The following is a 288,358-nucleotide window of genomic DNA, read 5'->3' as shown; positions in this document are numbered from 1 at the left end:
GCATCCAGCTAAGGGACGGTTAGCAATGGGAACATCAAAATTTTGCAATGCTGAAAAATGTAGCTATGAATGAGAAAAAAAAAATTATTCCTAATGCTACTACAATTGTTTTGTAAATAGCAAGGACTTTCTGGGTACGCCTCTCCTATCAGACTATTTAAAAATTGTAGATTATGTGGCTATATTCTTTATAACATAGTCTTATATGTTGGAAAATCTTCAATAGAGACACAATCGACAAGATTGTATCTAGAATAAATTGTGTATGTTTTGTAATTAATATTTCATATCATTTTCAAGAATTTATTATTGGATTTTCTTCCCACACCTTAAAAATTGAAAGAAATGGTTTGCGCTTTTTATAAATAGGTTTAAGTCACCAAGGATGTTCTTCCCACAGAAAGAGCCATTTCCAAGAACCACAATAGGAAAAGTGAAGAGAGATGCACAGAACAGAGAAATTATTTTGAGACTTCAACCCTGTTTAGAATTGACAACAGCTAGAAGCAGCTTGTGGAATACAATATTGCTCTTAATTTCTGCCAAACTCTCTTCTATTCATTTTCATGTGTTATGAATAAAATAGAAGACAAAATTCCCAAATAAATTAGACTATCAACTTTGCTAATTGAACAGCTAAATCTGAGATGATTTTGAGCCCACGTGGATTTGAACAAAGGAAACTTTTATAATATATGTTTTTAGAAAAGCGTCCTAATTGGAGTGTTTCAAGTTGGATATAATTGATTTGACTAACTACCGAGAATAGGGGCTAGTAGGTCAAAAAAATTTGGGTTAAAATCTTAGTAGGGTTGAGCAAGAGAATAATATGATATAGGCTACAAAAGCACAGAATAAGTAATATCATTTTTTGTAGAAGCCAGTCATAGGATTGCTGGAACAAAGCATATATTCATCATGAAAATCATGGCATGGGTTACATCTCCCTGAAGCTTTCCCACATTGTCCAACGATTGTAGACATTATTATCTTGTTTCACTCAACCACAAAATTGAAGCCGACTACCATGCCACATAGCATAAATCTATCTTTGGGATCAAGACATAAGAGATGTAACTGCCACATACCCAACTCTTGTAAAGAATAACACATATAAGTTTGAAAAACTCCACTTACTCAGGGACCAGTATTAGCATCTTGGAAAACTTGTCCCTCAAGCTTATTATCAATATCAGGTTCACCGAAGGCACCAAAACCACACCCGAATTCGAACTAGGGACCACCTATTTATAGCATTAAAGAGTCACAGTGAGTAAGAAAAACAAGATTAAACAACATTATCTTGGGTGAAAGAGACCCTTCTACATCTTCGACCCAGTGTTGAAGCATGAAAGGCTCCAATATCTGATGCAACCTATGTATTATAATAACCTTTTTCTTAGTTTTAAGCCAATCATCTTCAGAAGACTGAGATGGCGCATCCTTTAGAAAGGGTTTAGAAAACCAGTCATGAAAAGCTTTTAGATTATCAAACACTTTAGGTAGAAGCAAATTCAAAAGGGAATAAAGTTCTTGCAAACCACCTGATCTGCAATCAAATGCTCTATGTTGATGAGAACCTAGATGCCCTCTGCATCCCATGCACGCTCTGTGTTTTGATCATTCACCGATTCTTGTGCTTGTGCAGCTCTTGCGCATGCTCTGTGTTAAAAATAACAATGAAATAGGCCAAAACCCTTTTTCATTAACATGTTAAGCTCATGTTGGTCAAAATTTTTACCAACACGAGCATGGATTTAACAAAAAAGATTTTCTTTCTTGCATGTTCCGACCAATTTGACCCCATTTTAGTAGATGGTCAAAAAATTTGGTCTAAAAATGGGGTCAAATGTACTAGTGTTATGTGCCCCCTCTTTATGGACATTCAAGGAGGAATGTTATTGTTAATAACAAAAATAGGGCACACTAAGTAAATAGATCTCATATCTCCATATGGATTGACACCGTCTGCTGCCAATGAAAGCTTCAAATTATGAGGTTCTTCTTTAAAGTGTGACCATGTTTCTTCTATCTCTTTAAATGCATAACCATCAGCAGGCATTCACATAATGTCATCTTGACTTCTATTGTGTGCATGGTAATCCATAAATTGTGTCAAGCTAGTGCACCTAAATAATCGTTGAAGACATGGAATAATGGGAATGTATCGAAGAACCTTGTGAGGCACCTTTTTTGTTATTTGATCTAACATATATCTACTAATATGACAATCAGGGCATTCTATTGCAAATTCATGTTGTTTATGATATAGAATGCGATCATTGACATACGCATGTATTGTCTAATACTTCATTCCAATATGATTCATAATGGTAGATAATTCTCAGTAAGAATGAAACAAAATGTTTGATGGTGGTAAAAAAAACTCACCTATCAACCTACAACAACAAATATGCATTATTAATATAATGAATAGTAATTGTATGCTAACATTGAAGATGACAAAAATGGCATACCTTAGCATATGTCACATTGCTACATTGGATATACCATTCATAACCTTTAAGTTCACCAACAACACTATAGCCAAGAGTAGAGTTGTTTGGGAGCCTTCATATAAGGGCTCATGTGCCTTCTCAAGTAAAGGTATATCAAGACCATCTTCATCATCATTATCAAATTTTCTGGTACCATCATTGTGAGCCTCTTCGTCACCTGCCCCAATACCATCTTCTTCAATCATGTCCTCTAGCACATTATCATCTTCTTCCATGGGAGTGTTATTCTCAGCTTGGATATTCACACCTCCATGTTCCTCCAATAGGAAATCCACATTCAGCAATGGACAAAAATCATGGCCCGCTTCAACGTGACCATGTTTCCTATAATGACTACGGGCTGTTGTGATTAGAATTCTTCAATTCTTTAAGCCCTTACACTTCTTGCAAGGAAAATAGCATTAATTAAGTTTTTCTCAAAATTGAGACCACAATGCAACCATTGTCTCATTATTTTGTTCTGGGTTCATATTTTTAGGTGTGGTCTTTCTTCATAGGAAAATATATCTACAAATAAATTGGACATGTTGTAGTTAATGCTTATATCCACACATACGAAAATTTTTGATTAATGTTTTCAAATGTAACTAAAATGATCCTATAATTTCTAGAAGGCCTAGATATTTGCAAAATGTGGAGTTATAGACAAAGTATCTTATTTATTTGCAAAATGCCTCAAAGAGATGTCACAAGGTGAAAGTTACTTAGGTGTTATCAGCAACATGCCTTGACTAATCTTGAGAGCAATGACTAATGTGATTAATGCATCAACTAATGAAGATTACTAAAAGATTGAAACATATTAATGTATAGCAACGTTTTTCTTTAGGAAATATATGCTCTTCAATAAGATATAAAAGGAAATATGAATTAGACATGATCTATGTGTGCTCTAGGCAGATGGACATTACCTTTTGAAAAAATTTCAACAAGGGCATCTATTTTCATCAATTTATTAAGAGGTTTGTATAGTTTGAGGCTAGACTAAGAGACGGTTATCATTGTTGCTAAAGATTATTATCCTAAGGACTACAGACTAAGTGTAATTAGACATTTCATTATCTATGGTTTAACCAATCCTTGAGAGGCTAGCTAGGAATAGGAACTGCTCTAGGAACATTTTGTGGACAAGCTTTTGGAACAAGACGATTCAATATGCTTGGCATTTACATACAACAATCTATTGTGATATAGTGTCATATTTTGGATCATATAGTGTCATCTAAAACATTACCATTGTACAATCAAACCTAGAAAAAATAGTTCATTGATATGAATTATGGAAATTTGATATCACTAATTAGAAATCTATCTAAAAATAGAATGTCAATGTGAAATAAATCCCAAAGAATATATATTTGTCAATGCTAACAATCAGTTGTAAGCATGAGGTTTCCAATTGAAACTAAACTATAAGCACGTTACTCCAAACAAAATGTGTGATTGTGTGATGAAACAATATGTACAATCATAACTGAAGTTTCATCTAGTGGTTCTATCTTGAAATTGTAAACATGATTTGCCAAAAAAATTTGGGTGTGAGAGCCTCAAACATAAATTCTATCATGGAAATGGTTCTATCTTGCAACCATAAACATAAGAAGAGTGTCACCTAATAGCTCTATCTCACAACCAGACACATGATACTCCAAAATCTTTTGGGAGTTCAAATGCATAGATTCTATCTTATGGAAATCTTAGCTGGTATGAGAAGGGCCATGATCTAACTAATACAAGTGAGCCCTTTAGTAGTTTCCTTTTGAAATAACCATGAGCTTCAATGGCATGCATCTTCATAGCACATGGATCCTATAGTTAGCTAATAGTTAGAACATTTATTTTATTGGTTTTCATCAAGTAATTTGGTTGCAAAGAAGGTGTACAATCTTGCAATTCATATAATCAAGAATGGCCATGGCGTGCATTAACTCTTACTATACGTATTGTAATACTTGATTTAAGGCCCTTTAGCTTAGGAACCACACTTCTCTTTGATGGATTTGCTAAGCAAGATGAAAAAAACTTACACACGATTTGTTGAAGAAATGTACCATCAAATAGAAAGACACATGAACTTTAAGAAACAAAAATTTGTATCAAATAGCTGGCAGAAATCTAAAATTTGTATCAATACCATACTATTTTGAGAAACAAAGGTAGAAGATGCTATGTATATGCAATTTTCTACCATAGTAAATTTAGAGAGGAGGTGACAAAGGAATTTCCAAACCTAGAATTTTTGATCCTTGATATTGTTGCAGTAAACATTCTCACATTTCCATAATTCCAAAACTGATAGGAAAATGTCAAAATCTACTCTGATGTCCTTATTCTCAATGGCCATGCTGCAAAAGCTCTAAAATATTGCTTTGCATACAGAGTAAAAGATAAGTTCTTCTAGACCACAAATGTTGGTTTCATATATGATTTGAACAAAGATTATATAAGAAATGTGTGAAGAAAGAGACTACAAAACTAAACAAGCAGAAGCCAATGCGTAAATACAAGTTTGGCAAATAGCAAACATTGAACTTATGATTGGATCAACATGACTATGTACACAAGTCCAAACCCTCACCTATCCTACAGTTTAACAAATCTCCAAAAAATGAAGAGACAAGTAAATTGATTCACAAAGCTAACACATAGGATATTTTTATTGGAAAAGTTGTTCACAATCTAGAAAATCATATCCAAATATTAATTGTGGATAGAAAGGACTATTTTCAATCAGTTGCCTATTCTAATCCCTAGATTCTTGGCTCAAAACACATAATGATAGACATGTGGAACATGGACAGGAAAAAATAATATAGGTCACAAGAAGAAAAGAGTTTAGAGATGGTAAAGTTGATACTAAAGTCAACCAAACAAAAAATAATGTGAAATCATAATGGAAGAGTGAATAATGGATAATGCATGGTATTCAAAAAGGGAGATTGGAAAACTTGGAAGACAATGACTAGAAAGGAAATTCAAACTTAGTGAAAAGCAAAATCAAATTTCTTATAATAGTCATGAGTGTTCAGCCATAACTAAATGAGTGTTCACAGCCTATTCCTAAAATACATGTAACCTCATAAAATTCCATACAACTGAGTAACATCATAAAATTCCACATAGCTCAGTAACATCATAAATCTTACGAGGCCTGATGATAGAATGTGAGCTTCCTTCTCAAAGTTATTGTAATGAGATTAAACAATATTTACACTCATAAACTTATAAATTTAGAAACTGATATTTCAAATGTAATATAATTACGTTGTGGGATGTGTGTGCACCTATGCAATAATTTGATACTATTGACAATCAAGAAAATGAGAACAAACAAAATCAGCATAAAAATAACTCTCCTACTACTCGCACCTTTTTATTGGCTTCCTCCTAGCATCCTTGTTTTCTATCTTGGTAGTTCCTTGGCTTCCCCCTTGCAATCACCATATAAACATGTTGAAATCATTTAGATGAATATTAAAAAGAGTAGAAATTATTTAAATTTCAAATTTTACAAGGATACTCACATTTATTATAATTTTCTAGTTAATATGAGCCAAAATGAGAAAGCACACTTTCAGAGGTAATAATGATGAATTCAATCTAAAATATAGACGAAAAAAATTTTTAGACTTTGCAATAAAAGAATTTATTTATTTTCAAAAAACTACATGCATATAGATTATATCATTGCAAAATGATGTAGAGTCGATAGGTAAACATCATAAATGAAAAAATTCCAAGCCTAGGAGAGAAAGGTTGTGTCAAATTCTTCTCATGACTAAATGAGGAAAGGTATAGTTCAATGTGACATTGACATAGGATCGTCAATCCATTAGAAATTCCTTAGGCACTTTGAAGAAAAAAACCAACTTAATGACCTACTAATATGCAAGCTTTGTGAAGAGCTGACTTGATATGGTTCCCAATGAGAGGTGCATAGGTTGTGGTTAGGCATTATACTAGTTTTTAAATGTGGAGATCCAAAAATGGAAAAGACAAGAGGGAAGCCTCTTAAGTCCTTGGTTTCTCCCAAACTCACTATTAGTGACAGTTCTCTGAAGCTCACATATGTTCTTTATAATCTTTCTCGTCCAGATGCAATGCCATTTATTTGTATTAATTGTTTATTTATGTATGAACATGGATTGAATATATTGACCAATATTTTTTGTAGGATTTGTGTTGTTTGAATAGAGCTTTATGAGTAGGCTATAAAGCATGAGAAAGGATCCTTCATCACTCGTACTAGTGCTCTAGCTACCATGTTTGGTCCAAAAATAGGCAAATCACCAAAAGATAAAAGGGTTGTGAGGGAAGAGACATCTGAGTAAGATCTATGGTGGGGAAGGTATAAACATGAAATGATGTTTTTTTAATGTTTGAGTAGAAATATTTTACAGAAAAAGTGCATGCTTTGATGTATAATAATTGAAAGAAAAAAATTAATAGATTTTTTTTCACAAATGCAATCACTATTGTTATCCTATGATAACTGTCATTCCAAAAGTTGATATGAAGTTTATTACAGTTTTCACAAATATGAATTTTTTTGAAAACAATTACCTTATGAAGGATCAAAAGTGTAATTCGAATGCTACATAAAAGGTTTTGTAAAAACTAATAGGTTTTTTTTTATCAATATTTTAGATTACATTCCATTGTAAATTATTATCACAAATTTTTCATCAATATTTTGATGATTTCGATATGTAATTCAATTATACTTCTATTTTATGATCTATCAATCTCATCATTCTTAATTTTGATGGCCAACCAATGTATACAATGCAAAATATTGTGATATTTATTTGATGATAAAGAAAATAAAGATTTCCTTAATACACAGTTTTTTGAATCAAGCTTTTCTATTAGTTCATATGACCGAATCTCATATTTTGCTTTAAAAAAATCCTTTATTTTTTTCCATCAGTCTATTCAATTATCTATTTAGCAATTATAGGGAATATATTTCATTTTACAACATGGGGTGTACTATTAATAATTTTCCTATTGCAAGTCTAGCATCTAAACTATTATGTTCTGTTGCAGTGAATCTCCAAACATTGAGATGGATGAACAAACATTTTTGGTTAATAGTGAGAGAGCTATTGATTATCTAAATTCATTAGACAAGGTTGGGTTTGTTCACTAATTAATTAGTTAAGTTCAATCTTGGAATCTGATTCCTTGTAGAAGGCTTCCCAAGCACTGATAATTGTGATCATTTTCTCTTTGAATCGGGTGTTTGTGAATGATCAATTCCTCAACTGGGATCCAGAGCATAGGTTAAAAGTGAGGATTATCTCTACAAGAGCCTATCATTCTCTCTTCATGCATAACATGTAAGAATCCATACAACAACTTAATTTTAGAATTGCACAACTCCTTTCAAACATTCATTTTAAAACTATTTAGACTCTACCCCATAAATTTGTTAATATGGAAAAATATTCTTTTCTTTCATGGGATTCATGTTACAATAATCAAAACTTTACCATCACAATCATAAACATATAAAACCTCTACATGACCATCTTCATTGCGGTTCATATATAAACCTTTTAGAATTGAACTATCTTGGAACTTTTTCTCTAATATTTTCATACATTTAGATGTTGATCTTAATGGAATGCATACATCTAGGTCAGTTGACTACAAGTTGGCATTTGGTTTGCATTGTCTAAAAACTATTTTGATATTGTATTTGTTCTGAGATGATGTACTTAGGTGTATCCAATTGAAGCTAGAAGAGCTGGAGAACTTTGGTGTGCCAGATTTTACGATATACAATACAGGGAAATTCCCATGCAATCGTTACACACTACATGACCTCATCCACAAGTATAGATCTTAACTTAAAACAAAGAGAAATGGTGATCCTTGGCACTCAATATGTCAGGGAGCTGAAAAAGGGCCTATTCTCAATCATGCACTACCTCATGCCAAAGAGATGGATACTCTCTTTGCACTGTAGATGTAATATGGGAAAGGAAGGAGATGTTACACTTTTCTTTGGATTGCTAGGTATGCAAACATATTGTTTTAAAACCACATTCACTATGAACAAAAAGATGGAGGAGCAAAAAATGGCAGAAAAATGTGATAAGTACCTTGATTCCTTGCCTCTTCCTTGATTCCCACCTCTTCTTCTAAATTGCTTGTGCAACTCCTGCGCATGCTTCATGTTAAACAAAATAATGAAATAGGCTGAAACCCTTTTCAATTTTAACATGTTCAGCTTGTGCTGGTCAAAATTTGGACCAACACTTAGTGTTGGTCAAAATTTTGACCAACATAGGCATGGATTTTTTTTTAAAGATATTTTTCCTTCCATATACTAACCAATCTAAAACATTTTAATATATGATCAAAATTTTTGGTCTAAAAATGGAGTCAAATGTACTAGTGTCATCATATCTACTACTACCAAAGAAATCTCCATATGTGCTTGCACTCTTTGTCAGGTTAGGTTGAATGTTCGAGGCACTGAAAGTTATTTTGACTCTAGCTAGATCTCCAAACTATCTCAGATCTAATTTTGTAGATTCTAATTTTCCAATAAATATTCCCTTAGTGAAATCCTTAATGCAAGGCATCAATAGCTTAATCATTTGAGCTACTAGCTTGAATGGTGGCATCAAAATTTCAAGATCTTCATACTACCTCATCTTCTTCCTTGGTTCCTCCAAGAGACTAAATTCCCACAATAATTTTTGATATTCTACCAATATATCTTCTTACAAATTCATCTTCCATCCTCTTAGTATCTATAAATAGACATATCCAATTCTGCAATCTCATTTTTTTTGAATGTGTGTCACCTTAAAAAAGTAGATTCTAATGCTTTCCAAATTTCATGAGATGTTTTAAGTGACTTTACCTAACTGTATTCATTCTTTAGAAGATTTGATAGTAGAGCTTCTCTAGCTCTCATGTTACACATGAACAGTTCTATCTCTGCTTCAGTGCAATGTTAAAGTTGTTCTTCTTTCACAATCTTCTTCCCATTCTTTGTCAAGATCTAATAACTCAAACCCATGCACAATAGATGAGCATTCATCTTCTCCTTCCAACTATCATAGTTGGCTCCATCAAGTCTAGGACTATCCTTTCTGAAAAGATTCACCATCGATATCTAAAAGCTGTTAAGCTTATCCTTCACAGAACTGATGCTCTGATACCAATTGTTAGAATATAAAATCCACCAACATAACTAAGAGGGGGGGTGAATCAGTTATCCAACTAATATCATAATTATCAACCTTATTAAACTTTAACCATATGAGCAATATAATTATAAACCACAACAAGATACTCATACACAATAACACTAGATATGTTAACTAGGGAAACCCTTGATCAGAGGGAAAACCCTGGTGGGGATGGTACCCACAATATGATGTACTAATATAGATATTTCTTATTAGATGATGGACCCTATTAGGAGTCTATGAATTCATTTAGTACATATGATTCCCTCTTAGGAGACTTTGAATCCCTCTTAGGAGATTCTAGCCCTATTAGGAGTTATGTCAACCCTGTTAGGGATTGTGGAAGATAGTTGGACCCACTACCCAAACAGCTTCAAGAGAAAGACCAATGAACCCACTATCCAAATGATCTATGTATTATTCCTTGTAGAATAACATAAATGAAATGTACTTCCTCTTCTTATGTCCTATCAACCAGACCTATGTTCCTTCTAATCTTGTAACCAGATCACAAAACTCGCATCCAGTAATCTCTTAGATCGCTTATTGGCATTTACCAAACACTTTGCTCCTTATTCCACTTTACACAACAATGGAGACTCCCATAAATCACACTCTTTAAAAATAAGGAAAAAATATTTCCTTTATACCATATCTTCAAAATAATTCCTTAAGTTAGCTTTGAGGCCTTCCCAATTTATTATAATAAGATAATTAATTACAATTACAATAGCATTGTCAATTCACAGTTTATACAAAACTTCACATGTGCAATACTAGGGCTTGCACACTCATTGACATCACCAAAAGACTGTCCTCTATCACTTCCTAACTGCACATCTTCTTACTGCATCTCAGATGTAATATAGAAAAAAAATCAAGAACTGCTTTCCCAATACTTTGTCTCTAAACCACTCTCTATAAATCAGCTACAACTTCTATACATATTTGACTTAGAATCTGTGCACTTGACCATGTCATCAGGACATAGTGTAGAACATGTCCAAGATTACACATCACCAAACAATCAAAACATTGTTTGTACTATTAAGATCTATGTCTTCTACTTAGCCAATCTTTATAGAAACCATGTTATGTTGACATCAATTATGAACGTAGTCATGAATGCAACATGTCAATACTCTTAAATTCTTAGGATACTCCCCCAAAGTAGTATATGTTGGTCTAATTTTTGCAAGATATCTTTCCCCATTTATAAAAAAAAATTCAGAATTGAATTTGTCAAGTGGAGACTAGGGTTTTTGTTTTAATCCTGCAAAATCTTGGTAGCATTTGAATTTTCTTGTCAAAGCCCTAGGTCTCATTTCCTTTTAAATTTTTTGGGCATGAATTTTTTTTTTAAATATGTGAATATTCTCCATCCTTTTCAAACTTTTCGCACCTCAAGTCTCCCCATTTATTTTTTGTTTCTCACCGCCTGATCCCTAAAAGATCTACAGTGATCGCTATCTCACTATGAAAAGATGCAAGTGTTTTACCCTTAGTGACATAGCGATTGCTGCTAAGTTGAAAAGTGGTGCTGACAAATGGAGGTACGGTGATCGAAGATTGTATTGCTTTAGAAATATTTGATCATGTTTTTATGACAAACCTGTCAGAACCTGAACAAGGGTTAGAACATTGAAGTACAAAAGGCGTCAATAGAAATCTCAACTTTTTTGATTAGTCGCTTTGTTGCTATAGAAAAAATTGAGCACTTTGTTGTTAGCGACATGGTGCCTTCACCAATAGTAATGGTCGACACTCACTTTTAAGTTTTCTGGTGACCATAAGTTTTCTAAGTTGCGTGATGGACATGCAGTTTTATCATTATGTCAGAAGCATTAATGAGGGTGGTTATGACTTCACTTTCCTTTATCTTTCCAGCCCCGAATTTTGATAAGTCCTCAGAAGTCACTATGTCACTATTGAAAAATTTGTGTTTCTTGCCATTAGCTACATAGCGCCTAGATAGAAAGTAATATTGCAGCAACATTTTTGAGAAAGTGGGTCCCAAAAAATGCCCCATCAGATATCAGTTATAAAGTTTTGGCACACGATGGCATCTAGTGGGATACACAATACACCAAGAAAAGTGACGGCACTGGAGGTTGCTATATCACTATTGGAAAATTTGTGTTTCTCGCCATTAACGACATAGCACCCAGCCAGGAAATAAACACATGGTGGGACCCAACCAGCATCATAATATGCCCAAGTTTTTAAAATATGAATTTATATGCTAGTGGTGCAGGTTTCTCTCACATCATCAACAACTAGACCCATGCCCTAATTCATGAAACATATGAAAGATTCTGATCGTCAGATCGATCTCAAATCTATGATCATTGCTATCTCACTACGGTGAGTTGCACAAAGGTTACGAACAGTGACATAGCGACAAGGGGCACACCATATTTCTCTTAAGTAATGCATCAAATGTCTCGCACATAATCAATGTAGAATCAATGATGGTCGCTATCTTACTATGGCAAGGTGCTCACTTTTTATGTATAGCGAGATAGCGATTCAGCGACATGTGTCCTCAAAATTCTGTGGGTCTAGTTCAAAAGTGCCAACAATGAAAGAAAGGTACACATGGAAAATTTTCATTGGGTTGTTTGCCAACTTTTCAAGAGGAACATGAGTCATCTTTGCTTGCATCCCTGCATCGTAGGATTTTTCAAAAATCTACGGTGTAAATTTGAATGTAGAAGGTGATGCCACCCTGTGCATTTATGAGAAATGAAAACTTCACATGTGAGAAAAAATAGAGTATAACATAGAAGATTTTCTTAATTCTACCTTACGCAAACAAAGATTCCAAGCATTTCTAAGCAGAAGCAGTTATTGAGAAGACCGTGCTGAATTTTGTAAGACTGTAAAGTAGTTTGTTCATAGAAAGATTGCAGAAATACTGAGAAGAACTAGAGAAAAATTCAAAGTAAGTATTTGCACTATAATCCTTGCACTATTTCAGTTTCTTCAAGAGTTAATCAAATATGGCTTCAAAGCAAAAGGTGTTTTCTAGTTAAGAGAACTATTTGGATAGGAATGTCCATGATGATTTGCTTGAACTGCTCCCTCATTCCACCATTGAAATTGTAGAAGTTAAAAAGCTAACTTTATTAAACCCTAGGTTGAGAATAGCAGATGGGTTGTATGAAAAGGGAAACTGGGTAAGGGATGCAACAACTTCACAGACTGATCTTGTTTTGTTCAAAAAATGGTTTTCAGAGTGGAACCTTTTTGCCCCACATGCCAATATCTGCAATTTTGATCTAGGGAAACTGGTGGTTCCTAGTGTTTTCATGGACTATGATCTTTTGAAAGTTGTAGCTAAGAACTACGACCAAGCCCTTAGAGTAGTGAGGAGAGTTGATGGTGAAATCTCTATTACAATTAGCCCAGAGGAAATTAGGGAGGTTTTCAGTTTAGGGCATGTTACTAATTATCATGTGCCCATTGATTTGAAAGGATTAGAGAATGAATATATGTATAAGAAAGATGCAATTAGGCAAGGCACACTGAGGACACACATAGGTAAAATTGGAACCCTGCCAGCAATAACAGCATCCTCTAGGGAACCTTTCAAAAGGGCATATTTCAATTCCAGGGCTATAGAAAAATATAGATCCCTGTGCAAAGTTTTTGGGAGAGATGAAGAGGAGTTTATGCCTGTGGATTTTATGTATATGATTACTCATATTTCCTCTTTTGGTGTGGATATAATTTTTGATTTTGCTTCCTACTTAGCTGAGGAGATTCACATTGGACAGATTAGAATTGCTAAGGGAAAGGTGGAACAAACTTTTGGCCTTTATTCTTTGTTGATGCACATGTTCTTGTTCAAAGGAGTTACATATTTTGGTAAAGAAATGGAATTAAATAGAGAAGAGAATGGGGAAGCACTACTAGTTCAATTATAGAGTGCAGATATGACTTGGGATGCAGAGAATGCCAATTTTGTCAAGTCTAATAGGTATTTCACTTCAAAGCTGAGATGCCTCTTATTAAGAGATAATCCCAGAATCCCAAAGCACTAATGGATCACATTAGGCCTATGGACAATCCAAGTGGTTTGAAAGTTTCACATAATTGGGGAGATATTATTCCATACTCTGTTTCTACTATATTTAAAGAGTATATGGTTTTAAAGGAAGCCCTCACATACTACCTTACCAAGTACCTTTGAAGGTAGGAGTAGCTGAAATATTGTGGCAGCTAGGAGGAGTGGAGGAAACCCTTCTATTCAAGAGACAAATAGGGTCATTTTTTCCTACTTACATAGTGGCTCATCAATTTGTAATCACAAAAGGGGGTTGGCTTTCTCTACACAAGATTTTGGATCCTTATAAGATGGCTACTTCTCACCCTCAATTTTGTGATTCTAAAGGTTTTTATCATTTGGCTCTGAGGCATAGAATTAAGCTTGGTAAAATCGAACATGAATTTTATTTTCCTGAAGACTTAATAAGGAATGAGTACTCGTTGCAAGAGCAATAGACTAGAAAAGAAAAGTGGAGAGTCTTTTCTAAAATTTTGAATTTCATTTGTTGTTTTGATCTAGATTATAGTCCTTTGGATGATGCAATTACAAATGTAGATAAGATGAGAAAAATTATGAATACTTTTCCTAAAATAATAGAGGCAATGAATGAGAAGAAGAAATTCTTTATTAGGTTTTACCTAGATAAGGCCAAGGAAGTAATGGGAAGATTGGGTTTTACTCCCAATATAGGGGTAGGTCAATTAACTGTCTAGAAAAGGCCAGGGTATACTATTATTCAAAATAAAAGGAATACTGTGGACAAAGGCAAACAAATAATTGAGTCCACTAGTAATGTTTTGGAAGAGAGCCCTTCTAAGCCCTCCCCTAAGAGGAGAAAAATAATAAGGGAAGATGATCCTCATGTTGAGGAGTATTCACCTTCATAGACCCCTTTGAGAATTGAGGAGGAGCGGCTCACTAATGAGAAAATTGAACAAATTGGGTCACAAGGGGGAGTTTTTGTTACCCAAGTAGAAATTTATGAAGGGAATCCCCAGGAGCCTCCTATGCCAAGCTTTGAGCTGACTGTAGTAGATTTTAGGGGAAGGGAATTGGATCCTATTTTGGAACAAGTCAGTCAGCAATTTTTGTTAGATGATAGTTTTGTAAAGTCTAGGGCTTTCCATCAATTTGCTTGGAGGGCAAACATGCACATTTTTGAGGAAAGATGTAAGAATATGAAAATAGAGCATCCAGAAATGGATGAAGCCTTCATCCAAAACCAAATAAAAGAACAAATGATACAAGAGTTTTAGAACATTACCCCTGAAGAGGGAAGGCAAATGGGAAAGACTTCTAACATATTATTGTTGCCTAAATGGGATATTGCAGATGCATTGATTTTCAATTCTGTTTCTAATAAATTAGAGTTACAAGACCCAAATAAAAAGGAGTTTGCAGGGATTGCTTGTAGTAATAACCAAGTTGCTCTTGTCATGTGGTCACTAAGAAGAGGATCCAAGATTGTATCAACACAACCTGATGATTTAGGATTGATAGGGAATATCATTGTGAGGAGAGTTGCTGATACCTCACATGTACAGGCAGCCCACATAAATGTAGATTATTCTCAATTTGCCTTGGCTACTACAGAAAGGGATTAAAAGGAAATGATTGAATGACAGAGAAAATATGAGGTAGTTGTGGATGCCTACAATAAAGAAGTGAAAAAGAGAATTGAGCTTGAGAACAAGCTATTGGGAAAATCCACTAGGCCTAGAATAACATACCCTCGTCCCCTAGTTGAACCCTTCAAATCCACCCCCTCATAGAAATACCAGATACACCCCATAAGCCACAATACTACACTGCTAAGGATTTTGAAGAAGAAAAGGGTAAACTGTGGGCCCTACATGTAGAATTGGAGGCAAAATATGAAGATAAATTAAGAAAAGCTCTCACATATTTGGGGGACAAAGTTGAATGGCCACTAATTCATGATCGGTTGGCCAGGGTGATCAGTATCTAGGAGGAGTTGAAAGCTAATGATGAGTAAAGAATTTTTATGATCAAATTGAAAAACCTATGATATTATTTCTGATCTTGTTGATTTTGACAACAAAAGGATTCATTTACAGAGAATAATAGTAGGCTACTTGAACAAGTACAAGAGCCAAAAATTCAATTTTTTTCCTCGTGCACTAGATAAAAGAAATAATTTGAAAAACAAAGATGAATGGGTGAAGGAACTTGATGATATTTTTTGTTTAAGGATGAATAAAATTATAAATGAAATAGGGCATGCGTGGTGGGCCAAAAAAATTGAAGAAATGGTGAAGGCCCAAATATTCTTTGATTCTTTAAAATAGGAATTTGTTGCTATTGATAATGAGGCTGAGTATGTGTTAAAAAGATAGAAGAATATTTTGCAATTCAATTGGCCAGATGATACATTGTTTGACAAGTGGATGGCAGGAAATAGCTCCTGGTGAATAGTTTGATGAAGATAAAACTAAGAGTGATGAGGTGAAGGGTGAGGAGATCCAAATTATTTACACAATCACTAAACAAGGCCAATGGGAAGAAGAAGACAAGAATAATCAGTCACTTTTAGTTGCAGGCCTAAGCCCACAAGATGCTGATACAACCGAAGAAGAGAAAAAAGTAGAAGTTACTCCCACCATACAAGATAAAGACGATGAAAACCTGCAGGTGAAGATTAATGTGCAATCATCAGAACAAACTTCATTATTGGCTAGCTTGGCAGTTGCATACAAAGAGAGATCAGAATAGCAACCAAATCAACAACAATAGGGGATGTGATAGAAGCAGACCCACCAAAAGGAATGTTTGATCTAGACATCTTCTGTTACCCACATTTTTGTCATTGTATAATAGGTGTATGTAATTATATCTTATATAGGACACCTATCATTTTCTCTTAGCCTATAGCTTGTTGCATCTCACACTATATAAGTGAGATTCTAGGGCTAGAGAATGGTTTGATTTTATAATGCTTAAGTGATATACTTAGTTTGTTTTTTTGGTCCAATGTTTGAAGCAAGTTTTAAGATGTATCTTCTCTATTAGTTCTGGAGAATACATGAATATAGAATGATCTCTGTGTTTCTTCCTAAAGTCATTATGAGTTTACTGCAAATGTATATAATTTTCAAAGAAAATGAATACAAATTATGAACTGTCCCCATATCAGTTCTTTTTGAATTTTGTCTCCTTTTAGTTACTTGGTCATCTTGATATTGTATAAGTAAAGGCTTGTGCAATTGAATGCAATCCAGTTAACTTGTATATCTGTTCACCACTGCTATTAATTCAATGAATTAAGTAGAAGCTTTGATGAATTTGATAAGGTTTCTATAGTAGAAGGAAGGATATTTTGAATAATAAATTCTGATAAGAATTGCTGATAATATTTTTTGTAAGGAAAAAAATTAGATCTATGGATTTGTAGTAGACTCTGAACCCCAATGGATTAGGCACTGGTCAAAATTGATTCAGTTAACAGAGAAGTATGTCATGAATGGGTTTCAAATACAAAATTATAATCAATTTCACTTTTATTTCTTGAAGATCTTCAAAGTTGGCCTGTACTTGTTTGTATGGAATGTTTTAGCTTCAGTTAGCCACTATTGCTGAGAACACATGCAGATCTATAGAAGAATTTTGGCTAGATCTATTATATGGGATGTGTTTATCAAATTGTCAAGAATTAAGCATGTATTTGAGGATTTGAGATGAGAATCAGAATGAAACTAAAATAATTCTCATACAGTGTTTCCCAGTCTTGAATCATCCCTGGGTATACCCACCCTGGTTTTATAGAGCCTAAAGAGTCGAAAACCATCCTTGGTTTTATTGAAGTTGGGTCTAAATGGTTTGCACATATAATTGTTAACAGGAATTGGCTAATCCTTAGATTGTGTGAGTAATATCATTTTGCTATTGAGCATTTTGTTGCTTAGTAGTTTTAAAACACTAACAATATCATCAACATTCATGCTAACAACCATCTCTTGATTCAATCACCATTTCCACATAATGTACCAAAGAGACTAGAATCCCCTTACGTAGTACCTCTTGGATCTAGGATACAAATTACTTAAATTCCATGGAATAATTCACATCTATTTTTGTGAGAAGGATTCCCACTGTGGATGTTGACATATTAGAGAAGGTCTTTCAAGAAGTGGTTACCTTTACAAAAAAGCTAATCCTAATGGTGGGGGAAGCATGGTGATCCCTGCCAATGCAACCACAATGATCCCACCTTACCCTATGGGGGCACAAGTAATGTCAAACCAATTTCCCCTACTGAATGATGTACTAGTAAAAAAGGTGATTGTTGTCTCTACCCCTACCATAACATATCTAGAATATGAGCATCCCAAAGCAACATCTTTTGAGCAAAAAGTTATAGCACCCATTGAAACAAAGAAATAAATGATGACTAAATTTGAATAGATGTAGAAGATTATGTCTCAAATAAAAAATGAGCTCACTTGTCTTTGGTTGTCACAGGGACATAAAAATAATTTTCAACGATCCATTGTAGCCCTAGATAACAACAATTATGGAAAAAATCACACAAAGGACTTCAACTCCTATAGGAGTAATACTATAGGAAATAATTTCAGACATCAAATCACAGCAAAGGACCTCCCTAGCAAAACTGATAGTGGAATACTCACCCCAACAATGGGAGCATTCCTACTAATAGTAACAAATATGTTTAGTTTTATGAAATTAATCATATAGACATAAACTAGAATGTCCCCAAAGAAAATAACTACATGTTCTTCGGGGGAAATCAAGACCTAAGCCAAAATTCTCAAGATGTTAATGATATTGTTAGAAATAGATAATACTGAGAGGGGAGGGTGAGTCAATATTCTACAAACTTTTTCCCATAACTAAATATTGCTAATTACTTTATAGCTTGCATATGAAAGTAAACCAACAATGTTGAACAATAAATATAACCATGCACATAGATAACTCATAACGCCATTATTTGTTAACTAGAGAAACCCTAGCCAAGGGAAAACCCCCAGTGGGGATGATACCCACTAGATGATTCACTAAACAATAGGATCTTGTTAAGGATATTGACCCTGTTAGGAGTCTATGGAGTACATATAGTGACTTGAGTCCTTGTTAGGAGACTAGGCCTTGTTAGAAGCCTCAACCCTATTAGGAGTTGCTTCAACCCTGTCAGGAGTTGGTAGAACAAATTCAATGTTGCAAGAAGAGCCCACTACCCTAACATGCAATAATACAATTCAATTCTTCATAAGAATAGATATACATACAATACTTTTTGTTTGTTGTACTTCACACTTGTTTTGATCATACATCAAAATTCACATTACATAAGGTTTGCATATCTTTCAAATCATTCACACAATAGTTCACATATCCCTTAACACTTGTTTGTCTATCATAGATAGCACACTTATTCACAAGATCATGTCTTTACTTATACCTTGCATATTGCAAAACTATGCTTAGTTGACCTTCATGTGTTCACACGCTTGACATAATAATGTCCACATAGTTGACTCATTATAACTTAGTAATTATTTCATAACCAAAATAATTCCTAAGCTCATACAATCCAATTCATTGCTATGTTATGTTCTATATTGCTAAATACCCACACTAGTATTTAAATAATAACTCACACCATACTATCCATACATATCTATGCACTAGAATATGTCATCATGATACTAGAAGTTTTCCTTAATTATGCAAGAGGTAACTCTCAACAAGTCATATGTACACTTGACATATCTACATTGTGCTACTACAAACTGTCTAGTACTTAGGCAATTTTTTGGCTCTAAATACATAAATGAAATATTGAATGTATGTTGCCATAAATGACAACCATCAAGACATCTATCTAGCCATATTGCCAACAATGCCTCCCCTAAAATTCCACACAATGTTATTAGAATCTTATGAAACTCCACTAGGCGTAGAGGGAGAGGAATCAGTAAATGAAGAGTTTGTATTCTCATTCAACCAAGAAATGGTACCTAAGCCAACCAAAATGTTTTCCTTCCACAACAATAATTGAAAAACTTAGAATTTGTGCAGTCAGAGAGAGCCTTTGATAGACAAAATTCCTCTAGGATGACAACCTACTCCTCTTGATCCATGAGCTAGTAACAATCTTACACCATTGTGTGCACCCATCTAAAACACAACACTCTCAAGTGCTCAACAATACTCCTATTGTGATAAAGAATCCAACATCCTCAACCAAGAAGTATAGTACAATAGAATACTTGAAAATAACAAAGGAAAATATATTGATGTATGACATGTTATAGAGTTTCCCTGGCCAAAAGGAAACCTTGTTGAAAACATTGGATCACACTAAGGCAACCATTGATACAAGTTCCTTGAAGGTGTCAACACCTCAAACTACCATCATTGAAGCTATGCCCACCATGTTCAAAGATAAGGTGGAAGTGTCACCCTTCCTATTAAGCATCAAGGCCTTTGGAAAAAAACCTTTTTAATTTCTTATTCTAGCGCTTCATGTAATTTCATGCTACTTTTGATAGCCTAAATACTAGAAGCCACTCCACAACCTACCAATTGAGTGGTAATACAACTTGATAAAATTGTTACTAAAATTTTGCACATGTGTAAAATTTTAAGCATACATGCAATAAAAGTACATAAGTGCTTTTTATTTCATTCAAATAATAGCAATGTCCTTGTATTTATTTATTTTCAAATGTACATTGACGTTTTCAAAAAATGAAATGAGGTCATATGCTGAACAAAAAAGATCTCACACAAGCCGTGAGTATAGCTAGCCAATCTTCTTTCATAAAGAAATACATAAATAGAGAAATACATATACATGAAAGAAATAGGAATAGAAATAACTAGTCATTGCCTGTTGCTTTGACTAGTTATGAACTCTTTCCCTGGCATGCTCGTCCAACTCCAAGCTCCACATTCTTTAGTAGCTGCAAGAAAAATGAAGGAAGATGATGTTAGATCCTGAAGGATCTAAGCAATGACTGCATAGCTCTATTCCTACAAATACTTTATCTATCGATGCATTTCATTATAAAAGAAAATAAGCAGTGATATTGTCATCTAGTGCTGAAAGAAATGAAATCATTTGTGAGTGTCATGAGCCCGTGCTCGAACCTCATAAATATACAACCAAATAGAAAAGATTGCAGCAAAGAAATAATGATCAATATCATGACATAATACTACAAACTCTAAAACAGCAAATAAGTATTGTGTAAGAGAATGAATGATCAAATAGAGTTACCATTTGCAACCGAGGATTCCTATTCAATAATTGTGTTACTTAAATGATGGAATTTAAATAAAATGATTCTTAATCATGTTAGTAAAGAAGGGTGTTTCATATATACATTTCAAGAAGTCATGATGCTGAAATCTAAAGAAAGAATGTAGTTATGGCTATAGATGGAGGCATTCTCAAATTGAGCTCAAGGATTCAAAAATGACAAAAACATATAACATTTGAGATTTTCTTTAGGAAGTAAGAGAAAGACTTAAATTTTACTGAGAAAAGAAAAATGGTATCAAATTTGTAATGGAAGCCAAGAAAAATAATGAATCAATGGAAGACTATTCCAACAAGGTGCCAGAGCATATTGTAAATGCCTTTTCATGCCATGAGATATAACCTCCACTGACACTCGAATAGATCAAGGGTCAAGTCAAACAATTCGAAGCAATAGATACTATTACTAGAGTTGTTGATCCAAAATACTATGGTGACAGCTATAAAAGAGTTTTGGAAGCATTGTTGGGTGTCAAACAATTTGGCTGCATTTTCCTTGTCAGTAGGCTGGAATCAGCTTTATCTATTTTGTTGGCTTTAGGGTTTTATTTATGTTCCTTAAGATATATTGGAACTCGCGGGTTGAAATTGAAAAACCCTTATCAAACTGAAACATAAATATTTTGGTATGAAAGAAATACAAACAACAAAATGCAATGACATAGATTTCAATACAACTACTATGAATTTACAAAAGATAACTACTATATTTCTTGGCAATCTTGGCAATTTATTGATGCTCTTAATAGTCCAACTGCTAAACAATCAAAGAGCTACAGTAAAGTGCGGGCTTGTCAATAATTATTATAGCTGATATCATCTTTCAAATATCAATTAAAATTCTAAGCAATGAATCTTTAGATGCAACTTTTGACCTTGCAAGTGGTCCTATGAATCAAGAGTGTGGTGTGAAGTTTGGAGAAATATTAATGCAACTTTCTCAAGCATGGGAGAAAGCAGATACTCAGGGTGCAGCTGAAATTGCAAGTCTTCTTCCCTCTTTGCAAGGCTCTTTAACAGCAAATGTAGAGTTATTGGAAAATGTTTAATATGTGTTGGAAGACATTTTATGGTCAAGGAGAGCTATAGAAGGTCACATCTATTTCATTCAGCTATATAGCCAAATCAATGATTGCAGCTGGGGAGGCCTTAGATAGAAACTCTTCAAGAGCAGAATAACAGTAGCCCAAAGAATATACTTGAAGACTCATTGCAGTATACAAATAACAATGCTCTACTACTGGTAGAGCTCTTGAGGGGTGCTCTATTGGCTATGTGTTACTCAAGTACAATTTTATCTGGTGTCACCATGATAGCTCTAATTCTCCTTGGCATACAATTGAGCTTTGAGGGACAAGTTCATCATAGAATAGAACAAAGCAATCCAGATGTTATGGCAGCTGAAAGAAATACCATAACCTCGGCAAAATCAAATGAGCAAATAAAATTTACTCATATGAAACCCCATCTAGGTATATATATTTGCAAAAATAACAACTTCATCATTATCATGGTAGATTCAACATGGTGGCTTCAACAACAACAACAAATGATAGTGGTTTGAAGGTCTTTCGACAAAGCAAATAAACCCTACTCGAGTTTTGGAATAAGTATATATTTGCACATAGAAAATCCATGTATTTCATGGTGGCCAGTGAAGTTATCATGGCGGCCAGCGAATCTACAGCATGAAGTGATAAATAAAACCTGTATGCAACAATGGAAAATGCAAACAATGTAACTGAAATTCAAATATATTGCAACATATAAATTTTTCGTGATTTGGGTTAGTGGGATACTCATTTTTGGAATAACAAGACTGAAATTTAAAAGTGATCCCACTGCTGGTGGAAAGAGCGGAAAGACACTTAGCCATTAAAAGAGATAAAACTTTTTCAAGCACAAAATGACAAATATGATCAAATACCTTCCAGTAAGCTCACACACACAGGAAACCAAATGGGTTTATCACATAAGGTTGACACTGAAAGAAGAAATAAACTAGCAAGTCTCCTTCACAATGGCTGTAAAAAATAAAAAATAACCAAACAAACCCTAGCTGCAGGTGATCTTCGAGCCCTTCAAAAGTTGCAACGAAAAATGAATGACATTTAGGGATTTCAAACCATATATTTGCTGCCCTAAATTCGTTTCAATGCTTTTTGAAGTCCGCAGGCTCATAAATGGAGTTTTATTTTTATTTTTATTTTTCAAGCTTGTATTTTTTTTAAGTGAAGGGAGGGGTTTTTGTGACTGTTTAATTTTTTTTGTGTTCTTCTCTTTTTGCATATATGTATCATTGTAAAGAAAATATATTTAAATGACAATTTTATAAGTCATTAAATATGTTTTTTCTATTTTTCAATGCAAAAAATAGAGGAATTAAATTCATTTCATATCATGATCTTTATGAGAAAGAGTCAGTTGTAAACATCAAGAGTCTTTATAGGACCGGTGGGTCGGATTTCACTTTGCCAAATCAATTTGTGAGTATTTATAACTTGTTAGAGCATTTTTGGGGTAGTTTTGATGAGTCATGGGGGCAGTTATTAGTTAGTGGAGTCAAATTAGTTAAGGGACTTCATTTTTGGAAGTTTCTAGGCCCTGATTTTGTGGCTTTTATTTTGCATTTGACCCAGGGGTTGATTTTTGTACTTAATGAGTTTTTTAACTCATTTTGGAGGAGTTTTGATTATGCAGAGAAGTGGATGCGACTTCTGGTTTGAGTCCTTGTTCTTTTTTGTAAAATTTGTAATTCATCTTGGGAAATTCAATACAAGTGACAAAATTGTGATAATGTTATTTGGTGTCAAATTTAAGCCTTCTTTCTTCCTGCAGTTCTGTGTGTTTACCAAAATGATTTGATGAAGTAATTTGTGAGCTATTATTGTTCCTACTTAGTTTGTCTCATTTCAGCATCTGGTTGTAGGAAAGTAAGTTTATTTGCACGTTGTAATATGTGTTTTAAAGGTGAAATTAGTAAATGAGAGGCACCTATCTTCCTCCTTTTGTTAATTTATCCTTCAAACCTTATTACAAATCACTTATGCAAATCTTTACAGAAAGATGTGTTTTGTTGTACGTCAAGTAGTTGTATACTCCTTCTCTGTTAAGTGTGTTTGAGTTTTCCATATCATTTTGGTGTATCACCATCTCCTAGTTTAGGTTGTAGGTTTAGGTTTGTTTTAAGCAATTTCTTCCCTTTTCCTTGAAGTTTAAGTTAGGATCTTAAAAATATCATTGAATATCCAATAGGGGCTAGCCTAGAATCCAAAGGTCTCATTTCATTTGCATGTCCCACGAAGTGAAGTGATTCCCATGTTAAGTAAGGATTACTGAATTCTTTTAGTTCAATACTAGGTGCAAATCCTGAAACTTAACAAAAACAAAGGTGAAGGTCATCAATGTGTTGAAATATGCATGCATCTAGTTAACTATAGATTCAAGAATCTAGGATGCAATTGATATTCATGTGGTAGACATCCCATTAACATATTGTATGCTTTTAAGTATAGAATTGACCAGATGCTTAAGAAGATGGCTCTCCATGGACTTAACTCAATTATGGTTTCCATGGAAAGTACTCACAACCATTTAATCAAGATTAATATTGAGCCTAAGCTAAAGAAAATGATTATAGATTGCAATGCTCCTAACGAAGTATTATTTCTTCAACCTAACTTGGGATCCTATTAAGTTATGGCACTTGATATACTTTAGTTAGAAACATCTGATGGTAGCCCCACCACATGATTGTGGGAATTCTCCTTACAAGATGAACTATTCACTCAATTTGTGGGCAACATGGTCACTAACTTGCAGTATCTATGGGATGGCATAGACCAAAATATCCTACTACTCTCTAGATTTTTCCAAGTACATTGTGCTATCCATTCAAAGTTCAAATGTTTGAACTACCAAGATGGTGTCACTAAAGTATTTATTCAATTGTCTCAATCCACATACACAAAATTTGACAACCTCATGGTGGCAAAAAATGAAATGATAAACAACACTCCTAAGGATACGACAAGGGACTAGGATAATAATTTTTATTTTCTAGGAAGAGTCCAACATATTGAATAACACCTTTATAGAAGAAGTTGAAGAGTATCCTAATGCATCATATAGTGATACATCTTTAGATGGTGGGGCTTTATCCTCTCCCCCTAAGGGATTAATCAATGTTCAAAGGAGGTGATGCTTTGTGAAGGGACAAGGTTGGGTCTATGTGGTATTGCATCCTCAACCCTGGACTTCCAAGATCATTGAGTTGATCCAAGAAAGATAGGATAAATAACATGAACAAGCTATGCTTGCATCTTGGGCCACAACAAGTAGCACACCTAGGCTAGCTCAAGGAATTTTGGAATGCATCCTTAAGAAAAGGTCTTTCAAAGATCAAGTAAAAGAGAATGTTAGGATGAATAAACACAAGCCCAAAACACCCAAAGAAGATGGGAACTAGACTCTAAAATTTGATGACTCACAATGCAAACAAGGAGTTGGGGCCAGAATAGAGTTGATTAGCTCTAGAGGTAAATACTTCTATGTCACCTACCATTTGTAATTTATATGTACTAACAATATGGCCAAATATGAGGCCCTCATGCAAGGAATTCTTTTCATGTTTAAAAAGAATGTCAAACTACTTGTGGTGGAAGGAGATTCACAACTGGTATTTCAACAAGTTAAAGCAATTTACTCTTGCAACAAAAAAAACTTCATGGCTTAGAGATTTTGGGATTTGATGGATGAATTTGAGGTACTAAACATCAAATATATTCCCAGAAGAAGAAATGTGGTTGCAAATGCACTCATTGTCTCTACTAGCACATTGCAACTAGTTGAGAAGATAATGCTCGAAAGGTTTTCCATTGAACTAGTGGCCACCTTGTCAATCCTAGATAATGTTACTACTTTTCAAGTCTTCCAAGACAACCAACATATCCTATAATTCATCATGTGTAATGATTGTTTTGAAGGGAAGATAATTGACAATAAGCCTGAAGAAGACAAAGAGGATGAGGATGAAGACTAGGACAACATTATAAACCTGAAAATGAACACTATCCCCAAGGGGATGGTATAATTAGAATGCATTTTTTATAAAGATGATTAGTGCACCATAAGAGGACTCTCAGAAAGGAAGGGTGTGATGAATATGATTCTTACAACTTGGGCACTGAAGATGAACTTTAAATGGTCAACATTAGGAAAGCATACAATGGCCAAGAAAGGGATGAATGTTACACCTACTCACAAGGTACATGGATGTTATTGCATGGATTTATGAATAACTCAAAACATATGATCCCAACATCATTACACACAATATTCCTTTGAATTTTGATTCAAAATCTTTTTGTCAAAGGATAAAAATTGTGATTTGATCATTGAACCATTAATAATCAAATAATTTTAGAAATTATTGGATGCCAAGATCATTTTTCCTATTCAACACTCTACTTTGATCACTATTTTTTTTTTGGTAAGGAAGAAGAATGTGGATATTTGACTTTGTGTAGACTTTAGGAACCTAAACCAAGCATTATAAAAGGACAACTACCCAACATCCTCACTCAATGAAGTAGTACAAATTCTAAAAGGGTCCAAGATGCTATCAAATCTAGATGGATACTCTAAATATAATCAAGTAATGGTGGATGAAGGGGATAGATTAAAAATAGAATTCACCACAAAGTGGGGAACATTTGTGTATAGGTAAATGAAATTCATGTTAATCAACGTCAAAGCCACATTTCAATGAGCAATGGATGAAGTTTTCAAAGGATTGGTAAAAAAGTGTATTGTGATCTACATGCATGACCTTAAAGTCTTCTCAAAAAATAGGAGCATACATATAGCAGATTCGAAACAAGTGCTTAATCAATGTAGGAAGTTTAGCATATCCCTCAATCCCAATAAGTGTTCATTTGGGGTCACAAAAGGGAAGCTTCTAGGACATGTCATTTTTGAAGATGGTATTTCAATCAACCTAGAGTAAGTGGAAGCAATGCTGAAATTATTACCACCCAATAGTCATTAGTATTTAAAGTACTTATTCATGAAGATTAACTTTGTGAGGAAATTCATCAATGGCTTTGCTAAGATAGTGTACCCTCTTAATAATATGCTAAAAAAGGGAGTAAATATTGAATGGACTCTCGAGGTCAAGAGAATTTTTTGAAGACATCAAGGTGGCCATCTCCATTGCTCATTTACTTGTAAGCCTAGATTATCAGTTACCATTCAAGGTCTACTCTTTTGCATCAAAACATTCATGTGTATGTATTCTCACATAGAAGAAGGATGTTGAAGATGAGACATCAATTGCTTTCATGAGATGTCCTCTAAAGAATGTCGAATCAAATTACCTCAATCTGGATAAGTGATCATTTTCTCTTATGAAAGCAATAAATAATTATTTCCACTATATACTATGAAGTAAGGTGTACACCATCATGCCTGGTCCTATAGTTAAATCATTATTAATGCATAATGAACTCAATGAAAGAAGAGGGAAATGGATGGTTGTCTTGCAAGAATCTAACTTGGAAATTCAACCCATGAAGCTCGTAAGAGGACAAGGCTTAACCAAGATGATGCCCAATGATGAAGAACAAGGCATAGTGTCCTATGTATACACAAGTGAGGAAATCCCATTAGATATCTAGTAACAAGACACTATGTATTACCTCTTGCAAAACCAATGCCCTCAAGGGATGAACAATTCACAATGTAGAGCTTTAAAAATAAAATGTGATTCTTGTGTGCTCAAAGATCAAAATCTCTACGAGAAAAATTATGAATTAATAGATCGAAAGTGCTTAAATCATGAGGAAGCCAAGGAGGTTTTGGAGAAAGATCATGATAAATACAACACCAGATATGGGTTGGGAAAATTTACAACTCATAAGATTTAGAGACCAGTCTACTATTTATCCTACCCTTCTTAAGGATACCCACAAACTTGTCTATTCCTATCATGTTTCTCAAACCAATGCCAATAGAGAGAGAAACCTATATCTACCTTTGTAACTAGTATTCGAGGTATGCCCTTTTTCTGAGGGCTAGATTTTATCAGGACTTGAACCTGCCATCTTCTATAAGTCATACATTCATATTGATAGCCATTGGTTATTAAACGAGGTGGATATAAGCAAAAACCTTTTGGAGTTGTACTACTCATCTGGTTACTGACTTTCTTAAAGAACACATCACCACAAAGTTTGGGATGCTCATTTTTTTGGTATGTGATAACATATCTTCCTTTGCATCAATTTTCCTCACCCAATGGGCACTATATAATTAGGTAATAATAAAATTCTCATATAATTACTATCTGCAAGGTAATGGAGTTGTTTAGTGAACAAACAAAAACTTGATAATTGTCATAAAATGCCTACTCTTAGATAATGCAAGGGATTTGCACACACAATTTTTATATGCCCTATGGACTGACATAGTTAGAGTCAATAATACTTTAGGCAGATCACCTAATTTTTTGGTATGGTCAACAAGTCATTTTTCTCTTGAATCTCAAAACTCATGTGCTAAGGTTCTTGAGAGGGTATGTTAAAAATGACAATAGTGTAAGGATTTGCCTAAGCGCAAAATTCACCCAGGAACTAAGAACTCAAACACAAGCACACAATAGACCAAAGTAGACAGAATATGATCAGAATGACAATGTATTCAATAATTGGTTCATTATAGTACACTAGGAGTGCCTGAATTAATGACATACGACTCTGATACCGCTGACAAAGGGCCACACTACCCTTACCAACTCACGACAAAGAATGCAACAAGATCTCTCAAGATCCAATCCAAACCCAAGCTAGCCCAGATCCACACTCTGGTAGAAACCTCTAAGATCTCAACTTGTGCTCAAAAGCCACCAAGCAGCCTCCTTGTTTCTAAACCGCAGTCACTAGCTCTTCTCCAACCTTATCCAAGATCCAAGTGTAAACTGCCTCACATTCGACGCTCTATCTACACACTCACAAGTCCATCACAATCTTGCTGTAAACTGCCTCACATTCGGCGCTCTGTCTACAGACTCAGGAAAACTCACTCTTCACTTCCTCCTTCTCTTTCACACCTTCTAACTTTCACCTTCTAGCTTTCACCTTGAAGCTTTCACCTTCCAAAGCTTTCCAAGCTTCACCTTCCACAACTTCTACTTCTCAAGCTTCTCCTTCTCAAGCTACTCCTTGAGCTTCTACTTCTCAAGCTTCCACTTCTCGAGCTTCTCCTTCTCGAGCTTCTCCTCCTCGAGCTTCTACTTCCCAAGCTACTCCTTGAGCTTGTTTAGAAATGCTCATATGCCTTGCTTAAATAGGTACTTACCACCCAATGCATGACTTATCCACAAGCTTCTAGAATTCCTCCACAACCTTCTACAACTTCCACAACCTTCTACATTATCCACAACTTTCTACAATATTCATAACTTTCTAGAATTCTACCCACACACCTCGATAAATGGAATGACAACCATTTATTTTTTTATTTTGTTTTATTATGCTACCTATGCACCTCAAAAATAGAAATACTCTTTTCCTTTCTTTTCTCCTTTCCCCCCCTTTTTAATTTTTTTATTATTTCTCCTCTAATTTTTGTCACTTTCTCTCTCCTCCACAATTTTTCTTTTTTCAATTTTTTCAATTCTTTTTTTCAACATTTTTTTTTTTTTCTAATTTTCCCATGCAAGATGCTCCTGCATCATGAATATAAAGTCCTCTGAGATGCATCTAGCATGCCTCATAACCAACACCATGATGTTTCATACAACCAAGCACATGTCCATCAGATATGGGTTATCCTCCATTAACCACGAAAGTAAGTACGGTGATGAGAGGATAAGCCTACAAGGGTGGGACACGGAAAACAGTGTTGTAGACACCATGTGCTTAAATAGAGTTGCATACTCTTTTGTTGTCTACATGACAACTCATAAAGGTGCACAAACTCCTAAGTGTCTCACAAATAAAAATAATATAATAATGCAAAATAATAAACTAATGCATTAACCTAAGTAAACTTAAGTAAGTGTAAATAGTAAAGTACATATTTACACCAACACCCCCCCTTAAGTGCAACTTAGGGGAATGCCCTTAAGCTTACAAACTAGGATGAAGATGCATAATGGGTCCCAGCTAGTAGGCCATGTTAGGTACCCATGTACATAATGAAAATGCAATCTCCCATAAAGCGGGGAAAGAGGGAAAACCTCATGGGAAAAACCCTCCCCCAAAAAGAGAGATAAATAAGGATGCATCGATGGATGGAGTAATCAAGACCTCCCATTACGACATACATCTAGTATATACATAAGAGAATGAAAGAAGGAAGAGAGACAGAATAGGCTCCCCCCCCCAAAATAAGAATGCCAACAAGTGAAAGTTGCTCTGATGAAGAAGTTGGTCCATGAATGCAGAATGGTGTTCCTCCCCTTAGGAAGAAACAATGCCAAAGGTACACTCCTGAAGATGTATGTTGGCCCTGAAACTTGCTCAAGTATCCCTATACTGATGTTGAAGTTCACCCCTTCCAACTGTGCTAAAAAGAATGAATGCAGATCTGGCAAGGATGTCTGTTGAACCTATTCCACTGAACAATCTGTCTCCTCAATTGATAAAGAGACCTCCACTAATTTTTGTTCATAAGGATCCATAATCATGCCAACCTGTGAAGATTGATCATGTAGAGAATGGACATGAGGGTCAGAGTGAGCCCTCACAACAATTGTAGATGAATCATCATCATCAATGAGAAGATGTAAGTCCTCAAGTCTGTCTCCCAAGTCAATTGAAGTTGGAGCTGGAAGACGAGATGTACCATGTTGTGTTGGACCTTTCATTCTGGAAATGTAAGCACATGGACTAGACTGATGTGACCTCTCACTGCAACTGTCGATAGAACCCCACATGTCTAAACCTGTTGAAGCACTATCGCTGGTGTCACTATCAGTTTCCACTGTATAGGATATGCGGAGAGGAGTAGAGGACAAGCTCAGGGAACTTTCCTCAAAATGAACATCCTCTCCACACAAATCTCGTGTTTCTTTGGATCCATCAGTCTATAAGCGTTCACATTGTCTTCATAACCAATGAAAGTAGAAGGCCTAGGTGACGGCGCCTTGCAACTCCTGAAAGAAAGGTTTGCCCATGCTGGACAACCGAAGACTCTAAGGTGACTCACAACTGATTTTCTGCCACACCATGCCTCAAAAGGAGTCTTTCCATCTAAGGTTGGATGAGGAGATCTGTTAAGTATGTGAGTAGCACTACTAATGGCTTCAACTTCAAGTGTAGGATCAAGAGACTTGGCCTTTATCATGCAACTTGCCATGGTCTTAAGAGTCCTAATCCTCATAGCTGCAACATCTATCTTGTGCGGATTGAATGCTGGTGAGTTCTGAAGATCAATCCCCTCAATTCTGTAAAAGTTCTTAAGTCTTCTGCCAATATATCTATTCTCATTGGCCACCCTTAGTACTTTGATGACTTTCCTTGACTTGTGTTCAACATGAGTCTTGAAGTCTTGAAGCTTATGAACCACTTCATTCTAATGATGAAGGAAGAAGACCCAAGTGAATCTCGAAAAGTCATCAACAAATGTGAGTATGTAGCGGCCTTGGTTGACTGAAGTCAATGTAAAGGGTCCTGCTAATACCATGTGAACTAGCTGAAGAAAAATTGGAGTTCAAGAAGACTTCCCTTTATCATATTTCTCCTTGAGATTCATATCCAATAAACAAGATGAATATTCTCCCCTAGAAAATTTGATATTAGGTAGACCTTTGACCATGTGTCTTGAGCAAAGTTGTTGAAGAGAGCGAAAGTCAAGGTGACCAAACCGCTCATGCCATAAGTTAATGTTTGAAGTAGAGTGAGTTAACAAGGCTTGGGAAGGACTCTTAGGCACAAAGTGGGAGAAGGAGTAAAGCCTCTTGTCATCATTGACTTTCCCCATTGCTACCAATGAATCATCTTTGAGACTTTGCACCATCACTGAATCAGGAAGGAACTCAACCTTATGACCATCTCCAAGGTGAGTGATTTGGTAAACTGATAGGAGATTGGAGCTTAGATTTGGAAAATAGAGAACATCTTTTAATTCCCCATCTTCCATTTCAACATGTCCTTTCCCTTCAACTTCCATCTTAGTATCATCTCCCACAAAGATGTGTGGTACCTTTGACTGCTTCAATGAAGAAAAGTCTTCCCTTGAAGAACCCATGTGGTAAGAGGCACCTGACTCAAGTATCCATTCCGAAGAAGAATTTGTGTTTGCCATAAGTGCTTGACCTTTACCCTTTGAAGAGGTAGGAGTTGAATCCTTGGAAGTACCTGGCACTTGAATCTTGTTCTTCTTGAGTAGATTTTCTAACTCACCGATTCTTTTTGTCTTGCAATGATGCTCATCATGATTTGGCTTTTTGTAGTATGCACAAAAGAGTTTTTCCTTCTTTTCATTACTTCCCTTCTTATTTGAAGAAGAACTGCCTTGTTGAGAGGAGTCATGTTGTGTCTCAAATTGTGTTTTCTACTTCCACTGCTTCTTCTTGTTCTTTCTTTTTCCCCCTTGACTTGATTTGGAATCATCACTAGCCACTAAGGCTTTGGTCTTAGATGACTTGAGAAGGCAAAAATCCACCGAGTGAAATTGTTTAATAATCAACATCTCTGCAAATCCATCAAAGGAAGGCTTCTGGTAAGTAGATCCCATGGTCAACTTGTGAGTATTAAAATATGAAACAAAGTTGGCATACTCAAAAGGTAGCTTCTTTAGGATGTGATGAATCAACCTATCATCCTTCATGGGATTTCCACAATCTTTTAGAAGTGCCCTATACTCATTGACTTTGATGATGTAATCTTGAATTGTGTCATAGTTCTTAGGATCCAAGAGAAGTAGATCATCCTCAATCTGAAATCCCTTTTCTTCATCCACTTTACCATACAACTATTCAATTTTATCCCAAGCTTCTTTAGATTCTGAACAATTTTTAATGTGAAAGAGAAGATCCCCATGTACACAACTCCTAATTACAACTAAATCTTGTTGGTCTTTTCTTTTCCATTCAATGAGTTCTTTAGCATCAGTAGGTTTGGTAATTGTACCATCAACATAAAGACTATATCCTTTTTTCATTAATCTACTCCATGTAGTATCTTTCCATGTAGAATAGTTGCATGAAGCTAGAGGAGGACATTTAAAAACCATGATGAAGAAATGAAAAGAGCACAATAGAGACACAAGAAACACAGTACACCCCCCCCCCTTTTTCACTCAATTAAAAGACCACCCCAAAAGAGATGTTGTTGGCACTTTATAAGTAGTGCATTTACAATGAGCCACTTGTCAAAATGAACAAAGTGGACTTTTTGATTTTGCTTTTACAATTGCCTTATGAGTCTAAAATCTGTCACTTAAGCACTGTAGCTTAGTTTTACAACGTTTTTGAAAAGAATGAAAGCTTTACAATGCCAAAGAAGGCCTAATTTTGAAAGTGAGAAATTGATCCACACAACCCTAGAATTTGACTTTAAATCTGGAAAGTAGACAAAAAATACACACTTTCAAAAAAATAAAACCTGAAAAAGTGACCAGATGTGCCCGTATGGAGCTTCTGAAGTTGCAAAACGCAGGATTATGCAGGTATAGTCACCAAAAAATGCAATTTTTGCAAAATCTATGAACCAAAACCAGAAAAAAACACCACTACTAGAAAATTCAAGAAATTCTACCTGATTTCAAAAAAAAATTGCACCTAAATCGGAACTCGGATGTCAGAGATATGAGCTCGCAAATTCAGGCTTCCAAACTGAAAAGCAATCTGGAGAGGGGTCTAGAAGAAAAACTATGATGCTAAATTTGAGGATCAAACGACCATCAAAGTAGTTGGAAAATGCCTAGGAATGATGATCAAATGACCATCAAATTTAACCTAGCATTCTGTTGATGTCAGTAATGAATCAGTGCCCTGGGGTGACGTGGTAGCTAACTTGTTGTCCATAATGTACGGATGACACGTGTCATATGAATCTATGCACGTGGATGCTAGCATGGCAAAGAGAAACTAGATTCCACGAGATTATGTGGCAGTTTCGAGTTGGTTTGACTTGGCTCCACTTGGCAATATGTACAGTATTGAAGACTAATGAAAAAATTTGTGTGGCTTATCACTGGGTGGGAGTTCAAATTAGAGGCCAAAAACTCGAGCAACGATTACCAGAGATGTCGTCGAAGGTTTGGCAATGAAGATTTCATTGCTAGAAGATCTGCGAATGCTGGAAAACTTCTTTGGGCACGGGTAGTGATACAGTGTCGAAATCTACAGAGACGGGCGTTGGAGGAAGCAGATCACACTGAATTTCTTAAAAACCTTGCCGCCATTCAAATCTATGCCACTAGAAAATGGGAAGTCATGTGCGAAAAATGGAGCTCGTTGGGTTTTAAAACCATGATCACTTGAAACCTGCGAAAGTCTACCAAACCCGTGCCAAAAAAACCAAAATGAGTGTTGGTGCTCAGATGTGCTACCGAGATTGGGTTTCGAACTGTCGAGGGTTGGAATTTGTGGGCGGGTCGTCGGTGAAATGTTGCGGGCCGAAATCCCTTCATAGTGTGGGTGGGAGTTTTAAGGGTGCTGAAAACCACAGTAATAGTCCCACATTGACAGTGGGGGCACTTCAAGCACTTTTTAAAAGGAGAAGCCCGTAGAACACAAACGAAAGTGGTGTCGCCAGTTGATTTAGGCCGCTGGCCGGTGGGGCTAGTTCTCGAATTTTTGAGCCAAAAAAAGGAAAAGTGCCCGCTGCGCTGTGCAGTACAGTCGAGGTTTTAAACTGAATATACCCTGCGACTTAAATAAATAATCCACCACTAAAAATGGATAATTTGAGGTGTCATTGCCTGGGTCTGCTAAAAAAAATTTCTTTGTTGGTGCCCGAGAGGGCAAAATATTTTTGAAAATGATGACGAAAAAAATAGAGAAATAAGACAGATCTGAAAAATGAATTAAATTATAGATCTGTGAAAAATGATCATACCCATACTGCAAATCGGGCCTTTGGGTTCCGATTTGCAAAAAAAAATTGCCTCACGGTCAACTAGGGGCCAAGGTAGCTAAGTTTATAGTCAATTTTCACCGATTCAGTGTTTCAGAGGTAATGGCGAGGTCAGATCTAGCTCTAGACGCTTCCAATTTTTGCAACACTCCAGATTCAAGCTGAGGTGATGAAGCAAGCAAGAGGTCTTGAATGGCTTGTGATGAGAAAATCTCCAAGTTGCTCTGATACCATGTAAGAATTTTCCTAAGGAAAAAATTCACCCAGGAACTAAGAACTCAAACACAAGCACACAATAGATCAAAGTAGACAGAGTATGATCAGAAGGACAATGTATTCAATAACTGGTTCATTATAGTACACTAGGAGTGCCTGAATATAAAGGCCTCTGAGATGCATCTAGAATGCCTCATAATCAGCACCATGATGTGTCATACAACCAAGCACATGTCCACCAGATATGGGTTATCCTCCATTAAGCACGAAAGTAAGTGCGGTGATGAGAGGATAAGCCTAAAGGGTGGGACACAAAATAGTGTTGTAGACACCATGTGCTTAAATAGAGTTGTGTACTCCGATGTTGTCTACATGACAACTCATAAAGGTGCGCAAACTCCTAAGTGTCTCACAAACAAAAATAATATAATAATGCAAAATAATAAACTAATGCATTAACCTAAGTAAACTTAAGTAAGTGTAAATAGTAAAGTACATATGTACACCAACAAATAGGGTCCAAGTCATATTTATGAGCCTTTTGGAATTGGATGAGAAAATAGCAACATTGGAGCATATGTCAAAACACCAAGCCATTGTCAAATGTTGGTTCGACAAAAGAACCACACTAGAGGCCTTCAAGATCTCTAACCTCATCTACATGTGTGATAAGGCCAAAGAAAAACTAGGTAGTCATACCAACTTCTAATGCCTATGGGTTGGCCCCTACCAGATCACTAAAATTATAGGGGATAATACTTTTAGGTTTTGTATACATTAAGGGAAATGGATTCCTTTTCTAGTCAAAGGCCAAATTTTCAAACATTGTTTTGAAGCCTAAGTTGTCAAAAAAATAATTCTTAAGTTGTGTGTTGTGTTTTATTTGTTTTTTGTTTGAGCCAAGGAATCAGTGTGTAATCAAAATTTCTCCTGGTAAGTGAACCATCCTAACTAACGCCAACTTCTAGAAGATGTATTTCTTCATGAAAGTAATTAAATAACTCAATTTCTTCTGAAAACTAAATATCGATGTCATGTCCAGGATATAGGAGATTTTCATCGCCTAACTCAGGCTATAGATTTTCAACTCGGGTGGGTAGTAGCTAAGGGAAATTCAAAACTCTCTAGTTTGAAGAAAGGATTTTCCCATGGGCTTTCCAAGATTACTTGTTAGTGTGTGAGCTTCCCAAATGTTCACTAAAAGGAGGAACATGAGAGGCATCAAACTAGTAAAAGTCCAAAAGAAAGAAAGAGCACCACACCTTGACTACACTGTCTAATCAATGTCAAGGGAAAATAAAAGGAAAAGGAAAATGATGAATGGTTTCAAAGAAAAAAACTTCAATACTAGATATAAAAGGAAATAAGATGATCAATTGAGGCTAGCATAATATAACAGCTAGCTCCCTAAACAAAATAATCATTAAGGTAGAATCACTTGGAAACATGTGAGCTCTTGAAGTTGACTAATAGATTTCCAAAATGCAATAAGATAAGTAATTGATGTCTCATTAATATCCTTTTGAGCAAATTCTCAATTTTGGTCATACGGTAATTGGAAGTGGATTCATGGGGGTTTTCCAAATCCCTAACAGTTAGCGACATATTACTTTTGAGTTGTTGTAAACTCATGGTGGTTGGTGCCTAAGGTCATAATGGAATTAAAACATTGAGCACACACTAAGTGTGAGAGTTAAAAGTCTATGTTTTAGGCTGAGGTCTTTGAATAACCTCCTGTGACATCAAGAATCAAGTCTTAGCTCGACATAGTTTGAAGATTGCTTGCTAATAAATAAATGCCTTTATCATTTCTTCCTTTTTTTTGAGCTATTTGTTGTGGCTTTACAATACATGCCCTATTTTCTACTTTGAAAATAGGGACCCATTTTTTTAGTCTAGGAAGTCCACTCTTCAAAATAGGGTATCTTTCGAGGCACCTTGGGGGGTGGGACTACAATGGCCTAGGTTTAGGAGTGGGTAAAATAAGTATCATTTGAAATATGGCAAGTAAAATAGAAAATTTGATTCATTTAGGGAAAAGTGCACACCTTGTACACTTGTGCACATGTGCAAGGAATACAACTATACAAGGAGTGTAACTCCATCGTGTCCTCTTTTTACCAAGTGTCAAGGTGCGCACCTACACACCTTGGTAAGGTGTGTACTCCTCCAACATGTGCAACTTGGGGCCTATAAATATGGGCAAACCCCCTTGGCTTTGCCCATTGTTCTCCGTTAGCCTCCAGATTGCATAACTTTGCACCCACCAAGGTCCACAATTTTCGAGCCCCTAAAACATAGCACCAAGGTAAATTCCCAAGTGTGCATGTCTCTACCCTACGCACCTTCCCCAAACTGCAAGTCATACCTCACCCAATGCTTTATTGCACTAAATTTTTAGCCTTAGTCACTCAATGCACATTATGCACCCTGCATAGGTGCACAAGATGCACAAATGCACACCTTGTAGGTCTTTTTACCCAATCAATCTAGTAAGTCAATTTTTTGCCAATTTGTAGTTAAGCATCTTTTGGGCTTCCAAATAATAGATATAGTGATTTTTATCCTTTTGTATAGATTATCATGGTTTTGTCATCTTTTGTAGTGTCAAAAATCACACCAAAACTTATGACCTTCAAATTCCAAGGTGTACCTAAGAAGTAATGCTTTATTGAATTAAACTTAGAGATCAAAGATAGAAAGCTTAGACACATTGATTAGAATGAGTTCCTTGTACTATGCAACAAGCTCCATGAGAGATCTAAGATGATCTATATACTTATTCAGAGTGGCATGGTGAATGTCGCATCACATCTAGTACTAATACAATCATTGGAATCGATCGTGACCTTGGCCAAACACTATATATCAAATGAGAAGGTGGTGAAGAGCATGACAGGATAAATTATCTTGGATGTCTAACCAGACAATATAGAGAAGTTGTTCCACCTCCCTCAAGATGATGAATACCAAGAGATGACTTATGATAGTGCAGACTCCTGGTACAAAGAAAACTACCAAGCGATGAAGGACATCATATATGACAAGTATGTGATCTCTAGGGCCTTGCATAATAAGAGGCTGGGAAAAGTGGCTATGACACAAGGGTACATGATTGTCAATATTGGCTATTGCATTGTCCTCCTAATTAGCATGATGGGACTTCCTAGTATGAGCCATCTAGAGACATGGATGGTGCATTTTAAAGAAATAATTAGAACTAGAAATTGTAAGATTGACTACGGGAACCATCATAAATAGCTCAGTGGATGAGAAATTTACTTCGGTTCAGAATGACCCACTATTTTTTATGACTTCATAAATAGTCTACCTATGAGTATCCAAAGCAGAAAAATATCTATGTCTAGTGGGGAGAGGAAACATACAAGATCCCAATGTGTGGCCACACATTGTATACCTGCAGTCGGTAGTAAAGAAGCTCCTAGATGAGATCCCAAAGTATAGAATAGCCTATGATGCCTTTATCTTTGTAATAATCTAGTTCATACAAGGGTCTTACATGAAAATTATATTAGTTGAGGTAGTAGCTAGAGTAACATAGGTGGGAGGATACTTCATCTAATATAATACATTTACCTACATCTAAGTTGTTGAGAATCACCTTCACCCAAATAAGTTACCATGTTATCCATTTGATAGACTTGTGCTCTTTAAGATTTCTAGGTAGCTGACCTCGGCATATGACAGAGTTTGAAAGAAGCATAGGAAGGCATGGGTATGACCAATTGCCATTGGACCTTATAAGGTGAAGTAGAAGCAAGACATCTGCACCTATGAGGTAGAATGGGAGAAGTATCCTTTGGAGGATTACTTTGTGGTCCACCCATATTTTGATAGCATAAGCATGTAATAGACAAATAGTTCATTCTAGATGTCTCTATAGAAGAAATTTGTAGATGACTATGAAGTTTGGATAAGGGACAATTTTAGGATGAGTCTAGCACTAGAAAAAAAGGTCCTAAACATGTGCATACCTCTAAAGGTGTGGAATAAGGATAGCTCTAATATTGTATATCCCATCTACAATGAAGACAAGATCATTGAGCATCTTATCATGAATGTAGAGGTTTATAGAGAGGAGAATGGAAATATTCAACACTGGGCTAGAAATGTTATTGATTTGACAAGGGAATAGGTATGAAAGGTCTTCAAATTAGCTAATGTGCCCAATATTCAAACTCTGGAGGCTCCAACAAGACTAGAGAAGGTAAAAGGGACCAAAGTCGCCATCCCCACTTACAAGGAGAAGTCCTCGTTTAGATCAAAGATGGTGCACAACCATGAAACAAATGTAGTATACATCTGCAAGGAATAAAAGTAAAGATAAACAAGAAGTGGAAGGCTAGAGAGGTAGAAGAAACATAGCTCGAAGAACCTCCCATTCAAATAGAAGCTTCCCCATTAGTCCCTAAATGGAGAAGCATATAGATGGTAAAATTCAAGGTAAAGAGAAGGATATTGAAGAAGATGAAGACCACTTCTTCACCTCATATTCTTGACACTATCCTAGAGGTTGAAGAAGAGGGGGAACAAGAGGATGAAATTGAATATCTTCCTTTGAATAAGAGGATCCATTCAACTAGGGTTGTTGAAGAAGAAAGAAGGAGAAGTTCAACACAAATGTCCATAGTAACCCAAGAATAGTTGATCTAGATTGAAGATTCTACAAATTAGGAACAAAATGGATGGACAAAGTCTACACTAGGGCAGGGGTCATATCAATTTGATCTTTTTGACTTTTACTTCATACCCATGGGAACCCATTTGGAGGAAGGAGAAAGAAGGGATATGTCACATAAAGAGCCATTGGGCAATGATTGGAGCACACTACCTCCACTCCCACATGGTTAAGTAGAGATAGCCCCTCCACCTTGGAGAAAGATAGAGACACCATGTCTGTCGCAACTAGAATAATATGCCATCCTACTACCTCCTTTGATTATAGAGAAGTAGAGCCATAATATAGAAGAGGAAGTATATGTGGTACACAATACAAAGGGAGTTTCTAAAGGATGATAGGTTGTTGAATTAGAATAGCAAGCTCTACTTTGTTAGAATGTATAGTCAATTGATATAACTAAAGGTGGGGGGTGAATTAGTTATCCAAATATTATCGCAATTATCAACCTTAAATAAACTTAACCATATGAGTAATATAAACTAAAACCACAATAAGATACTCATACATAATAACATCGCATATGTTAACTAGGGAAACCCTTAATCAAAGGGAAAACCCTGGTGGGGATGGTACCCACAAGATGATGTACTAATATAAATGTTCCTTATTAGGGGATGGAACCTATTAGGAGTCTATAAATACATTCAATATATATGAGTCCCTGTTAAGAGACTTTGAATCCCTATTGGGAGATTCCAACCCTGTTAGGAGTTGTGGAAGATAGCTGGACCCATTGCCCAAACAACTTTAAGGGCAAGATTAATGAACCTACTATCCAAATGATCTCTATATTATTCCTTGCAAAATAATAGAATTGTACTATATTTTTCCTTCCACTTTACCTATCCTATCAATCAGACTTTTGCTCCTAATCTTGTAACCAAATCACAATTCTTGCATCTGGTAATCCCTTGGATCGCTTACATGCATTTCATAAGGTCTCTTCTTCTTTTCACATTTTGCACTTCTTGGAATGATGGACACTCCCATCAATGATTACAAACAAGGAAAACATCTTTCCTTTATATCATATCTTCATAATTATTCCTTGAGTCAGCTTGACGATTTCCCAATTAATTATAATAAGATAATTAATTAATTACAATTACAATAGCACTGTCGAATCACAGTCTATACAAAACTTCACAGGTGTGATACTAGGGCTTGTGCACTTGCTGACATCATCAATGGATTGTCCTCTATCATTGCATGACTGTACATCTCCTCATTACATCTTAGATGTAAGATAGCTAACAAACATCAGGAACTACTTTCCCAATACTCTATCTCTAAACTACTCTCTATAAATCAAGTACAACTTTTGTATGTCTTTGACTCAGACTCTATACACTTAACCACATCATTAGGACACTAGGTAAAACATGTCCATGATTTCACATCACCGGAGAATCAAACCATTGTCCATACCATCAAGATCTTTGTCTATTATTCAACTAGTCTTTACAGAAACAATTCTATGTTGAAATCAATGACAAAAACAATGATGAATGCAACATATCAATAGTCTCCAATGCTTAGGATACTCTCCCAATGTAGTATCATCAACATCCATGCTAACAATCTCCCCCTTTGGAATTGATGGCAACATAGATGAAAAACATCTAAGTTCCAACAATACTAAACAATATTTTTCTATTGATGCTGACCAACACCAATTGTCTACATGCTAAAAGAATCTTAAGAAAATAGGTGCACAACAGTTATATATTCATTTTTCTTAGACATCAATTGTTTACTTCACACTAAACAATTCAGAATACATCAGATGCATATTCCTGCTTCCTTTCATGAATCTTTCTAAATCTCTCTAAAGAGATATTTCTCCCCCATTGCCTTGGGAGTTCTTTTCATGCATACTCTCTCCCATGCCTTAGGAGATGTTTTTCATGCATACTCTCCCCCATTTACATCAATGTCAAAGATCTCAATCTCAATGTTACATACCAATTGTTAAATACCAATTGCTAATATGTTGCACCAAGTCATCAACCAACTTGAGTGTCCAAAGACATTGTTCAATACCAAATACCAAGAGTCCTTAATGACTCAGATCAGCATAGATACTCCCCCATAGGGGAAGCACAAGCATTTAGTCCAAGATAAAAATAGTGCTCTATACCGCTAGACAGATGCATTCTTTGCATCATCTACTCAGAAGTAGGTAGGGGCATAACCCCAAGCATACCTCTCAAGTACTCAAATGTATTTTTAGGCAAAGGCTTCGTAAATATATTTGCAATCTGATCTTTAGTACTCACATACTCCAATTTGATCTCCTTTTATGTTGCTTTCTCTCTCAGCACATGATGCTTAATAGATATATGCTTAGTCTTACAATGCAATACAAAATTCTTAGACATACTTATTGTATTTGCATTATCACAGTAAATGATAGTAGGTTCTTCAAACTCAATTCCATATCCTTCAACATTTACTTCATCCACATAACTTGATTACAGTTATTTGTTGTTGCAACATACTCTACCTCAATAGTACTCTACAAATAAAAATCTTTCTTCTTGATTAACCAAGCAACCAATATTCCTCCAATAAAGAATGCTCTACCACTGGTGCTCTTTCTGTCATCCATATTGCTTCCCAATCTACATCAGTACATGCACATAGAGTGAAATCACTCAATCTGTCATACCAAATTCCATAGTCTGATACCCCTTTCAAATTTTTGAATATTCTCTTTAATGCTACAAAATGATACTCCTTAGGATCAACTTTAAATCTTGCTACAATCCCAACTACATTTTCTATATCTAGTCTAGTGTGAATCAGATACTGCAAACCTCCAATCATGGATCTATACTTCTTCTACTCTTTTGCAAGTGTCTCATCTTTTTTGGATAACTTGTGAGCAATTATCATAGGTGTACCAACAACTTTAAAACTTTCCAAACCAAACATTTTCAACAAATCATTCAAGTACTTAGCTTGTGAAATGAAAATACTATCACTGTCCTGTACTATTTGCAATCCTAGGAAAAAAATTATATTCTCCGATCATGCTCATTTCAAACTCATTCTTCATCTCTTCAGTAAACTTATCACTTGCTTCATTATTACCTCCAAAATTGATGTCATCAACAAATATTACAATAATGAACAAAGCATTTTCAACTTCTTTCAAATACAAGTTATAGTTTGTCATACCTTTAGCAAATCCAAGCTTTGCCAAATAACTATCCAACCGTGCATAGCAGGTTCAAGATGCTTGCTTCAAACCATATAAAGCTTTATTTAGTCTGCATACCATGTCTTTGGTTTTTGATAAAGGAAAACCTTCAAGCTACTCAATAAATACCTCTTTTTCAAGTTCTCCATTTAGGAAGGTTGATTTAACATCAATATGATAAACCTTGAACTTCTTATTTGCTGCATAAGCCAAGAACATCCTTACTACTTCCATTTTGGCTAAAAGTGCATATCTCTCCTCATAGTCTATGCCTTCTTGTTATGAATATCCCTTGCATACAAGTCTAGCTTTGTCCCTCACCACTTCACCTTGCTCATTCATCTTATTTCTGAATACACATTTGGTTCCTAGCACATTCTTGTCTTTAGGTCTAGGAACGAACTCCCATGTATCATTCTTCACAATCTGATCCAATTCTTTCTTTATTGCTTGAATCCAAATATCATCTTTACATGCTTCAACTGCGCTCTTATGTTCAACTTGAGATATCAAACATATCTCCTCATTTACTCTATTCCTTGTCATCACACATTTGTCTTTGCTTCCAATCATCTACTTAGGAGGGTGATTCTCTGTCAGCTTCCTACTAGAGGTAGGATTTGACATCTCAACTCTTATCTCTCTCTAGGTTAATATCTTTGCTCTCCTCTTTGCTCAACAATTAGCACATCATTTTGCAAATAATTGTTAGTCTCAAAGAAAACTTTAGCATTCTATGCAATAATTCCAAAATTATCTTCTTCTTCATCTGACTTATAATCTACCATATTTTCCTTAGTTCCAAACTTTTCATCAATCCTTACATTTGCACATTCAACTATTTTCTTAGTTCTATAGTTAAAACATATGTATACCTTGGTTTTCAATGAATAACAAAGAAACATACCTTCATCACTTCCTGGATCAAACTTACCAATGTAATCATCTCTCTTAATGTAACATTTGCTCCCAAATATTTTGAAATACTTAATTGATGGTGAATGACCAAACCATAGTTCATAAGGTTTCTTGTTCATACCTTTTCTAATTTGTACTCTATTCAGAGTGTATATTGATGTATTAATTGTTTCTCTCCAAAATGTCTTAGAGACATCATTCTCAAACAACATCTCTCTTCCTGCTTTTTGCTACTGACTTATTCCTTCTTTTAGCAATCCCATTTTTTTAGGTGTTCTAGGTGAAGATAGTTGTCTTTTAATTCCATTCTCTTCACAAAACATGTTAAACTCTCTAGAGGTGAATTATTCTCCTCTATCAGATCTTAAACACTTTATCTTAAAATCAGATTTATTCTCAACTCTATTCTTAAATATCTTAAACTTCTCAAAAGCTTCATATTTCTCTCTAAGAAATGCTACCCACATCATTCTAGTGAAATCATCAACAAAAATCATAAAATACCTTCCACCATAGAATCCTCTTGTTCTAGAGGGACCACTTAGATCTGTGTGAATGATCTCTAGCTTCTTTGTAGTAGTGAACTTCTTGCTAGGAAATGATACTTTCTTCTGCTTAGCAAAAATACATTCCTTAAACACAACATTAGTAGGCTTTGTAATCTTAAGCAAGTCTCTGACTACAAAAGTGTTACTAACCTTCACAATATTATCAAAGTTTATGTGACATAATCTTTTATGCCACAACCAACTATTATCCACTTGTAATGGGCACCCCTGGATGTCCCAAAAACTAAACCAAATTGCTGAAAGGAATTATGTCAAATAGTTTGCATTCAACTTCTTATTTTTCCGTTTAATGTTTTAAACCCCTTATAACTCCAGAAATCAAACGTTTATTTGTTTGTTGTGTTTCATGCATGGAATTGGTATCATACAACATAAGCAAGAAAGAAACTACAATGATATGCAAAGTGGAAATGAACTACTGCTAATAAAATGTTATTTTCAGAATTCATAAAACCAAATACATGGCAGATTTATCAACTCACTAATTACTTCAGCAGTATTGACATAATACTCCAGCCCATGCTTTCGAACTTGCTGCTACAATACTTTGTCCTTCAATCAGTCCACTATCTTCATAATACCATTCCCTCAAAGTGGCATAAGCGTCAGACAAGTAGTGAAGAAGATATGAGCGAAATACCATATCTGCCTGTAGCCGAAAATGCAACTAAACTGCTTGATAATGAAGCCAATAACAAAGAATTCCAAAGGCCAAACTCCAAGGGAATGACGTCTAGAATGTTACAAGAGAGGATAGACGTCCTTAAATGCCAAGAACGGAGCTGCAACTCACACACCAATTTCTTCTCATATTCAACCTGCCTAATGAAGCCACAAATGCTTCCTTTTATTCTATTTCCAAGGGTCTGCTCAACTCATATGGGCAATGTGGGATAAAAGATGTGTAATATATAAAACATATATTAAAATACCCCTTATTTCTCCCTTGGGTACACATCACCATAAAATAAATATTAAAGTAACACTTTAATATTTTACAATTAAATTAGATGTTACTTTAATAAAACTTCAGGCATTAAAATGTATTAGCAATCGAACTTCGAATAATGCGACTGATAGCTCATCGAAAAGCTCTCACCGAGGAGTATCGAATCCAATCATCAAAATTGACCTACAATGTGTCCTGCTGACTTACTAAAAATAGTAAGTATGCCTGAAACTGAGTAAATCAACTTCGTTTTGGCCCAAACTGGAAATGACTAGGCCAAAAACACTCCAGGATCCCATTAAACCCTTCATTAGCCCTCGGGACCATGTAGAACAAGGATAATGCACACACACTTGGTCAAATGCTAAAATGGGGACATTACAGTTCGCCCCCCTTGAAATTGCTTGTCCTCAAGCAATCTTAGTCTAGCCTACTGAATAACCTGTTCACTCTCCCATGTAGAATCTTCCTTCGGCAGGTCTTTCCATCTGACCAAATACTCTTTCACTATCCTGTTTCTAAGCTTCCTCTCTCTGGTGTCTAGAATAGCCTCGGGTACTAACACAAGCTTCCCCTCCTCATCCAAAGGGGGTAAATCTGCAGAAGGCACTACACTCTGACCAATGGCTTTCTTAAGCCTAGACACATGAAACACATTGTGCACTCGATTTCCCTTTGGAAGCTCAAGCTCATAGGCAACTTTGCCCACTTTGCGAATCACCCTATAGGGACCATAAAATCTAGGTTTCAACTTTTCAGCTCCGCTCTTCTTGAGCGATGACTGTCTATATGGTTGTAGCCTCAAGTAAACCATATCCCGTACCTCGAAGCTACGCTCTATTCGGTGCTGATCAGCATACAATTTCTGTTGATTTTGGGCCTATTGTATATTCTCTTTGAGCACTTTCAGGATGTCCTGACTATCCTGCAATAAGTTTTTGGCTTTGGGCACTCTACTATCCCCCAAAACTAAATCCATGAAGCTAGGTGCTTCATAACCATAGAGTGCCATGAAAGGAGTCATCTTGATGGACATATGATAAGTGGTGTTATAACAATACTCTCCCATATACAACCATCTGATCCAAGCCTTTTGTTGTGTAGTTACATAGTTCCTCAAATATCCTTCCGCCCATTTATTCACAATCTCTATTTGCCCATCCGTTTGTGGATGATAACTAGTGCTAGGTGTAAGATCTGTACCACACAACCTAAACAAATCTTGCCAAAAAACAATCATAAACTTACTATCCCGGTCACTGACAATGAATCTGGGCAGCCCATGTAACCTGAATATCTCTCTAAAGAAAAGATCTGCCACCTGTGCTGCTGTGTAAGAGGACTAAATAGCAAAGAAGTGAGCAAACTTTGTCAAGCGGTCCACCACCACATAGATGCAATCCCTTCCCTACACTCGTGGTAAACCAGTGATGAAGTCCATCGAAATACTTTCCCATTTCCTATCAGGAATGGGCAAGGGCTGTAATAAACCTGCAGGAAATGTGTGCTCTCCCTTATTCCGTTGACAAACCACACACTCCCTGACATACCTTTGAACATCATCCTTGAGCCCTTTCCATGAAAATCGCTCTCGAATCTGCTTGTAGATCTTGAAGACCCTCGGATGTCCAGCTGTGGGTGCATCATGAAATGCCTTCGGTATCGCCTCTCTCAAATGTGATGACGGAATCAAATAAACCCTGTCCTGAACTCTGATCAATCCATCTATCACCTCATAGCGATCATCCTGTATGGTACCTGAAATCAATCCAGAAGCCCAAGCATCTCTGACATACTCTACTATAATCCGATCTCTCCAATCTCCTGAAATCTCTGCCAGAGTGCATAAGTGAGGTCTCCGAGATAAGGCATCAACCACCACATTTTTCTTACCTTTGACAAACTCTATGTCAAAGTCATAAGCCTACAATTTAGTCACCCATTTTTGTTGTCGGTCATTAAGATCACGCTGGCTCATGAAGTATTTAATACTCTTGTGATCAGTCTTGATCACAAAACATCCACCTACCAAATATGATCAAAATTTGGCCAATGCATGCATTATGGCCAACATCTCCCAGTCATAGATAGAATAACTTTTCTCAACTACTTGGAGCTTCCTACTCTCGAATGCAATGGGATGCTTCTCCTGCATCAATACTGCTCCAATCCCATCACCTGATGCATCACAATGAAGCTCAAAAGGCTTCATGAAATCCAGTAGAGCTAGAACTGGACATGAAGACATTACCTGCTTGAAATGCTCAAAACACCTCTGTGCTGCCCCTGTCCACACGAAGGCTCCTTTCCTGGTAAGATCTGTCAAGGGTGTAGCAATTTGTGAGAATCCCTTAACAAACCTCCTATAAAAACCACATAAACCAAAGAATCCCTTAAGCTGTGTAAGGTTTGTGGGAGTAGGCCACTCTACAATAGCTCTAATCTTTTCGAGATCAACCCGAACGCCATCTGTACTAATGATATGCCCAAGGTAAAGGAGCTCAATCATGCCAAACTCACATTTAGATTCCTTGGCATACAATGACTCTCTCTCCAGAATAGATAACACTTCCTCCAGATGATGTAAGTGCTCCTCCCAGGTCTTACTGAAGACCAAGATGTCATCAAAGAAGATCAAGACAAATCTCCTCAGCTGCTTCCTGAATACCCGGTTCATGAAACTTTGAAATGTAGCAGGTGCATTGGTTAGACCAAATGGCATAACCATGAACTCAAAGTGGCCATAGTGACATCGGAAGGCTGTTTTCTCAATGTCCTTTTCTCTCATCCTGATATGATGGTATCCAGATCACAAATCAATTTTGGTGAAGAAGCATGCCCCATACAACTCATCAATAAGCTCATCAATCCTAGGAATGGGATACCTGTTTTTAATTGTTTTCTTATTCAGTGCCCTGTAATCGATGCACATGCACATCATCCCATCCTTCTTCTTTACCAATACTACTGCTGAAGCAAAGGGGCTCTTACTCGGCCTGATATGCCCCATCTCCAACAAATCCTTAATCGCCTTCTCTATCTCATCCTTGTGTTTCTTAGGATGAAGATAGGGAGTAATCATAACTAGTTTGGCTCCCTCCTCGAGCTCAATAACATGTTCCATCCCTCTATTAGGAGGAACCCCATGAGGAATATCGCTAAATACTTTAGCGTGTCTATCAAGTATCTTCTGGATATTTGGTGGATGACTCTTTTCTTGTGGCTCTGGTGAAGTTGGCATAATGTAGCACTCTGCCGCCCACTCTATGTCATCATGACGAAAAAGTCTTTGCATTCTCCTCAAGCACACTACTCTGAAACCTCCATCTGAAAGTCCTCTAAGTACCACAGTTCTGCCCTCATGCTGGAATCTCATCTCCAATTTTGCTAGATTGAGTGTGAACTCAACTAGTGAAGCCATCCATGTCATGCCGAGGATGACATCATAATCTCCCATGTCCACACCATAGAACTCATCCTCCAACTTGTAGCCATCTCCAAACCTGATGCGAAGATTAGATATCTTCCGAGTGCATAATAACTTATCACCGTTAGCCACCATGACTCTAAACCCATCATGCTCCTTTGTCTGTAACCCTCTCCTGGCTACCAACTGTGCATCTATGAAGTTACGTGTAGCCCCAACGTCAATAAGAGATATCACTTTTTGCCCCTGGATAGTACCCCTGACCTTAAATGTGATTGCCTTTTGGGCCCCTGTCAAGCGTGCCAATGATCTATCATCCTTAGGAATGTTGCTCTCCTCTATAGTGTTAGCCTTATCTGAATCGGAGTGTTGACCCTCCCCCTCTGACTCTGACTCTTCTGTTGAAAAATACTCCATTTGATTTGCCTTAGCCTTGAGAGAACATTTATGAGATAAGTCCCAAGGCTCTCTACAATGGAAGCACAACTTCGTCTTTCGAAGTTCATTCAAGGTTTCATTGTCTAGTCCTTTTGATCCTTCTTTGGGTTTGCTATACTCTTTCTGAAATGGTTTTTTGTCTTGGTCCTTACGGTAGGAAGAATCTGTTGGATGGTTTTTTCCTTTGTATACCGAAAGGGGCTAAATCTCGTGCCTTTTTAGTTGCTTCAACTAAGGTGAGTGGATCATGTCCCTTCACCCAACCTCGTAATGGATCAGCAAGACCATCACAAAATAACACCACCAATCTCCTAGGAGAGATATCAGTAACAAGTACAGACAAGCGCTGAAACTCGGCAATGTAAGCATCCACAGAACCTGACTATTTTAACTGTGCTAGCCCCTTGAAATGTAACTCGGGATCCCTAGTGTCAAATCTCTCAATCGATGTTTTGGTGAATTCCTCATAGGATGTAATCTGATTATGCCCCAAAGTCACCATGCCATGATGCCACCATTCATGTGCAACGCCATCCAAGTGTATAGCCGCATACTTGATAGCCTCCTCCTCAGGCATAGGATTTAGCTGCAAGTATGTATCTACCTTCTGCACCCAAGCTCGTGCAGTCATCTTCCCTGAAGCATCATAATAAGGTAAAGAAAGTTTTCCAACTTTCTTCCTCAGCTCAAAGTTTTGATTCCTCCCTCCTGCTCTAGGCATGTGTCTCATCCTCAAGTCCATATAATCTTTGAGGGAAATATCCACTTGAAACTTCGGTCCACTAGCCTCCCAGTCCCTCCTAAACTGATCCTGTAACTCGGTAATCTACAGTTCCTTTACTGATTGAATCGAATCTCTGGGTGGGAAAGTGGGTAGAAGAGGTCTCGAGCTCGCAGTCCATGCTGGGCGTGCAACGTGTCTAAATTTATCAGCCTCATTCCCATTGTTTCCATGTCCATTATTACCATTAATTTTATTCTCAGGACCATTGTTGTTGCCTTGGCCTCCATGGTTATTGTTTCCCCCATTGTTATTATTTCCCTCGTTATTGTTTCTGTTGTTGGCATCACCTGGATTAATATTGACACCCATCTGTCTAGCCATGAGCTGCAACATCATGTCCATTCGCCTATTTTGCTCCTGCTGCATACGCTGCCAAGCTCTAATGTATCCAGTAACTGTCTGAACAGTACCCCCCCTGATTTGGACCAACATTTTCACCTCCACCTAATCCTATATTCCTATCATCTCGATCACCCATATTATTGTCCTAATCAAAGAATATCTTCTCTGTGTCTGTATGGTTGGATTCAATGTCCACCTGCACGGACATACTAGACTGTTTGCTTTGCAAGTCTGAAATCCTATTTTGTCTTGCTCTGGTATCGTGGAAATTATAAGACCCCTGTCGCATGCTCAAACATAAATGCTTAGCCTATGTTTTTTACCTATTTTTGATTTTAGTGTTTTGACATTTCATCAAACACTTTTTCCCTCTATCCGGCTGTTCCAGATTTCCTATAAGACCTCCACAGGATGGCAGGACTTATAGCTCTGATACCACTGTAATGGGCACCCCTGGATGTCCCAAAAACTAAACCAAATTGTTGAAAGGAATTATGTCAAACAGTTTGCATTCAACTTCTTATTTCTTCGTTTAATGTTTTAAACCCCTTATAACTTCGAAAATCAAACGTTTATTTGTTTGTTGTGTTTCATGCATGTAATTGGTATCATACAACATAAGCAAGAAAGAAACTACAATGATATGCAAAGTGGAAATGAACTACTGCTAATAAAATGTTATTTTCAGAATTCATAAAACCAAATACATGGCAGATTTATCAACTCACTAATTACTTCAGCAGTATTGACATAATACTCCAGCCTATGCTTTCGAACTTGCTACTACAGTACTTTGTCCTTCAATCAATCCATTACCTTTGTAATATCATTCTCTCAAAGTGGCATAAGCGTCAGACAAGTAGTGAAGAAGATATGAGCAAAATACCAAATCTGCCTGTAGCCGAAAATGCAACTAAACTGCCTGATAATGAAGCCGATAACAAAGAATTCCAAAGGCCAAACCCCAAGGGAATGACGTCTAGAATGTTACAAGAGAGGATAAACGTCCTCAAATGCCAAGAATGGAGCTGCAACTCACACACCAATTTCTTCTCATATTCAACCTTCCTGATGAAGCCACAAATGCTTCCTTTTATTCTATTTCCAAGGGTCCGCTCAACTCATATGGGCAATGTGGGATAAAAGATGTGTAATATATAAAACATATATTAAAATACCCCTTATGTCTCCCTTGGGTACACATCACCATAAAATAAATATTGAAGTAACACTTTAATATTTTACAATTAAATTAGACGTTACTTTAATAAAACTTCAGGCATTAAAATGTATTAGCAATCAGACTCCGAATAATGCGACTGATAGCTCATCGGAAAGCTCTCACCGAGGAGTATCGAATCCAATCACCAAAATTGACCTGCACTGTGTCCTACCGACTTACTAAAAATAGTAAATATGCTTGAAACTGAGTAAATCAACTTTGTTTTGGCCCAAACTGGAAATGACTAGGCCAAAACACTCCAAGATCCCATTAAACCCTTCGTTAGCCCTCGGGACCATGTAGAACAAGGCTAACGCACACACACTTGGTCAACTGCTAAAATGGGGACATTACACCACTTTAGCTACCAAACATGTCATTGCAATAGGATTCAACTGAAATACATTACCTTTGCATCTACTGCTAGTTTTAATTAGCTTACCATATCCATCTTTGATAATGTAGGTCTTCTCAATGAACTACAACTGATAACCCTTGTCCACCAATTGTCAAACACTGAACAAGTTATGCTTTAATCAATCAACAAAATAAACATCATTAATGTTAGGTTTTCCATCAAGAGTAATGAATCCAATTCTTGTTATATAATAGGCTACATTGTTACCAACTCTAACAATACCTCCATCATGATTCTTGAACTTCACAAACTTATTCATATCACTAGTCATCTGATGTACACAACCACTGTCAATTATCCAATCAGATTTCTTTTCCACTTGGAAAATTAGAGCTCTTTCTTCTCTAATCTCTCTATCAAGATCATCTTCCTTGATAGCCACATATCCTAATTCATCATCATTTTCACTTTGATCTTTTTCACCAAATTCTTCATCTTCATTTGCATACAAATAACTTCTATCTCTATCTCTTCTAGGCTTAAACTTTCCCAAAAACTTTTGCTCTCTTTTAGGATATTTAAATGCATAATGACCAAATACATCACAAGTCCAACATTTAAAGATTTTCTTACCATCATTTTCTCTGCTCACAAGAATGGCTATTCCTTCCTCAATCTTCTTGTCTTCATTAGATCTGCTACTACCAGCAAAATCTTCTCGTGTACTTGCACTCCTTGTCAAATTAGGTCAAATGTTCATAACACTAAAAGATGTTTCAACTCTTGCTACATCTCTAGACTATCTCAGATCCACTTCTTTTAATTACAATCTTCCAACATTTCCTTTGTGAAATCCTTAGTATAAGGCATTACTAGTTGAATCATCTAAGCTACTTGCTTGAATGGTGGTGTCAAACTTTTCAAGATCTTCCATATAACTTTATCTTCTTCCTTGGTTTGACCATGACACTGAATTCCTGCAACAATTTTTGATATTATGTTAATATAATTTCTTACAAATTCATCTTCCATCATTCTAGCATCTTGAAATGCACATATCCAATTCTATAATCTCATTCTCTTTGCATCATCACCACCTTCAAAAGTAGATTCTAATACTTCCCAAATTTCATAATATCTTTCAAGTGACTTTACCTGACTGTATTCATTCTCTAGAAGAGTTATTAGTAGAGCTTCTCTAGCTCTCATGTTACACATGATTAAATATCTCTCATCTTCACTGCAACCTTCTAGCTTTACTTCTTCAACAATTGTCTTCTTACACTTTGTCAAGATCCAATATCTTGGACCCATGCACAATAGATGAGTCTTCATCTTCTCCTTCCAACTGTCAAAGTTGGCCCCATCAAATCAAGGGCTATCCTTTCTAAAAATATTTTCCATCAATCTCCCAAAGTTGTTAAGCTTATCCTTCAAGGATTTGATGCTTTGATACCAATTGTTAGAATGTATAGTCCATTGATATAACTGGGGGGGGGGGGGGGGGGGGGGGTGATTCGGTTATCCAATTATTATCAAAATTATCAACCTTAAAAAAACTTAACCATATGAGTAATATAAACTAAAACCACAACAAGATAATCATATGAAATAACACTAGATATGTTAACTAGGTAAAACCTTGATTAGAGGGAAAACCCCAATGGAGATGGTACCCACAAGATGATGTACTAATATAAATGTTCCTTGTTAGAGGATGGACCTTGTTAGGAGTCTATGAATAAATTCAATACATATGAGTCCTTGTTAGGAGACTTTGAATCCTTGTTAGGAGATTCCAACCCTATTAGGAGTTCTGCCATTCTTGTTAGGAGTTGTGGAAGACAATTGGACCCACTTCCCAAATAGCTTCAAGAACAAGACCAATGAATCCACTGTTTGAATGATCTCTATATTATTCCTTGTAGAATAATAGAATTGTATTGTATTGTTCCTTCCGCTTTCTTTTTCCTATCAACTAGACTTCTTCTCCTTCTAATCTTGTAACCAGATAACAAATCTTGCAACCAATAATCCCTTGGATCACTTATACGCATTTAGTAAGCACTCTGCTTCTTTTCTCACTTCACACTTCTTGCAACAATGGATACTCCCATCAATAATTACAACATATCTTCATAATTATTCCTTGAGTCAGCCTTGAGGCTTTTCCAATTAATTATAATAAGATAATTAATTAATTACAATTACAATAGCATTGTCGACTTGTAGTCTATACAAAACTTCACACATGCGATAGTAGGGCTTGTGTTGGGTGATGCGACGCGCTCCCCTACCCACTACCCACAGGTGGTTAATTATGTGGTGTTCCATGTTCACTAATAGTCATGGCTTTTGGTGCAACGGTAAATGGGCCCAACAATTGGTATCAGAGCCTGGTTTTGGCCTGGTCATGGGTTCAAATCTCCCCGGTGCCTTCCCGACCCGCGTAAGCACCTGGTATGCGCATCAAGGGGGAGATTGTTGGGTGATGCGACGCACTCCCCTACCCACAGGTAGTTAATTATGTGGTGTTCCACGTTCACTAATAGTCATGGCTTTTGGTGCAACGGTAAATGGGCCCAACAGCTTGTGCACTTACTAATGTCATCAGCAGAGTGTCCTCTATCACCACCTGACTACACATCTCTTTATTACACCTTAGATGTAGGAGAGCTAACAAACATCAAGAGCCACTTCCCTAATACTCTATCTCTAAACAACTCTCTGTAAATTAGGTACAACTTCTCTACATCTTCAAATCAGACTCTACGCAATTAACTACGCCATTAGGTACTATATAGAACATGTCCATGATTAAGCATCACAAGAAAATCAAACCATTATCTATACCATCAAGGTCTTTGTCTTCTACTCATCTAGTCTTTATAGAAACAATGCTATGTTGACATCAATGGAAAAAAAAAATCATTAATGCAATATATTAATACTCTCCAATGCTTAGGATACTCCCCCAATGTAGTATCACTAGCATCCATGCTAACATACCTATGGTACTATAGTTTTCCTCCCATCCTAGTATCATAAGGGCCACCCCAGTGGTGGAACAACCACGAATAGAGAAGAAACTAAAGAGGGCAAATAAAGGAAAAGGACCAACATCTATGATGACTTCATCATCTAGTTAATACATGTCTTTGATGGACACTACTCTATCTTGGCTGGAATGGGAGGTATAGACCTGACATAGGAGGTATTTGAAGACCCCTAAGAAAGGAATGACAATTTTAATAGAGGTAGTGAAGTCAACAATGCCTATTGAAGAGGACCCAAAACGGATGGCCTTCATCATGAAGAATACGTAACATGATTTGGTGGTGCGCATATCCATTCTCCTCTTCATGCAGATATGGAAACCATCACCACTCAGGGCTACTAAATGCAAGAGGGTATTTTGGGGAAGGCCACTAAGGATACAACCAAAGTTTTGACAATTATAGGTCTTAAACAAGGGGTTTCACCATTTAGACCAAGGCGAAGAGTAACTCTAAGTTTTGAGGAAGCAAAATGACATCTTGTAGGAGTTCTTGAAAGAGGCAGTAGGTCCCATTGATCTAGACCACCCTGAGATTTCTTTATTAGTTACCCTTGAGAAATGAGCTCCAGTCCCAAAACCAAGTAATTCATTTTTGGACCCTTGTAAAAGATGGCATCTTAGTTTTGAGGAGAAATGGGTAAAGATAATAGAAGCCAATATGCATTTACTACATAGCATATACAAGAATATAGAGTTCAGATGGAAACAATAATAAACCAAGATTTTGGGTTAATGGATGAGGTGTATGTTTGGACTAGTGACCTTGAAGTGCTTATAATGATAAAAGGGTAGAGATACATAATGATACTACGTGTTTATACCAGAGAAGAACTAGACAAGATCGATGATTGGATTGAGAAGATTCAGGCTAGGAATAAGGTTATGTTATCTCTATATAAAGATATCAAGGAGATGCAAGGTAGAACTTAGGCTCAATCTTTAGAAGTGGATTAATATTACAGTGCAACTAGCTTTGAGACTTATGATGTCAACTCTAGAACATGATTATGGTTGATAGAAACAATTATAAATCAATTCTGAGCATATTTTGAAGTGGTGTTCTTTGAGGGAAACATAAGATGAATATTTAAAATTGAGGAGACACTAAAGGAGTTGGATTCCAAATTGGATGATTTTGTAGAAGTGTGATAGAAGGTTCATGATTTTCAAGGGGAAGTGTGGGCTAACTATTAAGCCTTAGATTTTCAAAATCCCCAAGAGATCACTTTTTCCATTGAGAAATTCAAATCAACTCGTCTAGAAATTATTTTGGTAAAAAACTAATAGAATCTAGATGCTGGAAATTAAGATTTTGGACTTAGAAAATCCTGCTAGTTTTGACCTAGAGACCTGAAGGTGCACAGGTGCGCAAGTCCAGATTTTGAATTTTTGGTGGAGTAATTTTTGTCTCCAAAGGTGCACAACTTCCCAAGGCATGTGTGTGTGTGACAATTTTTGAACACTTTTAGTTGCGTCGACAATTAACTGCCAGTTCCAATTTTGAGGCATATTCATGCACTGAAAATATGTTTTTGCACTTTTGACAATAGTTGAACTGGTTGAAATACATAAAGAAGACTAAGTTCTCATTTTTAGAAGCTCTAGAAGCTTGAGTTCCATCTAGAGTCTTCTTTCTTCTTATCTCCTTTATCTTTATTAGTTTAAGTCATTAAAAGGTGCATTCGCCATGTAATGAATAGAATAAAAAGTGTAGGCCTACTTAGCACCTTGTTAGTAGTCTATTTGTACATATTTTTCATAAAATTAGTGTGTTTAGCATGATTTTTGTAAGGAAAAAACCCTAGATCCAAAAATTGCATGAAGGATGAGGTTTCTTATAAATACATAAATGTAATATGTATTCAAGGCTGATATTTTGATGCAATAAAGCTACGCTATTGGTGTTCTCATTCTATGTGTAGTATTTCTTGTTGGAACGTGTGGTTCCTTTATGAATTTTGTTTTCATGAATATCGATGGAGCTAGTTGTCTTATTGTGTTTTAATGGTCATCTGATCATTTGGTTTCTAGTGTTTTTTGTATTTAGTAGCTTAATTCCTCTATTGTGACAAATTGGAGAAAAGATCATCGTCGAGTTTTTTGCATAACTATTTGTCTCATGTGTATGCACTTTCTATGGTTGCATGATCTAATGAAACATCAGATCATGCAACCTTCACCTTATTGTCATTGGTGCATTATACAAGTGGTCCAACCCTAAACCCTTCTAGTTGATATAGATAACTTATGAGGTTGATGAAGAGGCAACAAGAAAATATAGTTAGTGACTATTGGCAATTCTCATTGACCCAAAAGGGTAAAGGTTCATAATGGCAGAGGAGAAAATGAAAGTTTTGTGGGAGCTATAGGAGACAATTGCAAAGAAGAAGAAGAAGAAGAAGAAGAAATGCTATACAATAAAACAAAATGAGTCACACAATAAAGCATACACCAATGAAACATGTATTTATATGTGGAAACTTGATGTAGGAGCATCCTAGGTGTAAGAGCAATCTTGCATCAACCAAAAATATTTCATTTCAGTTGTTTGAATAAGGGTTGTCTTAATGCATAGTTGTTGTCTATGGAGGCTTGCTACTTAGTGAGTTAATCATACAAGCTTGGAATGTCCTAATTATAGAGCTAGATTCTCATCTTTGATATTGTCATGCCCCAAAAATTTACAAGGCAAAACATAACTAATAATTTTTAATTTTATTTTGAAAGGAAAATTGAAGGGAAATATTTATATAGGCCTATACTTCATTATGAATACCTTATCAAGCAATGAGGTGTCTAGAATATAACAACTTATGTTACTCGAGAATCTTAGAATGTTGCTTATTTGATCAATGGGTTGGAGATAATAAATTTTAGTTGATGTGGAAGAATTGTCTCCATTCAAAATTCTATGTTCCAAGCTTCCATGGGAAGCCAAATTGTTTTCTAATGTTCATTGGGATTCTAGGTTGCAACATAACATAGATGATATAATTTCATTATGAATCCACATCCAAACTAGGAAGTAAGACTATACATATATGGATGTTGAGTACCCATTGCATATCAATGTAGTTACAATAATTTTGTCATTTGTGAATGTGACTGTGTCTACAAAAGTCCTGGATGTTTCGACTCTGAGTCGTATGACCTTACTTGTTACGTCCTTTGTACAATACTTTTATGGTATGGTTATTACTATTTTATCCTTTATTAGTTCCAACTAAATTGATGTTTTCTGCCTAGATATTTTAAATCACTTCTTGATTATTTATTCATCAAATTTCTCTAATGTGTTACCTTCTAAAAACTATCATTACTCAAATTATATATACCTTTATATACATCCTCAAAATGGGGTACATAGTAATTAATATTTTTACATATCTTAACTAACATATTAATTTTTAATGTCATATTTTAATTTTACACATAATTTGATAACACGTTACTTATAGTATGCTACATTCATTGGTTGTAGCTTGTGGGAAAGATTAAGTATATTACATTATTTAATATATAGATATATAAAAACTCTTTTTTTTTAAAAGAGGGGTAAACACTTTGACCTGGAGCTATGAACCAATGAGGCCACAAATAGGGCACCTCATCCCCATTAGATTTAAACCTTGATGTCAAGGATAACAACTCAACAACTTAACCATCACAACGTGCCACTATTGGCATATATAAAAGCTCTTATTGATTCTTAAAACTAAGTATTTGATTTATATAAAAGAAAATAATTATAATAATTATAAAATAAGGATGAAGTGTATCGCATTCCCTAAACCTAAAATTTATTTGTATTCCTACTAACTAATACTTCCATGACCTCAATCTTAACCCAAGCTCTAAGGTGTTTTCAAAACAACCTACCTAAATCAACATAAACGATCATCCTACTACTAATTCCATTTAATTACATTACTATTTGAATAACAACCTTATTAACAATGTATGAAGTACCTTTGATGTGAGTACATATAACATGTCATGTCGTATTCCATACTAGTAAAAAAAATCACATATACCATCTAACTACATCTTTGTTTCCATCTACCCACCACTATATATCCTTATTAAAAAATTTATTTCATTTCATCTCTATGCTTAGAACTCCCTTTCAATATCCTAATTGCTAACACCTAATACAATCTTATTCATCCTCAATGAATATAATCAACTAATTGTTTAATAAATCTATCCCAAAACAAAACATATGCCATACCTACAACCTACCACTAACCATCCCCAAAATATTGCCCCCATCCTCAAACACGCTAACAATTACTATTATATCTACCTTTACTTTTTATTTATTTAGTATTTTAATAGTAATCTATAGCACAAAATACTAACATGGCTTATTTTATACTATGCCTAAATACTAACCTAGAATGTGTTCACCCCACTTTCCACTCCAAGGCATGGTTTTCTAGCTCATGTGTGGCCTGTGAGGTGGGGGTGGATGCCTCCTTCTTAGTGGTTCCTTTTTGGGCACCAAACTCCATGCAAATAGGGGAAGGCTTTACAAGGTCTGACAAGGTAAGACTTTTCTTGCTTTTTATTAAATTTAGTCTTTCCTACCATGTTTCTTCTACAAGCCTATATGCATAGGTGGGAAAGGAATCATGTTTCAAGGTAAGGAAGGTCTTATCATGTGTATGGTGAGCATACCAACATTTGAGGTGGGGCTAGTCAGCCTGAGGCATAACCCATTTTTTTTGGTTGATAAATTTATTTATTTTTCTTGTTAAATGTGTTGCAGGGCAAGGTGTTTTCAAGTACACATACACTTAGCTTCCCCCTTTGTTTTAGTGGTATAATGGTGCCAATTTGACTATATAATAATACAAACAAAATAATGTTTTCTTTTATCTACATAGGTTTGCACCTATGATAAGGACATTTACTTTATGGAAACTCTATAGGGGAGGTTGTAAGGAATTACTTTAGGATTAAAATATTGGTCTAAATTGGAAGTAGATTTTATTGCCTCTCCCATACAAAATCTAGAGAGATGAGAGTGCACCTACATCATGTAATTTATTAAGGGAATTTTCTCTATGTTGTTTATTTGATTTCTTATTTTTATTTTTGGTCTAACTAGAATTGTCTTCACATATCATTGTAGCAATCTAACTTAGTGTAGTATATGAATCATTTATAGGGAAATTCTCAACTCAAAAATAACATTCAAAACTAAAGAAAATGAATTAATGGATTCCTTCATCTTGTTATTTAGATGATGATTTTGATTGAATGGATGCAGTGTGTAGTTTCATTGCAAAAATCAATCTTTTGAAAACCATTCCCTTACATTTATTCAATGATCCACCTATACATCTCTTAAGTGCTAATATCTATGTCTATTAAAGGAACCTCTCTTATTTTCTATTATAACAACTATGATAACAAAAGAATAATTATTTTTCTTCATTACACCTACAATCATATTATCATATCTTACATTACAATATCACATGTACTTATGTTCCCATCTTATTTATTTTTATACATGAATCCATTTTCCTCACCGTAATGTTCACAATGGAGATCTTCCTTTCTACAATATAATACTTCAAGCAACAATGGGAATTGGGCTTTACCACAAAACATTGGAGATATTATCTTATAAATACATTGCTCCAAGACATGAAGGAAGTTTCCTTCCACATTTCATAAAGGTACATCCATTTTGCTACACAAGACAAGGGATCAACCCTAGTTTCTCCTTGGATCCAAGAACACAAAACTTGCACAATATTTCAAAAAAGAACCATGGAGGCTCACCTCCCATCCTAGGCTTCTATGAAGCCACCCACCAAGCAGGGGAAACAAGTCGAAATGGGAAACACACATACAACATTTGATTATACATAACAATATAGAGCACAACACATAACAATCCCTTCCAAAGTTTGCACATTAATTCACCATTGGAATCAATAGCACATCGGGTGAAGGTGGACTCTTCAAGGAGAAGAATGCCATATCCATAACACAAAATCAATTGCAATTGCATACTTACCTCTCAAGGCTATCATAAAACTTCTCTTTTTTTCACACACTTATACCTCCAAAACAACAAAAGGGCATATGGCTTCAATGGAGCCCATACTCCATGAATGAAAGAACAACTCCTTATCATGAGGTAGATCTTATCAACTACAATGTTGAGCCCAACTAACCCCTTCACCCAAGACTTCTCTTCCCTCCCAAGGGTGAGTGAAGCCTTCACACCCATGAACACACTCAACATTTAAACAAAACAAAGATATCAAGGAACAAAACCAAGAAATTGCATGAAACTCATGGCACAATCACAACACAACACAAAGATTATAATAAAAATCTAGGACTCCATACCAACATTCCATACTTGCAAATTCATTATGCACTCCTAAAATAAAATGGTCATGAGAGAGAGCACCAACCTTTGTCCAAGCTATGGTAATGATATTTGTTTTAGTGCTCCCTTAGTCTTCCTCCAAAACCCTAACTATCTCTAAACTTAGAGAGTGGGTGAACAACCCACTAGTTTGTCCAAGACTCTCTAATAGGGCTTTCCCACTAACTATTTTAGCAAAAACACCAAGCCACTTCCTCTTAAAAACTTGTCTCCCCCTAAGTTTGCTACATTTGACCTAGTTGTAACATGGAAGAGAACACATGTGACAACTCCATTTTCGAATTGGTGAAAGAAGGCATTGGTAAAGGCCCCCCCCTAGGCTATCTAGTCACTATCATTGTCAAAATTAAGTCCCTAACATGCTATCCTATCATATGGGTAGCTCATTTTTACATAAAAGATACTTTGGGACCACCTAATGACCCCTCAAAACCCTAGTCAAGTCTAAATTCGAATTTCCTTTTATTGTGACCCATACTATCCCTTGTCAAGTGGGTTTACTTAGTCCTTAACAAGATAATTAGTTCTAGGGTAAAATGCTACCATGACCAAAACCCTAGGTGACACGTCACTAGCACACAAAAGTCCACAAGTGTCAAGTGACACATAAAAGCACATTCCACATCATCATGACATGTCCCTATTGCATCTTTGAGTTTAACTATTCCACACACAAGCAAGCTTACATTTATTAAATTAAATACATCACAACAAGGCTTTTGAATCTTCCCAAGATTTGCCTTGGTTATACTATATTCACATAAGTTTGGAACTTGTTTCCCCCAGAGATTTCCATGGTTCCACTTCCTGCACACTAAACTCGAGCATTAGTAGTCCAAGAAGCTCATATAAAATGCACATCATAAATGCATATGAGTTTAAATGTTACATAATACATATTAACATAATTCAATGGAATTTATTTACTTAATCATTTCAAATAAGACATTCAAAATGTTAAAATATCAAAGTCTACACGTCATGTATAATTATAAATCATATAATCAGTTTTACCATACTCAATTGTCATAATCAACTTTTATTTCTCAATAATTTTCACATAGAGTTTTTGAAATGTTAAAACATCAGAATCTGCATAGCAAAATTTATTTTCTAATCAATGATCCATCTAACATGTTGAACCACATCCTAATCCATTTCCTATCAAAATGACAAAGTGTTGGATCTATATTGCTAAATCAACCAATTACGAAAATTAGTTCTGATTACATACCTTAGGTCAAAACCACAAAAATGTAATCAACACAACTAGTATTCTTTGATTCAATTACATATAGTTTTATTACTAACACTATCTTGTTATCATTATGAGATGTTACATTATAAGGCACATGTCTCTAAAATCACTAATGTCAGGAAATTAAGATGTTTTCATAATCATATTTGCATAGGTTTAAAATTAGTCATTAGGTAAACCCATTATATTTGTTAGTCAATATATTATATCTTCATCTTGATCATCATTCATTGTAGCTTATCCACCTAATACTACTTGTACGACAATTGACTTATTATATTTACGTCATGTCAAGCTCTATTGAGTAGGCCTTTATCTAAATTGATAACAATTTTTGTCTATAATCATTATTCATACTCATAAGGGTGGGTGTTCATCTTTTCACAATGACCACCTAAAACAACTACCCTAATAGATCATAACATACTATGAAACTATCGGTATACTTTCTAAGCTATAATATCTCGAGTCTTTATCCATAGGATCTTAGCTTACCAACCTAATAAGATTTGAATACGATACTTAGGACAATAATGACTACCATGTATATCAGCCTCAATTAAGAACATAGGTCCAATATCAATAAGAAGGATGCCAATCATGACATCCTAAATCTCGTAACCTACTAATCATCAGTCTATCCTAAGATGTGTGGTAATAGTCTATAACTCACATACCATGCATGCGAGACAAAGACATGACATCTCACCACCTCATGCTCGTTAGTTTTGACCATGTTCATCTTATTTAGGATTTATAATATGATACTGGGGGAAGGGGTCTTACATATATATCAGCCTACCAGTTGAGGCTCAGTGCTATATCATGCATATTCATGGATTTATTATAGATTTTTGGTGTGCAATTTTGGTATAAAAAGTCCAGGCTCACCATTGAAGGCCTAAATGTGCCTAGATGAGACTCGAAAACTCGACGGATGGGCACTTGAGCAAATTTGAGTTTGTAGATTAGAAGTTGAGGATTTTGAAAAGTGGTTATAATAGCCAATCGAAGCAATGGTTCAAGAGTTATGGTGTTCTAAAGTTGGGCCAACCAAAAACTTCCAAAATAAATGTCAAATATATATTTGGCCGACTGTGTATGTATTGTTAGGGTTTGTTGGCCCTAGGTATTAAGTTTGAGTGTCTAGAACATTCTTGGGCAACATAAAATTGCCTATTTAAGAAATGCCTAAACAATGTCTAGGACAACTCTGGGTGATAGTTCGTAGCTTTGTCTTGCAAATTACTATAATGAAGATGCCCATTTGGATTAACATATTGTAATTCTAAATTCTATAATTCCACAATTGAGGTGATATTAAGAAGCTCATATTTTGTTCTCACAAATTGTTGTTACTTCTTTGTTTTTGGTTATGCGTTTAAGGTATTAAGGGAAGCAACCTTCTTCAAAACCCCCAGTGTGAGGGTGAAAACCATTGTGGGAGTATATACCTAGTAGCCTTTCCTTACAAGTAAAAGGGTGTCCTATTAAAGGCTTACATCTATTACTTCTAAGAATTCATCCTATTAGGAATGAATATAATCTATTAGGATTATAAAAGCTTGCTAAGGCTACCTTGTGAAAGGATTTATATCCCTTTTTGAGGGATACCTTATTAGAGGATTTCAAAGACTTAATACAAGTTCGACATGTTAAAGGTTTGCAATAGTTGTAATGGTTAGAAAGAAAACCAAAGTTTTAGATTTAAGAATTTGGCAAACCTTGCCTTGTAGATCATCTGTAATTACCTTCAACAATTTTGTGATCTCCTTCATCTATTTTAGATTAGTTATATGAATGCTATTTGTTCACTTTTCTCTTTTTGTGCTTGTGTATTGGTATGTTGTTCTGCTCTTTGGTTTTCCTTCCTTAATTCTCCTACTCACTCACATATCTTTAAGCGACAATCTCTTCAGCAACAACAACTCTACAATAACAAATTTCAAGTGTCCTTGAATACACTCATTCTATCTAGGCATTGAAACCTTAAATTTATCATGCTCAAAAGCATGTATTAAAAATTTGAAATCCAAAATTGAGCTAATTACAAAATAACTATGACTACCTATACATAGGTGCCTATTTACATAGGCCTACCCGTCCTTTTGTAAGTCTACATTTAGACTTGTGTCTTTGCTTTCTTTTACCACTTCAACCACTTCTCATTGTGTGCATGTCACATCCTTATTAGGTTACCCTATAGTCCTATCACATTATTGGTGAATCACCTTAGAAGATCCATAATCAACTAGCCTCTACACTTGTCTACTAGTTGTAACCTTCTCTATACCATACCTCTTGTCATGACCAGTATGCTAGTCTACTAGTGGTTGCACTATCTTGCACTACTTCTTACTCTAGTTAACCGGTTGCCAATCAATGACAACACTCTGGATAATTACACAATGTTGAAGTCTTTGTGATGCTACAACTCAGTCATCACCATTTTGCTAGTCCAACATGCCATTGTTATTACTCAAGTCCAACAAGAAATTGTTCCACTACTTTTGGAATTTTTGCCACTTGTTAGTTATCTAATATTTTAGATTTTACAACAATAAAATAAAAATAATATTTTTAATTACAACATATTTTGTGAGACCACCAACATCCTTAAATTTTAGAGCTCTAACTTTTAAACTAAACTAATAAATTCGCGAGACTGCTAGCTTCAGATAAGAATGAAGAAATACAAAAGTCTGTGAAGTATCATATGGTCAAAGCAAAATGAAATTCAAAAAACTTACTATATCAAAGAATTTAGCCCCATATGAGATCATGAAGAGAAAACAAATATATGAACATATATTAAATGGAGAGCAAAACAACTTATAACATAAATTAGGACTTGCTCCTAACATTTGATATGTTAGATAAGTATATGGGTGATATCAAAGGAAGAACATGAAGAGAGACCATGCCTATTTTGCAGCATGAGAGAGGTAGAGCCAAAGAGACACGTTATCATGGAGTGCCCAAGATACAATGACATCCACTCTTAACTATATGAATATTTTAGAATCAAACAATTTAAGTACATTATTTGGAGAAACACAATAAGACAAGACAACAAACCTTGTGATCAAAATTCACTTTCGAAAGAATACATCTATAGAAAATGTTACAAATTATTTAAGGTTCTCCCACCCCATTTTGAAGTGTGCTATTTTAGAAAGTCTCCTATGCCATTCCGACCACCAAATACTAACAAAATCTTTCATTCATTTATTCAAATTCATGAACACATCAACTTTTAAAATGTTACAATTTTTTTTTTCAAAACAATCACTAAATTTTCTAAAAAGCTCCTACATAATACCTTACCATTATTTTCCATAAGATGTTACCCTTATTAGTTCCTGCAAAAGGCATGATATTATTGCTTTCATTCAATTCAATTGACCAATCAACGCATAGGATTTAAAAGATTAAAAGAAACTTCAAATGTTTATATCTTTTTCTAATTTTTTATTATTTTATAAATCACATTTTTCATTCACTCTATTGGACCATTCTATTTTTGGTAGGGAGAAAATTCAATTTTCTCCAACAAAAATACAAATATTTTCTAACAACTGTATGATGTATTAATTAATTCATTAATTACAACTTTATCTTTTCCACATTTGTGATAAGTTCATTAGATTTTCAAAAAAGATATATTTTTATCTTCTGCCTCACACCACTTTGAATAAAAATGAATGTCTAATCAATATTAATTATCACAATTTATTTTTCTTACCAAGTTCAAATATAGAGTTAAATGTTTTATATTTTTTATTTTAAATATATTTATTAATTTTACATTGATGTTTATTTTTGCTAATTATGAAATATTATTTTTTACACTATGTTTTCCTTAGTATTTTATAATCTTGCTCTAATTTTTTAATACAATTTTACAAATTGTCAAACTAAAACTACCCCTCAAACTTGCTAGATATTTTGGTAGTTTGAATTAAGTAATCAACAATTTATTTTTAAAAATTAAATATTTCAACTTATAATTGAATTGGTAGAAATAAGTAGTTCATTCATATAATATAATTTCTATTGTTATTTTATATATTTCTTAAAATAATATAATTATTAATATTTTTTAATTTTCACCTTTATTTCTAAAAATAAAAAATAAAAATTCTACCTTTTCTTACCCTTATAATAACATATCATTCTCTCTTTTAACTCTCTCTTTCTATCCTTCCTTTCTTTCTATAAATCTCTATTTTCGTTCTTTTCCAATTATTGGAAGGAACTACATTGCCTCTAAAGTGGAACACAAAAACAAATTACTCTTTCACATTTATATCCGTTGAACTGCTTCGTACCAACAAAAAAAACAAAAAAGAAATGAATAAATATTTCTGACGTCATTAAAATCCTTCGTTTTGGATTTCGAAACAGAACGTCCAAAGGCCGAAGAAATAGGTAATAGATTTCGTCTACTCCCAAAACCCTTGGAATATTTGAAAACGAGCAGACTTCTTACCGTTTTCAAAACCCGTGAAATCTTTAAACACTAATATTGTTAAAAGCTTTAAAAAAAATATAAAAAAAAAACTTAAAACTCTTTGAACGTGTAAATTCGATGCTCGCAAATCCGTCATAGTTTTCTGGTATCTATAAAATCAAATCCTTCCCATTTTTTCCCACTGTACCGACAAAGCATTCTGCACTTGCAAGGCTTATTTTGGAAGGCGTTGCTGGGTAAAAGGCTTAACGTATAAAACGAAATGAGAGCTGCTCGTTTTGCTTCATGTATTTCTCCATTGAAAAATCGGTGGGTCTATGCAAATTTTTTTGCAGGCGTATCAACTAGAGTAGAATACAAGAAACTAACTACCAAAGGACAGCCTGGAGTGCACAAAGGTATCACATGCTTTTCATATATTGACTTGTTCATCCGTATTTTTCAGCTCGCAAGGACACAGTTGAAGATGTTTTCAAATTTATTTTTTCTCCTGAACAGTTGAACCCAAGTCACATGTATATGCTACTTCTGATTTCCATGATCATCGTGCGATGCAACTGGTGTTCCTTGGCACCTCATCCTCTGTTCCCACATTCGATCGAAACAATTCATGTATAGCTCTCAGATTAGGTATTTTACATTTTAAGGTTTCTTGAATTTTTTAAAATGCCTTGAATGCTTTTCTAAAGGCTTTGTAAATTTTTTTCATTCCGACTCGCTGAAATGTATATTTGAATTTTATCTGTAAGATCATTTGTTGTCAAAATTTATTGGCAGTGATCGTTTGAATCCTAATGTTGAGAAGGGCAATATAGGTGATTTTATATCCTTCCAGAACACGAAGCTCCGAGTCGTCTAGCTCACTATATCACCTTTGAATAACTAACACGCATATTCACTGGGAAACTTGTGCTCAGTTGATAGTTAACACAGCTGAACCGAAACGTGATACAGGTCTTCCCTTGTTCTGTTCTCCTTTGCCATATTTTTTAAATTCATGCCTCTGCCCCTGCCTCTCTGCCCATAGCCACATTTTCAGCTCACCATGATAACTAGGAGAACCAAACAAAATAATTTGAGTTCACTCACAAAGATTATGAATAGTTGACTAGTACTCGACTCCAATTCTTTACTAGTGCACAAACCCATTTTTTACCGAGGAATCTTCGACAGTGATGAATCTAAACTTGCAGAAGGTTTTACTTCATCTAAGTCGTCTTTTCGAGACTTTTTTTTCAGGAAAACATTTTTTTTGAACTCTATAAACTGATATCTATTAAACTGAATTTTTAATTTCTACAAATGGAAAAGGGGAATAAGGGTTGCAGGGTGTCAGGGGTATGGATTTTCTTAAAAAGAGTTACATTCATCCGTGTTTCTCTATTTAGAGCTTTTGTGAGTCGATATAATTTGTCCTACATTCTTTCAACGCAAGGGCTGATAGATGATAATCTTTGTTGTCATTCATAGGAGAATCAAGATTCTTTGCGACTGTGGGTTTAAGTATCTTGTAATATTAACAGTGATCATCGTTTTACTGAGACCTGCCATCTTACATACATACACAAACTTAATAGTCTTTTTTCCTTGAATTTTAGAACTTGAACTATTTGATCTCTCCTCTTGGCAGGCGTGTTGGTGAAACGACCCCAAATTTATGGGGGTTTATTCTCTGCCTGGAGCTTTTTGGTATATATCCATGATATTCTAGTATTTTTATTTTCCATCAAAATCATGGAAGAGAATTACAGATAATGAAAGTGTGTGTTTAACCGTAGCACATGACGTTGGGGTTTTAGGGGAGTGGAGAATTTATTGAAGAACGACGATGTTTTCTGTTATTTGCCTTCTAGTAAAGTTGGAAAACTTGGAGCTCGGATTGGACATTAAAATTTTTTACTTGGACTTGGGACTTCGACAAAATCTCAGAAAACACTTGGCAAAACAAAGAAGAGAAAAAAACTCTTCTATTAACCAGTTTGTCATAATTCAAAGATTAGATATGTTTTATGAGTCTCAAACCAATAAATTAGACCTTCAACTTAGGATGTGAAGAGTTTTTTACAGTTCTAGGCTTTTTACAGGACTTGAGGGAGTTTCTGCGAATAATTGGTAGAGACTTAGTGCAGTTGTTTTGGACTTGTCTGGGGAATTCCATGCAAGTTTTCTAGAAGAACTTACTAGAATAAAATTATTGTCCCTTTAAGTTGCTGAACTATGATTTTGGAGACAATTGGTAAACCATATTATAAAGGGAGATTGGCTTGAATTTGTTCAGTATTTAGAGATTCGAGAACTCTCCAGTTATGCTAAACTTATCAGTTCCAACCTTGGAGAAATAAGTTGAAGTGTGTTGAAAGGAGTCTGAAGAGGATTTTGGACTTAAAATTTGTTCAAACTTGGTTTATTGTGATTTCAGATCTGGTTGGAATATTGGACCCTATTTCTGCTCGGTTATTCTCTGAAGTGGATACAGACTGGAAAATTTTGTCGTGCTGGTTAAACCAAGTTCACATTTGAAGTTTTGGTCAAACTTGAAAAGTCTTCTAAGGTATGAAGAAACTTGGATACGATATGAGATTCTTTGAAGTGGCACATCTCATCCCTTCCATTAATGGGGGGGAAGCACTTTTTGTAATAAAGCTGTCGCAATAGGCACTCTGTGTAAACACATTTTGTAGCCAACAAGTCACTGGCAATATTTTAAACCTCCTGTGAAGATGTATGTGCTGTCAGTTCTCAAGTACAGCTTCATTGCAGTTACACATGCAGCAAAGGGCAGGTGGCAGCAATTATTTCACGAAGAATATACTGCATATTCATAGTGTTGCTATACTTAGTTGTGACACAAATATTTGAGAATTTAATCAAATTCGCTGTATTATACAGATTGTGGAACTCAACCAATGCCAAGGATTATATTTAACTTTTCTTGTAGCTGTCTTATGAATCACTTTGTTTATCACATCTAATATTAATTGGCTAAATATTTGTAGTAAAAGTGAAAGATGAGTAAAATAGACATTGAGATTAATGTCTTGGACCAAGATACAGCATATATTTCCAGAAATAAGGTTATTGTTTAGTGTTGCAGTTTTAGTAATGATTTTTCTTTGAAGTGGTGAAAGATTAAGAAATAATCTTGAAAAGACTTTGTCTGTTGAAGATTGTTGGTTCAAATCCTACATTGTTTTTTATTTCATCACTTTCAGATTGTGCTCTATGACCTAGAGATATATGGATCTTAATTTTGTAAGGGTGCATTATTTGTTGAAGGTGATACCTGATTTCTTGCCTTTCAGTATGACTATTTGTGTTCTTTGTGCATTCACATACATTTCAGTATTTGGGTTATTAGAGATTGCAATGGTACATTAAGTGGATAAAGTGTAATGGAGCTAAAGATGAGGATGAAGGACAAGTGATTTAGATTTATGGTGATCACAACAGTGAGAACTTTTGGTGGCCAAGATAGTGAGATGTTGTCCAAAGTTTTGGCAACCAATGCAATGAGAAGTTCTGTCGGTCAAGCCAATAAGGTTATTTGGTAAGCAAAAAATAAAGTTTTGGTAGCCATGCTAGGGGATGGGGGAATAGTCGTTGTAATCAAGTTTTGATTTCCATGATAGGTGGAGCAGGAGCAATTGTGGCAACCAATATAGTGAAGTTAAGATATCCATGATATATGAAGATGACATACTTTTGGTGACCAATGTTGTGATGTTTTGGTAGCCAAGGGAGTGAAGGAAGATTGATATTTGTAACTAGGACAATCATGTCTTGGTGGTCATGACAGTGAATTTGTGGTTGTTTGCACTAACCTGATCGTTCCAAGTCCAATTTCTGCTATCTCTGGCTCAGCAAAAATATGATGTAATAAAAGGTGGATGTTAAAACTATTACATCATATAATTATCTAGTCAATAAATAAATAGTATTAAGTTAGAATAAGAATTTAGTTGTAGGATTTGAAAAAAAAGTATTCGGTTTATATATCTTCATCAGTGCAATTTGTGTTGCCCATATTTGATTTGTAATTATGTGCTTGTAATGGATATATATCACTTAGTCAATAGCTCAGATGAGTGTCTCCAAAAACCTTATTGAGTGATTGTGAGTGTTCTCTTATATCATACAATCGTGATGAAAAGTCATATTAATCTTAGCTTAGATGAGTGTCTCCAAAAACCTTATTGAGTGATTGTGAGTGTTCTCTTATATCATACAATCGTGATGAAAAGTCATATTAATCTTTGCACCTTTAATCCAGTTCTTATGATAATCGTAACGCTTCACATCCACTACTAATCATACAGCTTTATTGTCTTATAGTCATCGATTAGGCTTGTCGTCTAATCACATCATATGATTAAGTAAACTACTTGCCTTCCGTCTACTGTCTTTAATTGACTAATTCTATTAGTTATGATATGTCAATGTCCTTAACCTCGCTCATTGGGGTCAAAGCTGATCATTGCTGAGCCATCATCAAAGTGATCTTAATCGGTGCTTGTTTAAAACTTTGTAATATGTATTTATAGTAGTTAATCTTGGCCATCACATAATCCCCTCTATCACCTGGTCTTGATGTTGTTTGATGCTCAATTTGGTCATCCTTGTTCAAGATGTCTATCCCACCATATCATCAATTTAATAATCTTTCTAACTTGGTCTGCATGTTTTTTATCCCTCATCTTTGGTGTAATTTCTGTTGTGTAGTTTGCCGGCCAGATTGGGAGATTTTCGTCTCCTTTCCTTGATGACTGTATGTATGCAGATTACTATCCATTGTGGCCTGTCCACCATGGCTCTTCTATCCTCTATGTCTCCCTCTAGTCCCCATATCTACATAAGATGCCATGGCTATGTATTGTATCTGTTGAGTTTTGTGTGGCAACTTCATGTGCTATTGTTGACTAATTACTTAGTCTTCTTGTCTATGTGTAACTGACTGTATTTGATGTTCATGCCGACTATAATATAAAAAGTGTTGGATGGATAGTAACTGTCGATTCTCTATTATGATTCTCCTGTAATATTGCTTGGAATAACTTTAGTGTCATCGGAGTTGTATCATTCACAACTCAATAACTAATATCTGTAAAATATATATCTTATTCTTTTTGGTAGCTATATCTTATATATATGTTTCATCTCATTTTTCCGTTCCTAAATTCGCGACCTTTGGTTGCTAGTTTAGATTTCTTAGGTCAGTAACATATTTCTTCCTCTCACTCTTGATGGAGAGAGTGCTCTTTTTCCAATTGTGGTCAGCCTTATCTGTGATAAGCCAACCCTTCCCAAGAAAAGCTTCATAACCTTTCTTCTCCAATGAGATGATCACAAAGTTGAGGACAAGTTGTTGAGTTCCAATAATTACCTTTTGTGCCATGAGCGTTCCAATTTGTTTTGAACTGTTGGTCCGCTCCTACCAAGTGGAAGGTTGGTTCTCACAATGTGGGTTTGTTGAGGGCTTTCCATCTTTCTTCTAGAAGTACATTTTCTCCAGAATCTCCATCCACAATGGTGTTGGTGAGGGTACAACCCATGATTTCCATCTCCACCACTATTGAGGTCCATCTAACACCCTCTGTCAACAACATAGGGTGTGAGATATCATTGGCGAAGGTGGTCTTTTTTGACTCTCTGACACCCTCATCCTCTATGTACATCTCTACTATTAATGTTTGCCTTCTTTAATTGTGGTAATGTCTCTAATAAGTCTGCTATTTGTGCTGGAATTGTTGTTTGTAACATTCGTTGTATGATGTTTGCCTTAGATATTGTTCACACAAGTATAGGTATATTGGTTGTGCCATGCCTCCGTTTTTTCCTCCATTGCACACTCTCTCTCTATCCTGGCTTCTGTCAATCTCTCCTTCTCCATGTGTGGATTAGTATATATGGCTTTCTTGGCCCGAAGTTGTGTGATTGCAAGGACTTCCTCCTCAGGATGTGTTACCTTTATCATGTTTACCACCTTCCCTTTGGGCAATGAACATCGTCATGGTTTCTCAGACCACACCATTTGCATAGCAAACTTCCACCACCTTGCTCACTCTGGCAGTCCCATGCGAAGTGACCCCATTCACTACACCTCTGACATTGTATCATGGATCGTTCTTTTGCATTGTATTGGATGCAACAACTAGTTGTATTGTTGCTCCCTTGTCAGATGTTGCACTAACCACCTGACAAAACATTGGACTTTATGGGTTGTGGCGATGTGGGTTGGTAGAGTAACCTATTCCTTTGTGAAAAGTGCTTTAGTGTTCCCCACCTTGAGATTGTATGGGCACTCCTTGATGGAGTGTCCCAACACTTTGCAGATGTCACAAATGGATTTCCTAGAACGGTTGACCATTGTGTCCTTCACTCTTGCACTTTGTACACCACAATTCTTTGCCTTCCTTACTTTTCTTTTCTGTCCTTATTTCTTTCATCATTCTTATCATGCCCTTTTGGAGGGCTTGTATTGTCTTGGACTCTTCGTTGTTATCATCATCAGTGCTGTCGTCATCACTTGCCTTATTCCCTTTCGACATTTTATTTTCACCTTTGATGCCCATTGCTCTACTGTAGGCCTCCTTATAGAATGGTGGAGGTACTACCTTCATTTTCTTTCGGATACAGGAGTTGTTGGGTGGATATTTTGCAACCGATAGTTTTGGGTAAAAATCCAATCGCAAAATAGGATGACCAGCCACAACATGTGAGACAAAGTCTCTCCTACCTTAAAGGGAAGGCTCCCCCTTTTCACCATTCTTTGGATCAACTCAAGGTAAGCAAGAAGTTGAGAGATTTTATAAATGGGTGTTACCAATATCCTTTCTTCTTATTTTTCAACAAAGAATCCACTTACTCGTGGAGCGAGTAATGGGTAGGGTGAATCTCTTAACTACACTTCTATCAAGAGCTGGAAACAGTGATACCGATAAACCTTCACTAACTCAAAGGCTAGCTAAAAATGTATCGGTTTGGCTCTAAGTCCGCTCGTACTTCCATATGGAAAAGCTTTACAACTAAGGCACAAAGACTCCTAAAAGTAAAAATAATTTAACTATTTTGTAAATTAAGAGAGAAGTATAAGCTACAGACAAAGCTTCTAGCTATATATTTTCACAATTGCTCCTAGTCAAAGCTCTGGCTCCAATTGCTTCTTAACTATTTTTATATTCAATTCACAAGATACAATTACCAAGAACACAAGATAACATGAATCAAAGGCAACTTAGATGAATTATAGACAAAGCTTATAACTCATACAAGTAACAATCTCACTTGATCAAAGTTAAGTCTCAAATGCTCCTTTGTATTCACTTTCTCTCAAAATAGTGCTTACACAAACAAAGTTCTGTTGGCACAATTTCTCCAGAGCTCTCTTGCATAAAGATAAAGATGATTTTTACAATGAGGGGGCACTCCTTTATATAAGCATAGGAGTTGAGAAAAAGGTGGAGGAAAAAGTGGGAGCAACTCAACCAACTTTGACCTAGTCTGACTAAAAGAGAAAATATAGGGTTACATGCAACTGTACATGCAACTCACATTACATGTAATACATCTTTTTATGTAATGCATTCTCTTAGACCTATAGATAGAAATGAAAATAAAAACAACAATCTTAAAGATTGTTTCTCAGTATTTTGAACTTGACGATGATATCACGCACAGAGGGAAGATCATAAATTTCCACGGTCTTTGATATGGCTTCAATTCTCACTAGATTTGCAGACATTGATTGTACAACTTTGGAATTTGTTGCCAGAGAATCTAACAAGTGTTTTGTCGAGGACTTACACTAGACAAACTTGTTCATTGTGTGCGAACCAAAATCTTCAAAATCTACATCAGCATTGATCCTGATTGTATATTTCGAGCTTACCCTTTCAATTGCAATGAGATTATCAGATTCATCAATAACTTAGCATCCCATTTGTTCCAAATCACAAGTAACACCTGTTTCAACTGCTTGACAATCTCCAAGGGCTGTCTACAACTTTGTAATCAACTTCCTCAATGTTTCTTCTTTGTAACCAATAAGTCCTTGGAATCTGAAGAACATTTCACATGATGGAAGAATGTCACATGAGACCAAGGCACCTAGATCAAATCTTGCCATCTCATCCCATCATTGAGGATTTCCTTCAAATTATTTGCTTCTTGAGTCAAAGAAGAAATCAAGTTCCGCTCCATTTCATTCTGCAGACATAACAACAACATTTTGAGAAGATTGTTGCCAAATGATCTTGTTTAGGCAAGAAACCTCCTATTTCAGTGATTTTTCTTCTCCTATAGCTCATGATTACTCTTTGATACATTAGCTAATGCATCTTGAGCATCTTGTAAACAACTTAGATATGATTGCTTCCCGATTTCTACCTTAGTAAACTTGTAATCAGAACGAGCAAGGTCTTTAATAGGTTTGTCCACCAAGGGCTCAAAAACTTCAACAAATTTAGTTTTATCTAAATCAACCAAAATCCTTGAAACAATCTTATTTTTCAAAGATTTGGATTTGGTTTTCTTGACAGGGAGATTATCTGGTGGTACAACCACTTTTCTTCCTTTTGTTGTTATTCTGCTCAACTATGCAGGCAAGTTGAAACTTTCATCCATGGAAGCAGGTACAGTGGAGACCATTGGCATTGATCCAGATTGTATTTCAGTCGTGATTGAGCAAGATTCAGTTTGCACAGCTGAAGGCATAGGAACATGTTGAGAGGACTTTGTCCTGAAGAGCTCAAAAGCCGTCAAAGATGTATCAAGTTGGGAAACTTGACCACTTGTAAGAGTTGGAAAATCCTCAAACACATTTGCCAATTGCTCATATTGTTCATTTGGGGATGAGAGGAGTGGTAGAAGAAATAGGAAGAGCCATTGTATTGACTTCCGATACTAGAATACAAGGAGTGAAAACAATGGAGAATGAATCCACATCGTCATGTACTTGTTAGTGAACAAATTGTCTTTTTGCAACTAAATCAATAATCCAATCTATGCCTAAGGCTAGAAAATTCAATATAGTTCATAACAATTGGGTAGATGCTGTGTTAATCATTTCCCTTTGAATTTTTACAGGTACAACTCCCTTTACAAATGATTTATCAATAAATCTAAAAGATCAAAACTAACTAATGCACACTTCTTCCAGAAAGTGCTTAAGGGACGCTTATGTACTCTTGGGTACTGAGGTAATAGATTGCAAATTTAGAAAATCGATCAATGAAAAGCTCACATTCCTTCCACAAGTAAGCAAGATTTAACTATGAACTTAAATTTTATAACAACTCAAACCAATTTTGGGAAATAAGAAATAAAAGTGAATAGCAAGAGAAATACTAGTAGATGTCAGACAAAATTAACTATCACAACCCACAAAGTAACCATAACTGATTCTACTCAAATGCTAAGATTTAAAGCACAACAAAATATGATAGATATATATTCAAAAAGACTTCCCAAGCACAAAGTCATTGAGAGAGAAATTTCATATATATTAGTATCTGTCTATTACTATTTCCACACCACCGACTTAAAATAGTACTAACTTTAACAAAGTATTTTTAGGCTACCAAAATCTAACCTTGTTCTAGCCAAATGCTCTAGCATTTATAGTTTTTTACAAACTCGAAAAGGCCTCCATCAAAACCTAGCCTTTCGGTTGAAAATAGTTAGAAGAAAGAAACAATTTTAAAACAGTTTGAAAAATCAAATGCAGAAAGTAACTGTTTGCAACTAAACATCCTCGCTGGCTTTTTCTCCATCCACCATGGTCTGCTTGACTAGTTTCCAGCTCCTGAAGGCTCTTGCAAATTCTTGCATCGCGTGAGAGTGAGGATTTTTTAGGCTGAGCAATTTTGATCTGCAGGTATCTTTCTGCCACTTAAGTTCCCTAATCTTGCGGCTTTGTCTCGGCATAAGGTTCTTGTTCAAATACATCATTGACTCAATATTGGCTAGGGTGGTGAAGTCTCCAAAAGTAGGTGTATCGTTGTCCTTGATTCCCGACATGGCATCGTTCAAGCTCTTCATTAAAACCTCAGAGTTCATGTTGCCGTCCTCAAACTGTAGAATACTTGTAGGGTTGACAATCTGCATATCCTTCAAGAGCTCTTTATGCATCCCAGCGATTTCAATTTCCACTAATTGCATTTCTTCAATGGTCCCTTTGTAAATTGAATCCTTCAAACCCATATTACTTTTATGTTTATCTTTGATATTTGGCACTGATCAATGATCAAGTAACATATATTCATACTGTAAAATTACTTAGTTTTGTATGATGTCCCCTTAAAACTAACTTGAGAAATAGGGACAATTGCCTTGAAATTCTTTCTTCTCACTAAAAATTCAGTATTTGATACTACTTGCAGTCTTATGTAATTAGCAATAATGAGATAATTATAATCTTTCACTAATAATTTGTATGATATCGACTTATAGAAGGGTTGTTCTTATCAATAACACTGCTTTCTCAAATGTTGAACTGGTTATGTGATAAGTGAATTGATATTATATATATTTTTGCACTATGTGCAATTTATGGGAATCTTAGCAATGCAATTGATCTTATATCCAATAATAATCACTATTCTAATCACAAACCATACGTTGTAATTCCGACTGATAATAGCGATTAAATTTTTCTGTCTGATGTGAGCCTTACTTATGTGTAATGATGAACTAATAAAAATACTTATAGTCATATGATTGCTTTTTCTGTTTGGAACCCGAATCTTGCAATAATCGTGCCTTCTCTAATTTAATTGCTTGCAATCAGTTATATTCCCAATAGGCAGGTGCTCGAAAGAGAAGATCCAAGATGGATGAGTAAGAAATGAGTTCTTGATATCTTATTATTTATCTATCTTGACAGAAACTGTGGATGTTCCTTTAATGCTTACGTTGGATGATACATATACTTCTGATTTATGATCCTTAGATTATATGTCATTGATTTCAGTTAGAGGTGAGTCAATTAATCTGATCTAATAACAAGAGGTAATGTATTCCTTTCCCAGTTTGTTTTCCTTTGCCACAATGGTAAGGTATCTTATTTTTTTCTTGGACTGCATATGCTTCACCGTGTACACTATTTGGCCGACTTGGATACATGTCGAATTATACTACTGTCGCTGCGTATTATTTCTGCCAGAATTTACTCCAAATTATCTTATGATTACTACTTGTATATCCCTATTCACTGCTGGCTTCCCCCTTTTATATGCCATAAGGAAATGATCATACCTCTTTGCTATTACTACAGCTTTGAACTGTCACATCCACTCCTTTGTAAGGATAATTGCATATTTTAATTATGTCGATACTAATGTTAATACTGGTGCATATACCAATTAGTTTCTATCCAACATATAATATCAAAATTGCTGTGTACAATTAATCGCTCTCTCTCTCTCTTTGATAGAGTCACTATCCACATTTATTAATTACCGTGGAGTAATACTCTGAACTCTTATTATGTCTGCAGAAATCTGTATAGGTTTGAGTGGCGTCAATTCTTATGCTTACAATGGCCCCATTTCTAGTGTTTGTGGATTTTAAAAATTCACTTTATTTGTTATTAGAGACTGATGAATTATTTTGCAATTATAGTATTAGATTCTTTATTATTGTTGTTTATAATGAAATGATAATAAATATTATATCTTTTATTTAATAGTTTTATAGCTATTTTTAAAATATTAATATTAATTTAGATTTATGAATAGATAAGTTTAAATCTTATATAATTATTTTTATCTCATATTTAATGGCTTAATATTATGAAATATTTATTATATTCTCTTGGGAGAGGGGACATTACATTATGCAATTATGCACGCTTCTCTTACTTTTTTTTGTATATATATATATATATATATATATATAAAATATTTGACATTGATCAATGATCAAGCAACATATATTCATACTATGAAATGACTTAGTTTTGCAATTATGCATGTTTCTCTTAATTTTTTTTGCATATATATATATATATATATATACACATACATACATATATATGTACGTATATACATACATACATATATATATCTCTCTCTATATATGTATGTATACACACACACACACACACATATATATCTATATATATACTCACGAACCCAAATGAGAATTTTTTTCTGCCCAAACCCATGAACTGGAACGCGAACCCAAATCCATCCCCAACCCTGCATCGACAACTTAGGATTTAAAACATCATATATCCAGTGGTAGCTAAGTTGCTTGCCAAGTGTCTGGCAAAATTACAAACCTTTGAATTGTGGAAGAAGTTGATGTCTTATTAAGCTATAACCAAGATAGGGTTATTACATCTTTATATAGCTGTTGATCCAACTATCTGCTCTGTAAACTAATAATTATTCAACAATTTATTCATAAAATGCTGTTTCGAGTTTTATTGGCTATACCTTTTCAAATTGAATATTGTAGTAGATCTAATTGTGGCTGTTCTTTGCAATGATTTTTCTCATATATTGTAGACCAATTCATATTATGAGCTTTTGTCTGTTTGCAGTTGGGACAGTCTACCTTTTTGACTGTGGTGAAGGTGCCCAAAAGCAAATCATGAAAATTCCTTTTCGACAGCGTGGGGTTGACAAGATATTTATTACTCATATGCATGGTGACCATGTATCCTTTTGTTTCCATTTCTTGTATATGATTTTTTCTGTTGGAATGGTGACCTAAAATTTGTATATGTAAATAATTACTGCAATGCAAATGCCTCAGACATACCATACCAGACTTTTCTTTTTAAAATACTGCTTTCCTTGATTGAGGATTACCGTGAAATATCAGATATATGGGCTGCCAGGTATCGTAATTGGAAGCCATTGAGATGGACTAAAAAATATTATGTTAGCTTGCTTAATCATATATAGTGAAAATACATGATAGGCTCTAAATTTGCCTTTCATATTTTTGCATTAATTAGTCTTTCAGATGCTTGTTAAAAATATAGGCATAGATGTTTTTTGATGTTCATTGTGAACAGGTATTTTAGCTGGATTAACAATATACCCATCAAGGGGGAAGGATCCCATTGAAATTTATGGTCCACAAGGCCTGCGTAATTGGCTTCGGGTCACTCTAAATGTATCGCATGTGAGGGTGCCCACTAAATATGTAGTCCATGAGCTAATCTTAAAAAAGGTAAAATCATTGTATTTTGATTCTTGTTCTCAGAAGTATCTCTTTAAAGTTTAAACAAAATTGCCAAATTAGTTTAGTTAGATGGTATGTTAACGAGAAAGCAATGTTTAATTTAAGTATATAGATTATATCCTTTTGAAAGCTAATAGTGAACACAGTGGCAATCTTCTTTACATCTTGTGCTGCTGTTGATGTATGCCTCTAGATATGCAATCTAATTACCAGGCAAGTTGGTATGTAGCTTAGTATTGTAAGCATGTATAAAATTAGAAAGCCACGTAGGAGCATGAAATTCCTTTCTATGGAGTATGTATCTGCAAAACCCCAATTCTGCTAAGTCTTCATCAATATTATGAGATAGAACTGCCTAAGAAGGGGGCCATGACCAAATAATGAAATAGAACATCTTGCAAAGTGTAATGTCCCTGCTCAAATCTGATCTCAAAGTGCTGATAAGGAACTCAAGGAATATTGTCAAACAATTCACTTGCAACCTTCCGGCTTGCTGGTTTATGTGATCAGACTGATATAAATGCTTGTAGAAGAAACCAAAGTACTGCAAACGCTTAGAAATCAAACTACAATGCATAAACTCTAACCTAGAAGCATCAATGACTCAATTTCATCTTTAACAATGCTCATATATGACTTCTAAATGCAAAACATGCACCTACAACCAACTGGTAATTTTAGCAAATAGTTGGTATGCAACCTATATGTTCATAAGAACATCTACAGCCATTGACATTTTGTCAAATAGTTGGCATACATCTTCATATCACATTCAAATGAACATTACAACCATGTGAGACTTCCCAAAGATGATGTCTTATTGAAATGCAACTGCCTACACAAGTTTTCATGGAAATGCCAAGACTCTTGGCTTACAACATGACCCAAATGTAAATGCCAAAGTTTGATTGCAACGTCTACCTACAGCAGTAGCTAGTATTTGTGATTTACAATGCAACTCGAAAGATTAAAAGATGTTGTTTATCACAGGTTGAATAAAAATGATGAACAAATACAATGACAATATTGAATTTAAAATCAAGTCTGATACCAAAATAAACATCTACAGCAGCTCTATAAAATGCATCTAAATTACATGTAGATAGCATGAAATCTTCAAGGAACCTGTAGCTTGAAGTTGACTCGAGCCTTCAATGGTGAAGTAAGCATTATCCCAGAAGATGAAGACCTCATGAACCCAAAGCGAGCCACCTATGCTGCCGCCCCTGTTTCTGAAGCAATGGCAGATATACAATAATATGCAGCCTCTTGGTTGCCAACAAAGTCTCCAACAAGATCGCCTAGACCTCTAATATGAAGCGCCTGCACTCCTAGATGAAATTGTCCCAAGATGAAGTGTCTATGAACAAAATCGGACCTCTCACACAAGCTGATATGAAGACAGAAATTCTTGAAATGACTGATATAAAATCAGAGCATGCAATCGAACTCCTTCATGACAAACTTGTGGAAGACTTAACAACAAAATGTCTCCACAAAGCCCTAAATCGAATCATGCGAAAACTTGGCCAAAGGCCACTAAGTTTTAACAATGGAGCTCAAATAGAAAGTCTGAAGTAACTTTCTCCCAGCTGCAATAATTCAAGTGATATTTCGCACCCTCAAAATTGCGCACCTATTGAGAGTTTTCGTTCTCAATGGCCAAAGACAACTGCAGAAACCCTAGGCTCCACAACCATCAAACATCAACATCAACAACAACAAATATGGATAATGAGCCCTCGATGCCTATTTATTCTTTTTCTTCAATAGGTCGGCCTCCTTCTAGAACATTATTTAATTTAATTTATTAAGTGACTTTATAAAATATTTTATAATTCATGTCACTTTATTAAATTAATTGAATATAGAGTTACCTTTTAACATTTATTTATTTGATAACTTTATAAATAATTAACTTAATACCACTTATTTATTTAATTAAAATAATTAATTAGTCATCCTCATAAAATATTCATTATTTTGGACAACTTAATTAATTAAATTAATTAAATCAAATTACCTCCAAAATGGGGACACTACAGTCCGCCCCTCCTGAAATTGCTTGTCCTTAAGTAATTCACCACCTGGATCCCACAAGAAGAACTGCATAATGTCCTTGTCATCACCAAACAACTCTTGCAACATTTGCTCAAACCATCTATCGTTCTATCGTACCAACTCAATACCATCACCAAGTGCTGCAGAAGTATAGGCCTCAAGTGGAGGCAAGCCAAGAGACTGATCATCCTTGCCTCCAAACTTCACACAAGATAAACTATCATCCCAACTATTCAGCACATGCACTCTTGAATTGTGCATCATGAATAGGTCATGTACATGAGAATAAAAAATGAAGTTGTAAGCATTCCTCACCATGTACACCTCTGAAATCTCCTTTGTGAGCTCCGTTTGCAATCCTGACACATTGGTAGGATCACAAATACTATCAACAATGCTCATCTCAAGATTGGGATCAAGAGAGCTATCATCATCCAAGCCATAGAGTGGATTGTCATATGACCAAGCGACTTCCACTTCGAACAATGGATTGAGAATCATCTCATGTTTCTCCTGAATCACCTTTTTTTTTTCTCTTACTGTCTAGCCCTCTGATAGAATGCAAGCCTCCATCCGTAATACCCCTCAATACATGCCTCCTACCATCAACCTCAAAAGACATTTCCATCTTAGGTACATTGAGGGTAAATATTCCCAAGTCTTGGAGCCACTTCATTCCCAAAACTATGTCTATCTCTCCCATGTTGACCACATAAAAATCTGAATGTAACTCATAGCTATTCAATTTCAAAGTGAGATTAGCAACCTTTCTGGTGCATGCGAGAGTATATCCATTTGCTACTTGAACTCTGAATCCATCAAAATCCTCAACCTGAAGTTTGCACCGAGCTACAAGATCTCCATTAATAAAGTTATGTGTCGCACTAGTATCAAGCATAGCGATGCAACGCTGTCCATTAACTGTCCCTCAGAACATCCTGAACATTGGCAATATATGCCATGGGAGCAGAAGTATCCTGATCAAGCTCTGAAGCAATGTGCTGATCCACATCATCAGAATCAGAGTCCTCACAGTATGCCCATATGAAACAGTTTGCCTTGCCCTTAGGCCTCAAAGGGCAATCGTGATCCTTGTTGTAAGGCTTCTTGTACCAATAGCATAATTTCTTCTTCCTCAACTCTTCTCGTGTCTCCTCGTCCATCATAGGTGTTGATTTCTTTTTCTTGTTTGATTGTTGGGGACTTTCATTGCTTGTTGTAAGGGATTTCCTTATGCAAGCTCTTGCTCTTTGGTGCTGCAAACTCCATGCTCCTAGCCTTCTTCATTGCCTCTCAAAGAGTAGGAGGATCAAAGGCTTTTATCCATCCTCTCATAGGCTCCAATAAGCTCTCCATGAATAACACCAGCAGTCGTCTCTCTGAGATATTGGGAACCATTACTGACAATCTCTGAAAGTCCTCAATGTAGTTCTCCAAACTCCCAACTTGCTTGAGTTGAGCCAAGTCTCTGAAGTATGATTTTGGATCTTTCTTGTCAAAGCGTTCCACCAATCTATCCACAAACTCCTGATAAGATGTAATCTGATTATGCTACAATGTAACTAACTCATGATACCACCATTCGTGCGCTGCACCCTCCAAATGCAAAGTAGCATACTTGATGGCTTCATCTTCTATCATTGGTCGAAGAGCCAAGAAAGTATCCAACTTATGAATCCATGACTGTGCAGTAGATTTGCCACTTCCATCAAACATAGGTAATGTGAGCTTATTAGTAGCTTGCTTGAGATCCTTATTCTGATTCTGAGGTCTCCTTTCCTCTCGGGACCTGTAGTAGTCCATCCTGGTTTGTACAAAACGACCAAAATGCATGAGCTCTCGAGCTCCTGGTGTCAATCGTTGCCATTCATCATGAGTAGCCATATATACATCAGCAAAGGTAGGCTCCTCAACATCTTCAACATTCTCTTCTACTGCACATTCTTCTCCCAAGAAGGTGAGTCGTGTAGGTCTATCTGCTATTCTGGAAAGAGTTCTATGAACTCTAGGTGATCCCACTGCACTCTTGTTATCCCCTTGCTCCTGATTCAGTTTGTCTTGTGTGTTCATGCGCTCAGCCATGTGGTGAGTGCTTGCAAAGCCTCAACCATCCGCTCTTGTCTTGTAACCATTGCTCTGAAGAATTCCCTTGTTTCTTGATCCTCATTCCTGTTGTCTCTTGGTGGGGTATGCTCTTGCTTGTCACCCATGGTGTCTGACTGCTTGTCAAAATCTTGTTCCCTGTCAAACCCAGCTCGCCTGCGAGTGTAAAATCTGTGAGAGTCAACCCTAGGTGGCTGCATGTGATTGCTAAACCCTCAGGGTGGCAAGAATTTAGCTCTGATACCACTGTAATATTCCTGCTCAAATCTGATCTCAAAGTGCTGATAAGGAACTCAAGGAATATCGTCAAACAATTCACTTGTAACTTCCTAGCTTGCTGGTTTATGTGATCAGACTGATATAAATGCTCATAGAAGAAACCAAAGTACTCCAAACGCTTAGAAATGAAACTACAATTCATAAACTCTAACCTAGAAGCATCATTGACTCAATTTCATTTTTAACAATGCTCATATATGACTTCTAAATGCAAAACATGCACCTACAACCAACTGGTAATTTTAGCAAATAGTTGGTATGCAACCTATATGTTCATAAGAACATCTACAGCCACTGACATTTTGTCAAATAGTTGGCATACATCTTCATATCACATTCAAATGAACATTACAACCATGTGAGACTTTCCAAAGATGATGTCTTATTGAAATGCAACTGCCTACACAAGTTTTCATGGAAATTCCAAGACTCTTGGCTTACAACATGACCCAACTGTAAATGCCAAAGTCTGATTACAACGTCTACCTATAGTAGTAGCTAGTATTTGTGATTTACAATGCAACTCGAAAGATTAAAAGATGTTGATTATCGCAGCTTGAATAAAAATGATGAACAAATACAATGACAATATTGAATTTAACACCAAGTCTGATACCAAAATAAACATCTACAACAGCTCTATAAAATGCATCTAAATGAGACGTAGATAGCATGAAATCTTCAAGGAACTTGTAGCTTGAAGTTGACTCGAGCCTTCAATGGTGAAGTAAGCACTATCCCAGAAGATATTCTGAAGCAATGGCAGATATAAAATAATATGCAGCCTCTTGGTTGCCAACAAAGCCTCCAACAAGATCGCCTAGACCTCTAATATGAAGCGCCTCCACTCCTAGATGAAATTGTCCCAAGATGAAGTGTCTATGAACAAAATCGGACCTCTCACACAAGCTGATATGAAGACAGAAATTGTGGAAATGACTAATATAAAAATCTGAGCATGCAATTGAACTCCTTCATGCCAAACTTGTGGAAGACTTAACACCAAAATGTCTCCACAAAGCCCTAAATCGAATCATGCAAAAACTTGGGCAAAGGCCACTAAGTTTTAACAATGGAGTTCAAATAGAAAGTCTGAAGTAACTTTCTCCCAGCTGCAATAATTCAAGTAATATTTCACACCTTCAAAATTGTGCACCAATTGAGAGTTTTCGTTCTCAATGGCCAAAGACAACTGCAGAAACCCTAGGCTCCACAACCATCAAGCATCAACATCAACAACAACAAATCTGGATGATAGACAATGAGCCCTTGATGCCTATTTATTCTTTTTCCTCAATAGGTCGGCCTCCTTCTAGAACATTATTTTATTTTATTTATCAAGTGACTTTATAAAATATTTTATAATTCATGTGACTTTATTAAATTAATTAAATATAAAGTTACTTTTTAATATTTATTTATTTGATGACTTTATAAATAATTAACTTAATACCACTTAATTATTTAATTAAAATAATTAATTAGTCATCCTCATAAAATATTTATTATTTTGGACAACTTAATTAATTAAATTAATTAAATCAAATTACCTCCAAAATGGGGACATTACATAAAGGGCTTCCAACTCTCTCATGTTTGGGAAAATTAATATTATTGCTCGAAGAGAAAGAAGAAGTTATGAAGGCTTTAGTTTGCAATCTTTTACCACTTCATTGATATAACCTGTTTTGACAGTTCAAATAGATTTAATGCTTATTTCATAGGGAAGATGACAAATGGATTTATTTTGGAAAGGTTCCTATGAACTTGATATCTTGGGAAGGAAGATGGGAACTTGAATTTGATAAACTTTCATATATTTTTAATGGACTAGGATCAGATGCCTATTCGCTTTGTAACATTAATATCTTTTGACATCTTTTCTCCTCGATGCTTGTTATATATGTTATACTGAAGGTCTCATAAGTATCCTTTATAACTCCATTTATTTAAATTTTCATTGCTTCCTTTGGTGGCGAGATCTCAAGATAAATAGCTGACATTTTAAATAGCATCTTTGTTTATGACAATGCAAGACTTCTGTTGAATCTAATAGGTTGAATCTGGCAGCTGTTACATATTTATCTACCTTTGCTACTATGCTACTGTGCATGGCCTTTTGTTTCGAAACATAAAATGATTTATCAACTCACAATCATGATATATCTCATCTTTGGCTACCAGACCTGTGGCTGTTCCATCTCCGCTTCTTTTAACCCAACATCAGTGAGAGTGCTTCTCACATCCATTTAATGCACTTCACAACTGAACTGAGTATGTTCGAACAGCAGCCCAATGTTGACAATTCTTGCTGCTGAATCAAATGAAAATGAATACTCTATACTTTTCCTTTGGGGAAGGAATTTTGTCAACCAACTCTTGGATTGATCAGTTAGGCTGTCTGCTTTGAGCTTGGTTGTACAAAATGAATTTACATATTTCTTGAGACTATTCAAATAGCATCAAAGAGCTATCATTCATTAGCATCACATTCATATTTTGTGTAGCTTTACCACAGTTTGTGCATCTCAAGAGAATCTAGTTTGGGAGTTTTGAAGAGAAGTCATTTAAGCAACGTTTGCCTGTTGTGTTGGACTTGGAATGCACTCCGGTTTTAAAAAAACATAGAACTGTCCCTGAACTAGTAGGACATTTTGGCATCTTATTTCAGGACCAGCTCTTTGTTTTACATGCAGTATCTTAGGTAACATTATGACATTAGCATCACATTCGTATTTTGTGTAGCTTTACCACAGTTTGTGCATCTCAAGAGAATCTAGTTTGGGAGTTTTGAAGAGAAGTCATTTAAGCAACGTTTGCCTGTTGTGTTGGACTTGGAATGCACTCCGGTTTTAAAAAAACATAGAACTGTCCCTGAACTAGTAGGACATTTTGGCATCTTATTTCAGGACCAGCTCTTTGTTTTACATGCAGTATCTTAGGTAACATTATGACACTTATCATGAGAGCTCTAATACCACTATAAAGAATCATTATAGCAATGCTGAAGATTGTGTTGTTTTTACTTTGCGAGTTTTATATTTTTTGTGTTGTGAGATACATGATTTTTGCAATCTCCAGAATATATAAATGCTCATAAAAATAACACAATTTGAAACTACAAACAACGTCGGGATAAATTTATTTATTTGCACTTGCAAATTATTACAAACAATTCACATGAAAGAACAATTTAAAAAAGGAACCTGAATATCTGTTGGCATCCAATATATATTGCATCTACGTTCCAGAAAACTCCATGCCAAACTTATTTACAACAGCCCTGTGCAAAATGCTGCATAGCAGGGGCGAATCACAGCTTTGTATGTGTAGACACAACTCCTAGAAACCCACACTATCTTCACTAAATCTGGCCACCCAAGATAGATAAATAATTGCAGACCATAAATGCCCATTTGCAGTTACCGATCGCCCTCATAGCAACAGTATGTAGCAGGATTTGAAGGCTGCATGTGTGGTGTTCGAATCAATAAAACTTCTGCTAAAAATTGCAGCAATTAAACATAAAAATCGGTATACTTCAGCACCAATTTACCAAACCAGAATTGAGAGATGATCTTCAGAATTTCAAACACAATTCACCATGTATTTCAGTGGCTCAAAGTGTAACAACAGATGGAGGAATCAGTCCTCACAAAAATCCAATGTAGAAACCCTCAACAGTTAACAAAATGAGATAAAATCAAATGGGAGAGGAATGATCGATCTTCATAAGGAAGTCCTTTTTATAACATTAAATGAAGTGTGGCTTCATACACACACCAAGCTCCCAAGAGTGTCATGAATATACTTTTCACTTAAATCCCCTTTGCTTCATACTTAGGCACATATTTGAATAATATAATTTATTAACTCCCATTGGCTCCGAAAATGACCTTTTCATCAACATCATGATATTTTGACACACAAGGTTATTGGTTTCCTATGCCAAAGATTTAAAACTTTCCAACCTAGTTCCAACAAACTATGACACTAAGGCTGTAAATATACAATACCAACAAAAATGGCAACCTTAGTGTATTTAATTAAATAATAGTTATAATTCACCCATCTTGTGAAAATGACTAAAGAAGCATCTAAGTCAAAATCTGACAATACATGAGTGATTCCAATGAAGAAAGATGATGAATGCATTTGACGGGGTGACTTACTAAAAATAGATGCTCCCTCCAAGATTCTTTGAGCCCAAACCATAAGCCATAAATAAAAAGTGAGAGCATCTGAGCTCATTAGAACCAACTGTTGACTTACTATAAATTGTAAGTCCGTCAAAATGGAGCCAAAACTCGCCATTGGCCACTGGAGAGCCTAATAACACCACAAAAAGGTACTCTAAACACCAGTATCAGTCTACAAAAAACCAATGATAGTCTGAATCCATCAACTCTGTCGCAACTCAAAATTGGGGACATTACATTAAAATGGCACAGGCCATGAAGTTTTGTGTGGTTTCAAAGGCTTCGCCCTGCTAGGAGGGCTCTGACCGTTTATTCTGCTGAGTATTGCATTTGGGAACATAGTGCTGCCACTTGATCCCATTAGTGGTGTTGCCAACACATCCCCATTAGTGGGGTTACCTCTCAACCCTAACAAGGACAGTGACCCTAAACCCACGATGATGAATGTTGCTTCCCAACCTCATTGGGGTCTTCACTCTAGGCCTCTACTAGTTCTTGTCACATAAGAAACTTGATTGCAATGATGGGGTCTAGGAATGGAGACTAAAGCTGACAACTTAAACAAATATCTTAATGAGTATTGTAATATCATTGACTAATGTGAAGTATCATACTATCAAAGATCAAATATTGTTAATATAATAATAATCTTATTATATGATATATCACATATGCTTGAATTTTGAATATTTTAAATGTTAATTTTATTGCACATATATATGTATGTATGTATATTATGGCTGTGTGAGTGTATATATACAGCTGTAGTATGTGTGTTTGTGTGGATACACACATATACATAAGCCATAATGCATGTAAATATACATATTTAAATACAACCATATGTAAAAATAAATATATGTAGCATAATTTGTTTGGGGAATAAATTGGCAAATCAGACGAGTAGGATATTTTGGAAAAAAAAGGTAATAAATTGGCTGAAAAATAGGGAAAAATCAGATTTACAAAAAAAAATGAAAAATTGAAGAAAAATAGTGAAAGATGCCAACTAGAATTTCTTGTAGAAATACTGAGTATTGTTTGAGAAATTGTCTTTGACCAGCATAAGGAAAATGTTTGTAGTTTTTTCTTTTTCTATTTTTTTTGTTGGTTTTCTAATTTTTTGGTTTTTCTATAATTTGGAAATTGCAACAGCAAACTGAACTAAAAACTTTGTCTAGGAACTAATTTGGAAACAAATACAAATTTCTTAAATTGACTCAAGAGAGCAATATGAAGCTATACCAAGCAATTGAGCACAAATTAATTAATTTGAAAATGCTGGAAACTTAACAGTTTCTGATTTGCAGTTAAATTACACTTCTAGGGATGATGTCAGCTTCACAGAATGAGGTATGGTCAGCTGGGAGCATTTAGAAGACTGCAATCACTACAAAGGTACCTGATCTGCAATTCTGACAAACAATTTTGCCCCTTTTTACAGCCCAATCTGAAATACTGTTGATTTCCAATAAGAAGCTGAAACAATGCTATCCTGGAGATGTACAGCCAGCTAGGGTAATAAGGAAATTGCCAAAATATTGTGCTTGCTGTGTCCTATCGATTCTGAATAAAATTTCTGCTATTTCTCTGACCAATATGAATAATCTTGAATAAATTCAAACACCAAATTCTCCAATAGGCTGATAAATCAATGTAACTCTTCCATAGGAAGGATGGGAGATCGTCCAACCTGTAATTCTTTAAGAGTTTTCCTTCTTGGAGAGAAATACTGCTGCAAACCTCAATCAGAACTCTGCCTCAGATATTTAAATGAGGAAAAGTAAACAAGAATCTGTAAAATGACCTCCAAATGCCATTTTAAAAAACTCCGAAACCCCAGGGCATCACTTTTAGGGTTCACATGATTTTTGCTTATAATTTTTAATAAAATATAAGCCTTTACTTAAAAATTGATCCCTTTGGCATTATATTTTATCATTATAGTGTTTTACCTTTTTTACTTAAATATTTTATACCTCAAACGCCTAGGAGAAGGGGTAGTGCAATTACTACCGGAGGTTTGTAAACGGTTTCTCTCAGCTTTGTGCACTGTTAACAAATGTAACTAAGAAAGACTCCTTAAAATGGAATGAAAGAGCACAACACTTTTGATAAGTTAAAAGAAGCCATGAGCACTTGTCAGATTCTCGCCATACCTGGTTTTACACAACCATTCATTCTAGAGTGTGATATATCTGGAGATGGAATCAACGCAGTATTTATGCAAGATAGACACCCTATAGCCTATGAGAGTTGAAAGCTTGCAAAAGTGGAGCGTCTATATTTCATTTATGACAAAGAGATGTTGGCCATTGTGCATGCACTAACCAAATTCTGGCAATATTTGGTAGGCACTAAGTTCATCGTTCATACCGATCATAATAGTTTGAGATATTTTCTGGAGCAACGGGATTTAAATGAAAGGCAACAAAAATGGCTAAGTCAGATTTAGGCTTTTGATTTCGACATTGAATATGTGAAAGGGAAGAATAGTGTGGTTGTAGATGCCTTGTCAAGAAAACCTGCCATCTGTTTACTATCTTAGATCTTAGCTGACTGGAAAGCACACTTATTGGTGGAATATTCCAAAAACACATTTGCATGTAAGCTAATGGACGATGACACTCAGGATGACCGATACAAGGTGGTGGATGACATCATTTATTATAAGGATTGGATATACTCAGTGCTTGAATTCAAATTGAAGCAGAAAATCCCAAAGGAAATACATGACTCACCCTTGGCCGGGCACCCAAGGTTCCTCAAAACCTGTAGATAGCTTAGGGAGAGGTTTTCATGGAAGGGATTTAAAGGAGATGTATTGCAGTATGTACGGGAATTTGCAGTCTGCCAACAAGACAAATCCGAACACACTTTTCCTGCCAGGTTACTTCAGCCCTTGCCTATACCAAAACAGAAGTAGGAAAACATCTCTATGGACTTCATCACCGGACTTCCTAAGGTAAACAAGAAGGATTGTATCTTTGTGGTGGTGGACAGGTTGATGAAGTATGCACATTTTCAAGGATTCAATAATTTAATTGCTGCCATATATTGAACGGGGTTTGATGTTATTCTTTATGCTGTATGATTGCTGCAAACCTTAAACGTCACTTTGGCAACCATGTATGGCAGAGAGTTTCAAGACATATCTTACCTATATATTCATAAATTGTGACTCTTAGATTTTATGGGTAATATTGAATTAGATGGAAGGGTGTATTTTCTGAACTAAGTTGTCAATATTTTGTGAAAATGCCTTAGTATCTAAGCTGATATAATAATTTGGATTTTTTGCCTATATATGTCTTATGTCATTGGTAGATTTTGAGCATAGTTACACTGGCTTGGGGGTCACGGGGACAAGTCTCCGGGATGGGGGGAAAGAAGGGCCTCAATTTGGGGACGATGGGGGATAGGAGGGGGGTATAAAGAATATACTATACATATGATACTTAAAATGCTAATTATGAAAAGATTTATAACAATATAAGACATAAATATGAAGTATAAGCTCATCAAATCCACTATTGCTAGTTTAGTTTTACATTGCATTGAACATTGAACAATGAACTATGAAAGAGATCTAAGTTCTAAGTTCTAAGTTCTATCAAATAACTTAAATAATCAAAGATTGAGGATTCAAATTCAGAACTTAAAAGTCATAAATATCTATTATGATTTATCATATTATCAATTTAGCAAAAGTATGAGTATCATTATCTCATCAATCATTCAATGATATCATACACTTAATTACATCAAATAGTAGCAACCATGATATGATCACAATGTTCAATGTTCAATGTTTCAAACTTCAAATATCCAAGTCTCAAATACAAGCTACAAACTTTGAAAACTATGAAAAGTCTTCTTCTTGCTGCTGCTGCAAAAATTAGAAAACTATTAAAAGAATAGAAATGACAAAACATAGAGATTTAATGGCATTTCAACCTCTAAATGGGCCCCACATACCCTAGGGTTAGCAAACAATAAAAAACAACAAAACAAAACCTTTCTAATTTTTATTTTTTTTGCATTTTTTTATGTCCCTGGTCGTCCCCAGCTGGTTTGGGTTTGAGGGACACGTCCATGTCCCCAAGTTCCCATATGGGGACACTAGGACGGCTCCCTCTGGGCGGTGAGTTGGTGGTGCCATTGGGGACTCGAGAACGCTGTCCCCCATCCTGGGTGTGTCCCTGTCTTGTGTGTGGCAACCAAAAACAGCAAGGACATGTCCCAGTTAGAATTGTTATTGAAATATTTTCTATTTTTCTGTATTATATTGTTAAATCAAACATTGCAAATATATCAAAAAACATAAACCCCAAAACAAAATAAGTGTTAAAATATCAATTAGATTTATTAATTTAATTGTCTTTATGAATGTCTTAGGACTTCAAATATACCTCTATATCAACTTAGAGATATCATACATATCTTCTTATAAACTAGACCCTTTAAATAGTCCCTTACATATATAATCATTATAATTTCATTTATGGTATGTTCCTTAGATATACTTCCTCTCTCTTAATAGCGTCGTCGTAATGTGCTTGAGTTATTATTCTATGAGTATCGGTGTCCGATCCTTATATATAAACAATGCAAGATATATCTTCGGTGTGCATATATATATTTTTAAAAATCTATCAAGCTGTTATGGTGCCCGATATATTTATACCCACTCTATATCTTCGGCAATGAAGATAACCCTAACATGTAAAATGACACACCTATCGGCATAGAAGGATAGGACAAAAACGTGCTGCTAGGAACTCGATGATCCATTAACAAGGAGCTTAATATACATAAAACACCGAAACCAATTTCTAAGGGAGACAAAAGAATATGCTCAACGATACCCAAAGACATAGAAGGATATAAAGTATGCTTATAATGTATATATATATATATATATATATATATATATATATATATATATATATATATATATATATATATAAAATGAGCATAGCTTCAATTATATATATATATTAATATATGAGTATATGAATAATTTATCTGAACGAAGCTATAAACATTAACACTCCCTCTTAGCTAGGGAAGATAAATGATATTTATACATAATATAGAACAAGATTGTCAACTCATTCGGTATTCATAGTGCTTAAATGTTCATTTGGTTTAGATACTACATATGATATCAAGAGTATTGGTCTACTGGAATATCGGTCTGAGATATTCACCAATTATTCAAACTAGGGTATGATATCACATTTGATATCAAGAGTCTTGATCTCCCAGAATATAGGTATCCGATATTCATCAAGTACTCAAAACAAGGTTTAGATATCGCATTTGATATCAAGAGTCTTGATCTCCCACATTCGATATTCATCAAGTACTCAAAACAAGGTTTAGATATCACATTTGATATCAAGAGTATTGGCCTCCCAGAATATAAATGATATTCACCACTTACTCAAAACGTCTAGATATCCCATTTGATATCAAGAGTATTGGCCTCCCAGAATATCAATGATATTCATTAAGTACTCTGAGAGTAATGGTCTCCCAGAATGTTGAGATACAAGACATTCACCATTTACTCAATTTATTAGATCTCATAATACAAGTTGATTGTAAGATCATCACCTTACAACGACTTCTCCCAAATACAAGTGATGATCATTTGGAAGTCGTCACTTCCTCATGATGTACACAGGGGATAGGCCCATATAAAAGTCACATGGTCATAGTCCTCATGACTGTGATAACTTATTGATCATAAGAGAGACCGTCTCAGCATGGTATACTCCCTCTTAATCAATAAGATCGGGTTCACTGAGGTTAACCAAATAGCATCCTTAGTCTTCTCCCTTTGAATGATAAACAAGACTCCTCATTTAATTCCCTCTTCCTGTAATACATTTTAAAACATAAAGGTCAGAGCACATAGCTTATATGAGAAGCACACATTGCATATAAAAGTATAGTAATTTATTTCATATTCTAAGACTCCATCTTAGAATTATAACAAACTAAATTTTCTTTTGAGAAGTATTTATCATTTATTTACATTACATGAATATAATAAAGAACTCCTTAATCCATTATTTCACTCATGTTAAGGATACTTTGAAGTTCCTTTTAGAAAGGATGTTTCTTTGACTCTGTGTCATTATCACAGACTTTGGCGAAGACTGCTGAATGTTTCAATCTATCAAGACATTTGAAAGCAGTGTGACCATAGTTGTCACATCTAAAACACTACATCTTAGAGTAATCTACATGCCTTCTTTTCCTTATAAAATTTGGTTTCTTCTTTTTATCAACATGAGTTGAAAGAGCATGAAGATCACTTCCAGTTGAAGTATCATCTAGTGATATTACCATACCTTCCCCCTGAATACAAGCGTCTTTTAGTCGACCAAATTTGGGAAGTTTGGATCGAGCACATACTCCTTGTTGGAAGGTTGTCCATGACGGTGGCAATCCTCTTAGAGCTATCATGGTTAATTGTTTTTCATCATAAATGTCACCAATTTTAGAGAGCTGGTTCCTTAGTTCAGTTATCCTTATGAAATAGGAGGCAATAGTTTCTCCTTTGTTCATTTTAGTGTGGGAGAGACTGTCTTTCAAATTTAGAATTCTTGTTGTGTTGTTTATCTCAAACATTTCTTCAAGTGTTTTAAGCATTTCATGTGCTGTGTCGAGTTCTGAGGTAATAGGGAGTAGATGATCCTTAACACCATCTACAATTAACTTCATCATTTCCTTTAGGAGGTATGTCAGATTTTTCCATGAATTTAGAGAGATCATTATCCTTTAAGGTTACCTTCATTCATATTTTCTAGGCTGTATAATTTGTCTCGCCTTCAAGTCTATCTTCAACCTTGATACCGTTAACCATTTTATCGGTAAGAAATTTTTACAATAGTCAAGTGCAATAAATAAGTCTAATCGAGATCAACTCTTAAACTTGGCTCTGATACCATGTTAAAATATCGATTAGATTTTTAATTTAATTGTCTTTATGAATGTCTTAGGACTTCAAATGTACCTCTATATCAACTTAGAGATATCATACATATCTTCTTATAAACTAGACCCTTTAAATAGTCCCTTACATATATATCATTATAATTTCATTTATGGTATGTTCCTTAGATATACTTCCTCTCTCTTAATAGCGCCTTCGTAATGTGCTTGAGTTATTATTCTATGAGTATCGGTGTCTGATCCTTATATATAAACAATGTAGGATATATCTTCGGTGTGTGTGTGTGTGTGTATATATATATATATATATATTTTAATCTATCAAGCTGTTATGGTGCCCAATATATTTATACCCACTCTATATCTTCGGCAATGAAGATAACCCTAACATGTAAAATGACATACCTATCAGCATAGAAGGACAGGACAAAATGTGCTGCTAGGAACTCGACCATCCATTAACAAGGAGCTTAATATACATAAAACACCGAAACCAATATCTAAGGGAGACAAAAGAATATGCTCAACGATACCCAAAGACAGAGAAGGATGTAAAATATGCTTTTAATAAATAATATATTAAATGAGCATAACTTTAATTATATATATTAATATATGAGTATATGAATAATTTATTTGAATGAAGCTAGAAACATTAACAATAAGAAAAAATTAGAAAAGGAAATATCCTATCAAGGGTGGTCTATGTAGAATTCCAATTTTCTCTAATGACAGATTACAGGCTTCTATAATAATTTCTCAGTTGGAAACTTAATTTAATGCAACATAATGGACAATTTAGATTTAGATTGAATATGTCGCACCGGTTTATTAGTTTCAATTGATAATCTAAGATGTAACTTCTGTACAAAATATAATAACTAAATGTTCCAATATATATTAATGTCACTGTTCACGCACAACACAACTAAACATTAAACAGTCTCAAGGAAAATATGCACTTGTAATAGTTGATGTGGACATGTTATCCTTAGGCTATATCAAAAGATCCATGATAATAGATGTTCAACAAATCCATTAGTGCCGACACCATATCCATCCACGTTGTTCCACTTTGTTCCTCCTTGTTTGAAATATGTGGTTGTTAGACTTTTGTTCGCCAAATGTATAATCTTCTTTGCCTTTTACTAAGAAGATTATCGCCGAATACAACCAAATTCAATCTGTCCCTTTCCACAGTTGTGCTGGATGAACATAGAAGGTTATCATAAATTTCCAAAGTAGTCAATTTGCGTCAATATCCTTTCCAAACTTGCTGTCAACTATTCTGGAATTGAAATAGATGTCCCGTTTGTTGAAACCAAAACAATATTGAAGTAACTCCTACGTTACACAGATGTAATATTCAGAAATGCCCACTTGTTTCGAATATATATTTCAATCCACTAGGTCAGATTGTACTCCGACGAAAGGAATGATTCTACAAATATATTCACTTCTTTAATTCAGACGATTTCCTCAAATCATCAAAAGTTAATAATTTTCCAATCTTCGATGCCGTTAGATATCCACTAGCCATCTTTTTAAACACAGAATTCCCATGAATTGTCTCATTCCCGCAAACTGTCCACGATTACTTAAGCATTATTAGAATGAGTAAACTTTATTAATAATTTTATATTAGTTTTTATTTTGTGAACTAATATAAAATAATTAATATATTATATATTTATTAATTATCTTTATAAAGACAATCTGGAGGGATATTACAGTCTAGGCAACAATTATGCCATGCGTAGTTAAATACAACTCTTGTTGGTTAATAAAACATTGTTTCGAAGGGTGTTAATTGTGTTGTCCATTGGTGACAGTTGAAGACTCAACCATGTTGAGTCTATTTGTATGGAATCTAGAACTAGTGAGCATGTGGAAAATATTGGAACTATTAGCCTATGAAATATCTATCATTTTGTCATTTATGGTGTAATTTGATTCTAAGTTACTTATGTTATTGTTATATTTCATTTCTCTGGTATTTTTCAAATTTGTTGAATTTGTATAGATTGTGCAATCTCTCTCAACTTAGACATCCAATATTTTGGTGTTGTTGACTAAAGTTCGAACCTGTAGGTTAGAGCGGTTACAGATGGAAGGATAGTGGCATAATGGGTCGTACTTTCAACTAGTAAGTATTAATAACTAATAATGACGTTGAGTGAGTTACCTTAGAAGATTAGTTGACATAGGACCTCATTTAGGTGTGGTGTGTAGCAGTAGGCAAGTGCGTACAATGAGAGGTGGTAGAGTAGAGGGCTCTTCCCACCAGTACAATACATACTGAACTCACATGAATGAGGTAGTTTATGGCCTTTTGGGAACCTTCTAAGGTTACTTATACGTACACTGGTAGAATTCAAAAGACAAGGAGCAATGGAAAGGGAAGAATGTAGACAACGAATACTAAAACGGTATGAGGAAAGGAATCAGAAGGAGGAAGAACCGTGATACACAAGTAAGGGTTACACACCCTATAACTCCAAGAATTAATGCAACTCTATTTGAATAAAGATAGAGGGTGTACGAGGGAAGAAACGTGAACTGAGAAGGAAGTAGAAACTGCTCTAAGAAGATCTCTTTGGATTGAAGAACAAACACAAAGACGCAAACGGTTACAACATTTGGGAGAAAGATCTCTCAACCCATTCGTATGCATCAACACTTGTAATGACATTCAAATGTCAGCCATGCAACATTAGTGTGAGGAGTTTGCATGCAAACTACTACTTACGGTCATCTCGTGGGCATAGGAGCAAGACAGAAAGGAGAGCAAGTCTCAACCATTAGAAGCTTCAGAACATTTATAGGATAGTAAAGAAGAAAAAGTACTTGAAGGGGACGTGGAGGACCTCTTTAAGAGAAAGAGGTATAGGGAAGCCTTGCTTATGCAGAGGGTTTGAGGTTTAACCAAACTAAAGACTAAACTTGTTGTCAAGGTCTTAATGAGCCTCGAATTGTCTACTCACAAGTGACCTTCCCAAGACTTCACTTAGGATCTATCCTCTATCTTCCCAAGGTTCTTGACATGACAATCCAACAGTTCTTGATGGATTTACAAACTCATAATTCTAATTGACCTTGGATCCTAATCTGTCCCAAGGATTACCTTACCACAACTCCTCTACCAACTCGGACCTAATCAAAATCCAATTTCCCATTGAGGATGAACAAGATTATAGGAATGAGGAAACCCTCAATTCAATTTGATGCAATAAGGCCTAAAAGTGACATTTCTATTTGCCCTCATAATCAAGTATTTTGACCACCTTTCTTTTTGATTCTAAACAACCCCCATATTAAGTTGCAGATTTGTGTTGGAAATGATAGGTGCGGTCAAATAATAATGAATGGTAATTATCAATATAATGACATAATTATATGCATGTATATATATCAATATACATTGTGTATATTGAGATATATATATATATACACACACACACATACATATTTAAATGTTGAAACTAATATCATTATATTGATCTTATTTGTGAAACTAATTATCATCCATAAATAGATTGAATTATCATTTTTTTTGTTCCAAGTTTAATCTGAATTTTTCAGTTTGCATCATGAATGATTTTGATTAAACATTATGATTGCAATATACAAGTATCGATTTCAAATCAATAGAGATAAATATAGTATTGACCAATAATTAGATATGAATCTGATAATGCCGATAACTATCAGACTTAATAGAAATGATTATCTGTTTTGAAATGGTGCATAGTTACCACTGATAATGGAAGTGTAATGTCCCCACTGTTAGGGATAGATTGGGACACTAATACTTGCAAAATAAATGTTAGAATTAAATACTAATAAAGTAGAAATATATTATTTTCTCCTTTATCCTAGTCATTATCTCTTTCTCATCTAGCCATTTATATAGGGCTACTCATCTCCCGCACTGGCATGATAACCATTTATATGAGGATCTCACTTCTTGCACTAGCACTATAAGATTTCATCAATCCCATCTTAGCCATTTATATAAAGATGACTCTTGATTCTATACTGGCACGAAGCCATTTATATAGGCGAGCAATGTCCTTACACTGGCACCATGGGTTCTTAATCATTTTATAAAAAATCTATATACCAAATAATTGATTAACTTATATTCATAGATTTCACCTCTTAAATAAATACCATGTCACTATTTCCATGGTTAATAGATTAATATAGTTACATATTCATTATGTATTAAATACATCTAATATTATTTATAGAAGATTAGATATTTATATATCCTCAAATGTTGGAAAACCCTTAAATACGAAATTAGTATCTCAAATTACCTTTTATGCCTTGTGGGACCCGATGTGTCCTTGGTTTAGAGATTCCCTTGCATTAATTTGGTCGATGCCTTATGTATTAAGGAATATTCATACATTATCAGTATCCTTGAATGCTTCCCTACGTAGAGGCTTCGTGGATCCTTGGTGAATGTGCGAGTTCCCTCTTAATTTCCTCTTCTTTATTTTATGCACTTTGTACTATATGTTTAACGAGAACTTTTCCCTCCTTCATAGGTGATATGTATAATGCTCCGACGACTGTTATCCCATGTGACCTGCTTCGTACCGCTCCACGTCCTCGCTTCAGATGCCGTGTAGTCCTCTTCCCTCCTTGTTACTGCCTCTGCATGTGGGTTTAACGATGATGTGATTGACTATCCTCGGTTTGGTTATATGTCCACCCGGGTCTGTAATCTGTGTGCCTCTATTCTCCTCCACGTCACCCTGATGATATAAATTGATAGCTCTGAGGTTCGTCCTGTGTAGTGGTTGTGATGCTGTCCTTCCTTTTCTTTCTAGTTTTTTTTCCTCTTTGTAGCTCCCTTGATGCCTATTAATATGTTGTGGTGCCACCTCGCGACCCCTTATCTAAGGGTCGCAAGTATATATTGTGTATTCATGTAAACCTACATTTATTTTATAATAATTTCTTTATTTGATATTTTAATGACTAATATCATTCTCTATTAATTCATCAATGTATTAGGATTGCTTATGTTTCCCTTATAATACATATTATTTGAATAGTATAAATACATCTAATATTGTTATTAGTTTCTATAGGAAATCAAAATAATGTTTAGTATATATATTTGTTTACATTTAAAGTAATGGGTGTTTTATATGTTTATAGATGTTGCATGCCAATAGGGGGTTATTATAGGAAGAGTATGTTAATTAGTGGAGAGACATGTCTCTCCACATGGATAGTCATGTCTATCCACCAATACATCTCTTCATTCATTTATATATAATCCAGTGCAGATCGAATGTAGACAAGTACTGAAATCCATTGGTGCAAGTCATAAGCATTCGATTTGTATATTCAGAAAGTTGTTCCTCAATCTAAAAAAACTAAAGCATTATCAAGTCAAGAATATTTATATTGTGAAAAATATTATTGCTTTCCCATTCTGATTCTAATCTACAATAGATCTAATTAATGTCAACATGGCATCATAGCCACTCGGTCTTAGGGATCTTTCAAAAGATCGAAATTGAATGCCTTGCCGATAAAATTGAAGTTATGACATTTGCAACATGGGTGATAGTTGAAGAACGGAAAAGAAAAAGTCTAGCCATCAATCACTTAGCTTGATAGGTAGGAGCTTTGTGAATGAGAGGAGGTTGGTTTGTAGAGATGGAATCTTAGTCAAATGAACTGCTGCCTCCCCCTATGAATGATGTTGCTCAACAGTTGAGGCTCTCTTCAATGTGAATCCAGATTGCAGCCACTTGGCTTTGCACATTGATCAAATCAATGTTTGTGCAGATTTCAAATAATGTCGTAGAATAGAGGAAAGAGATGACAGTCTTCCCATTATAAGTTACTCAAGACATACCGCTTGAAGTCTAATGAGGGCTCAAATCTGTGCGCTATTATCATGCTCGATGGACAAATTCGTTAGGTCAAGAAATTCTCAGTGTTGAGCTAGATGCTACTGTTGAGATGGGATGATACTTTTAATGCTGCTAAATGCTCATCTTTCTAGCTATTGTTAATGTCAAATCATTCTTGGTTGTACGATTTGTCACAGTGATTTGGTTGAAGAAAATGCCAACAAGGAGCTCGGGAAACTATTTATACAATTTCCTCTTGTATTTAGATTGCATGCTTGCTTTAGTTGCATAGAGGACAATTGAGTTTGAAAAGTCAGTATCGGTGAGTGGATTGATTGGTGATTGATGATTGACAGTGTTTCTGGGGCTCATGTGGAGCACAATAACCACAATCATATCATTCAATATTTTTGGCTACAATCAATTTTTGGTAGACAGTGTGGCTTCATAAAACTCTTTAAAGGCCCATGTATCTAGGGTGGATTTATTTTCTTGGAGGGATGATGGCTCTATATTTCTTCATGAATTAACGATGTCATGTTATGTGTCCTTGAACCATACAAAGGGAACTTTACCTACTAAAGGAACAAGGATGCAACAACCCTCATGATATTCACAATATGAGATAAGATATGTAGTATGTTGTGAGTGTTGAGGTGATGGTATCAATTATCTATAGCTCTTGTTAAGGTATCGAGCAATGTTATGTCACAAATTTATCGGTCTTGAAGTTTCAAACCCATAAAGTGGCTTTTCTTAATACATATTCAGTGTAACCCAGAGACTCGCACCCCCCTCCAAACCTTGAAGTACTTGTCCTCGAGATGTCCCCGCATCGGGTACTTGAGTACCCAAGCACCCCCACCTACGCCATTCCGCAACCGTGCCGCCGTTGGGATGTGTACTTGGATTTCTATTTGAATTTTGATTTTTGAATGTTACTATTGGGTATGTAATATGTTGCTATGTTGAATGTTAATCGTTCTAATTCATGTTGCAATTTTGCTATGTTCAAGTATTTTAATTTGGTATGTTCTAGTGAACTACAGAAACATCATTTCATAACTAGCATTTCAAGTTTTATATGTATACTATACAACACCCCTTGCTGGCCCATCCTCCCCTTGCAGCCATCCCCTGGCCGTGCCCCCGCCATCCTAAAAATGAGGCCCATTTTTCCCGCGTCCTAGAAACTTGCCCCGCTGTCCTGCCATCCCAAAGTACCCTCGTACTGGCGTGCCACTATACATATTGTAATTGACATTTGCCAACGTGTTGAAGTTTCAATAGCTGGGCCTAATAATGTTCTTTCTCAGCATGAATTCTAATTTTGAGAACTTTTGGTTATATTGGCAACAAAGTGCATATCAGTATGGCTCATTGATCAAACTACTGATATTGATTGCTTTCTGGAGTTCGATTCATAACTGCTTCAATGAGAGGTTGGGCTGAATCTACATTGGGCATTATGATTCATGACCAACATTGCAACTCCAAGCTCTATCTTGGCCTTCTTTGATCTTCTTGTTGGTGGATGTGATTTTTTGGACTGTAGCTGCTCTGTAAGTTCGTAGTGCTGTTTTGATAGAGATGAGAGACACCATTTAGAGGGAGTTTGGTACATCTGTCATAGGTAAACTTGGAGTCAAGAGGTTGATACATGTACTTCAAGAAGAGTCACATTAGCATGAATGTTTGGTAGAGCCAAACCTTGGGATAAATCCATAGTTTATTACATTTACCCATGTTACTATGGAATCAGACAAGTACATTTGTTTATGAGAAGTTGCTCTTATGAACAATGTTGTGATAATTAAACTAATAAATCATGTGCCTGAGGTTGAGTCTCTTGGAAGAAGATATTTTCCATGATTGGAGTATATAAACAGGGCATACCTCTGTGGCAGAGGGAGCAGCTTAAGGATTTGCATCGATTGACATCTGACAATATTGATTGAGAGGGAGTAGACCATGTCAAGATGTTTTCTCAAACATTCAATTGAGGTACATATTATCATTGAAAAACATACAAACGACTTTCTCACCAAGCCTCATGCTAGAGAGAAGTTTTGTGCACTTTTTGGATAAGATTGATACATTGGAGAATGAGGCCTTAGCTGAAAGAATTTTAGCATCAGTGATGTATTATTTGTATCCTTACATATTCTTCCCTTTGAGAAAGAAGCTTGAGGTGAAAGCCAATGCTTTCACCCTCTGGGATGAGAAATGGTGGATCTAGTCTATGATATGCTTCATGGTGGCTGTCATGAGTAATAAGTATGATTCCATGATTTCATTGGTTCAATGATTAATAGTCCTTTGTGCATATCATTGAGAGGATGATCTTTCAATGATGTACACTTGTTATTATGGATACTATTGTAAGGTGATGACTTTACAATAATTTAACCTTACTATCACGATGGATATCATGTGACTTGATATCCATGGACATGTCATGATAGTTCATCTGTTAAGTAATATTAACTAAGTGGTGAGTAACCATACTGAGTTATATTACTAAGATATTTCATGATGGATATTACGTGACGTAATATCCTTGGATGTGTCATGAGGATATTTTTTTTGGTAGGCATCATGTGATATGATGCTAGTGTAAAATACTGGAAATGATATTGTGAGTATGGGGAATATCATTTGACTTGATATTTGTGGACATGCCATTATTCCTGATGTCATCACGAGGTGACATCATTCGTGATGGATATCATGTGACCGGATATCCGTGGACATGTCATGATAATTATATCTATTGGACATTTTGATATTATCACGAGACTTGATAGCACTTGAAGATCATTATGATCTTTACTAGATAATCACGGTGGATATTGTATCCATGGATGTGCCATGATTTATTATGGTAGAAATCATGAGCCTTATGTCAGTGCACATACCATAATATGGATATTTGTGATTTGGAAAATGTCATATGACTTGATATTTTTAAACATATCATATCTTCTGATATCATGTGTAAGGTGATGTTGTTGTGATCTATACTTAGTTAGATTTTTATCTTCCCAAGGAAAGAGCGAGTGTTGAAAATGATATCTTCGGTTAGATAATTATGAATGATAATTATCAATATGACGATATAATTATATGCATGTATATATATCAATGTACATTGTGTATATTGATATATATACATACATATTTAAATGTGGAAATTAATATCATTTTATTGATCCTATTTGTAAAACTAATCATCATCCATAAATAGATTGAATTATTGTTTATTTTATTCCAATTATAATGTGGATGTTTTGCTCTACATCATGATCGATTTTGATTAAACATTATCACTGCAATATATAAGCATCAATGTCAAATCGAGAGAGATAAATATAGCATTGACCATTAATAAGATTTGAATTTGATAATACTGATAAACTAACAGATTTAACATAAATGATTATCCTGTTTTGAAACGATGGATATTTACCACCCATAATGGAAAAGTATGTTTATTAGTGGAGAGACATGTCTATCCACCAATACATCTCTTCATTCATTGATATATAATCTGGTGCAAATCAAATGTAGACAAGTACCTAAATCCATTAGTGCAAGTCATATGCATTTGATTTATATTTTCAGAAAGTTGTTCCTCAGTTTGAAAAATTGAAGCATTATCAGATCAAGAGTATTTATATTGTGAAAAATATTATTGCATTTCCATTCTGATTCTATTCCGCAATAGATCTAATCAACATCAACAATTTGGATACCCTTTTCAGGTTACTGAACAATGTCAAAGATTTGGAACTTGGTTTGGCTCCTAACCCAACTAACCCAAATTGAACATGATTAGGCCTATTTGGCTAATTAGGACCAAACTTGCGAGATTTTGCTAAAAGCCTTCAGCAATCAACATACCTCTGGTTTTGGGCATTCTCATGGGGTTTGCACCTTCACGAGGAATCATAATCCACAATTAGGTTCCAACATTTTATCTTCCTTGCAATATCACTAGTGTTTTTTCTTAGCTTCTTGGCTCACCACTAATTAGTGATCAACATAGGGCATCACTTTAAAATTAGCAAATCGATCTTGGCGACTCCAAAATTGAAATGGAACAATAGTAACATCCTATCCTAGTATTCGAAGAAAGATTTTAGGATTCCAACTGTGGAACGTTAGGATATAGCCATTTTTGCTCCAAACCCCAGGTTCTTGAGGGTTTAAGATCAAACTGACTTCAAAACCACGACTCTCTTTATTGGTGCAACTTTACAACCTCAAACCAAGTGCCTTGTGTAGCTAATTCACCTAGCTAGATGGGCCAATCGATTGCATGGTTATGCCAATCTGTACAAGGCTGTACACAACAAGTTTGTATACAAAACAATGGAAAAAAGAGCAAAACTACAATGAGAACTGGCACAAAAGTTTTTATATTGCCAATCGTGCTCAGTGAACTTCAAAATTCGTTTCCAAGGTGTTTTATGTGGCTCTTGGAGTAGTTACACCCTATCCCAACTAATTTTTGGGCTTGTTTGTGCATTCTTGCAACATTTTTAAGCAACTTTGCATATTTGCATCATTTGTGCTCATATTCACCCTAGGTGGTTCAATATGTCATGAAACTTCTACAAATTCCTAATTAACCATTAAACACTTGTGACTAAACGTTATTTACAAAGTTGACACCCTTGGTAGCTCTGAGTCCAAAACTGACAAAGGCCATCATTAAGGGTTCTTAACCAAAATGGGTCTTAATTAGGCTCAATCCAACATGGTTCATTGCCTCTAGACTTTATTACAACATCTTTAACACAAAGCACATTAAAATTGTGGGTGCTCCTGCACTACTTGCTATATTAGAGTCTAGGATAGCGGGAACACAACCAGAGACTCCAAGTAGGGGTGAGTATCGACAGTATCAACATGAGGACAATGATGGTGGAAGGGAAGGAGACTTGCACGAGCCTGAGAGTGCAACAACGACATGAGTGCATGGAAAACAAACTGACCCACCAAAATCTACCAGTGCTCAGGGTGTTGTATGGAAGTAAACGATGAACATTTTGGACAAACAAAAAATCCCTAGATTCAACGGTGATAGATCAGAGGTTCCCACTTGTCACTTCAAAACATGTGTAACCACATGGGAAGCCAACAAACAAAATGACGAAGACTACTGGCTCAAGACGTTCCCTACCACTCTTAGAGGTATATTGATTGATTGGTATATAGACCTTGAGGTGGCAGACAGGTTGATAGATTAAAGGAAGACTTTGAAAAGGAATTTGGGCTACTTTGTGATGATGATTAGGTGGTGGCAGAGCGAGACAGGTCGAGCCTATGATCGTAGGGTGAAGGAACTAATTGGTAAATTGGAAAATAAGTTGCATATGGGTTGAAGAAAAGATGGTTTATAGAAGGATTAACGCCCTACACTAAAAAAAAATGTAGGCAGTATCCCCCATCAATAGAGCCCTCGACATTGAAAGCGAGAATGAGACATCCAGTGGGAAGAAGAAGATGAGTGATGATGACGATAGTGAGGGAGAGTCCAAGATAATACAAGCCTTTTGAAAGAACATGATGAGAAAAATGAAAAATATTAGTGTAGACAAAGAGACTAACAAAGGCTAGGAATTATGGTGTATGGAGTGAAATAACGAAAGACACACGAGGGCCAATTGTATCAAGAAATCCTTTTGTGACATCTGCCAAGTGTTGGGATGCTCCATTGAGGAGTGCTCATACAAAATGAAAGTGAGGAGTGCTCAAGTACTCTTCACATAAGGGGAAAATGCAACCCCACCGACGACACTGCCAAGACCCATAAATTCTAATGCCTCATTGGGTGGTTACAACAACAATTGAAGGGGCAACAACAATAATAGTAAAAACAATACACCAAGGAGTTGCATTCAATACGATGCCAAGGGAGGACCCATGATACAATGTCGTAGGAGTAGTGAATGAGATCACTTTGCACGGTACTGCCAGAGTGGGCAAGGTGGTGCAAGTCTGCTATAAAATGGTGCGGACCTAGCAACCATGAGGATGTTGATTGCTCGAAGGGGAAGGCAATGAACATGATAGAGGTAATATACCTCGAACAGGAAGTCCTAACAATTACATGACTTTAGGCCAAGAAAGTGATATATCCTAATTCTTGTACAGTGAAGGAAAAATTGACTGAAGCCAATGTGGAGATGAATTGACAATGGAGGAACGAAGGTAGGCACATGACACGACCAATACACTTGTACGATCAACATTCAAAGCAAACATCATGCAAAAGAGGTTACAAGCAACGGTCCTAGTACGAGTGATATGCCTCCTGGAGACACTAGTACAATTGAAGGTGGTGACAATCACCAACGCACATGGCAGCTAGGAGAGAGGAAAAGAAGACAACTAAAAAGCCACTTCTTCCAGTGGTACTATAGATGCTATGTTGTTGTCAGTGTGTGTTGGATGGTGGAAATGAAAATCATGGGCCATACCCTCACTAACACCATTATGGATGGATGGTCTAGAGAGAGGAGACATGGAAGACCCTCGATGATCGACACGCTGGCCACTAACCTTCCACTTGGTAGCTGCTAACCAACATTGTATAAAATCGATTAGGATGCTCATGGCCCAATAAATAATTATTAGGACAACGACTTTTCCTTGACTTTGTGGTCTTCTCCCTAGAGAAGAAAGGATGTGTTACCCTTCTTGGAAGAGGGTGGCTCACCAGAACAAAGGCCAACCAGAATTGGTAGAGGGCACCATCTACATCAAGAGCGAAGGGAAGAAATATGCCATCGACCTCTGAAGCCAAACAATGAGCAAGAAATTGGCATTGAACTCCGAATCTGATGAAGGGAGTACACTGAGGAAGGAGGGATGGAACCTGATGTGAAGGAGTATTAAGGCTAGGGAATTGCTTAAAAGATTCAAAACCAGTTCACACAACAGACTATTTCACTGACAAATGGAGGACTATGAGATATTTTCACCAACTTGTACTCTTTTCGAAGCTATAGCCCTTGGGGAAGAGAAACCGATGGAAGCGGATTAGGTTATGACGGATGCTTCTGACAATACAAAGATGAAAAATGAAAAGGAAATAAAACACACAGAAGTACAAATTACTCAAGTAGAAATAATAGAGAGGGGGTGTAACAAGAAGCCAAGGACACTAACCAAAGAAAAAGAAAGGGAAGGCAAGAATGAAGTACATTAGTATCTTTGTGGATCAAGGAGATATACTGAGGTACTCCAAGCTCATGTCATATACCTGTGAGTACCCATATGGGACAAGTCATTTAAATAGCAAGAAGAGGGACATAAAGATATTTGTACGAGGCCAGAAGAGGTCGTACAGTGGAAACAAGTGAAGTAGAATACCGTACAATGGAAATGTAGGAGAAGTGCAAATTCACAAATTTCAGAGAAAACCATGCAGAGTCTGTACAAGCACACAAGCCTCACAAAAATCGAATGCCATAGGGTGGGAAAGAAGAGCACAAGTCAAATGACTTATGATAAGAATGGACATATGTCGTACAAGAAGAGAAACATCTAGGATGGTTGTATATTGTACAAATGAGGGAGTGGGTGGAGGAATAATCACCATACGGTTGCTAGAGGTGGAAGAGATGAGCTGTACTAATGAGACAAGTTAGGGTTGTATGGAGGAGACAAGGGTGGGCCGTACAAAGGAGGAAGAGAAGTGTCATACATGAGAGACAATGTCGAATTGCATGGAGGAGCCATGATAGGACTGCACAAGGGAAGAGAAGAGTTGTATAGAGGACATAAAATGGAACCATACGACAAGACCAAACCATATGGATAAAGAAATTAGCTATACTATATTGTGTAGAGAAAAGTTACATGCCATACACAAACTCCCTACTTTTTGTCTCCTTCAACATATGTTGGCATCGAAAAAAATCAAGAAAATGGTACGCGCCATGGAGTTGTTTGTGGTTTTGAAGATGCTAATTTGGTCTTGGCGAGGCCCCATGGACCCCACTTTCCATTTATTTTTGAAACTTCATTACAATATTGAGTTTGTGCAGTAAAGCCATTATCTACACTCTTGTCATTGGTCTTCCTAGATATTAGTTGATGTATACTTGTTGTTTGGAAGATGACATATTCTTTTTAGGGGTTATAATATAGGCAGCAATTATGCCATAAATAGTTAAATAAGACTTTTATTAGTTAATAAAACATTGTTTTGAAGAGGTATCATATTGTTGTTAGTTGGGGACTTAACCAACCATGTCGAGTCTTTTTGTATGGAATCTAGAACAATTGACAGTGTCAAAAATGTGGGAAGTATTATGCTATGATACATACATATATATATATATATTATGTCATTTATGGTGTAATGTGATTCTATGTTACTCATTTTATTGTTGTATTTCTTTTATATGGTACACAATTCTATTGAATTTGTATATATTTTGTAATCTCTTGTATCAAACAGTGGGATATTACACAACATTTGACTCTTAACCTCTAGTTCTTATACCTAGCCATTTTTGCCATTTTTCCACATTTTTAACACTTTTATTTTCAAGAGACGTGCGAATTGTTGCCAACCTACTCTACCACCAAAACCTAGCAATGAGAAGCAAAAAGAGGGGGGTCCCATTTGCAATGGGGTAATAACCTCTACACACATATGCACACACACACACATATTGATATATGTGTACATAGATGTTTATAATATATATGCACATATGTATATGTATATGTATATGTATACATATGTATGTATATATGTACATATATATTACCATTGTACCAAAACCATGTTCCTGTAGCCAAATCCTTACCAAAATTGACAACTTAGTCTTTAAGAATACATATCTAGTATATCACATTATGAATTAAAGATCAAAAAATAAGTACATAAATCCAAGATAAATAAAGCTATTTTGTAAACTTGTATAGATAAAAAAAAATGACATGCAATATTAGTTTATATGTTTTTAAAGGTCTTCTTACATGAATAATGACAGATGTGGGTTGCTTGTGTTTACCATGGCTTGAAACCGACTTGATATAAATCACTGTGTATAATTACCATTTGTACTAGGGTCAATCAATGATTCTTTCTAGACCCCTTAAGAAGTGTTTCACATGTTTCACATTGTTAAGGTAAGAAATATGTTAGCAACTTTTTCCAAACATATTTTAAATAAGGAGCATTAATAATTGTACATATGTAAGTGTGTAGTTGGACTTTCTAAAGGTTTCTTTTGTAAAATTATATATATTTGCTCAAATTGAAGCATACTTGTAAATTATTGCTTTATGTATTAATATGCCTATCTTTTACCTGCGTCTAAAATTGAGTATTAATCGATTTCTTTCAGAACAAGAGTACCAAGTCCTCTCTAGAAAGCCACAAGAAAGAGGTCCTGCACGAAGATGAACTTCAAGGAAGGGATATCTATCAGTCTAAAGATGGTTTATGGGATCTGTAAGTTTCTGTTCTAGCATTATAGGTCACTCATTTACTAAAAATAAGTTATTTTATGGATGAGGAGGGTTTTTTTTACATTTTACTAAGGTAATTTTATCAGAATACTTTCTGAAATGTAAATTTTTTCAAAGAATCTCATCCAAGTAAAAGAGAAAACTTCTCTTCTAACTTTTTTATGCCATGGTTTTGCCACTTTTTTTGTGCTAGACAACAACCTTTATCATTGCTGAATGATATCTGTATGTAGGTATTTTTATGGAAATATTTGAGGTTGGTGAGGAATTTTTTTTTGATAGCTTTATTGATGAAACATTTTAATCATATCTATAGTACAGCTTGAATGAAATTTTAGAGGCATGTAGGAAATGCAGAAAAAATAAAAATAGTTAAACAAAAATCTATTCAACAAAGAACTATCTATGATAATATATGCCATTGTGATCATTCGATCATAAGAAAACATCATAAAACATAAACAATATATTTGTAATAATTGATCTGAACATGATGTACTTTGTTTCCATGTGTGAAAGGAGGTCACCATGGGGCATATATATATATAGTTTGCAAACTCTTTGAGTACTCACTGAGTTGCCGAGTACTCTATTATGTTTGCTGGGCAAGTACTTATACAAGTTTAACCATCGCATTGTAATAGACATAAAAAATCATGGGTGAAAATGTTGATGCAGGTAAAACATTTGGTAAACTATGTTGTTCATGTGCTATTGTTGCTATAAAACCATGCATTTTCTCTTTCAAGATGTCAATTTTTAATTTAATACATTTTGTAATTGAATTTTGCAAAAAATAAGTTTGTTTAAGAGATTTTTTTTTTTTTTTTTTAGTTCTTTATAAGTTGCTGAGTTGAAAATTTCAGGCTCAGTGAGTATTCTTGGAGTCCGAGTCTGCAATCTATCTATCTATCTATCGGCTTGATTTATTAGACATTTTACTTTCTAAGGTTTGTGATGAATGATAATGTGATGTTCCCATTTAAACCCATAAAGCAGACATTTCTGATCGTGGTGACCTCTTTGCTCTGATACTTATTTTAACAGCTAAAGCATTACACCTTCATCTCAGCATTGAGTGTGACACAGATATTGTCTCAAGAAACCTTGTTCTCCTAGGTATTGTCCTGCACCGATATCAAAGATTAGCTCAAGAGTAGTTTGCGAGCTTAATTTTCCAAGATAGTATAGGCTAATCTAAACATCTTGATTTACAAACTTAGCCTTTAAATTCTAAGATATTAAAAAATACTGTAAGACACTGATATCACTAACAATTTCTAATCTATGAGCGAGTTTGTTAGTTTGCAACTGTCATACAAACTCAGAAAAACGGACTAAGCTATGAACAACCATCTTCTTGATACTTGTCTCACCAAGTAACAAATTACTATGGTGTAAGAAGCCTTATTTCTTATGAAAAACATAAGCCCTTTGAAAGATCTTTTCTTTGTGCAAATTACTCTTTTGTGCACTCAATATGTTAACACTGGTTAATGCTTACAAGGTACGAGTTTTTAAGTGGCTATCAAGGGTGGAGAGAAGAAGTAAACATTTTGGGTGGAATTATTATCAAGTGTTTTTATCATTTCTTGAACATTTCTTTGAAATAACATGAACACTTGTCTTTTTTCTTTCCTTTGAAATTTAAGTTTTCGACTTTAGTGCTGCTTTAATTAACCTAAACAAATCTTTCCTTTTCTGAATGTGAATTTTCCAATAGATCTATATTCTATGCACATTGTGACCTAATTGTGAGTCATTGTTAGGGCTAAAGTGCTTCCAGTGAACACATAAAGGGCTATGATAAATAAAAGTTGGTCAGGGTTGTGTTAGATTGATTGCTGTAAGTTTGAATGGAGCAAAATAACCTATCAAATAATTTGTTAGTCAGGCCTGGATGCTAGAATGTGGTCAATGTTCAAATGTTGTCTAAGAGGCTGGAAGACATGCAGAAAGTCCACGCAATTGGAAACTTCCTGTATAGTTCCAGTTAGATGACTCATCATCAACAATATGTTTTCAGTGAATTTTAGTTAGATAACATACAAAGGATCTTTGTGAGAATCCCAACATAAAAAAAATCAGTTTACTTTTTAATCGCAGTGCCATCTTATAAAAGAGTGATTGCTTGCCGGTTTATTCATGATGTTTAGGTTTTCAGATGGCAACTATAGAGTGCAAGCAGGTCCAGTGAAACACAGTATACCATGCTGGGGCTTTGTTTTGGAAGAGTATACACGTATTGGAAGGTTTTTGCTATTGTTTAATCTTTCAAGCAGGATGCGATTTGTTATCCGTGTAGGAAGTTGTTGAAAAGTGCATTTTGATAGTTAAAAATCGTGTGTTCAGCTGAACAGATTCATGGTGGAACATGCTGAGCGATTGGGTGTAGAACCAGGTGAAAAGCGTGCTTTACTCCAACAAGGTCAATCTGTTTTTGTGGATGGGAAAGAGGTTGGTGGTGTATTCTTTCAAAATCTTTCTTAAAGAATATGTTCCTATTTCAAGAATTAAGCTTTCAATTTCAATTTGGTTATTGAAATATAGGAAAATGAAATTACAGAATATCTACACATTTTTAAATTTTATTTAAAAACTAAGTTGCTGAATTGAGAATGGGAATAGGTACGGGATATGGCTGTGTACAAAATGCCGGTATGTCAGAATTTGTTTTCGGGGGTTGGGTACATTTTTAATACGTTCATACATACATAACATACAAAAATGTATGCATATATATATATGTGTGTGTGTATGTATATATGTAATACATATATGTATAGTTCTGCAGCTAAAAAATAGAATTGAGTTTAGAATATCATATACCAATACATATGCTAAACAAAACCATTATAAATTTCAAGTTTTGAAACAGTATTTTAAACTCGGGTTCGAGTTTAAAAAAGATCAGGCCAGCATGTCATGTGGAAATTCAGAGTTCGCTATTTAGTAGTGTAGGTCTTAAAAATATCTAAAAGGTCAAACTAGGATCAATACGCATTTCAGATTTAAAAGCACTAATCCCAGATTTGTATCCACAGGAGATTCGTTTCAGAATCATGTTCCATTACATTTTCTACCTGGAATCGCCCAATAAGTCGCACGATTCAGAAAATAAGTTTAAATATATTTAAACTCTATTTTGTTAAGAAAAATGAAGGATATGTTGTGGATTTAGCCACTGCAAATTCTAAATAATATCCAGGCATTGCTGATTACAAAGATTTTTGTGAAAAATTACATTCCATGGTGCAGAGGTCTGTAGTTTGAGGAATGACTGTTTACAGGAGCATTGAAATTGCCATTCTTTACACTAATCTTAAGATGGATGTATATACACCCTGTACTTGCTAAGTGTAATGTTTTGGGATTGAGAACATGATAAGATAAGATAAGATAAGATAATAATATTAATGTCCAACAAAAGACCACCAAAAGGTTTATGAGACTGGAGGATTACAACAAGAGAGCTGACAAAGAACAAGAGCACCAAATGGTGTCCGAAACAAGCGAACAACAAAAATAAGAAGAAGAAAAGAAACAAAAATAGAGAGAGGTGAAGACAAGGACTAGGCTTCCTTTCTAGGCAAAAAGAAATCAGTCACAGAAGGAAACGACTGTGGATGGATAGAAGCTCTGACTAGTCTCTATGATCTCGTAGAAGAATGTCACTGGTGCAAGAAGCTGGTCTAGGGTTTGACAAACTTGGAATGATCAAAAGAACTGGTAGAGCTAGATTACCTTTTCACACCACGTAAAGGGGATAAGGGTGTGAAAAAGGCAGTAATGAGTTGAGTAGATGAACGCCGGTGAGGAAGTAGAACTGTAAAGTATTGTCTCGGAGCAGGGTGGCTTCCTGAAGATAGAGTGCAAGATACCGCTGGTCATAGTAACTGAAGAAGTCTGAAAGAGAAAAATAGTCTCGGAACAGACAGTAAACTCTCCCTCTAATCTCATAATAAATAGGGCAACATAAAATAAAGTGTCTCAGTCTCGACCTCATCTAAAGTACACAGCTTACAAATCCGCTTGCCACTATCAATATGATGGTCGGTTTGAGCCCGAAGACGGTGAGAACCAACTCTAAAGGACCTAGGGAGATACATAGGGCATGAGACCATCGCCGAGAAAGGTAACTAGGAGGAACAATAATCACATCACAGATCTCCAAAAAGTGCTCCGCATAGAAGGTCATCCTCGGACGTAAGCCACCAGATAGATTAGTCCATGGAGTGATAATGTATTGTCTTTAAATATCTAGTTTGGCATGTTCATTCAACTCCTTCCGCGAGGGGAGGAGATGAGCAGGGACATTCAGCCAGAACTTGTAAGGAGGGAGGTGGTCAATATCAATCCCAATCGGTCTCAGCAGAGAAGAAGCTTGTGCATACCAGCAACGAGCTCAAGAACACGTATCGGAGCTCGCAATACGCCAAGTAGGAGTATCTATCACACTCACCAATCAAGTCCACAAAACCACGCAGACAATGAAGTAACCAAACCAGGTCAAAAATGGCTGCAAGATTGAAGGGATGACCACTGAACTCAACAAGAATGATGCTATGAGGAGTAAACTTGTGACATTTGATGATGCGCTGTAAGAGAAAAGTTTGAACCCTTTCTATCGAGGCCCAATCAAAACCAAGGAGAGACGGGCCCCAAACCACAAAGCCATAAAGAACCATATGCCGGACAAGGGAGTCCAAGAGAGATAACTTGGATGAGGTATTCTGAAATTGGTGTCTAAAACACTGTATCTCAAGCATAGCAAGAGAACCCATACCCTTATTAACTTTGGATTGAATCGGTAGTCTCATACTAAACCGAGGTCTAGTAAACTTCACCCCCAGATACATGTAAGAGGAAGTAATCTTAATCTCCTGTCCTTGAAAAAATAAGTGAAGATGGGAAGTCTTTAAACAATTAAAGATCATTACCCGAGTCTTACTCAAGTTAACCACAAGCTGTCGCTGATCACAAAAGGAAGCCAAACTATCAACTAGCCTCTGTAAACTCTCTGGAGAAGAAGCAAGAAGAACTACATCATTCGCAAAAAGAAGAATGGAGATCAAAACCTGGTGTAAGTAACAACCTTCAATTGGGAGTGATGACTTCAAAAGGAAGTCCTCAAGCTCATCAATATACAAACCAAACAAGGTAGGGGAGAGAGAGCAACCTTGCTTGATCCCAATGGTGCTATGAATCAGATCTGAGAAACCCTCAGGGGTCCTAAATCTACCCACAAGAGTCTCATATAATCTCATAATAGAAGTAAGTAGCATCTCAGAAATCCCAATTTCCTGAAGCCTCCCAAAAAGAGCCATCCTAGGAACAGAATCAAAAGCCTTGCGAAAATTCACAAAGCAGTAGTAAACCTTCGTCGATCTGTGTCTAGCCTCCTCAATAATAGCCCGTAAAGTGAAAATATGGTCTATGGTTTGATAGTCGGCCCGAAAACCAACCTGCCCGTTAGCTCTACAACCTTTCCTGTCTAGCTCGCTAGATAACATAGAATTAAGAGCTGTCGCACAAAGTTTGGCAAACGTGTGCCCAATCATAATGGTTTTGTAATTCCTAGGATCAGAGACAAGACCGGTCTTGTGAATAGGGTAAATCAGATGCCTGGACCAAGAAGTCGGGAACCCAGTGCAAATCTCTCTATTGAAGAGTATAGATAGATAGGGGCCTAAAACCGAGGCATCAAACTTGAAAAGTTCAGCCTGGAACCCTTCATCCATAGCTCTGCTACATCTCATAGATCTGATGGCCTCATAAATGTAAGAGGGGGTGAACAAGTGGCAGAAAGGAGACGGAATGGGGTGAATAGAAGGCTGCCCAAGAATGTCATAAAGAGCCATGGTGTGAGAGGTAAGGGAGCGAAAGTCTAGGGTGGAGGATGGAGGGGAACAAGGAAAAAGGGAGCAGAAAAAAAGCAGGGGGTTGCGGATCAATGTGGAGCAAAGGGATTTGCACTGGGAAGCAGTAAAGGATCGTTTTTAACAACAAAGAAAATGAAGTTAAGATAAGTGAAGGTGAGCAAAGTCGAGGGAGTGGGCCTCAAAAGCAGAATGCATTGAGTGATGAAAAGCTTTGTAGTAAACATCAAACCATTGGTTCATAGGACAAGTATTATTGTTTTTTTTGTAGAGGGGAAGTGAAGGACGGTGAGTTATGGAAAGGATGGAGGAGTCCCAAATGGCTATTGCAAGCAAGTCAAACATGGAGGAGGTCTCACAAGAATCAGTAAAATGTGCAAGATTGAGGAGTCTCGAAAGATGAGAGGAAAAGAGCTCATTGTCACTGTTAAGGAAGCGAAAACAAGTAGGGGAATGAGTAGTGGCAGGAGAGAGATGAGGTGAGTGAAGGGGAGTCGAAGCAAGAGGAGAGATGCGAGTGCGAATACTAAGGAGAGCATAGTCCGCAAGAGGAAGGCATAGGATGGTGAAGCTGTGGATAAAGGGGATGAAGGAGGGAGAGGTGAGGGCATAATCAACAATGCTAGCACCCCCACAATGAGGCCAACAGGTGAAGAGCTCAGATCCAGGAAAGAAGGAAAGACCGTTTAAGATCGCAAGTCTAGAGAACTCACAAAGTTTTAGAAGATGGCGACCATAACAGGAAACCGGTCCAAGAACATCATCAGAAATACGCTGAAGCCCCAAAGTAGCCAGATCAACCTCAGTAGAGTAGATGGAATCAGAGCTACGGTCATAAAGTGGAGTCTGGAGTTGCCTGGTCCTCACATTGAAATCACCGAGAATAATGATGTCTCCTAAAGCAACAAACTGAGAAACACTCTCACTAAGATCAACAAAAGGGTCACCATCCTCCTTACCATGTATAGCATAATGGGAGGAGGCTGGTGGGAAATAACAAACATTAATCAAGAAATTCGTCTGACGGTGACTCTTACGATCAATGCAAACCCACAAAAATCTGGCAAATGTATCATAGTGGACAATAGAAGTACGACTGAAAATATCATCTCTAATCAAGCAAGCCACACCACCAAATCCATCGACCCCACCAGAAGCACGCACTGCTCTGCAAACAAATAACCACTGATAACCTGTAAACCCTAGAAGAGGACGTACTGGACTCTCGCGAGTCTCGGTAATGACAAGTATATCTGCGGACCCCACAACAGTACGCAAAAGATCCGGTAATGACAATAAAGAGCCATTACCATTCCAATAGTTAACAAGAAGGGAGCAAGTGGGGGTCTCCCTCTTGTCCAACTGCTGGCAGGACCGTCATTTGGTCTTGGGGACTTGTCTTGCTTCCCATCCACTTGGGGGGGAGTCCCGGATAACTGCTTTGAGATTTCTAATAACTATCCATTTACCTGCTCGTCTAGCATCTGCCACAACACCACGAGCTTGTTTTAGCTCTGCAACCTGAGCCTTCGTGAGATCTTCATCTAGGAAAATCTTAGAAGGGAGAGAGAACAACTTCCTTTTACGACCAACCCAACACTTATCCAATGTGATGTCGAAGAGACCAAGCTGATCACAAAGCAAAGAGTGTCTAGCTGAGAGAGGATCAGAGGTATGAGGGAGTCTATGAACTCGTAGATTGAGCTCACGAACCCGCCTCACCTGCTCATCTTCAATCTTCCCTTGAACCATCTTGTCAAAAGTAGCTAGAGGCGTAGTAGCTATGTTTTTGCAAAGGGAGGCCCATGAATTAACTTTCTGTTTGGTTTTAGAGATAACATATTGTTCCTCTTCGATAGTATCAAGTCCCTCAAGTTGCACGATAATGGAATGGGTATTGGTTTGTAGATTTGCAGTCTCGGAGGTGAAAGTATCAGAAAAACTTTGGATCAAAGACGAGTTGGAGCTTGTGTTAGTCTTGAGATCTGAGATAGTATCAGTCAAAGAGATGATTTGGTCTTTTAACTGTAGGTTATCCATCTCCAGCTTGGAAATCCTATCACAAAACCGCTGATAGGTTAGAGTTTTCTGGCCTTGTGATGAGCAAGAGTCCCCAATGTTGTACATAGTCGAAACCCAATAGATAACACTAACAAACAGTAGCCAAAATGGTGCGAAGCATGCATGCCAAACACAAAGAGAACACCAACACCAAAAACCTGCAAACAGCCTGCTGTAAGAAGAAATAATCATGACAGGAGTGGTTCATAGGAATTGCCAGTAATTATTAGTATCGCAGTTGGAAGGAGTAGACATAATTTGTCACAAACATAGTAGCAAAACCCTCGACTAGTAGTAAAACACACATCGTCATAGTAAGAAGAAGCAAAAACAGCAATTTGAAACGAGGAGCAATCACCAATAGTTGCAACGACAAGAACAAGGTAACCCTAGGTCGTCACATCCAATCTCGAACATGAACAATTCGTCACCGGTAGCAACTACTGCAGTGAAAGTTGCGGGAATGAGAGACAGAACGCGGGCACGAGAGACCGAAGCAAGAAGCCCTCGGAACTGGAATGAGGAAAGGAAAGGAAAGACAAGGAAAAACACAGTGAAAAGCACTGTGAAGGTAACATGCAACTCGTAACCAGTGGCAAGCAAACAAACGAACGAAGGTAGCCAACACAAAGACGCTCGAATCACAGTGCTTGAGAGCCATGGAAGGTCACAGGAAAGGTTGTGGATAGGTGTTGAGGAAAAGAGGTCGCGGCAGGAGAAATCGCGGCGGGAGAGGTCATCGTAGGAAAAAAATTGTTCGATATGAATAAGAAAATTTACCTAAGTGTTACCATTTGAAATAGGGAGCAATGATATTACTTCCTTGCTTGACTAGTTGTGCATTGTCAATAACTTCGTCTTTGTTTAAATGTGTGGGTTACTAGTAATTCCTCACTTCATAATTAATTCTGAAGAGAACATTATGGATTGAATGCCATTGTTTGCATCATGGATCTCCTCTTATAGACTTTGGGCTGCTTGGTTCACTTGAGGCTATGTTATCTGTGGATTCGCTAGTAGCCAAATAGGGACATCCCCAACAAGGGATGTTTCAAGGATAGGTTGGAAATCTCCCCACGCTATCCCCATTAAAATTTTTTTTTGGAAAGATCCCAGGTATATTTGTGAAATTCTCAGAAATGGCAAGGGGCATCTTGTCCTCTCCTATGGCCTAGCTTGTTTTCATTTCACTTTTTTTCAACACAAATAATTTCCTTTTTTTACCATTTATCATTTTTCTAGAGAATGTAGTCATCAACTCTAGAGAGAACAATCATGAATTAAATGCCAATATTTGCATCATGCATCCTCCTCTTCACAATGTTCCCTCCTTAGGCAGTTCAGTCTTTAGTAGGGGTTGGCCTAAAATTAGGGTTTTTGTAGGTAGGTAGAGTAGGCAGGGAACTGAACTGAGGCAAGTGAAGCCTTGCAACAAGAATCATGAAAGCTTTCCACATATGTAGATGTATAGTCCTATTCTTTTGGAGGATCCTTATTCTTTTGAAGAAGACTAGGAGATGGTTTGAGAAGTCATTCTGAGCCATATTGAATGGGTTGGGACAGTTTCCTAAAATTTTGGAGGGTTTCTATTTTTTAGGATGGGATAGGTAATGACCCTACTATAGTTAGACATTTTTGTCGGGTAATTATGAATGATTAGTAATTAGTTAGTTGAAGGGGTGGGTAGTTTGAATGGTCGCGACGCTTAGCATTGCAACCCTTTGACCTTTTATATATGTTATGTAATTACATTAGTGGGACATCATGATGATATAGAAGTGGCTATTGGCATTGTCGTAATTGTTTTAGACATTATAGCATTTGATGAATCAATAAAGAAGCTTGTGAGTTCTCAGAAGCATTTATATTCTTTGTTCTCCTGTTAGATTTCTAGTTATTCTCGTATGCATTAACTGAGACCCAATGGGCCAAGGATCTGGGAGTGACAAAGAAAAATTCATGGCAGAGGAAGAACAATGGGCCAACCAATAAGCGAAGGTAGTACAAGTGAAGAAGACATGTTTCAAGAGTTATTCGAAGGGGATAGGGCATTGCTATTATACTTCATATCTATATTGGAATGTTAATCAAGACACACATGTGGAGGGAAGTGGCACAAGAAGAAGTTCCTACGAGCATGGTGTGGAATTCCCTCGGATTGAGCCCCACGGTTGACTGGTTGATGAGTTGTCTCCCACGTCTCTTGGCACAAATGTTCTTGGCCCTACAAAACTCACGGGAACATTTTAACAGGGAGAACAAATGCCAACAAATCCTTTAGAGGTTCGATGAAAACAAACAAATACGGGCAAAGGAGTGTGATGAGAATATGCCGCAACACACTCCATATCCTTTGGAGAAAAATAATTAATGCCAAATCTTCTATACTTGACAAAAATCGTAAGGACAAATATACGACTTTGAGGTCATCTAGAGGGCCTTGAGATTAGAACAAGCTAAGCGTAGGCGAAGGTTAAGAAGAGTTGTTGAGGGTTAACTAGAAGGAGGGTTACCCGAGAAGAATCAAGGGAGGGGTGCCACGGTAAGTGAACCTGCTAAAGTTTAAGGGTACGTGAAGAAGAAGGATACTATACAAAAATGAACGAGGACAAATTAAGAAGAAACTAGAAATTGGTTAAGGAACCTGAACCTTGCACCAAGTGTAACCAAGAGTGTTGGAGGGACATAGGGGCGCGGTGGTCAAATATAACCCGTATGGTTCTAATACATCAAGTTTGGGAACTCAAACACTACGACCTACGAACAAAATTGTAGTAATGTTGCAAAAGAAAAAGTTTCCTAAACTCACAAAAGCACAAGGAGGATCCTGTATGACACTGTCAAACATGTGAAACAATTTGGTTGGTTAATGGGGTGGTTGCCATGATGAATGGATTCGATAGATTCTAGCAACTTTGTTTGAAGTAGCCATAGACTGGTACTCCAAAATTGATAAAACCGAAGTAAGTACATGGCATGACTTAAAGAAAGTAGTTCAACACGAAATTTGTTTGGATGGTAATGAAATTTTGATGCAAATGTTGTAGATGGAAGTGCTAGTAAATATCAAAGACCTCCTTAAGACCATGCCACAGTTAAGAACAACATGGTTGAGCATCGTACCCATACCAACCCGTACTATACAACGCATGGTTCGTGGTCGTCAACCCGCGTTTGTAGAGACAAACATCCTTAGGACCATCCTCATAGATACCATTGTTGACGGAGGGGCTGGGGTGAATTTACTACAGAAGAAATGGATTTTTTTTGGGAAGCTGACTCTGTGGCAACCAAATTTTAACTTGGTGGATGCCGATCAACATGACGTCAAGCCGATTAGAACATTGATGGTGTAATGGGGGACAATTCGTACCCAACTCTTCATCCTGAACATTGTTGCAACTCCCCTAAAGAAAAAAAGGATATGATGCCATCTTGGGGAGAAGGTGGCTTGTCACAACATGGGTGAACCATAATTAGAAGAACAACACTTTGTTGATGGAGAGCAAAGGAAAGGAAATATGTTACTAATCTCATTACGCAAAAGGTAAGTGAAGAATTGGCACCCTCCTCAAAGTTTGAGTCTGATGCAGAGGTAGATAGAATAGATGAGGGAAAGCCATGAATGGAACCCAATGAGGAAGGCACTCTGGAACTTGAGGGATGCTCTGAGGATGATTTGGATTGAATGAATGGACTCTTCCATTGGTGAATAGAAGACTATGAGCTATTCCGATGTAATATGTTTCAGGTTGATGAAGAATTAGAGGAATTGTTTCTGCGGGAGTTTGGGGAATATAAGGAGAAAGAAACTCGAGTCAATGAGACTTTGACGCATAATTTTGACAAGGACAAACCAATACACTACAAAGAGCCCTCATTGCAGATTAAAAACCTCAAGGATGAGGTAAACCCTAGAATTATATTGGTAGGGGATGATTGGAATCCAATGCTTAAGACGAAAAAATTTAAAATATTTATAGAGTACAAGAATGTATTTGCATGTACGTTCAAGGACCTAAAAGGAGTACTTCTAGTGTTGTGTGGACATCGATTCCATTAGTGCCTAGAGTTGTGCCGATGTGAAAGTGGCTGTATCGGATGAACAATAATTATGTTGTGAAGCTAGATGAAGAGATAGAAGAAATGCTAGAGGCAAACATCATCTTCAGTGTCCAAGTGGGCGAATGGGTATTACCATCAAATCTGCATTTGTGTGGACTTCAAGTGCTTTAATGTTGTCACCATTTAACACCCCTTCTTTGTACCATTTTCAGACATCCTGGAGAAGGTTTTTAGATATCAAATGTTCATTTATGTATGAATTTTCGGGCTACAATCGAATTTTATCATGGATGAGGATAATCTAAGGACAACTTTCATGGTAGAGGACGATGTGTATGCGTACAATTGAATGCCTTTTGGTCTTTGTAATACACCAATGACCTTTCAAAGGATAATCTTGCAATTTTTGATAAGATGTCGGTGCTAAACTTCAAGTGAATTTTGGATTATTAGTCCATGTACAATGGACAAGAAACACACTTTGTAGACCTTCAAGAGTGCATGGAGAGGTGTTAAACAGCAAGGTTGACACTAAATTTGAAGAAGTGCAGATTCATGGTGCCGTAGGAAAAGTTGTTGGGACACATCGTTTGTAAGATTGGATTGAAAAATTGACCTTGACAAGGTAAGGATAATCTTTGAGATGGAACCCCTCACAAATGTCACTAGGGTAAAGTCATTCCTTGGCCAAATTAGGTACTAGAGAAGGTTTATCAAAAGCTTCGCTCAAGTCTCGTACCCAATGGACAAACTAACACATAAGGGTGAGCAATACACCTGGGGGACGACATAAGGAGAATCCTTCAAAGAGTTCAAGACAAGTTTGGTGGGTGTGCTGATCCTCCCATGTCTGAAATGGGATAAGGAATTCTATTTATACGTGGATGCGTGAAATTTTTCTATGGGTGCTACACTAGCTAAAGTGGATGACCATGGGTTGGACCATCCCATCTACATTATTAATAGATTTCTGTCAAGGCAGAAAGGAACTAGAACACGAGGGAGGACGCCCACGGGATGGTATATGTTGTACAGAAGTTCAAGTACTAGTTGTTGGCAGCCTCATTCACATTCTACGAGGACCACCAGGCTCTAATGTACCTAGTAGATAAACCCATCATCTAAGGAAGGCTCAATAAGTATTTACTTTTGTTGCAAGAATTTACTTTCATAATCATCATACAACCAGGGAAGAGATTTGTGATTGAAAACTAGTTGTAACGATAAGGTCCAGAGAATCGTCAAAAGGGGTCACTGATGACTTTCCCGATGCCCATTTGTTTTACATTGTAGTACTACCCTCATGGTATACAAGCATCAGAGAGCATCTCTCAACATCGTAGTTCCCAAGGGACATGTCACTAGGAGAAAGAAAGAAGCTTGCCTTCAAGAGCATAATATTTCGGTTGATTAACAAAGTACTATACAAAATTGGACCTGTCCAGGTTCTAGGAAGATGTTTAATGGAGGAAGAAATACCTAGTGTTTTGAGAGCATACGAGGGTCCATCTAGTAGACACATGGACCAGACACAACACGAAAGGTGTTTCTTGCAGGCTTGTGGTGGTTCATGTTGTACGACGACACAAGGGAATAGGTCGTAGGTTGTGATACATGCCAGAGGGCCAACAAAACACTGAAGAGTGACTTCATGCCTTTGAACACCTCCAATGCCAAGGAATTGTTTTGAATGGTGGGGATTGTGATGGAATTTCATGGCATGCAATGCTAATTGGTGCATTGTTTATGTTATTATATATTTGGCCGACTTTCTTGAGTGTTCACATGACATGATTTATCTATTTGTGGGTATTCTTATCGATTTAGGTTCTGACCTATATGTTGTAACATGTTTCCTTTATCTTGGATATTGTTTGTTGGATAATCCAACTTGTGGTGGGCGATATTGTATACTAGTAGGGTAGTAGTCCTTGATTTGGGGGAGGCTTGTAGATGGAAGATAGCTGGTAGACTAGCATTTGATTTTGTAAATACTCAAGCCTGTATGCCTGGAAGGTAAGAAGGCTTATGTCCTAAATCTGTAATCTGCATTTGGAGACCAACTTGGTGATGATTGAATTTCCCTTTCCTTATTGGCTGGTATCGTTTTTTCTTTGTTTTGTCATTTTTGCTGTGGTGTTTCTGGCTGCAAGAGTGGACATCCCTTTTGGGCCTTTTTCAGTCCTGATAACTTCATATCTTGCATCTCATTATGCTTCATCAACCTCATGAAATTTAGAGCGCTTTTAGAACCAATTTAAGTAGATTATAATATTACGTAGATAGAGTTGGTTGGTATTGGTTTGGAGGATTTTGACCTAAAGGAGTTTGGCAGTTTGAGTGATGGGTTTTAGTCTATACTTTGGGAATGATGGGAGGCATTGGGCCGTGACCCAATGTATTTTAATTTAGAATGTAAGTACTCTTTTGAATATAAAATAAATTAATGAATATTGAGGATTTCATTTTTGACTGCAATCTGTTTAGTATTCTAAAGATTCATCTGTTGTTCCTAATATATGTTTTTAATAACTGATTCTCCATGTACGATATTACTATTGTAATCCGCTTGCCATCCTCATTACATCTCGAAGTGCCCTTGGTCCTCTCCATTTCTAGTACCAACTCTCCAATCCCCTTGCTCGAAGTTATGGAACTGTGGATTACACCTACATTTCATTTCATCATCTATATATTATCCACCACTTGAACTTACAATTTATTTATGGTTGGATTTGCAAATGTATGCTAGGAATTGTTTATTGCTGCCTAGGTTCTCTTTGCCTTCTGTGTGAAAACTTCCTCATGTTTTTTGAATGTTTTTATTAATAATCTTGTTTTCCCACTTGTGCATTCCTGTAATAACCCGGTCTAGTCTCCAACTGTAATGCTGATGGAATTCAAATAATTGTTTTTGCAATTTTAATGTTTTTCCCTTTCTATGTGTATTTATAAACATATATATGACTCTCAAAATTTGAACACATAATATGCAACACTGGAAATAAATAGAACATAGATTGAAAGCAGCTTCAGATGGAGCAGTTCCAATTATTTAAATATCTATTTGAGAAAGTACACTAATAACATTCAAATCTTTATATAAATTTGAACCTGTATGGAGGAGCAGATTTATTAACCCCGATGGCCAGATTCCAGCCAATAGTGTGAACAGCTATCCTCAATGAGCAAATTGCAGCCTGTAGAATGTTATATATTGCAGATATGCTAAAACTGTGGCCCTAGAACTGGTCTACACACCTTTTCTTTTCAACCATAGGTTCAAATGAATGCCTGACAGCCCAAGTATGCAACACTAGGTGTTGCTGGGCAATGACAATCCAAAATCATGCAACATGGATCACCGATCGAACCCCTAGAACAAAAACTCAGCCTCCTGGATAAATCGCAGGTTAGAGAAAATGCACGTGGTGCTTCAGATTTTCCTTGTGGTGCTTGGAGATGACCTCTGCAATGCTTAAAAATACCAAACGCTGCAATAGGAAGAAATGGCTGCTTCATAATAGCTCACGTGGATCTTCTGATGTAAACCACAGATGTTAAAGAATCTCCCAAACCCTTCACAAATTCAGTCAATACATATTTCTTCCTAGCCACAAGAAGCAATAGAGAAGAAAGCAATTGTATACCTCAGCACAATTGCAAATGCAATCCTCAGAATGAAAATTCAGAATTGAATCTACAATACTTCAACTGTAGATCCCAAACCCTTATACTTCAGCAAGGGCACAAAATTTCAGAACTTCAAAAGTCTCATAAAGACAACAAAAGAAAAATAATATTCAATCGGATGCTTTACTCATCAAAGTGTCACAAAGACAACAATTGAAGAAGCATCAAAATTGAAATCTTACAAAACCTAAGTGATCTTGATGACGAAAGATGATGAATGAACTTGATGGGTTGACTTACTATAAATAGATGCTCCCTCCAAGATTCTTGGAGCCCAAACCAGAAACCCTAAATAAAAAATGAGATCATTACTCAACTCCTCTAACTCAACTGAGCTCATCGGAACCAACAATTGGACTTACAAGTTATAGTAAGTCTATCCAACGGAGCCAAACTACACCACAGTCTAACGGAGACCCTCAAATCCCACTATTAGCTCACGAGGGTCGCGATGGCAAATTGGCCAAGCCAACTGTAGGAACCTACTAAATATGGGGGCATTATAGTCCTTCCTCTCTAAGACTACTTTACCCAGGGCAATCCTGAAGCAAATTGAACATCACAGTCCACTTGAATCCCAAGGGTAGAATTGCATACTATCCTTGCAGTGTACAAGAAACCCCTGTAGCATCATCAACCAAATAATTGATATCAATGACAGAATCATCTGAACCTGACTGTAGGCGTTGATCGTGATAACAACTCATAGGAACTCAATCCAACTGAAATGAGTCGCTATCAAACTAACACTCACACCCAACTGCACTATGGAGATGATAACGAACATAAGTACCTAAATCACTATCACCAACTCCAACCTCTCATAAATTGTCCTGGGTGCATGGATGTTGCAAGTGGTCTAACTTGTTGCAATTGATCCCATCTACAAAAGATGGTGCTAACTCATCCCATAATGGATGGTATGAAATTGGAGCAAACCCATATTGATGTGAAACCAAATTTCTCTACCCATGGGTCAAAAGAGAAGTGATGAGCACTCTAGATAGTGTAATGTCGATAAAAACCCCCATTGTCTGTCAAGGGCTCATCAAACAGGGAATCACGAGATGACTCCAATCTCTAACCCCGAACTACTGGCTGGACAAGATTCTTGGAAACTCTCTCAGCAAACCCAGCCTCAAAATCCCCATTGCAAAGCATTGTAGCCAAAGTCTCTACAATCTTCCCCACTAATCGTCGTATAGCACGAGATCCCCAAATGAGAGTAACCTAAGATACTATGTATGAATCCTCCTGCAACTCCGAACTCTCAAGTAAATACTCTATGAATGACTCAGTACAATATAAATTATCTCTGGAAGCATCAACCTGCTCCCCTGCAATTTACAATTGATCGTTTTGAAAATGTGATAGAGCAAGAATCACACTGCAGTTCTTAATTGATGCTCTCACCTCTTTTGTACCTATTGCACCCATATCCTGGGCAGATGTAAGTGACACATCATCATGCCCCTCATCCCTAATCGTGGAAGCAAACTCACAACCAACCTCAATATGCAATTGAACAGGGTCTGGTGCTGGTGTTGACTGTACACGCTCTAACTCTACAGTAATCTCATCCAATCGTGATTGTGACTTTTGAAGAGCCAACCGAATACATTGAAAAGAGTCCATGATCACCTAAAGCACTTGCGTGAGCTTAGTCACCTCCTCCTCTTTCCCTAGCAATGCCTAATAACATGTGCTACCCCACTCCATAAGGTAGTCCCTACTAGCAACTAACTATTAGTAATAATGCTTCAAAATCTTGACAAACTCTCGAAGCGCATGAATCTTTGATAGGGAAAGTCTACTATCACCGTGCTCATCTAACATAGGAGCACCCCCACCATATGCACCTAACATCTATGAATCGCATCATGATGCTCAAAAGCTGTGGAGATGTCACCATTGCTCACCTTCAACTGACTAGCTACATGATGCCTCTGTAACCCTTGACTCCAATGTAAGATATTTGTCTGGCTAAATTTACCGTGATACAAAACTGAATCAAAGTTGCTCACCACATGATTGCTAACTGCATGTGTGCTACCATCCTCGCACACATCTGCAACCAAGATACAACTGCTAGGTACCTCAACCGACACATCCTATGAAGAAGCGAAAGCCCACGCAGTATCGAATTCCTCAAATGACTCTACTTCCTCATCAATAGAAAGTCCCTGTAAATCCTGATCGTGGGACCCATCCAAAATCTCCTTGGAGTCATCACCTAATATCTGGCAAGGGATATCACAACTCATAGCATCATCTAACAAATCATCAAAGGTGTCCATACTCTCTATATCCACTTCTCCTAATAGAGGTTCAATTGCCATCCCCTGACTTTGCACACATGACTCAACGCCAGGCTGTGAATCAATAATGCTAGATCATGATCCAACACCCACTAAATCTACTGTAATACCTAGATCACCAACATCACAGCTGGGTGACTCCATACATGCATCGGTCCCACTTGAGGAAGTAGTTGCTTCATGCACTAGAGCAACATTATGACAACTGACATATAAATCTCCAATAACAATCTCCTTCTCGAGAGAGCCTGGCGAATTAATGGTAACAATTCCATTAACTGTCTCTGCACTAACTGCAGCAACAACTCTAGGAGCCTCAACCTACTGGAGCTCAATGAAATGGTCCACCAAAGGCACTGACACATCCACATGTCTCTGTGTGGAGCGTTCGTCATCAAGACTGCACATAGGACTACATGCGTCATACTAAATATAGGTACATCTGCATCATGGACACCTGTCCGAGAAAACTCAAGCTTCTTTCTGTGCAACCTCGACATGGACCTTCTAAAGGAAGAATCCATATACCTCGCTGCCCTGTCAACCGCCTCAGGATCTCACGGTCTTGCCACCAACCTCTATTGGTGAACATTAAGTCTCTCCAATACTATTCCTCAAAGCATTTATTTTCTCATTGTTTTCCACACTGCTCCGTCGGCTCCTAGAACTACTAGGCCTTCTGTATCTGTCCATATCTAGTATGTGCAAGAGTGCTGCTCACTTTGAATACAACAATAAATCTGAATTAATAAATATATTCATACACCACAGGATGGTAGGAAACCGCTTTGATACCACTGTAGTAACCCGGTCTAGTCTCTACCTATAATGCTGATGGAATTCAAATAATTGTTTTTGCAATTTTAATGGTTTTCTCTTTTTTGTGTTTTCATGAACATATATATGACTGAGAATTTGAACACAAATAATATGCAACGCTGGATGAAAGCAGCTTCAGATGGAGTATTTACAATTATTTAAATATCTAGTTGACAAAGTACAATAATAAGATACAAATCTTAATGTAAGTTTGAATCTGTATGGAGGAGCAGATTTATTAACTCCAATGGCAAGATTCCAGCCAATAGTGTGAACAGCTATCCTCAAAGACCAAATTGCAGCCTGTAGAATGTTATATATTTGCAGATATGCAAAAAATGTGGCCCTAGAACTGGTTTGCACTCCTTTCCTTTTTAACCCCAGGCGTAAATAAATGCCTGTCAGCCCAAGTATGCAACGCTAGGTGTTGCTGGGCAATGACAATCCAAAATCATGCAACGTGGATCATTGATCCAACCCCCAGATCAAACACGCGGCCTCTTAGATAAATCACAGGTTAGAGAAAATGCATGCGGTGCTTCAGATTTCCCACGTGGTTCTTGGAGATTACCTCAGCAATGCTTAAAAATACCAAACGCTGCAATAGGAAGAAATGGCTGCCTCTAAATAGCTCACGTGGATCTTCTGATGTAAATAGCAGATGTTAAAGAATGTCCCAAACCTTCACAAATTCAGTCAATACAGATTTCTGCCTAGCTACAACAAGCAACGATAGGAGAAGAAAGCAATTGTTTACCTCAGCACAATTTCAATTGCAATTCTCAAAATGAAAACTCAGAATTGAATCTACAATACTCAACTGTAGATTCCAAGCCCTTATACTTTTGCAAGGGCACAAAATTTTAGAAGTGCAGAAGTGTCACAAAGACAACAAGAGAAAAATAATATTCATTCAGATGCTTTACTCATCAAATGGGCTCATATTTATAATCTCCGAATGGTACAACTTTCCCAAATGAACTCCACTTAAGAAGCAATTGCAACATAATTAGATGAATTATAACAATAATTCACCCATCTTGCGAAAATTACTGAAGACGCATCAGAATCAAAATCTGGCAACACCAGAGTGATCTTGATGATGAAAGACGATGAATGAACCTGATGGGGTGACTTATGATAAATAGATGCTCCCTTCAAGATTCTTGGAGCCCAAATCAAAAGCCCAAAATAAAAACTAAGAGCATCACTCAAGTCCTCTAACTCAACCGAGCTCATCGAAATAGATAGTTTGACTTACTATAAATAGTAATTTATAGTAAGTCCCTCCAACAGAGCCAAAGCACACCTTAGGCTACTGAAAAGGCTATAACCCCACGAAGGAGACCCTTAAATTCCACTGTCAACTCACGAGGGTCTTGATGGTGAACTCACCAAGCCAACTGTAGGAACCTGCTAAAAATGGGGACGTTATAGTTCCCGCTTCTTGCTTGGTTACCACTTCGATTTAACCATGCACTATAACTTCTCGATTACCAATTTTTCAAGCTTTCTTTGGTGACAACAACTATAACTGCACTTTACCGCTCAAAAAAGATTAAAAACTTTAACTCTTTAGGTGCTTAGGAAAAGGTCTTTGCATCTTGATTTGTTTGCGGGTTTAAACCTGTAGCCAAATTTAGTTCAATCCTAGAGAGAATATGCCAAGGAAGAGCTGTTTGAATGGAACAAGACGCGAATAATTTCTTGAGAAACCAAAATTTAGAACTATTCTATAAAACATGCAACAATGTGCCTGCTTTCATGCTCTTTCACTCATCAGTTTGAGGTGGCATTGCAGCAGAGGGATTTAAGTAACCCGGTCAAGAGAAAAATTGAAAGCCATATTACTTTATTCAGGATTTATAAATATATCAGTGAGCAGTTTCTTGAGGACTGAATTAGATTCTTGGTTAAATATGGATTAACCATTGAAGATAAGAGTATTAAACTGCAACTAACAAAATATATTTGATTTATGCTAGTTTCCATTTTAAACACAAACCATTTGAGCATGAGAAAGTAAAAGCTAGAAAAATAAGTCATTAAACATTTATCTAATGGGTTGGGCTGATTGTCAAATTTATCCAATAATTCGATTATTGCTTGGGCACATTATGTGTGAATTAAAATTTGACTGTAATTTCTTTTAAATATGTCTATACATTGACCTGTTTTGGACATAATTGCTCACCTTGAGATACAGGTACTACAGCTGCCTAGCAGTGCATTCATTCATAATCTCTCTCTATGGAGAAATTGATGGCATAAAATTGGGCAAAGCACTCAAGGTCTCAGTGACGCTCTCGTCTGCATCTTACCTTAGCTGTGCACAATATTATCATTGAAGATTCTGTTCACATTTCTCTCTGTCCAAAAACCCTCTAGAATAGTATAGGAACTATATCATATTAAGTTGTGTAGAATAAAATATTATAGTATGTTACAGAGACAGGATAGAAGAGTGTTGTGATTTTGATCATTAGCTGTGTTATTCTTTAAACAGCCAATTAGTTGGATTGCTACTATTAAACATTTATCTTTGTTCTTTGGACAATCTTAAAAGTAATTTGGTTGAAACATATCTGGTTTTTACATGCTTAAAACACGAAGTAATCTTATGATCATTGAAGCATTTTTCTATATTTTGCAGATAAAACCGTCTGATGTTCTTGGTCCTCCTCGTAGGGGTCGCAAAGTTGGTAAGTTATCTGCATAGCATTACACTTCTGCTTGTTGTGAAAGCTACACTTGTTGACAAACAATTGATATATATTTGTTGAACTTCTGATACATTTTTAATAAATCACTTAGCCCAATTAAAAATTTATTCCCGTGTTACTACTGATAATGATATTGAAATATGTCTGTTATTTAAGATAAGTATATTGACTACTGATAATGATATTGAAATAATTCTGTCATATAAGATAAGTATATTGACACTGCTCATCATTTTGCAATGAAGATAGGTATGGTATACCTTTGATTCAAATTGGATTGTTTTGTAATGTAATTCACTTTACATGCTATAGCCCTATTATAAATGCTGAGAACATTGATATCACAGATGTGTATAATTATGGGAAGATCATTTTTGCATAGAATTTGTCTCTCAAATCTAGTCAAATTAAGTTTTTTAAATTCTTAGAACAGTGTATAATTGGATAAAAAGTTTTAGGAATGTGTAATGATACTTTAGAGGTTGTTGCTATGCTATGGTAAGTCTTAGAGACAAGTTAAGCAGGATAAATTCTGCCCCCTCGAATTCACAATAGGCTTGCCCACATCCAAAAACTGTGCTGAGAACAAATATAAACAGAAAGGATTATGGGTATGGGAGAAGTCATTACATATGGGTCTGCTCATGATTGTAACCTTTCTTGCAAAAACGAGCTGAAACTAATGTCCCGATGCAGACTGAAGTTTGGTTGTGATTCTATTGAGTTTTTTTCAAGCTTTTAGCATGCCTGGATTAATAAAGAGCCCTCAAAAAATGGTGAACAATTAATCTAGACTGAAGAGTTTAATATTTTCTTATAGAATATTGAGGCATAGTTTGAAAACTCGGACTTGGATTTGACTCAGCAACCAAAATTTTTTACTTGGATTCGGCACTCATCACAGGGTCAGGAAAAAAATTTGTATAAACCCAGCCAAAAAACATTTGTCCTAATTACACACAAAAAAAGAACCAATGTTTTTAGTGAAAATAAAACTCTAATTTGACTATCAATTTGTCATAATTCAAAAACAACACGTCATATGATACTTGAACTCTGTAAATTTAAAAAACTTGTCGCTATGTCTAGTATGTTCATGTGCCAAAGAGTGCTGAAAATATGCACAGAGGAAGGAGAATACATCAAAGGAGATATCTTGAAGATGCAAAAAACAAAAAACAAAGACAGGTTTCTGGTTGTATGCCATAGCCTTATGACTTTCAACCCATGTTTCTCATTCATAGCATATTGGAGGGGCATGGATGCAGCTTTCCCACAGTAAATATTGTTGCTATATTTGTTAAAGTTCACATAGTTTGTTAGTATTTTGTGGATTATTATAATATATTAATTGTTCATATATGTGTGTGTTGAGTTGCCATAAACAACTCATATATTTGGAGGTTATTTTTCCTCTAAAATATTGTAATTTCTCCATTGATGTGAGTTTTTTTCCACTACATACAAATTCAAATTCCTATATTCTCAGATGAAATACCAAATCTTAAAACTCTCTCTTGAATAAGGATGTTCGTATGCGAAATAATGTATATGTATATGAATTGTGTGATCGAATGAGACAATCTCAAGCTTCCTTCTTATTGTGGACTTCCACTCAGTTTTATGATGTGATTTATTGGTTATTAGAAGGGGACTTGTGTTGTTCATCTAAGTTGCCGGTACGGTATAGGTACGAGAACGTTGGTACGATATGCTGGTACAAATTTTTTTGGAGGGCAGTTTGGGTACATTTGGGTATGCCCATAAAGAAAAACATTAAAAATTATAACTATATAAATATTTGCAGGCTTAAAATTAAAAAGAAGATTAAAATTCAGAATACCATTGATCATACATGGTAAACAAACTTAGAGCTGCCTTTAATATTAAAAATCTAAAATATATGAAAACATGAAATTTATGACAGTATTTGTTTACCATACAAGGTAAATAGATATTTATTGTATTCAAAGACCCAAATATGACATAGAACAAGATAGTACTTTATTCATACAAGAAGAGTATACAATCACGAGTACAACTATATTGATGGATCCACAGTTTAATAGGATGATATTCATATATATCCCGAAGGGGCAACTCAACCATCGCACAACCTTTCGGGTACTAACTAATCCTGTCGACTTTGTTATACTTTTGCCGATAACATCACCCCCCCCAAAAAAAGAGTCATCTCCAAACGACAAAATGGAGACCACTAAGTACCTCAAAACATGACTAGGTAGGAGGGTGCAACTATGCTTGTAACTTGTGCACCTGTTGAGTCCTTGTCCTCAGATTTGCCACCTCCTGCATCTGAATCTCTAAAGCTTTCTTCATCATCTCTTCTCTATTCCCAAGCTCCAACTCTTTTTCTTCTGTAGTCGACTGTTTGCTTGCTTTGCTTCTCCAAGCTGAGATAAGAATGTTGCCTTCTCTGATTGCTTTTCTTGTTTAACTGCCTCCAACTGGGCAATGAGTGCTGCCCGTTCTGACTCCCAAGCTGATTGCTGTGTAGCCAACCTTCCTTCTACTACCTCTAATCGGGTAACTGTCTCTTCCCAAGCCCTCTTTGCTTGGAATGTGCACACCTAAAGTGGCCAAATGAGATGTCGCAGAGAGGGCAGGCCGTGGAAATAGTAGTAGTGTTGCGGTGATAACTCAGACCTCATCATTTTCCATCTGTGTGCTATCCTCATCCTCCTCATCCGTCTCACTATTATCATCATCGGATGATGTCTCCTGCTTGCCGTTATTTGTGTTCCTGTGCTTTGAGCCTACGTCTAACTCCTGCCTAAGTTGCTTCTGCCTGACCGTGGTCTTCTACCCACTTGGTGTGTTTAAATGCTTCCATTGCATAATGGGGGGCTCACCTGGAGCGAGTTGGCTAGGCTTGACCTCCAGCTTGTCAATGAAAATCATTCATGTCATAGTATCAAGGAACAATCCAATGGTGTAATGGGCATATAAAACGTCTTGTGCTGCAAGGTCATGCATTCAAATATGCATTCCGCAGGTACTGCTGCCCAATCATACACCTTCCCATTCATAATTTTGTTCATCATCGCTACCTGCTAAATAGAAATATCTGAAGCGCAACTTGATCCCGTTAGCCTGCTTTTAACCAAGTCCATCAGGCAGTGCCACTCTCCCTCCTGAATGTTGGATTTTTTCAACCCTTTGCCTTTAGAAGTTTCTACCAACGCTTCTTTTTCTGTTTGAGATAGTTTGCCGCAGACCAACTCTATCAGTGTAATGTCCCCGTTTTTGGTAGGTATACATAGTTGATGGAGTTAGCTCATTATAGTGACCCTTGTGAGCTGATAGGGTGTTTTGGGGGTCGTAGCTGTAGATTTACAATTTTTAGTAAGTCTATTTTTGGCAGTGCAGTGGGTGGCTTCGACAGTTGGTCATCACCTGCAGTAAATAAAGTTAATAATTGTTTGAGCTCTTATTTATTCATTAATTATTAAGTTGCATTATTATAATAATGACATTAAGTGATATTTCTAAAAAGTGTGTTGTAAAGTTTCTAGTGTTGTGTTCTTTTGGGAAATTTTCACAATTTTTGAAGTGGTGTTTTTTAGGAAACTTTGGCCAACGAAGGATTATAAATGAAAGCTCATTTCATTGGGAAAAACATGCCTGAAATTATATTTGCTTTTGTTGCCTTTGTGGCTTTTTCCTGAGTTTTGTATTGTGAGCCCTTGCTGAAATATAAGGGTCTCTGAGTGCTGATGTTTGAAGCCACTGCTGATGTATAGTGGTTTCACTGGTCAAATCTCCTATCTGCCATTGTCTGTGTTTGGGAGATTGGCGTTATAGTTCTGGGATCCATCTTTGAGTATTGTGGAAAATTGTTGCTGCTGTATAGCAATTTGCTTGGTCTCCTACTATATTTCTGTGACTAAGGAGAGTCAGATTATGAGCATTTGATATTGTGGTAATCTGAATTTTCTAGTAACCTGTGGAATTCTGAAAGTGGGGGACGTTATTAATTTTTTGAGGTTTGCGTTTTGACTGGCAGCATTTTGAGCTTGGGCATTGTGCTATATTAAGGCTAGTGTTTCATCCTTGGACTACAGGTGATTGTCACTGTGTTTTGCGTTTATTCTTCTACATCTTGGAAGGTGAATTGACACGTGTGGCAGCATATTCAAAGAGCCACGTGTTAGTAGTGAGAACCCTCACTTGTGGCCGGCCTATTTTTTTTCCAAACTTCAGGCTTCTAATTGATGACTAGGAGCATGATTTCATATTGGAGAGCAACCAATATCAGTGGCTGTAGGTTGGCAAAGAAGAGCTAATGTTGATTGATACAAGGGACAGGAGTGTGGGACAACTAGTCAAATTTGATCACAATCCAAGTGCTAATTATTAGTATGTAAATCTGGTTAATTTTTAAAGCAAATAAAGAGCAATGTGGTTATAGTTTGATTTCTATATATCAACATTTTAAATTTCTTGAAGTTTCTGAAATGAATTAAAATCGTGAGTGGTGCAACTTCTGATATGGTGACTAAGATTTATAACATTATTAATAGTGTTAACAATTATCTACCAATTGTTTGACAAAATGGTAGAACTTTTGATTAGTTAAGGCAATTGATGTGTCATGGTTTAATTGTTGAACTATAACTGGCTAGGGCTTTTTACAATTAGGCATGCCTTTGCCTCCCAACTCAATTTCTTAGGTTTTCCATCAATCTTCTTGCCTCCTTGTGCATGTCCTGGTATGCCAAATACCTTTGTAAAGTTTGCTGCCCTCAAAGAAATTACCAGGTCTTGCTCTAGGTAGGAAAATGAGCTTGTTCTAGAAAACTTGACATAAATGTCTATCATCGTTCGTAGGAAGCCCTCATACTCTTGTATGCAAAAGACTGGCATTTAGATTGCCTATTCTACCTGTGCCTTCCTTATTTTGGTTTTTAGCAGGTGATCATCCGGGGTATCTTGCCACCGTTTCCTGCACTCCAAACCATTCAAACCTTCAATGGATATGTTCCGAGGTGTGAGATGCATTGTTGCAGCTGTTTGTGCTTGGTATTTGCCTTTCTTTTTACTCGAGCTCGTGCCTACTGCAATGCGGACTCCTGATGGTAGTGTCTGCACATTCGTATTCATTCTCTTACTGGTAGCAGAATCTTCTTCTAATTTCTTTTTCCAGGCTCTCTTCCTAGTTGACTGCATGACTATCTTCTCATTTGTCTTTTTGTGTGCACAAAGTGGTTAGGGTGTTTTGCTTCTCCTCTGGAATGGCTCTACACAACTCCTTCATAAAACTCCTTTGGAAGAGTTCATTACGGCTAAGACGGTACAAAAATTATGTTTTGGAAGAGTTTACATTACCGTCCGTTTGGTGCAATTCAGTAGTGGGCAATGCCCATACGGTGTCTCTATAGCTCCTTATAAATACCATTGGCATTGTTCTCCCGTCCTTTGTCTGCCTAAAATGTTCTATGATGTTATGGTGTTGTCTTTCTAAGAGTTCTACGATGTACGATGTTGTCTTTGCCCAGAGTTGTACAGTGTTGTTTTTATGTGTCGACCCTTTGCATTGCTGCCATACGGTCCTTTAATTGCTCCTGCTATGCAATGTTTTCTTTAGATGTACAGTGTCTTCTTATTGTGCAGGGTGTCGTATGGCCACATGGTGTCTTGTTATGTGCAGGCCACATGGTGTAGTGTCTCTTTACTATACTGTATCTCTCGCTTCTCCTCCTTGCCTTTGTCATACAATAAATTGTGGTTGTACGTTTGTGCATTGGTTGTTGTACAATGTCCTTTCTTGGACCGTATGGCTTGCTATAACTCCTTATCTTTTTTACTCTTGTTGGACTTTTTCCATACAATGTTTTTAAATTGAAGGCCGAGTATCTCAAATATTTGCTTTTCTAACAATACACAAGAGGTATATGACTTCAAGTTATAAAATATTAGGCAAGTTCATTAAATAATCTCGCATAGTTGGTTCTAATGTGAAGACGCAATAATTCTTCTTAAAACTGGAAATTACATCCCTCAATTAATTGTCTCATCTCCCCCACATTTATATATTGTTTGCCGACTAATATCAAAATTGTAGAGCTTGTGAACTAATTAATTCCCACGGCGCTATAGTCTTGTGAATTATTAATATATATTTATATTGTTATTATTATATATATTTTTACATTCTACCTGAATCGTTCGTTTGGGTGTCGTTATCTCTTCGTGCTTCATTCCTCTGGTGGTAAATTTTTAACTTTGAACTATTTACTGGGTCGATCACTTCCCATCCAACGTCCATAGCTTGATCGCTCCATTATCACCAACTTCACGATCTTATATGGCTAGACCCACTTCACCTTGAATTTGTCGGGTTTGATCTCATTATGTGAGACCTCTCCCTAAGACTCTCCATGTTTCCCAACTTGTTGTCAATTGCTATTCGTAAGCTTGGTGCCATGAACTCCGCTGGTACCATAGCCTCCTGACCATACATTAACTGGAAGGGGGTGTATCCAGTGGTGACCTTGTAGGAGGTACGGTATGCCCATAATGTCGATGGCAACTTCTCTTCCCAATCTTTGCTTTCAATTCCGCAAGATTTATATATTACTGAAACCAAGATTTTGTTTGTTGATTCTGTCTGCCTATTCTCTCTCGGGTAGTATGGGCTCAAAAGGGGATGGTAAATTTTAAATTTTGTCATAAGTAGTCTGATGACAAAATGCTCTCCGCGGTCGCTTGTCAGCTGAATTTGTATTCCGTACTTTGTAATGATTTGTTCATATATGTTATCGGCAAAAGTATAACATTATTCAATTCGTTGTTCATTGGTTCAACATTAAAATAACACACTTAGTAATGACTAATTACGTATCAATGATATAGGCATCATATAAGATCGTCAACGCCAACATCAACATCAGAATACCATAGATCATACATGCTGAACAAACTCAGAATCGCCATTAATATAAAAAATTAAAAATATGTCAAAACATGAATTTTATGATAGTATTCAATTCATTTTTCATTGGTTCAACATTAAAAGAACACACTTAGTAATTACTATATGCATCAATGATATAGGCATCACATAAGATCATCAACATTATGATGTATGTAGCACTACAAGTTATTAGGCAAAGTGGATGATAACACATTCGATGTCCAACAATGAGGCTTCCCCCACATTTATTCTTTTCCTCCAAGAGGTTGGCCTCCTTCTAGAAGAAATAAAAATAATATTTAATTTCACTTTCTAGAAGATTCACCCTTTCTTACAATAATAATTACTTGCACTTTAAAGTAATATTAAAAATATAATTAATACTAAAAAGACTTCTTCTTTTGCTTCTTGTTGAAAAGAGGTAAGATATTTGTCAATTGAGTAGGGCTATGTTGTGTATATGTTTATTCTTTTGTTCTTGCGAATCATTTCATTTCTATTTTCAGATTTGCATAATGTATATGATGTGCTCCTATCTTTCGTCTTATTTCTCCAAGTTGCATATTTAAGTACTTCGCTTTACTTTTATATGTAGTCGAGATTAAAAACCCCATTATTCAAAGAAACTATCAAAGAAAGAGAGCTAGACCCCACTTCCACGCTTAAACGCATTCCATCCACACTTTTCATGCCATTGCCGCATGACTTAAACTCATGATAGTGGTTGCTTACACATACAGTTATAATGAAAACACTAACATTTCATTATAAGAAGATGTTATACCATCCATTTCCATGTATTTCCCATGCAACACCCTTGCTGTCCGCATATGCAATCACACTCCAAAAAGTCATTTTTGCGGTTTTCCCACCATAATTCAGTATAAGGAGATGTTATGCCATCCATTTTTATGCATTTTGCTTGCAACACCCTTGCTGTCCGCATTTGCAATCACACTCCAAAAAGTTGTTTTTGGGTTTTTTTTCTACCATAAAAACATATATTTTTGACCCCAAACGTATGCATTCAGTCTTTGATCTTGGAATTTCCACCCTTACCTCGTATGCAAAATGTTCCAAACACACTCGTCCACTCGAAATGTGCAGTGGATCCTCTTCTTGTGTTGTAGAATTTTCATGTCACAGTTGCTTGCGCTCACAAACTTGACGTGACAGAGGAGATTGTACTAGGTAAAAGAAAGGTAAAGCAAAAAGTTAAGTATCATAACTCCATACCTCTTTCACAAGTCACTTCGTATTGTGAAGATATCATACTAATATCTCACACTTCGATAGTGAAGACTTTTTGAAGAGTAAACATTGCTGATACATGTTTACCGCATGGGTTAATTAATAATTGCACACAGATAAAGAATACGAACACGAACAACAAAACTCTCATTATTATTCGCATATGCCAAGATATTACATTAGGTTCTGATATCTTGATTACAATGCTTCCGAAGGGGTTATAAATACTTTTCGAGGAACCTTCTCGAAGGTATCCGTCGGCCAGATACATTATGTCTGCTACATAACAATTTCCTTCCCGAAGGGATCCGTCGGCTGATACACAATTTCTACCGACGACATCATCCCCCCCAAAAGAAAAGTCGTCTCCTGACGACTATTACAAAATCTCTGAGACAAATCAACAACCAAAATACATTGACTGACTAACTAGTCTTCAACACTGTCACCTTAGCCAATCTGACATCTGACCCTGATAGCCACCTGTGCCGCTTTCTGCCTTCCAATTCCGAGTACATTGAACCAAGTGTCGCTGCACTGCCTCCAACTGGATGATTAGCTCCTCTCGAGCTCTCTACGCATCCACCAAGACAGCCTCACAGCCAACACCTACTCTCAGTGCCTCTGGTACACAGACACTCCATGCCTGCAGCAGCTCTAAGTCTTCTCAATTGGTCAGACTCCCACGATTGATATCCGTAACGACTGGGGGTCCAAGGGGCAACGCCCCCTGCGGGATCGAGGGGCAATGCCCTCGCGGGGTCCTGGGGCATACAAAATTGCACGGAACACACCATTTCTGTCATTTTCTGGCGATTCTACATTCTTTGTGGCAATCGTTGGTTCTTCCTCTACCCTGTGGCATCATTTGATACTCATTCTGAGCATTCTTGATTTGTTGACGTTTTTTTTATTTTTAAAATTTTTTTTAAGAAAACCTCCTGTCACCCTTCTGTGCTACCAAATAGCAAGTAGAAGCCATAGGCAAAAATCCCACTCTTCAGAATTTGTAATCTTGCAATCCAAATCTGTACACATGATATGCTTGAAAAATTCGTAGAATTACCTTGCATTCCAAATTGTAATTTCCGTACGCTATCTTTACTTCCAAATTCCGTATGCTAACCTTCGCTATTAAAATCCGTACGGTGGTCCCAATGTTACAATATGTAGCTCTTTAAAAAACGTCCTACACTAAAACCGTACACCAGCCTTCAGTTAAAAATTGTATTAAAAACCGTACTACAACAAAATTGTACACCAACCTTCAAGTATGAAAACCGTACATTGTCTTAAAAACCGTACACCAACTTTCAAATATGGAAACCGTACGGTACTTATTCCCTTCAAATATGAAATCTGTACGATATTCTTCCCTTCAACTATGAAATCCGTACGGTACAGTTTTCTTCAAATATGGAAACTGTACGATATTCTTCCCTTCAACTATGAAATCCGTACGGTACCGTTTTATTTAAATATTGAAACCCGTACACCAAAAGAAAACCGTACGCTTGCTGGAAATCCGTACAGTAGAAAGCCGTACATCTCATACTTTATAATATGCAAAAGCCGTACTTCCTCCAAAACCGTAGGGTGAACAGTTAAGAATCCGTACGGTGCTTTGTTTCCAAAATTTGTACGGTAACTCCCAACTTAAAAATCGTACAACTCAAAAACCAAGTGAAAACCGTATGGTGAGCAGACAAAATCCGTACGGTACTTTTTTTTCATTCATTCATTTTTTTTTTCTTTTTTTTCTTTTTTTCTTTTTTCATTTTTTTTTTCCATTTTTTTTCAATAGCAAAGTCAGTTTTCCCTCTGACCGTCGGCATCGTCGGTCTACAATGACGAAGGGGTCGCCCGAAGGCCATTCTCTGACGCAGAAGTCTTCCGGCCGTGGTATACCTTCAGCTTCGAGCCATTCACCGCCTGAGGCACTTCCTGTCCATCCAAAGTCCATAATTTTATTGCTCCATTGTCCCCTACTTCCCAGATTTGATACGGCCCGACCCACTTAACTTTGAACTTGCCTGGTTTGATCTCATTCCGGTCATCGTACTTCAACACCCACTGTCCGAGTTGAAACCTGCTACGCCTGTTTTGTGTCATCTCCATATTGCCCAGTTTGTTTCCGAAGCTCGCTAACATGGACTCCATTAGCTGCCCCTTTTGTCCGTCAATAACACATTCACTCTGTACTGCTACAACTTTTATTGAACCCTTCCTCTTTGTTGCTTGTGCAGACCGTATCGTGTGTCTTCCTTGCTGCTGGTACCTTTCTACTATTTCTGTGGTTTGACGTAATACTTTCTTCCTACGCAGTCGTAAAGTAGAATCTTTCCTTCTTTTGGGTTCGTAGTGTATGTTCTGTCCTTCAGCTTCAGTCATATCCGCGTTTCCTTCTTCGGCTTTCTGTGTTGCTTCGAACATTCATTTCCTCCTTCGGCTTCTCCATGTTCCTTCAGACATTCATTTCCTCTGTCGGCTTCTCTGTGTTCCTTCGGACATTCATTTCCTCCTTCGGCTTCTCTGTGTTCCTTCGGATATTCATTTCCTTCTTCTTTCTTACCTTCGTCGATCCTTAGCATATTAAAACTTGAGAAGAGCTCGTAATCCTCTATCTGCCAGTGGTAAAGACCATTTACTGAATCCAGATCGTCATCTCCTTCCAATCGTAGGACTCCCTCCTGATCTGGTTCCATATTCTGCCTCCTTTCATCCTCTTCTTCGGAATCTGACGATAGAGCTTCTTCTCCAACCGTCTGAGTGTGTAGATCGATGACATACCTCAGCCCTTTGCTTTCAAGTGATAAAGTATTTTTCTTCCAATCGTGCTTCGCCTTTGCTTGTATCAACCACCCCCGACCCAGAATAGCATCGTACCCTTTCCGCCTGAGAGGAATCACAACGAAGTCCAACAGGAATGGTTGTGTTCCAATTGTAACTGGTTGCGCTGTGAGTATTCCTAATGGCTTGATTCCATGTTGATCGGCTGTTAACAACTGGAAGGTAGGTGGCCACAACGTTGGCTGTCCCAACTTTTTCCAGGTGTCTTCAGGCAACACATTGACACCGGACCCTCCGTCCACAATCGTTTCCGTCAATAGTCCCGAGAATTCCCATTTTGACAACTGCCAGATGGCCTCCGGATGAGAGGGCTAACAACATCGGATCTTCTGCACTTGCGCCACTTTCCTTCTCCTTTTTGTCCGCTGTACTTGCTCCACTTTCCTGCTCCCTTCCATGTTCTCCTAGGAGTTTAGCAGCGGGGACGATGTTTGTGAGTGCCGATCGCAGCTGAGGCATAGTGAGCAACGGATCATTTATCCTGATGGGTATCTCGGCTTGCAATATTTGCTGTACAATGTTTTGTTCTGCACAGTTCCGGACTGAGGTACTCGGCGTGTCCTTCAGGTGTGCCGTTTTTGCCTGTGTTGTTTTCTGGATCTCTACCTGTGCTTCCTCCAGTCTCTTCTTTTCTTCCGCCGGGTCAGGGTACACTATCGCTTGCTTCCGTGTGATGGCCAAAACCTCTTCTTCGTCCGTCTCGACGGGGATCAAGTTTACTCCCGACTTCGGACACCTAGCATCTTCATGATCACCAGGTCCACACCATCTGCATAACAACTTCGGTGTGTTCGCTGTTGTACACTCTCGGGCGAAGTGACCCCACAGATTGCATGCGCGGCATTGAACAATCGGTCTACCATTCGCATCATACTGAATTCGACTCCTTCCGCCTGTATTGTTGTTGTTGCTATTGTTGTTATTTTGATTGTGCCGATTGTTTCTGTATCCACCTGATGTGGTACCTTCCGTATTGGAGTTCCCGTTCCCTCCTGACCGGGATGCCTTCTGCGTGAGGAACACTTGCTGCGGTGTTCTTGTTTTCAAATTGAAAGGGCATTCCTTTACCGAGTGTCCCAGAATCTGGCAAATCTCACAAAATTGATCTTTCAGGCAGGATCCCTTCGTATGGCCTTCTTTCTTGCACTCTGTGCACCATAGGTCGTTGCCCTTAGTCTCCTTGTTCATGTTTTTGAATTCCTTCATCATCCGAATCATGTCCTTTTGGAGAGCACGGACCTTCTTGTTGCTTCCCTCGTCATCGTCGCTGCTATCTTCTCCTAAAGGGTCATTGTCCTCTGAATCCAATGAGCTGGTCTTCTTCTTCTTCTTTGTCTTCTGGTCACTTTCAAGGTTCCTTGCCCGATTGTACGCTTCAATGTATGTGGATGGTGGCACGATCTTCATCTTTTTCCGCAGCTTTGGGTGAAGCCCTTCAATGAACCATATTTTCTGGAGCCCATCTGCCAGTTTATTCTCCATTTTATTGATTAAGTCCTTCAACCTCCTGGCGAAGACCCGTACTGTTTCATTCTTCTTTTGTTTGGTATTGAATATCTCCGCTACAATTTCATTATCGTCGCGCAGGAGTTGAAATTCTGCGATGAACTCCTTCTTAATGTTATCCCAACTGTTTAACTTTTGTGGATCAGTATCAGTAAACCAATCAATCGCAACACCCCGTAGGGTAGCGGGAAATTGTCAGATCCAGTCGTTTGTATCTGTTATGCCATTTGCTCTCCAAATTGTTTCACATGTTTTACAATGTCGAATGGGATCAGCTGCTTCATCACCATCAAATTTAGGCAATTTTTCCTTCGGACCTGCCATTATCACTATATGTTGGGGATTTTGTTGTGTACCTGCGCTGTTTTGCACTCCCGCACTGTTTTGAACACCCGTGCTGTTCTAAGCTCCCGCGCTGTTTTGAACACCCGCGCTGTTTTCTGCTTTTGCACTGTTTTCAATACTCGTGCTGTTTTCTGCTTTCGCGCTGTTTTCGACACCCGCGCTGTTTTCTACTTCCACGCTATTTGGTGAAGAAGAGCGTTTGTCAACCGAAGCTGTTCGTTTCGGAAGTATATCTCGGACGAAGAGGTCACTCCACGCTCATGCTCCCTCGGCACTCCGAGCCGTGCGAGTCAATCTCCTTCCGTCAAGATTCTCTTCCCGTGGTGTATGCAGATTCAGAAACTCCTCCCTCGCTTCTTCCACCAACTCAAGCCATTGTCGAGTCTCCTTCAAGAATCCTTCCGCACTCTTTGTTTCCGTCGGCAATCTTTTGAAATCTCCTTCGGTGTTTTGTCTGCTGAGCCAGAATTAAATTTTTTTGCGCAATGCGTATGTCATCTTTTTCCTTCAACTTATTCTTATCTTTGTTCAACTGATTCGACATTTAATTCATATCCGCTTGCTTGCATACTAGGTCCATCGAGCAACGACGCCAAATGTTTACCGCATAGGTTAATTAATAATTGCACACAGATAAAGAATACAAACATGAACAACAGAGCTCTCATTATTATTATTCGCATATGCCAAGATATTACATTAGGTTCTGATATCCTGATTACAATGCTTCCGAAGGAGTTATAAATACTTTCCGAGGAACTTTCCCGAAGGTATCCGTCGGCCAGATACATTATGTCTGCTACATAACAAAAACCTTTCCGAAGGGACCCATCGGCTGATACACAATTTCCTTCCCGAAGAGGCCCGTCAGCTGATACACAATTTCCTTCCCGAAGGGACCCGTCGGCTGATACACAATTTCTACTGACGACAATACAAGTGAGATGTCTCACATAAAACAAAGTAGGATTCACCTTGTTTCTACTCTCCCTTTAGCTAACTATGAACCTGAGTTTGTGTGCTTGTATAAAGAACTTTGATATCCCGTCAAAGACTATTAGAGACCAAGATGGGAAGACCATTATCAGTCTGGATCTAGAGAGCCTTGAGAGAATCTTTTGGGTTCCACCTGCTCCATTGGTAACCAATATCTCAAAACAAAAAGCCTTGGAGAGATGGAATAGTGACACTGCAAACTCCATTAAGTACGTGAATGCTAACTGGTTGGTCAACAAGTGGCCTAATCTTGTTTGATGATGAAAGGGAGTGTGTTATCCTGATTCCTGGGAAGGTATCAATGATCTCATCAAACTATTTAGTTGCATTGGAGGACTCAAAGGATCCAATCCCTTTGAGCTATGGATGTATAAGTGCATTTCTCTTTTGTTTTCAGCTCCAAACAAAACAAGATCTTTTAAGGAAAAATGATCAGTGATATGTTATTGGAGTAGTTATCCCAAGTCACTTCAACCGAACCTTCTACATGAACTCATACGTGGTATACATTGCTGTTGCCCTAGGTTCATTTTTGGGCCTATCCACAAAGGCAGATTGAATGTCAGTTCCGGTTTGGGAGTATTATGATCAACTTACCTTGAGGTCGAACCGAATGCACTACAGGAGGGTGCATGTAATATCCTTGTAATTCTGAATTTAATTTTCTGGTTTCTTGACCTGAAAATTTCATTCAACACTTTGTATGCAAGGAATATATTGCTGATTGAAATTATGATTCTTTCTAAATGGTAAACTTTAATCAATAGGCTTGCGAAAACTCCAAAATATCTAGCAATGAAGATGCAAATGTTTTTGTATTTTTTTCTTCAAGTATAAGCATTGTTTACAGATGAGAAAATATGCATTTACAACAATATGACATTAGGACCAGCACTTGCCATGCAAACTGCCATGATATTCTAATCCCTTCAAAATGAAAATTGACTGATATAAATCAGATTACAATACTTCCAACTCAATACTAAATCCCTATAAATGTCCTAAAAAGATTCAGACCTAGCCTCAAAACAATGCAAAATATAAATGGACGGGAACTTGGAAATCGTCCAAAATATCTAGATGTTACGCTAGTGGCGGTACTATAGCAGCAACAGTTTAGCGGCGACATTGTCGCGATGACACCATAGCAACAACATTGTAGTGATGACATTGTTCACCTGAAGCTATAGGAAAGTCTTCCAAACTCTTCCAGAATCATTATCCAAATATCCCAACCCAACAATAATATAGTTGAAATAACTATCAGTCTTATTTCTTCAATCTTACTTTGCAAATCTGGTCCTCAGCCACAAACTTGGCACAATGAAAAGACTGATTTGTCTTCTCTAATAGTTCCAACCCTTCATAGGATCATTCATCACCTCATTTATGTGAATAAATGAGAGTGTTTGTTCCCAATGACCACTGTAGAAAACTACATAAACCCTTAGCTGCACAAGTTACCGGCAAAGTAAATTACAACTCATTTGATAGCCAACAATGAGGCTTTCCTACCCTATTTATTCTTTTCCTCCAAGAGGTTGGCCTCCATCTAGAAAAAATAAAATTAATATTTAATTGCACTTTCTAGAAGATTCACCCTTTTCCATAATAATATTTAATTGCATTTTAAGGTAATATTAAAATATAATTAATATAAAGTTCAAATAGTGTCATAGGTTGTAGGAAGTCTGTGGTTGCAGGAAACCTTTAGCTGCAAGAAGTCTATGGATGCACGAAGAGTGTGGCAGCAGTAAGCGACTGCCCACATGACCCTCTCATTAACACCTTGGCTTATGAGGGTCTGATTGTTGGCCAAACTCCATTAAATCTGAGTACTAGTGAGAAGGGGACATTACAGTACACCATCCCCGAAATTGCTTGTCCTCAAGCAATCTCAACTCTGGATACTGCAATATCTCCTCACCTTTCCAAGTAGCATCCTGATCTGGCAAGTCCTTCCATTTGATCAAATATTCCCTGATAACTCGTCTCCTCAACTATTTCTTTTGGACATCCAATATAGGCTCGAGTACCACGACCAAATGACCCTCATCATCTATTGGTAGTAGAGATGTCGAAGGAACCACACGATGTTCCAATGCCTTCTTGAGGCATGGCACATAAATAACATTACAACATTCAACTCTTTCTTGATCTTCACACTGCTTCTGTTGGTTCTTCTAAATATTCTCCCTCAAAACCTTCATGATATCTTGATTTTCCAACAACATAGTTCTAGCACTAGGCACTCTCCTATCCCTCATCAATAGATCAAGAAAGCTAGGTGCCTCATAACCATACAAGTCAATAAATGGTGTCATTTGAATAGAAAGATGGTAGGTGGTATTGTCGCAGTACTCACAAATATTTATTCTAGACTCTAACTTCTTGCTGGTCCTTTTGAGTTTTACATGACGTGTTTGATTTGAATAGAGAATGGTGGGAACAGAATGCTTACTTTCATTTTCATTGAGGGTATTGATCCGTTCAACAATTTATATGATCTCCTCGGTTTTAGAATTAAGTCCATCTTCCTTGTGAGTGCCTACCTTAGGAACCTGATTTTCAGCACCGTATAATGAGTAATATGTCATGCTTAGTTGAAGACAATTCATCTACCTCCTCTTTATCATTTGGAAACTTGATTGCAATATCCCTATTCTTGGGAGATTTCGAATAATCTGATTTCATCTTTTCCAATGCCCTTCTAATTGTCTAAAGGTATGTGCTATGGATTCCAATCGCTATTTTCTTATCCTTTTCCTCAATTTGAAGTTCCCAAATTGTTTCTTCAATGTTTTTGTGGGTATCATCAAAATGCACTTAGGTTGCAACCATATCCTTTGCAACTTTAAGCTTATCTCTCAAATTACATGCTCCAAATTCCTCATCTACAAATAAAACTTCTGACTGGTCCTTCAAATCAGCCACTTTAATGTCATTCACTTGATCTAGCTCATGTATGCAAAAATGGACAGCCCTTTGGTTGAAAGAAACCTTGTTATCTGCTGCACTATTTTTAATTTGTTAAATGAATGTTTTTTCATCTCTAAATGCATGTCGACATGTGGAATTATATCGTCATTTTTCAAATGATTCATCATCATGAGAAAATTCATTTACTTCCTTGCGAACATCTTGAAAATAAACATCCTCATCAAAATGCTTCTCAATAACAACTTTCAAGTCAGAAAACAAGAAGCTGGTATATCCCTTACCGTTAACTACATCTGATTCAATCTCCTTGCAAGCCTTGGTATCATTATGTTGGAGCCAAACTGCTGAATTCTTATCTTCAAGAATGGTCCGAACTTTGTTGGCTGACTCTACTTCCTTATTGTTCTTCAAGAATAAACCTATATATATATATATATATATATAAGTGTATATGAGATAAGATAATATATATGTGTGTGTATTTATGCATTTATTATATTTGAGATATAAGTTTAATATTATAAGAGTGAAATATATATATATATATATATATATATATATATATATATATATATATATATATATATATATATATATATATATATATATATATATATATATATATATATATATATAAGTATAATTAAATTTGTTATGATATTAATTATCTAATTAACGAATAGACATGTCCCATGAAGGGACATGTCTCTTCGTGCCTTATGCTCATTATTAAATACAAGAGATTGCTGCATTCGGAAAACACATACCAAATAGTCAGTGCTTAGTACATTTGCATCGATCCCAGAAAATCAACATGGTATCATAGCCAACCTGCAAATGTAATTTGAATATTGATTAATGTGAATGCACAAAAGTAAGAGAAAGGCCCAAACCATTAACTGACCACATAGCAGAGACCCCGGATAATGCACGCTACCCCTCGAACTGTTTAAACATCGACTTAATCTTGTGATTAAATTTTCTTGGGAAGCATATACTGGGCATCACATTTGGTGATATCGATCTACAAACCCACTGAGAATTTCAAGGAAAGGAGTCATTATATCGAGCTTGCCCAAACACATTGTAATTATATTATAATCGTAATAACAAAGGCCACAAGGACCGCATAGTAAGGAATGTACTTGTGAGAGAAAATTGTCACGTGGACATTGATTATGAATGCATGAGGGATATTAGAACATTGATTGAACAAGTCAGCATCCAATCGCCTTATGTGGCGACCTGTGTGGAGAAGACGATACAAGTAAGAATGACAATTATATTTTGCATGGAGGGGAGACCCACGGTTTGGGAGTCAAATCACTTGAAACAAAGGAGATGTCACATGTATTAGAGGCAAGCATCTTACATGGCATCCACGTAGAATGTTAAAATGAAAATGTCAAAGGAGGTTATGGCAAAGAGAATGTGTTTTCAGCATAAGTCAAAGAGAGCACTTGAAATATAAGGTAGAATTGAAACTGATCATCAAGTCGGATATGTGGCATTCAGACGTCCAATCACCACATGTATAGAATACAATAAAGAGAGACTGTCAGGTTAGGTGGCGAGGAAGGAGACTTTGGGGCCCATTTATGTAATATCCCCCTCTTGTAAGAAACCAAGGTAAAATAATTATTTAAATTTTATGGTTATCTGATATATATATATATATATATATATATATATATATATATACGGATTGAGAATTAAAATGTGAGTCATGATAATAATAACGAGAAATATATTTATGTTGATGTTAGTAATATGCATGATTTAAATTACTAACATCCTAACTAATGTTAATATTCTTATTTGTATTATAAGAGCTATTTGCCTTGATCTTTTTTGAGGATTTTCTTGCAGAAAATTGAAAATTGATATCAGATTTAGAGGGAATTTGACATGTCATTAGGGGCAACATTGGATAAGGAGCTTCAAAGATTTATGTCTAGAGGGAGTCTGACACATTCGTCTGAAGGAACGGATAGAGGATATATTTCAATTTATTTTTGAAGATCTTGATCATATAAGAATTGAAGGGAGTTGTGACTTAATGTAAACTTTTGGTATCATGAGTGTGACTGCATGGTTTAACAGATCTACCCCCTATGTACATCATGAGGAAGTGTCAACTTCCAAATGATCATCACTTGTATTTAAACAAGTAATTGGAAGGAGACGATCTGACAATAACTTAAGTCATGATTCACATTTTATGTAAATGTTGAAATAGATTATGATGGATTATATCATGTAAATCAACAACTAACTGTTAGATGCCATTCACTTGATGGTCTATGAGTTGTTTGTATAGATATATAAAAGCTATTTGGTGAATATCATGTCTTGATATTTTGAAGGCTTAGTTGCCGGATTCGTCCTAGACAGGCCAGATCCGGATTCGTGCAGGATCCTTGTTTCTGCCTGTGGACCCGTCAGGATCCGCAGTGATGATCTTACAATAACTTAAGTCATGATTTACATTTTATGTAAATGTTGAAATAGATTATGATGGATTATATCATGTAAATCAACAACTAAGTGTTAGATGTCATTCACTTGACGGTCTATGCATTGTTTGTATAGATATATAAAAGCTATTTGGTGAATATCATGTCTTGATATTTTGAAGGCTTAGTTGCCAGATTTGTCCTAGACAGGTTGGATCTGGATTCGTGCTTGGATTCTTGAGGATTTGGGTAGGATCCTTGTTTCTGCTTTTGGATCCTAACTGATCCACAGGTAGAAACAAGGATCCTACTCGGATCCTCAAGGATCCAAGCCACAGCCTGAGGATCCACAGGCAGAATCAAGGATCCTGTCTAGATCCTCAAGGATCCAAGCCACAACCCGAGGATCCTTAAGGATCATAATTTCATTTTGTAATTCAGTAATTCAATGTGAATGTGTTGATTTTCTTGATAATCGTGAAAATAAATCAATTGTCAAGTATACTAGATTCATAGATCCATACTAGAATCATAGATTCATATAATGGAATGATTTTGTTTTAGAATTATGTATGTTTCTCTCACTTTTAGTATATATATATATATATACACACGAACCCTCCACAAATCATAATTGGGAAAAAAAATCCCAAATCAACGGATCCATTCACGAATCGGCAACTAAGTTTGCAAGCCCTTACCTTATTGAGTACATGGTGAACACCATGTGTTGATATTCTGATAGGCCAATACAAGTATTTGGTGAATATCATGTGTTGATATTTTGATAGGCCAATGCTCATGATATCAAATGTGATATGAAAATGGTCAATATCTTCTATTCAAAGATATCCTTAAAATTTGCCATTCCTAGCATTACCAATGGTGTAATATCTGTCTTGTGTTTATCCTCGTTAGCTAAGAGGTAGTGTTGATGTTAGCTTTCAGTTGGATAAACCTATGAATATATATATATGAGTTCATTATATTTGAGATATAAGTTTATTAGTATATGAGAGAAATTAATATATATAAAATTAAATTTGGTATTATATTAATTATCTAATTAACGAATAGACACGTCCCATGAAGAGATATGTCTCTTCATGGCTTATGCTAATTATAAATACAAGAGGTTGCTGCATTTGGAAAACACATACCAAATAGGCAGTGTTTAGTACATTTGCAGTGATCCCAGAAAATCAACAGTTGTGATCAGGTATTCAAGTATTCTAGCATGTGAAATAGATATGCTCTCTTCTTATTTGGTTCATGCTCATTTTTGGAGATCCAGTGGCTTGTATGCCCATTGATATTAGCTTATTTTTAGTGATGTGCTCCTTGAACCTTTGAATCTTATACTCGATCAAATATGTTCAGAGCTCACAAGCCAAAGGTGAGATTTTATGTTCCCCTCTCCAAATTGCCAACAAAATCTGATTGCATCTGCTTATAGATGTTATCATCCTGATCTAAGATTAAGAGCATGATAGTTTGTATAGAAGCCCTCATATTGTCTCGATGATGCTCTTAAATCCATGTAAGAAACACTGAAACATTTGAAGAATCATGTAATGTCCCCTTTCTAGCATTCATAGCATGATGTTGTCATTAGCCTATTTCCCCATGGTCCCGTAGGCTAACTAGGACATTAAAGGGGCTTAGAGGCCATTTGGCCTAGATAGTTTCAGTTGCAGGTCTTTCTGAGGGGTTCTAAGGCAACTTTGGGCATACTTACTATTTATAGTAAGTCATCTTGGGCATGGGTGGACATCCAGTGGCAGCGGTATGTCGATGGTAATTGTTTAAAATCGGCAAGAAGACTTGTTTATCATTGATAAGATTTGTTTTGCATTGATAAAGCTATTTTATAAAGTTAAATTTAAATATTTAACTTTATTAATGCATAGACTATAGTTTGTGGGAAATATTTAAATTAAAAGAGTCCCCTTTATTTTATAACACATTGGAGACATAAGTTACATAAAAGGAGTTATGTTTTATCCCACATTGAGAAAACGAAGGATGGAGCTCTTGTGAGAACACTAAAAAATAAATGGAAGAGCTTCTTTTAAGCAGGCTTGGAAAATATCAAAGAAATTGGAAAATTTTCTAGAGATTATGTCTCAATAGTTTGAAGAACGAAATCCCTTCAAGCTGGAAATCTTGACGCCATTGAAAGATATGGTCTTGAGATTCAATAGGGTAGTAGTCTGAAAAAACAGATCCGAAAAAGCAGTCCGAAAAAGCGGAACTGAAAAAGCAGGCCGAAAAAGCAGTACAAAAAAGTGGAACCGAAAAAGTAGGCCGAAAAAAGAAGTCCGAAAAAGTAGTCCGAAAAAAGCGGAACCGAAAAAGCAGGCCGAAAAGGCAGTACGAAAAAAGCGGAACCGAAAAAGCAGGCCGAAAAAAGTAGTTCGAAAAAGCAGTTTGAAAAAGCAAATCGGAAAAGCAAAGCAGAAGGGGTAGCATTGAAGAAAATTATTACAGCCATCTACAACCGGGTTCCTTTATTAATATTGTTTTTAGGGTGTTATAAGCTTTCAGCTGTAAGTGTGCATTATACCAGCATTATCATTTTGTAATCCATGTAAATGCCAAAGTCTTGGCCATATTTCATGAGCATTGTAATTTTCATTGCAATTAAGAAGATAATAGTTGCTGGTGCCATTTAAGCAATTTAATATCATTATTTATCAGCTAGTTAGTTTGTATACCAACTGTTTGTAAAAATGCCAGTTGGCTGTAGGTGTTCATTTGTCATGCTTAGAGCATATATATGCACTGAATATTGTCAAAATTAGTAGCACACTCATGTTAGGTCATTGTGTAGTCTATTGTAGTCTTCTAGCACAAGATTTTCATTGATGCAAATTGTAAAAAAAGTCATTTGAAGCTAGCTGAAATACTATATCAGTCATACGTCCCTTGCATGTGAATTGTTTGATGAAATTCCTTGAGCTTTCATCAGCATTTTTTTGAGGGCAGATTTGAGGAGGGTTATTACAAATCATTCTTTCACATTCGAGATCCAATATGATGATAAATAATTTGACTTTTGTCATTATTTCTAAACTATTAGCCCTCTGACCAAAGGTATGGCCTTTGACCTTCTGTATTCCTCATAGGCTGTCCACAACTAGTTGTAGGACCTTCTTCAATATGTTACCATTAGAAGGGACATCAGGAACAGTTATTCTTATGATTTCACTGTGATAAGAAGTAATTGTTAGTCTCACATCTTTACACAGGTGCTCCATTAACCCGTACTAGACTAAAGCAACTAATCAGGTCTGCGAAGCCCAATTCAAAAGCCTGACTGGTCTATTCTAGCTGGATACAATTCCAATTCTTCTAACTTGGAAAGCACACCATTCATAATTTTCAGACTACAATTGCAATCCACTAATATACAACCCATTCGTTATTTCTGTCATTAAATTTTTTTGAGAACAGTGCTTTTCAGATTTTCTATTGCCTTAATTTTGTTTTGTTTTGACCGAATTTGATGCAGTGAAAGACTATTCCTGGTGCCACTGAAAAATTCTGCACTCACATTTTATCAACTGCAATAAATAATACTCAAATCTGATGCAAACTTTCCTTTCTCTTCACAGGCCTCTGATGTTTACAAGCTATCGCTGTTATAAAGCAATTTGAAAATTTAGGAGAACTATAATATCACCATGAATAAAATTCACTAGTTTGGCTTGATTTGTATCACAAGTTTCTAGAGTATCTGAGATTAACTCTTCCAGTCTACTAAAAACATCCCTGTATTTGTATGAGTTTTCAATGCCTTCAATATTGCCCAGATTCTTTCAAGTCTGCTACTCAACATTCCTAGAATAAACAGATTATAGAAGCACACATAACAAATTTAATACCACCTGTTCCCCATACTTGCAGGTGCCCACAAAATTGACTAACTGTGAGTCTATAATTGTTAATAGATTTGTAATACAGTACCCCTTAACTGGTTTTAGAGTTGATGGAATTCTGTCTAAAGGAGATTATTTTCATTGCTTCCTTAACCCAATTTTAACTTTCTTTCAGACTTTAAAAGATCCTTAATAACTCTTAAGACAAAGACAATAATGAAATAGAGATTGTACTTCTTATTATTCAGTTTGTAAATTAATATGGGCACACAAAAACAACTTCCACAATATCATATAATCATAACCATTCTACTGATTGAAAACAAATCCTTGAAACAATGTTGTGTATTCTGGGACGAATAACTGACAGTGGATTCAAGCTACAATACAATATGTCACCCATTTGAAAAGTGAGTGGTTATGCATGTTCATAGCTCTTCCCATAAGTTAGATGCCATCGAAGAACTATCTAGTTTTGTCTTTTATTCAGCTATAAGTTACATGGCTTCAATTATGATCTTCAAAACTGTCATTCCACCCAACCTCTTCAGAATCGCTTAACACTTCTTATTGGCCTACACTTTCTTATTGCTGCATCGTTATTTACTCTCAAACACCAGCACGACCTTCCCTGTCTCTTCACTTCAAGCCGCAAGTCCACAAGATATTATTGACACCTTGTGTTGTTATTCATTGTGCTCGCATTTTCTATCCGACTCCATTACTTCCTATAATTTCTGATTGGATTCTAGGATGCCATGATTTCTTGCTACTTCCGATAACATTAGTGCATGTTGACGCTCCTTCTTTCTGAATTAACTTTTTCTTCATCTTCTCAAGTGGCTCAATGCTTTTTCAATACACCGTCTCCTCTTGAACTAACGATAAACTCAAACCAATTTCCCAGACTTCCATTAATGCTCATTGCTTCCCCCAACAAACTTAATTGCTGAGTTCTAGCGATGGACTGCACTTTTCTATCAACATTTGTGAGCATGGTTGCCATCAATTCCACGTGTTCCAATCACTTTATTGGTACCACTCTCCTCTGAGCAATACACTAGTTTCTTCTCTATAATTAACGCACATCTTCAAGATTTCATACATGACACTTGCAACGTTTGCAATATACTGAAAGGAAAACTACCCTAGGACAGTCTTTCAAGCCTGAAAAAATTGATGTCTTGCCCGTTATCGTGCCACCTCACATAGTGGATTGTTTTAGATATGCTAGTTTGACCATAGACTACGAAGAATGCATAGGAAAGGGTTCCCTGTCGTGAATGAAACACACACTGCAATAGCCAGTGATTACTGACACACCCAGAATGAATGAATCTCTAAAGTGTTAAAACTGATTTCCTTCACTGAAATAACTTGAAGGTGTGAACCGGTTACAACTTCTTAGTGGCCAAAAGTACAGGTTTAGTTTTTTCCAAGCCTTACTCTTTGGAAGCTTCAAATTTGGTGTGGAAAACTGTCGACATCTAGCTGCTATTTGAAACAGCCATATTAAACAATGTTTTTCTCAACTATATGTAATTATGAGCATTATGAAATGGGCCCTTCACTGTTTACATACTTACAAAATAATAATCAAGCCTTTTTTTTTCCCAATATTTAATTGGGCCTAATGCTAAAAATTATGTGTGAATTTCACTTAGTCATAATGTTTGCAAACCTAATCAAGTGCTCCAAATATTTCCTTCCAAACTTTAGTCCGAGACTTAATAAATGATATTATTTGTAAACATTGACGCCGTTGAATATTTTTGGCTCAAACAGATATTCATAGGATCTCCAAAAATAGATATTCACTGTAAAATCTTGCATTTTGCCATGGGGAAATATCAAACTGATAATAAACATTATTTTCCGTTAACCATATGTTCTTTGCATTCATCGAACCTTTCTTGCAATTTTAAATTTCTTCTATGTAATGCCTTTACAAGTATTGAAGTGGCCCCACATTTACTTGAAAAACATTTAATTTTGCAAATTCAACTCCTTATTTGTCCTTGAATCCACTTTATTAATAAGTTTTTGCAGATAAATACAAGTCCGTAGAATCCATTTTGTCATCATGGATATACCAAATTTAGAATAAAATATATATTTTTCTCAAAAAAAGATTAAAGCTTCATGATTGCAAAATTTTAATATCTGAAATAGGTTTAAAATTTGCACAATAGTGATTCTGTTACTCATGAAATTTCACAGGTTGGCAGGAAAACTTGCTCTGATACCATTGTAATTTCCCCAATGGATATTTCCTCCCAAATTTCTCAAAAGATATCTAAAAAAATTATGTATATGATTTCATGCAATATATTTAAAACCAATCGAGCAAAATACTAGAAAATACCCAGATGAAAATATAATCTCAAAAATGGTTATTGCAACTAAATCTTTTGAATAATGATAAAATTCATTGTAGTTACAGAAATTACAGAAAGATTGGTATCACAAACATTAACTTGAAACACATGCGCAATGTCTCCAACCGACAATGGGTTTTTGTCCACTGTCTTTAAGCTCAAGGTTTTTTGTCCTCACCGGTTAAAAGCTTAGCTTCCAAATTTCGCAAGAGAAGAAAATCAAAACATAATCTAAGCATATTCCAAATGAGCTCTCTTTGTTCTTTTTTATGAAGTAGCCTCGCTATAGTCAGAATAAAGTAACTATTGTGTTTGGTACTTGTTTTAGTTGGGCTGGGTAGTTAGGAGGTGAGGGAATGTGGCAGTTGGTTTTCCCAACCAACCGACCCTTCTATAAGTACTTGGAATATTGTCAATGTACACATGATGTTTTTGGTATTAATAAAGAAAATATTTCTTCGCCTATTGGTATTGTGGTATTAAAGGTACATTGTATGTTTTACTTTGTGTATCTCAGTTGCATTATTCTATATCACTTGCTTATTTCTGTGAACTTGAGTCATAATCCCACTCTACACTCGTGACTGTTTGATTTCCCATTTTTGTCTTTTTGTCTTTGTTTTGTCGCTTTAAAACCTCTTTTACTATTGAACAGACTTATTAATTTGCATTAGGCTTCCATAAAATCACTTTTTAAATGTTTTAGAAAGCTTTCATTTAAAATTCTAGTGTTCCAAAAATGAGACATCATGTAAGCACTTCGTTTTATTTTTGCAATTAGTTTGTCGACATATTGTTCTTAAATGAATTTTTCTATTTGCACTTGAATAAGAATAAGAGCATTATATTGTGTATTACAAAAATTACACTAACAAATATATCCCCTACCTCCTGGAACTTATGAAATCCTTGTGGCATGTCTTTCTAAAGGAGTTCCTTTTATCAATCTTGAATTTCTAGTTTCTTTCCACACCCACTAAACTTTGACTAATAGTCATTCTTGTAATCGAAAAAATTAAATTAAAGAAATAAACTTGAAAAAGTTCATCACAAGTTGAAAAAATCATTAAAACACTAAAGATTATGTTTTAAATGTTTACATTTTCTTTTTTGAATCTATTTGGCACTCCAAGAACAATCTCCTCTTGAAAAAACCACCTTCCCTTTCAAATGCCAAACTGGAGACAAAGTAAGTTGAGAGAAAAAGAACAAACAAAATGATATATATTTTAGGTTGAATGGCCTCATAAGGGGCCGTTTTAGGGTTTTTAGTAACAAAAATACTGTTTTAATTTTTCCGTAACATTAAGTGACTCACTCGCTGAATCGCCTAGATGAGGGTTGGGTACGCACAGTGTGCACACTAAATCTTGTGGATGCACGCAGATATATAGGTTGTGCATCTTAGCGTATCCATAGGCTTTGGCTTGCATGCTTTGTGCACCTAGCTCGCATTTGCACCAGTGGGCATTTGCATGTGGTGCAAGGTTGCAAGAGCTACATCCTACAACTAAGGTATTTTGTGCCAATAAATAAATGAAGTTCATGTGAGTAGTTACACATACGAACTCAATATGTTCCATCTATGATTATTGATCAACTATTAGATGTGATTTTGCACATGGTTCTAGAGCTATATCTTGGAAAAAAATTACAACATATTATTGCACTATCTATTGGAATCATTTGTTGTTGCCCAAAAAGCTTGAACTATTAATTTCCAATACAAATGCCAGATATAACCCGATCCATTGGAGGTGGTGAAGCCATGTTACAAATCTCCAAGGATATGTTGAACACCAAGTCAATAATCTCCCCCTTAGCATCGATTAGGCCTTTAACCCCACTAAAGGAAGACTTGAACTTGTGACCCAACGCTTTGATACTAATTGTTGGAAGCATCTTCTATTGCACGAGAAGCTTGAACTGTTAATGTCTGACACATATGCTAGATTTAACCTGATCCATGGGAGGCGGTCAAGCCATGTAATGAATGTCCAAGGAGGTGCTTACCCCAAGTTAGTGCTATCATCTACAAAAGAAGAATATAAAGCATAATATAGTACAAGTTGTAAAGTTGTATAGTTACATGAAGCTCTTTATGATCACATAGATCTACATGAGCCAACATGTCATGTTCCCTTTTTAACTCTGTCTAGCAGAGACTTGTGAGTTAGCTTATTATGGGGTCTTGTAGGCTGACAGGGTTGGATAGAGACCTAGTATGGTTATACAGTGTTGGGAATTTGGTAATCTGGTAGTTGTTCAGTTTGGAGATGTTCCTTGTTTTTAGGAGGCAGTTCCTAAAATGATGGGGTTATTCCTACTTTTTAGGAGGGATGACCATGCCTAGGGTTGGATCTCCATGAGATGATTCCTTGAGTTCAATTTCAGAGGAATAGGGTTTGTTTCCTAAGTTTTAGGAGCATCCCTAAATTTTAGAGATGAGATTGCGAGTGGATCCTTGATTTCCGACTTCAGTCATAGATAGGTGATAGGATGATTTCATGGTTTGTGGTGTCATTGGGGCATTTTGTAGCTACTTGGGTTATATTTTTAATATTTCTTAAGTTAGCGTTTAATAATTAAATAAGGCTAAGTTATAGCCATTTTGGAGTAATAAGGGGTTTTTGGCTTGTTGGAAAGGTCTTGAACTTTTCTAAATATATCTCTTTTGACTCAGAGCATTTTGGTGAACAAATTTCTTTCTATTGGGAAAAAGGTCATTTTCTGGATACTTGACTACTTTAAAAAATGAGAAATATATTATTTTATAACCCAACGCCACATGGAGACACTTTTAGGGTTCGAGCTAAGTATGGTGGGTTATAAGGAGGTAAAGACAAAGTTCTAAGGCATTGTTGACATATTACATTTGGGATTTGTGATTTGGGCTTTGATTGAGCTTTCAACACTTGGGACGCCAACCCCACTTGCTTTGCCTATTTGGGATGTAGCCCCCAAAACAATGGTTTGGATTTGTTTCAGTTAGAAGCATCTTGGAGATTGTGCATTGTTTCTTTTGGGGAACACAGTATTGAGTCAAAGTTTTAGCTGGGGTTTGGGCATTGTATCCACGTGTGGGCACTTTGCAGTTGTACAACAGCACCTGGCAGCCATATTCTTTCTCACGTGCAGCATTTGAGAGCTGGACCGTGGCCGTAGCTTCCTTTTGGGCTCATATTTCTCCTTGACGCCTTCAAGTTAGGTTTATCCTTGGTTGTAATCATCTGGATATTATTGTAAATCTTCACCTAGTTACAAATTAGGCTTTATATTCAAAAATCTGCTTGAAGCAAAATTGCTTTGGTTGTATTTGGAATACATTTTCAGAACTGGTTCATGTTATTGTACTTCTGTTATTGCAAAATCATAAAAAACATAAAACAATCAAACCTTTCTGCAACTTCCATCTAGCTCTGCAAGGAAATTTTAATAAATAGGGAAAACAAATTTAAAAATATTAAAATTATAGCAGATCAGTAGAAGAGATCCATCAGGGATCTTTCAGTGGTATTAGAGCTATGCTTCTTGCTAGCCTGTTGGGTTAAACATATTTTATTTCTATGCATCTGGGAAGAGCTGATCTAAACAGATATTATACACGTAGAAGAGCTTAGTAAGAGCGTGAGTTTGGAATAGACTAGGAACCTATTATAGTAGAAGAATAGGTGGGCGGTAGAGGGAATCGGGATGATGAAGAGAGAGAGATGGTGCGGACCCTATTCACTACTCAACCCAGGATCGCCTAGGCTTTAGATAGATTACAGGATACCTTGGAGCATTTGGAGATGGGTGGACACAGAGGCAGGCGAAGTAGATCAGTTTCAGTGGCTTGTAGTCAGCGCAACGATCAGTCCCATTCTTCAGTTGGGAGCTTCCTTCATTCCTCTAGGTGGCATCACCATCGTACGCCTACTACGAATAGATCATTGCTTCGTTAGTTCATACTAGGTGAACAACCAACGCAGGTGGAACTGCCAGAGGTGGGGTTCCAGGAGTCAGTTTTGGTGGCCATAGCTGAGTGGAGAGCTCTACCCCCTAAGGTTAGGGATGTCTTCCCTCTTCCCTAGTATTGTGCACAGCGTAGAGGTACAACTAGGTTCAAGGGAGATCGTGGTTATAGACCACCACAGCAACAACAGAACTATGACCTCAATTGAGCTACTGGGAAGACACGTTGACTACATGTAATGGCTTAGGAGATACGAGTGCATGAGCTTGGGTTCACAAGTTGGATATATATCTTTCATTACGACCCATGCCTGAGTGTGAGGCTATTCAGTTTGCTGTGTTGCATCTCGAGGGGATTGCCTATGATTGGTGGCACCATGGATTGGTCACCCAGGATCACGCCTTAGTACATTCCTATGCTGAGTTCATTAAGTGACTCATTACATGGTTTGACCGTAAGGATACAAAACTTTACTATAGAGAGTTGGCTCATTTGAGACAAACTGGTCATTCAAAAGCTTATATTAATGAGTTCTAACCTATTGCGGTTATGGTACCTGATATGCCCCAGAAGCGTAGTGTGATGTTATTCATTGAGGGATTGCAGGATAGGCTTAAGGGATTGGTTCGTGCTTTCCAGTCGGCCACTCTTAAGGATGCTATTGATGTGACATTGAGACTGGACACCACTCCTACTTATCCATTGGATAAAAGGCCATTTAGAGATTCATGGCCTCCACAGAAGGCCAACACCGCACAGCTTAGGGATGGTCAGTTAGCTAGACCTTCTAGGATGGACCCAAAGACACAGAATGATTTGAGGAGGAAGAAACTATACTTCTCATGCAAAGAAACTTGGGAGCCTGGGCACCATTGCCTGGGTAAATGAAAGGTTCATTTGATTGAGGTGACTTCTGAGTTAGGAGATGAGGATGTGCTTGACATTGATGTTGAGGATAGTACGGAGGATGTTGAGCAAGTACAGACACAATTGGAGTTAGATACCCCTGAGTCCATGGCGTCAGCCAAAGTAGCTATGGCTACCCTCTCTAGCTATCCTAAGTTTCATGCCTTCCGGTTGAGAGGTACACTAAAGGGCCAGCGGGTCACAAGCTTGGTAGACACAGGTGCTACGCATAACTTTATTGATCAAAAGTTGGTTGAGAGGCGTGGGTTACAGTATGAGGAGTTTGGTGGTTTAGAATTGAAAGTGGCAGATGGTGCAGTTTTGGGTTGCACCAAATGGATTCCAAAGCTTAGTATTCAGATTGGGGATTATACCTTGACCGATGATTCTTATGTGCTTCCTATAGAGGATTATGATGTGGTTTCGGGCATGCAGTGGTTACAGGGTATTGGGCGTTACATTATTGATCATCACCGTATGCAGTTAGAGTTCCTTTCTGGGGGGAAGAAGATTATTTTGACGGTTGCTTCAGATGGTGGATCTAGAGAGGTGACTTATCGCAGGATGGAGACTATCCTTAGACATAATGATGTGCTTTGGGCTACACATTGTTTGGTTAAGTCCAAAACACCCACACCTCTAGATGATCGTGTATTTCATGTTGACATTCAGTCAGTGATGGATCGTCATGGGAGAGTTTTTGGTGACATACCTCCTGGAGTGCCTCCAGATAGAGGTTTTGAGCATGGCATATAGTTGGAGGATGGAGCAGAGCCAATAATGACTATACCATATCGTCATCCTAGGGCCTATAAGGATGAAATTGAGAAGACTATTCATGAATTGTTGGATATGGGTTTCATTTGGCCAAGTTCTAGCCCCTTTGCTTCTTCAGTAGTGCTTGTTAAGAAGAAGGATAGGACTGTACGGATGTTTGTAGATTACAGAGTGTTGAACAAAGGACAATCAAGAACAAATATGGAGCTATTTACTTCTTTAAGATTGATCTTCGCTTAGGCTACCATCAGAGATGTGTACGAGCAGAGGATGTACACAAGACTGCCTTCCGTTGTCACTATGGATACCACGAGTTTATGGTAATGACCTTTGGCCTTACCAACGCACAAGCTACTTTCCAGTCCTATATGAACCATATCTTCAACAAGTAGTTGAGGAAGTTGATTCTAGTATTTTTTGATGACATATTAATTTACATTCGTACTTGGAAGGATCATATCAGACATGTTGAGGAGGTACTTAGCATAATGGAGAGTCAGTCTCTATTTGTTAAGCTATCCAAATGTGAGTTTGGATTGAGGGAGGTATTGTATTTGGGACATGTGATCAGTGCTGATGGGGTGAAGGTGCATGAGGAGAAGATTCAGGTGATTAAAAATTGGCCTAACCCTCAGAACATTACTGAGTTACGCGGATTCCTTGGTTTGTGTACTTATTACAGAAGATTTGTGAAATGTTTCTCTAAGTTGGTAGCACCTTTTACAAATCTCAGAAAGAAAGGGGGGTTCAGATGGATAGATCTAGCACAGGGGGTCTTTGATAGACTCAAGGAGGCTATGAGTACTTGTCTCGTTTTGGCACTACTTGATTTCTCGCAGCCATTTGTCCTAGAGTGTGATGCTTCGAGCTTGGGTATAGGAGCCGTGTTGATGCAAAATAGATACCCAATTGCCTATGAGAGCAGGAAGTTGCAAAACATTGAAAGGTTGTACCCTACCTATGATAAGGAAATGTTGGCTATTATGCATGCGTTAGCCAAGTTCAGACAATATCTTGTCGGCAGAAAATTTGTGGTAAGAACTGACCATAATAGTCTGAAATATTTCCTAAATCAAATAGAGCTCAATGATCGACAACAGAAATGGGTTAGCAAAATTCAAGCTTATGACTTCGATATCGAATTCATCAAGGGGAAGAATAATACTGTGGCTGATACACTCTCTAGGAAACCCTCATTGGCTGCCCTATGTTCAATGAGCGAGATTTCAGTAGATTGGAAGACTCAACTTTTAGTTGAGTACTCCAGGAATCAACATGCTTGTGAGATGATGGAGGGTTTGATAGTGGATGACAGATATAGCGTGGTAGATGATATTATCTACTACAAAGGCAGGGTTTATCTTGTTCTGGGTTCTCAGTTGAAGGAACAAATTTTGCATGCTCTCCATGATACTCCTACAGCAGGACATCTAGGATATGGTAAGACTTACAGGGAGGTTCGTGACAGATTCTCTTGGAAGGGTCTTAAAGATGATGTTTTATGCCATGTCCGTGAGTGTATGACTTGTCAGCAGAACAAGTCAGAGCATACCTACCCAGTGGGTTTATTGCAGCACTTATCTGTACCAGAATAGAAGTGGATAGGGATCTCTATGGATTTCATTACAGGTCTTCCTCGGGTTCAGGGGAAAGATTGTATTTATGTTGTTGTGGATAGGCTAACCAAGTATGCCCACTTCTTTCCCATTGCATTAGATTTTACAACATCACAGGTGGCTGAGTTATTTTTCAGAGAGGTGTTTAGACTCTATGGTCTTCCCAAGACCATTGTGAGTGACAGGGACAACAGGTTGGTGAGTTTCTTTTGCTAGGAACTTTTCAGGCTAATAGGCACTGTGTTGACACCTAGTACTAGTTACCACCCTCAAACTGATGGACAGACCGAAATAGTCAACAAGTGGGTTGAGGGATATTTGCGTAGCTATGTGTCAGGGCAACAAAAAGCATGGGTACGTTGGTTGTATTTGGGCGAGTATTGTTATAATACAACGCACCATATGTCCATTGGCATGACACCTTTCAGAGCTCTCTATGGATACGAGGCATTATCTTTCCTTGATTTGGCATTTAGTGACAGTAGAGTACCCTTGGCTCAGGATTGGTTACAAGAGAACCAGGACATCATGAGATTTCTCAAGGAGATGTGACAGGATGATTTCATGGTTTGTGGTGTCATTGGGGCATTTTGTAGCTACTTGGGTTATATTTTTAATATTTCCTAAGTTAGCGTTTAATAATTAAATAAGGCTAAGTTATAGCCATTTTGGAGTAATAAGGGCCTTTTGGCCTCATCTGGATGCATATCCCTTGGTGTAATAGCTTGTTGGAAAGGTCTTGAACTTTTCTATATATTTCTCTTTTGACTCAGAGCATTTCGGTGAACGAATTTCTTTCTATTGGGAAAAAGGTCATTTTCTGGATACTTGCCCACTTAAAAAATGAGAAATATATTATTATTTTATAACCCAACACCACATGGAGACACTTTTAGGGTTCGAGCTAAGTATGGTGGATTATAAGGAGGTAAAGACAAAGTTCTAAGGCATTATTCACATATTACATCTTGAATTTGTGATTTGAGCTCTAATTGAGCTTTCAGCACTTGGGATGCCAACCCCACTTGGTTTGGTTGTTTGGGACGTAGCCCCTAAAATAGTGGTTTGAATTCGTTGCAGTCAGAAGCATCTTGGAGATTGTGCATTGTTTCTTCTGGGGAACACAATATATTGAGTCAGAGTTTTAGCTGGGGTTTGGGCATTCTATCCACGTGTGGGCACTTTGCAGCTGTACGACAACCCCTGGCAGCCATATTCTTTCCCATGTGTAGCATTTGAGAGTTGGAACCTGGCCGTAGCTTCCTCCTGGGCTCATATTTCTCCTTCGCGCCTTCAGGTTGGGTTTATCCTTGGTTGTAATCATCTGGATATTATTGTAAATCTTCATCTGGTTACAAATTAGGCTTTATATTCAAAAATTTGCTTGAAGCGAAATTGCTTTGGTTGTATTTGGAATACATTTTCAGAACTGGTTGATGCTATTGTACTTCTGCTATTACTTATTGCAAAATCATCAAAAACATAAAACAATCAAACCCTTCTACTTCCGTCTAGCTCTGCAAGAAAAATTTAATAAAGAGGGAAATCAAATTTAAAAATAATACAATTACGGCAAATCAGCAAAAGAGATCCATCAGGAATCTTTCACAACACTTTCACTTAACCAAGGAACAAGTTGTCCCTTCAACATCCCTCCCACGCAGAAAAGGTGATCACTAGGAAATCCTAATAGAAAGGAAATAGTACCATGAACCATGTCACTTGTACTATTAGCAATCAGCATTGTGTTCCTCATGCTCACTATTTGAACTGGTGTTCGCTACCTCCTCATCCAAGTTAGACATGACCTCTATGTAATGTATTTTTCCTTTTCAAGGGCACCTTTGACTGGGCTCCAAATGAGGTGATGCAGTCTTAGGTGTTAAGAGATAGCTTCATTCGGATTGAAGTAAGTAATATATTATAAGTAAATTGATACACATGTATATATGCTAGAATGGAAATAATATATATATATATATATATATATATATATATAGTTTCAATTATAATCATATACATATAAACATACCACGGAATGAATTTATTATCAATATATTACTTTCAGAGTGTAGCAGATCGGTGACTGTTATTACATATTATACTGTGTGTGGGTATTGAGAAACCCGATAGTATAGAGACATGAATTTAAGTCATGTTCGATACTATTTAACATTGCAATGTTATCGATATTGATCAAGTACATTATGTATATTGGAAGAGCACAGTAAGTGCTAATCACCATGGCTGTTAACATAAACTAATGATATCCTCTTCTCAATCTTATATATATATTGAATGATATCTGTTTATGCTGGATAATAATTAATAAAAGTGGCAATCATATATTTACAGCAAGCATCCGTTATCATATGCAATAGCGGTCGTATTCTGTCAAACCACAAGCATTTGAGTCTCAGTCTTCAGCAGTAATCTTCATCGGCATTTGAATATATATATATATATATATATATATATATATATATTAATTCAGTATATATACATATAAGTTTATAATCAAATATAACAGACTCGGTTCTGAATGTATGTTAGTTCATTATTATTATTATTGTATACTCAACTGTGATCATTCAAATAATCAGAAAATATACAAGTCTGTGACATAAAGGACAGTAGACAGTATAATGAAAAAAGAGGTCATTTTCTCTATTAGTAATCCATATTCCTTAACATGGTATCAGACGCTAGTTGATAGAGAAAAATAAAAACAGTGAAAACTTAAATTAAAATTTCAGAACTACATTCATTCAGCAGTGCAACCATGGTGAACAGTGTATGTGGGACAGGAAGGTGAAAGCCAAATTGCAGAGGGAGAATTTTTGAAATACAATTTTGTATAATTTATGTAACTGAGATTGCAATGATATTAGAAGGATTCGATTGTTGTATCTATCATGACATTCAAGTTAACTCTGGAAAACATTAATGGGGTATCTAAAAAATGTTATGCTCATTCAGGGCCTTTAGATGATTCATTAAGCACAAACAAAGAATTTGAAGCTCTCTAGGGATCGCATAATAGCATTGATGCGCTGATGAATCAAGTACAAGTTAACAATGATGACTTTATCTCTCTTCTGGCCCTATCGTTGCTTTGAAGGCAATTAATTTCCATTTCAATTGTCAAGCCTTATCTTGAGGTCCACACTGTTTAAGAGCTCGCAGTCATGATACTTTTAAGTCTGACCAATAAAAGTAATAGAGCCCTTCTTGAGGGACACCAAGTCTTGATGAAATATCTTGTCATTGCAAACCAAACTCAACTATCTTACCAGCTTTGTGTCCTTGAGATAGATCTATGTTCCTTATTCATTCCTCTTGAAGTTCGCAGCGATAAATGTGTTGGGATATTTCGAGAAAATGAGATTTTCACTCTGTCAAGCGATCAGTTCACTGGATTGTAGTAACTACATAAAGCTTCAAAGTATTGTCTATAAGTATTATGAAAGATCCCTGATGGATCTCTTCTGCTGATCTGCTGTAATTTTATTATTTTTAAATTTGTTTTCATTGTTTATTAAAATTTTCTTGCAGAGCTAGACAGAAGCTACAGAAGAGTTTGGTTGTTTTATGTTTTTGATGATTTTCCAATAAGTAATAACAGAAGTACAATAACATGAACCAGTTCTGAAAATGTATTCCAAATACAACCAAAGCAATTTTGCTTCAAGCAGATTTTTGAATATAAAGCCTAATTTGTAACCAGATGAAGATTTACAATAATCTAGATGATTACAACCAAGGATGAACCCAACCTGAAGGCGTGGAGGTGAAATATGAGCCCAGAAGGAAGCTACGACCAGGTTCTAGTTCTCAAATGTTGCACGTGGGAAAGAATATCGCTGCTAGGTGTTGCCGTACAACTGCAAAGTGCCCACACATGGATAGAATGCCCAAACCCCAGCTAAAACTCTGACTCAATACTGCATTCCCCAGAAGAAACAATGCACAATCTCCAAGATGCTTTTGACTGCAACGAATTCAAACCACTATTTTAGGGGCTACGTCCCAAACAACCAAAGCAAGTGGGGTTGGTGTCCCAAGTGCTGAAAGCTCAATTGGAGCCCAAATCACAAATTCAAGATGTAATATGTGAATAATGCCTTAGAACTTTGTCTTTACCTCCTTATAATCCACCATACTTAACTCGAACCCTAAAAGTGTCTCCATGTGGTGTTGGGTTATAAAATAATAATATATTTCTCATTTTTAAAAGTGGTCAAGTATCCAGAAAATGACCTTTTTCCCAATAGAAAGAAATCCGTTCACTGAAATGCTCTGAGTCAAAAGAAAAATATTTTGAAAAGTTCAAGACCTTTCCAACGAGCTATTACACCAAGGGATATGCATCCAGATGAGGCCAAAAACCCCTTATTACTCCAAAATGGCTATAACTTAGCCTTATTTAATTATTAAATACTAACTTAGGAAATATTAAAAATATAACCCAAGTAGCTACAAAATACGCTAATGACACCATAAACCATGAAATTATCCTGTCACCTGTCTATGACTGAAGTCGGAAATCAAGGATCCACTGACAATCTCATCCCTAAAATCTAGGGATGCTCCTAAAACTTAGGAAACAAACCCTATTCCTCTGAAATTGAACTCAAGGAATCATATCTTGGAGATCCAACCCTAGGCATGATCATCCCTCCTAAAGAGTAGGAATAAGCCCATCATTTTAGAAATTGCCTCCTAAAAACAAGGAACATCTCCAAACTGAACAACAAGTGCCAGAACACCAAATTCCCAACACTGTATAACTATAACCATACTGGGTCTCTATCCAACCCTGTCAGCTTACAAGACCCCATAATAAGTTGACTCACAAGTCTCTGCTAGACGGAGTTAAAGAGGGAACATGACATATTACAGGAAGATAGTTTGACAATTACCATGGAGGTCAACGAAAAGCAAGATGATGAACAAGATAATAAAGAGAAGAGAGAATGCAGCACATATGTAGTGTGTTGAAGATAATCCTTAGCGTATCTTGGGTGGATATTGTTGGACGAACAAGTGGCCTAGACTTCGTCATCTTGCCCAAGCTTCTCTAGAGGAGGTTAACAAGATATGGTCTGGTTTGAATTACTACGATTGTGCCGCTATTTGTTGGAGGGAATGACATTCATTATTAAGATGTCATGGTAGAAATCATTGTGTTGGATTGGCAGTTGTCATCACAGTGATTTTTTTTGTATTAGTGTACACATGATAGAAGTTGATTAGGGTTTTAATTCTATGGCTAATAGATCAAACATAGACTACCTCTTTAGAGACCTTGAGAGAATTCATTTGGAGCAGATTTAGAATGAATATGGAGAAGATCATTAAATAACATTGCCTGCATATTATTTGTAATAACCTTGAGCTGGTTATAGCTTAAACACACATCAATTTTCTTTATAAATCAATGGTTTGACATTTTGTCAAACACTTGGTGCATAACTCTGTTATAATTGTATATGACATTGGAATGTATTTGTTTCTTTTTTGTGTTTTTAGACTATAAATGTGTCACACTAAAATTCTAAAAACAAATAGTGAATTGATCTATTTTTAACAAAAGCTTGATGCAATTAAATTGGTCAAATCATGTACTAAAAATTACAATAACTGATAAAGAACCTGAATTAGGTTTAATGGTGGATTTTCCTTGACTAGCAGCCTGATCACAAACCACTAGAAATTGAACTAGGCCACCAAGGAAACAATCGCAGGCCTCCAGATTTATAACAGCAGGCTGTATAGAGGTGTTTGCAGATTATAAACAAGCCAATTGCTGCTCTAGAGATGAATGGAAGCCTCCGAAATATGCACAGGCGTCTGCAAATCCCCACATGCAAGTGTACTTTGATCACAATAGGTCCAATTAGCTCACGCCCAGGTGAAGGAATGATTGCAATTTTGCAGAAATTAATATCCATGCTAGAACTGGTTTAACTTAGGTAATGATGCCATAAACCCTTCCCAATTCGCAGGCTGAACAATGTCTCCCAGCTATAGCCAAAACAAAAGGAAGACTCCACAATTCAAACTATAACAACTCTCAAAATTAATTCACAATACCTCAGTTGTGAATTACTAGGCACTTCTCAAATCCAAACCCTTATACTTCAGCAAGGGCAAATTACAAACAACTTAGAAATTCTTCACAGGCAACAAAAGAAAATAATGAATCGAATGCCTTTTCCATCAAATGGCCTCATATTTATAATCTTCAAAATGGCAAAAGTTTCCCAAATGAACTTCACTTAGGAAGCTTCCTACACACAACATTAAAATATAATAAAGTGCCATTATAATCTAATTTATTCATTGCTTTTGGCTTCGAAAATGACATTTTCCACTATAACTTAATATTCTGACAGGTAAGGCCACTGTTTCTTGTTCCCACGATTTAAAACTTTTCATCCTAGTTACAACGAGCTATGATACTGAGGTGACCAACAAACAACACCAAGAAAAATAGCAGCCTCAGCATATTTAGATGAATAATAATAATAATTCACCCATCTTGTGAAAACAAATGAAGAAGTATCAGAATCAAAATCTGATAACACGAAAATGATCTTTATGATGAAAGACGATGAATGAACTTGACAAGGTGACTTACTATAAATAGACGCTCCCTGCAAGATTCTTGTACCCCAAACGAGAAGCCCGAAATAAAAACTGAGAGCACCACTTAACTCTTCTAACTCAACTAAGCTCATCAGAACCAACATATTGACTTACCATAAATAGTAAGTCTCTCAAATGGAGCCAAAACACACCATAGGCTATTGAAAAGCCTATAACCCCACTACCGAGACCCTCAAATCCCAATATCAGCTCACAAGAGTTGCGATGGTGAATTGACCAAGCCAACTGCAAAACCCTGCTAAAAATGGGGACATTACATTATTATGCATTTGAGCATATCATCAACTTCATATGCTTGAGATATTTAGTAGAGTTACTCAAGGAGAGGAGGTAGTCACTAGTTTGTCGCACTTGAAATATTTATCTGAAAGGAATAGAGAGGGAGCTATAGTCATCAAGTGCAACATTGATGTCTAAAAGTCACATGTATACCATTCTCATTGAATCTTTTCCATCTTTATGCTTAAAATTTATTTTGAAGTCCAATCCTACTTGTTAGATGTATTATAAAACAAAGGAGTAGCGGGAAGATAAATGATTCTTAGAGTCAGGCTGGATGACTTATCAGAGCACATTTTTTTTAATGGGTGATGCATCAAACATATCAAATTTCATGACGATAGAAGATATTTTTGTACATGATGTTTCAAGGCCTAATTTTGGTTGTAAATGCAAAACATGTACAAAGCTTGGTATTCTTCTCATGATAAGGTGCTAGAATACAAGGATTTAGAGTTGAATTTCTTCATGATGACATGACAATGATTCCCTCCCTGACTTTGAGGATATTTCTTGTAGTGTAAAGCGAGATATAGGTTCTTTCTCAAAGAATAAAGATATAATTATTTCAGTACAGAATGATCAAGATACACAACATGTGATTAAACGAGAAGAGAATATTTTATTTAGTTATAAGGAAAGATTAAAGGCACAAGCCCAAATCATAGAGGAGATTCCTAGATAGAAGTGTTTTGAAATGTCCTTTGATGGTTTTGATAAAAAATATTGAACTTGAACTAACAGGAATTTTGTCAAATAGTTGTCAAGTAAGCAAGACTCTTAAGCAAATTACCACAGTATTACCACCCTATTATTCATCAACACACATGTTGTGAACTAATTATATTAATTAGTGAGAGCTTGACTCCAAGCGAGTACAATAACATTAAAAATCATGACAGTGGACCCAGATTGTATACACCATGCCGAAAATAAGGTTCTCACGACATGTAACAATGAATCAACATACAGTAATTGAAATTACAGACTGGGAAAATTTGGTACAGACCCGATAACAATGATGAGACGCCCTTTTGAGAGCCCGACTATCCTGTGTTAACCATTCCATTGTCTACTCTCAAACACCTTATACATTGAGTTCGATGCCGTCAGTCATGATGAGCTGCTGAATTGAACTGCAACTATATCCTTTGCAGTTTCCCAGGACTTTCACCACACGTATATATATACTGGTTGAATGGTTTACAGATATGAGGGTGTCTCCTTCACTACCGTGTTGCATATACCCGATTTGCTATCATAACATTAACATCCCTGCAAAGCACCAAACTTTCCGTTCTAGTGCTGATGTTTCTCCCACCTGTTAATACTGTAGTGTACTCGTTCATGCACGACTTCCTTTATGAAAAATGACCGAACTGTCATCCAATACTACCGTTATCCTGTACTCAGCTACTGTGGTATGATACTATGAGAAAACTTTGACAGTATATAACTGAAAACCAAAGGAATGTTACTCACGCTTGGTGATTTGCTTCTGCATTAGTATGAATGGCCTTCTTGCCTGCCGTCCAAGCCCAGGTCAAACTGCTGGTGTCCTATGTGTTCTAGCACTCTGCCCTTCTGTCTAACTCCAGCTTCCCATTAATCATCCAAGTCTTTAAAATCGAACTTAGTTCTGTAAATACAATGTGAGTTACTAGGTTTGCATCTAGACTCACTATTCTTCCATAAGGGGTTTCGTCCTTAGGAGAAATCCAGTCACATTTAAGCAACCGATTGGGATTTGAATAATAACATATATTCATGCTGCCAATCCCAAAGTAAATGCTTTCTTTTATAACTTGGAAGTGTGGAGAGATACAAACATCTTAGCAATGTGGGATAAAAGACTATTTCATCTTTTAGTCACTTAAGTGACTTTAAACAATAAAGTACTTTATATTTTTACTCTATAAAATAAAGTGATTTTAACCTTAGAATTTCCCATTTAAAATCTCCTCAAGTAAAACTAAAACTCTTGTAACTGGTTGGCATCCTAAATCGCATGTTGTTAGCCTATCCAGATGGAAAGATAGACCAACTAGGCGCTATTATAGCTAGCGTGGAGAAGGGGACATTGCACGTGTCTTGAAACTTACTGCTGGTTATGTTGTAGCTAGAATGTAGAGGACTACTCAAGGGTATTCTACAATCAAAACACATAAGCTATCTTGATTTTGTTGAGTGGGTATTGACTAATCTCATCATTCAAGTTGGTGCGCATATTTTTAGACATATATGAAGATCAAAATCTAGAAGGAAATTGCTAAATTGAACAACAATTAAAAGATTAAAGAAGTTTGAGGAGGACACTTAAATTTTCAAATTCATTGGGGGAGATTAATATATTGGATGGTATTCTTCTTGCTACTACATAGAACATGGGTATAAAACCAGAGAATGAACACAAGAATCATCTCGAGAGGACTGAATATGAATATAATTATGGATATTCATCTAGAAGTGGAAGCGATGTTCTTTTCAAAGTTATTGAACTAGACCAATTGATGGTTTAAATTAATTGAAAACTCTATAATAATGAAAACATGTGGGGATTTCACATTGTGGTGGGGTGGGGGGGGGGGGGGGGGGAAGGGGTGAATAATTACCTTAACCAATGTTTCGTTCCCATTGAGGCATTTTCTGATTTGATTGGATGTTGATGTACATGGATACTCTTGCAAGAAGAGAAGAATGGTGCATTAAGTATGTTGCCAAGGCATTAGTTTTTTGAGGAAAAATATCCTTGATGATTGGGAGTATGTGAGATGAGTATCATTCTATATTAAGAGGGAGTCTGACACTTCTTAAAGGCATTGTAGGAGCTTAGAAGATTGATAGTCAAAGGGAGTCTAAAAATACATGTGTGACTACAAGATTTTTATGGTCCTCTGCTTGTGCACATCATGAGGAAGTAATGACTTCGAAAGAAGAGGGATTTTAAGGGAGTAGCTAGAGGATCTAACTTATCAGGATCTTTTATTCAGAGGGAGAATTTAGAGGTGCAATTCTTTGTTAATAAGTTCTTCTCTACGAAAGAAAAGTTCAAAGTGAAATTCCTCGTAATGCATTTTTCTTTGTGAGTGAGAAGTTTGGGATGAAAACCCTTGTTTCACCCTCAAGGTGCAGCTAGGATGGATCCCCCTGACTTGGTTAATGGTGGATATCATGTGAGTTACTATATGACTATGTTGGAGAACATCATGAGAGGTGACAATGTTTCATTGATGTTTGTGAGGTCGCTATTGGAAGGTGACAATCTTAACAATGGCTTGACCTGTTACCGTGATTGACTACATTAGGTTGCTGTCCCGGACTGTTGGATATCATGATTATGACTATATCAAGTTAGACCACATTAAGCTGCTGTCCTAGAATGTGCCGGATATCTTGATACTGAATTTGTTGTGTTTGTTTGTTATCACTAAGTGTTGACCCGAATTGTGTCAGTGATTGTGATAGCAAACGTATCATGATTGACTCCTTTACATTGTGTCCTGGATTGTGCCGGATATCATGACATTGAGATAGTTATTCCTGAGTTCTTGATCCATTATCATAACAAACTACATCCATTTGTTGTCCCAAAATGTGTCGGAGGTTATGATAGACAAGGAATCAAGATGGATAATATCTAGTACATTGGAGAACAAAATGTTGTCATCTGACAAACTTCAATGTTGTCCTGGAGTGCCGGAGATCAGACGACTCATTTCTTCTTGAGATGTAATGTATTCTATTGGTAGGCATTTCTGAGTTAAAGTAAATGCACGTATCAAAAGTTATATATAGGGTGTTATTCTCTAACCTCACTATGAGATTCGAACCTGTTTTGCTAAGAGGGAATGTTAAGAGATAGCTATATTCGGATTGAAGCAAGTAATATATAATAAGTAAATTGATACATGTATGTATGCTAGAATGGAAATTATATATATATATATATATATATATATATATATATAACATTGAATGAGTTTATTATCAATATATTAATTTCAGACAGTAGCAGATCAGTGACTGTTACTACATATTATACTGTGTTCGGGTATTGAGAAACCCAATAGTATCGAGACATGAATTCAAGTCATGTTCGATACTATTTAACATTGCAATCTTATCGATATTGGTCAAGCACATTATGTATATTGAAAGAACATGGTAAGTGCTAATCACCATGACTGTTAAATATAAACTAATCATGACCTCTTCTCAATCTTATATATATTGAATGATATCTGTGTTTGCTGGATAATAATCAATAACAGTGACAATTATATATGTACAGCAATCACCTGATATCATATGCAATAGCAGTCATATTCTGTCAAACAGCAAGCATTCAATTCTCAGTCTTCAGTATATATACATATAAGTTTATAATCAAATATAACAGACTCGGTTCTGAATGTATTTCAGTTCATTGTTATTATTGTATACTCAACTGTGATCATTCAAATAATCAGAAAATATACAAGTCTGTGACATAAAGGACAGTAGACACTGAAATAAAAAGAAGAAGTCATTTTCTCTATCACTGATCCATATTCCTTTACATTAGGCTGATCAGGAGCGCTCATATCTGATTTGACATCTTGTTTAATTTTCCTAGAATTCTTCTTTTGGAGCTGCAAACGAGGATGAGAAGTCTGAGAATTGAGTGCAATTTAAATGGCAACTTGTAGAGTTTTAGGCTTGAAAGCCTTCATCAACCCTCTCAAACTATGATTTTGTCCATCTATATATAGCATCACCAATCACCTCTCTGACATATCAGAATCCATGACTACAACATTCTGAAATTTCATTGACATTACTATCCACTTCACTAAGATGTCTTAGCAAGGCCAACTCGTGAAATACACCTCAATATCCTTCTTGTGAAATTGAGCAATCAGTTTGCTGAATCAAGGCAAGAGTTTGCGTCACCAACCCGTGATGCCACCAATCGTATGTTGCACAATCTAGATGTAGTGTTGCAAATTTAATTCCTTCAGTTTTTGGCATTAGTTTTAGATTCAGGAAAGTATCCAAATTGTGTATTCAAGCTCGAGCTATACCTTTGGGATTAACATCAGAACTAGGAGCGAAAGCATGCTGATGGTTCCCTTTGTGGATCATGAGATCTTTGTTCCTGTTGTGATCTTCACTTGTTAAATGGGTTGAATGTGATTTCATTTCTAATTTCAAAAGTGATTTACATTCATCATAAACTTCTACAACTTCATCAACCAAGGGCTGCTCTTCTTTAGTACTACTTGCTCGTCTTCTCTAGGTGCAAATGTGGGCTAGTAGGGCCAACTAGAGCAATTCGCACTAACTATCCTAGGGATAGTTTGAAAACATGGACTCGACAACACAAAATTGGACTCGCGACTCAGAAAGGACTCAACAAAGAAGAGAACCATAGTTTCAGAAAAGGACAAAAAGAAACTAATTCTTTTAGTGAACATAAGAGCTATAGTTTTAAACTTTAAAATATATAACAATAGCATAAGTTTATAAATGTTTACAAAATTACATACAAGTCCAAATGAGAAGAACAACAAATTGAAGTCTACATCTTCCTTCTTCCTCCCAATGTAATTCAATTTTGTAGGCCTTCAACTAGTAGGTGTTATGGTATCTAAATGATGACTTGATTCTTTTGCTTCAACATGAAAGTCCTCATCTTTGTCCTCTATTTCATCCATTTTTGTTGCTTCTCTCTCTGATTCTACAAGATCTTCAATAAGGAGGATACCATTACCATCATTTTGTTTGTTGACAATCCATTCGTTGTATGGATCAAATATTATCTAAATCAATAATCTTGTGAAATGCCCTCCATTCTAGTTCGAAGGTGAAGGTTGTACTAAACAAGAACAAGATCATTGAGGCATTGCTAGGTCAACCTATTCTCTGTTTGTGTGAATGTTCTCAAATAAACTCCAATTGCATTCACACCTACAATTAGTACATGATTAAGACAAAACATCGATGGCTGTCTTTTGAAGATTAGGCTTGCCGACTTCATAGTTCTCCCACCATATATCTAAAAAAATCATTTAGAATTATTAGGATTGAGTAAGAAATGTAATAATCAAGTTACTAATTTTTTCTTGTACTATTGAAGTAAATTTCTTTTACTTGGTTTTTATTTTTCTCTCTTGTGAATTTCTTGTTGTCAAGAGAAGAGTCTCTCGTTTGCAGCCTTGTAGACCTTGAATGAAAAGATGGAAATAAGAACTATGCAGAGGAAGACCTAATTTTGTGTTGGGACCATAGTTGAAAGTCCTGGTCTCGACAATATCTTGATCGACCCAAAAAAAAATCAAAATCTTGCAATTGCCGAAATCTTTGACAAAAAAATCTGCATTAAATTGACACTTTTATCGAAAATTTGAAAAAATATAATTTCTTAAAATATTTTAAAAACACACACACATACACCAAATTTGTAGAACATATATTGATTTGATATATCCACCATATATTAATCAAAGTTAAGGCTTAAATACGTAACAATTTGTCAATTAGAACTTAGCATATTAACATAGAATTGTTTACCAAAAAACAAGTAAAACATCTACATAAACATAAATCCAATATAGATCAAACTCCACGAAACTACAAATTCTGAATACATATCAAGTTCAATTTTTTGGTATGAATCAAAACTAGATGTAGAAATCATAATTTGCATCTGAGTAAAGCCCAAATGAGATCACTACTGCTGGGTGGGTGTTGCTGAAGTAGTTGCAACATCCTCAACAGGTGCTTGAATTGGTGCGTCAACAAAAGTGTCTGATGGATGACTACACTCACGTTTGTTCTCCTCACGTGCTTCCACTTCTGCATCCCAATCATTTGCCTCCATCCCAAACTCAACTAGCTGCTCGTTAGTCCACAAAGGATCTCCATGCACATCCACATCATCACCATTGGGAGCAATCCAATGTGTTGCATATGGATCAATGTCATCCAAGTTAAGTGCTTCATATGAAGCTTGCCCTGACATCCTCTTTTCGTGATATCAAAGGTTGTACCGCAGACAAACCAAGTTATTCAAGCACTTTCGAGTTAACCATTTGCGTTTCTTTCTATATGTGTTCTCAAAAGCACTCCAATTTTTCTCGCAACCAAAAGCTCTATAGGGTTGCGACAATATTCTAATGACGAGCTTTTGAAGATTAGTTGTTGTGGCACCATAATCTTCCCACCACAAATTTGCAAGGATAAAAAAGCCATTTACAATGTGGTCAAGATTCCAATAAATTTATGAGTGAAATAAATGGTATAGTGAAACAAAACACATGTACATTTTTAACTGGTTGCAGGGTGTATCTCCTATGTTTGCAATTAGCAGAAGAAAACAATGGTGTCTCTTCCCTCTTGTAACTCTGTGACTCATCAAGTATGAGATCTCGCAGGTCCAAATCAGCAAGCAGTCTCCAAATACATGTGTCTAGGCCAACTTGAACCTCTGCATTTTCTCGAAAAGCAATTGAGAAATAGAACTTGGGGATTAAATAGTAGCAGATGCATGAATATGTTGCTGAAATAGTCAGTTCCACCTATGATTGATAATGTTCCAGATGGGTCTATATTTGGTCTCATTTGATCCATACAAGTGCTGATTGACCTTTTTGGCCCTACCCATGGCTTCATATAGATACCCCATGGGGTTTTCATCCCCATCCATAGTTTGTAGAACCTTCACCAACGATACTAACACTTTGGCATAAAATATTCTACAAAAATCAACGAATTGCAATATTTGAAAATTTATTAATAACTCATCAATTAAGACTTGAAAACTTGTGTTGATGATCTCCTCCATTAGCTTCCCAAATCTAACATCAAACACAACTTTCACAACCTTCTTTGCTTTAGGCTTCTTTGCATAAGGACTCTAACCATTTCATAGTCACATATGCCTCAGGTCGTTCAATGTTTCCAGTATGCTTTTCAAGTTGAGAAAATTAGTAGCAAAGTGTGTGACCACTACTTGCACAAGATCCTTACCACTAGTGTGCTCTATCATAAGATTTAGGACCCATGTGTGATTGTAGATGTACTTTGCAATATTCCTTCCATCTTCAACCACCTTTTCCACCCAACTCAATTTTCCTTGTCCTAAGGGAGCAAGTCAACACAATGGACAACACAAGGGCTTCAAAATAATGTTGGATGCCTCTCCATCATAACTCTTTCAGCTGCCACATATGCAATTGTATTATTAGTCACAACTTGGATGTCATGAGATCAAAGGTATCAATTGATTTCAAAAGTACTAATTGTCCCCCTGAAGGAACTACAAAGTTGATTAGTGTCCCTTTCTTCCCATCTGCCCATCCATTGGATATAATAGTGCAACCTCTTTATTTCCGAACTTTTCCTTTCTCTTCAACAAGTTGATGAATGGTTTTTACCTCATCGTCTAACAATGACACACTCACGTCACAACCAGGTGGTGGCTTGAAACCCTTACCAAACATAAAAATTGAAGTGACCAATTGATCCCAATATGGACTACATAAAGCATTTTAGGGAATATCATTGAAGAACCAAAATCTTGCAACTGTGACCCTTGTCTTCTCATGCATCTCTTTGTTCCATACAATGCCTTTCAATCCAAGTTGAGCACCAGGAATGTTACATGGAACCCAAAAGTCTGAAATATGACCACTCACATTGTTGGATGACGATCCTCGTATCCATAGGCCAATGGAAGAAGCAAACTCTGTACCTGCTTGTGAGCCTGTAGAACTAAAATCTTCCTTTGGGGCAGCCATGGCATTTCCTGTCCTCTTTTTTGCTATCTTCTTTTTCTCAAATGTATTACGGCTTGTTATAACCTCCCTGGTAGCCTCTACAGGACAGCCATCACATGGTGTGATATCATGGCCTTACATCCTTCCAATGTGATATTTTAGTTGAGCTATGCCCACACTCGTTGACTTAGGACAACGGTTACATTTCACATTTCCTCTCTTTGCTCCCGGTGTGCCATGTCTCCAAAACTCATCCCTAGTTCTGCCACCAACTATTCTCTAAGTACATATATTGATTCAATTACCCGTGGCTATGATGGAACTCTATATTTTAGGTCTCCATTTGTGAACTTTTTAATCTAAATCTTCAATTAATAGAAAAATGAGGTTCACAGAGATGAGAAGCAACATATTGCTGCTAAGGCATTTGCATTTTGTGAGTTTGTTATGGCAAGAAAAGAACTTCAGAATTGAATGCCTATTAGGTAAAATGCTTGCTTAACTTCTAAATAATGGTGGGTAGTAGAATGTGTCGAGATAGGTATTATTGCTTCTAGAAAACTTTGATTATGTAAGTTATATGTGAGCCACCTGTTGAATGTCATTGATGTCAAGTCAAATAAAGTGCTCTATACAATAAAGACAGGAAGATCACTTATTGAAATTGCTCTGTGTAATGTCCCCCAATTTTAATATAATGATTAAATTAAATTAATTAATTAACTGGTTCTAGAATTTAAATAATATAATAAAAGGACCTTGAATTAGTTACTTTAATTAATTAATATGGGGCCGAAGTTAATATTTGTATTTGTGGTAATATATTTCGGACCTATTTTTATTTTAGTTTCCATTGGTAAGTGTTTCCGTTGGCTATCTTTGTACACCCTTGGAAGGGTTTTTCTCGACGGATATTTAAGCACGACTTGTAGGTAGTTGTAGGTATGCGATTTGGATTATTTCTTTTGTATTGCGAATTCCTGTTGGGATTCTCTATCGTTTGCCATTTTGGAAGTGAAAGATCTTCCCTACTTGGCTTGTCCAGTTTCGGTGGGATTCAACCCTCACCCTATTCCGTCGCGTGTAATACTTCGCTCGGATCTGGCAAATCGGAGCACCATCTTTTGGCAAATATTAATTGAAGGTTATGTCGCGTGTAATACTTCGCTCGGATCTGGCAAATCGGAGCACCATCTTTTGGCAAATATTAATTGAAGGTTATTTGTATTTGAATTTCCATCCTTGTTTGGCATTGTCTGATGTATTCGGAATTAATAGTTTAAGGTACAGAGTTATGATCATTTTCCTTCCGTACTCACCACACTCAGTACCGTACGAGCTTCATAGTATCTTCCTCACAAGTCTACCCTTGCATACCGTACTACCTCACACATCATCTGTACTACCTCTTCTAGTATTGTACAACCTTACTCAAACTTACTGTATGACCAGCCCACCCCATCATCGTACGACCATAACACTATCCACCACACGGCTCATATTGCCTTCCTCATATGACCATAAGCTGTTCCCCTCAATCGTACAACCCTCATACACTACTGTACGACTTCCAAGGAAAGCACCGTACATCATTTAGGCATCCATCGTATGGCCCAAGTAGTCCATACATCAACTTGGCCGACCGTACATCTCAACTTGTTCTCCTATACTGTATGACCATCAGGTAACTGCTCATCAGGCACACAGGACAAGGGATAATTGGCTATTAGGCACACGTGACCAACGGGTAACTGTCTATCAAGCACACGGGACCAATAGGTAACTAGCTATCAAGCACACGGGACCAACGAGTAACTGCTATCAGGGACACGGGACCAACAAAACATCACACTATGATTACGGACTACATAAACATGTTCTATTGTATGCATAGATCCAGTTTTGATTATAGAAACATTCCAACATATATTTATGAAGGCAACATTGTAACAACAATCTGTTTACCAAAAAGGGACAAGTTAAATATTTAATACAAATATTTTTCTGTCTAAAAATCTACATAGATTTTTGTAGAACAACATACATGAAGTGGTGGATATAATAAAAGTAACAATCTAATTATTCAGGTCATCAAATACAAAGGCCTTCATAAACTGCAACAGTTGTTTGCATAGTTTCATCTCTGTCCGTATCTGTTCATAGTGACTTGTTATGGGCAAATGTTACCAGACAACTTAAACTATGGAATGCAAAAGCATAGTGTCATATTTGGTAAGCTTCAATCCAGTCATGATGCCATTTGTTTCCATAAATGACCGATAGAAGATGGTAGAAGTCACCACCAGTATTAATGATAGTTCCAGAAACGAAGACTGTCGAAAATACGTATAGATTTTATGACAGTGAATATTAAGTCTGCAACTACAAACTTTATTAGCAACACTTGACATCTGGAAAGGATATACTGCAATATGTGCAAGTTTTCAATGATGAAATTTGTGGTAACATATATTCTTGATAAAAGTATGCGATGTTAGTAAAACACTTCAACATTCATTTTAAGCATTCAACATAATTTCTTATTGTTTGAGTGTGATGACCTTGCCAGCTGAAGAACTCACTTGTTATAGAAAAACCTTGAACTAGGTAGTTAGCATTTGAGGTGAAGGTCTACCGGCTTGGGTGTAGCAGAGACCAAAGTGTAGGGGAATCAAGGTGATTCTCATTCGTTGGCCAGAACTGATTGCAGAATCCTAGTGGAGAATTCGCAAGCTCTTGGATTTCCAATCTACGGTTTTGGTAACCAACATATTAGCAACTCTGCTAGGGAGAGTTGCTCACAATATATATTGTGAAGTTACCCAGAGTTTCAGATTTTGTAGACCAGAATCATAAAGCAATTATATCAGTCTATTTGGAAACGTACTCTAGTTGAAAGAAAGAACCCAAAAGATCAACACATTCCATGAAAGAGGTGGCGACTCTATTTAAAAGGATTTCAGTTGGTAGCTCTGCTAAGGGAATAAAGCTATTTTAGTTGGCGACTCATAAGGAAATGGTTTTATTCTTTAACATGGAGAATATGTATTATGATCAGGAAATAAAGCTATTTTACACCATGGGGGAAGCACACATACACCCCTTAGATGCATTTTTTCAATTTGGAACGATATGATGGTGAATTTGCAAGACATTTAGTTAAGATTTTTTCTGGAGGTACCTTCAGACATGATCCTTGCACGCAAGGAATTGATAAGAAAATTTTGCGAGTTGGGAATCTTGCCAGATGATCCTGATTTGAATCTTCTCTTTCAAATACGAGAAGAGGATGATGAAATTTCAAGTTATATATCTCCTTTGGATGCATTTTTTAACTTAGATAAGCAAAAAGATGAATCTGCAGTACTATTCTGCATGAGAATGTTTAATGCCTATCAAGAAAGAAATACCTTTGGAATGCAGGCATCTATCCTCCAATCTTTTCAACAAATGCGTGAATTAGGTCTCTTATATGATCATTAGTTTCTTATTTTCTAAAGCTTATGGATAATGAACTGGTTGTAGAGGAGAATGAATACAAGATTGAAGTAACATATGAGTCAAATGAGGTTTCAAATTTGAATGAAAAAGACTTTTTCGAATAGTTTGAGGAAAGACCTTCCCATGATGATACTTGTGTGACAGCAAGTGTCAGTGAATGTGAAAATGAGGAAGAGGATTCTCCAAGTGTTGATGAGATTTCAGCCTTGTTGGACAAAATATCATAAACATATTGAGAGAAACAACTCAATTTTTTTCTTAGTTCAGCATGGTGAGCAAGTTGATGGATCAATGCATTCTCAAGGGGTATTGGATGAAGGAGACATAATTCATAGGAATCATATAGTGAAGAAGACTTATTCAATGCTTGTATGGCTGTTCCATTGCACAGGGACCTTCTGTTCAACAAAGACCTCAATGATGAAGCAAGTGTTGTCCATAAGAATGATGCATCCGATACAATGAGGTTCAAAGTGTTACATGATTAGAATCGGGGGTTCGATAGAGTAAAGTAGTAGTGTTCACTTTTTGGGGGGCTTGGGGTCACCCAAATTTAACCTTGCATCATGTTAAGCATGGATGCTTGGTTTGCTTCTCTAGAGACAGTTGTAATCTCATTATGCCCACAAGGGGCATATGTCCCCATCAAGAGCCATTGATGGAAGTCTAAATTTTACATCTCCATTTGTGAACCTTTTAATCTAAATGTTTAGTTAATAGCAAAATGAGGCTCACAAAGATGAGAAGCAACATATTGCTGCTCAGCCATTTGCATTTCTTGAGTTGGTTATGGCGATAAAAGAACTTCAGAACTAAATGCCTATTAGTTGAAATGCTTGCTTCTTAAAGTGGTGGGTACTATAATGTGCTGAGACAGGTATTGTTCCTTCTAAAAAACTTTGATTATGTGAGTTATGTGAGCCACCTGTTGAATGTCATTGATGTCAAGTCAAATAAAGATGCTCTATACAACAAAGACAAGATCACTTACTAAAATTGCTTTATGATTTCAGACTACATAAACATGTTCTATTGTGTGCATAGATCCAGTTTTGATTATAGAAACATTCCAGCATATATTTATGAAGACATAATTGTAAAGACAATCTGTTTACCAAAATGGGACAAGTTAAGCATTTGATACAAGAATTTTTCTATCTAACAATCTACATAGATTTTTGAAGAATAGTAAATATGAAGTGGTGGAAATAATAGAAGTAACAATCTAATTATTGAAGTCTTCAAATATAGAGGCCTTCATAATCTGCAATAGTTGTTTGCATAGTTTCATCTCTATTTGAATCTGTTCACAACAACTTTTTATGGGCAAATGTTACTAGACAACTTGAACTATGGAATGTAAACACAGTGTCATATTTGGCAAGCTTCAATCCAGTCATGATGCGGTTTGTTTCCAGAAATGGCCGATAGAAGATGGTAGAAGTCACTACCAACACTAATGATAGATCCAGAAACAAATACTACCAAAAATATGTGGAGATTTTATGGCAGTGAATATTAAGTCTTCAACTACAAACTTTATTAGCAGCACCTGACATCTGGAAAGGATATATTGCAATATGTGTGAGTTTTCAACTATGAAATTTGTGATAACATATATTCTTGATAAAAGTATGCAATGTTAGCAATACACTTCAATATCCATTTTAAGCATTCAACATAATTTCATATTGTTCGAGCTTGAGGACCTTGCCAACCGAAGAACTCACCAAGCTTGTTCACTATAGAAAAGCCTTGAACCGGGTATTCAGCATTTGAGGTGAAGGTCTACTTGCTCGCGTGTGGTGGAGCCTAAAGTGCAAGGTAATCAAGGTGATTCTAGTTCGTTGGGCAGAACTGATTGCGGAATCCTGGTGGAGAATTGGCAAGCACTTGGATTTCCAATCTACGGTTTTCAGAACCAACAGGCTGTAAATTTGCAAAAGCAAGGATAAAAAATAAGTTTTGATTCAAAATATTTTTGTAAATTGTTTTATTTTAAATAAGTTTTTGATTGAAAACCGCCCTTGAAACTTGAAATTATCTTTTTACAAGATCTGATTATACATAATACATATCCATTGAGAAGTTTAAGCAATTCTATGTATTTGATGTAAATTTATATAGAAAATATAGATTTATATCATAGTTGGAAATATTAAAATATCATAGTTGAAATTTGAAAATATACAAAATTTAAATTTTATATACATATGCAGAGAAAATTTACATATGTAGAGAATTTGGTAAATTCAATAAGTGCACAGTATATACAAATTTACAATGTACATAATTACATAGATTATCATATATACAATAATTACATATATAATATAATAAAAAAAAACACAGAAAGTTATAAACAACATAACACATATACTATATATATACATAAGTAGTTTCAATGTGTATAAAAAAAATTAATAACTTATTACCTATGCCTTGACTTGAATTGCCATTGGTGTGTTGGCCAAGATTATTTGGAAAAAAATGTCTAGAAGATACTTTAGACTTCGCAAAATCGCCTAGGAAATTGTTTGCAAAAATCATTTCGGGAGGTTATTTGCAAATGAGTCTACGACATTGGAAAGTATGGTTTCTGATAACCCGAAAAAGACTTTACATTTGGTCTTTTTTTGTTTTTTATGCTAACTAGGCATACATTGGCGTTTTATGCTGACTGGGCGGCAAGCGTGGGACTGATTTTTTTGGAGACATATAATGGTGATGTATTGAAAAATCTTGGGCTGCAAATAATTGTTTGTATTGCTGTCGTGATATGGTACGATTATATTGTTCGGGCTAGTGTCTCACAATTTATTGCACTATGCATGATACAATTGCAATATTTACAAATATGGTTTGATCTTTAATGAAGTATAGAAATCAAAGAGAACTATACTAGCTATTCTTTTTGTATCCGAGGTTTCTAACTTTTGAGAGGAATCTTATAGCTTCATCCACTTCGTCAAAAAATTGATTTTCCTTTAGGAGAGTGCATGAATATGATGTGATATAGAGCCAAAGTAGCCGTCACATATTGATGAGGATGAGGATGCATGCCTTCTAAATGCAAGATGATTGGTGCTTGTTTGACAGATCTTGACCATGTAATATACTCGTCATAAAATAAATAAAATATTGAAACTCGATTTAGTATATTTGGGGGCCCATTTGTAATTTTAATTTATTCTTAGGTGTTTGCTGTGTCACATGTCGGCACTTAGTTTCTCTCTCAGGAGTTTTCCTCCATCCAGGTATATATGTCCGTTGTGTTGGATTGTTGTAGGTATTCGACTTGATTTGTTATTTGTACTACGAATTCCAATTCAAGTTCTGCTTTATTCGACATTTCGGAACTAAAAGATCTTTCCTACTTGGTAACTCTAGAGTACTATCATTGTCTGGATATTGAGTTCTCTTTGATAGAATAATTAATCTATCAACTTCTTGGCATAACAAATAAAGTATTTATTTTGTTGCATCTCTTATTTCATCTTTCTTTGCATCCTTGCCTATAATTTGACACATTCTAGTGGAACCATTTGGCTAAGAGAGTTTTACATTTCTTTGTTAGCGCCATTCGTTATCGTGTACGACCTCAAAGACCACCACACAACCTTTCAAAATACGACGTACAGTCTCTAGGACTACCGTACACCATACAAACTACTATAAGCATGGTATACTTGGGATTGACATGACAACATATATATCGTACGCCGAAGGAACTATAAGTCAATCTGTGCAGTGAAGACTAACGATACGACAAATTACCCCATGTTGTACCATACAGTCTAGCCAGGGACATCATATGGACTAGAGGACATACTGTACAACATATTTGGACAATGCTGAAAGGTGTGAAGAGCTCAACCTATGTTCGCCAAAGCATCAACCCAACTTGCAATCATCCGGTCTAGCTACTAGGCCTACTAAACACTCCAGTCTGGTTTTGTTGATTACATTACAAACCATGAGGAGTCTAGCAGTTCTAGTCATGAGGACTTTGCTAGTATTCAAGAATTTTCAAACATTTAACAATTTCACATCATCCTAGCTTGGCATACTTGAGCTCTAAATGAGCTGGACTTGAGGATGTTTGAGAGAGGTTTTAGATCTCGAGGAGTTGGAATGGATTTTTTATTTTTTGGAAGAACCTAAAATTATTTAGACTTAGCCAAATTTGGCCAATCAACAGACCCCAATTGGCCTATAAGTGCCCAAAATGAATCCTTCAAGAAAGACAAAAAGAACAAAGGCAACTTTTCCTAAAGAGTAGTTGTCAGAATTGATTGCGTTGTCAATCTTCGCCCTTTGACCCTTTTGAACATCTTTGTGGCATTAGAATAGTCGGTCATGCTTTTTACCCTTTTACTTTTTGATGACACTCCTAAACCTGGTTAAAAACTCTACACCTTGATTGAACTTCTAAAATTAGCACTGGCAAGAGACTTGGAATTGAATCCTTTAAACAAACATTAAAAAGGGGTCACCATTTGCTATGGGCGATGTGTGATTAGGCCACAACAAGTGATAAGGTGAAATCATGTGCATCAAAACCATGTCTGCACCCTTTTTTTCTTTGAAATAAGTTTATGAAATATTAAATATTTTTCCATGTGCACCCCACAGAAAATATCTAACCAATTTTATATACAAATTTTCAACTAGACCCAAATAAGTATTTAAGTTGGCTAAACTTACAACCACAAATGCATATTTATTTTGCATAATAAAAATAATGACTTGTTGTACAAGATGCCTAATACCATATTCCAACAGTAGGGTCTAACTCGCAGAATTGAAGACATCTACTAAATTTGACTGGCTACCGTTGTGTCCCTGAATAGTGGTAAATATGGTGAACAAATAGAAACTGGGCAAGCTTCATTCTCTTCATTGACTAGTAAATATAGAACTTTTAATATGCACCATTGTTTTTTTGTTTTCTTTTGTTTTCTGATTTAAATTGTTTTAGAGAACTAGATGGAGATGCGGAATCTATTTTCACAACAAACTCATTTGCTACAATAAAATAACCAAAATATACTTTTGAATACAATATCTCAAAAATACGCACAGCCAGAAATTATTACAGATTTATTTGAGAAATAAAAGTAGAACGTTTCATCAAAATATGGACTACGGACAGAGTGAAATCAAGCTACAATTGGATGCCAAGCATACACATTTACTCTTTACAAATAAAAAATACCCACAGCCAGAAATTATTACAGATTTATTTGAGAATTAAAAGTAGAACGTTTCATGAAGATATGGACTACGGAGATAGTGAAATCAAGTTACAATTGGATACCAAGCATACACATTTACTCTTTACAAATTATATTGACGAATGTACCAGCTAATTGACACCACTGCTCAGATTAAATGTCTCTAGATTGCTCAAGAGAATCACAAGATGAATGCCTCGAGATTGCTCAACACTAATAAATGTTCAGAAAATTTCCCTGGAAACAGGACACATCCCTCCAATGCAATTGACTCCCTTTTGGATTTGTATGACTTGCAAGGAATGGATGACTAGCAAAATAATTCAAGAAATGCACTGAAATCTTGCAACCAAACTCATATTTTGTTTTGATTTCAAATCTACTGAGGAAATCTCCTGACTTATCTAGCCAAATAATCTCAAAATGAATTAGAGGTGTTATTTCCGAATGAAATTGCCCACAGATCCTGCCTTTCACTGACGTTAAGGATGTTCGTTGCAAGGATTTTCATCCTCACAGAACCACATTTGTGTACTATTTCAATCCAGCCAAATCTTTTTATAAAACTCCTAAATAGATGTTCAAAGCAACCTAAATAGCCTTCTAGAAATTCCATGTCCCTTTTTTGAGGTTTCAACATTTTTATGTTATTTTAAATACCTTATATCTCCCTCGTGTTTGCACCCAACCTCATAAAGTCACTTTATCTAATATTTTTAATTGCCAAAAGCACTTTTAATTTTAAGTTGGGTGACCATATCGACAAATATTAATAAATTAAACTTCAAACTCAAATATTTGATTTATCTTTATAATTAAAACATTATTTCAATGAAGTGCTCTGGACCTCATTAAAATCCTAAAATATCGTCATAACCAAAATACTGCTAATTGGGAAAGTTGGCATCTCCTATGATGGTTACTAAAAATAGTATGGACAAATTATTCTAATTCACTCCGAAAGAGGGAATTATGCAAATCTCAATTGACTGAGCTCAATGTGTCACCTGCCATCGTTAAATAAATTAGATTAAACTATCACCTTGAGCCCTTTAACCCCGACTCCTTAGCCTATGGAACCTCCAAATAGGTTAAAGATCACCATACTAAAGTGCCAAGGAAGTATACATTAAAATACGTTCTCAGTAGTATGCTTTTCTACAACCAATTCCTACTCCTGATGCTGCATAATCTGCTCAGTTTCCTCAGTGTGTCATCCTCTACCAGCAAGTTCTTCCACCGGGGAAGTACTCCTTAATGATCCTCTTTTGCAGTTTACGTTCCTTGTAGTAAAAACTGGCTTCTAGAATCAGGATTAACTTCGCTTCTCATCTAATGCTGGCAAATCTGATCAAGTGTAAGAGGTCTGCTGGTTCTAAATCCACAGTAGGAACTGATCTGAATGTGCTTTGATAATTTTTGAATTGTTTTGGAATTTTTATTTTTATTTTTCTGAATATGTGTTTTTTGTGGTTTGAACAAATATAAAATATTACCAGTGCATGGAAAAATGAAATTACAGAATAAGCTTTGCACACCTAGCTTTATTCACTAATTGTAATGCAAGTGATTACTGTGTAAATTATATCAGATATGATCAACACTTACTTTATTCTAGAATATGTATGTACCGGGAAATGACTGAAAAGTTCGTCACTTTAAAAATCCATGAGACTGTAATAACGGTTGTATGAAATAATGTCATTAGTCGACAATAAGTCCCACTTAAGTAAATCTTAATTAATAATTATTAAAATTAATAAACGACATTGATTTAATCCAAGTGGTTCAATCCAAGGTAAGAAAAATTGAGGACATTACATTAAGGAACAACATTATACCCAAGTGCCTTTTTAAGCCTAGACACATAAAACACATTGTGCAGTCTACAACTAGCTGGTAACTCTAGCTTGTTAGTAAACAGTTTTTCTCATGAATGTTCATATGTAAAAACAGAGAAAAATAATGTAAACTAACAAATGAATTCCTATAGAAGAGACTCAGGAATTCTCTGCTTAATGTTTCTTCAATGAAAACAGGCGCAGCTACCTTTATTATAATGAGAATTTTTTGATCTAATAGACTCAACAAAATGACCTTTTCAGGAAAACAATCTACTGAAAGTGTTGAATCAACTTATTTTATCTCATCAATACAAAACAAACTTTAATGCAAAAGAACCACTCGATTTTAATTATCAAGATGATCCATATAGTTGAAAACTAAACCATTGAGCGGGCAAATTCGATAAAACTAACTTCTCACAGCATCCCAAGTTCTGAATTGACAATTTCAAAATCAATAACAGACGCAGCCAAAAGCTTAAATAGTATCTTCAGAAACGTTGATTTAATAGGCAGATAATAGTATCCTACTTACAAAGCCTTCAACCATAAATCAAACTATAGAGTTTCATTGTATTTGCAAAATTCTGAAATGCTACTTCTAAACTGGGAATAAAACCATAAACAAAAATAGTTTTGTCTATTGATCTGCTGGAGAATTCTAACCCCTATACCGTACTAATTATTACATATATATAGGCATGGGGTTGGACAACTGCCAAAATTACCCTGCTAGGAGTTAATTGTCTTTGGGTAAACTGTTAACTGAAATGCAAGAAAAACAGACGGCAAAATAAAATATAACTAAGCGATTAAGTGTAACCGCTTGTCATGATCAGGTAGCGCTGTCTCCACTGGCCACGCCTTTTGCCGTTTTCCACGTTTCATAGGCAGTCGAAAAGGCTGAGATAACGGATTGATGTGGCAAACCAATATAGGTGAACCTTTGCTTCCAGATTTCTTTCATCTTCTTCAGTGCAACAACCTTTTCTTCATGCATTTCCAAGTGTTTTAGATTGATGATTAACATAGCCTCAGTATGCGCCACGTTGGAAAAGTCTTGCTTCGTTGGTGCCTTCTTGTCTTGCCATTCCTGAATTTTTTTTTGAACTTCTTTGATTATCTCATCCGATTGGGCAACGGAGTTGTCTTCTTTTCCCATGAACTGTTTGGCAAACCATTTAAGGTCATTTTGAATAATTTGGTGTATAAGCTTAAGTTCTTGCAACGCTTCTTTAATTTCAGTTACTCCTTGTGTCAGTGCTTCATTCCTCCATTCGATGCAATCTTTAATGACATACAGGCCTTTTCGTCTAGACCAGCTATGGGGCACTCAACCTGGAACTTTTGTAAGCCGAGTTCTTGCACATCTTCCAACCACATCACCACCTTTTCCCAGTTATTCTTCTCTTTTTCATATCCTTCATTGCTTGCCTCCACCTTTTTAGCAATGTTCGATATTTCCTTCGAAGCATGGTCTAAGTGACCTATGTGCTTTATGGTGTCATGCAAAACATCCTGAACCCATTCCCCTGCTATATTCGCTACCGCTTTGCACTTATGCAGACTCTCCAATGATTGCTGATTAGTCACAGTGGACACATCAACGATCGCTGACATTTCACTGATTGGCCTTGCTTCAGGATGAAGGATAGCATTAATATATTGTGCCATGTTTTTGATTGTTTCCTTCATCTCCTGCTTATCTTGTCTATCCTTCCATACCCTGTGTGCAATCTTTTTATTGGATGCTTCAAAGAACTCCATGTCTACTTTGCGATTCCTTTTTCCTAGGTCAACCTTTGTTATCTGGTAGTCTTGAGGGACCACGGAATCACGTAAGCTTCCATTTGGTGGTGTAGCTATCTCTGCTGCCCAACGTCCTGAATTCTTATCAAAATTAATCCTTGCCTCGGTTCTAGCTTTCTTTATTTTAGGTGTTTTACCAAGACACTTACGAACCAAATCATCAATAGGCATGGATATTGGGACTATGCTCCTTTTCTTCTCCATTGATGTCTCTAACCATTTAGGCGTAGCCTAATCTTTTTCTGTAGCAGGGGAGCATTTGACCAAGGTGAGGTTACTCTCTTGGCCTTCGGTAGTCACTGACAAGTTCTGGTATTTAGGTACATTATCTGCCATAGGTGGGTCTTCTGCTACCTCCAAGTCAACTGTTATGGTGTTCTTACTTTTGACGATTGATGCCTTCTTTGTGCTTGAACGGGTTATCCTCTTGCTCTTTGGAGTTGCCTCTTGAACTTGAAGTTGAAGTGATTCAGGAATTGCTTCAACTTCAACTTCAACTGGATCTGCAATAGAATCAGGAACACCTCGATTAGTTTGCTTGTTGGCAGCCTTTTTATCTTTGCTTTTTGAAAACTTCCCAGAAAGGTCTGGAGTAGCCACTGCCTTTAATTTTATCCACTTGGCGGTTCTAGCTATTACATCTTTAGTACAGGCATAGACATCATTTTCTTCCCTCTTTTCCCAGTCAATTTCAGGAATGGGCATGCATTCAATCTGGTTAATATAAAATTGATCAAGCACTTCTTCTAAATCATCATCTTTTAGTCCATAAGTATCTAGGTCCACATTAAACATAGTGATCTGTTTAATGGTTAAGCGTGACCAGTCTTTTCCTTACTTCAAATTCATTAAGGTAGTTTGCCCAAAAATCTTCTAATTGTAGGGATTGAACCAGGGATACTGCATTCTTAACATTGTTTCTAATAAAGCCAGTATAGTCAAAATCTAACCGAGAAATGAAAGGCTTAAAGCATAAGCGGGTTAATGATTTTGCTGACAACATGGCTTCTTTCAGACTGGGGCATCTATAGTGTCCAATCTCAATTGGGAAGAATATTGAAGAAGATCTTTTTGAAATCTGAAAAGACTCAACCACAAAAACAAATTGCCTACACATCATAGATAACACTACAGAGTCCGAACAATAATGTGGTAGCTTTAAAGGTTCATCAGAAAAACCACCCACTCTGATATATGTAAATCTGGGGAATTGAATGTAATAGCAACCATAGATTTGCACAACCTGCATAGCTTCTTCTGACATCCTACCATTCTCCCGACCTAGGAGTTCAAATACCAATTTCCCTAGAAAGACATCATTTACCCTTTTAAACTCTTTGCATAATGTAGTTTCTTGAAGATCACCATAATATTGGTAGATGGGCATGTCATCAACCCAAGGTGCATGTGGAAGATAGTCCCATTCTTTAGATGCCGCTAGGATGTAAATTAGATAAGAATACAAAAAAAATGGACCACAATTGTTAACAACTGTTAAACCCCTATGCAGGTTTTCTACTATCAGGTCAGACCAATCAATGAATTTAACTCCTTCAACGATCTTCTGTATGAAAAAGTACATCCATGACTCCCAGTGGAATGCATGCTCATTTGCCTTAATCCTATTCAGTAGAAGAACGATGTCTGCAATTTCTTTTATAAAATGCTCAATAGTCAATGGCTTAGGTAGTCTAGAACCTCCCTCTACTGGTTTCAAAAGCCAGGACTGAGCTATCTTGTTATCATAGCTACTTTTGTTTTCGGCGTATAGGCGCTCAGCTTCTTCGAACATCCATGGCTCGTAGGGTTCCTTGTGAGCAATCGTAAAGGCCGAATGAACACTGGTTCTATTGATTCTAACAATCACTTCCCCTGAGGCTTTATTAATACATCCGGAAACAGGGTCATAATGGCTTGCACATTCAAGGACGAGTTCTGGGTATGTGATAGCAGCGGGAAAAGTGGCGGCTTCTAATAATCCACTATCAACTAGCCTCTGGTAAATAGGGCTTGACTGGGTATTCTTGGCTCGTTCAATTACCTCAGATAAATTTCTATTTACCAGAAATGTGTCACAAATTTCAGGCAGTGAACTGAGCAAAGATGACTTCTCTAACTTGGGCAATTTTGGGTAGAAAAGCGTCATGATTGCTAAGAAAGATAGGCTTATAAGATACGGCTTGAAATATCTCAAAACAAAGCAAACACAATTTGAAATGCAAAGGGTTATGGAAATGCACTTACAGTTTGACAGAGACAATGTCTGCAATTCGCCCTTCTTACCCGATAATGCTAGAATTTCTTTGGAGAAAGTGGAATGAGTGGGAAAAGGCTAAAATGAATGCATTAAGGAATGATTTGTGCAGAAGATCGCAGGACAGATTTGGCAAGTAAGTGCAATAATTACTCATTCATGTGACATGCATTGGAAAAGACACGGCGTGTGCTTTGTTTTAAATACTCCATCAAATCCACACGTACACTGTTATGCTAAGTGATCATGAAATGACAATTTTAACCCTTAATCAAATCTTGCCGTAGCCGAACACGTACTGCCTTAAACCCCTTCATTTATAACTTCACATGTCTTGGGAAGTGCTATACTGGGACCCATCTTGATTTGGCTTGGAAAGTTGAAACCTGCATACAATTATCGTTAGTGTGCAAAATCAACATTGATGTTGAAGTTGAAGATTTGGGTGGTCGGGTTTCAACTTCAACTTCGACTTTACTAAGGCCAACTCGAGGAAAGAAATCGGACTTGACATATGAAGACTGACGCAGACCTGAACTTGAAGTTGAAGTAAACTAAAACTTCAAGTTCAACTTCAGGAAAAGAAAACTTGAGACCGAAACATACTAGGGTGCGAGAAAAAATAAGTGCTAACATAGCTCATAAGCTACTTCTTTAATCCTTTTGGAGACTCAAAAGGACCATAGAAACAGGGTTTTTAGCTTTTTCTACCAACTCCTCTTGAGGGTGAAGCACATATATGACTGGAGCCTCAAGTAAACCATGTCACCACCTGGAAACTGTGCTATATATTATGCTGATCAACATATAACTTGTGCTCCTTTTATGTCTATTGCCAGTTCTCCCTCAATGATTTCATGACTGTTAAGGTTGTAGCTTCAGTCGGATTGATTCAATTTGAGATACATTATTGTTATTGGTAAATCATCATTTCTTATATATACTTATCCATGTACAATAATATATATATATATATATATATATTATATTGTTATGCATATTATTATTTTTGTTAATATATTATTAATTAATGATGATTAAACCACAGACATCTCTCTTCGTGAGACATGTCTCCTCTCATATTTATGTGAGATTGAAATCTACATTTGGAAGACACCTATAACAATGGCAATGTTAGTACATTTACAGCAATCCTAATAATTTAACATGGTAACCATAAAAACAGGGTTTTTAGCCACTCGAGAGTGAATCACATATATGACTAGACCCTCAAGTAAACAATGTCACCACCTGGAAACTGTGCTGTATATTATGCTGATCAACATATAACTTGTGCTGATTTTGTGTCTATTGCAAGTTCTTCCTCAATGGTTTTATGATTGTTAAGGTTGTAGCTTTAGTGGGATTGATTCGATCTAAGATACATTATTGTTATTGGTAAGCCATCATTTTCTATATATACTTATCTATGCTAATATATATATATATATATAATATATTGTTATACATATTTTTTTTTGTTAATATATTATTAATTAATGATGATTAAACCATAGACATGTCTCTTCATGAGACATGTCTCCTCTCATATTTATGTGAGATTCAAATTTGCATTTGAAAGACACCTATAACAATGGCAATGTTTGTACATTTGCAACGATCTTGATAAGTTAACATGTTAACAGAGCGAGGCTGTAATTGTAAGGAAGTAATTAAAGACATGAGATGCTTATTTATATATACAATCATCAGACTTCGTGAAAACAGAGACGATGAAGGAAGAATTTTTTTAAGTATTGAAGGTTGCTAGAAAAGCCTATGATTAATCCATAATCTAGATCATCAAAAGAACTATTTCTGTATACTCAATGTGTAAAGTTTCTGCAAATTCTGTAAAAATCAGGCTGAGTTACTTGTTGTAGTTAATGCTGAAGATGAATCTTAATATATCAATCTATATAGGAAGTATAATAATAAGTATTATTATATTGTGAATTTTTGTATGTCCAAGCAACTCGCATAAGGCAGTGTTAAAGAGAAGCAGACTTATCAATTTCTGTGTGTTCTCTATCCTCACACTCGTCTTATATTTAGAAGGTAACCAAAGGGCATATCCCTTCCCTTGATTGTCTTCCAAAATTGGTGCCTCGTATAGGAAAAGATTTAGTTAGTGATTAACTAATTAAATTTGTGCAAGGTCAAACTTTAAATAAGCTTCCTAAGAGAGTTGTCAATCCTGACTGAAGACTAAGCACAATCAGATCTGAATGATCTGTATCATCAGACTAGGATGATTTCAAAGTTATAGAATTAACACTCCCTCTTAACTTGATAATCATACTGAGAGATAACATATTTAGGATCATCAATAGAAGATGAATAAGCATAGATTGACACTCTATATCTATTTGAATCTCTTAAGTATGTGGTATCATTAGAACACACAATACTATATCATATTACTATACCTGTGATATGACTTATTGCTCATACTAGTGATAATGATATTGCATGGAATGCAATATACACAATAAAATCTTGAAAATTCTTCCTTTATCCAAGTTGTGACTCATAGGTACTGGCAGGCCTATGTCACAATATGATCTTGAGTTAAGATCTACCAATTCACAGGATAAACTTTGGAGAATAATAAAATTCTTCCCTTATCCAAGTTGTGACTCATAGGCATAGAAATGTCTACATCACAATGTGATCTTGAACTCATCTAGATCTGACAGTAGATCTCTACTGTTCAACACATTATCTAAGAGATTGTCATTTCTCATAATGTCTTTTATACAAGTGTTGATTATCTTAGAGATCATCGCCTTTTAAATAATGAATACAAATGGTGGAATGCACAACAGTCAATAGCTTGACAATAAAATTATTTTATTAATAATTTAAAGAATACAAATGTATTATAATTCAACCATACCAAGTCTTTTCCTGAAGTGATCTATCTTCACTCGTGAGAGAGGTTTCGTAAGAATATCTGCTGTCTGATTTGCAGCGCAAATGTATTTTAAATTTACAGTATTCTTGTCTACCATCTCTCTTACATAATGGTAAGGAATTTCAATATACTTGGACCTGTCATGAAAAATTGGATTCAAAGAAAGCTTGATGGAACTTTGATTATTACAATGAACAATCGTAGGATTCATGGCTTGACCAAATAATCCCACAAGTAACTTTCTAAGCCAAACTGCTTCGAATTCAACTTTCTCATACTTGAGCCCAAGGTTAAGGGTGCCTTGTAAGTATCTTATGATGTGTTTGACTACAACTAGGTGAATCTCCTTTGGCTCACACGTAAATTGACTTAAAGCATTAACATCATAGCAAATGTCACTCTTGTATTTTCGAAGTACATAAGAGATCCAATCATCTGTCTGTAAAGAGTAGAATCTATGGAGGGTGATTCTGCTGCTTCCTTAAGTTTATGAATATTAGTCTTCATTGGAGAAGACATAGGCTCACAGTTCTACATTCCAAATCTCTTCAAGATGTCTAATGTATACTTTCCTTGATTAAGTGTAATGCTCTCAGAATTCTGCCATACTTCCAGTCCTAGGAAGTAATGAAGGAGTCCTAAATCTTTCATTTCAAATTCTCTGATTAGAGCTTTCTTGCATTGATCTATAAGATGATCATCACCTGTTATTAGTAAATCATCAACATATAGTATCAAAATTACCATATCATCTTTATCCCTTTTATAATATAGATTTGGATCAGCTTCATTCTTGGAGAATCCTAAGGCGGTGAGATACTTATCAATTCTTTCATACCATGCCCTTGGAGCCTGTAAAAGTCCATAGAGAGCTTTCTTGAGCCTGCAAACAAAAACTTAAAGGTTATGAGTTTCAAATCCTTCAGGTTGCTCCAAATATATCTCTGCTGTAATCTTTCTATTTAGAAATGCTGTTTTTATATCCATCTGATGTACTTTCCATCCCTTCGATGCTGCAGTAGCTAGGACTGTTCTTACAGAGGTGTATCTAGCAACAGGAGCAAAGGTTTCATCTTAATCAATCCCCTCCTCCTGAGAGAATCCCCTGACTACAAATTTGGCTTTATATTTTTTAATGCTAGCGTTAGTAGCATGCTTGATTTTAAATATCCACTTAGAAGAAACATTGGATTTTCCTTCAGGTCTTGGAACAATTTCCCAAACATCATTCTTCATAATGGATTGGTATTCTTCCATCATGGCATCCTTCCAAGCTATATGTTTAATAGCGTCTAAAACATTGGCTGGTTTTGATTTAGACAAATCACTCATGTTTGCTGCATAACTAGAAAATCTTTTGGGTCTTTTGCTTTCTTTGAAGGTTCTAGATGGTGTAGTAAAATCTTGAGCTTCCTCTACTATCTTAATGGCCCAAAGTGGTCTTCTCTTTGAATCTTGAGTTTCCTCAAGATTGAGATTTTGAATTTCATCTTTAATTTCATCAATGTTCTCCCTCTGAAACTTAGATTCAATATTTTCTTCAAAACTAGGTAAGGGAGAGGGTTCTCTAAAATTTAGGGCTCTTTTGAATGCTAAGTCTTCTTCAAGTATTACATCTCTACTAAGTTCAATGTTTTCTTGACCAAGCATGAAAATCTTATATGCTTTAGATGTTTCACTATACTTGACAAAAATACCTTTTTTCCTGGAGGGTTCTAACTTAGTTCTCTTTTATTTCTGAACATATATATATATATATATACTAGGCACCTAGATATCCTAGGATGAGTTATATTAGGTTTAACCTTTGTAAAGACTTCTTTAGGAGTTTTATCTCTTAGGTAGAAGTGAGGACTTCTGTTTTGAATATGGACAACAGTACAAGAGGCTTCTGCCCAAAGATAATATTTTAAATTTTGATCAAATATCATAGCTCTTGTAGCTTCTATAATTGTTCTATTCTTCCTTTTTGCTACCTTCTTTTGTTGTGGGTTATAAGTAACGGTATACTCCCTCTTAATTCTTGTTTTTTTACAAAACTCTTTAAACAAATCTAAAGTATATCCCCTCCATTATCAGTCCTAAGAGTTTTAATTTTGTGTCCAGATAAGTTTTCAGTGAAGGTTTTGAATTCTTTAAATCTCTTAAGGATTTCTTCTGATTCTTTACACTTTCAAAAGTAAATCCGAGTTTCCTAGAAAAGTCATCTATAAAAAAGTATATAGTACTAGAATCCTTCAAGAGAAGGAATAGACATAGGTCCACATAAATATGAGTGGATTAAATTCAAAACATTGTTAGTTTTTCTAGTGTTATCATGAAATGGACTTTTGGTGTTCTAACCTAGAGTGCATCCTTTGCATATGCTTGAGTGATCTTTATTCTACTTAGGTAAACTAGTTACCATCTTTTCCATAGTTGATAAGGTTTTGAAATTTAGATGACCTAACCTTCTGTGTCATATTTTGTTTATATTTGCAGTTTCATGAATTAAGGCTTGAATAGGTTGACACGGTTTTGTATTTAATTCATACAAGTATCTCTTTCTTTGACCAATCAACTTTGATTTCTTAAATGAAGAGTTCGTAGACGAGGTCATTACTATACTGTCCATGTATGCAACATTATGTCCATCATCTTCAAGTGCTGTAACCGAGATTAGATTCCTTTTTATTCTTGGTATATAGAGTACTCCTTTGAGATGTAGGGAACTACTTGACTTCAGTTTCAAGGTGCAATTCCCAATTCCTTTGACTGAGTGAGCGGAATTATCACTGATTGTAACCTTGCCATCAACTTCTTTAGATATAGAGTCCAGTGCTTCTTTGTATCCTGTAATGTGTTGACATGATCCACTATCGACTACCCATGTCTTACTTGATAATTTATTTGATAGTGCTGAATACAATACACGATTCTCAGGATCATAGTTTTCTTCTTTCCTAGTAATGTTTGTACAATTTACTTGCTGCTTAGAATTCTCAGGGCAATTAGTTCTATAGTGTCCAAGTTTTTTGGATTTGAAGCATTGTATTTTGGATAGATCTTATTTAGCTTTGTCATTTTTTTGATTACCCTTCTTCTTCTTGAAGTGCTTCTTCTTACTTTTATAGGAATGTGTTGAGAACATGAATTTCTTCATCTTCAATTTTCAACTTTCCCCCTTTCTTAAGTTTTCTAGATTCTTCCTCAAGACAATCTCCCTTAAGTCTATTGAAGTCAAGAATATTGTCTCTAGCACTTACTCTTTGTGCGAACATTTCCCATGAATGTGGTAACCCATCTATAGCCATCAGTGTTAGTTCTTTGTCTTCAATTATGGTTCCTATACTCGCAAGTTTATCTCTTAGACTAGCAACCCTTAGGAAGTAAAAATTCATCGATTTTTGCTTCTTTATTTGTATATGATTTAGTTGTCTTTTTAGTGCGAGGGTTCTAGTTGCATTGTTAACCTCATATGCATTTAATAATGCATTCATCATATTAAATGCTGTTTGATGTTTTATTAGCATAGGTACTATTTCGTTTTTCACTCCATTTGATATGATCTGCATGGCTTTCCTGTTTCCTTTACTCCAAATAGTTTTATTAGGTTCAAAAGTAGGTTGCTTGGATGCTGAATCAACATATTGTTTCACGTCACCGTCTTCAAGAATCATCATAATTCTGAATTTCCAAGCAAAAAAGTGTTCTTTCCCATCAAACCTGTCCTTGGGTCTGATTGTGCTTGCCATTGAAGATAGAAAGATGTTGCTAGATATATTAAGTCTATTTGTCAATTTGCAGAGCCTAGGTTCGACTACTAGAGCTTTGATACCATGTAAAGCTTCTACAAATTTTGTAAAAATCAGGCTGAGTTACTAGTTGTAGGTAATGCTGAAGATGAATCTTAATATATTGATCTATATAAGAAATATAATAATAAGTATTATTGTATTGTGAACTTTTGTATGTCCAAGCAACTCGCATAAGGCAGTGTTAAAGAGAAGGAAACTTATCGATTTCTATGTGTTCTCTATCCTCACACTTGTCTTATATTTAGAAGGTAACCAAAAGGCACGTCTCTTCCCTTGATTGTCTTCCGAAATCGGCGCCTAGTATAGGAAAAGATTTAGTTAGTGATTAACTAACTAAATTACTTCAAGATCAAACTTTAAACAAATTTCCTAAGAGACTCATCGAACTTGACTGAAGACTAAGCACAATCAGATCCGAATGATTTGTATCATCAGACTAGGATGATTTCGAAGTTATAGAATTAACAGAATGAAAGATCATCTAATATTGTATAAGCATGCACAAAACTCTTTGGATCGATTAAGACACAACACCTTCATACCGACTGTAAGTATTGGATGCATCTGGAATCTATTTCTTTTTAAACTTGAAGGCTTGAACAAATAAATGAATGAGATTCGAGAGATGAGCGTGAGGACAATTATTTCGTATTCTATAACCCTTGGCTGAAGTTACTAGTGCAATGTGGTGTGACAGATTATTTTAGGCTGCAAGAGGATTTTTGTTGGTAGGGTAATAGCCTTTTATATTATGATATGACACATAACATTGATATATATTTGGTACTATGCAACTGCTAGCAAAATTCAAACATTATTAAGGTTGAGATTTAATCTGCACATTATTAATCCTGCATCCAATACATTGGTTGGACTGCGATATTCTGAAGCTTAAATTCAAACATTGCCTTAGTCTGAATTAAATATATTAAGAGCTGTTGTGAATATGGACAATGGTTATTTGCGAGTATATTCATACTTATTGATAGAAGGCTTGTTTCTATTTGGAAGAAGCATACTCTTCTTATTGTGACTGATTTTTTTTGAAAATTGAAAGTTTTTCAAGTATTTTTTCTTTGAATTAATGATTAGGACTCAAAGATTTTGATTTGTGGTATTAAATTCTCTAATTCATACATTGATGGGCAAAATTGGTGGAAATGGTTCTTCAAACAAGTGGATTGAATTGAAACATGGGCAGATGAAAATTCACCATGGTGTCAATCTATATTCCCCAGAAGAGAAGCCCATGAATGCTCAATTCAGATAATGTCTCATTTTGAGGAACGCTTGGATGTTATTGTGGGGGTACGACAAGTAGTCCCACCCAATCTTATAGTGCAGAGAATATAACCACGATCATATGATGCTTCAAAGTTTTCTTTGTCACAAAGTACTTTTCCTTAAAGTATGAAGGATGTTGATAATGATAATTACTTAGAAGTTGATTATTACCAATATCAAGAGATGCAATATGACATTGTAGAGGGTTTACTAAAATCTTGACAAGTCTAGATCGAGTGGATATAAAGTCACAAAACCACAAATTGAATGAGCCATGGAAGGACCAATAATGTAATCAATCTTTAGCCAATCTTCTAGTCACGAAATTAAGATTCATGCAGGAAATATAGTCTCTTACTTTTGTTCAAGGATGCCGAAGTTAATCTTGATATGTGACTTCTGAACCGAGTTGACAATATGTGCAAGTCGTGGATTGAGGATAATCAAGGAATTATGATACAAATGAGTCTTTGGTGATTACAGAAGTAATTCAATAATCGAGCAATTAATAATTTATTGGAGGCAATGAATTTTCCCTTGTGTCTCAGATAACCCTTCAGATATCATTTCTGTAATACCAAGAGGCAATAATCCGTAGTCACTATATTATTGAAGGCAGAACAATCGAGTGGGGGAAAACGGAAAAGAAGGGAAAGACACATCAACAATCAACATACATCCATTAGTTTAATATTTGATAGAGTGAACATTAATAAATCTATATACATATTTGAACAATATGTATATTCAAAATTCACAGGTCCAAGGGAGCCATAATTTCAAGTTATGGTCCAAGGGAGCCATAAGCTCAAGTTATGAATTCAATTACCAGAGTTTATTACTTTGTGAATGATCTATGTTCATCAGTCAAAGGATGCCACACTATACATACAAGTGTTGACTAAGTAGAGAAATGATCTGGGCACTAGAAGGTTCAAATTAAGCATCAATGAACATATGCTTTCCAATCTTATTATATTTAGTAAAGAAACTGGTCTTGTTCGAAGCATATCACTGGAAGAGAATATTATAAGAAACCTAGAAGAGAATATTAATCATTTGTGACAGAGACAAAAGAATGGAAAAGTCAAGACTTCTAATTAGATATTGAGGATATCACGCAAATCATTTGTTGTTGGACTTATGTCAAACCATGATTACATCAACCATAATCAATAAGATCAATATATGCATCTCTAATTATTGAATGGAAAATCCTATTTATATTCCTATGTATCACAAGAATGTTAGCAAGAAAGTGAATATTTTAGTGATGGAAACTAAAGGAAGCTCTCATCGTGCTACCCTCTTAAAGATCCTTTTGAGAAAATTGGCTTTAACTTCTTGTTAGGAAGAAAGAAGCAAATTATATCAGGAAGAATGTTGATGATAAGTTTCTCAAGAATAGTGGTATAAGGATGATTCTTTTGAAAGAAGAAAAAGAAGAATATAAAGAAGTTTGCCATATTTGATGTGATACAAAAAACAAAATCGACGATATGAGTGGGAATTTTACATTGTGGGGGGAATATAAACCAATGTTCCATTCCCATTGTTTGACAAATGATTATATAGAGGCATTTTCTGACTTGATGGATATGGACCTTCATTAAAGCAACTAGTATCAAGGATGTACAGATAAGGATGTTCTTGTAGGAAAATAAGCTTGGTACTTTACACATGCTACCAAATATTGTGCAGACTCAATCTTATGGTAGTAACTTGAAAGAATTTGTGATCTAGAACTTAATAGTCATCTGATGATCTAGTTGGTTAACGTGATGCTCAAGAAGTGAATATCTTTGATGATTGCAATTATGAGTATCCTTTCATATCAAGAGGGAGTTCAATACTTCATCAGAGACAACCTTATAGAAGGAGCTCAAAAGATTGATACTTGGACAAAGTCTAACATAGATGTGCATGACTACATGATCATGATGGGCCTACTCATTTGTACATAACGAGGAAGCAATAACTTGTCACATGAAGGTTGAAAGATTAATATCAGATTCATAGGGAGTCCGATAGGCATCCTTGGTGAAGAGAGTCTCAAAGGGATTAACTAAAAGACCTGACTTCCCAGGATCATTGTTCAGAGGTGGAATTTTTGAGGTGCAATCTTTTGTGAATGATATCTTGTCTATGAGGGAGAAGTTCTAAGTGAAATTTATTGTAATGTATTCTTCTTTGTTAGAGAGAATTGAGGTGAAAGCCCTTGTAGCATCCTCTAACTTGGTTCGTGGTGGTTACTATTTCACATATGATATGTAATGAAATGTGACGATCTTTCATTGACATATATAAACAAAAGGTAACCATTGTAAGGTCATGATCTTATAAATGGTAGACTTGTTTTCATGACAAACTTCATTAAGTTGTTGTCCCAGAGTGTTGGAAGTCATAATAACGAACGTATCATAATCAGACTTCATTAAGTTGTTGTCACGAAGTGTCGGAGATCATGGTACTTGTCATGATAGAGACCATGACATTATAATGTCCCCATTTTTACCAGGTTCCTGCAGTTGGCCAAGTACATTCACCATCGCGACCCTCGTGAGCTGACAGTAGGATTTGAGGGTCTCAGTTGTGTGGTTATAGCCTTTCCAGCAGCATATGGTGTGTTTTGGCTCCGTTTGAGGGACTTACTATTTATAGTAAGTCAATTTGTTAGTTCCGATGAGCTCAGTTGAGTCAGAGGAGTTAGAGATGCTCTCTGTTTTCAGGCTTCTGGTTTAGGTTCCAAGAATCTCGGAGGGAGCGTCTATTTATAGTCACCTTGTCAGGTTCATTCATCATCTTTTATCATCAGGATCACTCTGGTGTTGTCAGATTTTGATTTTGATGCTTCATTAGTTGTTTTCGCAAGAGAGGTGAATTATTATTATTATTATTCATCTAAATATGTTGAGGTTGCTATTTTTGTTGGTGTTGTTGGTTGGTCACCTTAGTATCATAGCTCGTTGGAACCAAGATGAAAAGTTTTAAATCATGGGAACAAGAAAAAGCAGGCTTACATGTTAGAATTTGAAGTTATGGTGGAAAGGGTCATTTTCGGAGCCAAAGCAATTAATAAATTAGTTTATAATGACACTTTATTATATTTTAATGTTGTGTGTGGGGAGCTTCTTAAGTGGAGTTCATTTGAGAAATTTTGTGCCATTTGGAGATTATAAATATGAGCCCATTTGATGAGTAAAGCATCCGATTAATTATTTGCTTTTGTTACTTGTAAAGAAATTTTGAGTTGTTTTTCCTTTGCCCTTGCTGAGGTATAAGTGTTTAGTGATCTTGCTTGGAGACTGATTCTCCTTGATTTATCTATGCAATTGTAGCTGAGGTATTGTGATTGTTACTTCTCTATTGTAGCATACTGCTTATGAGAAGTTGGTGTTCATTGTTATGGTGGTTGGAATTCTGAAGTTGATAGGGTTTCACTCTATTTGTGCTGGGAGTGGCTTTGAAATTCAGTTACGAATTGAGAAGTCTTTCATTGGTATCTGTGTATGCTGGAAGAATTAATTTGGCACCCTCTTGAATGCTGGGATGACAATCTATAGCAGACTTTGGGTTATCATTTACAACCTGCAATTATTAGCAAGGGCCTGCAATTTGATTTCAGAACTCCACAATTTTGTACAAGGCTCACGCAACAATGATTGGTGGCTGCAATTTGGTCCATAGATTAATTGTGGCATTCTACCTACTGAATGCTGATGATGAAAGGAGTTGCAATCTTCCATTAGCAGCTCGACTAGGTATTCTATTGTTCATTTGATCTGCTCTATCCATGTTCTATTCAATTTATATAAATTGCATTTGGTATTGTAATTTGTGCAAATTTAGATTTGAGCAATGAAAGATTTAATCTTCAGCATTGCATTGCTTCTTCCAATAATCATTATTACTAAAGAATTCAAGGGAATTGAACACAAGTATTTAGCACAAGCAAAAAGGGAAATATATGTATTTGCTATCTACACGTAGGTGGTAGAATTTTTTTGATCCATTTTCAGTATTGCCTAAACTTGATTGCAAATTGTTTGACAAAATGTCAAATAACTAAATGCTTAAGGAGATTAGTATCTTTGTCGAGCTTGAGCCAAAAGGGGATATTACAAACATTGTGATTTCTTGTTAAGTTGTTGTCCCAAAGTGCTAGAAATCAGATAACTCATATCCTTCTAAGATATAACATATTCTTTTGGTAGGCATCAAGGATTTGATGCCAGTTGTTGTCAGTAAAATCTATACTGTAGCCGATGGGTAGAATTGTATCCAAAAGGGCGCGTGACGGTTGAGCCATCCTTTTGGGAAAGTATATGTACACCGTCCAGAAGGGACTTTGGAACATCATCATAATCTTATTGTAAGCATTGTAGTGCATATTGCGTATATGAATAAGTATCTGTTCCATGTTATATCTACATGGAACAATGCGATAAGTATCCTTTTACCCTGTACAGTAAACATTTAGCGCCGTTGCCAGCCGAACTTGGAACAAAGGAAGTGTTATGAAGATTAATGCCGAATCTGCTTAATAAAGATAGGAATAAGATAAAAGATAAGGATGAGATACGCACAACACAGGAAGTATTAATTTTAGCACAATAGGCAGAGCGTAGACAAAAGCTTTAGTAGATTAACGACGGACACTGAAGGGGTGAAGGAGCACAGATGGAGGGAGTGCATTCACCTAGCACACTAAGGAGTGCCGAGGAATTGCTAGAAGAAACTCGACAACGATTGAATTTAGTTGAAGAGACAAGGGAGGAGTTCCTTAACTTGTATACGTTGAGGGAAGAGAGTCCGAACGGAAGGGAAGTAACTCACACGGCTCGAAGTGTCGAAGGAGCACAAACGTGGAGTGAACTCTTCGTTCCTGATACACCCGACAAACGGATATAAGCAGAGAATCAAACAATTTTGCTTGACAAAGATCTTTTCTCATTGGTAATGCAGTTCCCCAAAGTAGGGCGGTTGTCCGAAGTAGCGCGGTTGTGCAGAACAACGTGAGTGCTTAGAACAACGCGGGTATACAACAAGTGCCACAGAATTAGAAGAAAGTAGTAATGGTAGGACCAAAGGAAAAATTGTTGAAGTTCAACAGTGATGGGATGATAGATCCGATCAGACATTGCAAAACATGCGAAACAATATGGATGGCGAATGGTGTAACGGACCAGGATGACTAGGTCCAACAGTGCCTGGCCAACCTACGGGGTCTTGCGATTGATTGGTTTTTAGATGCTGATCCATAGAAATTAACTACATGGACAAAAGTTAGGAAGGAATTCCTAGCAGAGTTCCGACTACTAAGGGATGATAATGAAATTGTGGCAGAAATATATAGTACGACGCATGGAAAGAATGAAATGATCTGTGTGTATGCAAGAAGGCTGAACGAGTTGGTGGAAAGGATGGAGAGCCCACCAGTGGATGGATTAAAGAAACAATGGTTTGTGGAAGGGCTATGACCGACACTAAAGAAAAAGATGAAAATTGTACCTCTAGCATTGTACGCTGATGTGTATAACCAGGCGATGGATCTGGAGAGGGAGCAGAAAACGAGCAAAAAGAAGAAACACAAATCGTCGGGCTAAGACAACTCATCTTACAAAAGTAGCAGTAGCGACGAAGAATCAAGTAAGAAAGTTCGAGCATTGCAGAAGGATATGTTACGGACAATGAAGGAATTACAAAATTTGAAAAATAATCCTGACTCAGTAAAAGGGGAATTGTGGTGTACGGACTGTAAGGAGGATGACCACACAAAGGGCTTTTGCCCGAAAAAACAATTTTGCAATATCTGCCAAATTGCGAGACATTCCACAAGGGAATGTCTATTCAATATGAAGACGAAGGGACACTGGCAAGTGTTATTGACACTGGAAGTATCCACCTCAAGAGTAGGAATGAACGCGAACAACAACGCAACCTTAGGAGGATACCATAACAATGACTGGCGCAAACGAGGTAGCAACTATAACAATAATAACAATAATGGAGGTTGAAGTTGGATACAGTACTACTCAAGTGGACGACTGATGATACAATGTCGTGCGTGCAACCTCTGGGGGCACTTCACCAGAGACTATACCATGAAGGAAACGCCACAATTGTTATGCAGATGGCGTGGTTCGGGAGACCACGAGGATTCAAAATGCTCTATGCAAGGGGTGAACTTGTTAAGCATCAAAGCATGTGATGAGAAGATAATAGCCATCACTCGTGAACAAGCAAATGAGACAATATACCTGAATGCAGAGGAAGAGAAGAAGAGGTTGCAGCAAGCACGCACAGAGTTGGAAAAACAAATGGAAACTTGCAAACAAAAGACTCTGTCGACACCTCGAGGAGAAACCTGGTAGAACAAGACATGGTAAGGCAGGTAATGCAAATGGAAGTTCCTATAAAATTAAATGACCTTACAATGCCTCGGTTGCAAACAACGATATTGAACATGACACCACTCTTGAAAGCAACAGAAGAGACCGGAAAGGATGGCAGCGGAGTGACTGCAACAGACGCAATGCTACTAGCACTCACTACGGGGAGACATCCGATAGTAGTAGAGATGGGTATCCTGGGAATAGTACTCATAGACACAATCATCGACGAAGGGTTAGGAGTAAACATACTACCAGAGGATATATGAAAAAAGTTGAGAGAACCTACATTGTGGCTACCTACGTTTCAATTACTCACTGTAGATTAGCATGGGATTAAACCTTTAGGAACCCTGATGGCACAACGTGTAACTATCAGCACACAACCATTCCTGTTGGATTTTGTGGTATTCCGTTAAAAAGAAAAGGATATGATGCCATCCTCGAACGGGGTTGTCTGGTATATGCGAAGGTGAAACATGATTGGAAATGAAATACCTTGTCCATGGAATGTGGAGGCTGAAGATTTGTAATCAACTTACACACACATATGATAGGTGAGGAGGCAGTGGTGTTGGATTCCGAAGGTGAAGGTGGAGGGGACGACGAGGGGAAGAAGAGAATTAAACCTGATGAAGAGAGATTCTTGAGACTGGAATGAGAGTCTAATGATGATGACTTGGACTCGGTGAACGGCCTACTCCATTGGTAGATGGAGGACTATGAGCTCTTTCTGAGTTATAATATGTTAAGGGTTGATGAAGGCAATAAAGGAGAGGAAAATGAATGTGCGAAGGAATATAGAGAAGTGAAAGAAGGTAAGGCAGTTACAATTGAAGCTGAAGGAAAGAAAATACTGTATGGCCAGTACAAGAGAAAGAATATATCGTACGAACCCATAAAAAGGAAAGATTCCACCGTACAGCACACGGTGAACGGGCCGTGCGGAAAGAAAAGGTTACATCGTAGCACAAATTTAGTAGAAGGTACACATAGCGAAGACAACACATCGTACGGTCTGTACAAGAAACAAAGAGGAAGGGCTTAATAAAAACTTCAGCAGTACGGAGTGAAAGTTCTAGAATCAAGAATACAGTTATTGACGGCAAGGAGTGGCAGCCGACAGAATTCATGGTACCAAGTTTAAGGATCACGATCGAGAACAAACTGGGAGATATGGAAAGTTTGAGGGAGAGATTGCATAACTTAAATAAATTTGATGAGCGACAATTGCAGGCACAATGGCCCACAAAGGTTACACAGAATAGGCGAAAAGTATGGCATGACAAGCATTTGAAATTGAATAAATTTCAACCAGGCCAGTTAGTTTTAAAGTATAATGGGCGTAACGAGATGAGACTAGGAAAATTTAAAGTTAAATGGGTCGGACCATACAAGATCCGTGAAGTTGGTGATAATGGGGCAATCAAATTATGGACGCTCGATGGGAAAGAAGTAGTTAATGCAGTGAATGGGTCGGAGTTGCAAATCTATCATGAAAGAAATAATGTGCCTCTGCAGACAACTCAGAGAGAATAAACAAAACGTAGTAATTAGTAATGTATATATGTAAAGTAAATGTAAATAATGTAAAATTGTAATATGTTAATAGAGCAATGATAAAAGAATAAATTGAAGGCCATCAAGTGGAAAGAAGATGATACCGTACGGTCATTATGAGGAAGGAAAGAACACCGTACGAATGCAAAGCACATAGGGAAAAGTAGATAATTGGCATACGGCACCTTACAAACATAGAAGGTGCACCGTACGGAGTTGGAAAAGAGAAACTCGTGACCTAAATAGATACCATATGACCACCACATACAAGAGGGACCGTGAGCCTAGCATCGTATGGCCTTAGGAGCACATTATACGACTTCAAAAGGGACTGTACAATAGTAATAGGACTGAAATAGAGCACTTGGAAAGGCACAAATATTTGGAGTTTCGTATGGTAAAGAAGCAACATCGTATGGGCATTAATAGAAGCCGTACAACCATCAATTAGGGAGTGATGTCGTATGATCGAGGATTAATAGCGTGCAGGCCAACAACCTATAAAACCACTGTACGGTGTACACAGGAGCTATAGAGTTTTGTATAGCCACCGTACGACCTTTTGATAGAAGGGGTAAGAAAGTTTTGTACGACCTGGGAGAACTGTGCAAGAAGAAGCGACCGTACGACCATACTTGTAAGGAGCTTATAAGCATTGTACGACCTTTGTACAAGTAGGGTATAACAGAGAGAGCCCACTATACGGCAAAATAGGAGGGGAGACCACCGTACGAAAGAAACACATCAAATAAAGACACTGTATGACCTTGGAGGCAGAAGAAGGCGAACACTGTACGACCGTACGACTAGCACATAAGTACATCGTACAAATTGGGAGGAAGGACCATTGTACTGAGAGGAAGGACCACCGTATGGACTGGGAGGAGGGATAACCATACAGGTTGGTTGGAAGGACTGCCTTACGATGTACGACTCACATAGAGAAGGGGCACTTGAAACACTGTAAGAAGACCAACGTATGGGAAGGAGACTGTTGTACATTGTACGATAGCAACAAAGAAGTTATTAAACATCATTGCACAATCATACGACATGAATTGATACAAGGGACGACACAGAAGAAGGGTGATAGAAGGTTCTAAAAGAAACCAAAAAAAATGATGACAAATCAAAACTGTTGATAATGGAAAATGTATGGTATCGAAGGGAAAGAGGTAAACAAGTAATTAAGAAAACATAAGCGGTTTATAGAAAGATTATGGGTTCGGAAGAAAATCACAAAAATGGTGTGTTCAATGGACTTCTATGTGGGTTTGAGGGCAGTCCCCCTTGACCCCACTGGGGGCGTTGCCTCCTAGACCCTTGGTCACTTCAGTTATCAGTCGTGGGAAGTGTGACCAGTTGATGAGACTTGGAGCTGCTGCAGGCACAGAGTATCTGTGTGCCAGAGGTGGAGAGAGCACTAGAGCAAGCCTTTCGAGAGGAATGCTACGCTTTGAGGTTCTCGGAGTAGGTGTTGTTTGGACTTGTGGCTGTTTTTGTGGATGCATAGAGAGCTCGGGAGGAGCTGACCATCCAGTTGGGGGTAGTAGAGCAACACTTGGCTCAGTTTACCTAGGATTTGGAAGCAGAGAAGGTGGCACGGATGGCTATCAAGGTCAGATTGGCTAGGGAGTGAATATTGTGTTAGCAAAGGCTACAGATGCAACATGTTTTTAGAAACCAGTTTGGTGTTGGCATGGGAGGAATGTGAATGTGATGTGAAGGAAAAAGGTCTATCTTGTTAGAGTTAGTCACAATTAATGTATTCCATTTTGTTAATCTGTCTTGGTAATTTTGTAATTGTTGTCTGGAGAGGACTTTTTTTTGGGGGGGGGGTGGGGGTGGGGGGGGGATGATGTTGTTGGTAAAATCTATAGTGTAGCCGATGGGTAGAATTGTATCCGAAAGGGCATGTGATGGTTGAGTCACCCTTTCGGGAAAATATATGTACACTGTCTGAAAGGGACTTTGGAACATCGTCATAATCATATTGTAAGCGTTGGAGTGCATATTGCATATATGAATAAAGTATCTTTTTTGTGTTATATCTTACTGTACTACATGCGATGAGTATCCTTTTACCCTGTACAGTAAACACCAGTGTACATACCAAAAGAATATTCATAAGATGAATATCATTTGATTGATATTTCTTGTTGAATCATGCTTCGGATTATATTGTAAGATAACATTTAAGTTGATGGATTTATGTTGATATCCTGAAATATGCCATTCCAAGAATATCATATTGAGATGATATCTCTTAGTATCCTTAAGAGCATAATGTGTTCTATAATTCCTCCCTAGCTAAGAGGGAGTCTTAAGGTTGTAGCTTCAGTTGGATTGATTCGATCTGAGATACATTATTGTTATTGGTAAATCATCATTTCCTATATATATTATATCCATGTTAAATTTTAAATATATATATATATATATATATAATATATCTATATATCATTATACATATTATTACTTTTGTTAATATATTATTAATTAATGATGATTAAACCATAGAGACATGTCTCCTCTCATATTTATATGAGATTCAAATCTGCATTTGGAACACACCTATAACAATGGCAATATTAGTACATTTGCAGCAATCTTGATGATTCAACAATGATAACAGTCTATTGCTTTAGGCAACACTATCCCCATACAGCATATGAACTTTATTAGGTGCTTCATACCCATACAATGCCATCAAGTTTGACATATATCCTTATATATGACATGTAGAATTGTAGCAATACTGTCCAAGTTGCAACCACTTCCCCCATGCTGCTTGCTGTCCTGAAATGTAGTTTGTAAAATATCTTTCCATCCATTTGTTCACTATCTCTGTCTGCAGATCTGTCTGTGGGTGGGTAACTACTGTTAAGAGTGAACTTTTCTCCATTCAAAGTGAAAATTTCCTTATAAAAGAGGCTTAGGAGCTTGCTGTCCCTGTCTCTTAATTGTAGTTCTTGATAACTAAAAATGTTTAATATGAGTTTCAGAATAAGCAATTCCATTTTGGAAAAGATTCAAGCTCAAAAGATTAGGTAAAATATGATAAAAGACAGTTCCTCAATCTGCACAATAATGGCATGCCGAATTGGAATCAATCCATTTTTAGAGCAGCCCTAGTTAGTATCAAATATCTCTGTAGACTGTGAGCTTGAGTATTGTTGACATGAATTGAATTGGATTACATTCTAGAACTTCGATTAGAAGTTCAATGTAAATTGATTATGAAAGTGAAGTCCATCAAGGGATAATATAATCCTTTTTTAGATGGGAAGAAGTCCATCAAGAGATAATATAATCCTTTTTTAGATGGGAAGAAAGTAGAATCTTACCTAAATCTTGATCCTCTTTTGATTTGATAATTTCAAGATTACATGGTATCTAGCTTCCATGGGACAGGTCTAATTTGAGCCATGAGATTTGTATATGTAAAGTTTCTATCAAATGTTGTTAGGGTGCACATACTTCATCAGATTAGGTACACCTGAGATACACTTATTGCATTCACCCTAATTTCAATTGCACCTCATATTAATCATACAAATCTACTAAACCAATAAAAGCAAGGAAATAACTTTAAAAAAAAAAAAAACATTATTATCGATTCACTAGTTTTCACAAAGATATTATGTTTAAAGTTTTGAGTTTGATGTTTTACAACATATCCAATCTTACTATGTACCCAAAATTTTTGGGTCACACCCGACGTACTCTACAACCATGCACCCTCACACCCAAATTTTCAGAAGATCACATCAGGTTCTATCTTTGTGCCTGCACCAGTGCTAACATGTTTCCTTGGTTTTATGTGTGTGTGTGAGTGGAATTATTGTGTATCATCTGTTCATCCATTCCATATGTATGTATTAAAATAATTTAAACCTGTTCAATTGTAAAAAGTTAACTTACGAGTTTTTCACTGCAATGAAATGTATTACATTGTCACACACTTTCTTGAACTTCCTTTGTTGGAATGGTTGTGCTGTGGGAGTAAGAAACGAGCTTTTGTAATATGGTTTTGATTCTTGAATGTAAATAGATACTACTTTGGTTGTTTTGTGATTTTTAAAAAGGTTGTTTGACCCTATAGTTTTAAAAACTAACCTTTTGCATTGGCAGTTATTCTAGGGGATACATATAATCCCAGTTCATTGCAAAGAGCAGCTTTTGGAGCTGATGCCTTAGTTCATGAGTGCACTCTTTTAGAGGAAGATGGCCATGATACTTTTAGGAAGGCTCACTCAACTGCAAGTATGCATCTGATAAGGCTTTCCCCCTTTTTCAATTTATGCTGTTTTGCTTTCATACTGTAAATGGCTTAATTTTTTAAAAGCAATTAATGAACCAAGGAATTTGAGAACTATGATAGGATTCACTAAAATAACATTTTTAGACAATTAATTTCTCTAGGTTCAGTACTGTGCATATAGCTATACCATGTTACAATACAAGCCTCTGTACTGGTCTCAGAATATTATTTCTTAGCTTCAGTTTATTCTTCAGACAGTGAGTTTTGTATTTTTTTGGTGTTGATTTGAGGGCAGCATGTTACTAGGTTAAAAAGGGTGTTCCAAAATTGTCTAGGAGTTGGATGGTGTTACTACAAAACAAGGAGAACTGAAAGAAGTCTATCCTTCAATAGTAGCTGGAAAATATAGTAAAACAGAAAAGAAGGCACTTAGGCCAGGAGCTAGATAAAGTTACCATGCAAACTGCACTACTGAAATAACAGTCTCCCATTTAACAAATTGAGCTTTAAAAACCAGAGATGACGGTATGTATTATAGTTGGTTTTTTGGCTTATTCACTTCAGTCAGTGTTTGACATCATATCTTGGACCTTCTTTGCAGGACGATTGCATTTTCTTTTGCCTTGTAATCAATTGTCTCATTTAGCTAGAAATAACTCCTGTGCATGCCAATGTGTATTTTATGATTTGCAATGACTTCAAAAATCATATTAAACTTCAAAAACTATGCTTTGCTTCACAGAACACTCAGTAACAATACCTGAGCGAAGCATCACACTTACATTTTTAGCACCTATGGTATACTGCATCTAAACTATACCACCCATTGAATTCATATTATCTGCCCAGTTATACTTATACCGCATTTAGGCCACCACAACAGTAAAATTTCAGGCATCAACTCTATATATTGCAACACTGAATGACTCCTTCATGCACCTCATCCATTAATCTGTTCAACTACATACATTAGCTACATGCTTGACTTATATATTTTCATACTACAACCATTAGCCACTTCCTAAACACTATCTAGAAATATGCTGGACACTATTATATTGCCGTCTGCTCCTATAAAAGGAAATAATGCTAATCTCCCAAGTTTAGGCGTCCACTACTCTTGCATCCAAGTGGCCCAGTAATTATTATAAAAATAGATGTTGCTGCCTGCACCTTGACAGAAAACAACTCCACTCCACTCAAAAAAATAAATTATTTATCAATTGTGTCAAGACTTGTTCCCCCTTAGATTGCTAAAATAATAGTTGATAGAGATTTTCCTTTGTTTACTGTACAGGGTAAAAGATACTTAACACATGTAGTATAGTAAGATATAACGCAAAACAGATACTTTATTCATATATGCAATATGCTTATTACAATAACTACAATGATTACAATTGATGATTACAATGTCCATTCCCGAAGGTGTACATATACCTTCCCGAAGGGGTGATTCAACCGTCATGTGCCCGTTCAGATACTATTCTACTTGTTGGCTACAATATAGAATTTATTGACAACATCATCGCCTTCAAAAAGAAAGTCGTCTCCGGATGACAATACAACAAAAATCCAAAAATAAACAACTAATTACATCAATGTATATATACGAGATAGAGGGATGCGTCCCTGGTGTAGTGGCCATCCGCGCCCTCAACTCGTTCAACTCTGTTGTAGCCAGTATACTTGCTCCTTTCAAACTTTCAATTCCGCTTCCGCCTCCATCTGAAGCTCTAAAGCTGATTGCATCATCCCTACTATTTCTCCCAGCTCTTTCTCCTTCTCGTCCACTACTCTGTCCTTCTCTGCCGCTATCTGTTCCTTCTTCACTGCCAACTTCTGTAGCTGACTTTGTCTGTCTAACAGAGCTGCCCTCTCGAATTCCCAAGCTCCCCTCTCCGTGGATAACCTAGCAATTGACTCCTCCCGAGCCTTCTCAACTACTACCTGATCCACCTGGCTCCTCAGTAGGGTGTAGTATGCCTTCCTGTGTATCTCCACTATCTTGTGAGTCAAAGCCTCTACTCAACTCTCCATACCAAGATCTCTCGTCGTGACCCAGTCTTGTTGCATCTTTGTAGTCCCCACATTCGGCCATCCTCACTCCTTGAAACACACTGTAAAGGCAGCCAAACATCCTAATCTCATGAAGGATATTACTCCCTCCAGCTCCTTCACTACTGCGTCCAAAGCCTAGGTCTCTGTAGAGGCTATCACCTTGCGTGCTCGAGTCGCTAGAGCTGCTATATAAGTAAGGAATGTCTCTTTCATCCCTACTTCCAGTGCTACTAGATGTTCCTGCTGCACACCCATAGTCCTCTCTACTACTTCCACCATATGCTCAACAACACTATGCGGTAGTCCCTCCTCCCGAGTCTTCTCCATCTCTTGTCTCTACAATGGGTTCTCCTCCGGAACTACTTTCCGCATGGGTGTTTGAAGGTACGCCACTCGAGGTGCTGGGTTATGGTGGAACCGTGTACTCAGGTATGCACTCAACTGCTAGGTAGAGGTGCTAGGTTATGGTGGAACTGTGTACTCAGGTATGCACTCAACTGCTAGGTTCGGCTCTGTCTGTCTCGCTCCAGTGATGCTAATAGTGTTGTATCTACCGTAACCACTGCATCAGAACCCACTATGTCCAATTGGACACCGATGCCCTTAAACCCTCGCTTACTGGTTCCTCCATTACCCCTATCTTTGTGTCTATCTCAATATTAGGTACTAGTGTCTCGTCTCCAGCCTTTGGTAAGCCCTCACGAGTTGGCTCCATCGTTACCTCCACAGCGGCTATCTCCGTTGGTGAAGGATGTGCCTCGACTACTGCCTCCGGAATAGCTCGTGTCTCTACAGTGAGTTGCATCACAACAAAAAATGTTGTCATCACTACTGGCTGCCCAAGTTGACGAAAGGCCGGAATGCCATGTATGCCAATAGGAGCCAAATGTGTTGTAGGTGAGAGTACAGGCCGTGGGAATCTCAATGGTGTAGCTATAATCACCTCTACCTCCTTGTCCTCTTCCCCTTCCCCACCGGTCCCACTCTCCTCCGAAGACCATCAGATAGAAACGATCGACAACATCCTTCACACCAAACCATTACTTTTTTTTGTCAAACAACGAGTCACCAATAACTCTCCAAGGCACATGGGATAACCTTTATTAATAAAAAATGCCACTCACCACAGATAGGCATTGCATGCTGTAGTCATTTATTTAATTCGTTAAATGTTTGGTCGTAACTAGAATAGTCAACATACCACAAAATATGTTTCCCCTTACCTAACCAAGCTGTTACACAAAACCCTCATTCATATGCTAATTATTAAATCTTGACACTGTCTATGGACATGGAGAATATGTGTTAGATGCATATTTTAAACTAGACCGCCATAAATAAAATCAAGAAAGTTGACTCTTAAATTAAATGTTGACGTGGCATATTAATATGACAAGTGGACATGCAAGCAGCTGACAAGCTACTGAAGTAGAACTCAATTAGCTTAAAAAAGTCAAGCACATCAAACAACTGAAGCACCTCGAGCATGTCAGGCAGCTCAAGCACCTCAAGTAGCTCAATCTATTTCTTTATTATTTAGGATGATACCTTGGAATTCATACGACCTTGATCATCAACCTTTGACATCAATGACAACATATTCGACACCATCATGAGCGTGTATGTGTTGTCACTTGCTGAACTGATTTCTGGTGTTTTAATAGATGGACCTGCACATTGTAAGAGGGGTTTGCATTATTGAATTCTGTAAAAGTGAACTAGTAGATTATGAATATAAATAAATGTATTTGTTTTTTAAACCAGTTTTATGTTTTAGCTTGTTGGTATTGACATAGGTTTAGTTATTGATGGTTGTCTTAACCAGCAACCTCAAGTCTTCTCATTTGAATAGCAATTCTCATGTTAGGCTATGGATGCCATGTGCAAATTCTTGCTTGGATGGAGCAATTTGGCATTGAAAATTATCTTTAATATAGTCTTTGATCATTCCTATATTCTTTATATTGTGTTTTCATTGCGATTACTAGCTCATTTTATTTTCTTTGGTAGTGTTATTTTTGATAGCAAACAATCAAATGTATGGAATTCTTTATGGTTGTGAAACCTTGTGTGAATGATGAACTTGTTATGATATGTGCAATTTAATTTTTTCAAACCATGAAGTAACTCAATGGTTGGTATTTTTTTATTAGATAAATAGGGATTTTGAAAGGGCCCTTATCCCTTGTACAAGTAGAAAGGTTAAGCTTTAAGCGCAACAAAACACCAAAAACAGCTTGTTGAAAGGATGGAACAGCCAGCAGGACAACAAAACAAGGCTACAAAGATAAGTCAAAGACAATAAAACACATCAATAAACAGCCATGCTATGCAAACAGAATCCCAACCAAATCATAGGAGTTTAAAGAAGTGATCTAACTTGGACTCTTTGTTATCATTTGTTCCCGGGTCCTTATTACCAATATTGCATTGCTTAAAATATGCAGAATTAATTGAAATATGATTATTTAGCATGCACTCTTCCATGATAGAGGGGAAAAGTTGATTCTTCTCAATGAAACACCTTTTCTTGTGACTGAGAATCTAAAGAGAAGTATTTGTAGCTTTAGGGGTTGAATCTGACCTCTCCACTTGATCCTTGCCTTTGAGTAAAGAGGACTCTAATCACAATTAGGCTACATTTGTTTCAAGTTCTAGTTTTTCCACCAACTTTTCCAAATTTAGAAGACAAAGTGACTTGAGCAAGGAGCACCTTGTGATTTTCCATTAGCACACAAAACCTAACATAACCTTACATAAGGAAAATGTGTCATGGAATTGGTAATAGGGTCAATAACACATGATTTCCCTAAAGAGTTGGCAATAAACCCTAGAATCTTGTGCTAATTCCAAAGGTAACCTTGGTAGGTGTAGGGCATAGAAAAGAAACAATGTGATTAAAGAGAGTTTGGGTAGTTAGGAAGCGAGGGGGTGTGTCCGTTGGTCTCTCTCACCAACCGAGCACTATTTAAGAAGATTGGAACATGAATGATGTATTGGTTGTCTTTGGTAATCAATAAGGAATACTTTTGTACACCACAAATATTTGGTATGCTTATCATTGGTAATAGTTTGTTATGTTGATACTAGTAAGGTTGAAGTGATACTTTAATATATTGTATGGTAAGCATTCTATAGTAGCAAACTCAAATTAGGATCTTGAGGTTTTGTTAAGTGACACTTGGAACTCATGTAAAGAGATATTCATGTCCAAAAGCCATGACTAATAATCCTAGTCTAGTCCCTAAAAATGAAGAAGGAAAAAGAAAAGAATTGTTGGCCTTGGTAGTTACCTTACCTTGGTCTCCTAATTTTCAGACATGAGAAACCCATCTTGTGATAGATACAATATGTGGCCAAATACCACAAAATTTCTCAGTGAGAGACTTCTTGAGTCAAGGTGAAGACTACACAAGAACAGACTTGAGAATCTCAACATTAGGCACTAGACTACCACCAGAAGCCCTTGAAGGAGAAGGAATGGTGGAATGAGGATCAACCAAAATTGAAGTAATAACCCTAAAAAAGCCATATCGAGAGTACATAGCAACACTAGAGGGATCGTGTGATATGCCTATTTTTAAGACAAGACTTAATAATAAATAATCATTAAATAATAAGATTTAATAAGAAAATAGAGAAATAAATAAATATTATAATATAAACAAACATAATCATAATATTAATAATTTTTTTATGTATATTATAAATAAATATTATTAATGTATAGTAAAATTAATAATCAAAGTAATTATTTTATTATCCTAGCATATATATGTACATGTAAATAAATATACTAAATAGAATGTCATACAATATAGACAATTAATAGTATCATTGTGTCTATTGTTTGACATGCTATATATATAATCATCTAAATGTAAAAAATTATATTGATAATTAATAAAATATAAATTATATATAATAGAAATAAAGAATAAAACATAAAATCAAAACTGGCGACTATAGGTCGCGACTTCAGGAAAGGAAAAACGACATGAAATATATATAAGATATAGCCAAAAAAAAAGGATCGGATATTTTTGGACAGATATTAGTTACTAGCAGTCAATGATAGTAGATACAACTCTAATGGCACTGAAGTTATTTCAGGTGATATTGCGTGAGAATCATAATAAGGAATTGCATGATACTATTGATTCAACACATTTAATAGTGCAGTCAGCATGGACATTGATGCATGCGCATGATGCATGTCCTATCATTACTTCCTCAAATTTTGGTGTTTTGTCATTAGTTGTATGCATTTAGGTATGTGGTGCATGTGAAGGTCATTTAATGTCAAATTGTAACCATTTGGTATGTTTTTGCATCATTTGTGCATTGGTCAACTGAAGTCAATGCTGGTCAATGGGCAGTCAAAGTTGCATTTTAGGCATGTGAGTCAATAATGTTGATGTTGGCAGTATTTGGAGCCAATTGAATGTGTTTGTAAGGGTCTTGTGTTTGTTTGCTTGGAAAATTGCAAAAAACTGTTGCAAAGTTGCAAAAATACAACTTTTACAAAATTGCAGAATATGAAGAGTTATTTTGGATTTTTCTGGGTTTGATGCATGTGGGAAGTTGTGATTTCATCTCCCACATTGATTTAAGATTGTAGAAAGATGTTTTGAAGTTTTAATGAAGAGTTGGCAAAATTTTTGGTATGAAAGTCCATGACTATGATAATTGTGAAGAACATCTCAACCTGCAACTTTTAATTGCCTTGAATATTGATACTTGTGAATGGTTTGAATGCGTGGTGGATGTTGTTATACTTGTTCTGGATACATTAATTGAGTGAGATAGTTGAATTGCTGAGTTTTGTCAAATTATTTGTGCTTGTAGGCCATGTTCTGGCCTGAACCTAGGGTTTGAAGAAGAATGGCCTATTCCTTTTGTCTCCACCATTGAATATTTTTGGTTTCTTGCACACACAAGGGTAGGCATGTACATTATACGATTCCCTTGGTAATTTCCTTACCACTCATGCTACCTTAGCAAAGTGGAGTCAATTTGAGTCTAGGTATATGAAGGTGAATAGCCTGGTAAACATAGCAGTCTATAGCAGCAGAGGGTTTCTATGGTGTCGAATGAAATTGGAAGGTGGAAGATATGCATTTGGATTGCCCATTAAGTGTTGGAGGTGTTAGTTTAGTGGGATTGTTTTGGAAATCTTGAAATTTTTGAAGCCCTAGTTTAATAGGCTTGAAACCCTTGTTTATTGATTAATTTGGGGCTTTGTGCCTTGGAGTCCAGTTGAGAATCTGAAACCTTGTTATCTTATAGTTCTCTCAAATGGGTATCCAAATCTCTAATTTGTTTGGGTGCTGTTTTGGGAAGATTTGAAATTATTGGTCAGAAACTGAGTTTGGAGGACCAATTCTACTTGGTTTGTTTTAGGAACAAATTCTTGATGTGGGTATTCGGATATGAACTTGTAACTTTGAGAACAGTTGGAAACTAGTTAGAGACGATGTCCAATGCTTCTGTAAGGCCTCTTGGTTGCCTTGTAGTTGCAATTGTGAAAAGATCCTATGAACCGTATAAAGGATAGTAAAAATCTGATGCTTGTAGTCACATTTTATATTCCTTATATGTTTTCCAAGAATATATTTCTACTGATATATATATTATATGGACGAGTTATAACCCTCCATAACACCGTTCACTACCCATGAGGGATGCCTTTACATAGAAACTCTTGCATAAATCAATAATTAACATTATTGTTAGTGTTGATGATAATCACCCACTATAAATGGTGGACTTAATAATCACCAATAATGAATAATGATCAGGCATCATTTATTTGTTAATGTTTTAATCAATAACGTGAATCGGTTTTGGCTTGATGATATTTGAAAAATTGTTTCACTGAAAATATGCAATAACAGTCATAATAACTATGATGCCCTTCCACTTATAAAAAACACTTAATACAGATAACAGTTATATAACCAGTAGCCATCGGTATATGGCTCAATCGTTATCATTATTAAGGATAGCACAATCGATGGTAATATGTAAAATGGCCTGATAAGGGAATATGAATATTTGATCAATTTAATATTTTATTATTATATAAAATATTTTATTTATATTATTTTCAGATACAATATTTAAAGTACAATATAGATATATATTTTAATGTATATTTAAAGTACAATATTATTGTATGTGAAAATTATATAGATATATTTATATATTTTATTGTATACATTACCTATGCACATTTTTAAAGTACTTGGTGAATATCATGTGACTTGATATTCTCAGGCCATTACTCTGGATATCATGAGATGATATCTAAATAAGAGAATATCTTTTAATCAAAGATTTTCTCAATCATGCAATCTTGACATTACATTGAAGTAATATCAAATTGTGTTTTAATCTTCCCTAACTAAGAGGGAGTGTACTTTAAAAATGTCCATAGGTAATTTATCCTCAATAATACTTACAATATATCAGCTATCATGATTTGTTTCAGTCATCATAAGATGTTTATCATAATAGAAGGCCATGGTCTATTAAGGAACTTAATCCACAATGCAAGAAATCATCTATCTTGATCTATCTCGGACAACATAAGATATTCATCACAATACAAGGCCATGGTCTGTTTAAGGAACTTAATCCACCATGCAAGATATAATCTATCCTAATAGAAATTAAGTTATTGTAAGATCGTCACCTTGCAATAACCTCTGCAGATACAAGTGATAATCATTTAGAAGTCATCACTTCCTCATGATGTACACAGGGCCCATATGAAATAACAAAATAATTCATTAGTACGACAATCAAATATTTTGATACTCTTCTCAATAATTACAATATGCGAAGTTTTACCTCGATAGTGTTCCACTTTCAGAGGTTTGGTGTGGATAGTTGTAATGTTCCCTTTTGAAACATTAGAAATATTGAAGTCTTACTTTATGCAATATTGAATTAACATTGAGACATAGGTTCAAAATAATATAAAGGGTCGATTTAATGTTATATAAAGAACAAAGGGGCAAGGAGGAACAAGACGAAATGCCTTAGGGAAATTGAAAGGCCACAAGGGAATAAGACGAAAACCAGAGAGGAGCCGAATAGACTTAGGGTTGTGCATTAAAAGAGAAAAGAAGTTCATTGTTGAGATGCTTGATTTTATTATTCAGTTCAGTTTCCTCTCTTGCGAGAGTCTTAGAAAGCTTCAGCTTTCAGCTAGCTGGAGGGTGTAGCCCCTCATGCTAGCAGGCAGTGGACGCAAACCCATTGTCTCGGGAAACATCACCATTGTTTCGGGAAACATCACCCCAGGTGTTTCTTTCGTGCTTACAGGTTCTTATCCTATCATTCCAATCCAACTATTAAATCTGTATTTATGATTGGTTTGTATGTACTGGTTATTGTATTGCTGTTGTATAATACAATAATGCTTTAGTTACTATTTATATATTGCTGCTATTTAAGGCAATAACGTTGTTTAAGGAAATAAGAGTTTGCTGGTTTTATCATACCGGTTTGTAATCCATGGTTGCATGGTCGATATTTTGAATGTTACTGCAAAATAACGAATTGTTATCTTGTGGAGAAGACTTTGGTTTTATTGTTGTCTCGTATTGCATGTCCTTATAATTACACTTGAATATTATAAGAGGCTAGATATATGCTGGTTGGTTTTTTATTGTTTTCAATTATATCCGTAATACATTTGCAATATTTAGTTTTAAATATACTGCAAAAGGGAAAAACAAGAAAATATCTAGAAAGGGATATTACAGTGGTATCAGAGCCAAACGTCTTGCCAGCCTGTGAGGTTCAATAACAGTAGTATTTATAATAGCCTGGTTAGATTTTTGGATAAGGGCCTCATTAAATCTCTTTCGGAAGAGATAAAGTTTTAGCTTCTGAAGATATCACTATAGATTCTGTTTGAAGTTTCAAGCGTTCTGTAGCCTTCTTATAGTCTTGGGTAGATTCAATCCACCACTGACAAGAGACAGAACTACAAGTGAAGATTTATTCGTATTTATTAATATCCAAATTGGGACTGCTCTATAGAAGCAAGTGTCAGAAACCAAGTCTATGAATACATAGATATCCGGAGATGAAACATTTAATTATGTCAATTTGTGTGTGGTTTTGAGGAAAGAAGTCAAGCAGAGCATGTCCAGATTTCATTTAGTTCCAAACAAGTTATAGAACACATTAACTCAACTTTGAGTTGTGTTTCATATCACCAGGCATCTTCGTCTAAACCTCAGGTAGCCATAGAAATTCTAGATTCAGCATCAAGCTCTAGTTCATCTCTCAAGGGTTCTTCCTCTAGTCCCAGGACTCCACAACCTAGAATATCAGCATCATGTTCTACTGCTGGTCTGAAGGAGGTGCAAGGAATATCTGAGATTGTCGAACCTTTGAGTCCGCACATTTTGGAGACCAAAGAATGTGAAGCTGAACTTCAAAGTGACTTCACAAATCTGATTGCACTTGGAAGGAAAATTCCAGGATTGGGTGTTGTGAGTGTACCAAGGAAATTGCAGAATTACATATCATTCAAGGCAGTATCAATTCTTCCTCCAGACGTGAGAATTGCAGCAGCACTCAAGGTTGGAAACCGTAGAATGCATGTATAGGGAGAGCAGAATAATAAGAGACACGAAGGCGAAATAAGTTATTTCATGCAAGGTGTCGGTCCAACCTGGATGTAACCGCAAATACAGTGGAGTTGCGTAATCATTGAACCTTGGTCTTTTTTAGAAGAGAATCGTTAACAGATATCAAACCGGGCCAAATATTGTAGCAGAATGTTATCACAGTTGGAGCCTGTAAGACAGGTGGAGTGGTTTGACGAAGCAAAGTATAATTGGTTCATAGTCATTGGTGCAAGAGTTGAGGAAATATATTAAGTTAAATAAAAGAATACGAGAGATCTTGCAACATAATATATTTTCACTAGAGCTGAATCTTTTCCAGGGCATTATTATCGTCTCTAAGGTGCTCAGGTGTCGTTACTTGATAACACGTTGAATACAAGTGTATTGGGTAGCAAGAACTCAGCAACACGTGGCCAGGGAGATCTATGACTAACGATTCATTGCTACCAATAAAGGACAACAAGTCTAGTATAGTTGTTACTTGGGGAAGTTGCGTTTACACTTGTCATACCTGTGCCTCTGCAGATTTTTATTTTTGAAAGAGTCCAAATTTGTGTTTTGGTGTTGTTAAAAATTCTTCCCCAAGAAGGATTTTATGTAAGGAAGTGAACTTCATTTCTTTGTCAAGCAACAACAGGCAGACTTTGCTTTGCTAGCTAGAGCAGGCATATACTATGGTAATCAGAAACTTTGTGCACCACAAAGTTCAAGCAATGGAGATGACAACTTTGTGGAAAAGAAGGCCCTTGTAGAGTACTCAAAATTAGAAAATGATCGAGAAGGAATAAAACCACACTCACTTGTACTTTCAAAGTTCCATTTCTTGTTGCTTTTTGAAAACAAAGTTAAGGTTATCAATAGAGTGGGCCATTACAGTGGTGAACCAAAAAGTGATAGAAGAGTTGCAGTTTGACCGAGAATTTGATTCAAGTTCTACGGAAATTGTTGGGCTTTGTAGTGATGTTACAACTGGTGTATTTTATGCTTATGATGAAGGCCAAGATATGTGGCAAGTTTAAATATTGCAGAAACACATTTCAAAGAGATCAAGTATACGCAGTTCAGGCTGAGGCTGCCTTCTCTACTAAGGATTTCATGAGAGCAACTTTCTTTTATGCGAAGACAAATTATATCCTGTCATTTGAGGAAGTTGCATTAAAATTTGTTGCTGCAGGTGAACAGGATGCATTAAGAACCTTTTTGCTAAGGAAATTGGACAATCTTGGTCATGAGGATCATCTTAAATAACAATGATCTCTACATTGGCAACTGAGTTGTACCTTGATAAGATTAATCGGCTTCTTCTGGAAGATAGGACTTAGGTCTGATAAAAATTCTATTTTATGCTGTATCGGGGGAAGCTTTTAGATGATGCTGTCTCATTAGAGTTGGGCTCAATGGCTACTGATGAAAGAGTAAAAGTTACGATCAGGTCCATTGCAAATGTATTTTTGTCAAAACTTCTTAAATTAGCCATAGTCAAAATTTCCCGTGTTTAAACTTTAGCTAACTCAAAGTTTTCGAGTTCCAGAAATTTGGGAATGTCAGTAATTTTTTGATCGAATATCGTTCAGTTGTTTGAATTGTTAATTCGCTGTCCAATTTGGAAGATAGATTACCAGCTATAGGGAAGTTTATGAAATTTGGTGATTGTGAAGTGGAGTTTGGTTGTAGTCAGACTAAGCAGACTCCATAATAGCAAACAACATAGTTTCTAAGTGTTTGGAAGGGGATTTCGAGTAGGGGCCTTATAGCACAGTCAAAATTTCACCCACACTAATAACAGGAATTGGATTGAGCAGCAATGACATTATTTGGATTTAAATTCAGCACCAGCAATGTTAAAATATGATGGGCAAACCAAAGATCTAGGAAAGGATTTGGATTATAACAAGAAATGTACTATGAAGCCACAAGAGTAGTTAGCCCAGAATTCAGATTCTGTTGTAAAAGCTGAAATACTCGACATTTATGGAGAGTACAAAGGTATTCTTACCCGAATCAAGAAGGATTCACCATTCAATGACTACTTGGATTTTTGTCTAGGGAAGCTAAATGTGATTGATATGGCAAAACAAAGGTATCTGGAGTTGGCCCAGGATCTCCTTGCAAACGAACAACACACAAGAGTGTATGAAGAAATTGCAATAGATCAGAATTATCTTGAAATAGAAGAGCAGACAACTACCAGAGATGGGAAGCCTTCTCGCGATCACATAGCGAATGTTACGCAAGGTACAAGTTTCTTTGTTGGTTCCTTGGAGGTGAGCTTTGTCAAGCAGAATAATGAAACAAATTGCACACGAGGTAGTATCAGTTTAGGACCTTGGTATCATAAACCATATACTCATGATACTCAGAACATGAATTTAGAGGAACAACCTAAGATGACACTGCAAAATAATGAATAGTTGCAGCAGGAAGATAATGAAATACATGCCGTACAGAATCAACTGAAGGTTAGTGAAGACATGGTTGTGGCATCCTTCGTGTAGTTTGATAGTACCCACGAGTTGGTTGAACAACTCTACAGGAAGGTCCCAAAGGAAGGAGAAAGTGTCTAGCAAGCGACCGAGTTATAGAAAGTCAAAACAACGCTAGAGACTATGAAATCAGAGTACTTATATCTGCTGTACGATAGGGATTATATTCTTAAGGTGGCTGAGATTTATGCAGCATAGTCAAATAGGGAACAGGATGAGATTGAGGATCTCAGTAGGTTGCTTAAGAATGTTCGGGAGGCACTAAGTGAAACTCAATTATCTTTACTGGGAGCAGAAAAACAAATCAAGCTCATGGAACACACTCAGGAACATGAGGATAGGATGAGGCAGAAGTTCTTCCAGGAAGTCATTGACGAACTTGAGAGCATTCAGCAGATGTATGACTTGGATAGCTGCCGCAAACGGTTAAGTAGAAAAACTTCAGAAAACTTTCATCTTGTTGACAACCCTTTGTTTGAAGTTGTTGCTGGTTGGAAGTTTGACAATCCTTTTTTTGTGTTAAATGAAGGTTCGTCTCTTGTTTGTCATGAAGAGGAAGAGTTTGATTTCAGTCTTTGGGATCCTGGCTTAGACTCTAGCAGTGAATTCAGATCTCAACAGGGGAATGTTGAATCAACTTCCATTGTTTATCATTTGATTAGTCCCAACATATTTTATGATTTCATTCCATTCAGGAGTTGGGTGAATTTTCTTCATCAGCCTTTGAACAGTTCTCGATGGAGTATTTTTTTTGAGGTTTGTGGGTAGATTTTCAGCATCTTTCATACTCATAGCACCTATGCCTTTGAGAATTTTCCAAGTTTACATAGACGGTATGAATTTGGATATCAATGGGATGATAGTTTCAGCTTTTGAGTAGTTCATTTCTTACATCATTCGCTTAAGTCTGGTCTTCACATTCTACTGGATTATACATGGACCCTGGATATATTTCTACCTCATCATAGCAACGCGGTAACGTAACAGAGTTTGGGATCTAGGTGTTGGCAGATTGATTCTATGGTTGGACAAAGATTTTATTGTGGACTTGGTGTTGATCAGTTCACAACTACAAGTGTCGAGTTCTTTCAGAGAGTTATATGTGATCCAGGGATCCGTTTGAGAGATAGATTGCAAAGAGACATTTGGCTTCATAGTATGGTCAAAATTGTTTTCAGTCTGGATTTCAGGGTTGCTTGCAGACTCATATGGGATCCTGGTACTAATTGCTTGAGGACAAGCAATTTTAAGGAGGGGAGATTTGTATGTTCCCTTTTGGAACATTAGAAATATTGAAGTCTTACTTTATGCAATATTGAATTGACACTGAGACATAGGCTCAAAATAATATAAAGGGTCGATTTAATGTTATATAAAGAACAAAGGGGCAAGGAGGAACAAGATGTAATGTTTTAGGGAAATTGAAAGGCCACAAGTGAATAAGATGAAAACTAGAGAGGAGCCGAACAGACTCAGTTTTGTGCATTAAAAGAGGAAAGAAGTTCATTGTTGGGACGCTTGATTTAGTATTCAATTCAGTTTCCTCTCTTGTGAGAGTCTCAGAAAGCTTCAGCTTTCAGCTAGTTGGAGGATGTAGCCCCTCGTGCTAGCAGGCATTGGATGCAAACCCATTGTCTCGGGAAACATAACCCCAGGTGTTTCTTTCATGCTTACAGGTTCTTATCCTATCATTCCAATCCGACTGTTAAATCTGTATTTAGGATTGGTTTCTATGTATTGGTTATTGTATTGCTATTGTATAATACAATAACGCTTCAGTTGTTGTTTGTATATTGCTGTTGTTTAAGGCAATAACGTTGTTTAAGGAAATAAGAGTTTGTTGGTTTTATCATACCAGTTTGTAATCCATGGTTGCATGGTCGATACTTTGAATGTTATCACAAAATAACGAATTGTTATCTTGTGGAGAAGACTTTGGTTTATTGTTGTCTCGTATTGCATGTCCTTATAATTACACTTGAATATTATAAGAGGTTGGATATATGTTGGTTGGTCTTCTACTATTTTCGATTATATCCGTAATACATCTGCAATATTTAGTTTTAAATATACTGCAAAAGGGGAAAATGAGAAAATATCTAGAAAGGGATATTACAATAGTAAATGATTGTGAACTCCCTCTCAATCCAATATTACATCAATTTTATGGAGATTTCTTTAGAATAAAGAATTCTCCGAGTTCAAGTTTGGATTACTGATTTCAGCGAAGGAAGCTTGATGTTTAAGTCTGTCAGTACACATTGTTGTAGTGTGCCCATAGTTGTTGCATTTGTAGCATTGTGCTTTGGAGTAGTCTCTTTGTCTCTTGTGCAATTGTTTACATTAGAGTACTGGCCCTTTTTCCTTTATGATTTAGTGGTGAGAATCTGAATATCTTCATTTTTGGATCTATTACCGATTCCTATGGATATTAAATTACACTCTTGTTGAATGCAGCCAGCCTTTAACTGATCAAATTTAGGGAGTTTGGAACAACCACATACTCCTTGTCTAAAATTTTCCCATGAGGTAGGGAGTCCATTTAATATTACCATAGCTAACTCCTTACTATCATAGATGTGATCAATTATTAAGAGTTGATTTCTTGATTTTGTTATCCTTGTAAAGTATGAGATGATGGTTTTTGCCTTATTCATTTTTATAGTAGCAAGTTGATTCTTTAGAATAAGGTGCCTAGTAGTGTTGTTAATTTCAAACATGTCTTCTAGTGCTTTTATCATATCATATGTAGAGTCCAACTTGGTGATAATAGGTAGTAAATGATTCTTCACTTCATCCACCAATAACTCCATTGCTCGTGTTGTCCTTTCCCATTGCTTCTTTTCATTGTCTTTCTCAGGTTTAGTGAAACTCACTACAATTATTAGGTCATGCTTTTTCAGAACTAGCGCCATTTGTCATTTCCAAGCTTCAAAATCTGAAGTGCCTTCAACCCGCTCTTCGAGTCTCATTTCGTTTACCATCTTGAAATAGTGTAATGATTTTTTCAACAATAATAGCAAAAACAATCTGATCTAATCTTTTTTTCAGACCAACTCTGATACCATGTTGAGGATAGATCATAAGCAATATCTTTTATTTAATTAGTATATTATTTAATGTAGATGCTTTATCTATATTATATTTATATGAACCATATAGAGGAATGATAGTAAAAATTTGATGCTTGTAGTTACATTGTATATTCCTTATATGTTGTTTAAGAATAGATTTCTACTGATATATATATATGTTCCCCCAAGTTTTCGGTACGGGGACAGTAGGGGACGGCGGGACGGGTTTTCGAGACGGCAAATTTTTCTGGTGATTTTGGAGACGGGGGGGATGGCAAACGGGGACGGCTATATATATATAGGGAAATTTTAAAATATATATTGAAATTTGCAAATATACATGTCATTCATATGAGCATGTCATTTAAACATTATAGAACTATAAAATACAACATTTGAATGCCATCTAGGAAATAATATCTGATTTAAGTACCCAATTGTCAAAATGCATATCAATATCAGTGAACACTAAACAATGAATATTAGCAATTGTCAATATCATAATGTCATAATGATAAACATGATAAATCTGAAAATCAAAATCAAAATATGCCCAAAGCTATAGGCCCAAAGGGTAGAGGGCTGCCATAAAGTCATAAGTATCAATGTATCATAATCATGTTCATGTTCAACATAAAAAAGAAAACATAGAAAAATGAAGAAACCTGCTGCTCCTATTCTGCCTCTACTGCCTTTTAGGGTATTTGGAGGGGTGGGGACAACTTGGCCGACCAAGTTGGAGGCTTAAATTTTTTTTTTTTATGTTAAACTTTTTTAATTTTATGCAAACAAAAAAGGGGGACGGCTAGAAGTACCCGGTACGGCTGGCTGTCCCCCTTTTCCCCCTCAAGCGTCCCCAAGTTTTCGAGACGTCCCTTGTATTTTTTCACTTTTTGGGGACGGCTAGGGGACGTCCCATACCTGTACCCCCGTCTTCGAGACGTCCCCGTCCTCGAAATGCCGGGTTTTAGGCCGGGTACGCATCCTCGAGAAACATAGATATATATGCACGGGTTATAAATCTCCATAACTAATGCAAGAGCATCCTGGGTGTAAGAGTAACCTTGCATCAACCATAAAAAATATTTCATTTCAGTTGTGTGAATAAGATTTGTCCTAATGCAGAGTCGCTATCTGTGGAGGCTTGCTACTTCATAAGTCAGTCATATGAGTTCGGAATGTCCTAATTTCAGAGGTGGATGTTCATCTTGGATATATTAGCCTACTAGTTGAGACTCAGTGCCATGTCATGCGTATTCATGGATTTATTGCAGATTTTTGGTTTGCAATTTTGGTATAAAAACTTTAGGCTCACCGTTGAAGGCCTAAATGTGCCCGGATGAGGCATAAAAACTCAACGAATGGGCAGTTGAGCGAATCCAAGTTGGTAGATTAGAAGCTGAGGATTTTGAAAAGTGGCTATAATAGCCAATTGGAGCAACGGTTTGAGAGTTATGGCCTTCCAAAGTTGGGCTAGCAAAACTTCCAAAGTAAATGTCAAAAATGTATTTGGTCGACTGTATGTGTATTGTTAGGGCCTGTCGGCCCTAGGTATTAAGTTTGAGTGTCTAGAACCTTCCCGGACAACACAAAATTGCCTATTTAAGAAATGCCTGAACATTGTCTAGGACAATTCTTGGTGATAGTTCATAGCTTTGTCTTGCAGATTACTGTAATGAAAGTGCCCATGTGGGTTAGCATATTGTAATTCTAAATTCTGTAATTCCATTTGCGGCGATAATAAGAAGCCCATATTTTTTTCTCACAAATTTTTGTTACTCATTTGTTCCTATTATGTGTTTAAGGTATTAAGTGGATTACCCTTCATCAAGTCATATCAGAGCTAGAGTTCCTAAATGTGTGGATAGATCACCAACTATGAGGTAGTTTGCACCAAGACCATGGTTTGGGTTGAGCATGTAGACAAATCGCCAATTTTGAGGTAGTTTGCACTAGGGTTTCAATGGAAGCGCGAAGATATCTCCACGAAGAGAGCATGGTGAGAGAGTCATAGGTGTTACATCTGAGGGTTTTAGAGCCCTCCAGAGGCAAATGCAAGCATTGCAAGAACAAATGCGTAAAGGAATGAATCTTGCCATAGGAGGTGATGAAAGTGAGGATGAAAGGGAAGAAGGAAACACTGATCAAGCAAGTAGAAGATGAAGTTTTGAACCCAAAGAAGGAAAAGCTTTTCAAGGCCATTTCTAAGATTGGACAAAGACCTAAGTTGATGTTCCCACATTTTCGGGAAATCTTAACCCAGAAGAATTGATCGATTGGATCAATGAATTGGAAGAGTTCTTTGGATATGAAGATATTGAAGATCCAGATAGGGTCAAGTTTGCTAAGGCCAAATTGAAGGGTCATGCAAAGATTTGGTGGCAGGAGATCCAATTGGAGTGGAATAGAAGAGGGAAAGACAAAATCACCAGATGGGATCGAATGATAGCTAAAATGAAGCGACAGTTCATTCTCGTGGATTGTGAGCTTGATTTGCTGAAGAAGATGCAAGGGTTAAAGCAAGTAGGAAGATTTGTTCAAGAGTATATCAAGGAGTTCTATTGAGTTTTCATAAAAACCAACCATGTGGAAGTTGATAAGGAGAAAGTTGCTTGTTATCTTAATGGGTTAAGGCCAAGCATTCAAGAAGAGTTGAGCCTAGTTCGAATGACCAATATTGATGAGGCATACCAGTTTACCCTAAGAGTAGAGGAAAAGCTGAGCAAAAAGGTTGAGAACAAAAATAATGGTAGAGGTCACGGTGGAAGATCCGGCGGATGATCTTATGGAGGCCGAAATGATGATTGGAAGAACAAGTATGAGGCTGGAAGTAGCAATTAGAAACCAAAGGGGAAACGATTCTAATCTTTTCCAAGATTGGAACAATAAAGATTAGAGAGGAAGAGGAAGAGGGCAAGGATTTGGAAGAGGGGGTTTCCATGGAAAATGTTTATATTGCGGAGAAGGGCATAGAGCATTTGAATGTTCCTAGCGCCAAGGAAAGACATATCAAAGAACAAAATGCCAGGCCAGAGTTGCGTATGTTGATGACAATGCCAAATCATGTAGTGCCTCTCGTGTTTCCAGTTTGTACCTTGTTCATTTTGATTCAAGAGATACTTAATACTCTTATTATATGTACTTTGAGAGGATTTGAGGGTCGGATGTTATACTTTAATTTCAGTCTCAGATGCTTTACTACTATATTGTTTAGTTAATCATATTTGCATGTTGATGCCATTTTGAGATGACAGTAGGTCTATGATATCTAATTATCTGATATTTGGATATATCTCTGATTATGTTATGTGTTGGATTTTATGCTACGATAATGTACTTCATTCTTGTCTCTTTATGCTTTATGCGAACATGAGTGATGTAAATGGATTATTTAAGTATAATTGAATAAATGGTTAAATAAGTTAATTAATACATTTATATCTTTGGCTATGAAATTATGTGCAATTGCACTTTATCGTGTGTTTTAGTGTGCAGGACTTATATCCTTGGCAATGGCACATGGAGTTAGTGATTCAGCTATTCATATTTTGCCTTAGGTGAATTCCTATTACGAGGGATAAGTTGTTTTCGTTTGGGTTGATGCCGAGTTTAGCTAGTCTAACTAGCTATTTGCCCTAATCGATTATTCATTCGAAAAGTGAATAAGTATTGAAAAAGGAGTTGTTTTCTCACTTCTCACTTTTGAAAATACAAATTTGAGATCTTTTTCGAGAATCCTCTTCTGGAGGATCACGTTTCTGTTCGTTGTGAGAGTTGTGAGTGTGCTATCTTCGTGAGGTTAGTCTCGTTGGATCTGGCTCAGGTAGACCTTGCTTTGCTGTGATTCCGGTTGTTTCAGTGGGCAATTTATTTTATTGTGTTGTTTTTAGTTTCAACCCCTTTTGCTATCAAGTAGGGCTTTCCCATTTTCTTGTTTTTCCTATGTTTCAGCTTTTGTTTTTGGTAGCAGTTTGTTAGGAGGTTGACAACTAGTGTTCCCCTTCGTTTTTGTTTGTTGGTTTTGCTCGGTTGGTCGAGTATGAACATTTTCCCTGTTTTTAGGATGGGGGTTTGGGGTTGATGCTGGCCATTTTCGCATATGGTGTCCAAACCCAAATTTTATTGGACTTTTGGGGTTTCTATGCCCAAAGACCAAATGGGTTTTAATTTCAATGTTTCCCAATTTTTGAGATTTTTACCTTGTTTTGCATGCCGTCTTGTTTTCTTGGCATGAGTTTGGTCGTGGACTTGTATCATCCATTTGGATGTTAGTTGGACCTTTGTTGCACTTTATGTTGCATTAGGATGCGTGCCGCATCCGTCCTCCCAAGATTGTTTTTGATGGACTAATTTTCTACATTGTGTTCTCATCCAGTCCTTGTGTTATGATCTTTGCGATGGTGGTGCGCTACACACTAGTACATTGCGCGTACATTTGTCGAGTGACTTGCGAGGCCTGATCTTTCGTGGTACTTCCAAGAGTTATAATCATTGCGGTTGGGTTGGGAATATGCATGCCTATGGGCACCCATCGTTGGATGTGCATGGGTAGGGTAGGGTAGGGTAGCATATGGAGGGGGCTTCTATCTCTCAACCTGGTGATCATTGTGCCTAGAGGGTTGGTAGAGGAAGTTGTTAATTAAGTGATAACTAAATAAAATACTAGGTGATAATAAAACTTAAGATAATAAAATGTGTGCCAGAGCATTTCGTTGAGGAGTTGAACCGCACGTTCCTAGATTGGGCTTTTGGATGCCAAGCGAGTCTCCATGATGTTAGCTTCTACTTAGTAGCCCATTGGGTGTCTAACTAGGACCTGTAGTTTATGCATTGTCTATGTTTTTGGTTTCAGTCATTATACTATCTGGCATGAGTGTTAGCCATGGACGTGTGCTTTATGTGTGTGTTTGTGGTTGGATCATTATCTTCATCAGCATGATGGGAGTAGACCTACGTGTTCCACGTGTTTGGGAGACATAGCTACCTATACCACTACTGGGGACCGGTGTACAGAGACAATCTACTATCCCAGTGCGACCGTTGTTGGATGTTTTCACTTGGTACTTCGGGTTCCAGAGTATGTTATCTTGTGATTTATGTTTTCATTGGAAAAGGCTTGTATATCATGTTTAGATGATGTTAGTATTGACACATTTCCTTATATGATGTTTAGCACATGTTAGATGATGAGTTTAATTTGTAGGATTATCTTATGCTTTACTTCTAACATGTTAGATTTTGTTATTCTTATGCTGTATCACATTTAGTAGTGATGTCCTCATAAGATAGCACCGACGATCTAGTCAATAGTTTGGGATGTTACGCACGGGGGATGGCTAGGACCCACGATGGTCTTATGATGCTATTATGGTTGGGAGTGCGATGTTACTTCTGTACATTGCGATGTTGCTTTCAGTTATTTCCCTTCACTGCATGTTGGATGGTTAGATGTGGAGGAACTTATTTCCTTATCCTTTTCTCCTTTTGGTTTTTGGTGCATTGTCTTGGATTATTGCGCGAAAAAAATTGTACTTTCTCATGCGAGAATGCAAGATCTCGTGTGGTGTGTTGGGTTTTCTCGCGCAAAATCCCACTCTAGTTCTGGGGTGCCTTGGTTGCTGGGCCAAGCACTTCCTCGCGCCGTTTTATGCACTTCCTCACGCGGATGGTAGTTTCTCATGTGGCGTGTTGCACTTCCTTGTGTGAGAATTTGTCAATCTGTTGTCCTCGCGCGATAAACAAGGGGTATCTAGGCTTCGCTAGGGAAATTTTGGAAGTTGGTTTTGGACACCTTGTTATGTTTGATACCTTCCTAGTTCAAAACAAATTTCCTATGGGGTTTAATATATATCGTTCAACTAATTCCTTTTACTTAAGATATATTTTAATATATGCGACGAGTCTGTTGAGATAGGTTCTAGACCTTTACGAGCTAAGATAAAGATTCTAGGAAATTTCAGGGTTTCAGAAATTCAGACTTAACCAAATTTTAGGGCTTCAAGATTTTAGACTTAGCCAATTTTCACGAGTCAGTTATTGTCTTTGAGCATGGTTTTCAGTTGTTGAGTTGTGCTTCCTTTGTGCCCTCGACGTGTGTGAGACCATGGTTGGTCTCTGCTGTTTTCTTGTTTATGTTTTGGTCAGTGGTGACGCTTGGAGATCTCTCGTGTTTGATTGTTTGGTTAATCTTCCATTGCGATCTTTGTGATCTTTGTATGTTGGTTGTTGTGTGCATCCATACTTGTAAAAAATAAATTTGTTTGGCTTTTATCTATCCTTGTTCCAAGGATCTCCGGGCGGGGCATTACAAATCATCCCATTTTGAAGATGCTGAAAGAGAAGTCCTAGTAAATAGGAGAGTCTTGCTGAGTGGAGAGAATAAACCTGATAAAAAGAGTTTGTTTCGCACTAGGTGCAAATGTGAAGATAAGTGTTGTGATGTGATCATTGATGGTGGAAGTATTGACACTCTGGTGTCAAAAAAGATGGTCACAAAGTTGAAGTTGAAGAGGCAAAAATAGTCACATCCATACCGTATTGCGTGGGTGCAAGTTGACCACAAGATCATGGTTTAGTGAGCAATGCTCAGTGAAGTTCAATATTATTAGCTACTAGGATGAGGTGTTGTGTGATATCATACCTATGGACATATGTCATATGTTATTGGCTAGGCCATGGCAGTTTGACAGGCATGTTGTACACAATGGGCGAGCAAATACTTACACTCTGACAAAGGATGGAGTGTAACATAAGTTGAAGCCATTGAAGGAAAAAGACGAAAAGGTATGTAGTGCTGCCAGCATATGTTTTATTGATGGAAAGGAGTTTCTCCAAGGTATGAAGCATGAACATATGTGTTTTGTTGTAATCCCAAATGATGGAAATGAAGAAATAGATGAGGTACAAGTAGAAGTTGCAGAGTTGTTGGAAGAGTCTCCTAATATTGTGTAAGATAATATACCAGATGAATTTGATTCCAGGAGCCAGTTTGCCAAACAAGGCAGCGCTTATAATGACACCAATAGAAAGTGAAGAGTTGAACAGACAAGTGGATGACTTGTTACAAAAGGGGTTGATTTGAGAGAGTTTGAGACCATGTGTTGTACCAACAGTTTTAGCACCAAAGAAGAATAGAGAATGGATAATGTGCACAGATTCGTGCGCTATCGACAAGATCACAATCAAGTATAGATTTCTATTACCAAGAATGGATGATATTATGGAGTATTCAAGTGGAGCTGTGTATTTCACAAAGATAGATCTGAAGAGTGGATACCATCAGATTTGCATCAGAGAAGGTGATGAGTAGACGATTGCTTTGAAGAAAAAGGAAGGACTGTACGAGTTGTTAGTCATGCCTTTTGGGCTAACCAGTGCATCGAGCACTTTCATGCGGCTCATCAATGAAGTACTAAGGAAGTTTTTGGGTAAATTTTTCATTGTTTACCTAGATGATATTTTGATCTTTAGTAACACATTGGAGGAGCATTTAATGCATATTCGATGTTAATGCATGTAGCTTTGGTCTGACATTACTGTGGTAAGCACATAAGTGTATATATGTACAACAACATGATGCACATGTTGTTATACATATAAGCATACATACATGTTGTAGTATCTTACACACTCTGAAATCGATGAGATATATATGTTCAGAGTTCATTAAGGCATGATCAAGATTATTTTTGGTTCCTTTGATGTTTAGATCATGAATGATCTATTCTTTATATTGGGTTGCAGATGTAATGATTGGTTATACATTTAATTAGTGCGCTTAAGACAGTAACTAATCATGAGCATTAGTTAACTATGAACGGGTGTGAGAATGAATGTCTATGTCTCCAATTGGAGACATGACCATTCATCCCCACACCCCTTCCATTGATATTTATCCAATCTGCCCGATGTAATCTTGGCATCGAAATCCATTAATGCAAGCACATCAAAGGATCAAAAGGAAACTCAGAGTTCAATAATATTGTTTTAACTTTGTTATTACTGCACTAACATCTACAAATTTTGGAAGTGAATCATTCCATTGGCATTAGTGTTCATACCTGCAACACAACTGTGCTTCAATCTGCAATTGAATTAAAATCTGGTGAGAAACTTTACATTCAAAAGGTTTTTGATAAGTTGAGGGAAGAAAAGTTGCTGATAAACCTGAAGAAGTGTAGTTTATTGTGAAGGAGTTGGTGTACCTGGGATTTGTAGTCTTTGTGGTCGGTAGAGATTGTGTAACCGACGGGTAGATTAGCATTGTCATGTAGCTAACGAACCCCTTCGGGAAGGTTCGGCAGGAAGTATTTATACCTCGTTTGGGATCATTGTAAATCATCTTATGCTCGGTATGTAATCTCTTGGCATATGCGAATGATAAACGAAGTACTGCTGTTGCTGTTTTTGTTCATTGTTTGTGTGCATTAATCTATTTACACTATGCGGTAAACAATTGGCGCTATTGCTTGATGGACCTAGAACAAAGGTTGAGGAATGACGACTAATGCCGAATTAGTTAAACAAAAGTAAGAATAAGCTGAAGGACAAAGATGAAATCCGCACATCTCAAGAAAATTTAATTTTGGCGCAGCACGCTGAACGTAGATGGAGGTTTCAGACAATTGCCGATAGACACCGAAGCACTGAGGAATTGTTGGAGGAGACTCGATAGTGGGTGGAATTGGTGGAAGAAGCAAGGGAGGAATTTTTGAACTTGTATTCGTCGAGGGAAGAGAATCCAGAGGGAAGGGAATTAACTTGTACGGCTTGAAGTGCTGAGGGAGCACGAGCGTGGAGTGAACTCTTCGTCCACGATACACTGCCGGAATAGGAAGACCCTTCTTCACCAGAGAACACAGTTGTTGGAGATAAGACAACTGTTGCACGGTGCTAGAGTGAATAGCACCTATGTACGAGTGAACAACACCAGTGTTGCAGGACTGAGTGCATAATCTAGTAGTCATGGCGGGACCAAAGGAAAAGATGTCGAAGTTTGATGGCGATGGTACGGCCGATCCAATCCGACACTGTAAAACATGTGAAACGATTTGGAGGGCGAATGGTATAATAGATACAAACGAATGGGTCCGACAATTTTTGGCAACCCTACGGGGTGTCGCAATCGATTGGTTCGCTGATGCAGAGCCCCAAAAATTAACCACTTGGGACAACCTTAAGGAGGAGTTTACCACCGAATTTCAACTACTCCGCGACAACAATGAGATTGTGGCAGAAATATACAAGACAAAATAGGGGAAGAATGAAACTGTCTGAGTATACGCCAGGAAATTAAAAGACTTGATAAATAAAATGGAAAATAAGTCGGCAGATGGGCTACAAAAAAGATGGTTCGTTGAGGGTCTACACCCGAAGTTGCGGAGGAAGATGAAGATTGTGCTGTCGTCGTCATACACTGAAACATACAATCTGGCGATGAACTTGGAAAGTGAGCAGAAAACAAAGAAGAAGAAGAAGAGTAGCTCATCTGAGCCAAATGATGATGCATCTTCAGAAGAAGAAAGCAGCGATGATGAGAATAGTAGCAAGAAGGTCCGAGCCCTCCAGAAGGACATGATCCATATGATGAAAGAATTTAAGAACATGTAGAAAGAAACGAAGGGAAGCGACCTATGGTGCACGGAGTGTAAGACAGAAGGTCACACCAAAGGGTCCTGTCCAAAGAACTAGTTCTGCGACATCTACCAGATCATGGGACATTCTACAAAAGCATGCCCCTTCAACATGAAAACCAGAGGACCCCATCAAGTGTTCTTGACACAGGAGGCTTTTGCGTTCGGAGGCAGCGGAAACACAAGCATAGAGGGTGCCACGTCTGGAGGATACAAAAATAATAGACGCGAGTAGAACAACAATGCGAACAATAACAATAACAATGGCAGCCAAAGTCGAATTCAGTATGATGCTAATGGATGACCGATCATTCAATGCTGAGCATGTAATTTGTGGGGCCACTTTGCCCGGGATTGTACAATGGCGAATAGGCCAAAATTATTATGCAGGTGGTGCGGACCCGGTGATCATGAAGATGCCAAGCGCCTGAAGTCAAGAGTAAATCTTGTCACTGTCGGGACAAACGAAGAGGAGGTGCTGGTAATCACATGAAAACAAGCAAAACTATACCCGACCTAGCGGAAGAAAAGAAGAGGCTGAAGGAAGTACGGAAGGAAATTGAGAAAGCAACACAAGCGGAGACATCTCAGTTGAAGGACACCACAGGCACCTCACTAAGGAACTGCGCGGAACAGAACATTGTACGACAGATATTACAAATATAGGTACTTGTCAAAATCAATGATCTGTTGATCACAATGCCTCAGCTCCGATCGGCACTCACAAATATCACAAATATCGTGCCAGTTGCTAGTTAATAGGGAAACCAGCAAGAGGGAAGGAAATGCTGCCGGTGGACAAAGCCCAATGTTGTTAGCCCTCACATCTGAACATTCGACGGTTGTCGAGATGGGGATTCTGGGAAATGTGCTGAGGGATACAATTGTCGACGGAGGGTCTAGCGTGAATGTCTTTCCCAAGGATACCTGGAAGAGGTTGGGATAGCTGATGTTATGGCCACCTACATTTAGTTGCTGATAGCAGACTAACATGGCATTAAACCTCTTGGCATCCTGATGCCACAATTGGTGACGATTGGCACATAGCCGTTCTTGCTTGACTTTGTCGTGATCCCGCTGAAGAGAAAAGGATACGACGCCGTTCTAGGCTGCGAATGGCTTATTCAAGCTAGAGTTAAACACGATTGGAAGAAAAACACTTTATCACTTGAGAGAAAAGGGCAGAAATTTGTCATTGATTTACATACTCAAATGGTGGGGGAAGAAGCTCTGTCATCAGATTCTAAAGAAGAAGATGAAGGGAGGCAACATATGGAACCAAATCAAGAGGGAGTCCTACGGTTGGAAGGAGGATCAACGGACGATGATTTGGATTCTGTCAACGGTCTTTACCACTAGCAGATAGAGAACTATGAACTCTTTACGAGCTATAATATGTTAAGGGTGGACGAAGGGGAAAAAGAAGAGAAAAATGAATGTCTGAAGGAATACAGAGAAGTGGAAGAAGCAAAGGCAGTTAGGACTGAAGCTAAGGGGAAAAACATACAGTACGAACCTAGAAAAAGGAAAGATTCCATCGCAAGACTGCGCGGAAAGAAAATGTTATGATGAACCACTGATATATTAGAAGGGTGTCGACAGTAAGGAAAACACATCGCACGGTCTGCACAGGAAACAAAGAGAACAGGCTTAATAAAAACTTCTGCAATATAGAGTAAAGGTTCTAAAATTAAGAATACAGTTATTGATAGCAAGGGATGACAACTGATGAAATTGCAGGCACAATGGGCCATAGAGGTGACATAAAATAGATGCAAGGTGTGGCACGATAAACATCTGAAGTTAAACATGTTATAGTCGGGCCAGTTGGTGTTGAAGTATGACGGACGAAATGAGATCAAACCAGGAAAGTTTAAGGTTAGATGGGTCGGGCCATACCAGATCTGGGAGATAGGTGACAATGGAGCAATCAAATTGTGGACCTTGGACGGACAAGAAGTGCCTCAGGCAGTCAACGGGTCGAAGTTGAAGATGTACCATGCCAAGATGACGCTGTTGTCATCGCAAAATGACCAAGTTCGAACGACTCCCTCATCGTTGTAGAATGGTGAGGTGTGGAGGGAAAATTTAGTTGTTAAAAAAAAAGAAAAGGAAAAAAAAGAAAAGAAAAAAAAAAAGAAAAGGTCTACGGATAGCCTCGCGGATAGAGTGTTCTGCGGACACTTGCCCGCGAGCAGATTTTTGCGGATAGGCTCTCGCGGTGGCCTTAACTCCACGACTTCTTTTCTATGGCCAGTCCAGTGGTTTGTTTCCCCGCGGCTAAACTGTTATATCAGCGGCCTCTACAGTTACCCTTTCATTCCGCGGGTGTCTTATGTTTCCGTGACTTGTCTTCTTTTAGCCATGGCTTCAATTCCTTTCCGGCGTTTTGCTTACCTCTTCCACGGACGTATTCTATCCCCGCGGGTTGCAACACTTGTTTATTTTCGCCAAGGTTTCATTCTTCTATCTGCGGCTTCCTTTTTCCAGCGCTCATTAGCCTCGACATGCAAGAGACATTACCAAGTAGCAGATAGAATTTGTAGTAAGTGGTGTAGCAAGAGAGATGTTATTGCTCGGCGTCTAAACTTGTTGTCCCATGGATGTCGTAACTCAAGCAATAGAGTAGTTAGGAGTGATAGAGAGACAAAATAGGTAGAGTTTGGAGCCAACCAAAAAAAAAAAAGAAAGTCTACAAATAAAAAATGTTTAAAATGAATAATGTATGATGCCGAGGGGAAGGGAAAGAAATAAACAGGGAGGAAACATAAGCAGTTGCTAGAAAGATTGTGTAATCGGAAGAAAATGATAGAAATGGTGTGTTTCATGGAGTTTTGTGTGGGTTTGAGAGTGCTAATTTAGTCCCCGTGAGGGTGCTGCCCCTCGACCTCGCTGGGGGCGATGCCCCCCTGACCCCCAGTCGGTGCGGTTATCAATCGTGGGAACTGTGACCAGTTAATGAGACCTGGAGTTGTTGCATACTAGAGGTGGAGAGAGCACTGGAGCAAGCCTTTCGAGAGGGATGTTATACTTTGTGGCACTTGGAGTAGGTGTTGGATGTGAAGCTGTCTTGGTGGATGCATAGAGAACTCGGGAGGAGCTGATCATCCAATTGAAGGCAGTTCAACGACACTAGGCTCAGGGTACGCAGGAGTTGGAAGCAGAGAAAGCAACACAGGTGGCTATCAAGGTCAGCTTGACTCAAGAGATAATATTGTGTTAGCAAAGACTATAGATGCAATGTGGGTTAGTAGGTGTTGGACGTGAAGCTGTCTTGGTGGATGCATAGAGAACTCGGGAGGAGCTGATCATCCAATTGAAGGCAGTTCAACGACACTAGGCTCAGGGTACGCAGGAGTTGGAAGCAGAGAAAGCAACACAGGTGGCTATCAAGGTCAGCTTGACTCAAGAGATAATATTGTGTTAGCAAAGACTATAGATGCAATGTGGGTTGGAGACCAGTTTGGTGTAGGCATGGGATAAATGTGAAAGTGATGTGATAGAAGCAGATCTATCTTATTGTAGTTATTCAGTTAATGTATTTTGTTTGTTAACTTGTCTTGGATATTTTGTAATTGTCGTCCAGAGACTTAGGAGATAGTATTGTGTTAGTAGAGGCTACAGATGCAACGTGGGTTGGAGACCAGTTTGGTGCAAGCACGGGATGAATGTGAAAGTGATGTGACAGAAGTAGATCTATCTTATTGTAGTTAGTCAGTTAATGTATTTTGTTTGTTAATTTGTCTTGGATATTTTGTAATTGTCATCCGGAGATGACTTTTTCTTTTGTGGGGGATGATGTCGTCGGTAAAGATTGTGTAGCCAACAGATAGATTAGCATTGTCATGTAGTCGACGAACCCCTTCGGAAAGGTTCGGCGGGAAGTATTTATACCCTGTCTGGGATCATTGTAAATTATCTTATGCTCGGTATGTAATCTCTTGGCATATGCGAATGATAAACGAAGTATTGCTATTGTTGTTCTTGTTCATTGTCTGTGTGCATTAATCAATTAATCTATGCAGTAAATAGTCTTAGCAGAAGGTCTAAAAATGGACCTAGAGAAAGTGAAGGCTATCGTTGAATGACTTACTCTGAAGAGTGTTACAGAGTTAAGATCTTTCCATGGACTGGCTAGTATTAATAGAAAGTTCATAAGAGGTTTTAACAGTATTTGTGGACCCTTTACTGAAACAATGAGAGGGCATAGGAAAGAATTTAAGTGCACTGTAGGAGTAGTTAATAGTTTTAATCTATTGAAATAGAAAGTTACAGAGCAGCTTGTTTTAGCATTTCTAGATTTTAACAAGGTGTTTCAAGTAGATTGTGATTCTTGTGGTACTGCAATAAGAGTTGTTTTGAGTAAAGAAGTTACACCTGTTGTTTGTTTCAATGAGAAGCTGAATGATGCCAAAATTAAATATTATGTTTATAATGAGGAATTATATGCTATTGTTCAGGCATTGAAGAAGTGGAGACACTGTCTTCTTCCTAAGGAGTTTGGTTTGTATATTGATCATCAAGCTTTGCAATATTTGAATAGTTAAGGAAAATTGAACCAAAGGCATTTAAAATGGGTTGAGTTTTTGCAGAATTATATATTTGTTTTGAAACATAGTGGGAAGTCTAACAGAGTTGCAGATGCTCTTTGTAGAAGACAAATTTTGCTGACAGAGATGCAAATTGAGATTGTTGCGTTCAAGGAACTCAAGAATTTGTATCTAGAGGATCTTGATTTTGGTGAAGCTTGGAAGTCTTGTACAGAACCAGTTACACTTAATAGAACGAAGTGGCTGGATTTCATTATCCAAGATGGCATGTTGTTCAAATGAAGTTACTTGTGCATTCCCAGAAGTTCTATGCGGGAGAATCTCATCTAGGAGAAGCACAATGGAGGATTTATTGTATGCATTTTATTGGATGTGTTTTATTGTCATATCATGTGTATTAGTGCAGCCATTGCAGATTTGCAATATGAATTTTGTCGTCGGTAGAAATTGTGTAGCCGACGGGTTGATGTTGTCGATAAAGATTGTGTAGCTGGTGGGTAGATTAGCATTGGCATGTAGCCGACGGACCCCTTCGAGAAGTTTTGACGAGAAGTATATATACTCCATCTGAGATCATTGTAGATTATCATTGGAAGCATTATGTAATCTCTTGGCATATGCTGTTCTTGTTCATTGTTTGTATGCATTAATTTATTTACCGTACGGTAAACATTTGGCGTCGTTGCCTGATGGACCTAGAACGAAGGTAGAGGAATGTGGACTAATGCCAAATCAGCTTAACAAGGATAGAAATAAGCAAAAGGGAAATGATGGGATACACACCGCACAAGAAAATTTAATTTTGGCACAACAGGGTAAATGCAAATGGAGGTTTCAACAACTTGCCAATGGATACCGAAGCACTGAGAAATTGTTGGAGACTCGACAAATGGTGGAATTGGTGGAAGAAGCAAGGAAGGAATTTTTGAACCTGTATTCGCCGAGGGAAGAGAATCCAAACGGAAGGAGATTAACTCGCACAACTTGGAGTGCCGAGGGAGCACGAGCATGGAGTGAACTCTTCGTCCGCTATACACTTCTGGAACGGACAACTTCTCTTAACGAAGACCCTTCACCAAAGAACGCAGCTGTTGGAAATAAGACAACTGTGGGAGTGCAGAGCGTCGGTGTGGGAGTGCAGAACAACACCGGTGTGGGAGTGAAGAACTCTAGTGTGGGAGTGCCGAACAACACCCGTACACACAATCAAGTAATAATGGCTAGAGCAAAGGAGAAGTTTCCCAAGTTTGATGGTGATGGAATAGTCGGTCTAATCCAATACTGTAAGACATGCGAAACAATTTGAAGGACGAATGGCATAAGAGATAGAAATGAATGGGTTCGACAATTTCCAGCAACCTTACGGGGTGTTGCAATTGATTGGTTTGCTGATACAGATCCCCAAAAATTAACCAATTGCGACAACATTAAAAAGGAATTTACCACTGATTTTCAACTATTACGTGATGACAATGAGATCGTAGTAGAGATATACAACAAGAAGCAAGGCAAAAATGAAACATTTTGAGTATATGCCAAAAAATTAAGACATAATAAACAAAATGGAAAGTAAGCTGGTGGATGGGTTGCAAAAGAGATGGTTCATTGAAGGACTACGCCTGAAGTTATAGAAGAAGATGAAGATTGTGCCGCCATCGTCATACACTGAAGCATACAATTTGGCGATGAACTTAGAAAGTGAGTAGAAAACAAAAAGGAAGAAGAAGAGTAGCTCATCTGATTTAGATGATGTGTCTTTGGAAGAAGAGAGCAACGATGACGAAAAGTGCAGCAAGAAGGTCTGAGCTCTTCAGAAGGATATGATTTGAATGATGAAAGAATTTAAGAACATGCAGAAAGAGACAAAGGGAAATGACCTGTGGTGCACGGAATGTAAGACAGGTCACATGAAGGGATTTTGTCCAAAGAACCAGTTCTGTGAGATCTGCCCAATTATGGGACATTCCTTAAAAGAATGCCCCTTCAATATGAAAACAAGAGGACCTTAGCAAGTACTTTTCACACAAAAGGCTTACGCGACAGGAGGGAGCGGAAACACCAATAACAAGGGTGCCATGTCGGGAAGGTATAGAAATAATAGGTGAGGTCAAAACAATAACAATGCCAACAATAATAATGGAAGCCGTAGCCAAATTCAATACGATGCGAATGGCTGCTGGATGGTACAATGCCGTGCATGCAATTTGTGGGGCCATTTTGCTCGAGACTGTACAACGACAAATGCACCGAAGTTGTGCAGATGGTGTGGTTTTGGAGATCATGAGGATGCCAAATGCCTGAAGTCAGGAGTGAATTTGATCACCATTGGGACGGACGAAGAGGAGGTTCTGGCAATCACACGGAAGCAAGCCAAACTATAACCTGCTCCAATGGAAGAAAAGAAGAGACTGGAGGAAGCGTGGACGAAGATTGAGAAAGTGACACAGGCAGAGAAAGCACATTTGAGGGACACCATAGGTACCTCGACCAGGAACTGCACGGAACAGAATATTGTATAGCAGATACAACAAATTGAGGTACCTGTCAAAATAAACGATCTGTTGCTCACAATGCCTCTGCTCCGATCAGCACTCACAAACATCGCTCCAACTGCTAAATTACTAGGAGAACAAGGAAAGGAGAAAGAAAGGAGAGCAAGTGCAGAAGACCCAATGCTGCTAGCTCTTATATCCGTATGGCATCCAGTGGTTGTCAAGATGAGAATTATGGGAACGGTTTTGACAAACACAATTGTGGATGGTGGGTCCGGCATGAATGTGTTACTGGAGGACACTTGGAAGAGGTTGGGACAGCCAACGTTGTGGCCACCTACATTCCAGTTGCTAACAACGGACCAACACGACATTAAACCTCTCGGTGTCTTGATGGCACAACCAGTGACGATTGGAACACAGCTGGTCCTGCTCGACTTCTTCGTCATCCTGTTGAAGAGGAGAGGATACGATGCTATTCTGGACCGTGGATGACTCATACAAGCAAAAGTTAAACATGATTGGAAGAAGAATACACTATCACTAGAAAGCAAAGGATGGAAATTCATCATTGATTTACACATGCAAATGGTGGGCGAAGAAGCTTTGTCATCAGATTCCGAGGAAGAGGATGAAGGGAAGCAGCGGATGGAACCAGATCAGGAAGGAGTCCTACGGTTGGAAGAAGGATCAATGGACGATGATCTAGACTCGGTAAACGGCCTTTTCCACTGGCAAATGGAGGACTACAAGCTATTCTGAAGTTGCAACATGCTCATGATAGGGGAAGGGCACAGTATAGATAGATTTCCAAAAGAGTTCACGAAAATAAAAGAGGGAGATTCACCACTGGATGAAACACCTACACATGAATTTGGTGAAGGGAAGCAGATAAAATATGATGAAGCCATGGTACAAACCATAAATTTGGGAGATGAGGCAGAACCAAAGAACATACTAGTGGGAGATAACTGGGATCCAGTACTAAAAGCAGTGGCGTTTAAAATATTCCTGGAATACAAAGATGTATTCGCTTGGACATATAAGGATTTGAAGGGAATTTCGTCGGAGTTGTGTGTTCACTGTATTCCGTTGCTCAAAGGTGCATTTCCCGTACAGAAGCGACCTTACAGGATGAACAAGAACTATGCGGCACAGTTTACAGAAGAAATCAACAGGATGCTGGAGGCCGGTATTATTTTCAAGGTTCAAACAAGTGAATGGGTGTCACCCATAGTAATCTCACTGAAGAAAGATATCACCTAGATCCAGATGTGTCGATTTCAGATGCCTCAATGCAGTAACAATCAAGGATCCCTTCCCGATACCATTCACAGACAGCATATTGGAGGAGGTAGCCGGACATGAAATTCTCATTTATGGATGGGTTCTTGGGGTATAATCAAATTTGCATAGCAGAAGAGGACAAGCGGAAAACAACACTTGTGGTAGAAAGATGAGGTGTATGCATACAACTGGATGCCATTTAGCCTGAGCAATGCATCGGCTATTGCACATATTCGACAAGATGTTTGTCGGAAACTTCAAGGTGTTCCCGGATGACTAGTCTGTATTCAGCACCAAGGACAAACATCTGGCGGTGTTGGGTGAATGCATGGAAAGATGTCGAAGGGCACGTCTCGCCTTGAACCCAAAGAAATGTAGATTCATGGTCCCGCAAGGAAGATTGCTTGGACATATAGTCTATAAGGAAGGGTTGAAAACAGATCCAAACAAAGTGAGAGTCATAATGGAAATGTAGCCATTCACAAATTTAACGGAGGTAAAGTCATTCCTCGGACACATAGGCTATTATAGAAGATTTATCAAATTTTTTGCCAAAGTATCATACCCATTGGACAGGTTAACATGCAAAGGGGAACTGTTCAAATGGGACAAAGAACAAGAGTTGTTTGAAGGATTGAAGGTACGGTTGGCCATAGCACCTATATTGGCCTATCCAGATTGGAACAAGGAATTTCATGTTCACGTGGATGCATTCAACTATGCAATCAGAGCAACTTTGGCGCAACTAGGTAGCCATGGGTTAGATCACCTAGTATATTTTGCCAGTCAACTACTGTCTAAGGCAGATAAAAATTATAGTACAACGGAATGGGAGGCATTGGGAATGGTCTACGCAGTGCAAAAGTTCTGACATTACTTGCTGGCAACACCGTTTGTATTCTATGTGGACCATCAAGCTCTATTGTACCTGGTGAATAAACCTGTCATTTAAGGATGAATCAGCCGGTGGCTACTTTTGCTACAAGAATTCACTTTCAAAATCATTGTACGGGTTGGGAAGAAACATGTCAGCGCAGACCATTTGTCGCGGATTAAAATAGGTGAACCAGCGGATGGAGTTGTGAATGATGATTTTCTTGATGCACAACTATTTCAAATTGTAGTACTGTCAAATTGGTACACGAGTATTGGGGAGTACTTGTCCATGGGACAGCCACCAAGGGAGATGCCAGAGAATGAAAGACGAAAATTGGTATTAAGGAGCCGTGCATTTTAGTTGATTAATGGATTACTGTACAAAATGGGGCCGGAGCAGATCCTGTGACGATGTGTGTTGGAGGAAATACCAAAAGAATTGAAGGAAGCACATGAGGGACCCGACACCAAAACAAGGAAGATACTATCGGCAGGACCGTGGTGGCCAACAGTGTACAATGATGCACGGGAATGGGTCGTTAGTTGTGAAACTTGCCAAAGGGCCAAGAAGCTACTGAAGAGAGACTTCATGCCGCTTGACCCCTCACACGCACACGAACTCTTCGAAAGATGGGGATTGGACTTCATCGGACCTCTGAAGGTGAGCAAAACTAGAAGGTTCCCATACATTGTCGTAGCAACAGAGTATCTGACCAAGTGGGTGGAGGCATGCACACTTCCAGACAACTCTGCAGTAAGCACAACTAGATTTATTTATGAGCAAATCATTACCAGGTACGGGATTCCATTACAGTTGAGAAGTGATAAGGGATGACACTTTGTTAACCATGTTATCCGACTGCTTACTACTGAATTTAAGATCTACTAGTCATTATCGAGCCCGTACTATTCGAGAGCAAACAAACAGGCTAAGGCTACGAATAAGATCCTGGTAGTTATCATTTATAAGTCATGTGCGGTAGAAGGTGAAGATTGGGAGGAAAAACTACCCTTTTCTCTTTGGGCATACCGCACGGCATACAAGGTGATAACAGGACACACACTGTTCTAGTTGATGTTCGGGCAGGAAGCAATGGTACCGGCAGAGGTCATGATACCAAGCCTGAGGATCATGTTGGAAAATAAGTTGGGCAACATGGCAAGCTTGAGGGAAAGGTTGCATAATCTGAACAAGCTCGAGGAGAAGCGGCTATTGGCACAATGGGCCACAGAGGTCACACAGAACAGGCGCAAGGTGTGGCATGATAAACACTTGAAACTGCGGGACGGTGTTGAAGTATGATGGACGGAATGAAATCAAACCAGGCAAGTTTAAACTCAAGTGGGTCGGGCCATACCAGATTCGGGAAGTAGGCGACAACGAAGCAATAAAGTTGTGGACATAAGATGGACAAGCAATACCAGAGGCAGTAAACAATTCAAAGCTGAAGATGTACCATCCCAGAATGATCCCCTTGTCGTCGGAGAAGGACGAAACTCGGAGGGAGAATTAGATATATATGTTTTAAAAAAAAATTAAAAAAATTGAAGCAAGAATAATAATAAAAAATGCCCCGCATATAGGGTGCCCCGCGAACAGTTCTGCGGACACCTGTCCCCCCGACAAGATGTTCTGTGGACAGTCCTGCAGACACCTGTCTCATGGGCAGTGTGTTCTGTGGGCAATTCCGCGGACTGCCTTTTGTGTTCTCCTGCTATTGCTTTTAAGCCCATGGCTTCATTCTTTTATTCTGCGGCTTCATTTTTAAAGCTCCTCTTCTGCGGATAGTGCTCAATCTCGACGAAGTGTTTATGATCTCGGCGAAGGTGTTTATGATTTTGGTGGGGGTAATTTATTTTTCCGTGGAATGAATTCCTGTGGCTGATGCTGTATTTTAACCCCCTACGGATGCATCTTAAACTTCCGCAAGGAGCAGGTGAATGCGACACTTTTAGCTCAAGTGTTTTTTTCTCATATGCAAGTGGAGTCATCGTACCGAGCCTAATTCAACTTCATGAGAACGCAGAGGAAATAATATCATTTTCATTATGTATCTTATACAGTAAAAGACTGCGGACAAGTGAGTAATCCTCCAGCCGTTAGTCAAGGGAATCGTCGGGGAAAGAAACAAGCAACAGAAAAATATATTGAGGCATATTATTCGCAAGAAGGCAAAAGCGACAAGAACCCTACATTATAAAGGTAAGAAAGAAGTCGTTATTATGGAATCGACACGGAAACGAAAGTAGTGGAAGAACCAGCTAAAGACAAGTATGGAAAAGAATGCTAGTGTCTTGGCTTCTGAAATCTCAGTTGTAGGGCCATTAGCATCTACCAGTAAGAAGCAAAATGTAATGGCTGAATTCTCACACCGCACGGTTCAATTTGAAGGGCTCAATGGCAGCGAGTGTTGGAAATGGTGGCAAGAAACTCCAGACATAGAGGTAATTAAACAAATTTTGGTGCGAGCATAGGTGCATTGGGCCATACAGCTTTTAGTTTTCTCCATTCGATTATTTGAATCGGTTTTGCGAACTATGATAGAATCATACAATAGGCACAATAGAACCAGTACATTTCTGTACAAGAAGCACTGCATGACAGTTTCTTTTAAACTAAAGGACTTCACTAGGGTTTTTGGTATCCCTAGCCAAGGAGGACGGAAAGTGGAAATCAAGAACCACAAGCTATCAGAGGAACGAAAAGAATATTGGGTGAAGTTAGTAGGCCGCGATCTTACGCCTGAAGAAATGGAATCAGTGGTCAAGGGTGCCAAATGCAGAGGGCTTTGGCGAGATTTTATTCGGGAGGGCCACTGGAGATGCATCGTGGATGTCATCAAAAGCAAGTTGACAGGGGCAAGTCGAGCGTCGGATATAGCTTTGCCACATATTGTATTCATGAACGACATCATGAATGACACAGTGTACAATTGGGCTACGGTCCTCGCCGACAGGATGGAGGAGTTCATGACACTTTAGCACCGGACGTTCTTTATGCCGCACCATGCCATTGGCCTATTTCTGGAGGCAGCCATTAATCAGATACCAATGGATGATTTTGAGGTTCCACCGTGGGCAAAGTTGGTACCAGGAGAGCTTCCAATATTCTATTGGAGACATTTGGACACGGGTGGAACAACGGCAAGGGAGAAAAAAGTTTTCCAAGCTTTAGAGGCTCATGGAGACACAGACAATGGATGGGAGGACACTTTAGAGAGCAATGGGGCCCACTCCGAGGAAGAGAGCACTTCTGTGGAAGTTGGTAGCGACCCAACAGTTAGCGAGTCCACATTCTTCACCCCGTCGCAATTGCCAACTTCTACGCACTTGTCCACCACCACTTCACACATCCCTCCATTTGGTTAGCATGATGCACCGGTTGTTATGACTCCATCGACAGTGGCAGATGTCCTCCCACGGATAGTGGCAGATGTCCCACGGGCAGTGGTTGATGGCAGATGTTGTACCGGTGGCCACTACAGAGGTTTATTTTCTGACGACTGTGGATGTTGTTTCTCCTATGTCCACGATAGAGGGCATGCCTTCCCAGGATTGTATGCTAGATCCTGTTGCACTAGTAGAGTTAGCCCCAGAGTTGGTAGAGTTGCCAGCGCCAGAGCCAGAACGTCAGGTTCGTTTGGATGTGATTGGCTCTAATGCTGTGGTCACTATTTCGTCTTCCTTGTTGACGGAGGCACAGTCAGCATAGCCAACATAGCAAGAGGAGAGCATCAAGCCAACACAAATAGAGCAGCCCGAGAGAATGTAGGTGATGGATAGAGCGAGTGCATTTCTGCGGCAGTAGTTCTGACTCATTCCTGCAGAGGTCGGATTGTCCATTCGGTCCCCGAGGCATGGAGGAGTCTTCCCAGGATTAGTAGCCGTATCGAAGCCATAGGAGGTGGCAGTTCCACGGTCTGAGGATGCACCCAGGAAGGAGGTGGCACCAAATGTGGACATGGTTATTGTAGGAGTGGCAGAGACAAGTAGTGATGAAGAATGGATCATGGACGATGTGGCAAAGGAGGATTATGGGTCAGATGAGGATAGATGTAGGGACTACCTCAGAGCCATGTGGGTTGCACTAAAGAAAGGACACACCATTGCATTGTGGGCATTGACTCGTCGGAAAGAGGTGCATTTGGTCTGGGCTTATATCATGGGGGTTTGTTCAGAGTAGTTCCGTTCGTGCTTTGAGGACAGGGGTTGGCTAGTAGTTGAGACACCTGAGATGTTGGCTGATTGGGCCACCGAGCCTGAGTTAGGGCCATGCACCAGTCCGATGGAGAAGTTGGCACACAAGGTAGTGAGATTGTACAAGGAAGTCTATTATGCTCGTAGGTGTGTGGAGGTGGACAGGGCAATAGACAAGGTCACAACTGAGAGGTCTTTGACAGCAGAGAGGGAGGCTAGAGAAAAGGTAAATGCGGATTTGGCCAGCCAACAAGCAGCGTGGGCGGCTGAGCGTACGACACTTTTGTGGGATAAGGAAGCGGCTGAGTAGGAATTACACTTAGCTAAGGCCCAGGCTATGGACGCAACGCTTCTTTTGAAGGAAGCTGTGGAGGTTAATATGCGGATTCAAAAGGATTTGAGCATCTGGACGGATCAAGTGTATGAATTGTGCCGGCAACAACATTCTTCAGCATCACAACCACCTCCCTAGTGTATATTCTTTCTATATTGTATTTGGTGGTCTCCTATTTTTGTTAGTTTTGAAATCGCCAAGAGATGACTTTTCTTTTGGGGGGGATGATGTCGTCGGTAGAAATTGTGTAGCTGATGGGTTGATATCGTCGGTAAAGATTGTGCAGCCGATGGGTAGATTAGCATTGTCATGTAGCCGACGGATCCCTTCGGGAAGGTTTGGCGGGAAGTATATATACCCCATCTGAGATCATTATAAATCATCATTGGAAGCATTATGTAATCTTTTGGCATATGCGAATAATAAAAGGAGTACTGTTGTTCTTGTTTATTGTCTATATGCATTAATCTATTTACCCTATGGTAAACAAATTTTGGTTATCCAAACTTCAGGTCCATTGATGAAGGCCTAAATGGCTCCGAAGCAAGGAAAAACCTCAATTGATGAATGCTTGCGCGATTAATTGTTGTAGATCACTAGCTGAGGATTCTAGAATGGGGTTATAACAGCCCATCAGGTCAATAGTTTGCTAGTTATGGTCTCCAGAAGTGGACCCATCTAAAAATGTAATTTGTAAATTGTGTTGAGTCGATCCTATGTAATAGAGTGTAATGAAATAATATAATATAAGGTTGGTCGGCCCTCAAGGGTTAGGGCTTAGTGTCTAGAAGCTTCCCGGCGGTCAAAAGTTACTATTTAAGGAAGGCCCATAGGTTATCTAGGACAGTTTTAGGTGATATTTGCAGCTTTGTATTGCAAATTGTTGTAAGGAAGGCACCCATGTGGGTTTGCATATTGTGATTCGGTAATTCCACATTTGTTGCAGTAATAAGTAGTCCATATTTTGTCCTCTGAATTTGTGTTGTTCTCTATTTCTGTGGTTTGTTGTGGTATAATTGAAGCAATCCTCATTTTTTTTACTTTTCTATATATTTATATAGGTATATTTAGCCTTCCATATTTGGGAGTTTTAGTATGGGATATCTACAGTTGAGCTGAATGCTCTGTACTAGAGTAAATTCTAATTTTAAGGCTTATTTCAGAATGGTGCATATTCTACTCTTCACCTTTAGATAGCGAAGGCCTTGTTTTCACTTATCTTGTTGTCAGCCGACTGGATGGTCCCGACGGTGTTTCTGTAGCCGACGGAATGATTTTCGTCGGTGTTTTGTATTTTGTAGCCGACGGGTAATAGTTTGTAGTAGATGTAATGTTTGTGGCCGACGGACTCCTTCGGGAAGGTTCGGCAGATAGTGTTTATATCCCGTATGGGATCATTGTAAATCATTAATCATCTACTATTACGGATATTATATAGCATAATGTATGTCTGGCATATGTCGGAATAAGGTCAAGGAAAAAGATGGAACCCGTACTGCGCAAGAGAATTTAATTCTGGCACAGCAAGCCGAACGCCGACGGAGATTTCAGAAGATTGCTGATGGAAACCGGAGCGCTGAAGAATTGTTGGAGGAGACTCGGTAGCAGGTGGAATTGGTTGAAGAAGCACGGGAGGAGTTCTTGAATTTGTGTTCGCCGAGGGAGAATTCAGACGGAAGAGCATCAACTCGCACGGCTTGCAGTGCCGACGGAGCACGAGCGTGGAGTGACCTCTTCGTCCGGGATAGACTTCCGCGGGAAACAACTTCAGAAGATCCTTCTTCTTCACCAAGGTTTGCAGCTGTCGACACCTCCGGTGTGGGAGTTCAGACCGCCGGTGTGGGAGTTCAGACTGCCGGTGTGGGAGTGTCGACCTCCGGTGTGGGAGTGCAGATCTCCAGTGTTGTGATGGCGGGATCCAAAGAAAAGTTGCCGAAGTTTGAGGGCGATGGTACAACCAACCCCATCCAACATTGTAAGACATGTGAGACGATCTGGTGGGCAAATGGAATCACAGATGCCAACGAATGGGTTAGGCAATTTTCGGCAACCCTACAGGGTGTGGCGATTGATTGGTTCACTGATACAGATCCACAAAAGCTAAATAGTTGGGATAACATTAAAAAGTTCTTGGCGGAATTTAAACTCTTGTGGGATGATAATGAAATCGTAGTAGAGATTTTCAATACCAAACAGGGGAAGCACGAAACTGTTCGCGTCTACGCCAGAAGATTAAAAGACTTAATAAACAAAATGGAAAGCAAGCCGGCGGACGGATTGCAAAAAAGATGGTTCATGGACGGCCTACGCTCGAAGTTGCGGAGGAAAATGAAAATTGTGCCACCGTCGTCATATGTGGATGCGTACAACAGAGCATTGGACCTTGAAAGTGAACAGAAGACAAAGAAGAAGAAAACTAGCTCCTTTGATTCTGATGACGACGAGCCTGCCTGAGATGATAGCAGCGACAACGAAGGGAGCAGCAAGAAGGTTCTTGCCCTATAGAAGGATATGGTTCGCATGATGAAGGAGTTTAAAAACATGCAGAAGGAGCCAAAAGGCAGTGAGCTGTGGTGCACGGAGTGTAAGATAGATAGGCATACTAAAGGATCGTGTCCAAAGAACCAATTTTGTGACATTTGTCAGATCATGGGCCATTCAACAAAAGAGTGCCCCTTTAACATGAAGACAAGAGGATCTCCGAAGGTGTTTCTCACACAGGAGGCTTCCCCGTCAAGCAGTACCGGAAATACGAATAGTGCAGGTGCCACATTCGGAGGATACAGGAATAATAGCAGAGGGCAAAATAACAATACAAATAATAACAATAATAATGGGAGCCAAAGTCGAACTTAGTATGATGCAAACAGACGGTCGATTGTTCAATGCTGAGCATGTAATTTGTGGGGTCATTTTGCGCGGGATTGTACAGCGGCAAACACACCAAAATTATTATGTAGATGGTGCAGACCCGACGATCACGAAGATTCCAAGTGTCAAAGTCTGGAGTAAACTTGATCATGGTTGGCACGGATGTAGAGGAGGTTCTGGCAATTACACGGAAGCAAGCGGAGGAAAAGAGAAAATTGGGGGAAGCGCAGGTGGAAATTGCAAAGGCATCGTCGGTAGGGACATCTCAGATGAAGGACATCACCGGCAACAAAACATTGTACGGCAGATCTTACAAACGGAGATACCGGTCAAGATAAGTGACCTTCTCACAATGCCTCAGTTACGGATGGCCATTCTGAATCATACACCGTTTTCGAAAGCAACGGAGGACGCAGGAAGGGACAGTAGGGAAGTAATGACAACAAACTCAATGCTGTTGGCAGTCACCTCCGGACGGCATCCAATGGTCGTCGAGATGGGGATTTTGGGAAATGTTCTGACAAACGCAATTGTCGACGGAGGGTTCCGCGTGAATGTGTTGCCAGAGGATATTTGGAAGAAGTTGGGAAAACCGACGCTGTGGCCACCAACATTCCAGTTGCTCACGGCAGACCAGCACAGGATCAAACCGTTAGGAACCTTGAGGGCGCAACCGGTAACCATTGGTACGCAACCATTTTTATTAGATTTTGTGGTCATTCCATTGAAAAGAAAAGGATATGATGCTATTTTGGGACGGGATTGATTGGTGCAAGCAAAAGTAAAACATGATTGGAAACGAAATACCCTATCAATGGAGCGCAGAGGCAAAAGATTCATAATTGACTTGCACACACAAATGGTAGGTGAGGAGGCAACATCGTCAGACTCAGAAGGTGAAGGTGACAGTGACGATGAAAGAAATGACGATGAAGGAAAGAGGAGAATGGAACCGAACGATGAAGGAGTATTGACACTAGGAGGATCAAATGATGACGACCTAGACTCGGTGAATGGCCTTTACCATTGGCAGATAGAAGACTACGAATTATTTCTGAGTTGTAATATGCTAAGGGTCGACGAAGGTGAGAAAAAGGAGGAAAATGAGTGTCCGGAGGAATACAGAGAAGTAAATGACACAAAGGCGGTTATGGCTGAAGCTGAGGGGAAGAACATACAGTCCAACCCTAGAAAGAAGAAAGATGCCACCATCCGACACGCGATGAACGGACCGCGCAGAAAGAGAAGAATCGATCACACCACAAAATTGGTGGAAGGGTGCCGACAGCAAGGAAATAAGTTAGATGTGCAACGACCGCAGGCACAGTGGGCAACGGAGGTAACACAGAACAGACGTAAGGCCTGGCATGACAAACATCTCAAACTCAACAAGTTTCCGCCGGGGCAGTTGGTACTCAAGTATGACGGTCGGGATGAAATCAAACAGGAAAGGTTTAAGGCAAGATGGGTTGGACCATATCAGACCCGGGAGGTCGGCGACAATCGGGTGATAAAATTGGAGACATTGGACGAGCAAGAGGTGCCTCCGGTAGTCAACGGATTTAAATTGCAAATATATGGTGCCAGGAAGACTCCATCACAGAATGGCTAGGTGACTCAGTCGTCATTGCAGAATGGCAATGCCTGGAGGAAAAATTGAGGTGCTCTCTCTTTTTTTAATTTTATTTTTGTCAACGAAAAAAAAATATTGAAAAATTGAAAAAAAAAAAAAAAAGTTGAAAAATTGAAAAAAAAAAAAAAAAGTTGAAAAATTGAAAAAAAAAAGAATAAAAAAAAATTGAAAAATTGATTAAAAAAAAAAAAAAAAAAAAGTAGGCCGCGAGGTGAAGCTGAGTAGGCCGCTGGCGGGCATCTCTCCACGCGAGAGAATCGCGGGCACATGTCCGCGGGTAACTCTCCGCGGGAGAGTCCTGCAGGCACATGTCCGCGGGCAACTCTCCGCGGGAGAGTCTCGCGGGCACATGTCCGCGGGTAACTCTCCGCGGGAGATGGCCCGCGGGCACTTCTCCGTGGGAGTTTGCCCCGCGGTCGACTGCCTGCCGCTTGTCTTGTCCGCGGAAGCAACCCGCGGGGTTGTTTTAAAACCACGAAATTCACAGTTTCTTTCAGCGCCACAGAGCTTTGGTGTATTTTGATTTTCTTAGCCATCCATGATGAAATGGGCTCGGGGAAGGATCAACAACAGCAGGAGTTGCGAAAGTTCTTGGTAAGAATTCCTTCCCACGAAGAGGTGCTGGAGAAATCCGATGTGCAGAGTTCTTCCGTCCACCTATATATGTATAAGCAGCAGAAGTTCAGGGTTTTGTGAGGAGTGGGAAAAATATGGCATATTTAGTTTGGGCGCTTTTGAGTTTAGCGGCAGCACAGTAAAATTGCAGGAGCCAAGATGGAATCTGTGTAGAGAAGGAGAAGAATTTCTGTGTGTAGAGGGATTTGTGGTGGATTGTAGAGGAGCAGGAAAGAGGAAGCAGTATAAAAGAAAAGAAAAAAAAAAAACGACGACAGATTCAAGTTGTTCAGAATGAGTTACAGATGATGCCAAAGGGAAAGGGACGCATCAGTGGTTGCCAGAAAGAGTGTAGAATCGGCAGAAAATGACAGAAATGGTGTGTTCCGTGCATTTCTGTGTAGGTTGCCCCCTGGACCCCAGTCGTTGCGGATATCAGTCGTGGGAGTCTGACCAGTTGATGAAGACCTGGAGCTGCTGCAGGCATGGACTTTTTGTGTACCAGAGGCACTGGGAGTAGGTGTTGGCCGGGACGCTGTCTTGGTGGATGCATAGAGAGCTCGGGAGGAGCTAATCATCTAGTTGGAGGCAGTGCAGCGACACTTAGCTCAGTGGACCCAGTGTTGGAAGCAGAGAAAGCAGCACGGGTGGCTATCAAGGTCAGCTTGAGGAGACAGTATTGTGTTAGCAGAGGCTACATGCACGAGACGAAGTGAAGTGATGTGATAGAAGCAGATTTTTCTTGTTGTAGTCACTCTGATGATGTATTTTGTTTGTTAATTTGTTTAAGATATTTTGTAACTGTCGTTCAGAGACGACTTTTCTTTTATGGGGGCATGGTGTCAGCCGACTAGATGGTCCTGGCGGTGTTTCTGTAGCCGATGGAATGATTGTCGTCGGTGTTTTGTATTTTGTAGCCGACGAGTAATAGTTTGTAGCGGATGTAATGTTTGTGGCCGACGGACTCCTTCGGGAAGGTTCGACGGATAGTATTTATATCCCGTCTGGGATCATTGTAAATCATTAATCATCTACTATTACGGATATTATGAAGCATAATGTATGTCTGGCATATGCGAATATAATTTTACTATTCTGTTCCATTGTCTGTATGTGTTGATTTCTTTACCAGTCCGGTAAACACTTGTCATATTTAATATATTCGCTCATGATAAGGCATGGCCTGATCTATTCGCCATACTTTTGGGGCCATCTTGACATGACAACTCTTACTTTAATGATTGTTCTTTCCAGCAGTCTTCTTTCTACCTTTTGAATGCATTACTAGGTTTTTTTAAACAGTTGTCATCTTTGTCAATACTTGTTAATCTAGAGAACAGAGACCAATGTTCACCTCTTTCTTACCTCTAATAATTGACAAATCGCCTTTAGGGGTCTCGTTAATACAGAAAGGTGGGATAGGATGTTGAGGCATCTAGACAACCTGCCAAGGAGGGCGGTGGAAATCGTTATGAGGGAAGAGCTAGATGGTTCCATGGAATGTCAGAACATGTGACACGAGATGTCCAAGGAGACAAACCTATGAAGAAAGCTAAAGAGACAAGATATCATGGCATGTCAACATAGCGAGATGGTTCCATGGATTGTCACAACATGTGAAACATGATATCCAAGTACCAATGGAATAATTTTGGCTCGTCAGGGAGGAATAACATAAAATACAAGCATTGGCAAAGTTAGAGAGCCATACTCTAGTCTTCAGATGCTGTGGGAAATACCTTAGAGATCATCCATCAAAAGTATTATCCCACTTCAATGTCGCTAAGACAGCCCCAATCACCTCACCAACAATGAGAGCCATGGATTATCCCACTTCAATGTTCTCATCCAAAAGATTAACTTAGGCAAGTGAGGGATCTTGTAACAAGCTACTTAGAACAAAAGTAATGACTAGTATGCCAGTAGACAGCAAAGAAAACTGCTCTATCATGCCAGTATTTTTTTATAAGAAAATAATAAAATGAATATATGCTGAGACATTTCCATAAGATACTAGCATGAAGAATTTTAAAGAAAAAACCAAAGCTAATTCTCATTTATATTGCTCTTATACATCCCAATCAAAGCATAGAAATGGAAAGGACTTCCATAGCATTAACTGACTGTCACTGGAGCATCTAAGATCTCTTTCTGCAGTAAGGGGGAAGATATCACTAGGGCATTTGTCCACCCAACCATGGATCGTAATTCGATCCTGGCTTGCTCACTTCTTACAGAAGTGGGCTCGGCCCTTTGCAAGGGAAAAGGTATATAGTTGGGTCAAGTCATTTGGAACTGGTGTAAGGCCCTACACCCTTATTCGGTTACACCCTATAACAGTCAGAAACTTGGTATAACTCCTGACTAGGCTATATCCGGGAAGTTAGGAAGAAACATTCACCGCATTGGAATAGCTCACCTTGGCCAAGGTTTCACAGTACATGAATAACTTGTTGCCATGTTCACACCTATCTGACTTGCAAAATAAGGTATTCACTGAACTGGAGTTAATAATATTATACCCTTAATAGAGGTGATCAATAGATATGACCATTTCCATGGTTCATTTAAACCCTATCATGCTAGGCATTTAATCCTCATAGTACATCTTTTTATACCTCTGTGAATGGTTGAATTGTTTACAGGTCAAATCTTCTAAGTAATTATCAGTTGATGGTTATAAGGAATCTAAATCTTTTCCTGATCAAAGTAGAAGCCTAAGGATCATTGCCATGCTGCAGCTAACATAATGATAATTTTAATATGGAAGTTCAATCTCTAACCACCCATGTGGACTTGCTTCAATTGTTGATGTGTCACGATACAATTCTTGGAGCAAGTTTCTTTTTGTTTCATTTATTTAGTGTGATTATCAATTAAATTTACTGGTGTAAATGGACCACGTATACATGTTCTGTCCATTTTGATACCTCCAGACAAAGGTGATTGATTTTTATTGTATTTAGCATTAATCAACCTCTCTGGTTCATATTAACTTAACTGGAGCCTCGGAAGCAACAGCATGTTAATATTAAGTAGAGTTTGTTCAAGTCCGTTCTATTGAGAAGAATAAACAAAGGTGATAAACAGTTCCCCTAAATTTGCATGGACTTAAGCAATGGTTCAAGTGCTACAAAATTATCTGCACTGCTAACCTATATACCAAGCACTCCCCAAACAAACATTTTTTCTTCTATTGAGTCTCTCAGCTGCAGTTTCTTCCAGCTAACAAGAATGATAAAAGAATGTAAGCTTACTACTTTCATTAGCAGACAGTAACTCAGGATTCGAGTTGGAAAATGAAACACAAACGTCCCTTCTTTTAACAGTTGCAAGTTTTGCAGAAATTGAGGTATTTCCCAGTGATTCGCACTACGTAAAGTAATAAAGCTACATTTCCTTTCTTTCATCTTTTATTATGCATAGACTAAGAGTTACCAGCTAATAAGACTACACAAACAATAACATTTCATTTCTTTGCAACTACTCTGCAAAATATTGAACTCTTTGTGTCCATCCTATTGCATGCAAGTTCTATGAGCACTAAAAGAACATAAGGTGACAGAATAGTTCTTCAGTTCTTCAGTTTCAATGCAATTAGAAAATTGGGAATCAACATGCTTGGATTGACGGCTGAAGGTAATAACTTGATCTGCATTACCTCTGCAACGAACTCCCTACTAGTACTGTTCTGAGACGAGACAAAAAGCTACAGAAAGTGTGTTTTCTAGGTTTTTCTCTTCCCCATGATGACAAGAAGCAAAAACCAAAAATGAATGAATAAGATGATGCCCCAAAACTGTTTCTAAAGAGACTTTCCATATCTCCACAACAATAGTGTTGGGTGGATGTTTTGCAACCAACAGTATGTGCAAATTCAGTTGCAAAATAGGATGACCAGCCACAATGTGTGAGACAAAATTTCTCCTACCTTGAAGGGAAGGCTCCCTTGTCTCATTGTTCTTTGGATCAAATCGAGGTAAGCAAGAAGTTAGAGGTACTTTGAAGGGTGTTATTAATATTCTTTCTTTTTCTTTCAGGAAAGAATCCACTTACTCGTAGAGCGGGTAATGGGCAAGAAGAACTTATAAACTACACTTCTATCTAGAAATTGGAAATAGTGATACCGATAAACCAACACCAACTCAAAGGCTGATTTAAAGTGTACCAGCTTGGATCTAAGTCTAGTTGTTTTACACTAGAAAATTAAATCACTACAATTTAACATGAAAGTAACTTAAATTAACAACATTCATGAATATTAGATACCAATATAACCTATAGAGAAAGCTTCTAGTTTTATATTACCATAATTGCTCTCAATCAGAGTTTCTGCTCCAATTGTTTCTTTTACTCACTTAATCTAATAAACATACAATAGTAACATGAATCAAAGTCAATAAACACAAATCACAGTCAAAATTTCTAATTTGCTCTATCACAATTGTTTCCTATCAAAGCTTTGAATCAAATTGCTTCTTTGTATTCACTTTTCTTCCAAATTGGTACTACACAATCGAACTTATGATGCTTGCACATGTTTGGCAGAGTTCTCTTATATAAAATAAAAGATGATTTTTACAATGGGGGGGTCACTATATATAGGAAGGAGTGAGAAAAGTGGAGAAAAAGGTGGGAGGAACTCAACCACCTTGATTAAGTCAAGAAAGAAAAGTAGATTAATTGGATTACATGATTGAAAGTTCTTGTAACCGGATTACATGCAATCAGATTACACATAATTTATCCTTTGCAACTACAAACCTAAAAATGCTCTTGAAGAAAAAGTTGAAACTGTTGGTTTTGAATGATCAATTCTATAAATTGCCGACAGAGACCTTGTAGTTGGTGATGCAATCGTGGATGATCGCCATATAGGGAGTCCCATATTCTGCGCCACTGTATTCTCTTTGATGAATTGCTAATTGTCTTTTGAAAACTTGATGTGATCAAGTTGTGAGTTCTTCTTTTTCAGATTTACACATTCAAAAACTTTTGACACTTTGAGAACCTTTTCAATTTTGCTCAGATGTACACTCAAAACAACTTTCCCATCAGCATCTTCAATTGATTTCTTTCTCCTTCGCTATTTTTTTTCTTTTGATCAAAGTGCTTTGACGCATTTCCACACAAACTTAGGCTCTTGGGAAGCCATTGAGAAAGTGGAGACCAAATGAATGCCACTTCTTCGGATTTGAAGCATATCTTCTTGAGGGGACGTCTCTACTCTTTGAGAAAATTTTGACATATCTTGAACAGTTCACTGCAACACGAAGATGAAGACATCATCCAATGAGATTGGATCCTTGAAAACTTTGGAATTTGAGTTACAATGACGGATCTATAAGGGATAAGTGTTTTAAGTTTGGATTAGATACTTATTGAACGCTTTTGAAGGTGGGAAATGAATGGGACAACTTGTATTTTGGGCAAAAATGACCATTTTGGGTTTAGAATGATGGAATACATGTAGGCAAAGTGGAACTTTTGTTTTGGATGGCCAAGAATGCAAGTTGGAACCAAATGGATGTGTGCAAAACAAGAACATTGGTATTTAAAAGCGTGATCTTTTACCAAAATCGGGTTTAGAAGAAGTAATTACATGTGGTAAAATTTTTATTTGAGGTAAATATGCAATCGGTTTTGGAAAATGCAATTGCATAGGTAGGACTATGAAATATGAATGTATTTGGAAAATGTATTGACATGGAAGATGAAAGCATGGATATGCACTTCCATTCTTAGGCGAAAATCTTCTACGTTTATCCAAAAACAAACCAAAACAAGCGACAAAATATATACTAAAAGTTGAAAACAAAAGGAAACTATACCTCTTGCTTTGACTCAAATTTTGACAAACTTCAAAGCTTCACTTTGCATGCAATTTCATTTTTGAACTTGATGCAAAAAATTAGGGTTTCATTTGAACAAATCGATAAAAAACAACCAAAGAATGCATCAAATTAGTGAAACGAGCAAGAAATGCAAACAAAATTGAATCCTCACACTTACTTGGAGAGCAATAAGCAAAATTTGGGAGAAGAAGTTTGGATGTACTTGTTCTCTTCAAAATCGAGTTCTCCAATGTATTTGCATGCAATGATCCAAAGACTTTGAAAGATTCAAACCTTGGCTTCAAATCGGGTTTAGAAGATGCAACTGCATGTGTAAAATCCAACATTTCTACTCATAGAGAAAAATCACACTCTTGGAAGGCAATAATGGGTCATACATTTGAACTTTAGTGAAAAATGCACTCTCTAGATGCATTTGCATGTTTTAAAATTTGCTTTGATTTTTCATGCTTTTGGGTGTCCAAGCCAAAATCACACTCTAGAAGTACATTTGCATAAATTTTGGCCATTTGCATTTGCATGCAAGAGGAAAATTATAACATAAACTCCACTACAGTCACTTAAGTCACTTAAATGATGAATCAAAAGTGATAAAGTAACTTAAAAAGTTAAAAACATAACATAAAGTCATCGTAAGCTATTATTAGCAAAGAGCGCAATTCAACATTAGAATATAGCATCAATATTTTTAAATATGCAATTGGACTTGGAGAACCCACCTTTTAGACACTAAAACCTTGATATCTTTTGACTAATAACTCTGATTAAGTCCCAAGAGATATCGAATTGAAGGGGTAGCCAAAAGCAAGAGATTGGAGGAAACGAAGTGATTAAAACAATCTAAACAAACACTCAAAAATGCAAAAAAGAATTTTGAAGGCTTCAAAATTCAAGTATAGGCTAACAAACCGAAAATATGAAAAGGACTTGACAATAGCCTTCAGTAAAAGTATTCATGAGAACAATTGGTTGATCAGTCTTGGCAAATTAAGTAATGAATTATCTCTGAGAAATGTGAAACTTAGTAGAAAAGTTCTATACTGTTATCTCAATTTTGTGATGACAAAGTGGAGGACAACAAATAGCATCCCTAATTTTTTATTAGTAGGCGTGATACATCCGCCACCTCCCATCGTGCTTTGAAAGAATTCTCTTTGAGCTTATCTGCCCAGAAATCAACCCTTTCTAAAGCTTTAGAATTCCCAATAATCAAATATAGATTGAATATAATTTAAATGTTTTGTAATGCCGATAATTTCCAGCCAGAGGCTCCCTCCTTCGAAATCCCATTCAATAATTCAAAACTAAAGTTCATAACCACATAAAAAATGATCCACCAAGGAATATGGTAGTGTTTGCTTATCCATTGTTATTCAATTTTATTAAATGTTATGTTTACATAAGCTTTACAAGATTAATAGTTGATTAAGTGTCTTTTAAATAACAATGAATAATTTAAACATTAATATATCCCATTTCTTATCAAATACTAATATCTAGATTAACATGAATATATATATAGTCATCATTTAACATTTATATATACTGCGTATTTATATGATGACTACACACTACATATGTACCAATTCTTGCTAAGACTTAAATTGAAGTATATATAAAAAGTATCAACCCGATGAAAACCGAAAATGTGCCAAGGTTAACACAGTCCTATGTGGTGCAATTTGGTGGCATGCCATCAAATGACTATGGTTGTTGCCTAATTGACTTAAGGCGTAAGTAAACAAATTCATTCCCAAAGTCCTTTTAGGGACCTAGGACAACAAGGAAACACTAGTCGATTCTAAATATTACCAGTCTCTGCAATCCTATCCATCATTGACCTTGACTACATTCTTTTTCCCTCTTTTTTGGTGATCCTACATCCGCTAGCCAAAACATAAGTAGTTACTCCAATACCATGGCATTAAAAATATTAATTGCATAATACGAGATAAACAATTGCATCTATTCTGCATATACATGAAATTTATCATGACATTCCATATATATACTATCTGAATCTAATATATCATAGACAAGAATAAAAACAATAAATATCTAGGGCATCTTTTAATTTGAAACCATTGTTTGTAGCATCTGAAACCATCCAGAGTATAAATTAAATAAAAGAATTTTTAGTATGTACCAAAAACCATCTAGGGCATCAATCCATATAAAGCCATTGCTTAAAAGAAAACTAGATACTGCTTAGGGCACCAACATAAGAAGTCATCAAAGTATGAGTAATCTAGAGGAATGTGACATATCTTTCCCCTTGTGAGCCATCGTCCTTGATGATTTAGAGTCAAATATTAACAATTATTTACATCACTTCAAAAAAAAACATTGTTCATCCAAACCAATTGGTTAAATATGCATTAAATAAAAATTGAAATTTTTGATGTATCTCATCGTAGTCTTCCCAGGTAGTACTGTCTTGAGAGTATTCATCCAATTAGACCTTACATTGCTTGACCTCTTGATTTTATAAGAACCTCAAGCACCCTAATGGGCTCGACCATAACTACCCTTGGGTCCCCTACTTGTAAATAGTTCTAATCAATCATTGGAGAGAAATTTGATACATATATCTCATGATAGGAAACATGAAAAACATTATGCATTTGAAAGAGCTGGAGGTAGAGCAATTCTTTAGGCGACTAGGTTGTTACAGAACCTCAAAAGGTCCAACGTATCTCGGGTCTAGTTTGGTGGATTTCCCAATGTGATCACACTTTTATGAGGTTTGACCCAGAGAATGTAATAACCCCAATAGGTTATAACTTCTTCAACACCAAAAATCTTTATACTTCAGTTGTTTGACATTTCGTCAAACACTTTGCAAGCAAGCTCTGATACCACTGTAATGACCCTCCTCAAATCTGCCCTCAAGGAATTTCATCAAACAATTCACATGCAAAGGACGTATGACTGATATAGTATTTAAGCTAGTTTCAAATGACTTTTTTTACAATTTGCATCAATGAAAATCTTGTGCTAGAAGACTACAATGGACTACACAATGACCTAACATGAGTGTGCTACTAATTTTAACAATATTCAGTGCATATATATGATCTAAGCATGAGAAATGAACACCTACAGCCAACTGACATTTTTACAAACAGTTGGTATGCAAACTAACTAGCTGATAAATAATGATATTAAATTGCTTAAATGACACCAGCAACTATTATCTTCTTAATTGCAATGAAAATTACAATGCTCATGAAATATGGCCAAGACTTTGGCATTTACATGGATTACAAAATGATAATGCTGGTATAATGCACACTTACAGCTGAAAGCTTATAACACCCTAAAAAACAATACTAACAAAAGAACCTGGTTGTAGATGGCTGTAATAATTTCCTTCTATGCTGCCCCTTCTGCTTTGCTTTTTTTGAACTGCTTTTTCGCCCTGCTTTTTTCGTGCCCGCTTTTTCAGTTTGTTTTTTCGGTTCCGCTTTTTTCGGACAGCTTTTTCATACCCGTTTTTTTTATCCTGCTTTTTCGGTTCCGCTTTTTCGGACTGCTACTATGTTGAATCTCAAGACCATATCTTTCAATGGCGTCAAGATTTTCAGCTTGAAGGGATTTTGTCCTCCAAACTATTGAGACATAATCTGCAGAAAATTTCCCAATTTCTTTGATATTTCCAAGCATACTAAAAAGAAGCTCTTCCCTTTCTTTTTATAGTGTTCTCACAGCTCAATCCTTCGTTTTCTCAATGTGAGGTAAAACATCACTCCCTTTATGTAACTTATGTCTCCAATGTGTTATAAAATAAAGGGGACTCTTTTAATTTAAATATTTTCCACAAACTATAGTCTATGCATTAATAAAGTTAAATATTTAAATTTAACTTTATAAAATAGCTTTATCAATGCATAACAAATCTTATCAATGATAAACAAGTCTTCTTGTCGATTTTAAACAATTACCATCGACATACCGTTTCCACTGGATGTCCGACCATGTCCAAGATGCTTACTATAAATAGTAAGTATGCCCAAAGTTGCCTCATAACCCATCAGAAAGACCTGCAACTGAAACTATCTAGGCCAAATGGCCTCTAAGTCCCTTTAATGTCCTAGTTAGCCTACGGGACCATGGAGAAATAGGCCAACGACAACATCATGCTATGAATGCTAAAAGTGGGACATTACAGAGAAGTGCTCTCTCTCCAGCTCAAAGTGTATGGGCATTCATTTTGCATCTGCATACCTCTTTTGCTGATCATTAGCTTCTAGTAATCTTTGTCGTATCATTTGAACTTGTACCTCCATTTCTGATAGCATCTCAGGGCCAAGGAATATCCTATCTTCTAGCTTATGCTAGCTGATAGGAGTTCTACACCATCCATAAAATGCTTCAAATGGAACCATTTTATGGATGATTGGGAGATGTTATTATAAGAAAACTCAACTAGAGGCAAAGAATCCTCCCATTTGTATTATTGGTCCATGTAGTACATCCTAAGGTCTTCCAATACTTGGTTGACTCATTCTGTTTAATCATTTGGTTTGGGATGGTAGGCTTGCTAACATTTAGCTGGGGTGCCCAAGGCTGCAAAGAAAAACTGGATGTCATTTTGCCAGCACTATATGATATGATCTTTTTTGGCATTCTATGGAGTGAAAATTTCTTGCACTAATTTATGGGCTATTGTGGTTGCTTTTTTTGTTAAATTTCCTAGTATAATGTGAGCTACCTTGGTGAGTTTATCCACCACCACGAGGATGATATTGCGCTTATTAGGTGACATAGGCAATCCTTGGACAAAATCCGTACTGATCACTTGCCACTTCCACTCTGGAATGGCATGGGATGCAGCAATCTTGTAGTGTGTTGGTCTTCTGCCTTTACCCTTTGGCATTTAAGACAATTGGCAACAAACTTTTCAGCATCCTTCTTCATACCCTTCCATAAATATAAGGGCCTAACATTTGGTAGAATCTTAGTAACTCTCGGGTGACTTGAATAAAGTGCATAATGTACTTCCTTTCACACTAAGTTTCTCAACTTATTTGAGATAGGGACAAACATTCTGCCTTCAAACCATAACAAACCATCTAGTTAGAACTTGAACCCATCATACCTACGATCTTGGGGTTTAGTTTGAAGGGCCTCTTGTTCTTGTTTGTAAAATTTATCATCCTTAGAGGTCATGAGCACTGGTTGTCTAAAGCTTGTATGAATAGTTGCTATCGTTGAGATATGTTGCATATGGCTTAATGCATCTATAACACGATTCTCCTTTCCCTTAATATAGCTGATTTCAAAATCATAATCAGAGATTAACTCTAAACATCTTCTTTTCCTTGAATTGAAATTAGGATGAGTAAAAATATACTTCAACCCCTGATGGTCTGATATGAGTTCAAAAGTTTTCCCAACAAATAGCGGAGCCATTTCTATAGGGCATGCACGATTGCAGCTAATCCCAAGTCATGAGGGGCATGATGGATCTCATAGTTTTTGAGCTTTCACGACTCGTACTTGATCACTCACCCATCTTGCATCAGTACCCCACCTAGTCCTAATGGATCTATCACTGCTAAGAATTGGCCTTTCAGGACTGGCACCTTTAAAATTGGCATTGAGGTTAATTAACCCTTGAGTAAATCGAAGGCTTGTTGACACTTGTTTGGCCACACAAACCGTTTCCCTTTTCACTTAAGTGAAGTGATGGGGTAAGCTATTAATGAGAAGTTCAAAACAAACTTCCTACATATCTCGCTAGTCCAATAAAGCTCCTAGCTTCCTATACATTTTGGGGAACCAATCATTCAAAAATCACCTTAATTTTAGCCAGATCTAATGCTATTCCTTCCTTGGAATTGACATGGCCAAGATACTATACTTCCTTTTGAATGAAAGTAAACTTCGATAGCTTGTCGTACAACTTGTGTTCTTGGAGACATTGCAATACGAAATGAAGATGTTGCAAATATTCCTCTCCATTCTTGTAGTAAATAAGAATGTCACGAGGGAATACTTAGACAAATGTATCCATGCAATTGTGGAATATACTATTCATAAGGTTCATAAAAGTTGTAGAGGCATTGGTTAAGCCAAATGGCAAGACTGTGAACTCGTACTGCATGTATCGAGTTTAGAGAGTTGTCTTATGAATCTTCCATGAGTTTCAGTTGGTGGCAACTTGATTGCAAATCTTTTTTAGAGAAAACCGTAGATCCTCGCATCTTTTGAAAAAATCACTAAATGTCATCGGTGTGAGGCAATGGATATTTGTTCCTAATGGTCACTTTCTTTAGCATTCAGGAGTCTATGCAAAGGCAAAGAATCCCATCTTTCTTGTTTTGACGATGACTAGTACTCCTCAGAGTGGCACACTAGGCTAGATAAGTCCCTTGTTAAGAAGTTCCTACAACTGGGCTTTTAATTTAACCAATTCTATTATTGTCATCCTATAGGGTCCTTTAGAAATCACTTCGACACCTGGTATAAGATCTATGAAGTCAAAAACTCATTTCGGGGACAGTCCTGGTAATTCTATAGGAAAAACATCTTGAAAGTAGCGAAGATCCTTATTGCCAACAACTATAGTAGTGCAAGTCTCCCAATCAACAAGTAAACACTTGTGTAAGCTAAATACAACATCTAATTGAGGAGAGTTTTGCATGATCTGACTGACTGAGAGAAGATTTAGTGCATTGCCAGGAACACTGTACATATTGAGAAATATGAGATTCCTCCTAGAATGTACTTGAATAGTGCCCTTACCAACAAGTTTGTATTCTTCACCTCCTCCAAAAACAATTGAGTCAGTGAGCGGAGAGAAATTTGTGAACCAATCATGTCGATTAATAAAGTGATGCAAAGCACTTGAGTCAATGTACCGGATAGAAGACTTCACATGATCTGCAGGACTTTTAGCCATGAACGCATGAAAGGCAGGTTCTTTCTACTTAGTGTGCTCAGCTACATTTGCTCATTGACTACCTTCCAACATGATGTTGGTCAATGAAGCCATCTTCATGTTTTTTGAGACACAAAAAACAAGAGATTGAAGATGTCAATTGCACTAAATTCTATGCATGAATTTCAATGCATTGAGATAGGCACTGATTTCAATAATAATGGCACAAAAATTGGGGCATAGATTTTGAGACAATTTTGGAAGACCCAAAAAAATCAGACAAGGACCTAAAGGAGTTCTTAGAAACCCTAGAAAGAATCTGAAATCAAAATGAAATTTTGATGGCTTAGAAATTGAGGCACGAAAAATAAGGTACCTTAAAAATTCTAATACGACCCAAATGAGATCTCGAAAAACCCATCAAGAATCTACAATTAGTTTTTCAAGACGACAAATAATCTTAGAGTTTCGTAGAAAACCCTAGCTGTTTTTGAGAAAACAAAAAAATCAAAGCAATTTTATCGAATTTTTTACTTGTATTAGGCCTAAAATAAAAGTCTTCGACACATGTACTTGTTATAACCCAGTTGCATAATTTCTTATCTGTTTGCTCACATAACTGTATTAGTAATTTTATGAATCTCTAGTAGTTGGATCAAAAGGCTGGACTGCTTCGTTTTACACAAGCTATTCTTGAGGAATGTATACATCAACAATGCACTATATACATTACTTATTCGGATGGTAGACATATGAATAGCCAGTTGATGCCACCTTATAAGCTGAAAAGAAAAGACAATTTGTCACCGACATTTTGGAAGGCAGATGAAGTTTTAAATGCATCATTTAACTCAAAACTTGTGGTCCTTATGATGTTTACAACACTTTTATCAATGCTAGATTTTGTTGGTCCTTTATGCCTATTCTCAAAGCCATTTGATGACATAAGGACTCGTTTGGTTGCTGGAATTAGACAGGAATTGGCATTTGTAATTCTGAAAAATTTCTAGGAAACTGAAGACTGTCACCCACATTTTGGAAAGCAACTGAACTTTTAAATCCAAACTTTGTGTTCCTAATGATGTTTACAACAATTTCATCAATGCAAGATGTTTGTCAGTCCTTAATGCCCGTTCTTAAAACCATTTGACGACATGAAGAATTTAAAAGTCTAATTCTCACCAATTACAGTGATTTCATTGATGAATTTTGTTACTTGATCCTTAGTAGCATGTAGTCTATATTTTGAAACCCTTATGTACAGTAATCTTTTTATGGGAATTTGTGATTTGATGTATATTTCATCTTTCTAAATTTTGCAGCAATGGCTGGAAAATTTGCCAGATTAATCAATGCTGAGAGTCTTGTCTTAACCCACTTTGGCGGGAAATTCACTACTGTAAGCTTTTTATTTCTCAAGATAGATCTCTAGCATATTGATCCTTTTGCATGGCATTAATCTGTCTTTGATTTATGTAAGCAGGCTGATCACATAAAGAACTCAGTGAGTGCTGCAAGAAAGGCGTTTGGAAAAAAAAATGTGTTGGCTGCAAGTGATTTGCTTGCGGTGACAATTCGGTTACCAGATGATGAACATGTCTAATATTAATTCTTTGCCTACCAAAAGCTGCAGGATGCACTGATCTTCAAGGATAAATTTCATTATCATCACAGCTATCAATCTTGGACAGTATATTTGTTGTCAATGGGGGCTTATTCTTCGATTGCAAGTTTCTCAAGAAGTGTGCTCAGCTTGTCATCAAAACAGAATCATGAAAGGAATTGCTTGTAAATTTTTTTATATATTTATTTGAGCTCGTCTGTTGAGCTGCTAGAGGAGCTATTTTTATGAAGCAGGGGTTTTGTGCAAAGAAATAGAATTTCATGCAAGAAACTAGGAGCTGTCACTTTTTAGAAACTAGATATTACCAGGGAAACAACTGTACCAACTATACCATGATGGGCTTCTCATACATTTACGAACCTGAATAGCATGCAAGTATGATTACCGTAAGTAGTAACAAGACATTTTTAAAAGGTAGTGAGCCTTAATATTGGCTCATTAATTTTGATACTGAATGCTTCAAGGGCTGTGGGCAAAGCTGCAAGCAACATACTAGGAATGCATGGGGTGCTTCCATCTACTGTGCATTCAGAGTTCAAGCTAGTTGCACTGTATCTTCCCTTGTTTCTTATTTTTATTTTGAAGAATTCTTTATGTACATGGAACCTTTTAACCTTGTACTGTACATAAATGACTTGAGCAACCTTGAATTCAAAGAGAACTTTTGCAATGTTGAACTACCATAAATTATTATTTGCTAGCCAATTATGCATGAAATTAATTATGTTCCACTGTTCTTTTTCTCTGTATAAATTAATCATGGGTTGGTTTTTTTATCACTGTTTGCTGCGTGAGTTGAATTATTTTGCTTCATTCCTTCAAAGAATAACATAACAATCAATGAAGAAAACATAATTAAAGATGAACATTTTAGAAAAGGATGGTTTCTCAATCAGTTGAGCATAATTGGTGAGGATGATGCCATGAGATATAGAAAGCCATTCACCATTGGGTTAGGTTTGACCATGGGATCCCTTTACATGTGTTTGCTTTAGGTGGATGAGGTTTGTAGTTTGGATGCATGCCTACTCACATCCTTGTTCTTCACCATAGAAAGGTGGAAATGACTACATCTATGTATGCTGACGTGTTTATATAAGAAAATGATGAACAATGTCCTGTGCTTTATCAAAACGTGCTATAAGATCACACTTAGGAAGGGGTCCCATGAGGGGTGCTCGGGCTATATTTTTAGGAAAGAGAGGTCCCATGAGATTTTTTATGCAAGGCTAAATGATTATTTATAATATTTTTCTCTAAAATAAGAGCCCCAACTTTTTTTAGCTCTCTTAGGCAGGTGAAAATGAGGTGGGGCTGGAAATATTCCCATTAGCTTAGAAGTTTTTTATGCCAAATGTCAACAAATAAAAAAATAAAAAATTGAAAGAAAAATAAATTTGATATTTGATATTTTAAATTCAAAATCTTCCAAACTTCCTTAAGTTTAGGAGTTTAAATTTTTAAGGTGTAATACACTTTATGATTCATGGGACCAGTCGGGGTTAAACATTTCAAAAAATACACAGCTTGCATTATTTTTGTGGAAGTCTCCTACCACAGGGCCCCAACCTTATTCCAAATAAGTGAAATCACTAATATAAATATCTTAAATATGATGCAAATAATGCTTAAAACAAAAAAACATTTGATGAGTGAGGTGGATGGAATAAATCACTGGAACCACTAATGTTTTCAAACTGATTATACTTTTCATGTCTTTAACTCTTATTTTTTAGTGTACAAGTTAATTGATAAAAAAATTGACCTAAAGATATAAGAGATAGAAAAAGATAGTTTTCTAGTTAAATCTAAATCACAAATAATAGCTTATTAGTAACCTTATATCTAGTGCAAAACTAAATCATACACAATAGCTTAATAGTAAACTACGTTTTCCCACAAGGTGTAGTCCTCAATAATGTCAAGGAAGCAAAGTGTTCTTCAACCAAGTCTTATGTTTTTGGTGCACTTGATCTTTTAAAAAGGCTTGCAATAGATATGCTTGAAAATATTCATATACATGTTTGCAATTGATGGGTATGATTTTGGAAATCTACAGTCTATAGGTCTTATGTTTATCTTCACTTCTTAAACCTAAGATAATATGATGCTTTGTTAGAATGTGTTTGTATTTAAAAATTGAACACCCCTTTTTAGGCTTCTTACATGGTTTAATCTAAGGGCCTCTTCTTTTTTGGGGGTAAAAAATATTAAACACAGTTATAGAGCAAGAAGGGACCTTGGCAAAGAAAATAACAATACACAATCTTGTCATTATCCACTAATTGATCCAACTTGTGAGACAATTTTGAAGGTATTCCAACCTTATATTTGATCAAAAGTCTACAATATGTTGGTCCATTGTGTTTGCCTAGTCTTTGGTCTTGCCTTCTTTGACGATGCCTACTAGGCTTCCCCCTACAAACTTTTGCAACTAATGTTCGTATTGTTGGGAGCATTATTTCCATTGAAAAGTGGAGCGCTTCAATGGTTTGTTCAACCTTTGTGTTTGTGGCTTGGGTTGCAAATATGTAGAGACCTATCTTGGGGATCTTTGCAATAGGGTCATCTCTTGTAGTTTTGATGATTCCTTCCACTCTTGCATCAACACTTGTTTTCCCATCTTAAAGTTGCTTGACCTTCTATTGTGGTGGATGAGAATAGTTCTTTTGATGTCTTAGCTCTAGTGCATGATGCTCATCTATCACACTATCAGGTTGTTCTTGCTATAAATGCCAGTGTTGCAAATTTGTAGTCATCTAGGCCTTTCCTCACTAGTTAATTTGGACCTATTTTTTGACTTGCGTTTGTTGAAATTGTGACTCAAAAATGTCAAAAACTATTGTCGCTAAATTGGAGTTGAAAGTTCCATGCACAAGATGGGTGTCATTATATTGATGACAAAATCTGTCAAAAATTATTGCCATCATTGTCACATGGCGGTGACAGACAACTACTTCAAAACGTCAAAATATCAATGACTAAGAGATGGTTCGATGGGTATTGCACATCATTGACGTCAAGATTCGTCGAATTATCGACGATTGCGAGAGATGTTTCGACGAGTCTATCATACTCTTGATGGCAGGATGCGTTGAAATAGAGACGACTTGTAGAGATGTTTTGACAGGTTGCATATACTGTCGATGACAGTAAGTGTTGAAATATCGACAGTAGTTATTGTTTTAAAAAAAAAATCTTACCCTTTGACACAAATCAAATTGATTGTCATTGACATGCTATATCTTTGAATGAGAAACCAGAGTCGTAGTTTTGTGCTTAAGGGCCAATTTTATGACTGCATTTTCCAAGTCCAATAGTGGCGAGTTTTGAACACATTTTCAATGGAGCATGTCAATCATCAATATATGTGAATAATGCATATGTTGGCAATAAACAAGATTGAATTAGAGAACTATGACAACATAAGTCCATTTATGTCAAAGCATATCAAGGAGGGCTTTGAATATGAGAGCACTTTTAAAAAATAGCAGTGACTAGTTAGTTCTTAGGGTCATTCCATGACAAATAATCAGATGTTTTCATGACATACAACACCATTGTGGCAAATAGAAAATAAACATCATTATATATCATTGCCACTGGTTATGACAATAACTACAATAAAGTAATGATGCACACTTTTTGCATACAAACAAAGGCATGCTACTGTCTTCATAGCTTGTAGAATTCTTGACCTTTTTCTGTCAATATAGACATAAATTTTGCTATGACAGACTTTAAGGAGCTTGGAGAGAACAAGGATCTTGGGGTTTCTTTATTATTTTTGGCAAAATAAGGATGATAATAAATTAAAACATGAGACACATATCTATTTTTCCCAGAGGATGGGTTAATTCCTTTATCCCTTAGTCTCTTCTCTTTTGATTTCATTTCACTCTAGCTGTGGCACCATAGGATGATGCTTGTACTTTGGGTTGAGCTTTAGAGCCCTTCTGTACTGGTCTCTCACAGTCTTTAGATGTTTGCAAGCTGTTTTAGAAGTTGGGCTCTATTTAAAATATTTTCACCAAAGAACTACATAGTTTTTATGAGATGATCTTTTAATTCAGGGGTTTGGTTTGTCTAGCTTTTAACAAAAAAATAAATTTTTAGATAAAAAAATTAGTTCAAGCTATGTACGTTGAATATATTACAAGTGGATAAATGGAAAAATGTAGCAACCAATTATATCAAGCTACCTTTTACGTACTCTGGGCCCAAACATCTTCAATGTTAAATCATAAAAAGTTTAGTAAAAAAGATCATTTCTTGCAAAATCATCACCACATCATTAGTCGAAAATGAATTATGAATAAGTAAACTACAATTACACTCTAAATAATTACAATTTTAAAGTACCTGGAAGCTTAGGCAATTTTAATGGAATCATATCTTTCTTGGCCATCAACAATGATCCCTCCAATGATCCAGTACAAGTAACATGGGTTGCTCCAGGAAAGGTTGGTAAATTATTAGCAATATTGGTATCAGTTCTATCATCACCATGAGAAGGTGTACTTGTCCCTGCACAAAGTTAATCAATGTCATAATATGCTCAAATAAACAAGAAAGTACAAATAATATCATATTTAACACATAACGAAATGTAGCAAAACAAGGATTTACTAGCTCTAGTTGCAACAGGTGTGGATGTTTGCATGCTCCTTGTTGCCGATCTTATATTCAGCAATCTCAAAGTGTTGGCCGGTTTCATGGAAGTAGGTGTATGGAAATCATCATCACTTGAAAAATAATCTCTCTCTCTCTCTCTCTCTCTCACACACACACACACACACAAAAATAATCTCTCTCTCTCTCTCTCTCTCTCACACACACACACACACACACAATGTATTTGTCATGTCCCCTATTGGGAGAAACTCTCGACCCATGAGTCATTCCAAATAAATATTACCGAGGGTAAGCATTATACCACTATAAGCGAAACCAATCTTATAGCAATATATCAGGAGCAACATATCATCATATCACAATAAGAAATATTTGAAAGATAATTGCATGTGTTTAAGGATGAAAATTAGACACAACAATAGCATCATTGAAAACACTTGCAAGTTTTCATCAATAGATAAATAATAGCAAATGCATCACTATGAGCGATAGTAATTGTAGAGAGAGTAGGAATAGATTGTAGCTTACTTACACTATCATATCATAGACAACTACCAATCTCATTAGTTACACAGTTCAAATTAAAGATCATCCTTGCATAATTGTTATCAGTCATATTAGAAACAATAGAGATAATCTTAATATTGTTGCATTGGACTAAGTCAATATATATAGACCAAAATCACCTTACATATACCTAATTGTTGTATTAGAGATAGCAGTGGCATTGTTCTCATATATCATATAAATTGTATAACATAAGAACGATAATTTAAAAGTGGTACCATAGACTATTTTCTTACATCAATCATTATTAGTTTTAGGTATTATTTGAGACTATGAGGAAAGAAGTCTCTTGCAATTGAGTTTGTTAGGTTATTTGTACCTATTTCCCACATTTTAATAAAAAGGAGACATTACATCAAGGGCATTACCAATGAGGAGCTTGTAATGAAAAAGACATTCGTAAACAAATTTATGTGGATTTGTAAGATTTTATGATAGTGACAACAAAATCATCTCAAAGGCAACGATAGAAAGTTTCAGACTAACTATTATGTACAATGGAGATATTAGAATCATATCATCACAAACTCATGGACATGGAATTGGTCAAGAGGTTACACATTTAAGACTATATCATCATAAAGGTTCAACAATTATAATTAGAAAAGATATATGAGTTTTCCACATATAGCTAAGATAACATATTAGGAATGAGTATCAATTATAGAGTATGGATAATGGATTGTATCAATCTTAAGTATCGAAGAATGAATACAAGTGGTTAAGTAAAGGAGAAGAGTGAACATGACCAACAATAATATAAAACTATCAATAATAATCATGAAGAAAATAATGTCCTTTCTGATGATTGAGAATTGAAATCACATACCTATAGGACATGCACTGGTACCCTTGTCAGGTGGAAGAACTCGGCGTGGTCTCAAAAAATCCTATAACAAAATATACATATTGTGGTTCATGATTCATAAACTAGTATAAAACATAGAGCTTTATTGAACTATTGTCCTAGCAAAAGACTCATTGTTGCTTACTTCCAGATAGTGTGTTCTATGACACAATTCATTTCTTGTGGCCTCTTCCTCATCTGTTTGATTTGGATCTACCACAAGCCCAAGAATTTGTAGATTGATGTTCTTCAGTGTCTTTTTACACAAGCTAATAGTGTCACTACTATATGCAATGTCATCATCGCATAATACAGTAGCAACCATATCAGCAAGTAATTGTTGTTGTTCGCTTTCCTTATGAATCAAATTGTGACAAAAAAAAATCTATAAAACAATGAAAACAAGTCCAAAACCTTCATGAAAGTAACATATTAATTAGACATTTTGTAAAATTATAATTGCATTAGTTTTTATACAGAAGGTTTACCTGCGCTAGAGAAGGGGTGGGAGAAACATCCCTACCTCTGTCATCTAATGGATCGACCATGTCGCCCTATGAAAAATAATATATATAAAAACATCAACATAATCAAATGAATGGTCCGCTTATAAAAAAAACTTATTATTAAAATGGTATATTGTATATTAGAGTTCTAATTGGAAGTAATTAGTTTAAATTTTAAATATACAGTACTTACAAGTCCCATGATAGTAACTTTCTTTGTATCTATGCGATTCAAATTGTAATCTATTAGCAACTCTTCCCCTAAACTTATTGATTCTATTGCACATGCAAAAACATGATTTCCCTCACGTGCTTCAAAAATACAATTGGTTCGCTTATTAGTTGACTTAGGACGCGTACTATTTATAAAACTTGCAATGTTCCCTATTTCTTTCAGTCTTCCATCAATGTACATAGCAAGTCTTTTACTTTGATAATTTTCTTTTCATTGTAGATAATTTGCTAATAGTGCATACCTACAGATACTTTTTTTTATATTGAACTATCCACATCCAATTTTTGTAATTGTACGAAGGTCATATGTACTCCATCAATTCAACAACCTTATTATAGCTGACCTTTATGCCATCCATAGAAAATAGGCCCAAACCTTGTAATGATGATGGAGCTATGCAATATATCCTCTTGTTAACAAAAAATTAGTGTTAATTGGAGGTAATTCCTTGAGTACCCATTCTTTCTCAAGATGCATTTACCTCAAGGAAACCTTGACGTCGCCCTTTGTCTCATCATCATAAGAACCTGACCCCCCTTGAGCAAGAAAAAATTGCATGTATTTATTAAATTTTATTCTAATATTTTTCCCTTTAGTTTATCTCTCTTTCGTAGACCTACTACATGTCTCATTGTCCTCTTCTATTCCTGTATTTCCCTTGCTTGAGGAAGACAAATCTGATAGATACCTATTTGGTGGTACCTGGAGCCCATCAAATGAGAGATATAATTGAAGGAGTGAAATATTTTTCTATAAAATGAGGCTAATATTGATGAAGTTTGCCTAAAGTTAATGTTGAAGTTAAAAAGAAAGAAAGCACGTAATAAACTTATTGCTCCCGATCCATGTCACTTTGTGTGATTCTTGTTAAAGGGGTATAGTTTCCTACATATGTAAATCATTTTTCTTAAGTTAGTTACAAATTACATAATACTTATGTTACAAATTATGCATAGAACATAACATGAACAATATGCATACATCAATAAAAATATAATATTGTATATTTTTCAATTGGTTACCTCTACAATTTTTTTTTTATAAGTAATCATCACCTAATTTAGTGCCTCTCCCATTTGACTTCTGTAAGTCATCCTGATGGATGCAACCTTGCTGATCTTTTGTTGTGATGGGATCATGATTGTGACCCTGAGTGGTCTACACCGTCGAGGTGTTCAGATTTATGTTTCTGTATCAGTTGCTTTGATTATGCTTTTGACTGATCTTTGAGATTATGATGTGATTTTTGGTTCACTGAGGTTTGTGCCAGTGGTTACCGAGATCGATGTGGTATCATGAGGTTGTTTCGTGATTACCTTGAGATGTGTGTAGAGATTGCACTATGTTCTATTACCATGCTACACTGGACTAGGTTCCTGTAGTAGTGGTTAGTCATGTTTATGACTGTGTTTGCTTATGCATTTTAAATGCCTTTTTAATGCAGAGTAAACAATCATTATTAAATGCTTAAGTAATTAAAATGGATTGTTCATGTGGGATTATTTGGTTATGTGTTGCGAACATCTACCTTGTTATATTTCTGATTAGAGAGATAATCGTTACTCATGTTATGTTTACATTTGAGAGGACCTGAAGGTTAGATGTTACACCTTGATTCCAATATCATGGATTTTAGACTACTATGCTATTCAGTTAATCATATTGCATAATGATGCCATTTTGAGATGTCAGTGTGTTTTATGATGATATCTAGTTATCTGGTATTTGGACTTACCTCTGATTTTGTTATGTGATGGAATTAATGCTATGGTTATTTACTTCATTCCTGCGTTGTTATGCTTTATGCGAACGTGAGTGATGTAAATAGATTATTTTAATATAATTAAATAAATGGTTAAATTAGGTGATTTAATGCATTTAGTGTTTTAGCTATGTTATTATATGCAATTGCACTTGATCGTGTTGTTTAGTGTGCAGGATTTATATCCTTGGCAGTGGCACATGGAGTTAGTGATTCATCCTTTCATATTTTACCAATGTCGTCCTGGTATGGTCGACGTATCCTTAATTAAGTGTTTAAATTAAACCTTTTGGTGATTATTAAATCCGAACTCATTTGCATTATGTGATTAGACCAGTAAGTGTGTCTGTGCATTTAGAGGTTCGCATTGTCGCGAAAGTCATTAAGGAGATTTATGTGTTTTTGGATTTTTGGGCTTTTAAAATTGATTTATTTTAATTTCTGGCAGCTTTGCCATAGATGAATTCCTATTTATAGGAATAGCCTATTTTCGTTTGGGTCGATTCGAGGTTTAACTAGGTTGGTTGGTTATTTGCCCTAATCGATTTTTCATTGGGAAAGTGAATAAGTATCCAAAGAGGAATTTAATTCCTCACTTCTCACTTTCAAATTGGAAAGTTGGAGAGTAAAACCCAAAATCCTCTTCATGAGGATTTACTATTTTGTTCGTTGTGGGAGCTACGGGCATGGGATCGTCGTGAGGTTGGGCTCGTTGGATCCAGCTCGAGGAAACCTTGGATTGCCGCAATTTTCAGCTACTTCTGCGAGATATTTATTTTATGGTTCAGATTCCCGTTTCACCCTTTTGGCTATGAGGTAGGGCTTTCCTGTTTTATTGTTTCTGCTTCTATTTTTGGTAGCCGTTTGTTTGGAGGCTGAGAACTAGTGTTCCCCTTCGTTTCTGTATGTTAGTTCTATCCGGTTGGGTGGGTATGAACATTTTCTTGTTTTTCGGGATGAGGGTTTGGGATTTTACACCGTTATGTTGGCCATTTTTGCATACGGTGTCTGTTTTCATTTATTTTTGGATTTTTGGGGGTTTTGAACCCAAAGGCCAAATGGGTTTTAATTTTGGATTTTTTTTTAAAATTTAGAGTTTTTACCTCGTTTTGCGTGCTGCCCTATTTTCTCAATTTTTTTGGCACAATGTGGGTCGCGGACTTGGATGATCCGTTTAGAAATCATTCAGACCACTATTGTACCTTTTGTTGCATTGAGATGCGTGTTGCACCCATACTCTCGACTTTGTGTTCGGTTGAGTGATTGGTTACCTGTTATGGTTTCTTTTGGACCTTTTCTTTTGTTTCGTGAATGCTAGGATTCGTGTAGAATCCATACTCTCGGATTGAGGCCAGTTGAGTGAGTTCATGATGTTTGGTCTTGTTGCATCATTGAGATTTGTGTAGAATCCAAACTCTCAGATTGAGGCCGGTTGAGTGATTTCATGATGCATAGTTTTGTTGGCTTTGAGATTCATGTAGAATCCATCCTTCCTGTGTTTCTTTCAGTTGGGTTTTTTCTTTGCATTGTGTTCTCATTCCTGTCCTTGTGTTGTGATCTTCGTGATGGTGGTGCGCCACACACGAGTACTTGCGCGTACATTTGTCGGGTGACTTGCGAGGCTCGATCTTTCATAGTACTTTCAGAAGTTATGATCATTGGGGTTGGGATGGGAGTATGCATGCCCATGGGCACTTGTCATAGGATAAGCATGGGTAGGGTAGGGTAGCATATGGAGGGGGCTTCTATCTCGCAGCTTGGTGACCTTAGTCCCATAGGGTTGGCAGAGGAAGTTTTAAATAATTGATAATTAAAGAAAATGTGTGACTGGTAATAAAACTTAAGATAATAAAATGTGTGTGCGGGGCCCTCCGTTGAGGAGTTGAAACACACGATCCGAGCTTGGGCTTGTCGATGCCAAGCGACTCTCCATGATGTCAGCCCCTACTTAGTAGCCTATTGAGTGTCTGACCAGGACCTGTACTCCTTGCATTATCTTAGGTTGTTGGTTGCAGCCATCATACTGTCTGGTGTGAGTGTTAGCCTTGAATGTTGTGCTTTATGTGTGTTTGTGGTTGGACCATTATCTCCATCAGCACGACAGGTGTGGACCTACGGGTGCCACGTGGTTGGGAGGTGTAGCTACCTTCACCACTGCTAGGGATCGGTGTACAGAGACGATCTTTTGTCCTAGTGCGACCATTGCTGGATGTCTTCATTTGGTACTTCGAGTTTTGGAGTATGCTTTCTTGTGATTTATGCTTTCATTGGGATGCTTATATATCATGGTTAGATGATGTTATTTTATTTGACGCATTCCCTTATTATGATGTTTAGCATATGATTAGATGCTGTGAATTGTTGTATTAGCATATCTGTTGCTTATTGCTGTTTAGCATGTGAAAGGTGATGTTATCTACTGTAGGATTATCTTATGCTTTTCTACTAGCATGTTAGATTTCCTTATGCTTATATTGTTGCATGTTTTTAGTAGTGACATCCCTATTACGACAGTACCGATGATCTGGTCAGTGGCTTGGGATGTTACGCGCGGGGGATGGCTAGGACCCACGATGGTCTTATGATGCTATTGACGGTTGAAAGGAACCGCGTACTTAGTTTGGTTGTTCAGTTCACTGCGATGTTTATTTCAGTGTGTTCTTTGTTGCTATAGTTTGGATGGATAGATGTTCTTCTTTTTGTGTTGTTCTTGCACTCGAGTGTTCATTCTTCGAGCCTTTGTAGATCCGGTACTCTTTGGTGTGGAGGTTCTTCACTCTATTTCGATCTTTTGTGCTTCTGGGAGTGTTTTTGTGTTTCTATGGGCGACATTTTGTTAGCATTGTGCGATATAATAATGTATCGCACACCCATACAAACTATGTCGTACGATACTGTAAAGTATCGCACGCCTTCTTGAGAAATGTCATACGACACTGGAAGAGTGTCGCATGCCTTAAGCAGAAGTGTCGCCCTCCCTTAGTAAAAAGTGTCGCACGATTTTACTTGTGCGTGCCGTCAGCAGGCACTTTTCTTCGTGATCCAAACTTTCTGAGAGTTGTTTTGGATACCCTTTTGGGCATTCTTCGACCCTATGTTGTTGCTTTTTGAATTTTGTTGATTTCTCTTGAAATCCAATTTTTGTGTTTCTATTTTAGTCTCTTGGGTTTTAAAATATATCGTTTAAGTATAAGTTGACAACTTATACTTAAGATATATTTTAATATATGCGACGAATCTTTTGAGATGGGTTTCAGACCTCTCGGAGATAAGTTATGGATTCTAAAAAATTTTAGGGCTTCAGAAATCTAGACTTAGCCAATTTTCAGGGCTTCAGGATTTCAGGCTTAGCCAAATTTTAGGTTTCTGCATTTTACCCCTGCTTGGTGTTTTGTTGATGAGTGGTTGTTTCTTGTGCCCTCATCATGTGCGTCGTTGTTGTTGGCTTTGTTTGTGTGTGTCAGTTTGGTAGTGGCGTTCGGAGATTCGTTGATTGCCGGGATTGTGGTGAAGTCTTCCATTGTGATCGTTGTGATCCCTGTATGATGTTGTCATGTGCATTCATACTTGTAAAAAAAAAATTCTTGGCTTGTATTTCATCCTTGTTTCCAAGGATCTTCGGGCGGGGCATTACACCTAATACATTTCCATTGATCATGTCATTGATCATCTTCTTTGTTCATCTCATCATCATGAACATCATCATCCAAATCGTCAGAATGACCATAGCCAACATCATGATCATCACTATGACCGTAGTTGTCGTTATCATCATCATTGCCATCATCATCTTCGCTGCCACCACCACCACCACCACCATCAATGCCATCACCATCATCATGAACATCATCACCATCATCACCATCATCATCATCTCCTTCTTCATCTTTGCCATCATCAGCATCATCATCTCCCCCTTCATATTCACCATCATCATCTACTTCGTCTTCCACTTCTTTGATATCTTATTCTTCAATCACATTATACTTTACTGGTCTTCCTCTTGAATTGTGTTTAACAAAAAATGATCAACCCAGTTTATGTGAAATGCTAAAGTAAAACACATGTTCACA

The 288,358-nt window shown here is 36.9% G+C and overlaps 1 protein-coding gene and 1 pseudogene across 1 annotated transcript; both read left to right on the top strand.

Moving 5' to 3' along the window:
• Positions 1-577, top strand: part of LOC149555058 (2-succinylbenzoate--CoA ligase, chloroplastic/peroxisomal-like) — a 3,683-nt pseudogene extending 3,106 nt beyond the window's left edge.
• Positions 578-67,639: 67,062 nt separating this feature from the next.
• Positions 67,640-276,426, top strand: LOC149555057 (uncharacterized). The gene is made up of 12 exons (XM_089829092.1): positions 67,640-67,907; positions 68,008-68,139; positions 80,051-80,166; positions 80,335-80,350; positions 80,531-80,688; positions 111,568-111,674; positions 113,848-113,943; positions 114,052-114,148; positions 133,180-133,228; positions 216,483-216,614; positions 275,432-275,508; positions 275,593-276,426. Exons 1-12 carry the CDS (start codon positions 67,772-67,774, stop codon positions 275,710-275,712), a joined length of 1,236 nt encoding a protein of 411 aa, XP_089685218.1. The 5' UTR covers positions 67,640-67,771; the 3' UTR covers positions 275,713-276,426.
• Positions 276,427-288,358: the final 11,932 nt, after the last annotated feature.

This window comes from Cupressus sempervirens, chromosome 5 (genome assembly GCF_028749045.1).
Source record: "Cupressus sempervirens isolate cs-2001-9-10 chromosome 5, ASM2874904v1, whole genome shotgun sequence".
Classification (NCBI taxonomy): domain Eukaryota; kingdom Viridiplantae; phylum Streptophyta; class Pinopsida; order Cupressales; family Cupressaceae; genus Cupressus; species Cupressus sempervirens.
Note: the sequence above shows the minus strand (reverse complement) of the source record. Positions and strands in the feature narration are given on the sequence as shown.

Coding starts and splice junctions, on each gene's coding strand:
- LOC149555057 (XM_089829092.1), top strand. CDS start 67,772: ATGAGAGCTGCTCGTTTTGCTTCATGTATTTCTCCATTGAAAAATCGG. Junction 80,689..111,567: donor ATGAGCTAATCTTAAAAAAG/GTAAAATCATTG, acceptor GATTTCTTTCAG/AACAAGAGTACCAAGTCCTC. Junction 216,615..275,431: donor GAAGGCTCACTCAACTGCAA/GTATGCATCTGA, acceptor TAAATTTTGCAG/CAATGGCTGGAAAATTTGCC.